At 37.7% G+C, this 275,000-nt stretch overlaps 2 protein-coding genes, 1 long non-coding RNA gene and 1 pseudogene across 3 annotated transcripts; 2 read left to right on the forward strand and 2 right to left on the reverse strand.

The window, feature by feature from the left end:
- Nucleotides 1–41,186: 41,186 nt before the first annotated feature.
- Nucleotides 41,187–201,141, reverse strand: LOC127436241 (A disintegrin and metalloproteinase with thrombospondin motifs 20-like). The gene is made up of 38 exons (XM_051690281.1): nucleotides 200,835–201,141; nucleotides 198,010–198,353; nucleotides 194,209–194,365; nucleotides 171,257–171,504; nucleotides 165,843–165,926; nucleotides 165,620–165,744; nucleotides 165,406–165,446; nucleotides 164,108–164,213; nucleotides 159,317–159,463; nucleotides 151,273–151,414; nucleotides 150,650–150,754; nucleotides 124,471–124,616; nucleotides 121,733–121,914; nucleotides 121,333–121,469; nucleotides 117,685–117,802; nucleotides 117,192–117,287; nucleotides 115,242–115,408; nucleotides 112,624–112,753; nucleotides 112,333–112,459; nucleotides 110,111–110,321; nucleotides 107,186–107,350; nucleotides 104,210–104,374; nucleotides 103,317–103,436; nucleotides 103,015–103,122; nucleotides 102,661–102,825; nucleotides 98,237–98,497; nucleotides 95,790–95,951; nucleotides 92,941–93,117; nucleotides 69,840–70,007; nucleotides 66,251–66,424; nucleotides 61,596–61,766; nucleotides 54,141–54,317; nucleotides 53,836–53,965; nucleotides 51,910–52,099; nucleotides 51,533–51,666; nucleotides 51,305–51,396; nucleotides 50,812–50,916; nucleotides 41,187–44,400 (listed from the first exon to the last, which is right to left on the reverse strand). The coding sequence occupies exons 1-38, from the start codon at nucleotides 200,926–200,928 to the stop codon at nucleotides 44,311–44,313; spliced, it is 5,661 nt and encodes a 1,886-aa protein (XP_051546241.1). The 5' UTR covers nucleotides 200,929–201,141; the 3' UTR covers nucleotides 41,187–44,310.
- Nucleotides 74,386–79,450, forward strand: LOC127436242 (uncharacterized). Its single transcript, XR_007896353.1, has 2 exons — nucleotides 74,386–74,579; nucleotides 78,725–79,450. It is a non-coding gene; the product is annotated as an uncharacterized LOC127436242 (long non-coding RNA).
- A 19,158-nt stretch (nucleotides 201,142–220,299) lies between the features above and the next one.
- On the forward strand, nucleotides 220,300–258,949 carry LOC127435670 (interleukin-1 receptor-associated kinase 4-like; annotated as a pseudogene).
- Nucleotides 258,950–259,569: 620 nt separating this feature from the next.
- LOC127436238 (twinfilin-1-like) lies at nucleotides 259,570–269,319 on the reverse strand. The gene is made up of 9 exons (XM_051690278.1): nucleotides 269,228–269,319; nucleotides 268,265–268,342; nucleotides 267,864–268,042; nucleotides 265,942–266,037; nucleotides 265,728–265,832; nucleotides 265,137–265,262; nucleotides 262,703–262,853; nucleotides 262,468–262,589; nucleotides 259,570–260,981 (listed from the first exon to the last, which is right to left on the reverse strand). Exons 1-9 carry the CDS (start codon nucleotides 269,250–269,252, stop codon nucleotides 260,808–260,810), a joined length of 1,056 nt encoding a protein of 351 aa, XP_051546238.1. The 5' UTR covers nucleotides 269,253–269,319; the 3' UTR covers nucleotides 259,570–260,807.
- Between the last annotated feature and the right edge of the window lie 5,681 nt (nucleotides 269,320–275,000).

Below are 275,000 nucleotides of genomic sequence, written 5' to 3' on the forward strand. Positions count from 1 at the left end.
ATAAGATATTATGTAATGGTTTCAAAGAAATCTAACAATATTCAGTAAACTTTATGCTTTAAACAAAAAAGAACAATTTGCCAATTAGTGAAGAAAAATCAACTTGTATTTGCTTTGAATTAAATGCATTTTTCTTAACCAATCTCTCTGAAAACCATCCTTAATATCTTAAGTAAATGTATCTTGTTCTAAGGATGTTGTATGTGTATGCAGCTATTATCCCATGTATTATTATAATACCAAGTATTGCTGGTACTGCTACAGTACTTTTTTGTTACAATGGAAAATACAAACAAACCCTTCGTCTCAAGGTGCATACTATCCGTCCTAAATAGTATGCTTAAAAAGGAATGCCAATGTTGCCCAGATGGTCCAGTATTTCCAGTAGAGTTTTGTAGTGTAGATCCATGCACGCTTTTTCGGCTAATATTGCCCACAATCCCTTATTTGACAGAAGGTTCAGTGGTCTGTAATGATGTAATCATAATGTGATGCTGCCAAAGACAAAAACAATAAATAAAGTGATTATAAAATAAAGCATTATAAGATAGCGTAAATGAAATAGAATGAGGAATAATGACTGAATGATAGTAAAAATGAAATGAGGAACGTGTATGTTGTGATAACTGCAACAGGATGATTGACAGGTCAGTGTACGGTGACAGGATGCACGTAAGAATGCGACCAATGGGTCTATGGTTTCAATACTTTCACACTCTTTGGCTACACACTCAAAAGTGTGTACTTTTCCATAACAAAAATAAATAAAAAGCAGATACTTTAAGGGTGTAGTATTAGTACATGCAGTGAAAGACTTTTGTTACCTGTAATGCACGGGGGTGTGACGTGGAGTTTGTGGTGCCCCCCTAGAGTAAGATGGTGCCCTGCAGGGAGTAGGTACACAATGCAGACTGCGTAATATGCGTTTAGGGAGCCACAGTACCGGTCAGTAATACCACAATGAAGATGAATAATACCAAGACATGTATTCAGACGGTCCCTTACCACATCCTTGACAGTTTTAGCAATAAATGCTTTTTTGAGTTATTAATAATACAAAGTGTATATTCTTTCATATATGCTGAGAACTTTCCTGACCCATGACTTATAAAAAATAAAATTAATTTGATTTATCTTATCTATATTATTTATGTATACATCTGTGTTGGTTTAAATGTATTTTTATGCATTTTTTTAAAACTTTATTTTAATTTTTTTATTTGTATTTCCTTCACCTGTACTTCTTGTCTTTATGACTCAGTGATTGTATTCAAACATTGTTGGATCTGTGTATTTTTTTACATCTTATTGAACATTTAACCTTCTGTTTTTCAATAAAAATATCCACTGTTTTAGCACAATGTGTGGACTTTTTAGACGACCCCTTAATCACCGTATGAAACATTTCCAACTTATATCAATGTTAAATTAACGATCTGGAACAATTTCGCTGTGACACCATCTGACCAGCTAATGGGACAAATTATTTCATATTTAATTACGGGTCGATCCCGTATTTTACGGGATGGGTGGCAACCCTTCCTGGAGGTCTAATACATCCCCATGAGCAAAGTGTGTAAAATCGTGATTTTATCAGGAGAAATTGTAAATCAGGAGTACAGCGGGAGGAGGGGTGGAAAAAACGGGAGAAAGCCAGTAAAATCGTGAGTGTTGACAAATATGCAAAATATTTACATTTGACAACAAAGAGGCGTGTGTAGTACTAATGTGTCCAAATTCTGTGTTATTTTGTTAAGCCTGAAATTCAGCGATTGTGGTGATATTTTTGCAAAATTATATTACCCGCATCCTTATGCATATTGCGGCAGTTCTGAGGTGAAATGTCCACTGTGTGGCGCTAAAAGCGAGTTAAATGTTCTCTCAAACAGATGAGGGTTTTAAAGTTAATGTCTATTGAATTTTAAATGAACAAAACCGACCTCCCTACCCTAAACCTTAAACCTAAACTTAACCAAGAGTGTCAGAAAAAGCAAACGTGAGATTAAAAACACAATTAAAGTCATTTTGTGGTGCTTCTATGACACTTTAGGACGTGTGGACTCGCATGCTCTTCAGGGTTTATATCCCGCTCCTTTACATCACAAGTGCAACAGTTCTATCAGTCGAGCTACTGCACAACTTAATCACACTCGAACGAGCTCGTAAATGTAGTTAAATGTTAAAATGAGTCATGCACTATCGTAAAAGTGTTTAGATGTCATGAGATAGCATTGTGTGAGGAACACAACGAAAAGTATGTTTTCATGCTGCTGTTTTACTCGTGATTTGTGTGAAAGTGAATAAAATTAATTGTTGTTGTAGCGCCTCTAGTGTTCATTTCACCAGGAAACTCAAGCGATACGTACAACGAGATATGTACAAATTATTTAGCATATACTGAGATATAATAATGTGATTCCATGAGACCAGGTTGGTTTTGTGTGTTTTTACCACTTGAGGTTTCTAACGTATATTTTGCTTGAACTCGTTACATAAACCCATTTGAATTACTCAAATGTGTTCAGGAAACTCAACACTTGCGAGTAACAAATCAAACTCTCGGGTCTGTTGTGGAGATCTAGATGCTTCCTTCAGATCTGCTCGTATTCACGTCCTGTTTCTGGTCTCTCCGGAGGTCTTATTTCCTTCAGGTGTCGATGCCGTGTTTCTGTTGCGTTTATTTGACGGATGGACGTCGGATGGATTTGGTTTCAATGTGGGTGATTTTATACCCTTCAAGAATTCGTCTGGCCATGCACGCGCTCTATATTAATACATCTTGTCACATACACTTAGATTTATATGTATGATGATTAGTTTTGTGGGTTAGTGAATGTGCTTTCCTAAATCAAATAAAATTAGAACTTAATAGTCATGCACAGGAAAGAAAATCTCAAAGTTGTTTCAGACAGCAATGAAATGAAATGGAGGTCATAGAAAACAAAAACAATAACTGTGATTCTTCATTACATACTCTTCTCCCAGTCAAAATGGCCCCTTCAAACTTAGTTCAGGAAGTCTTAAAATGCACGTTTCTCTGTAAGTATGGGTATTTGCAGCATATGTCGACCTATTTCAGTGGTTTGTTGATCTTTTGTCAAGCACTCGGCCATGAATGCGTTCACAGTTCTGCCAGTGTCGTCTTTCTTGACGTACTGTAATTGCTTTTAAAAGCGAATGGAAAGCTGTTAACATTCCCTCCGTTCAGAATGCTGATTGATGCACTTGTGCTGTATTTCTGCAGGATTAAAGGTTTATTGGCTTTGGTAAGTGGATTCTGGTATTCCTGTAAGTAGATCCAGGTGTTTGGAACAGAGTGTTACTGTACTCTCTGATGCTTCTCTTCAGGGCGTGTTTGCTCAGTTCCACTTACTGCCCGACTGTATATCATGTGTTCTTCATTTCATGTTCATAGTGGACGTGTGGTTGAATGACAGTTTTTTGGTTTTCTTCTTGAGGCTTTTCCAGAATCATTCAGTAAAGTCCAGCTCTTGGATCGCTCTGATTATTTGTTTAAAAAGAGCTGATGATCTTATCAAATAAAGAGGCGTTCACAAGATGAAAATATATGTAAAGTTTTGCTAAAGCAAGCATGTGGCATTCAGATTATTAAAACTAGAATAAACTAGTCCACATAGAGAACTTGTATCTGTAGTATGGTACCATCATAATATTGCTGAACTATTATTAGAAAATAAAATAAACACATTTTCAGTAGTGTGCTAGCCCAGCGACTCTCAAAATACAGTATTGTCTCTATGAGCAGGACAAAAACTACATCTCTGTTTATTTCCAGTGCTGAGGTAATAATCAAACAAGCTTTCTTAAAGGGATAGTTCACCCAAAATGAAAATTCAGTCTCACCCCTGTGTTGTTATAACCCTATATGACTTTCTTTCTTTTTCTGAACACAAAGGGAGAAATTGTGAAGAAATGTTGTGCTCAGTGATGTCATACAATGGCAGTTTATGGTGACCACCTCTTCAAGCTTCAAAAGAACACAAAAGTATAATTCAGAAGTCTAATAAATTATTCATGAGACTCATGATTGTTATGAAAGTATACGATAAGATTTGATGAGAAACAAACTGAAATCTAATGTATTATTTAGTGAAAATGTTCACTGACCGTTGATCTCCTGTGTGCGTTCATGATAGGACACAACAGCAACAGTTCACACAGCCCCCTTGCGACATTGGGGCGTTCAAGAGAAAACTCGTTTTGTTTATCTAAAAACAGGTCCTCTACAGTGATAGTGACAACAGAACACAACACAGCTGCACACAAAACAGAGAACAGAACTTACTAAACATGTCTGAAGAGTTTGTAGTTGAAGAACTGATGCATTTCTATGCCCAGCCTTATTTTTTGGAACAGAGTATTCGGAAATCAAACAGAAACATAGAGGAGGCTACAGGCAGCCACAGTCACACCATGTCCAAACCTGGCTGCAAATGACACGCGATAAAAGGTATATTTTCTATGGTAATCAGAGTTTTTGTCCTAACCAGCGACGGTACATTCTATCAATCGATAGAATAATACATTAGTAACTCCGTCCACTGTGAACTGGCACCGGTCCAAAAACATTCAAAAAAATAAGGCTGGGCATAGAAATGCATCTGTTCTTCGACTACAAACTCTTCAGACATGTTTAGTCAGTTCTGTTCTCTGTTTTGTGTGCAGCTGTGTTGTGTTCTGTTGTCACTATCACTGTAGAGGACCTGTTTTTAGATAAACAAAACGAGTTTTCTCTTGAACGCCCCAATGTCGTCAGGGGTCTGCGTGAATTGTTGCTCTAGTGTCCTTTCATGAACGCACACAGGAGATCAACGGTCAGTGAACATTTTCACTAAATAATACATTAGATTTCAGTTTGTTTCTCATCAAATCTTATCGTATACTTTCATAACAATCATGAGTCTCATGAATAATTTATTAGACTTCTGAATTATACTTTTGTGTTCTTTTGAAGCTTGAAGAGGTGGTCACCATAAACTGCCATTGTATGACATCACTGAGCACAACATTCCTTCACAATTTCTGCCTTTGTGTTCAGAAAAAGAAAGAAAGTCATATAGGGTTATAACAACACAGGGGTGAGTAAACAATGACTGAATTTTCATTTTTGGGTGAACTATCCCTTTAAACTGTCCTTTATGTTATATGTAGTGTTGCCACAACCGATTAATCTGAAATGAACCTGCTTAGAGTGATTCACCAAGAGTCATTCAGAAGTACCGTTTTGAGTACCGAAATATTTAGTTAAACTCTGCTGTTCATATGTTTTCAACTCAGCTGAATAAACTAGAGTATACAATACTAGATTTAGTTGCTGTATTTAGTGTAATTTATGATCAAAAGGAATATTCCAGGTTCAACTGAAACAAGTTCTTACATTTCATTATCTACCGAACTATTTGTAATGTGTAACTTTTGCAAAAGGGTAGTTTTACAGTATATTTATTACTTTAAATTACAAGTAGATGGTCGTTTGATGTGTTTCAAAGTAGTTTCACAAACACTGCTTTAAGACAAGGAATGTAATCCATGCATGGTTTAATATTTCACTGCAAATCAACATAATGTGTTTGCCGTCTCTACGATGCAATGACTTAAAATAGACTGTAATCAAATGCATCAATATATCAGTGAAATATAAACCCAGTCACTCGGTCTAAAATCATCCTGGTGGGAAGTCCAAGCAAACAAATGCTGCGAGCGTGATGTTATGAAAGTCTAGAGCAGGAATACACCGTCTGTGTGTGTTTACAATAGTTTATAACTGAAAGGTTTTAAGAGTTGCTAGGTCCAGACTGGCTTTGATCACTGTGGATGCCCCTTGGAATGCAGAGAAGGTCAAAGCCCAACTCACAATTACATGACGACTCATTAGGGTGGGCGAACCACTAGTGTGCTGTGAAGCTGGAAGGGGATCTGATCAAGTCAGGTTACCCAGAGGAAGTCACAGAGTCGGGCTGAATGATATCGTGCGGGTGGGTTTGGGCGGCGCACTATAAAAGGAAGGTCGGATCAGTTCCACCATGCAGATTTTATCTCATGGCAACACTTAGCATGTCTTCAACGAGCTATTTTCTGTCGTCTACTGAGGCGCATTCCAGGGGTGGGGCGGGATAAATGTTCCGTTTGAAGGTTAGCACATGAATCCCAATCATTTCTACAGGAATAGCATCTCATTTAGGTGCAAAATAAACAAGAGCATGAATCTCTCGATTACAGTAAACCACAAGGTACTTTGTAATTTATTTTTTAATAGACCTTGTGTGCCATTTTACTATAGTACAACCATCCGTGCTGCGTTAACGCCGACTGACGCTCTCTGTCGGAGTCTCTCCGTGTCTAATCAGCAAATGATAATTAGTGAGTGAAATCGGGAGCTTGACCTCTGCCCTCTCTGATCTATGAAGCCCTGCTCGCTGTGCTGGTATGAGTTACACATGAGGTTAATGGAGGGTCACTAGCAGAGAATTACAGCTGAAGAGAGTATAATGTTTGTAGATAAGACAAGAGTGTATAGAGAGGTAATGTTTACATAAGATGGGCCCAAGAGGTCAGCAGAGGTCACGGTGACATGGTCACACTTGACAGACAGGGCTGATTTGAGCTCTTTGAAATGGAAATTCTTTAAACATTGTAATTTGTCGCTTGCATTAAGAAGGTTTTGCTTGGTAAAACATACAGGGTAGTCTCAAAATGCATTTAACATCTCAATTTACCATGATTTTCTGATTTTAAAAAATTCGGCACAATCCCACTGCAAAATAATCATTTTCATATTGTGTAATCTGTCTCATTTTCCAGTAAAATTATATAAACATTCTTAAAACAAGATACATTTACTTGAGAAGCTAAATTACATACAGTATGTCATCCTGCTTTCAGAGAAACCTGACAAATGTACTAAAGTTTATGCTATAAGAAGACTAAAACTATTCGCCAATGGGGTAAAACAGAAAACTTGATTCAAAGGGCGAACAAGTTTATTTTTCTTACCCCATTGGGAAATAGTTTTCTCTTGCTTTAAGCATTAACTACACCAAATTTTGTTAGATTTCTTTGAAAACAAGACTTTAATTTCTTATGCCATTTAGCTTCTCAAGTAATGTTTCTTGGTGTAAGGATGTTTAGATTTTTACTGTAAAATACGACACAATTATATTTAGAATATACCTTAAAATATACTCAAAACACTTTTGGCAGTGCTGTCTTTGTGACAAAACAAACCCAAATGGTGATCATGTCTTGTGTCATCCCTATTTTGCAATAATGATTGACCGACATGTACATTATCACACACATTTCACATGGCTACTTTGCAAATAAAGAAATATATGAATAATAAATAAATGTAAAATTAATTCATTACAATAAATAGGAATACATGCTATAATGCTCCAAAAATCCATCCATCTTCCAAGTCTTTTGAAGGCATTTTTCAGAAATGAAATTTGTCATTATTCATAGTAGAGAAAAAAGGGAACTCTTGTTTGTTTGTTTTTTTTAAAGGAGGTACATTTTTATATAGAATATATCTGGAACATATCTCCTTTTGTGTTCCACAGAAGAGAGTCATACAGGTTTGGAAAGTCTATCTGTATTGGGTGAACTATCCCTTTAAAAAAGGAGTGTATTACAGATATGTAACATGTTGAACACAGCTGACAGTGGATTTGAACAAGTGGTAACTATGTAAGCCTCCAAATATCCCATAATAATCTGTGACCCTAGCTTCACCCATGACTGTGGGTGATTTTGATGTCACAAAATTTCTGACCCATATTCTGCTCTCACCCCTGATTATAATCTCGACACGGAGGGGTTTGTGAGTCGAATTCATGTGGCCCTTCACATTTTACCGTATATCAGTCAAACGACACTTAAAACCACTGAGAAACGACTCATTTTCAAATCAAACTAATAGCAAAAAATATGTCTCACACCCTGTTTTCCAATGGTCAGACAAACACATAGACCCGTCCCAAACTCACAAGTACAACAACACGTCCAGAACTGATATGAAGCCATTCAAGTGCTGTGTGGGAACTTAACATTAAAACAGTTACTCTGCTAATTATCGGAATAATCAGATTGTTCCATTCAGAGCCCTGGCCTTTAATTGAACCCTGGATATGAGCTCACATTTGGTGATAATTCTCTCTCCATCTGTGTGATTTGATTTTGAGGGATCAGTAGAAGTTTAGAGAGTTCATAAAGCTTTTTTTCTGGCTCGCGCCCACCACAGTCGCAGCTTTTTAACACATTAGAATGTGCCTGCGTGCCTTTTTGACAAGCTGTGGAAGTGTTTGTCAAGAAGTTCTTTGGATACGATGTATATCTCTCACGCACATTAAAAGCAGGTTCGGTTTTGTATGATCCAGAGTGAATTTATCTGGATGTCACACAAGGACTAATGAGGCAATTTGATACTGTTTAAAAATATGAAAGATTTTCCTTCTGAGTTTTCTCTGAGTTTGAGTGAGCTGGAGTGGGAAACTACTGAGTTTTCAGACGTGGTCTCTAGAACAGGGTTTGGAGAGCAATTTATTGTTAGCATAAATGAGACAGATATGTGATCTGATATTTTAAATACCACTATATAAAGCATTCAGAAATATTTATGTACCCTTCAGAGTCCATAGACAACATCCATCCATCCATCCAATCCATCCATCATCAATCCATCCACCCATTTATCATCCATCCATCCAATCCATCCATCCATCATCCATCCATCCATCCTATTTATCATCATTCATCCATCCATTCATCATCCATCCATCCAATCCATCCATGCATCCATCCATCCATCCATCCATCCAACCATCTATCCATCCTATCTATCATCATACATACATCCATTCATCATCCATCCATCCTCCATCCATCTATCCATCCATCCAATTCATGCATCCATCATCCATCCATCCATCCATCCATCCATCCTCCCATCCATCCATCCATCCATCCATCCATCCATCCATCCATCTATCCAATTCATGCATCCATCATCCATCCATCCAATCCATCCATCCATCCAACCATCCATCCATCCTATCTATCATCATACATCCATCCATCCATTCATCATCCATCCATCCATCATCCATCCAACCTCCATCCATCCATCCATCCAATTCATGCATCCATCATCCATCCTCCCATCCATCCATCTATCCAGTTTATGCATCCATCATCCATCCTCCATCCATCCATCCTTTCTATCCATCATCCATCCATCCATCCATCACCCATTCATTCATCATCCATCCATCTGATTATCCAATCTATCCATCTGTCCATGCTTTGTCCATCCATTGATCATCCATCCATCTGTCCATCCATCATCCATTCATCATCCATCCATCCAACCATCCATCCACCTATCTGTTTCTACATTCATCCATCCAACATCTATCAATGCAGTGCATCCATCTATCCATCCATCTATCCATCCATCCAACCATCCATCCACCTATCTGTTTCTACATTCATCCATCCAACATCTATCAATGCAGTGCATCCATCTATCCATCCATCTATCCATCCATCCAAACATCTATCAATCCATTCATTTATCCTCCATACATCCATTAATCATGCATCCATTCATCATCCAATCCATCCATCCGTTCATTTCTTGTCCATCCATTCATCATCCAGTCATCATCCATCCATCCATCCATCCATCCATCCATATATTTCTACATTCATCCATTCATCCATCCAACCATCTATCAATCCAATCCATCTATCAATCATCGATCTATCTGTCTGTTCAAACACCTATCAATCCATCATCCATCCATCCATCCATCCATCCATCTATTTCTAAATCCATCCATCCATCATCTGAAGTCTATTTTAATTTTAAAATCTTGTAGCTTCAAAAACATGCCAAGATAATTTTGTCTAATGTAATTTATGTTTGCTTGTTCAGTTCCAGATTTGCCTAAAGGACATAGTGTATCGAATGAGTGTTGAATGTTTCACAGTGTTATGAGGGAGGAGCGGATTGGTTTTTCACTTTAGATCGACTTCTCACCATGGTTCACAACACTTCATAACACATGTGATAAAACGCCAGTCCAAGTTGTGAAACAACAAGTTTTACGATTCTTTTAGTATAGCCTATAATAATAATAACCACATTAATGCTGGTGTAAAGTATTGTATGACAAAGTATTGGAAAACTTTGTTTGTTTGTGTACCATTATTGAAGCGTGAACAGTACTGAAGGCAGTAAAATAAAACACTAAAGATTCATTACTGGAATAGTTTTTACTCTAGATTTGTTTTCAAAGATTTTAGTTCTTCTCACATGCTGCCAATCATAACATTTTATTTTATGAATGAAAAACACAACCAATGATACTGTGTCTGTATATACAGTTCCTTCAAAGCTCCTACATACTGTTTCACACCAGCCCAACCGTATTCTGTTTTCTCCCTGTCAGTAATTTGAGATCTTAAAAACTCACAATAAGATACATTTCTGTGCCATTAGTGGCACCAAACAGAATTGTTGAATTTCCAAACTGGTTTCTGAAGCACACCTACTCCGCCTTCTGCCCTGCCTGCCACTGGTCAGAAAAACAGTTAGTCCCGCCCATAACTGAGACAGAAGCTCACATGTCAGACCACTCATACAACAACAACAAAATTAAATATAGCTGCAAGCAGCGATACCGGGGTCAAGCCAATTATCGGCACCATGAGCAGCAAAAGAAGCTTTGTGACATGTTTTTGGTTAGAGTCCGATGAACAGTGTATGAGGAGTTAGAAAAAGTAAACTTTCAATCATAAAAAAACCCATTTATTTTAAAAATAACTAAAAATAGCTACTTCTTAGAATTTTTGTCCAGTATGTGGCGCTGTTCTGAAACTGCTCAGGTAGTATCTGGGCATGATGGTTATCATGCAGGAAAGCATTCAAGAGTTATAAGCCAAAATAGCCATTTTTCTATCTCCTGACCAGTAGGGGGCAGTGCACCAAAATGCTGCAGGTAACCACACGGCCTAATGGTGATGACATGTACCAAGTTTCGTCCCAAACCCTCAAAGCGTTGCGGTTCTTCCCTCAAGCAATCAGACTTCTGAACTCTTGATCTCTCATGATCAACATATATACATCAGCACTGCACTTTATTAATCTTATTATGTCACACTGGACTGTCATAAATTGGCAACTGACTGTCAACCAACAGCCTGAATGTCAATACAGTACAATACAACCTACTGTACATTTTATATATACTATATCTACTATTTTTTATTGTCTAATGTGTATTCTATATTGTGTGTATTGTATAATGTACATTGTATGTTATTATTTGTATATTGTGTTGTGTGTAATTATGTGTATATTAGATTTTAAATTGTGTTGTAAATCTGATGTTTATTGTAAATTGGTATATGTCTCATCACTGTCACGACTGCTATGTTGCTCGGAACTGCACCCAAGACTTTCACACACTATTGCACTTGTGTATATGGTTGAGTGACAATAAAAGTGATTTGATTTGATTTGAGATACAGCCTCAAGTTCAATTTTGCACATTCTTCGTCAGATTCGTTGAAGTGCCATTCGAAAACGGTAGGGTTTATCACAATTCTGTGAATAACTTTATGTCATGAGTGCCTCTAGATGATGCAGGCTAATTTTCGTGCAAATCGGACAAACAGTCTAGGAGGAGTTAGAAAAAGTAGGTTTTCAAAACATTTAAAAATGGCGGATAAGAAGTTTGCTCTATCATGACATAATTGGTATCATTGTTCTCAGCATGAACCATGGAATCTATCAAGACCAGTCTCATGACAGTAAGCAAAAGGAATCAATAGCTATTAGCATTTTTAGATATAGCATTATCATTTTTGACCACAAGGTGGTGCTATCCCGAAACTGCGAAACTGCAAATCGGACAAATGGCCTAGGATGAGTTCAAAAAAGTAGGTTTTTCATAAAATTCAAAATGGCGGAAAAATTTTCATGATGGAAAATTACATCAATGTATTGTCTTGAGCCAAGGAATCAGAGGAAACATTTTTTTTATTTTCTAGGACTCACGGTTCAAAAGTTATTAACATAAACATGAGTGCAAATTTGGGCAGTCGTTGGCGCTAGAGGGTTTGAGGTAGAGACGCCAAATTTGCTGTGGTAACAGATCAGGCTGTCCTCTATCTGTGTGCCAAATTTCATAACTTTCCCGCAAGCGATTCTATGGGCTGCCATAGACTCAAGAGCAGAAGAAGAAGAAGAAGAAGAAAACTAACAAAAACAATAGGGGTCTTTGCCCCTAATAATAGAGAACATAGTAAAATTAGCATTTTAACAGATACACGTCACGCATCAGAACATCCCTGAACTGTGGTAAGAGGATGTTGAGTGGCTTATTGCTTTAACGAGATGTTGCAAAAAAGGTCAACTTGAAATTACAATCACAAATGCCTTTAAACAAGAATACAACACATTTTAATAAGACTTTTCACATGCTAATACAACAAAGCTTTTATTAGAGTTCATGTGGTCTTTTTAAGCAGTCGTGGCTTTTATCTTTAAAAAGATTAAACTCCAGTATTACACAAACACTGTAGTTAAAGCCTTAAATTCAGTTTTGCGGTCTGGCCAAGCAAATTGTTTTATATTTCTGTGCTTCATGGGAAGATGATAATTTGTTCTGTATTTTGCGATCTTTAATCTAATCTGCAACACAGTCAGAGCCTGGCAACAACACTTTCTATTTCAAACTCTGTCCTAAAAAGGCATTACGAAGTCACGCAAACCCCTTGTAAAATCGTTATTGGCAACTTTAAACATTCATGTGATATATTTTAAACAAAAGAAAGCTATTTTTAGTTGAGAAACCTCAAGCGGTTGTTGTCATGGTGAATTAATGTGTGCCGTGCCAGACCACCCCAAAGAAAACTATTTACTCAAACTAAAGTCAAATAAATGAACTATGACTGCCAATTCATTTCAGCATGCATCGATGAACTTCCATTTACACTGAAAATGCCAGATACATGTCAGATTATTCTCAATTACAATAGTAACATATAGTGATATATTACATTCTGTATACTGCCAGCTTCATGGAAATATTTCATGCAAAAGTGAGAACATACGTTGATATGACATCATCAGATATGTTTTCTCTATACATTTGACAGCTAGAGGGAAAACGAATTAATCTGAATCTCATTAGACACTGTCACAGTATCAATGTTTTGACATTTGATTTAAATTGGTCACTTAACCTTCACTTAAAAACTAAATGTCAAACATTTAGTTTTAATGGCATATATTTAAGTCAACATGATAATACATTCGCTACCCATTTAAATTCTGCAATTCAGCGTATTTTTCAGAGGACATTAAGGCATGCAAATAAATAAACAAATAGGCCGGGACTCAAGACAAATAGTATGCATTTATTCATTTATTTGTTTGTATTTTTAAGGCATAATCTAAAATCATGTTTTTCATCAAACTGCACAATGATGACTTGAAGACATTACAGACATTACAGCTACATTTCCTGTAAAGCTGCTTTGAAACAATGTGTGTTGTGAAAAGCGCTATACAAATAAAAATGACTTAACTTGATTTTATCCATTAGGAATTCATTAAATAGTGAAAAGTGGCTGTTCACTTCTGATACAACTGCTTTGAGTGAGAAGCGAAGCAAAAAAAATCAGTCCTTTTTCACCAAAACGCTTCACTTTCGCCCTATGCACTTCCATGTGAGAATCTCATTGGGCTGAAGTGAAGCATTTTGGTGAACAAATAATTCATTTTTGTTTTGTTTCTCACCCAAAACCAAATCGTATCCCTTCAGAAGACATGGATTAAACCACTTAAGATTGAAGACTGCCTTTATGTTATTTCTGGAGCTTGAAAGTGTTTGTTATGGATGTATTCTTCAAAAATCTTAATTTTTGTTACACAGTATAAAAAAAGTCATACAAATAAAAGATGAAAGAATGATCATTTTTGGGTGAACTATTCCTTTAAATACACGTAAACAGTGTTCCATCCACATCGGCTTAAGAAAGCAGACATTTCAAGAACCGTAAAAAGAACCAAACATCTTGAAAATCATTCGGCCCAGTGATTTTAATATGGAACTGATTCTAAACAAGAACTGTTTCTCGAATCCTGGTCTTCTTTTGTAAACACCTTCAGTCTAACATTGGGCTTCACCTCTCCCTGAGAAACTTGTGTAAAAGGGTAATTCAGAAAAACAAAGGACAAATTAGGAAAACTAACACAACTGGGGTGTTTACTGTTATATTACGAGCGCTGGCAGCACTGTCCACCTATCGAAAGGGAAGTTTGAGAGTTCATTTGGCAGATTTTACAACAAAATGACTCAAAGATGAGGAGGCCGAGAGTCATCGCGTGATTTTGAGTGAGTTGTCGGTTCTGTAATCTCATTGGGTTCGTTTTGCTTTGGGTGGTCCTGGTGCTTTTGAGCTACCACGGTATCTCTGGACCAGCAGCCCTTCAGGACAGAGTGATAAGAATCAGGGTGGACAGACGAGCAAACTGATCCCAGAACAGTATACTAACTGAGACGAGAGCCGTTGAGTCAAGACGCACAGATCGCTTCATAAGAGAGAGCAGATGGGGTCTGAATGAAGGAGATTGTTGCCATTTGTTTAAGATTTCATCCAAAAGTGTTTGATGAGGGGTGAGATTTAAAAGTTATTTACTGTTTTAGTATCCTTAGAGGAACAGTTCACACAAAATGACAATTCAGTCCTGATTTTCTAACCCTCATGTTCTTCCAAACCTGTATGCTGTGATGTTTTTCCATTAAACACATAAGGAGAATTTTTGAAAATTACACGCAGCTATTAAAAAGGACAAAAACACCCTAAAAGTGTCATAACATCAGTCCATGCGACTAGTTGGCTATATTCAAAGTGTTCTGAAGCCATACAATGGATTTGTGTGAAAAAGACAACTGGAAAAAGGCTTTACTGTATAGTTAAATTTCTCTGTAATGAACAGAGGTTTGTGTGTTCCTCTGCGGACAGAATAAACACACACGTATTATTCACAGTCAGGAAAGCCGGACAGGCGACACACAGAGAAAAACAACAGTGAGCGTGGCGTGTTATTTCCTGTGGTCAGAATGTGTTCTGGAGACCAAACTGGACCACAGAAACCCCACAGCGCCTGAGAGATAAAGTGATATCACACACATACACTTTGTGTTCAGATTTAAACATACAGGTGAAGTTGTGTGGACATTGCCCATTTAACAGTTAAAAAGAACTTAACAGCAACATTTAAAAAGACAAAGAGAGTTTATGTCAACACACCATCAAAACTCACTTTATAAAGTTTCTTAACTATTTATGGGTGATTCGAAGATATCAAATACTTAACCCTTTAAGCTCTGAAGGTGTTTTTAAATATTTCCTGTTTCATTGGCATACCTGAAATCAAAAGCTTGTAACTCGACAAAAAAAAAAAAAAAAAAAAAAACAAGGAGGGACAAGTGTTTGGTATTATTGTGAGAAAAGTTTTCAAATCTTGTAATGATATATATTATGATAGATTGTGAAACTTTCAGCCTTTAAAAAAAAAAAAAAAAAAAAAAAAGTTGCTCTGGAAAAACTGCTTTTGTTTTGTTCATGTCAAATCTAACTGAGAAAAAACTTGTTTTTGATTCGACAAAGCAATCAAAAGTTATAACATTACAAATATAATTTATCATAGTGTCCAAAAGCCTCTCCAAACAAATAAAACATAATAATTGTACATAAGAACTAATTACACATGTAAACACAACAATGACTAAAGGTTTGCATAGCATGCAGACATGATTTTAGTAATGAGATTTCACAGAATGAGTTTCATTCTGTGTCATTTGAGTCATCATTGAGTCTGTGTCATGTATTTGGCGCCATCTCCTGGTGGCCATATGTAACATTGTGCTTCATGTGGATTATCTAATGATCTGTGCATCTGATTATCTTGTGTGTGGACTCGTTTGAAAGATAATCACCTCATCTAAGTAATGGGATGTGATATTTTATGTTCTGTTTATATCGTGAAGTTATAAGTGAAAACGTGGCATATAAACAACACCAACATAATTGTCAAAGACATATACTTAGCTATTACTCACTATATTTTTATCTGTGAATAAAACAAATAGACTGGTTGTATTTTACTCTTTGAGAGCTTTCCAACAACATATAACACATGGTTTGATGTTTTTACTGATTGCAATAATATGTACAGTGCAAATTGTTTAATAAATTATAAAAACGGACACTTCTGATTTATCTGCAAATTTCAAATCACTTGCTCAGTTTTGGTCAAAATGTCTACATGCATTGGAAAGTAGAGCTTCTAAACTTTCAAACGATACCGATTTTGTGTTGGTCTAGACTGTAGTTATTCATATTTTGACAATTACGTTTTGTTTTTTCTCACAGGCCAGCGATGAGCTTAAAGGGTTAAACGTTTTCACTTTAAAAATCTGAAGGATTGGAAAATGTTTAAAACTTTAAAAGTCTCAACCTTTGGAGTTAAGAGTGCAAATTTTTGTTGTCAATTTTTTTGTTTCCATAAAAGAATGTCTTTAATTGTAAAAGTAACTTTTTTCTGTCTCTGAAACAACTCTTATTTTCTGCTGATGTAATCAAGGCCGCATGGGAGGGGAAACATATAAGCTAGGGCAGTCGATGACTGACAGAACATCAAATCATGTAAATATAAATCAACACATTTCAGATCAGTTAAACACAGCCTCATGGTCTCTCTGTCAGACAGGAAACTGGTGTGTCAGCAGTATGTGGAGTCAGTGATGTTTATAGACACGCAGCGGAGGTGACAATCTCATCTGCCATGTTAGTGGCTTACTGCGCTTCCGTCTCCTGCTTACTGACACAGACACACTGGAATGATGATGATGATGATGATGATGACATCACTGGGATCCCTCGACAGAAGAGCTGTTCGAGTTCACTGGAACATTCTGACCCAGAGATCAAGGGTTAAGTGTGGCATGTATTAGTGTTCAGCGTCAATAATATTCATCTGCTGTAAAAAAAATATTGTTGTTATTGTGACTGGACAGAATATAAGAGTACTTTTGTCTGGCCATTTCATACATTTAAGTGCGATTATTATTTCAGTATTTATCTTGCACACTGAAAAAAACAATATTTTGTGGTGAAGTAAATATAGCAGAAACAATCAAGTACTTTCTACATTGAAAACCTTTAAGTGTGAAAATAAAGTAAATTCTAGATTTTTACTCAAAGTAAAAATTTGTACTCTAGCTTATAAGTAAATATGATTTATGATTGTTTGTTATCTTTACAATGCATTATCATGTATCAATCATAAAGTAGAAAACCTTGTCGTATTTATTTGCTAATTTGAGTACATTTCACAGGTAAATGAAATAAATAAATTGTAGTTAACTTTTTGAAGCTGGTGTTCCCAGCATGCCGGTGCAAATATATATGACAAGGTTTTCTACTTTATGATTGATACATGATGACACTGAAAATATAAAAAACAATCATAAATGATGTTTACTTATAAGCTAGAGCATGAATTTTTACTTTGAGTAAAAGTTCATGCTTAAACTTTTTCAGAGTAGAAAGAACTTAATCTTTTCTGCTATAAAAGGTGGAATGTACTTTAACTAATGAGCTTGCATGATTTCACTGTTTGCAAGTTCATTTACACCATTTTTATTGTTGATTCTGTTGTTATGTTTGGTAACTTCTTGTTTTGTGAAGTCTGAAGTTCATTTTCTACTCAAAATGACCTGTTCATGATAATAAAAAATAAAGAAAAGAAAAGAAAAGCTGTTGATAGTTACCATCATAATTTTTTGTGCACCAAGTGTTCAGTTCTGCGTGCGCGGCTCTGAATCTTGTTTCTACTGCCATTAAAGCAAGGTCATGTTGACTAATAGACTACATAGCATGCTTTAACCCTTTGAGCTTGGCAGGCCCGCAAGAAACAAAATAATCGTCAAAATATTAACAACGACAGTCTTGACCAACACAAAGTAGGTATCGTTTGAAAGTTTAGAAGCTCTACTTTCCAATGCATGTAGACATTATGACCAAAACTGAACAAGTGCTTTGAAATTTGATGATAAATCAGAAGTGTACTGTTTTGATAATTTATATAAAAATTGCACTGTACAAATTATTGTATCAGTAACAACATAAAACTGATAAAATAGTCATGTGTCATATGTTGTTGGAAATCTCTCGAAGAGTAGAATTCAACCAGCCTATTTGTTTTACTCACAGACAAAAATATAGCGAGTAATAGCTAAGAATATGTCTTTGACAATTATGTTGGTGTTGCTTATATGCTGAGTTTTCACTTATAACTTCATGAAAAATAAACAGAACATCAAATATCACATATCATTATTTAGAGGAGGTGATTATCTTTCAAACGAGTCCATACACAAGATAATCTGATGCATAGATCATTAGATAATCCACATGAAGCACAATGTTACATATGACCACCAGGAGATGGCGCCAAATACATGACACAGACTCAGTGATGACTCAAATGACACAGAATGAAACTCATTCTGTGAAATCTCATTACTAAAATCATGTCTGCATGCTATGCAAACCTTTAGTCATAGCTGTGTTTGCATGTGTAATTAGTTCTTATGTACAATTATTATGTTTTATTTGTTTGGAGATGTTTTTGGACACTATGATACATTATTTTTGGAATACTATAACTTTTGATTGCATTGTCGTATCAACACGCAATTTTTTTTTCAGATACAGTTGACATGATGGGATCAAAACTAAATCAGTTTTTCTGAGCCACCTTATTTACACCCAGAGATATATAATGTCAAATAAGAAAAATAAGAAAAAAGTACATTTTTGGCTATTTTGTAGAGTTAAAAGCCTTTAATTTTGGGTATGCCACAGAAACAGGAAATCTTTATAAACACCTTCAGGGCTTAAAGGGTTAAACTATTCTATGTAAGGCTTCTGTGTCATGTCGTACATAACTAAGTATGTTAAAAAGCAGTGAAATGCTAGTACACCTTTAAAAGGATGGCTTAATTCAGTGCTGCATTGCTTGTTTAAAATGTACAAACAAAGAGTGAGTAAAATTTACTTTAAACAGAGTATTGCAAAGTAAATCTTACTTGAAAATGTCTAATTAAAGACACCAAGAATTGTGTGCAGCCTTTACTCAGAAGTTTGGTCCATTGAATTTGCTAGCAATTTTTGCATGGAAATAGTTTGTGTTGTGTGGTTTTATTTTAAGTAAACCATACACCAATTTTTTTTTTTTTTTTCAGTGCACAAAAACAATGAGGATCTCAATTAACAGCCTTAATACCAAATACTACTCAAACTAGAAAACCCTTATTTCACTCAGTCAAAAACAAAGCAAGGAACCACAGCATTTAACTAAAAATATTATTTATTAAAATTATTAAAAGTATAATAAATGTTTTCACTAAAAAAGATGACCTCAAATGAATCACTGTGACGAATCATTCACTAAATGAACTAACTGAAACAGACAAAGCAGAGACTGAAGTAACCAAACAGTAACATGAGACTTTACTTTCAGTCATGTCCAACCCAAAATTAAGCAAGAAATGTACTTAAAAGTTCGAGAAACTTAAATCAGAAATTACAATTATTGTCCATATGACAACATGTGGTTAAAGATACACATTCGTAAGAGATATATTAATGTAATAAAAAACACAACATTTATATACATTCCCCATTGCAAAATCATAATTTTGTAGGAAACACTGAATTATTGCCTCGGTTCACTCATTGTCTGTATAGCTGTGTGCACAATAATGTCACAAAACCAGCGAAAAAACAGCAAAGTAATGTTAGTTAGTTATTAAGGAAAAGGGTGTAGCATCACTACTTTTAGTTATTTGATTCCCAACACTGACTGTTTCTGAACAAGTCTACATGTTCTTATATCATCAAAATATTCCTAATCTTGACCTTTGACCCTTTTGCTAAAACAGCTTGTTAATAAATTGTGATAATGGTGAAAAAGGCAGAGTGCTAACGCACGTAATGCCTTTTAATCGCTGGCACGGTGGGCATAAGGAGGGCAGCGGGTGGCACTAATGTGGCCTGGCAATGAAAGTCTCTTTCACACCCTCTCTGTTCCATGCTGTCTTTGTGTCTGCGAAAAGAGCCATGCACTCAGTAAATGACACATTTTTCTGATTGCATGTAACAAATCAGAAGAAACATGAACACAAAGACATTTACTGTGTTTAAACAGTGACCAATTTAAAGCAAAAGTGATGCAAACTGCAGTTAAACATCACAAGTGAACTATTCACACCGAGCACGATGCAAAATCTGCATTATCAGATATCGATGATCTGCCCTGAGATTAATTATGATCTTAAGCACCATGATCAGACCAGTCAACAGTGTGATCAGACTTTAAAAGGAGGTTCTATGGAGAATTTATCGTATAGATCACCTCAGGCCTACAGTCTTTTCCCAACCGAGTTTTTTGTCTCGATTCCTTGAGTGTCAGCATTCTTCCTCCTGTTAAATCTGCTTACTTGCAAGTGGTTATTAAAGAGATCTATCAATAGAAAAATGGATTAGCGGAGGTAGCAATCTATTACGAGCTCCGGGCAGATGATAATCCGTGCTTGAAAGTGTCTGGTGCTCTTGACTAACACTGTCTGACAGCCGTATAATGGAGCGGCATTGTCCTAAAACTACACAAAGCCAATGTCGTCTTTTGTAGAGCTTCAGCTCTTGTCAGACTCTGAAATTTCAGCTGTGCAGATTTGTCCATTTGTCTTGAAACACAAATGATTTGTTCGCCAATGTGCCTTCTTGCTTATCGGAATTCTTCTGTTATATATGGTGTGTGTAGACGAGGAATGTCCTCAAGATGAACAAATGAGATCCGTACACTTTCGCGTGTCTGACTGTTCAGCGGGTTTGAGGATATATGATGCTTTTAAGATTGTGGAGGAAACATAACACTGACCTGAGCTCAGCTTAGAGTGTTTAAAGTTGGCTAAGGTAAATTAATTATCCATGCTGAGTAAATATTCCAGTACAGGTTAATGCATTCTTTTAAAATGTACATTATATGGATAATCTAAACTCGGTGCCAAATCTGAGAACTGAGAGTTTAAAACATCACAATATAATATAATACATTATTTCAGAGTATTTTATCCACAATATTCCTCATCACATGAAAAACACACAAAAGTCCTAACCAGACATGACGCAAGAAGATTCTAGCAATCAGCACATTTTATGTCACACTGAATGGGAAACTGCTGCACGACATTCACAGCTGATCAGAACATATTTATGTTGGCTTGACAAAGCCAATATACTGTTATTCTACAAACTTTGTTTAGGGTTTTTAAAAAATCCCAAAACAAAGATGAAATTCCTAACTGTAACTCTGCCCAGAGCTTTCAAGCTACATCCACCAAATTTGGCACATACCTTCAGACTGTTTTGGAATAGTGTGTTATGTATTTTCAAACTGATCGGACTTATGGTTTTCAAACAGCAGACGATCGAGTATAAGAAAAATCCCATAGATTTACACCCTGTCTACACTAGACGTGTCTGTTGAAGGTCTGTTGAGGCCGTCTACACTGAAAGTGTCAAAGTGAACATTCTAAATGACGTGCAGACAGCACAGACCAATCAGCTGTGAGCGCGAGTAATGAAGTGGCTGGAATGAAGAAATGAACATGGCGTCTGTTTACTGTTGGTGCGACGTGCCACAACAGACGATTCCAGTGTAGATAGCGTCATTGTTAACAATGGGAAAGATATGCTTTTGACATGTCACTCGCGTCCAATGTTACAGGGTGTTACATTGACGGAATGTTCAAATGGGCCAACGGAATGCTCGACAAACATTCAAATGTAAACAAATCCACAAAAGGCCTTTGATCTGCTTTAAAGGTGTTGTAAGTGATTTTAGTGCTCTGAAGCTTTCACGTGACTGAGCCGTTGAAATAGCCACACCCCCTCATTCCAAAACCCCCGCCCTCCAAAGATAATTTTGAGACCAAAACCGAGCAAAAGAGCAGCATTGTTTGTTTCTGTGGCTGTCAAATTCAACAGTGGCACAATAGCGCCCTCAGCTGAGAAACATTATGAATCACAGCCTCAATGATCCACTTCAAATACAACACTATGAGAACAAGCAAAATGATTGACAGGTGAAAAGTGTCGATGTCCGCAGTGTGCAGACACATTTTTGTTTGCTGTTTTCCATTCAGCTAATGAAAACACGCTTCTCCTTTGAGTTTTAAATAGTAAGAAGTATCTTGTTTGGCGATCTTAACGATCTAGAAGACGTGAAAAGTGATGAGGCCAGAAACATAAGCAGGAGCCATTCCATGCACTGCTTTAAAAACATACAGCAGGACCTTATATTTTATCCTGAACTCAACGGCAGCCACTGAAGCGAGGCCAATATTGGAGAAATATGGTCCCTCTTGTTTGCATTCACGAGCAACCTGGCCGCCGCATTCTAAACTAAGTGCAGCCGCAAAATCGAAGCCTGACAGGTCCCAACATAAAGAACGTTGCAATAATCTAAACAAGAAGAAATAAAAGCATGTATGATCTTCTCTAAATCCTTAGCTAAGAGTTTAGCAATGGATCTAAGATGGAAAAAATAGCTCTTAACCACATTGATTTGCTTATCAAATTTAAGAAATGGGTTAAAAACAATCCCCAAACTGCTTATTTGTTTGTGCAAATTGAGCGACCATGGACATAAATTAGTGGCTATATCCACACAACCTCCAGAATGCAGGTGCGAAAAACTTCATATAAATAAAATAGCCGGCTCCCGCACAGCCATTGACCAGGAAAATAAAAAATGGCACTCCATGTCAAAAAGGTTGCCGACCCCTGATGTACAGTAATGAGGAGCAGGATTTTGGACCAATGCAATTTCACAGTGGGCGGAGTTACCAAGCGTGACACTGCAAAAATATAAACCAAGCAATCGACAAATGTATCGTTGCTTGTCGTAGTTTGCTAGTGGTGAATAGACCATCTAAACTCTGATTTAGATAACAGTTTAAACATGTATATTTCACCTCAGTAGAAGTTTAATGTTTTAGGTCGGCATGTAGGATAGTGTGTAAATTACATCTGAAGCTTTCAGGGGAAAAAAAATTATTAATGTAAACTTACAATCCAAACGTGGGGCAGGGCATCATGGCCTCTCAGCTCACTTCCTGTTTTAAGAACAATTTCAACATTAGAAATGGAAAGCTTAAACACAGCTACATTTACAGTTCAAAAGAAACATGGACAATCTCTCAATTCCACAGAGAAAACAGACACATATTGTCTGGGAAGGAGAGGTGCATTAAAGCAATAAGCCACGAGAGGACATGCGTTACAGTGATTTTATTAATGGCAAGAAGTGCAAGTTAAATGATAAAGGTTTGCATTGTACAGACTCAAGTGGGTTAATGCTTTCATTAAATGGTGACAACAGCAATATAGTAAATAACATCAATGTTTAATAATAACTCATATTTATATTTGCAAAACTATATTACGTGGTTCCTTATGCGTATCGTGGCAGTTCTGAGGTGAAATGTCCACTATGTGGCGCTAAAAGCGAGTTAAATGTTCTCTCAAACAGATGAGGGTTTTAAGGTTAATGCTCTATTGTGTTTTAAATCAACAAAACCGACCTCCCTACCCTAACCCTTAAACCTAAACCTAACCAAGAGTGTCAGAAAAAGCAAATGTGAGATGAAAAACACAATTAACGTAATTTTGTGGTGCTTCTATGACACTTTGGACTCACGTGTGGACTTGCGTGCTCTTCAGGGTTTATATCCCGCTCCTTTACATCACAAGTGCAATGTTCTATCAGTCGAGCTACCGCACAACTTAATCACACTCGAACAAGCCCGTAAATGTAGTTAAACGTTAAAATGAGTCATGCGCTATAGTAAAAGTGTTTAGATGTCATGAGATAGCATTGTGTGAGGAACACAACGAAAAGTCAGTTTTTATGAACTGATTATCTGCTGTTTTACTCGTGATTTGTGTGAAAGTGAATAAAAGTCGTTGTTGTAGCGCCTTTAGTGTTCATTTCACCAGGAAACTGCAGCGATAAGTACAACAATCCACGTAAAAATCATTTTGCCAAAATGTAGGAATATTAACATGACTCGATGAGACCAGGATGAACTGTAGATTGTGTATGCTTACCAAGAAATGTAGCAACTTGGCACATTAATATAAAATGTGTAGTCACAGATGTGCGTTTATCTATATTTTACTGTTTTTCCCCCAACAAAAAAAACGTATACATTTAGTATAAGCAGTTTTGCAAAATTCTCTCTCTCTCTGGCAACTAGTATTTTCTTGTTCTAAGCATCAACCAAAATAAATTATTACATCTATGCTTAAAACTAGAGATTGACAAACCTATTTGTCAATGGGGTAAAACCAATAAACATCATCTTAATCAAATTCAATGTTCTTTGACAAGTCTCATTGTACTCATTGCTTCAATTAAATTGGTCTTGTTTTAAGGATGTTTAGGTATTTTTATCTGATATCATAATCCCTGAAAGTCTGCCGTGATTCCATGAGGAAGAATGCTTGTCAGAAGCTTTGATACCGTATCATGTGTGCAGGAAATAAAATACAGAGCTCAAACAGGAAGAATGGATGGACAAAATCAAAATCAAAAGTGCTGACCTTATCGACAATACGCTGAACAAATATGACCCTAATTCAATTAGAGTTCTTCCACAGCTGTTTGGAGCGGAGGATCAAACCTCGTCATAACAGCAGAACAAAGACACTTGAAAAGAGGAACAAAAGTGTATTAGCTGCTTTGATTGTGTCTATTAGCTTGGGCAGGACTCCTACTGAATTAAACAATGATTGAGCTTTTATAAATGAGTATATTTTATAAATGTGATGCAAATTTGCCAGTTAAATCTGATCCAAACATTCAAGTCCTCACATTGAAACTCTACGGCCCATCGGTTCTCCTCGTTCACTCAAAGTCGATCTGTAGCACCAACAGTTTGAGATGAACCCTCTGATAGGTGTAAAAGCTTCTGAAGATGACAGAAGATAGATCATTTTGATAGTTTGGATCTTTTGTCTGAGTCTAAAAGAGCAGACGTGAGGAGCTCATTGTGCGGTTCGATTCAAAGAAGTGTTGTGCCGTATCAGGGTGATTTGAGGGACAATAGTGTGAAGATGAGAGAAGAACAAAGATGTTGCTTTGACTAGAGGATGATTATTTGAACATAAACATTAAGCACGATAATCTCCATCATTCATGTGTGGTCTTTATGTTCAGGTACTGTGTTGGGAAATCACCATGGAGCTGTGACATACAGAGGGTAAATGTACATACTTGAACGGTACACCTGTGAACCAGGGATTATGGTAACCACAGGAGTTTAAGGGGCAAGACGAAGCAAAACAAATCCTCAGTTTTCTTGAGCAACTTCTGGGCTGCTGGACTGTTTTCTACTGTAGTTCCAGTCTCCATTAAAAGCATTGTTAAAACTACCAAAACAAGCGATCCAGATGGAGAACAACAAGCATTTTAAATGTTAGTTGAAGTAAAATGAGTTGAGGCTCAACTTGTGCAGTTGTTAGCTGTCATTACAACTCGAAGTAGTTAATGATATCAACGTAACTAACCTCGTGAGGTGAGGTGCTGTCAAAAGACGGTCACCGTGACATTATCCCAGTAACGGTTCAAGCATTTATGGCGCCCTGGGCGAAACCCGCTTCAACATGCCCCCAAAGTTGTTGACGGGAGGGGGGTGGTGATTGTAAATGAGAAATGAGTTGTTGACCGGGGTGGGGGGGGGGCGGCCCAAGATGCCGCCCTGGGCAACTGCCCATGTCGCCCATGCCTAAATTCGCCACTGCATTATCCGATTAAAAACACGCCAATGCGAGTGAAAACACTGTAGACCGGAAAATGAAAACAGGCTTCCGTTATGAGACTATTTAGCCCGAGAACATCCAATATGACAGATATAGAAATGGAAGTCCCGCCTTACAGGTAAAAGAGCCTATCCCATTTTAGATACAGACATCGCCTGTCAGTCAACTCGGCTTTTTTTTTAGCATGATCTGAGCTAAAGAAGTACAACTTATGATTTGAAATATGTTCTTTAATTGAAATATTGACCAACCGTTTTGAAGATTTCAGTCTTTCCCCATTCAAGTAGATAGAAGCTGTACTATATCACTTGTTTACATAGAAAATAGCTTTTAACAGTTCTGCTTTGTTTTTTAACTTGACATGGTGTCTAAAAAAAGCAGGCGCTTTCGCGCAAGAGTGGCACAATGGTCAAAGACATCCATCTATCATTTGTTTACATATAAAAGCAAATTAAAACAGTGCAGACGGACGCAAAAACGCATTGTAAGCGGCCCCTTGCAAGCGATGGGATACTGATGAAGATACCGATTGTTTCCATTTGCGCTTGCTCTATATTGGCAACAACAGGAGGAAAATCCTGTCCACAAGGGGATTTGCATGTTATTATATTTACAATTATGCAAAAGTGAAAATAAATCGAACCTAGAGCGGTTTAGGTTCACAAAATCACTTTATAAGCCAAAATTCTTGGTAGCTGCCCTGAAACTTATCAAGTTTCATACAAAGGCTGAAAGAAACTATAAGCGATGTAAGTCGCATGGGTCTGTCAATGGAGATTACCTACCCGTAGGCCTGTCGCAATTATTTAATAACCATCTGATCGCGGTTATCTGCTCTAACCTTGGGTTTTTTTTTAGTTAACCGTGCTATTGCATAATATAATGTAAATATAATAAAAATGTGTATTTTATATTCTATATTTTTTTAATTAAAACATATATTTAAATGAGTTCCAAAAACAACAGTGTAAATGTAAAAAGATCAAAACTAAAGTTGACCATAAAGAGAGACATATTTTAAGTATTTCGAAATATTTTGATATTTAAAACATTATTTTTCATGTCATTCATACAGTTTTAAAGCCTTAAAAGGAAATCATATATCCCTATTTTATTATTTGATTTATATATTTGAAGTTAAATTTGTAAAAAAGACTTATAAAGCTTAAATACACCTTAAGAAATGTGACAATTAATCATGAAATCCCTAAAACAGACAATTAATCGTCATAATCGCAATTATTTGTTTGACAATTAATCGTCAGCCAAATTTCATAATCGTTACAGCCCTACTTACCCGCATCATGTCAGCAGCGCGGACATTCACTGACTCCAATCATTCTGAATGGCTAAAAAGATGCAGGCCGTTCCCCTTAATTGTTTCCCGTTCATCGTTTTCTTTCTTTGCACGTTCAAGTCGGAATGGTCGTATTTACGAGTTAAGCGCACATGAACGGCACCACAAAGTCATATTTCGAGTGGAAAAACTCTGGATTTTCTTTGAGCCCCGACTTTCCGAGTTGGCTCTGGTTCTGTCTATTTAACAATCATGGTGGAAGCAAATTGTCATTGTCAATAATTTAGTTATACTTGAGGATTTTGTACGAACTTCCCAGGAGGACTTGAATGCACCATTCACATGCTATCAGAATTAACATAAATACAAGTTTCCTACTTGGAAGTTGCACATGAACGTGACCCCTCAAGTCGTAATTTCGACTGGGAAACTCGAAGATAATTTTGATACCTAGTTTCCGAATTGGGACAAGACGTAAACATTCAGCATGGAGGAGGAGAGCACAGTTTTAATAGTGAATAATGATTTATTAACTTTTCTAAATGCAGCTACCTTATTATCGCTTGCCATTTCAGTCGTACATTTACTTACAGTATATCAGGGACAATTAGATGATTGTTGTAAAAAAAAATTCACAGAGAAAAAGCATGTTTTTGACCAAAATTCAGTCATAATCAGCAACTTGTCTAGCATGTATTACAGTGTCAAAATAAGAGTTCCCCAAGAAATATGCATGAATGAACCTGGCGTCCCCGTGTTTTCCGACAACAAAGCACTTAAATGTGATCTGCTCATTATTACGACTTCAGAAGTGGGAAGTAGGATAATTTTTTGCATTTTTTGTGTGCTACTAAAAAATACAATACCTCATTAAACACCTCATTTTTTAAAATAAAAACATAATAATAATAATAATAATAATAATAAATATTGTGTTGTAACCAGCATAACAAGAATCAGAAAATAAACAAAGAGCTGTTGGCATGATCAAACTTCTGGCTGATGAAGCGGGATCGACTTCAGACGCTTGTGTTGCAGAAACAGGATTGGAGAGTTTTTCAGGCTGTTTGATTGATGAAGCTTCACCCTGTCAAAGAAAGGGTTACGAATCACTGCAAAGCTGTAAATTATTTCCTCATGTACTGTGAGGTTCACCGCCAGAGTTTCGACTTGTTTTCATGTTTTGTGCTCACATACACTTCCCTCCCTTCGCTTGTCTCTGCTTTCTGAAATCAAATGTTTTTAAAGAGAAAATGACTGTGAAGACCCCGCGGTTCAATACGGCAACATCGCCCACTGTTAGCCGCTCATATTTCATCAATCACATGGAGGCCGAAGCCAATCCTTCAGTAAGAACTGCCAAAAAAAAAGTGTACACACACCTGCTACTGGAGAAATTAATGAATATGATAATAGATTTGAATGCACAGCTGTGAAAATCATTATTGAGATGTGTCACAATGCAGATTGCGGATGGATTATTGTAAACAGTGCGCCTACATTTAAAAGAAAAAGCTGTGTTTCGGGTCATGGATCCCTATGCAGTGTTCACTGAGCAGGGGATATCAGTGGAACTTCACTTCACTTTTAGTTAATTTGGAATGCAACATATCAACGTTATGACATGCTGACATCATACACTTGTGTCAAAGATTAAAAACATGTAATAAAACTACTATAAAAGTGCATTTACACTTGTACATAAATACTCTTATGATTTGATGGTATTTATACATACATAAAAGCAAAATTTTATATACATCGACATACTCAAAACCACTATATTGTGAGAAATATAAAATTATTACATGTGATTTGGCTCATTTATAATATGTATGTCTTCTTAACTGTTATGTTACCCATCATGACAGTGGTATGGTAACGCTCACATATCTAGGGCACTTTATACAGTAAATAACTGTTTATTGACTACATTCAAACGGGAGTTTGTTCAGAAAGTGCAACGCATGTTCCTGTTGCATCTGGAAGGTGCTGTAGCTCGTAAGTCATATGATTCAAGTGCTTCATCGTGTGCAATTGGTTCCGTTTGAGTTGTTTATCATATCTGAGGCTTGTTCTTGGATGTTCTTTTGATTCAGTGAGAAGGTAAAAACACAGAACAGCTCCTCTGAAACCCATATAATGAAATTCATTTCTCTCCACAGATCCTGGCTGACTGTAAGGAATATTGTGGGAAAACTTTCCAATATAAAAATGAAAGGAGAAAACCCGACCATTATTCCCTACCACCTTAAAGTCAAGTGGATGTTAAGAGGACATGAAATGTGACAGGTTGCATTTCATAATAGTCATTTTATTCTTTCAGATCATGGCGACACAATCTAGTAAAATGGTCAACATGTTTATAGCTAGTTGTCCCCTTGAGTACTGAGGTTTGTTACTGCTGCAGCAATACAAGAAGGACTTATGTTAAAAGTGCTGTAAAACCACTTAAACGCTATCACGCCGGCAGGTCCACAGGGGGCGCTATATCGTGAAAAAGGTTTACGCTTAAAACGTTAAAGTCTCCGTTTACATAAGTTAGGCATATGAGATATCGTTTGAAAGCTTAGAATCTGAACTTTTCAGAGATAACCATCACTTCTGCATTTATGATACATGAACAAACAAAATAAGTCCTCAAAACATTCGTGCTGAAAATTTGTGCCGCCACAAATAATGGGGTAGAAATATTTATATGAAAATAAAAGTCCTTCACATAGCACCTAAATGGACAAGTCATATATCAAATGAAAGCTCTCATTCTCAGGAATGTGACTGTATAGTTTATTTTGTTGCCCTAATACCACAGTTTGAAAGATTTTCAAAAGAATCCCAAAGTGAAATATGATTTCTGAAGGTCATCTAATACAAACGTCTCTTTTATGCTCCGATAACTGCTGCTGTAAGCCCCAAAATAGCTAAAAAACTTTACATCTGCTTTTACCTTAGAGAAGTTCTCTAAAAAATGAGCCATTGTTTACTTGTCTGTGAGCTTGCTTGACTGAATAATCCAATGTTATATCTTACATGTCCAGAACAAAATATGCCGTCCACAAGAAAAAGCATGCAAAACAAATCATCAGAAAAATATGTTTTCAATACTGATAATAATGTTGTACATCATTGCAAAGAGGAGGATCTCAGATTTGTATTGACACCTAGACTGATCTTCTAGTCCACTCAGAGGCCGAGATATTCAATGAAATAATGAGGGTGGTGCTTGAACTGAAAATTAGACTGAATGTCTATGGACGAGCACATCTGTGAGGGATAAAATGTGTTAGAGCGCCACCTACATTTCAGATCTGTATATTGTGATGAAATGTGAGAGAGAATTTTTTTTGGTTTTTTATGGTTTTTTGGTGCTTTCTGCCAATAAAATGAGATGTTCTAAAGTGAGGTAGAGTGAACAGAACCAGAATTACATGTTTACAAATTTAGGACAACAACAAAAAACAAAAAAAAAATTTTTTTTTTTTTTTTTCAAAAAACATTTCTGTTTATCATAAGATTATAAACACATACAATATTATTTATGAATAATTGGAGACTTTTTTTAAAAATTATATTTGGGGGAGTTCTCTGAAAAATGAGACCACCTTTTTGCGATTAGTCCACAGTATGTGTGAATGGTAAATTTGAGTGCGATAAATTGGGGGCGGCAGCCCAAAAATGCACCAGAGTTTAAAGGGGGTCAGGAAACCTTCAAACTGGGGTCCGTGGAAAATTTCAGTGAAAAAAAAAAGTGTTCATAAATGTAAAAAAGTAAAAAACAATATTTACCAAACTTGACATGCTGATATCATACACTTGTGTAAAAGATTAGAAAAATGCAATACAATTACTATATAAATACTCTTATGATTTGATAGTATTTGTGCATAAATAAAAGTACAATTTTATATAAATCGGCATACTCAAAACCACTATATTGTGACAAATGTAAAATTATTACATGTGATTTGGCTCATTTATAATATGTATGTCTTCTTAACTGTTATGTTACCCATCATGGCAGTGGTATGGTAACACTCACATATCTGGTGCACTTTATAATCAAATAACTGCCTATTGACCACACTCAACATGTTTATAGCTAGTTGTCTGAATAATAAGGTAACTCTGTCACCACCTTGAGTACTGAGGTTTGTTACTGCCACAGCAATACAAGAAGAATGCATGTTAAAAGTGCTGTAAGTCAAGGGGTTTCAAAATGGGGCCCGGGGACCCCCAGGGGGCCGCAAGGGGGTGCTAGGGGGTCCATGGAAATTTAAGTGAAAGAAAGAAATGCTTATAAAAGTAAAAAATAAATAAAAAATAAAAAATATTGACAGAATTTGACATTATTGCCGTTTCAGTTAAATCAAAATGTTTCTGTGAAATGAGTCTTACACTTTCTGTGCGTTCTGTCACTAGCCCATATATGGGCAAAAGAAAGCTCTTTGAGAGTTGTCCATTTGTCACGTGAGAATACTATTTTGCTACTGTTACTTTTGACAACTCACATGCTAGTGCCTTTACAAGATCTGTGTAATTGTTTGGCTTTACTGACATCAAATTTCATATTTCTTTATCTTACCTGTGAAAATGAGATGTTGTCCTGCTCCATCTCTGATTATAGCGGTCTTCAAGGCAAGCGTGTGGAAAGAGGGGGCGTGTCTTATTCAACAGCTAAATCTCAGAGCGACTAACATCACTTAAAGCACCTTTAAATGTAAACATGTAATCTAAATGTATGCTATTTACACTATATACGTTGTCTTTGTAATCATTCATTAAAATGCAATAAACTTTACTGTTCGTCTGACGTCATGAATCTGTCTTACCAAACACCTCTCTTTTCACCATCTAATCAAACATTTTTCAAGTTTCACCTTGAAGTACAATGGGTTTGGAAAGATATTTCACATTTGACGTTGGCCAAACATTTCCGCCTGTAATTGCTTGAAGTATGTTTCTAGACTTTCTCTACAGGTTAGAACGGGGCCAAAAAGAAAGGAAATTGATGTATATTTCTTCTCAGCACCATAATTTTAAAGAAGTGAACTGTCTCCATCTGCTGGTGAGTTTTCACAAAGTCTTTTTAGCAAGTCAGTTCATCATCTTTGGAACACTCCTGTTAGATATTGTTAGAGTGAAATCTCCACAACGTGGAGACATTGTGCTTCTTTATCTAAATTTCACTTAAAAAAACCCCCAAACAAACATAAAAACACTATTTTCCTGGCTTGTATAGCTAATGCGCATGTGCGTACTCGAGCTGATTGACAGGCGATGTCTTTATCTTAATGGTGATTGGCCCTTTTTCCTGTCAGCTGGGACTTCCTTTCTACATCCGTTGGGTGTTCCAATATCTCCCATTCATTTTAATAGAAGTGGCCCGTCTCTGTTAAATAATCTCTGGTTTTCATAACTCACTGTTCTGCACTCTTACAGACACACGGCACTGAGTATGCCACCTTCACACACACTGTCAAACTGCAGATCCTCAAATGAAGGGTTTTAAGAGCGCTCCTTAATTTGAAGCACTTGCTGTAAATAATGAACCGACACATTATTAAACTCATCAATGCCAAACAACAAACTTCCTGCCTACTTAATATGGAAAACAGAAAGTGCATCAGAATAAAACGGGAAGTATCTGCCAAACTCAGCAGAGATGTAGCAACACCAGCCATAAGAGCAAAATCTAAAAGATTTGCTAATAAATAATCAAATATATTTAACCCTTGTGCATCAATAAAAAAAGTTACTCAGAGGTCCTTAGAGGACAAAAATGTCCACGTTAACAAACTGCCATAATAATATTACCAAATATTCATTCATTTTTAGGATTCTAACCCTTTAAATGTCCGTTTGTTTATATAATGCCACTGCTGTTGTTGTTGTTGTTGTTGTTTTTTAATGAAAAAAACAAAACAAACACCAAATATGAATTCTTTTCCATTTACTAAATGCTAAGGGGAATTTTTTTTTTTTTTTTTTGGAGTATCACAGTCTGGTATATGTCAATGATTAGCAACAACACTGATTTTGATGCATTATTATTTTTTTTTTGTGCAGTGTCAGATTAAAAAAAAAAACAACAACAAAAAAAAAAAAAACAGTAACTTAGAGGACAAAAATGTCCGCGTCAAAAAAACTGCCATACAAATATTCTATATTAATATTATTTTCCACTTTCACTGACTTAGATTTTTTAACCAACATCAGTCCTGATCATAACTACCAAATATTCATTCATTTTCAGGATTTTAACCCTTTAAATGCCAGTTTGTTTACATAATGCCACTGTTGTTATTTACACACACACACACACACACACAAATTTCTCAATACACACACACAAAACACACTCTGACATCCATACCAACACACGCATACAATTTTAGCTGCATCATTTATTCAATTGTCCTGCAGTGCTCTATAATACAGCAAACAGAGAATAGGGGAAAAGCATGTATTTGCTCCATAGGCAAACATGAGAAAAATGGCGCCATCTGGTGGAAAATATTAAAATTGTACATTTTGGAGGTCCCACGTGACGCCATGCGAAGGGCAGACGTGTGAGAGATTATTTTCATGATATAATCCGGTGAAATTCGATACACCCAGTTACACATTTGCTGTTTGAGGTAAACATGGCAAAGAAGTCAATATCATCGGGCTCTGGAGACATTAAAAGACACTTACGGGTTCAAGATGAAAGCCCAGACAGGCCTGTTGACCGGGGACTCGATTTGGATGGCGCGGCGGGAGAAGAAATCCAGCGTCAACTGTCCAACATGTTGGTGATGTTGACGAAGGTACTTGCGGACTTGGAGGATATTGCTGTAATATGTCAATCGATTACGGAGATGGGAAAAAAAATTCTCTGAGTTAGTCACAAGAGTGACAGATGTTGAGAGACGAATCGATTATTTGGAGTCATCAGAGAGGGAATTAGCCGCTATTCCGCCCACGACCAAAGTTGATTTATAACATGTTCTTGAAAAGCTTGAAGATCTTGAGAATAGAAGCCGCAGGAATAACGTTAGAATTGTTGGAATTCCTGAGCATGAGGAGGGCAGAGATATGGTGAAATTCCTAGATGAGCTTTTCCCGAGTCTGCTCGACATAACAGGCCATAAACTGGAGGTCAAGCGAGCTCACAGAGTCACGGCTCACAGATCTGCTGAGGGAGAAAGGCCCCAATCGATTCTGGCCAGATTTTTGAGATCATCCGATAAAGATCTCGTGTTGCGCCAGGCAGGGAGCAAAGGAAAGCTTTCTTGGAAGAATCACAATATTTTCTTGCTTCCGGACTTTGCGAACTTGACAAGAGTGAAATGTGATCGGTTCAAGGAATGCAAGAAACTCTTACATCAGTGGAAGATCACTATTGCTCTGATGTTTCCGGTCAGACTGAGAATAAACACCAAGGACGGCTGCAAAATATTTACATGTCCCAATCAGGCAATGTCTTTTATTGAAACAATGGGTGAGTAACCATTGGGTGTTTCTCTTGTGAGTGGATTGACTCATTGTACATACTCTGGCTTTCGGAGGAAGCTGGGCGCCATTTTTGTTTCTTTTTGCATTGGCTCCGCCGAGCGGCTGGAGTTTGTTTTGTGGATTAACACTTTTCCTTAAAGAAACTTTTGCATTGACGGAAGATCAAATTTACAATGAAGTTCCCGGCCAGATTGAGAATAGACACTACGGATGACCACAAAATATCTACATGCCCACACAAAGGATGTCTTTTATAAAGTTGACGGACTGTGTAAGTCATGAGATATACTTTTATGCGGCCTCTGAGTGAATTGACTCTTGACCATCCGAGGAACCGGGATGTGTGTTTTGTTTCCTTTTGTGCTAGTTCCACCTAGCGGTTAGAGCTTGTTTTGTTAAATAACACTACTTCGGGACAGTTATGGATGAATATGTCAGTTCCTTGTGCTTTTGCCTCCTGTTGGCTGGAGTATGATTTGTAGAGTATTTTCGTGGGACATTGGAATCTGCTGCACTCATCAGCTGGCTCACTGAAGATTTGTTTGTCTGACCGAGGAAACTGAACAGCTTTATATCGGCTGGAACGGCTTATATCTCTGTGTTTATTCTGCCTATTGGCTGGGGTTTGTTTTACAAAATATTTGATGTTATGTAATTTTGCCTTACAAATTTGTGAGGCTAAATTGAGCAATCCGATGGCAAAGTTGTCGCGGGGGCTCTCGTAGGCATACATGGACTCTTTGAGTTTAAAGGGATTGACGCCGGTTGGCTCTTTCATGCGCAGGGTTAATGCGCACGTTTTTCTTTTTTCTGTTTGTTTTGTTCGGGGGGAAATTCAGGGTTTTACTGTTGCATTAATGTTGAAATGTGGTCTTCATAATTTAGTTTTTGGCACACAATTTTTTTTTTCTATTATATCAAAATGCCAAATGTTAATATGAGTGTACTATCTCTCTCCACATGGAATGTAAATGGGTTGGGGCACCCCATAAAAAGAAGGAAGGTTATTATTTTTTTAAACGTAAGAAATATGATATAGTGTTTCTTCAAGAAACGCATCTTTCCCCGCAGGAAGCTGAAAAATTTGGGAAGATATGGGGTGGACATGTTTTCTTTAGTGCGGGCTCAAGTAAGAGCAGGGGAGTCATTACATTGATAAGTAAACATCTACAATTCAAATGTCTCAAACAGATTAAAGATAAATTAGGGAGAGTCATTATTGTTTTAGCAGAAATTCAGGGGCAAAGTCTGATTTTGGATAATATTTATTCACCTAACGCTGATGATGAGGGCTTTTTAATAGATCTTGAAGGGATGTTGCAAGCCGCTGGCACCCCTCATGATATAATATTGGGAGGAGACTTTAATCTTTTGATGGACTCAATCCTTGATCATAGTGAAGCAAAAGTATATAAGCCCCCTAGAGCAACACTGACGCTTCACAGGATGTGTAAAAATCTTGGTCTTACAGATATATGGAGACTTTTGAACCCATCTGGTAGGGACTATACATTTTTTTTCATCAGTCCATAAGATTTATTCTAGAATAGATTTTTTTTTTATATCCAAATCCCTAATTTCATCTGTTGTTGATTGCTCAATTGGAAATATTTTAGTCTCAGATCATGCCCTGGTGAGTTTAGAGGTGTTGCCATATACAGAGAAAAAGAAATCTTATAGTTGCTGCCTTAATGTATCCCTTTTGCAAAATCCTGAATTCCAACAAATGTTAAAGATTGAAATCAATGTCTATATGGAGACTAACTGGTCCTCAGTATCCTCTGTGGGCATGGCTTGGGAGGCACTTAAGGCGGTTCTTAGGGGTCGGATCATACAGTATGCCTCATTCATCAAAAAATCCAAAGCACGAGAACTTATGGAGTTGGAAGGAAATATTAAAAGTGCAGAGGCAGAGCTGAAGCACCATATGTCATCTGACGGCCTCAGAGAACTGACTAGACTGAAATACAGATATAATGCTATTTTGTCGCGGAAAGTGGAGTTTTGGTTATTCAGGGCAAGACAGTCATACTTTGAGTCAGGGGACAAAGCAGGGAAGCTTTTGGCTAGATATATAAAGCAAATCTACTGGTGGTGAAATATTTACCTTGGCCATTGATATTAATAATTCCTTTAAAGAGTTCTATCAGAATATTTATAGTTCCATGTCTTCGTCTACTGATGAAGATATTAGAAACTTCGTGAAACCATTAGAACTTCCTAACCTGACGACTGAGGAAAAAAACTCTGGAGGAGCTTGACGAGGTATTTAAGTCCCTACCTACTGGCAAGGCTCCGGAGCCAGATGGTTTTGCCGCAGAGTTCTCAGGATACAAAGTCAATTGGTCTAAATCCGAAGGTTTGGCTCTGACAGCATACTGTCCAGTAACAGCTTTTCAGCCGGGCACCTTCCAGAGGCCCAAACAGGGCATTACATTTTGGGGGATTTTATTCCCAGCAAATTTGTCTGATTTAGTTCATTTTGACACTTTAATAAAAAGGTTTTCGAACATTTTGGGATCCCCAGACCTCAGTTTTATAGGTATTTACAACTGCGCCACCTGCCTTAACTTCTCTCAAGAGAGTATGGGAGAAAGAGTTCAACTTGGCATTGGAGGAAGGAGTGTGGGCTAAGATTCTTAAAAACGTTAAGTCTGCATCTAGAGATGCAACGGTGCGTCTTATACAATTCAAAATTTTGCATAGATTTTATTGGACCCCCTCTAGACTGTATAGGCTTGGTCTTAAAGACACACCCATCTGCTGGAGATGCCAATCGGAGGATGGATACATGGCCCATTTTTTTTGGTGGTGTGTCGAGATCCAGAAATTCTGGTTGAAGGTTCAGAATTTTGTGTGCGACGTGGTGGGCACTCGGGTTTCGTTTTGCCCCAGATTTTGTGTTCTGGGCGATGGGGCGGTCATCGATGTGGGGGATGGCCATATAGAGAACTGGGTTCTGACCTGTGTGATGATCGCCAGGCAGGTTATTTTGAGGGGTTGGAGGTCAGCTGGTGCACCCCCATATCCGGAGCGGTGCACGGAGGTGGGGAGGGTGGCAGCTTATGAGGAGGTGTCATCGGGAAGACGGGGTGGCTTGGATATGTTTATACGGAAATGGGGCAGGTATTTGGAGTTTCTGGAGGGCTCTCAGGTGGGGTGTGGAGAGAGTTGTGTAATATAGTTAGTATAATTATTATGTGTGTGTATGTATATATGTATATATGTATGTGTATGTGTATATATATATATATATATATATATATATATATATGTGTGTATTTATGTATGTTTGTATATGTATGTATGTATGTATGTATGTATGTGTGTGTGTGTCTGTTTGATTTTTATTTCTATATATTTACTTATGTTTGACCACAGGGTTGTTTTTTGGGGGGGCAGGGTTGGGGAAGGGGGGGGGGGTGGTTTGTGGGGTTTAAATGTTGATTTTATATATATATTTTTTGCAATTCATTGTTATTGTATTATTTAATAATAGTGGTGGTGTAGTGGACTAAAGCACTGAACTGGTAAGTAGAAGGTTGTTGGTTCAATCCCCACAGCCACCACCATTGTGTCCTTGAGCAAGACACTTAACTCCAGGTTGCTCCAGGGGTATTGTCCCTGTAATAAGGGCACTGTAAGTCGCTTTGGATAAAAGCGTCTGCCAAATGCATAAATGTAATAAAAAATGTTAATTACAGAAAGAAAATGTACATTTTGAAATCAGGGCTCCGGAATGAAAGCATAATCATGAATTCATGATTTTATGCTTTAATGGCACTGGGATCAAATATTGCAGTTTTAATGGGTTTCAGTGGGGACATTTTTGTCCTGAAGGTCCTGAGTGTAACTATTTTGTGTACACAGTGTATTATAAATGTATTATAGGAACTGAGGTTGAAATATCAAAATTCCCCCTAAAATACACACCTTTGGCAAAATGTATGCCATTGGCATTAACACAGCCAAAAAAATGTAAAAGAAAAATGAAAAAGACAAAAATGTCCCGAAGGTCGTACAAGGGTTAAAAAAAAAAAATAGTAGTAATAATAATAATAATAAAAAAGATCAAAATGCAAAACCAATCACAGAAACGTTTATAAATACTGATACATTTAAATCTTGCTGATAATGTCCTAAAACAAAGAGAGTATGTGACTAAAGCTAAATAAGCATCTAAACTAAAGGTTTTAATGAACTCATATTAATTAAGAGACTACATGGAATATTTGTACTTTTAAAAATGCATTTGCAACACCGCTGAAGGGAACGGGTGTTTAAAATTGGTGTTAAAACTTCCAGTTACACTCAAAAAAATATGTTTGCCTACTTTTAAGATTTCCATATTTCATGGAATGTGTAATGTTTAACAAAATTAAATTAAATTAATAAAACTTAATATATATATTTTATTTATTTATTAATATTTAAAGGTTACTCAGTTCAAACACAGCACCTGAAACATATATTTTCCTTTACACAGTCATATCAATTTTGGTTTTGTTTGAACAGACCATAAACTTGCCATGTTGTCTGTAAAATGGTCAGATTTATTTAATCTTATTTGAAACATACATTTATGGGGTTTATTGTCCAACATCTCCCCCCCCAAAAAAAGAAAAAAAAAAGCATAAAAGTTAGCCAAAATAAACACAATTCTTTAATTGTTATTTGTTTATAATCAGAGTTAGTACAGCGTTATATAATCTATTACATCAATACAATCTCATTTGCAACATTATTTATCGTAGCACCAAATATCACGATTTCATTATAAAAACACTAAATATCATAATTATGGGTAAATAGCACTCTTTAAAATATCTTTGGGTAATACGTGGAAACAAACTTTTATCTTTCCTTCCAACAAGATGCAAAACGTCTTAACAATCATCAGTGTTTGCACTTCAAGTATGCATATTAGAAATACACATGTTAATAAACAAAAATGGAAACACAGGTTTAAACATCTACACAATTCTTGGCACATAGTGCATCATGTAGTCCTTTAATTTCTGATACAGACCTTATAGTTCAGTTGTCTATCAACACAATGATAGTTAAAGGTTAGTTAGCTGCTCGTAACCGATTTGTTAGGTGGTTTTATACCAAACATTAAACCCAAAACAGGCTCAATAAGCATCAAAATGAATCTACTTCAAGTTATATTATCATATATTAAGCGTAATTAAGCAGACTTTGGCCGAAAGCTCGACAAACCAGGAGCTTCACCACTTTTCAGGCATTTGGACATGTTTGATTAGTTAAAATAGAAACCTTTGTGTGACTTATACAACATTAAAGGATTAGTTCACACAAAAATGTAAATGCGGTCATTGTTTACTCACCCATGTGTTGTTGTAACCCTATATGACTTTCTTTCTTTTTCTGAACACAAAGGGAGAAATTGTGAATAAATGTTGTGCTCAGTGATGTCATACAATGGCAGTTTATGGTGACCACCTCTTCAAGCTTCAAAAGAACACAAAAGTATAATTCAGAAGTCTAATAAATTATTCATGAGACTCATGATTGTTATGAAAGCATACGATAAGATTTGATGAGAAACAAACTGAAATCTAATGTATTTAGTGAAAATGTTCACTGACCGTTGATCTCCTGTGTGTGTTCATGATAGGACATGAGAGAAACAGTTCACGCAGACCCCTGACGACATTGGGGCGTTCAAGAGAAAACTCGTTTTGTTAATCTAAAAACAGGTCCTCTACAGTGACAACAGAACACAACACAGCTGCACACAAAACAGAGAACAGAACTGACTAAACATGTCTGAAGAGTTTATAGTCCAAGAATTGATGCATTTCTATGCTCAGCCTTATTTTTTTAAAAAAAGTTTTTGGACCGGTGCCAGTTCACAGTGGACGGAGTTACTAATGTATTATTCTATCGATTGATAGAATGTACCGTCGCTGGTTAGGACAAAAACTCTGATTAACATAGAAAATATACCTTTTATCGTGTGTCGTTTGCCGTCAGGTTAGGACACGGTGTGACTGTGGCTGCCTGTAGCTTCTCTATGTTTCTGTTTGATTTCCGAGTACTCCATTTAAAAAAAAATAAGGCTGGGCATAGAAATGCATCAATTATTCAACTACAAGCTCTTCAGACATGTTTAATAAGTTCTGTTCTCTGTTTTGTGTGCAGCTGTGTTGTGTTCTGTTGTCACTATCACTGTAGAGGACCTGTTTTTAGATAAACAAAACAAGTTTTCTGTTGAACGCCCCAATGTCGCGAGGGTGCTGTGTGAACTGTTGCTCTCGTATCCTATCATGAACTTGCACAGGAGATCACTGAGCACAACATTTCTTCACAATTTCTCCCTTTGTGTTCAGAAAAAGAAAGAAAGTCATATAGAGTTATAACAACACAGGGGTGAGTAAACAATGACTGAATTTTAATTTTTGGGTGAACTAATCCTTTAAGTATTTTAAGTTATTATTCAGGTACTTACATGTGAAACATGAATATTTAAGCATGTGATGGGCTCCTGAAACAATAACGATTGTTAAAGTAATCCCAGTTACTGCTTTTGTAGTTAGAGGTAAATTGATTTCAGTAGTTATAACTGCACCATTACACTGTTAATAACCAATAAATGACAAAAGAAAATGTGAATCTGTGCCTATAAAACTCCAAATAATTATGCAATATTTTAGTTAATTTAACGATGCTTTCAGCTCCCTATACGAGTGTAGTACTTTAGCACCATTTAACACACGTTTCCATCCATTTCACAGAACTCTATTGATTTTGTCCTAAAATCAGCACAGAAAATGCAAGTGCCTCGATTCACTCTGAGCCTGTTAATATCTAATAAAACAATTGATTATGAGCAGACGTACAGTGTCATAGTAATGCAACATATCTACATTTTAATACAGAATAAATACGGTCAAACATAAAAAGAGTTGAACACATAAAACACATGAATATTCATGATTACGAGAGGTAGGGTCAGACTGTTTTGTCGTTTGTTACATATTTTAATTTGATCTACTTTATTTTTCCTTTTAATAAAACTGAAGTGATGTCTGTCCATTCACCTGATAGCTGACTATAAAAGCATTATGAAATTGTTTTACATAAAATGTTGAATTTTGTTACATGAAATACATTGTGTGACTCGATAGCTTGAATTAAAATAGGATTGTGATTTTCCACATTAGTTAACATGCACATTATTACTTTCCCCTTTAATGAAGGGGTCAGATTCAGATTAGCCTTCCCTGTTTACAAGAAAAAAACAGCCTGTTAAGGTGGTTAGCTGATCTTAAGATGGACTTACTTGTTTAGCAAGGACATATTTTTTATTTTATTGCTACAAATATATTATTGTAACAAATTTGTCTCTTTAAAACTCAAAAAGCATATGCTAATACAGCATGCTAACATGCTAGCGAAGGCTGCGTTCAATTAAATGTTGTTTTTAGCACCGTAACTTATACATTTTAGCATGTAATTAAATATAATATTATTAAATAATATTATATAACTGCAGTAGTGGTAATAAGTCTTATTTTAGTCAGACTATGTAAGAACAGTGTTGCGTTCTTGGCGTTAAGTGAACAGTTAGCAGGACGGTTATTTTCAGTTGAAGACCATCGTCAGATAAATCGCTTTAACCTCCTGAGACCCGAGTGTGACTGCTGTGTGCATTTTCCATTCCCCCTTTTGATTTGTAACTAGTAGCACCTAATAAACATGAACAAAAACAACAAAAAAAAAACTTTTTAGGTCAAATAGTTTTCCTAAAAATGCATGTCCACAAGCTGTGAAATTTTAAATAATACCAAGCTATAGAAAGTCAGATTGTTTTCATCAGACTGTTTATTATGTTTCCAGGAATGTTGATTATTCATGTTTTTGAGACATAACAGATGTTACATCAGAAATTAGCATAAATAATTATTATTCAGATTAATGTCCAGCATCATCCAATCACTGTCAACCATGTTAAAATAAAATGATACATTATAAATTCTGAATCTATGTACTGATTATCATTGTCACATGTCTGTCAAACATGTTGAGTGATCCAAACATCATCTGCAGCCTGAAACTGAACTTTTGATCAGATTTTAGGAGTGAATGCACTTAACTGCATAGAGAGCTATAGGATGCTCCCTTGCTCCCTATTTAGTGAATGACTTAACCTCCAGTGTGCTGTCTGTCTGCACTGGTCTCAGAACAGTTTGAAATGCACCTTATTTTCATCCTAACTCCATATAAAGTCTCTGAAAGACACATTTATCAGTTTTTAGATGCATCCATTAATTCTCAGTGTGATAATACACAGACAGTGAATATAGGATATTTAAACTGAAAATGAGCCTATAGTCCACGTACGTGGTCATTGTGTTTAACAGCATGCAGTTTTGTGATAAATCAGTAAAAAATGTAAAATGTCATATTGGATGAAACTAGAGAGTCTAATCTTTTTACTCAAACAGGTTTTAATGTAAAAACTTAATTAGGTTTCTTACCAGATGTAGTTTTATTGCCACTTCTCCCACAGACAAACTCAGCTAAGATCAGCGCCATGTTGGTTGGTCACATGACTTGAAAGTTTAACCCTTTAATGACAGCCTCGAGTCTCCTGAACTGAGATCAGTTGGTTTACATGAAATGAAATAATGATGCATAGTCTATAGCGAAGCCAAAACGTAATGACGCAGGGTCTCAGGAGGTTAAAGAGATTTCAGTAGTGCTAGTTTGCATTTTTTTTTACCCCTTTCTGTATTTAAGGCCATTTTGAGGCCAGTCTTTGATGCAATATATGTTAAAACATTCAAATTTACACAACATTCAACTATTTACATTCTCATATCAAGCTGTTTCTTGTCATCAGATCTTATCTAAATTTTAGCCGGCCAGTGTTTCACACAGAGTAGTTAATGTCCAGAGGACAAACTGTTTCAGTAGATCTTTTGGATTAAGAAATACTTTTGTAATCGTTAAATAAAATCCCTTTACGAGAACACGATGCCCAAATTATTTATAAAAAAATACTTTGACAGTTTACAAAAACAAAAAACGGTCATACACAGTGTTGTCGTAAACAAACGAGCACAATTTGTTTAAAAAAATGTGTAAATCGTGTAACAGCTTCTCAGGTTTTGAAAATAGTGTCAAATTTCCATATAAGAACATGCGGCTACATCCACGCTCAAGTTTCAACACGGAAAAGTTTCCCCACAACAAACCGAATTGATTCTGCAAAACTCGTTCTCGAGGGACTCAAAGTTTTATGTTGGGGTGTTTCCATACTCTGCATTATTAATATTATGAGCGTGTGTGCAATGGTTTTGGTGAGCTCGTCGAAAAGATCCAGTTCTAATCGCTCACTGCAGCTGCCAGACATGAAAGAGATGGACTCCAAATAGGTCACATATCCATTACGACGACGGTCTTGATGTCAGTTATTAAATTAACTTCTCTTTCACTTGAAGAGCTCTGTTTACAGCGTCTGCGTTTTTTTACCACATTTTTATACGTTTCTTTCACTGGATGTGAACAAGAAGACCAGTATGAGGGTGAGGAAGACATTTTCCACAGAACCCTCCACAGCGGCCGTAGATTCTGGTTCCGTCCTACAAAATAACACAAATTAAACACAAGGTTACACACTTTGAAAAAATATATATTTTCTATTTATTTATTTTTTTAAATTTGGAGGGGAGTATTTTTGAGAATTTATTCTGGTAAAAATATCTACAACATCCCTAAAACAAGACAAAATGACTTGAGAAGCAAAATGGACTAAGATATTTAGGGCCCAAGCACTGAAAGTGAGGAGACCCTATTGTTCTTCTAAGGATTATTATTATTATTAGGACCCAAGCACTGATAGTGCGGAGGCCCTATTGTTCTTCTAAGGATTATTATATTTATTATTATTATTATTATTTTCAAGGTTTTGGGGGCTTTTGGGGCACATGCTCAAAAACTCATTTTTTGCACACGCGTCAGAATTGTTGGCCATTGGGGCTTGGCAAAAGTTCATACATGGGCATGTTCGGGGGGCTCTATAGCACATCCCTTTTTAGCTATAGTCACCAAACTTTGTACATATATAGATCTCACCAAGCCGGACAACTTTCGTGCTAACAGTCATAAGCTCCGCCCAACAATAAGTCAGACATTTTGGATTTTTTTGAAAAATGCATGCTCTGGAATATGAAATACTCCTCCTAAGAGATTCATGTAACAAGTACCAAATATGGGCGACATCATTCCAAGACATTGACGATGCTAAGTTTCGAACAGATTTTTGATATATCGAACCATGGCGATGCAATAAATTCACGTAAAAAATGGGAAACAGGAAATGTTGCATATCTTCTTTGTACAATGTGTTTTAGATCGAAATTGAGATGTATGTTTAGTCTTGGGGGCTAATCACATGGATGTGACTATTTTGGGTCATGGTCATAGCATTACCATCTGGCAGCAGGAAGTGTGGCTCTTACAACAGACTTAAAAATAGTCCTCTTATATTTACCCAAATTGCTTCAGAATTGTTTAGAATAATGTCAAATTCCAAATGAATGTCTCCACCTTGCATTGTTTTCCAAAAGCTGCCGGGTGGAAATCCCGTCATCGCTGCTTGCAGCTATATTAAGTCTTGTTTTCAGATAAATCTAACTAAATTTGGTGGGATTTGTGCTTAAACCAAGAAAAAACTATTTGCCAATGAAAATGTACTTTTCCCCTTGAATCAAGTTTTTTTCTTAACCCCTTGGCAAATTTTTATTTTTCAGTAAGAAGTTCACATACATTCAAGTTATTAAAACAAATTTTTTAACCACTCCACAGATTTCATATTAGCAAACTATAGTTTTAGCAAGTTGTTTAGGACAATTACTTTGTGCATGACACGAGTAATTTTTCCAACAATTGATTGACTATATCACAATTCAAGTGGGTCAGATGTTTACATACACTAAGTTAACTGTGCCTTTAAGCAGCGTGGAAAATTCCAGAAAATGATGACTTTCCTTTAGGCAATTAGCCAATTAGCTTCTGATAGGCTAGTTGGCTATTTGGAGCAAATTGGAGGTGTACCTGTGGATGTAATTTAAGGCCTACCTTCAAACTCAGTGCCTCTTTGCTTGACATCATGGGAAAATCAAAAGAAATCAGACAAGACCTCAGAAAAAAAATGGTGAACCTCCACAAGTCTGGTTCATCATTGGGAGCAATTTGAAAATGCCTGAAGGTACCACATTCATCTGTAAACACCATGGGACCACACAGCCATCATACCGCTCAAGAAGGAGATGCATTCTGTCTCCTACAGATGAACGTAGTTTGGTGCAAAAAGTGCAAATCAATCCCAGAACAACAGCAAAGGAGCTTGTGAAGATGCTGGAGGAAACAGGTAGACAAGTATCTATATCCACAGTAAAACAAGTCCTATATCGATATAACCTGAAAGACTGCTCAGCAAGGAAGAAGCCACTGCTCCAAAACTGCCATAAAAAAGACAGACTACAGTTTGCAAGTGCACATGGGGACAAAGATCTTACTTTTTATTTTAAATGTCCTCTGGTCTGATGAAACAATAATTGTACTGTTTGGCCATAATGACCATCATTATGATTGGAGAAAAAAGGGTGAGGCTTGCAAGCCGAAGAACATCATCCCAACCGTGAAGCATGGGGGTGGCAGCATCATGTTGTGGGGGTGCTTTGCTGCAGGAGGGACTGGTGCACTTCACAAAATAGATGGCATCATGAGGAAGGAAAATTATGTGGATATATTGAAGCAACATCTCAAGACATCAGACAGGAAGTTAAAGCTCGGTCACAAATGGGTCTTCCAAATGGACAATGACCCCAAGCATACCTCCAAAGTTGTGGCAAAATGTCTTAAGCACAACAAAGTCAAGGTATTGGAGTGACCATCACAAAGCCCTGACCTCAATACGATAGAAAATTTGTGGGCAGAGCTGATAAAGTGCGTACGAGCAAGGAGGCCTACAAACCTGACTCAGTTACACCAGTTCTGTCTGGAGGAATGGGACAAAATTCCAGAAACTTATTGTGAGAAGCTTGTGGAAGGATACCCAAAACATCTGACCCAAGTTAAACAATTTAAAGGCAATGCTACCAAATACTAACAAAGTGTGTGTAAACTTCTGACCCACTGGGAATGTGATGAAAGTAAATAAATCATTCTCTCTACTATTATTCTGACATTTCACATTCCTAAAATAAAGTAGTGATCCTAACTGACCTAAGACAGGGAATGTTTTCTACGATTAAATGTCAGGAATTGTGAAAAACTGAGATTAAATGTATTTGGCTAAATTCTTTGTAAACTTTTGACTTCACATTACTGAATTTTGTTAGATTTTTCTGAAAAACAACACAAATTATCTTGTCATTTTACTTCTCATGTAGATTTATCTTGTTTTAAGAATGTTTAAATAATTGTACTGGAAATCAAGACAAAAAAAAAAAAAAAAATTAAGAAAAATACTAGGCACTTTTATGGAGATAAAACAGGATCAAAACATCTCACAAATGCATACCACAATCCTCAAATGCATGCAACAGATCCACAAATGCACACAACAATCCACAAATGCATGCAACAGATCCAAACAGGCACGCAGCAATCTGCAAATGCATATAACAGATCCACACACACGCAGCAATCCACAAATACATGCAACAGATCCACATGTGCGCTCAATTCACAAATGCATGCAACAGATCCAAACAGGCACGCAGCAATCTGCAAATGCATATAACAGATCCACACACGCGCAGCAATCCACAAATACATGCAACAGATCCACATGTGCGCTCAATTCACAAATGCATGCAACAGATCCACACATGCACATTGCAATCATAAAATGCATGCAACAGATCCAAACACGCACGCACCAGTCTACAAATGCATGCAACAAATCTACTCATCTGCTCAATTCACAAATGCACATAGCTATACAATGATTTCTTTGCTCACAGTACAGTCCACAAATGTACAAAAAAATGCTGAGAGTTTTTCCATTGGTATTCTGCCTCAGGATGTCCGTGAATGTACTTTTGCATTTTTGGATAGTTTTGACACTCTTGTTCCACAGCCTTGATTCACAAATATGAGCAAGCTAATCTCGATCATCTTCAACATTCCTTTGACGTAGGGGATGTTTATTGGCTTTTAAAGTGGAATCCTCCATTGGCTGCGTTCAATTCTAAGGATGTTTTTTAACTGATTCAAATAGAAATCTGCACCTGTAATCTCTATAAAATAATAATTTAAACATCCATATCCAGTCATCATAAACGAATGTGATGATTGGTACCACCTGACCAGCGTTGAGAAAAGTAACAGATCCCATGTGACAACTCTGCTTCAGCATCGGTCAAAACAATTAACTAGTGAATAATAATTAGAATAGAACAAACAACCAACATTTCACCTTGTATGATTTCTTTTTACGTTTGCTGGATATGCAACAGCAGTGTTGGTAGAAAAGTCTAACCTGCATCTATATTTTATCCAAGAAAATTATTAATAATTACCCAGACAGCATCTATTTTTATAGCGATAATGATTTAATTTATTATTAATTTATTAATTAATATTTAAATTTGTATTTAATAATTGTGTATACTTATTTTTTCTTTGTCTTTGTTTTTTCTTCTCGTAAAACACGAGGAAAGAATGCAAGGATGCTATGCAAGTGAAGAATCAAAGAATGAAATCAAAGCAGTACATCTATAAATTGCATATATTTTGAAATGAATATAAAGCAAAGAGTTTACTAAACTCGCCCACACTTCATCCCTCTGTGATGATCCAGACTGATGTCTCTGGTCTAAGCTAACAGCAGGTGGCGGTAATAAACCGTTTTAGTTTGTGATCCGCTGTTAAAAAGGAAGAAGAAAAAGGCCGATACACATACACTGGAGATCAGCTTGCTCATATTTGTGAATCAAGACCATGGAACTAGAGTCTCAAAACTATCCACAAATGCAAAAGCATATACACAGGCATCCTTGAGGCAGAATACTGTTGGAAAAAGTCTCAGCATTTATGTGTGCATTCATGAACTGTACTGTGAGCAAAAAAATCATTATGTAGCTTATAATTCTGCATTCTGATGTGAGCATTTATGAATTGAACAATTGTGTGGATGTGTTGCGTGCATTTGTGGATTGAGCGCACATGTGGATCTGTTGTGTGCATTTGTGGATTAAGTGCGCATGTGGATCTTTTAAGTGCATTTGTGGATTGCCTTGTGCGTGTGTGGATCTGCTGCGTGCATTTGTGGACTGAGTGCGCATGTGGATCTGTTGCGTGCATTTGTGGATTAAGCGCACATGTGGATCTGTTAAGTGCATTTGTGGATTGCTGTGTGTGTGTGTGGATCTGTTGCGTGCATTTGTGGATTGATCGCGCATGTGGATCTGTTAAGTGCATTTGTGGATTGCTGTGTGTGTGTGTGGATCTGCTGCGTGCATTTGTGGATTGAGCAGATGTGTGGATCTGTTGCGTGCATTTGTGGATTGAGCGCACATGTGGATCTGTTAAGTGCATTTGTGGATTGCTGTGTGTGTGGATCTGCTGCATGCATTTGTGGATTGAGCGCACATGTGGATCTGTTACGTAAGTGCATTTGTGGGTTGAGCGCACATGTGGATCTGTTACGTAAGTGCGTTTGTGGATTGAGCGCACATGTGGATCTGTTACGTAAGTGCATTTGTGGATTGAGCGTGCATGTGGATCTGTTGCGCGCATTTGTGGATTGCTGTGTGCGTGTGTGGATCTGCTTCGTGCATTTGTGGATTGAGCGTGCATGTGGATCTGTTGCGTGCATTTGTGGATTGCCTTGTGCGTGTGTGGATCTGCTGCGTGCATTTTTGTATTAAGTGCGCATGTGGATCTGTTAAGTGCATTTGTGGATTGCCTTGTGCATGTGTGGATCTGCTGCATGCATTTGTGGATTGAGCGCGCATGTGGATCTGTTAAGTGCATTTGTGGATTGCTGTGTGGATCTGTTGCATGCATTTGTGTATTAAGTGCGCATGTGGATCTGTTAAGTGCATTTGTGGATTGCCTTGTGCGTGTGTGGATCTGCTGCGTGCATTTGTGGACTGAGTGCGCATGTGGATCTGTTGCGTGCATTTGTGGATTGATCGCGCATGTGGATCTGTTAAGTGCATTTGTGGATTGCTGTGTGTGTGTGTGGATCTGCTGCGTGCATTTGTGGATTGAGCAGATGTGTGGATCTGTTGCGTGCATTTGTGGATTGAGTGCGCATGTGGATCTGTTGCGTGCATTTGTGGATTGCTGTGTGTGTGGATCTGCTGCATGCATTTGTGGATTGAGCACACATGTGGATCTGTTACGTAAGTGCATTTGTGGGTTGCCTTGTGCGTGTGGATCTGCTGCATGCCTTTGTGGATTGAGTGCACATATGGATCTGTTAAGTGCATTTTGTGGGTTGCCTTGTGCATGTGGATCTGCTGCATGCATTTGTGGATTGCCTTGTGCATGTATGGATCTACTGCGTGCATTTGTGGTTTGAGCGCGCATGTGGATCTGTTAAGTGCATTTGTAGATTACCGTATGTGTGTGTGGATCTGCTGTGTGCATTTGTGGATTGTCCAGTTGCATTTGTGAGATGTTTTGATACTGTTTTATCTCCATACCTTTTCCACGAACATTGTAACCTGATGTGTCATTACTGTTAGTTTTTTCAAATAGTTTTTGTGTTGTGAAAATTATAAGATATACTAGACAAACTATTCTATAATATAAAATAAACCTTGCATGAAAAATTGCTAATTTTCAAATACATAAAAAAAAGCTCATATAATATTTCATTTGACCTCCTGAGATATGATGACCAACAATGGCTCAAACTTATTTGAAAAATAAAAAAAATACTTAATTTTTTAAGAGTTATAGGCCCTATTTTTTACCTTGTTCGTGTAAAGTGCCAATAAGTAAAATTCCACCATTTAACGTGGCGTCCTCACCTCTGAACGATGAACTTTGACCGTGACATAGTTGCCCTGGGAAACCCATTTAGACGAATCTGCGACCTTCAGCCCCGTGCCTGTGAGGTTGATACTAAACTGACCCTAATCAATCACAAAAAATAAAAAAGAAATAAATAATTCAAAATAAAATGCTATTGCTGTAAGCTTTATTAGATTAAAGTTAACAGGCATGGTTTAAACTATATTGACAAGATTTAAGAAAGGCCTTACCTGCAACATTAACAGTGACTGAACAGATATTTGACTATTGGTTAACATTAATCAAAATACTGCACATCAGTCGAAAATGAAAGCTGTTTTGAATAACGTACTGATGAACCGTGCACAATATGACCAGCAATTTGTATTAAGAAAGTAAATAGAGTACATTAGTCGGCTTTAAGTGCAACTAATGTGATTAAATACTAAACTGAGAGACTGATGAACACTACATTGAGTTTTTACTGATTTATGTAAGTGTGCATCATACCTGAGGACATTTTGCGGCACTATAACAGTCTCCTGCAGTGGCGAACGGGACAGAGCGACCGAACAGTGTTTGACTAAACTTCCCATCAGTCGCTGAAACACAAGAACAACAAGAACTTCAAATGCAACATTACATAAGATGAGTGCGTATATGTGATGTGGTGTTTTAGGAATGAATGTTGTAGAATGAAAGATATTGTTTGAAATAAATAACAGCAGTATGACTCACTGATGATGCACATGCTGGAAAGATCCAGTCGCACGCGGTGGAAGACGGTGTAACCGGCCGCGGCATAATCGTTCCTGCACATGCAGTCCTGCCTCCTACTGCCGTTATACGGACATTCAAATGGGTTTTGCAACCTGGAAATAAATATTTGATGATGACAGAAACGGAATATATGAAATACTGATTTTTGTGTCTAAATAATTGTATCAGCTTAAAACAATAATAGGAAATCGCTTGTCTAGCGATCAATTATATATTTTATTATTAAGACAATATTTGACCGCAGAATGCATCGATTGACTAATCACAGTATTGTATGACACATTCTCCAGACTTTAAAGGTGATGTGTGTAAAGGTAACGATGTTAAACATGTACCTGTATCCGTACACCTCAGAGTAATTGTCCGTTTGCCCACTGCGCAGGGTTACATACTCTTTCGGGTAACTGCTTTGCATTTCCGCACAGTAAATCTGAAGAATCTTGGATCGGACTTTGATGTAATGCTCTCCGTCTTTCCTGATGCCTTCCTTCATCTGGAGCTCACGGCAGCTTGTGTGAAGTTCACCTGATTAAGAAGAATAAAACCCAATGAATTCAAACTAGGACTGAGAGGCATGACTATTTCAATTGTGCAGTGGTGGATAACTGAAGATTTTTGTGGTATATTTAGGGGCCAAGCACAGAAGGTGCCTGGGGACCTATTATATCTGTTAGTCTTTTTCTGGCTGGGAGTCTCTGGCAGCCCATAGAACCCTTTGGAGGAAAGTTGTGAAATTTGGCACACTGATAGAGAACACTCTGAACTGCAGTATAACTAAATTTTATCCCAACACAAACCCTCAAGCACCACCAGCAGTTAAAAGTTGCAAACACATTTCAGACTATAACTTTTGAATCGTAAAACCCAGAAACAATCTTTACCTCTGATTCCCAATGGGTCATATATTTCGAAGCTTCGCCCACTAGATTATCAGCCATTTTGAATTTTTCTAAAAAAGTACTTCTACAAATCGGACTACAGTCCTAGACTGTATGTCTGATTTGCATGAAATTTATCATGTATCATCTAGGGACACTGGGGACAAAAATGTACCAAAAGCCTTTTGCTAGACCAAACCGTTCTCAATTAACGCTTCAACGAATTCGAAGACAAGCACGCCAAAATGGACATTAGGCTCTATCTTCCCAATGCTTTGGCGTGTTGACAAAAAATGGTATATGTCATAGCCATCGTGACTTGAGGGTTTCGGCACAGTGCCACCTAGTGGTCAAGAAATGTGTAAAAAGCTATTTTTGCTCATAACTTCTAAATAGTTTGGCATTAAATCATAAGACTGGTATTTTTACATTCCTTGTGGCATAACGAGCCAAATGATACCCGATTTTCCAATATTGACCATGTTGGGCGTTGGCCATTTTGAATTCTGCCATCAAATTCTGTATTTTACAAACACATTGGTGCATCATGACAGAACTTGTTATGCATCATCAGTACCATGCCCTGCGGATACCTACATAGTTTGGGGCCAGCACCACCTTGTGGTCAAAATATATAATGAAATGTTAAAAAATTCTCAAACTAAATTTGTTGTGTATTATCCAGGGACACTATGATAAAAAAAGTTGTCAAAAGCTTTTCGATACACCAAACGGTTCTCGAATAACACACCAATGAAGTAGATAGCGCCAAAAACGATCTGAGGCTGTATCTCGGTAATGCTTTGACGTATTGACATGAAACTTTGTTACCACACCCTGACGGCACCATATACATTTGGTGACAGCGACACCTATTGGTCAGAAGGTATAATTGTTTTGTATTATCATAATCAGCGATGTCCAATCATACTTCTTTTCATGCCGTTGGTGTGCTTGGCCCCGTAATTGCTGCTTGCATCTACATTTTACAATTTATTTATTTATTTATTTTTATTTTTTTAGAGATGGAATTGCTATAAAAATACAGATGATAGAATTACAGGTTCAAGGTGAACAAACTAGGCCAAAGGTCATGCAAAGCTGTGTTATTTACTTTGGCCACTAAAATATGGCACAAAAATCGTGGCTCATCCAATCAAAATGTAGAATCTGAACTATCCACTTTATCTGTTTAAGTTTGATTAAGTTGTAATTATGACCATATTCATATACCATGGTATTTACATGGTACTCCAAGGTACTTCGAAGAACACCATCGCACTACATTAGAAGTATGTCCAGAAACCTTGGTTACCATACCATGCTAGTTTTTGGTGCTTATTTGTTAGTAAATGTAGTGCACTATCATCAGTATATACTCACAGTCTGTCTGTCTGCAGGTGGCACGAGACTCTGGCCGTGTGGACATGGGACATGTGTTGGACGGGACATTTTCATCACTGAGACACTCGACACGCCTCTCCATTACACCAGCACCACACGACTGAGAACACTAAACAATACAAAACATTTAAAGAATTAGTTCATTTAAAAAATCATTACTTTCTCACCGGGCATTCAGCGGGCATGCAAGAGAGACACATTCCAAATTACTTTTTTCTGAGAGAAAAAATACAGATTTCAGTATAAAAAAAAAACAAAACAGAAATGAACATACACACACATACCTTGCTCCATGGGCTGACCTTCCAGAGTGCGTGTAACAGGCACTCTGTGAGCTGGCATGGTCTGGTGTTGGGCGGCGCTGGTTCAGAGCATTCAAAGGGCAGAGCTTGAGAATATGAGGGCACCGCAGAACAATAGACCGCCCGATGCTGAAGTCCAAAACCACAACTCACTGAACACTGAAACACACAAATCATCATATATAGAGTTATATATGTAAAACAAACAGATTTCAACTTTTCTCTTTTTGTTATCTGAAGATCACACTAAAACTGAGCTACAAATGTATCATTAGGGCCCAAGCACTGAAAGTGCGGAGGCCCTATTGCTCTAAGGAGTTTTTTTTTAATTATTATTATTATTATTATTGTATTTTTTTCAAGGTTTTGGGGGCTTTTGGGGCACTTAACATGATCAAAAACTCATGAAAATTTGCATACACATCACATTGATCAGGTGGGTCAGGTTTGTAGCGCCACCAACTGGCAGAGGTGTGGCATGTTTAACAGACTTTGAAATATCCCTCTTATGTTTACCTGAATTGCTTCCATTTTTTTTAATAATGTCAAGACTGTGCAGATTTTAAATTCTGAAGGGATTCTTGATATCTTAAATAGTGTTGCCATGGCAACGCATTAAATGTCATTATTCCTTTTTATGTATATTCACATGTTTTTGAGGTACTTGGCATGCTTGAATTTTCATGATATTTTGCACACATATCAGAGTTGTCAGCCATTAGGCCTGGGCAAAAGTTAACACATGGGCATGAATGGGGTGCTCTGTAGCACCACCTTTTGACAAAAGTGGTGGGGTCAGTTTCTTCTACGGTCACCAAACTTGCTACATATATTTTTCTCATCAAGCCGGACAACTTTCAAAAATACAGTCATTAGCTTTGCCCAAAAGGAAGTCAGCCTTTTTGGATTGAATGTGCATTTTTTGAAAATTGCAAGCCCTGAACTTTTGAATACTCCTCCTAGGGGAATCATGTGACTGTCAAGACATTGAAGATGCTAAATTGTGAAAGGATTTTTGATATATCGAATGGTGTTGCCATTGCGAGGCAATAAAATAAGGGCAAAAATGTGAAACAGGAAGTTCCTTCTATCTTCTGTGTGCATTGTATGATTTTGATGAAAATTCAGCTGTATGTTTGGTAATGGGGGTAAATGATCACATTTATGTGGCTATTATGGGTCACGGTCATAGCGCCACCAACTGGCAGCAGGAATTGTGGCTCTTACAACAGACTTTAAAATAGTTCTCTTATATTTACCCAAATTGCTTCAATGCATGTGTCCACCTTGCATTGTTTTTTTGTTTTTGTTTTTCTCCCAATTTGGAATGCCCAATTCCCACTACTTAGTATGTCCTCGTGGTGGTGCGGTTACTCACCTCAATCTGGGTGGCGGAGGACAAGTCTCAGTTGCCTCCACTTCTGAGACCGTCAGTCCGCGCATCTTATCACGTGGCTCGTTTGCATGACACCGCAGAGACTCCGCATGTGGAGGATCATGCTACTCTCCGTGATCCATGCACAACTTACCCTCCCTAGCAACTGGGCCTATTTAGTTGCTTACCCTCCCTAGGAACTGGGCCTATTTAGACCTGGCTAGAGTCACTCAGCACACCCTAGATTCTAACTGATTCCAGGGGTGGTAGTCAGTGTCAATACTCACTGAGGTTCCCAGGCCCCCCACCTTGCACTGTTTTCCAAAAGCCACCGGGTGGAAATGGACCAGATGTGCTTGGGCCCGTCATCACTGCTTGCAGCTATATTTTATTTTTGGTAAAATTTTCAAATGTCTTTTATGTATATATTTGACTGTTTTAATTTTTTACCAGACCCAGACTTTCAATATTAAACTATGAAAATGCATTATAAAAATACTAATTATTACATGTCATCAAAAAACCACACCAAACAATTTTTCCCTAATAAAGTTTTTTCAAAAGTTAGTGTCAGTGAAGAGCATGCTTGAAATGAAATATGAAACAAAACAAAGAAAATCAAGTTTAATATAACTTTTTATTGGCCGTCATTTCCAATCAAGCTGTAATTTTGACAAATTATTCAAAAAGTGTGAAAATAATATTCGGTTGTGTCTGTTAAGGATACATAAAATGATAGCTATGAAATTATCCTTTGGCCATTGTATTTGAAAATGGTTCAAAATTTGAATTTGAGATGTGCTGAAAATGGATTTTCATGACTTGAATGACATAAATCTCCTGTGATGCATGTGCTTACACCGTTGGACATAGTTTGTAGACTAATTAAATCAACTAGCGAGACAGTGAAACATGTTTTAACCAGACTTTTTACTTTCTAGAAGTCCACACAACAGAAACCCCCTTATATATTTTATAGAGAGGGTCTAAAATTCTAAGACCACTAGTGAGAATGCTTCTATTTTACTTTCTTTTCTAATTTAATTCAACTCTGTGGACCTGCTGCCGGTCCAAAGGGGGCGCTATATCGTGAAAATATTACGCTTAAAATGCTCAAGTCCCCGTATCAATAAGTCAGGCATATGTGGTATCTTGAAAGCTTAGAATCTGATATTTTAATAGATAACCATCACTTCTTCATTTATGTTACTTAAAGTAACAAAATAAGGCCTTAAAACATCCGTGTCACAAATAAGCGACACCTAGTGGTTATGTGGTAGAAATATTAATATAAATATATAAATATTTAAAATAGCACTTAAATAGAAAAATCATACATCAAATGAAAGCTCTTATATCAAATGAATTCTCTGGAATGTGACTGTAGAGTTTATTTGTACAGCTGCTAATACTAATACAACAGTTTAAAGGATTTACAAAAGAATTACAAAGTGAAATATGATTTCTGTAAGTCATCAAATACAAACGTCTCTTTTAAACACTGATAGCTGCTGCTGTAAGCTCCAAATAGCTAAAAAGTTTATATCTGCTTTTACCTTAGGAAGTTTTCTCAGCTTTCTAATGACACCTAGTTTGATCTTCTAGTCCACTCAGATGCCGAGATATTCAATGAAATAATGAGGGTGGTGCTTGAACTGAAAATTAGACTGAATGTCTATGGACGAGCACATCTGTGAGGACTAAAATGCGTTAGAGTGCCACCTACTGTACATTTCGGATTGGCATTTTATGAAGGAATGTGATAGAGGTAAAAGTATTTTTCTCATACTTCCTGCCATCTAGTGGAATAAAATAAGACTATTTGGAGGGAGATGGGGTGAACAGAACCTAAATTACATGCTTACAAATTTAGGACAACAAAAACAAAAAAAATAATTCTGTTATCATAAGATTATAAACACATACAATATTATTCATGAATAATTTTAGTCTTTTTTTATTTATTTGACCAATTTTTTGCAATTATTCCACAGTATGTGTGAATGGTGAGCTTTTAAATTTGAGTGTGAAAAATTGCGTCCAAAATGCAGTTTAAGACGATATTTACATTGTAAATGATTTCAGCATAACAATTTGAATGAAAAGTTGAATATAACCCTTAAAACAAAGAGTAATATATACATGTGTGCTCAAGGAATTTTCAAACTTTTAAGTCATGAGTTAGGACATTTGCAATTTTTTTTTTGCAAAACTCTTTTATCAAGACACGATGCCATGAACCTCACAAACTTTGCCAAATCTACCAACTATTTTTTCTTATAAGCACCTATTTTAATATATTTAAGCCTGATATCTTCTAAAAACCAAGTTAAAAACACCAGACGAATCAATAATACAGTTGTGCTCAAAAGTTTGCATACCCTTGGGGAATTGGTAATATACAGGTGCATTTCAATAAATTAGAATGTCGTGGAAAAGTTCATTTATTTCAGTAATTCAACTCAAATTGTGAAACTCGTGTATTAAATCAATTCAATGCACACAGACTGAAGTAGTTTAAGTCTTTGGTTCTTTTAATTGTGATGATTTTGGCTCACATTTAACAAAAACCCACCAATTCACTATCTCAAAAAATTAGAATATGGTGACATGCCAATCAGCTAATCAACTCAAAACACCTGCAAAGGTTTCCTGAGCCTTCAAAATGGTCTCTCAGTTTGGTTCACTAGGCTACACAATCATGGGGAAGACTGCTGATCTGACAATTGTCCAGAAGACAATCATTGACACCCTTCACAAGGAGGGTAAGCCACAAACATTCATTGCCAAAGAAGCTGGCTGTTCACAGAGTGCTGTATCCAAGCATGTTAACAGAAAGTTGAGTGGAAGGAAAAAGTGTGGAAGAAAAAGATGCACAACCAACAGAGAGAACCGCAGCCTTATGATTGTCAAGCAAAATCGATTCAAGAATTTGGGTGAACTTCACAAGGAATGGACTGAGGCTGGGGTCAAGGCATCAAGAGCCACCACACACAGACGTGTCAAGGAATTTGGCTACAGTTGTCGTATTCCTCTTGTTAAGCCACTCCTGAACCACAGACAACGTCAGAGGTGTCTTACCTGGGCTAAGGAGAAGAAGAACTGGACTGTTGCCCAGTGGTCCAAAGTCCTCTTTTCAGATGAGAGCAAGTTTTGTATTTCATTTGGAAACCAAGGTCCTAGAGTCTGGAGGAAGGGTGGAGAAGCTCATAGCCCAAGTTGCTTGAAGTCCAGTGTTAAGTTTCCACAGTCTGTGATGATTTGGGGTGCAATGTCATCTGCTGGTGTTGGTCCATTGTGTTTTTTGAAAACCAAAGTCACTGCACCCGTTTACCAAGAAATGTTGGAGCACTTCATGCTTCCTTCTGCTGACCAGCTTTTTAAAGATGCTGATTTCATTTTCCAGCAGGATTTGGCACCTGCCCACACTGCCAAAAGCACCAAAAGTTGGTTAAATGACCATGGTGTTGGTGTGCTTGACTGGCCAGCAAACTCACCAGACCTGAACCCCATAGAGAATCTATGGGGTATTGTCAAGAGGAAAATGAGAAACAAGAGACCAAAAAATGCAGATGAGCTGAAGGCCACTGTCAAAGAAACCTGGGCTTCCATACCACCTCAGCAGTGCCACAAACTGATCACCTCCATGCCACGCCGAATTGAGGCAGTAATTAAAACAAAAGGAGCCCCTACCAAGTATTGAGTACATATACAGTAAATGAACATACTTTCCAGAAGGCCAACAATTCACTAAAAATGTTTTTTTTATTGGTCTTATGATGTATTCTAATTTTTTGAGATAGTGAATTGGTGGGTTTTTGCTAAATGTGAGCCAAAATCATCACAATTAAAAGAACCAAAGACTTAAACTACTTCAGTCTGTGTGCATTGAATTTATTTAATACATGAGTTTCACAATTTGAGTTGAATTACTGAAATAAATGAACTTTTCCACGACATTCTAATTTATTGAGATGCACCTGTATGTACCATATTTAAAGAAAACATGAGTGAGCAGGCAAAACACATTTCTTTTATTTCTTATGGGATTCATATTCAACTGTAGGTTATAACAGAATGGAACAATCATAAAACAAAACATGGCAACAAAGAACAAAATGAAATGACCCCTGTTCAAAAGTCTGCATACCCTTAGTTCTTAATACTGTGTATTGCCCCCTTTAGCATCAATGACAGCGTGCAGTCTTTTGTAATAGTTGTCTATGAGGCCCCAAATTCTTGCAGGTGGTATAGCTGCCCATTCGTCTTGGCAAAATGCCTCCAGGTCATGCAAAGTCTTTGGTTGTCTTGCATGAACCGCACGTTTGAGATCTCCCCAGAGTGGCTCGATGATATTAAGGTCAGGAGACTGTGATGGCCACTCCAGAACCTTCACCTTTTTCTGCTGTAACCACTGGAGGGTCAACTTGGCCTTGTGCTTAGGGTCATTGTCATGCTGGAAAGTCCAAGAGCGTCCCATGCGCAGCTTTCGTGCAGAAGAATGCAAATTGTCTGCCAGTATTTTCTGATAACATGCTGCATTCATCTTGCCATCAATTTTCACAAGATTCCCCATGCCTTTAGAGCTCACACCCCCCCAAAACATCAGTGAGCCACCACCATGCTTCACAGTGGGGATGGTATTCTTTTCACTATAGGCCTTGTTGACCCCTCTCCAAACATAGCATTTATGGTTGTGACAATAAAGCTCTATTTTGGTCTCGTCACTCCAAATTACAGTGTGCCAGAAGCTGTGAGGCATGTCAAGGTGTTGTCGGGCATATTGTAACCGGGATTTTTTGTGGCATTGGCGCAGTAAAGGCTTCTTTCTGGCAACTCGACCATGCAGCTCATTTTTGTTCAAGTATCGTCGTATTGTGCTCCTTGAAACAACCACACTGTCTTTTTCCAGAGCAGCCTGTATTTCTCCTGAGGTTACCTGTGGGTTATTCTTTGTATCCTGAACAATTCTTCTGGCAGTTGTGGCTGAAATCTTTCATGGTCTACCTGACCTTGGCTTGGTATCAAGAGATCCCCGAATTTTCCACTTCTTAATAAGTGATTGAACAGTACTGACTGACATTTTCTAGGCTTTGGATATCTTTTTATATCCTTTTCCATCTTTATAAAGTTCCATTACCTTGTTACGCAGGTCTTTTGACAGTTCTTTTCTGCTCCCCATGGCTCAGTATCTAGCCTGCTCAGTGCATCCACGTGAGAGCTAACAAACTCATTGACTATTTATACACAGACACTAATTGCAATTTAAAAAGCCACAGGTGTGGGAAATTAACCTTTAATTGCCATTTAAACCTGTGTGTGTCACCTTGTGTGTCTGTAACAAGGCCAAACATTCAAGGGTATGTAAACTTTTGATCAGGGCCATTTGGGTGATTTCTGTTATCATTATGATTTAAAAAGGAGCCAAACAACTATGTGATAATAAATGGCTTCATATGATCACTATCCTTAAATAAAAGACAGTTTTTCAAAATCAATGCCAAAATTTCACAATTTCTGCCAGGGTATGCAAACTTTTGAGCACAACTATAAGCTATAAACTTTCAATTGTACACAATGTGCGTTGAACTACGGAAAGATGAAAGAGACAAAATTGTGTTTTTTAAACCGCATTTTAAAGTACATAGTATTAAAAGCACACAATGTTTGAGCAGCATATCTGAGGCTGAAACAGTTAGTAGGGCATTTTAATTTTTAGTTTCAGTAATATTTAAATATTTTTTATATAAAATGTTGCTAACAAGTTGCTAATTAAGGACTACAGCTACCACAAGCCTGTGAGTGAACGTGCCTGATGAAACTGAAAACCCTTGTAGTCCTTATTTAGCAACTAGTAAGCAAAAGTTTTTTTTTTTTTTTTTGAGGCAGCTTCAAAATTCACGCTTGAGGTATGACTGTGTGTAATTTATGTTGTAAAACAAAATGTCAAAGTACCTTCAAGTAATGCATTATAAACACCCGTAGGAAAATCCCAAGGGCAAATTCACTTCTGTGATTTTTGACTACAACCCGAACAGCTCAATAGCCATTGAATTATGTACCTGACTCCACACTGTAGTAACCCAGACGTACTGACAGGGGGTGCTGTGACATGACTCGTATGTCGTGGGTTTATTCGAGGTGTCACACATATGATCAGAAACGGTGTTCATCCCTCCGTCCACACAAAACACTGCTCGAGTCCTCACACCCCGTCCACAGGTGGCGTTACACTACAAATAAACAAACAAACAAACATACACACACACACACACACACACAGTTATTTAATAAAATAAACATTGTCCCTTTTTACTTTCTTAATGAAGATTCCTGGTGTTATTATGCACAAATCCTCAGTTCATCCACACAGGGGCAGTGTGCTACCAAGAGCTGAATTTATTCTGGGGTCATCACACCTTATAAACTAGAACCATATTTGACTGTGTGGACCGTTTCAGGTTAAATATTTGGAGAGATAGTGTAAAATAATGGGACACAAATCAAACAGGCTACATTTCAGATGACAGCAGCAGAGGACGGATGAAGCAGAAGACATAAACAGCAGAAATGTTTTAAATGTAGGCACCTCAGAAGTTTGTTTGATGTCTGGTTCTTGTTCTTGTGTTGAGTTTTAGTGATGAAAACCGAGAGAAAGAAGAGAGAGAGAGAGAGAGAGAGAGAGAGAGAGAGAGAGACGGGTGGTTGGTGAGAGATGATGTGGCTTCCTCTCTGAAGTTAAAGGGTGTTTGTTCTGTGATCTCTCATGTAGATAGGATGATGATGATTTTACCACTGAAACCCTAAACTGAGAGGCACGGGTAACCCCAGCCCAAAACATATCCGGGTTATATTTCACCACAAAACCAAACAAAGAAAATTCAATTTTGTATAAACAAAATGAAGCCTATTTTTAGGACCATTAATTGATAATATAAATAAAAAACATTCTTTGCATTGTGACATTAAACCCATTTAAGCTCCCAAATTCTCATTACTGTAATGAAATTTAAAAAAAATAAAATAAATAATAATAATAATAATAATATTATATATATATATATATATATATATATATATATATATATATATATATATATACACATATATATATAATATTATTATTATTATTATTATTTCCTTTTGAAGCAACATAAATGACATTAAAAGAAAAAAAAGCATATTCAATTTTGCATAAATACAATGAAGTCTACAATGGAAGAGGATTAGGGCCAAGTTAAAAAAAAAAAAAGAAAACATATCGAGATTAAAGTCATTATAATGACATATCACAATATTTTGAGAAAAATAAAGTCTATATAAAATATTGAGAATAAACACATTATACTTCGAGAATAAAGTCGTTGTGTTTTGAGAAAAAAAAAGCCCAGTTTCATCGTTTATTATTATTTGAGTTTAATGAGTTTATTCTCAACATTTTATTTCATTTTTTCTAGAAATATTTTGAGTTAAATCTCGCATTATAATTATATATTCATTGCAATAGAACATAATCACTCAGTTTATATACATATATGTGTATTTTCTAAAACTTTTAATTGTTTTTATTATTTTATATATACATTTTAGATTTTTAAACAATTTTATTACAAATAAATATATACAGTATATATTACTCATTTTATTCATTTTTAATTTTTGATAATTTTATCACACACACACACACACACACACACACACATATATATATATATATATTATACTTTAACAAATTATTTGTAATTTATTACATATATACAGTGTATAGGCTGTGGCTCATGTGGTAGAGCGGGTTAGCGGTTCGATTCCCGGCCCGCGTGACTCCACATACCGAAGTGTCCTTGGGCAAGACACTGAACCCCAAGTTGCTCCCAATGCCAAGCTAGCGCTTGCATGGCAGCTCTGCCATCATTGGTGTGTGAGTGTGTGAGTGTGTGTGTGAATGTGTGAATGAGTCACAGTGTAAAGCGCTTTGTAGAACCGCTAAGGTTAAAAGGCGCTATATAAGTGCAGACCATTTACCGATATTTAACCCTAACTATTAAAAACAAAAACAATACAGATCACCACCTTAAAAAAAAAAAAAAAAAAATATATATATATATATATATATATATATATATATATATATATATATATATATATATATATATATATATATATATATATACAGGTGCATCTCAATAAATTAGAATGTCGTGGAAAAGTTCATTTATTTCAGTAATTCAACTCAAATTGTGAAACTCGTGTATTAAATAAATTCAATGCACACAGACTGAAGTAGTTTAAGTCTTTGGTTCTTTTAATTGTGATGATTTTGGCTCACATTTAACAAAAACCCACCAATTCACTATCTCAAAAAATTAGAATATTTTGACATGCCAATCAGCTAATCAACTCAAAACACCTGCAAAGGTTTCCTGAGCCTTCAAAATGGTCTCTCAGTTTGGTTCACTAGGCTACACAATCATGGGGAAGACTGCTGATCTGACAGTTGTCCAGAAGACAATCATTGACACCCTTCACAAGGAGGGTAAGCCACAAACATCCATTGCCAAAGAAGCTGGCTGTTCACAGAGTGCTGTATCCAAGCATGTTAACAGAAAGTTGAGTGGAAGGAAAAAGTGTGGAAGAAAAAGATGCACAACCAACCGAGAGAACCGCAGCCTTATGATTGTCAAGCAAAATCGATTCAAGAATTTGGGTGAACTTCACAAGGAATGGACTGAGGCTGGGGTCAAGGCATCAAGAGCCACCACACACAGACGTGTCAAGGAATTTGGCTACAGTTGTCGTATTCCTCTTGTTAAGCCACTCCTGAACCACAGACAACGTCAGAGGCGTCTTACCTGGGCTAAGGAGAAGAAGAACTGGACTGTTGCCCAGTGGTCCAAAGTCCTCTTTTCAGATGAGAGCAAGTTTTATATTTCATTTGGAAACCAAGGTCCTAGAGTCTGGAGGAAGGGTGGAGAAGCTCATAGCCCAAGTTGCTTGAAGTCCAGTGTTAAGTTTCCACAGTCTGTGATGATTTGGGGTGCAATGTCATCTGCTGGTGTTGGTCCATTGTGTTTTTTGAAAACCAAAGTCACTGCACCCGTTTACCAAGAAATTTTGGAGCACTTCATGCTTCCTTCTGCTGACCAGCTTTTTAAAGATGCTGATTTCATTTTCCAGCAGGATTTGGCACCTGCCCACACTGCCAAAAGCACCAAAAGTTGGTTAAATGACCATGGTGTTGGTGTGCTTGACTGGCCAGCAAACTCACCAGACCTGAACCCCATAGAGAATCTATGGGGTATTGTCAAGAGGAAAATGAGAAACAAGAGACCAAAAAATGCAGATGAGCTGAAGGCCACTGTCAAAGAAACCTGGGCTTCCATACCACCTCAGCAGTGCCACAAACTGATCACCTCCATGCCACGCCGAATTGAGGCAGTAATTAAAGCAAAAGGAGCCCCTACCAAGTATTGAGTACATATACAGTAAATGAACATACTTTCCAGAAGGCCAACAATTCACTAAAAATATTTTTTTTTATTGGTCTTATGATGTATTCTAATTTTTTGAGATAGTGAATTGGTGGGTTTTTGTTAAATGTGAGCCAAAATCATCACAATTAAAAGAACCAAAGACTTAAACTACTTCAGTCTGTGTGCATTGAATTTATTTAATACACGAGTTTCACAATTTGAGTTGAATTACTGAAATAAATGAACTTTTCCACGACATTCTAATTTATTGAGATGCACCTGTATATATATATATATATATATATATATATATATATATATAAAGTATATACTGTACATTCATATATATACAATATATATACAGTATTGTGTTGGGGGACCTACACAGTATTAGGCAGGTGGATTTAATGTTGTGGCTGATCGGTGTAAATATAAGAGTATATAATGTACACACACACACACATATATATATATATATATAACATTTTGTTTTGTTTGTTTTTTAAATAACGCCCAAATGCAGACTTTCAATGGTTCTAAAAAAAACTTTTTTTTCTTTATGCAAAATATAATTTAATATTTTTGTCTTTCGTTTTTGACACTTTTTTCAAATCTTTTTTTTATTTTATTTTTTTAATTTTAACAGTCTTTTTCCACTCCAGCCCTTTCTTTGACTGTAGATTTGAATCTCGTTGATACCATCTCCTCTCTCTCTGTGTCTCAGTGGGGAATTTTAGAGAACTCTTCCCACAATGCCTTTGAAACGCTCATGGAGCCGGTTCTGCCACACACAGTGATCACTGCTCATTAATTAAACATGTACGGTCGCTCACGCGGTGTGCCCTTAAATGCTGCGATAGACTGATTGGTATTCACAATTAAAGCAAAACACTTCCATCTGTGTGAAGGAACTTTAAAAGTCCCTGTGTTATAAAGCACCTTATAAATGCTAAAAGGTGAAGTTTAAACTTTCAGAAGAAAGCTCCCACACAAAGACCTCATATGTTATTGTGGAAATCAACATTGAGTAGTTTACAAATCAAGGCTTTTCATGCTGAAATGTGTAATTTATACAATGTTAAAATACTTGCGAGTCACTATAAGATCATCTGTTTGTATGATTTGGCTCCACATTTCAACTTTTAAACTCTCAACCAATGGAGTGAGTTTGGGGCGGGACTATCGGTTTGTTGACCAATGGCAGACGAGGAGTGGGACAGAAGAGATCGATATACTGTTTTACTCACGTCTGTCCACTCGTGTGTCGTCCAGCTATGTGTCTGACACTCCGTTTGGAAGCAGGACTGAATGCTCGCAGGACGATCACGTATGTCACACATCTCATCATTGACTCGACCTTTGCCCTTTGACCTGCAGAACGTCTCACGGGTCTGAGCACCAGTGCCGCAAGTCACTGAACACTGTGAGGACACACACACAAACAATAAAGACAATCCTCAAAGCAAGACCTCATGATCAATTAGCTCATATTTGCCTGAATCAAAGAGAAACACAATCAACGTCTTTCCTTCCTCTCAACATATTCATGTTTCAACACGATCTTTGATGAACGTCACTCACTTAATTCAGGATTTGCTTTGGAAGCCACACAAAGAACAAAGACTGATGTCTGGTCCAGTCTGAAATACGATGGATTAAGTGTTTGGTCTGACATAAAACAATGTTAATCTGAAAATGGGTGTGATAGATTGACAGTTATTATTGCAGAATCACATTAATGTGATTGTGATTATTTCTGAGGCTCCAGCTGCATTTGTTCAGTATTAACAGGTCAATGGTTTATCTGAGATCTATACTTGTGGCTGGTTTATATTAAAGCAATAAGCCACAAGAGGTTGCGTGTTACAATGATTTTACCACACACTGTATAAGGAGCGATCTTAGACCTAAAATGCACTTTATACAAGTATAAGAAATGTGTTAAACTGCAATACATAATGCAACGCAAGTAGGTACGTTATTTGTAATTTAACCTCATTTGTAAGTTCCTTTGGATAAAAGTGTCTGCTTAAAGACTAAATGTAAATGTAAGTACTAGAGGTAGACCGATATATCGGTTTTACCGATTGTTGCTTTTTTGAACTATCGGTTATCGGCAAAAATCTATGCCGATAGTTTATTTTATTCCTTATAAATAAACCTGGTGAATTTATAGGCTATAAAAAGCTTCATTTGTAAAATACTTACATATAGAGTATAGTAACGGAGCCAAGTTACTGTACATTTTTAAATAAAAGTCCCCGGTGGATTTCAGATTTGTTTATAGTCCAAAGTCCCACATTATGCACAAAAACTTAATTTTCTGGTTATTATTAGAATTTTGGTTGAACAATAAACTGCTTTTGGGATTTGATTATTTTTGAGTCTTGTAGCCTCAGTTTATGTGCCCGTTATAGTAAGGACAGACAAAAGGCTGAAACATACTCTATGCAAGTACGTGAACGCAGACGGCGCATCTCACAACGCAAGTTCGATTTCACGCGTCGTTGCGTTCTGAAATGTGTCAGACATTAACACATAACTACGTGTTACATACTCAACATTGCCGCAAGGGGCGCTATAATGAGATTAGTGTGAACTGTCACTTCTACGGAGAGTTTCTATTTCAACTCAACTACTGTCATAGCGGAGAAACAGATTGAAGAGAATATTACTGAGCAAGTAAGTTAAAGTCAGTATAATTATAGGAACTTGCCAGAATAATAACACATTCAGTTAAATGGCACACACGTTTAAAGTTAAATCTGTCGCCCCCTTGAGTACTGAGTAGAGGTCGACCGATAGTGGATTTTGCTGATACTAATAACTAAGGTGGTGGGAAAGGCCGATAACCGATTAATCTGCCGATAGATTTTAAAATCGATTTATACTGTCAAAAAAAGTTATTTATCTTTCTTTACTATGGCAAAGAAAAAGAGTCCAAAATGAATAAAATCCCAGATGCAGTTTTTTGTTCAATCAAAAACCCAATAATTACCAGAAAAAGATTTGGTGCCTAATGCTGGACTTTTAATTATAAACAAGTTTGAAACACATGGAGAAATTATGAAAAAACTATTGGCAAATATTGACATAGATTTTTGTCAAAAACGACAGTTCCAAAAAGCAACTATCGGCACCGATTAATAGGTAAAACCGATATATCGGTCTACCTCTAGTACTGAGATTTGTTCCCGCCACAGTAAGGCAAGAACACGCGTTAAGCATGTTCAACCATATCACGGGGTGGCAATGCGGTGGCAAAGCGCTCGCATTTGTGTTCACGTACTTGCGTAGAGTATGTTTCAGTCTTTACAACTCTTTAATCATTCTATAAATCATTTAAAAAAAACTATCAGCCAATTAATCGGTTATCGGCCTTCTCCACAACTTTAGTTATCAGTATCGGGAAAATCCAATATCGGTCAACCTGTAGTAAGTACACATTGCCACAAGGGGTGTTAGAGTGAACATTAAACTGTCGTCTTCTTCTACAGTCAGTTTTCTCTTTCAGATCAACTACAGTCATTGCAGAGCAACAGTGAGAAGAGAATCTTGTTAAGCAAGTTGGTTAAAGTTAGTTAACCTGCTGAATGTTTATAACAGCTACCTGAATAATAAAACATGTGGTTCAATGACACAGACATTTGAAGGAAACTCTATCACCCCCTTGAGTACTGAGGATTGTTACCACTACAGTAATGCAAGTATCAAGATTAAGAGTCTGACTTATTTAATTAATGATTTGGGATTTGAAAGTAGCATCCAGGTGATCTCAAACAACTTATTTTTGGACGGTTTCGTGGACAGATACAAATCTAAACTGTTCTAAATAACAAATCCAAATTTTCCTATGATATTAGAAGGCAACTGCTGATCTAAGCTGTTACATACATCAATGGCTTTTGAATTTCAGCAGAAACTTGTAACACACACACTCGCTCTGAGAGCTTCTGCAAACTGGTTTCTGTGCGTTTGGGGTGATGTTAAGATATAAAGCATGTCTTTAAGTTCCATGTGCTGATTTCATGCTTTGTGGAGGTATGTGCGGGACTGTGATTGCTTCCAGACCCCAGAGGAGATTGATGTGGGCCGTTGACAGGGGTTTTGGTGAAGATCGGGGCAGGAGCGGGCATAGAGTCAGGGAAGAACTGGGTGTGATGATGTCATTTGGTGAGGTGAACGATGACTCGACAACACCACAGCCAATCAGATTCAACATTCCACACAGGACAAATTTTACTTTGACACTGAATCTCACGCAACACGTGTCAAGGTCAAAAAAATAAGAAATTATATTTTGCATTAAGTCAGACTAAATAAAGACTGTTTTCCCAGTTTGTATAAATGAGCTGTTCTGCTAACTGTTCTGTTACAGTAGAACCCTTAAAAACATCTCTTAGACTGGAAGAAATATGCAAACTCAGACGCATAAACCAGATGTGTTATTATTCAGGTAGCTGCTATAAACATGTTGACAGTTTAAATAACTGTAACTAACTTGCTCAATGGGATAATCTTCAGATTGTTGCTCCGCCATGAAAACAACTGACCTGAACGAGAAAATTAATCGTAGAAAAAGACAGTTTGCGCTAATGTCTGTTTTAGCGCCCCTTGTGGCAACATTGAGAATGCAATGCGCATTTCTACAACATATCTTGTTATTACGGTCTGACACATTTCGGAACAAAACAATGCATGAAATCGTAGCTAGAAGCGTTTGTGTTTACATGTTTGCGTTTATTTCTGGCTTTTTACTTATATACAATCTCTAATAGATCTGACATTAAAACAAAGATTACACTGCTCTCTGATGCTAACAGGAAGCACACATACCGCTCTCCATCGATTGGTCCTCCAGCTGGGGCAGGATCCCATCCTACAGACTTTATGCGTTCTCGGTCGGTTGAGATGTGCGCAGCGCTCCTCCTCGATCTGTGTTTGGTTCTGGTCCACACACATGATCTGTCTTTCTTTGAGTCCCTTCCCACATGACACAGAACACTAGAAAGATGAGAGAGAGGCCAAAATGATGTCCACATTAAAGGAATCGTTCATCTTCATGTCATTCCAGTCTCGTATTTCAGTGGAACACCAAAGAAGAGACTGTTGAAGAAACTTTAAGCAGCTCTTTTGAGTTAATAGTGACCACGTCTATCAAACACCATTAAATTAAAATGTATTATTCTAAAAGTGAATTGCGACTTAAATTTGAGTCTGTTTCCCCTTTGGTCATTGTATGACGTCAGATGGAATATACCACATAAGCCAAATTAACTACTTTTAATCATAATTTTATGGTGTCATTTTTGGAGCTTGTGGCACTATTAACTGTTGTTGTATGGAAAAGAGCTGCTAGACGATTCTTCAGAAATGTGAGTAAATAAAGACAGAACAAATTTCTTGGTTACAATGGCAGGTATGAGGTCTTTTCTAAGGTATGAGAACCTCACACCACCATATTCTGGACTTAAATTCAAAGCATGATGGACAAAGCTGAGAGAAAACCGTAAACAATCATCTGGAAGCAATAAATGCAGTTAAAACAGATGACGTTCTCCAGAGAAACACATTGAGCCAAGGACAGAGCCCATTAGGAGAAACTTTAAAATCCTGTCTTGAGATTACTAGGTAAGTACATTTCTGAAGTAACTGTGAGTGGTATTGGACTGTCTGTTTTTATGCATTTGGCAGATGCTTTTATCCAAGGCATTCAAGGGATGCATTTTATTAGTTTGTGTGTTCCATGGGAATCAAACCTATGATCTTGGCGTTGTTAGCACCATACTCTACCAGTTGAGCTACTGGAACTCCGATATGACTTAAGTCCCTCCTCCAGTGCGATTTTGTTTTACGCTGTAGGACGAATTACACACTATTTAATAGTAATTATGATATGAGGCCAGACAGCATTTAGCAGACCGTTATATCTGTTGATCTGGAGACATGGGTCACAGAGCGTCAACAATTCAACATGCGAGACGAATTAAGCTCTAACATTTTTTCCAACCCAGATAATACATATAATATCGCTTCAGTATATTAATTATGATTTTGGGATGTTACGTAACTCCAAACTCATATAGTTCACGTGTCTATTGAAATGCTGTTCCATACAGATTCATCATGGGACTCGATCTCACTCACATTCACAGATAATATTCATGCGCTGTGTATTAAATGAAGTAAAAGCATTGTGAATGACGTAATAGAGTCGGTCTCCCTATAATCTCAAACATCTTAGATTTGTATATATCTGAATAATTTGCAAACAAACAAAAACCTTTAAAGACAGACCTACTGTGAGCTTCGAGGCTGTTAATCAATGGTATATGCTTCTGTTGAAGCCAGTAGTCTGCGTTATTTCTTGGGCTGCAACTAACAATCATTTTGAAAATCGATTAATCTTCTATTATTTATTTGATTAATCAGATAAAAAAATAGATTCATCTTAGATTATTTCTTCGATTAATTGGATAAAAAAATCGATTAATCTTCTATTATTTATTTGATTAATCAGATAAAAAATCGATTAATCTTAGATTATTTCTTCGATTAATTGGATAAAAAATAGATTCATATTAGATTATTTCTTCGATTAATTGTATAAAAAAATAGATTCATCTTTGATTATTTCTTCGATTAATTGGATAAAAAATAGATTCATATTAGATTATTTTATTAATTGGATAAAAATTGATTCATCTTTGATTATTTCTTAGATTAATCAGATAAAAAATAGATCTTTTATTATTTCTTCGATTAATTGGATAAAAAATGTATTCATCTTTGATTATTTCTTCGATTAATCGGATAAAAAAATCGATTAATTTTAGATTATTTATTCGATTAATCGGATTTTTTTAATTAATCTTTGATTATTTATTCAAATAAAGAAGCCACATTTTATATCCTGTGTTTTATTAGAATTTATTTATTAAAAAACATAAGTGATGGTATGCTATATACATTGTATTTTAAAAAGTTTTTAAATATAAAAGTTACAATATAATTCATATAATATTTACATTAGGTCACTACTGTATAAAATATATTGTTTTCTTTTCATTGGGCTTAGAAATATGATGTCTAGGCCAGTTTGTTTCCTAATATCACACATCTATTCAAACACATTTTTTTGTCCAATTTTAAACGGGATGCATATATTTTGTGGTTCTCCAGAGACAGGATAGTGCAGAGACAGGTCACTTGCATGAGTAATTGCTCCGTGGATCACGAGAAAACCAGGCTTCAATCGCCACGCACAGATGCATGATTGAGATGAGAAGCATATTTAGCCCTTATAAAGCGTCAAACGCGATGCTTTTCAATGCTGGAAATAACCCTGCCAATGTTTCATAAACAGCATAGTTTTATCAAAACTATTGTATTCTCTTTCGCTGTTGAGATCGGTTTGATTGACGCAGATGCATGTGCACTCACTTGGTCGTTGAAGTTTCACGGAAACTCGCTTGTGGTGAAGACAAACAGTTTTGCGAAATGGAAATATATGCCTGATTTTTTATTTAAACATTTATACATTTTAAAACATCGTAAATAACAGTAAAATTTAAGTGACGCGGCATCAACGCACCTGACACAGCAACCATTCCACATTAAACTGTACGCTTATGACCTTCTTTGAAATGTTTAACATAAAATGCTCCTGTGTGCTGGACAACGGGTCATGTTTTTTTCCACTTTAACTTGTCTCCACCCTTTTTTAAACAAGTTTCATCATGCAAGCACATTTTTCACTACTGTAATGTAGCAAATTTTCACTATCCATTATTATCGATTAGCTGTTGCAGCACTAGTCATTTAAAAAACTTTTTTTTAAAAAGCAGAATCCCTGGTGAAGAACTACACTACCCATGATCCTGAAGAGAAATCCACCAATCAGAGAATCAGGCCAAAAGAGCTCTGTAGCTCCGCCCACTCCCATGATGCACTGTCAATGAGTCGCTCTCCCTACAGTCTTAAACTACTTATATATATATATATACAAAGTGGCAGGACCGTGACAACAGTGGGATATCCCACTGTTGTCACGGTCCTGCCATTCTGTCAGTCTGGGTTTTTGCCTGACAGGACCATGGCATTATTGTCCCAAATCTGTCTTGTGTTTTGTTGTCTGTCTTTGTCTAACGTGCAGTTTTGGTTGTATTCCCTGCCGTGCACTCTTCGGTCTGTCTTGATTCATGTCAGGAGCATGGTGTCTGGATCTTGTCTGTCTGTTATTGACGTGGGTACATCGCGCTTATGTCATCTTGGCAGCATGCATTCGCATCAATAGTTTGTCTGTCCCTTGTGAACATAGGTGTGTCTTGCATCGAGCTCACGCTGCATTGCGTGCCCGGGTCACAAGCTGTCTTCATGTTGTGCTCTTCGGTCTAGGTGTTGGGTGTGTGTGTGGCCGAACTCTCGCACAGGTGTCCTGTCTTGTTTTTGTCACCTGTTGCATGCATCATGTGGCGTTTGCCTCGTGATGTATGCTCAGGTTTCGTTAGTTTCGTTTGTTTGGCGTTGCTATGCATTCTCTCGTCTTGTTTGTCGATTGGCATGGGCGTATATTGCCTCATTGTCTTGGCGATGTGCGCTCATGCCATTCGGGTGTTTTGTTGTCCTGTGAGAGCACATGGCTTTGTTTTGTTTCTGTATCGCCACGTGTCTCTCTGTCTTACGTCATACCGCGCCTCCTTGTTTGCCCATTATTAGTTTATTAGTCACACCTGCCCTGTCTTGTTAACCTGTTGATTTCTCTCCCTATTTTAGTTTCCTCACGTTTGCTGTCCAATGCCAGTTCGTCTTGTTTCCAGTCATGTTTTCCAGTCGGTCCTGTGTGTGTGTTTGTTTGTTTATTCCAGTCAATCTGTCAGTCGGTCTAGCTTCCTGTCCTGTTCATCCCTACCCGGTCCGGTCGGTCCTGTTACCCGCTGCCTTCTGCCTCAGCCCTGGATTACCTTTTTCCCCTATGGGGTAATTTGTGTTTGTTTTTAGTTTTAATAAATTCCCTGTTTTTCAACTCTGCGCTTGGGTCCTGAGACTCTTATTCCTGACAAGTGTCATCTGAGGAAATCTGTTAAGTTTGATCTTCCTGGAGAATAAAAGCAACAGGGTTGTGCAACACACACACACACACACACACACACACACACACACACACACATCATAAACAGGGTAATTATAGAAGTATTTTAAACACAGGACTGTAGTCTGTCAGCAGCACACATCAAAGAACATAAAGATAAGTGACCGAACATCAACATGCTGGTGGACACACACACACACACACACACACACACGTAAAGGAGGGGTAACGGCATCGGAAAAACCACTCCTTGAAACTCCAAAAAAGGAAAATAGGAGGAGAAACAGGGACGAGACAGAGACGGTTATGAACTCTCTTTAAACGCTCGTGTCTGATGATACTGAGTTAGTGGTTAGTCAACTTTACTAATACAGGGAGAACTGAAGGCCAGATGGAGTGAAAAACGATTTCATCTGCATCAGGAGGAAATGAGGACATCTCCACATCGCTCAACTCTTCTCTGATTAAACAGCTTTTAGATTGAGGTGAGTCTGATAAAGGTGTAATGTGGTCAAATAAAGGCTAAACTAGTAGTATTGTACTATGGAGATAATATTTGAAGCTGGTTCATTTGACTAGGTAATCAAGTTGGCTTCCAAAACAACATCGAATGCATGAATTTAAATTAAACTATGTTTTTGTAGACTTGCTAAAGCTTGTTTAGATAGATTTAAAAAAAATTTTTTCAAGTGAATAAAGTTAAACCCTGAGGTTGATAGAAGCAGATGTAGGTGAACGGCACTAAAACGAGTCAAAACCAACAAAAGAAAGATAAAAATCAAAAGACAGAAACAAGAAATAATGTTTTGCATCTCGGTAGTATTTGTATTATGCTAATTTTAATGTAAAACTCTATTGTATTACAGTAATGAGAATCCTGAGGGAGAATCAGGCATGAGATTATTGATGATATTCATCCACATAGTGGCAGATAACTTATTAACTTATCAAAGAAAATAAAAAAAGAAAGGTTTTGTTGCTGCTCGAGTAGACACAGCGTTTCATTCCAGTTGCGTGAGTGAATAAAGTCTAATGTAAACTGAACAGTCTCATCTAGAACTAATGTGAGCTGGGAAAGAATGAAATTCTGCTGCCACACCTCGATTTAACAATGCACACAGTCAGTGTTTATTCAAACTAAAGTGCCCACAGCAAATGAGATTTAACTGCATTTAGAGAGAGCTCATACTGGATTGCTTATTTCTGTATGTAACGGTTAAATATTCTCTCTGAAGACTTCCTGAACTTTATGGCAGGAGTCAATTTAGCAGTATAAAAACTTCATTCTAACAGGCATATCCAAAACACATGTTTAGTTGTTTTATATCCAAACATTAAAAAAAAGAATAGAAAAAAAATGCAAGGAATCAGATTTTTAGAAACTGAATGCAAACCACTTTCATATGTGATTTGGAATCTGGTTGAATTTTTTTTTTTTTTTTTTTTTTTTTGTGGAATGTGTCTCCGTCTACATCCACACTAATCGGTTTTCTTTCTAAATCTCCATTTTCAGTTTGCTAACATTATTGTTTTTTAAAGTATGTGGGTTTACTGCATTTAAAGAGATATAACGACATAAAAAAACTTGTCAAGACTGTATACTGGATGGCCATGTTTAATATAAGCCGAAAATCAAGCTTATTTTTTTGTGTGAACAGATATATAATGTAACGAGTCACTATAGGCTTTGTTCACACCAGTAGTAAATTTATTTATTTATTTATTTTGGCAAATCCAACTCAAATCTGTTTAATTGTTTATTGCACAAATGATTTTTTACAAAACCATGGTTTTACTATTCTAATACCATAATTTACTAATCATGGTTTTACTATAGTAATATTGTAACCATATAACGATGACTGTTGTAGTTTAACCATGTTTTTTTTTTTAGCAGAAACCATGATAGTAATATTCTAGTAACTATGAAAAGTTAAGTAACCATGGTTTTAATATAGATTAACCATGGTAAATCTTGTTGTTACTATGGTTTTACTGCAAATATCATGGTTAAAATGTGGTTATTGAAGTAAAACCATGTTAAATTAATTGCGAGGGAAGGCAAACTATTATAAGGGAATACAAAGCTTATTGCAAGGGAACACAAAACTTATTGTGAGGGAATGCAAATTATTGTGAGGTAACGCAAAGTATTGCGAGGGAACGCAAAACTTATTGCGAGGTAACGCAAAGTATTGCGAGGGAACACAAAACTTATTGCGAAGGAATGCAAAACTTATTGGGAGGGAATTCAAAACTTATTGCGAGGAAACACAAAACTTATTGCGAGGGAAGGCAAAACTTATTGTGAGGAAACGCAAAACTTATTGCGAGGGAATGCAAAACTTATTGCGGAGGAACGCAAAACTTATTGCGAGGAAACGCAAAACTTAATGCGAAGGAACGCAAAACTTATTGCGAGGAAACGCAAAACTTATTGGGAGGAAATGCAAAACTTATTGTGGAGGAACGCAAAACTTAATGCAAAGGAACGCAAAAGTTATTGCGAGGAAATGCAAAATTAATGCGAAGGAACGCAAAACGTATTACGAGGAAATGCAAAACTTATTGTGAAGAAATGCAAAACGTATTGCGAGGGAACGCAAAACTTATTGCGAAGGAACGCAAAACGTATTGCGAGAGAATGCAAAACTTAATGCGAAGGAATGCAAAACTTAATGCGAAGGAATGCAAAACTTATTGCGAGGGAACGCAAAACTTAATGCGAAGGAACGCAAAACTTATTGCGAGGAAACGCAAAACTTATTGGGAGGAAATGCAAAACTTATTGTGGAGGAACGCAAAACTTAATGCAAAGGAACGCAAAAGTTATTGCGAGGAAATGCACAATTAATGTGAAGGAACGCAAAACGTATTACGAGGAAATGCAAAACTTATTGTGAAGAAATGCAAAACTTATTGCGAGGAAACGCAAAACGTATTGCGAGGGAACGCAAAACGTATTGCGAGGGAACGCAAAACTTATTGCGAAGGAACGCAAAACGTATTGCGAGAGAATGCAAAACTTAATGCGAAGGAATGCAAAACTTAATGCGAAGGAATGCAAAACTTATTGCGAGGGAACGCAAAACTTAATGCGAAGGAACGCAAAACTTATTGCGAGGGAAGGTAAAACTTATTGCGAGGGAAAGCAAAACTTATTGCGAGAAAACGCAAAACTTATTGCAAAGGAACGCAAAAATTATTGCGAGTAAACACAAAACTTATTGGAAGGGAATTCAAAACGTATTGCCAGGGAATGCAAAACTTATTGCGAGGGAACTCAAAACTGAGGGCACTCAAAACTTATTGAGGGAACGTAAAACTGAGTGAATGCAAAACTTATTGTGAGGGAACTCAAAACTGAGTGACGCAAAACTAATTGTGAGGGAACTCAAAACTAAGGGCACTCAAAACTTATTGAGGGAACGTAAAACTGAGTGAATGCAAAACTTATTGTGAGGGAACTCAAAACTGAGTGACGCAAAACTAATTGTGAGGGAATGCAAAATGTATTGCGAGGGAATGCAAAACTTATTGCGAAGGAACACAAAACTTATTGCGAAGGAACGCAAAAATTATTGAGAGTAAATACAAAACTTAATGCGAAGGAACACAAAACTTATTGCGAGGGAACTCAAATTTGAGGGCACGCAAAACTTATTGAGATGGAACGCAAAACTGAGTGAACGCAAAACTAATTGCGAGGGAACTCAAAACTGAGTGAACGCAAAACTAATTGCGAGGGAATGCAAAATGTATTGCGAGGGAATGCAAAACTTATTGCGAAGGAACACAAAACTTATTGTGAGGGAACGCAAAACTATTGTGTGGAAATGCAAAACTATTTCAGAATCAAAATTTGTGATTTCGGATACAACATATTTTCCGAATGTACTCCAAAGAATAACGTGGAATTACAATGTGAAAAACACGGGGTGGTACAATGGTTATTTTAGGTACTTTTTTTGTTAGTGAATGCAGTTAGCCTTCAACTTAGACAAAAATAATACATTCTCATGAAATAGTATCATTGTAATTTAATTTAGCCAGAATTCCTCAGACAAGACATTTAAGAAAGCGTTTCAAAGCGGAATACCATTGGCATTACATAGCACATTCAGACCAAGTGTCTGCTCATGAAAACCACATGATCATTTCAGACTCTTCAAAGACACCAGTAAATCTGGACTGTCACTCATGGACACTGGCAGAACCTCAAACCGCCCGGAACACATTAGACTGGCCATTAAACTACAAACCAGATTCACCCAAATCCAACAGCATTCCAATGAGGACTTGTAAAATCCAACTCCAATCAAATGAACGAATTGAAATACAATTCCGTTATCATAAGTAAGAATGCAAATATTCAAAGACAATGTTAAACAGTGTTTGCATTCCATTTTCTTCCATAATCTGATGTATTTCCAATGTAAAACGGGATATATTCAATGAGGAACAAATGTAGAGCAGGACTTTATGATATACATACATGCATACTGTATATATATTGATGAAATATTACAAAGACAACATTTTTTCCTTTGGAACAAATGCACTGATAAATCATTCCTAATATGCATTAGGAAAGTGCATCTTGATTTCATGTTGACTTCTTTTTTTGCAGTGACTTGTCGTCACCACCGCTGCAGTTAAACCAGGTAACAGCTGGCGTTCTGTTGTTCTGGAATGCTGATGACCCATCAATAAATCACCACACACATAAATAGTCCAGGTCAACACCAAGGACAAACCTGCTCTGGTTACTGGGAAAACTGGGGATGTGCACCACAACACATTTTGGGCGCTTTCACTGTAGATATCTAATGCCATAGTCTAAAATGTTTGGTTGGTGTTAAAGTGTTTTTCTGAACTCCAGAATGGAGTTGAACTTGAGTTCGAACCAAATAATCAAACCCAAGCATACAAACAGCTTTAAGGTCCCACAAAGAACTAAATGAAAAATAGCTTTACTCAAGAAAGGCCAAACACCCTCAAACAAACAGGTGAAAAGATGGTATGGAGTCTCTCACATCAACACAACACTCCATAATTCAGTTGAAAATATCTTGAATTTGAAATCTGACAAGTTTGAGCTCAATCTAACTTGAAAGTGTCCCATTATGGAGTCTAAAAAAGGCCATTGCCATCCCCAAACATTTTCAAAAGTAAGGGTGTCAAAAGTAGGGCTCTCAAGGGTTATTAAATGGTGGAAAACCATTTGGTGTTGGAATTACATGAATCTCAACTTGGTTAAAGAAGTTTAAGTTGATACAATAGTTTCACACTGTCATGTATCCTCGTTTTAAAAGCTCAGATTGTTTTGTGCTCAGTAAAAAGGGTTTGAAACAGATCTTTGGTGTCTTCATTGTCATTGTACCTGATAAACTATTTGTCATTTGAGTCCACAAAAAGTAATTTTCTTATTGAGTATTTTTGTCTTGTTTACCAGTAAAACTATCTGAATATTCTTAAAACAAGATACATTTACTTGAGAAGCAAGAAGCTTCTTGAGAAGCTTCTGAGAAATCTAACAAAATGTAGTAACATTTACACTGACAACAAGAAAAACGATTTGCCAATGGGGTAAGAAAAAACTTGATTCAAAGGGATAACAAGATTATTTTTCTTTCCTCATTGGCAAATAGGTTTTTCATGCTTCAAGCACCAGTTCCACCAAATTTTGTCAGATTTCTCTGAACATAAGACTTGATATGTTATGCCACTTTACTTCTCATCAATTTGTTCTTGTTTTAAAGACGTCTAGATATTCTCACCAGAAAGCAAGACAAAAATACTCAGTAAGAAAATGATTTTTTGCAGTCTTTAATGTCTTTAATGTCCTTTCTGTCTGACCTGAGATTGTCCAGTTACTCTTATGGATATTAAGTTGTAATATGGACAGTAGAAGCAGTAAAACGACAGAGCAGCGGTGAAGTGTTGCAGTTTCAAAGCGGGTTTTGAAGTCAAACACCTGTCGTTTGAGTGTGTCATTAATGCATTCCTCTGCGACCAGCACTCTGTGTTTACTCCTTTAAACATTCGGTGGGTGGAAACTGCAGAAAGATGCTGCAAGTGTTCAACCATATTTGGCCCTCAAGGAAATCTGTGTCTCTTCATCTTATTACGTCTTTAAAGTCTCGACTGGAATAGTTTATGGTTCAAGGATACTACAGAACGAGCCTATTGCATATGCACTTTTTCCTTTCTGTCCATTCCGTAGCAATTATATGTAACATAATACATCAGGTCTACATATGGAGTCAGTTTAGAGATGAATGTGTTGTATGTTAACGCGAAAGTCAAGTTATTTTCGTAGCTTGCCAAGTTTATATTCCTGCATTAAAATGTCCATTACTAACTGACCGATTATCATACAATTGTAATATTTACATCTACATTAATATCTTATCCCTATCTTTGACGTCAGTGATTGACTTTTATAATCTATCACGTGAACTTTGGCAGTGAATTTTAGTTGAGGTGAAACTAAGACTCCTCTAATCCGGTTGAAATCTGAGAAACTTAAAATGTCCATAGACCCAAAGCCAAACACACAAGAGCTCGTTAGCTCAAAAATGTAAAGTCAACAAATCCATGGAAACATCTGATCTTTCACCTTCAAGATATCTGAACGAGTTCTTGAGATTTCCAGCAGCCGATGTGTCAGAAATGATAACTGACACAGTCAACGTGAATGAGATGAAATGTCAAACTGTGGATTTACTCTAAAGTCTGAACTGGCTGGCAAACACTGCTGACCGATCAGCTTTTCACACAAAATATACGTAAACGCTTCCAGATTCAACTTAATGACAACGCTCGTATCGACTTCAAGGTGCAATGTCTGGGGAAAATCTCTCATCTGGCCTCACTCAATACTTCTTTCTAACCCACATTCACCCAAGAGTTTTGCGATAGTGATGACGTCAAAGATCTTAATTGTCTTCAATCAGTCATTATTATTTTTCAGATATAATTTCATGCACGACGGATTCAATCAACATCACAAAACCTACTATAGTCGCCACCAATCCATTTTGTCTGCTTTGAAATGCATTACTGATGGGTTATGGGAAAAATACAGTAACACAACACAACTGAGTGAACGTTCAGGTAAGAGATTCAGAAATCATTAATGATGTTTTAGTTCAGTGCTTCTCAACTGGTTTTGCTTCAGGACAGATTTGACATTAGACAAAGTGGTGACGCAACGCAGTACTAAAGGAATTGTCCATCACACAAAAGTATATAAAAAAAAACGGTTCTTTAAATCAAACATCGAACATCATTACCATGACATGCATAGATCCAACAATATTCAAATTAACAATTTTGGTAACACTTAACAATAAAGTTGTATTTATTAACATATACTTTTACAGCACATATTAATTTTAGTTCATGTTAATTTTAACATATACTAATAATGTTTTTCATTCAAAGTTGTGTATGTTATGTACATTTGTAAATGGATTATTAACTACACTTAAAAAAATACCATGTCAACTTCATGACATAATATTGATTAAAGTGAATACATTTAACCTTTCAGTTAATACAGTAACTTACAAATTTACAACTTACAAATCTGATGTACATGGTACTTAAATACATTTTGTAAAATGCAAATCAATATTTTCTTTTTAACTTTCCCTGTAAACACGTTTAGTCATGTTTTACATGACATATGGAAGTCTATTAGACAACATCACCTTGCATTATTGTCGATAGAAACAAAATACAGAGCTGCGCACGCAGACTTCAACACTTAGTGCAAAAAAGATGATGACGGTATCAATCAAAATGTTTTTCTTTTTATGAATGGGTAATTTTCAGTAGAAAATTAACTTCAGATTTCACAAAACAAGAAGTTACCACACATAACAACAAAATGTGTCAATAAACTTGCAAACAGTGAAATCATGCAAGCTCATTAATTATTCAAGTTCAAGCATGCTGGCAACACCAGCTTTGAAAAGTTAAGTAAAATGTACTTATTTTATTTATGTGTGAAATTTCCTCAAATTAGCGAATAGATATGACAAGGTTTTCAACTTTAGGATTGAATGATGCATTGTCAAGATAACAAACAATCATGAATAATATTTACTTACAAGCTAGAACATACTTTTTTTTTTCATTTAAATTAAGGACAAATGTAGAATTTACTTAATATTTTCAAGTTCATGCTTGAACTAACTTATTCAATGTAGAAAGTACTTCATTTTTTTTTTGCTATGTTTACTACACCCAAAATAATAAATAAATAAATAAATAAAATTCAGCGTAACATAAAAATTAATCATTGTATTTTTATAGATCAACATAAACATAAAAGATGAATAAATTCTGTAAAAAATATTGTTAAATTTTACTACAATTGTAACAGGAAAATTGACCTTTTTTTGTAGTCTGGGTCATATCTTGCTTAGTTTTTAGGACACTAAATTGTGGGTGAAAAACAAATAATAATAATAATAATAATAAACGTTTTTCTTTCTTTGGAACTTATGCAATAGTGTCTTTTTAAAAGGTTTTTATAACAATTTCTTTCACTTTCTCAAACTATACAAGGTCTAGTTATTAAACTAGCATCTCTTTGAACATTTCCAACCATTTGTACATTGAAATAAATTAAAATTGTTTATTAAACATGTGTTATTGTCAATACTGAGAATAATTACTGAGAATTATTCATGTTTTTTTTTTATTGAAAACTTCTCTGACATTTGGACAGAAACCGTAAACGCAAGAGAGAAAGGATGTCGGAGTCATGTGACCTCATGGTGAATTGTTCTCTCAGGGCAAAGTTTCGCCAGTCACCATCTGGATCACATTAAATCACTTCAGTCTGTTTGGAGCGCTCCGTCATGTTATAATTACTCAAGTCATGTTATAATGTACACAAATCAACTTACTGCCATCTCGCAATGCTTATAATCTAACCAGAACAATGGAAAGATTCAAGACTGTGTTGTGTTTTAATCACAGCATTCAATTGCCATCATTATTAGGTGATATTACGGGCCAAATAAATGAGTCTGTGTGTTACATTTCCTTGATGAAGTTTACTTAAAAATTACATGAATTTTAATTGGTTTTCAGTTGAATTAACTTGATTTTAGACATCAGCCCAGAATGCATTCTTTACTGATTAATGATGTTTTTATTGAACGGTTATTTGCTTTTCAAAATAAAAGGTACATGTTTATAATTTTGCAATGCTGGAACCTCATCAAGACGACAACAGAAAACGGATGTATTTCTGGTAAGTCTTTCTATTGGGAAAAAGTCCTCTCTAATATACACTTTATTGGGTAACATGTTATAATAAGGCGATAATTGTTAACATGAATAAGTGCATTAAATATTATGAACTAACATTTTACATACTACATTTTAACAGCATTTATTAATCTTTAATGCTCATTTATTTAACAAAAATATTAACTGTGTTCATGTTTGTTCATTATGTATTAACTAATGTTCAACATGCAGTTTAAATAAGTATTAGTATATGCTGAAATTAACATTAAACAATATGTGCTTTAAAATTGTATTTATTATTGTTATTTCGTGATACCCAATGCATTTACTAATGTTAACAAATACAACTTTATTGTAAAGGGTTACTCTTTATTTATTATTATAATTCAGCTTAAATGTTAATAAGGTTGTACTCTTCAAGCATTGAAATTTTGTGTTGCAGCACATTTTGTATTGTGTTTGAATCTGCGTTTATTTTTCTCATTTGTAAGTTGCTTTGGATAAAAGGATCAGCTAATTAAAGATACGTAATGTTTTTCTAAGGTAAGAAGTGAAACCATGTCTTTCTACGATAGTACGAACTACTACAATAAATAACAGCTGCTAATTATCTGTTGTCATTTAAAAATACTTGAAACTTACAAAGAAATTAAGAGGTCATGGACTTGATGCTTACTGTTGCTATTTATCATCGCTGTCAAAATCATATGAAAAATATGCACTAAATAAATCTCTTAGATGTCATCTTAACATCTTGTCCTTGACCCAAAAACTGCACGGCACCATGCGATTTGGAAACTGTGTGAAATACATTCACAAACTGAGAAAACGACTTGATTGTCGCACTGCCGGTCACATTAACTGACCTAAAACACCACCAGCGAGGGTCTGAAGAGCTCTGAGACCCTTCAAACATCTCAGTTATGTTACACAACCATATACACAAAAACCCAACGATTTCCTCTCGCCCCAGACACACCATAAATCTCTCAAAATCATGACTCTTTCAAACAGGATGTGAGTGAAATTTGGTACATTTCCGGAGCATTATTATTTGTTGCCGAAATACTGATTTATGAGCGAATGGTAACTCTCTTTCCTTCTTCATAGAAACGCAAATGACAAAATAATCGCTCAACCAAACAGATGTGTTTACAATATGGCAGCCTCAAAATAAATTTTAGCAATAATCAGAAGCCTGAAGCAGCTGTTTCACAACTAACACGCCTGTATGAAATTCTCATTGGTCGACGGACAGTGTTGGGTAAGTTACATTTTTTTATCCAATACAAATGACTAACTACTTCATTGAAAAGTAATCACATTACTAATTACTTGTTTTTCCGCTCAATAAATTCAAAATGATGTCTATTTTCTTCTTGTTCATTATCGCACACTCTTCAGCTGTCACATAAACGCAAACTGACGTGCATATCAACATATGAATTCACATTTTAATTGTACTACACATAAATAATATATTTTTAGAAAAATTAGTAACCCAAGTAATGTACTTAAAAGTAATTACTCTCATTGAATATCAGTAACTGTAATCTGATTACAATAATTCAAATGTAATGCATTACACTACTTCTATCCCTAAAAGTAATTAGATTACAGTAACTAATTACTTTGTAACCCAATAACACCCAACACCGTCGACCGATGACAACTCTACCAGTAAAAAGTTTGACTGAAATTTGACTGAATTTATGACGTAAAATAGTAATAATAAAGAATGAGAGTAGATCCAAACTTTTGACTGCTATCAATTACATTTTTGGTCACGTGACAGAGTGACACTTTTGGAAACAGTTTCCTGAGCAACCACTGGGGACACCATGATGATTCTGATAGCTGGACTGTTTTCTGGTTCCGGTCTCTATTAGAATCAATGTAAAAAGACGAGACTCCATAAGCTATTGGCACTTTGTAAACTAATTGCTGCAAATAGTGGTTTGGTGCTATGTCACCATTAGGGTGATCCTCTGGTCAGGTTGGACCCTGTTAACACTATCTCAGTTCTTCTTGTGCATGTGCAACTGAAGTACAGGTAAATGCAATTCTGTGGAGAAGTATGTTTATATAATGATTCACTTGGAATCAGTTATAGTCACTTGTGCGACTCCGTGTCCACATGCGTGGACATTGTATTTTGGCTTCGCTATACGCAGCACATAATTTAATTTAAACTGACTGATCTCAGTTCAGGAGACTCTGTGCTGTCAGTAAAGGGTTAAACTTTCAATGCACAGATTCATGTGACAAAACAACATGGCGCTGATCTCAGCTGAGTTTGTCTTTGGGAGAAACGCCAACATAACTGCATGTGGTAAGAAGTTTTTACATTGAAACCTGTTTGAGTCAAAAGATTAGAGTCTCTAGTTTCATCCGATATGCCATTTTTAAAATTTGAGCGATTTATCGAGAAACGGCATGCTTTTAAACACAGTGTACACATTCGTGGACTGTATGCTCAGTTTCAGTTCAAATATCCTATATTTACTGTACATTATCACATTGAGAATTAATGGGTGCATCCAAAAACTGATAAATGTGTCTTTCAGAGGCTTTATATGGAGTTAGGATGAAAATAAGGTGCATTTCAAACTGTTCTGAGACCAGTGCAGACAGACAGCACACTGGAGGTTAAGTAATGCACTAAATAGGGAGCAAGGGAGCATCCTATAACTCTCTATGAAGTGCATTCACTCCTAAAATCTGATCAAAAGTTCAGTTTCAGGCTGCAGATGATGTTTGGATCACTCAACATGTTTGACAGACATGTGACAATGATAATCAGTACATAGATTCAGAATTTATAATGTATCATTTTATTTGAACATGATTGACAGTGATTGGATGATGCTGGACATTACTTTGAATCTGAATTAATTATGCTAATTTCTGATTAACATCTCAAAAACATGAATAATCAACACTCCTGGAAACATAAAAAAAAAAAATCTAACTTTCTATAGCTTGATATTATTCAAAATTTCACAACTTAGTCCCGATGTCCATATATGAGGACATACATTATTTTTATTTTCTTTTATTTTTTTGCTTGTTTATTAGGAGCTACTAGTTACAAATCAAAAAGGGGAATGGAAAATGCACACAGCAGTCACGCTCGGGTCTCAGGAGGTTAATTAAGCTGTGTTATTGTATGATGTAAATTTGAGTCAATTCAACATTTAAAGAGCAAATCTGAATTACTTAAATACTTCATTAGTTAAGTTTATTCTATATGATCACCAAGTTAAGAGAACTTAATTACACAAGTTTTGGAGACACCGTTACTACAATCAATTGTGTAGTCAACTTATTAGGGTTTTCAGTTTATGATTTGGGAAATATATGTTACATACATGTATAAGTATGTGATCTTTTTATATCAGTAAAAACAATACATGAACATACATATTATATATTTGTTTTACATATATTTATGCATGGGATAAATAACAAACATTTTAGATGTTATTTAAACATTTATTTGGGAAGTTCATAACTATGTGCATGACACACAAGAGACGTGTCATCAAATATGAAATGTTTATTCAAAATTATCTGAATTTTATAGAGATAACGCCACAAGTGTGATGCATAAAGATGCTTTTCCCTGAAATATGAAACTGAGTTTTTTTTTTCTTTCACATAAATGATTACACGGCCGTTCTTGGGGTTTTTATGTGCTATAAACGCAGTTTTAATTCAAAACCTTCTCAGATGAAGGACTCTTGCCTGCTCTGATTAATATCACTGAATGTTGTTGTAAAAGCAAAATGCACCGTGACTCTGGCCGAATGCATTAAAGCAAACGCCATTATCCAAATGATTCCCAGATGCACGGAGAAACCGATGCCAAAAACTGATTTGGACTTGCTCTGTTTTCCTCTTGGGAGTTCACTATATAAACTAAAAAAACAAAAAAAAAAACAAACGAAAAAAAAAACATGAAATTTACAAGATGCAAGATGTTTTCTGTTACTTAGCAGGGTTTTACAAGGAACATCTATTGATTGGTTTTAATGTTTCTATACACAAATAGACATTGAATTAAAAGCACTGATTTTTAAATGCAAAAAAGAAGACTTTTTTATTCTTTATATCGAAAAACTACACAACCAAACTCAATTAAATGGTGGTATATTTATGCAGTCTCTCTTAGATTAAGTGCATCTATGATCAATAATCATTTCATCCTTTAACTTTACTAAAATATATATTAAAACCACTTAAACTCTATCACGCCGCAGGTCCAAAGGGGGGCGCTATATAGCAAAAAAAGTTTACACTTAAAATGTAAAACATAAAAAGTCTCCGTATAAGTAAGTCAGGCATATGAAGTATAATTTGGAAGCTGAACTTTTCAGAGATAACCATCACTTCTGAATTTATATTACATAAAATAACAAAATAAGGCCTCAAACCAGTCGCATTGAAAATTAGCGCCCTCTAGAGGTAATGGTAGAAATATTGATATGAAAATAAAAGTCCTTCACATAGCACCTAAATGGACAAGTCATATATCAGATGAAAGCTCTCATTCTCAGGAATGTGACTGTACAGTTTATTTTGTTGCACTAATACCACAGTTTGAAAGATTTTCAAAAGAATCACAAAGTGAAATATGATTTCTGTAAGTCATCAAATACAAACGTCTCTTTTATGCTCCGATAACTACTGATGTAAGCCCCAAATAGCTAAAAACTTTATATCTGCTTTTACCTTAGGAAGTTCTCTAAAGAATGAGTCATGTTTACTTGTCTGTGAGCTTGCTTGACTGAATAATCCAATGTTATATATTAGATGTCCAGAACAAAATATGCCATCCTGAAGGAAAAGCATGTAAAACAATTAATCAGAACAACATGTTTTCGACTATTGATGATAAAATGTTTTATATCATCGCAAATAGGAGGATCTCAGCTTTCTAATGACACCTAGATTGATCTTCTAGTCCGCTCAGAGGCCGAGATATTCAATGAAATAATGAGGGTGGTGCTTGAACTGAAAATTAGACTGAATGTCTATGGACGAGCACATCTGTGAGAGCTAAAATGCGTTAGAGCGCCACCTACATTTCAGATCTTTATATTGTGATGGAATGTGAGAGAGAAAAAAACAATTCTAGTGTTTTCTGCCATCTAGTGGAATAAAATGAGACTTTTTAAAGTGAGGTAGAGTGAACAGAACCAGAATTACATGTTTACAAAGTTAAGACAACAAAAAAGTTTGTTGTTTTTTTCAAATGTTTTTTGTTTATTTGGAGTCTTTTTTTATTTTTTATTTGGGGGATTCTCAGAAAAATTAGACCAATTTTTTGCAATTAGTCCACAGTATGTGTGAATGGTGAGCTTTTAAATTTGAGTGTGAAAAATTGCGGGCGGCATCCCAAAACTTTTTTTTTAAATAAGTTAAAAAGGTCTTCAAATATCACATTATTAGAGATAAACTATTTAAAAATGCATTTATCCCTTAGAGACCCGACTGGCATTGATTTATTTTCTTAATTTCCTCCTTAAAAGTGTTTCTTGGAATCGAATGATTATAAAAATGTAAATTTTTAAGCATATTTTGTTTTATTTCGAATTTTGTGTGATTTGTGTAATTCAATATGCAATTTTTTTTAACAACAAAACTGTTGTTGTTGCGTGTTGTCATTTCAGAGTAGTTCTTTTCCATTTTAATGAAAAATAGGTATTATTAAAATCAAATCAAAATACCTCAAAATGTAAATAAAATAAATGAAATTAAGTTCTTGTTGCTCAATATGGTGCTCGCAACGCCAGGGTCACGGGTTCGATTCCCAGAGATCACACACACTGATAAAATGTATGAGTGCACAGATTGTAAACAACAAGGTCAACTGAACATCAGATAAAAAAATAAAAAACACAAATTTTCACAACCGTGATGTTTTAATCAGTTTTACAGTGTGAAATAGTTTTGAAACAAATTCAGTCAGATGTTCAGTTTAAGGGATGAAAAACAAAATGACAAACAAAACTCTGCATGATCATGAGTGATGAGATTCTGCCCCGAGATTCAAATAAAGAAATAAACAACAAAAACAGAAACAAAACGGCTGATGGAGGACGGACAAGTTGTGAGTTATGAATGATGTGATAGAAAACAGAAAAAAATGTCACAATAATGCTGAAGACAAATATACAGTAAAAAAATAAACAAGGCACATGTCATGTTTAAACTGCAGCATTGAATGTTGTAAACAAATTAATACAATATAAGGGGGGAAAAAATCCTTCAAAGATATTTCAAACTGTCCAATGGAGTGGATAATCGACTACAAATGAAAGAGGTATTTTATGTACTGCCTGACAACTGCAAAAATAATAACAATAAAGCTTTATGTGATCGACATTCCACTGTACTGCATGTTTATCGATTTATTTTCATAGTCTGTCTTTCAACTGATTATTGAAGAGCTAAAATGCTCTTAAAGTTTAGTTTGCAGAAACCGACTGCTACTTTAACAGAAGTTGTTTATGACTGCAAAAAACATACATTCTGAGTAAACATATGATACAGAAATAATGTCACAATATGTTAAAACTCAATGCTACATTAAACAATATAATTAAAGGGATAGTTCACCCAAAAATGAAAATTCAGTCATTGTTTACTCACAACTGTGTTGTTATAACCCTATATGACTTTCTGTCTTTTTCTGAACACAAAGGGAGAAATTGTGAAGAAATGTTGTGCTCAGTGATGTCATACAATGGCAGTTTATGGTGACCACCTCTTCAAGCTTCAAAAGAACACAAAAGTATAATTCAGAAGTCTAATAAATTATTCATGAGACTCATGATTGTTATGAAAGTATACGATAAGATCTGATGAGAAACAAACTGAAATCTAATGTATTATTTAGTGAAAATGTTCACTGACCGTTAATCTCCTGTGTGCGTTCATGATAGGACACGACAGCAACAGTTCACGCAGACCCCTGACGACACTGGGGCGTTCAAGAGAAAACTCGTTTTGTTTATCTAAAAACAGGTCCTCCACAGCGATAGTGACAACAAACACAACACAGCTGCACACAAAACAGAGAACAGAACTGACTAAACATGTCTGAAGAGTTTGTAGTGGAAGAATCGATGCATTTCTATGCCCAGCCTTATTTTTTTTTAACAGAGTACTCAGAAATCAAGCAGAAACATAGAGGAGGCTACAGGCAGCTACAGTCAAACCATGTCCAAACCTGACTGCAAATGACACGCGTTAAAAGGTATATTTTCTATGTTAATCAGAGTTTTTGTTCTAACCAGCAGTGATGAGCGACGGTACATTCTATCGATCACTTGTTTTCTATTTTCAGCATTGCGTGGGTAACTCCGTCCACTGTGAACTGGCACCGGTCCAAAAACTTTCAAAAAAATAAGGCTGGGCATAGAAATGCATCAATTCTTGGACTACAAACTCTTCAGACATGTTTAGTCAGTTCTGTTCTCTGTTTTGTGTGCAGCTGTGTTGTGTTCTGTTGTCACTATCGCTGTTTTTAGATAAACAAAACGAGTTTTCTCTTGAACGCCCCAATGTCGTCAGGGGTCTGCGTGAACTGTTGCTCTTGTGTCCTATCATGAACGCACAGGAGATCAACGGTCAGTGAACATTTTCACTAAATAATACATTAGATTTCAGTTTGTTTCTCATCAGATCTTATCGTATACTTTCATAACAATCATGAGTCTCATGGAATAATTTATTAGACTTCTGAATTATACTTTTGTGTTCTTTTGAAGCTTGAAGAGGTGGTCACCATAAACTGCCATTGTATGACATCACTGAGCACAACATTTCTTCACAATTTCTCCCTTTGTGTTCAGAAAAAGACAGAAAGTCATATAGGGTTATAACAACACATGGGTGAGTAAACAATGACTGAATTTTCATTTTTGTGTGAACTAATCCTTTAAATTGAAAGAAATTAGTGATTGAATCCTTATTAGCACCAATTCTCAGTATTCAAACCTGATGATGATGATTTTATCTGTAATGTTAATATAAGGTGAACTTCCACATTAATGGTGTAATTAACTTCAGTTGTGATTATGATTGTTACATGTGTAATGTAGCACTGTAAACAGTTACGTACAACAAATGAACGTATAACTCATTTTAGACAATGGTTTAATCTTTGGTCGTTTGTTTTTTTATCTTGATTAATAATTTTTTTTTGCAAGTGCATTTTGAAACAAATGCTAAACATGAGGTATTTCTTTACTTGTCAAGTTTTCTTGAGCATTTATGCCATTGTAAATCCTGTCAAACTAACAAATTCTAGCAAATAAATTTTTTATTATAACCAGTGTTGGGTGTAATCTGATAACAGTACTTTTTATTTGTTGAAAAAGTAATGTAACAAATTACATTTTAAATTCTGGCAATCAGATTACAGTTACTGATCTTTATTGACATAAATTACTTTTAAATACACTACCTGGGTTTCACATATTTCTAAAATAATTGTATTCAAGTAGAAAATATAGACATTATTTCGAATCCGTTGTGAGGAAAAACATAATTTTTTTACTTTGAAGTGTTTTAGAAAGTAACTTAAAAGTAAAGCAATTTGTAATGTGATCACTTTTAAATGAAGTAATCTGTAAAGTAATCTTATTACAATTTTAGGGAAGTAATTTAGGAATTTGTAGTGGATTACTTTTTTTGAGTAACTTACCCAACACTGATTATAACACGGTCAAGTGTGGTTATCTATAGTTTCATATGTTTATATTTTACAGCCATGGTTTTTGTTGAAAAGCATAAAACTATTTGTAAAAATGAACTGCACGTCTTGTTTAATAAACCTTAAAAAACTAATTTCACATCACAATAAAAAAAAACAAAGTAATAAAAAAATATTTTCCTCTGTACAAGCCGACCATTATGACGTCAGGCCACGAGCACCAGTTCAAAATCATTAAATAATATATCTATAAGACTGATGAACTTTAAAATAATCATTATGTACAAAGATACATATACAATATACAATATGTTGTGTGTTGATTAAATGTCATAATAACAATTTTAATATTAAACTCTTATACACAAATATACAGTACATTCGTGTTCTTCGACTACAGATGAACTGTGACAAACACTAGTTTCTTATTTTCTCCCGAGATAAAAAGGCGATTTTCCAGGGTCACATTTCACCCTGAAATGATAAAAACATAATTTTGCATTTCTTCTTTTGATTTTGGGATGATCCAGTGCTTTTAATTTATAGCACATATCTATGTGTAAATTGGTTGTGCATGTTTTAATGTCATCCTGTGGTTTGCCAGCTTGGGTGGACTGAAGTTATCTGCCCAGAGATTCATACTGGATTTCATTATAAAAATAAAAGATGCATCTTTCAAGCTGAATTAAGTTACCAAGAACTATACGGTCCTTGTATCTAGCGCTGTATGATTGAAGAAACTATTTCAGCGTGAAAACACCATGTGGTTTTTGGACGCACCAGCACAACACGAGAAAAAAAGAGAGAGAGAGAGAGAGAGAGAGAGAGAGAGAGAGCAGCTATCATACCGGCTTCCATGAGTGTCTGTGCCAGGTGGCAGTGCCCGGGCAGGGCTGGGCATTACACTGCTCCATATCGGGCGGTTTGTTGAGCATGTCACAGCTGTGTTCATTTAAGCTCTGCTCGTTTGGATGCTGGCACACCACCAACCGCGTCCGCTGACCGCCGCCACACGACTGCGTGCACTACACAACAGACAGAGACACAGATTAGAGTTCGGAAAGTTATTAACATGATGTTTTATTAGTAGAGTTTCCCAGGTGGGGGTTTGTTCATCATCAGCAACACAATCATGTTTTTAAAGTTACGTTGCAGTCATAAACCCCACATTGAAAGTAAAAGCAGTAGATGCTGGTGGTAGATTACAGTTTACCGCTTACATGTTGGTTTAGTTCACTGCTATAATGTCCTTGCACAGCATCTGAAACTCTTCAGATATAATGTATAATTTCCTAAAACTATAAGTGTAATGTTTCATTTCCCAAAAACACTTCTAGTAGTAAAGGGGACTAGTAGTAATGTACCCCCACATGATCACTGACATAAAAACAAAAATGTTGCATAAAAACTGAATATGACAGAAATGTTACAATTTAGTACATCAGAGTGACGGATAGAGATTATATGTAGTCCAACCACTGACTGGGACAGTAATGCCAATAGAAATAAAATCAAATTTATAATTTAGAGCTGTCAGAATTAACACATTAATGCATGCGATAAATTACAAAAAGTTTAACGTGTAAATTTTCCTTAATCGTGATTAACACATTTACCGTTAATACAGCATAAACCAGCATAAACACTTGTTGGGGTGAATCATTACACTGACACACAACAAACACACACAACAGCACTTCCCTGTCAGTGATAAAATGATGGAGAAAGGAGCTCTTAGCCCTAATTGATGTACAAAACAAGCCCAGATGGGACCTATGTAAGGCACATTTTATTTACCACAGTGGTACGCCAGGTCTTAACTATCACCAAAACGCAGAATGAGATGTTTTTGTCTGCAAGCACATTTCATGGTGAGTTCAAATCGGCACTTGACGCTGGTGTTGACTCTCTGACGTGAATCATGAACGCAGCTTCACGATTGCTGAAACAAAGTGGATAACCACAGTCTAGCAGATTAATATTGTGTAGGATGAGAGTTTAAGAGATTTAAGGCCCATTGCAGTGAATATTAACCATATGTTGACTAGTTCTTTCAAACTCCCACTTACACTTTGGGAAACATTTAATGTTACTTAAATTGGTGATATTTTAGAGCATTTCTATCTTTATACTGCGGAAGTCTTTGTTTGGAAAATGCTAATAAAGCATTATATTGTTATATATTGTTTCCCCCCCCCCCTAAGATGGAAATAAATGCATTTTGACAGAAAAATAAACATATATGGTGTTTCAAACTTCAGCACTTCCGAAATCTGCGATTAATCTCGATTAACCACCAAAACAAAATGTATGCGATTAATTGCAATTAAAAATTGTAATCGACTGGCAGCACTAGTACAATTATTAGGAAACAACAATAATTGTTTAAATGCAAAGACATACATTTAGTTATATTTTGAAAGGTTAACATTACAAATAATATCTGGAGGTAAATACTGTAATCTAGGTATCAGTGGCGTATCAAGAGGAGGGGCCACGTGGTCACTGGCCCCAGCTGAAATCTGACTGGCCCCTTTGGTGCCCCAGTCCTGGAAAAGCATTGGTTAAAAAAAAAAAGTTCATTTGCATACTCGTGTCACTAGCGCGAAGCGTGAATGTCCAATCAACATCATGTCTGCAGGTTAGAGGCCGACGATAGTGGATTTTGCCGATACCGATAACTAAGGTGGTGTGAAAAGCCGATAACGATTAATCGGCTGATAGTTTTTAAAATTGATTTATAGAATGAAAAAAAAATCTTATTCTTTCTTTACTAAGGCAGGCAAAAGACAAAGAGTCCAAAATGCATAAAATCACAGAGGCAGTTTTTTGTTCAACCAAAATCACAATAATAACCAGAAAAAAAGATTTGGTGCATAACGCTGTACTTTTAAGTATAAACAAGCCCAAAACACACCAGGGACTCTTATTTCGAAATAATGAAAAAACTATCAGCAACTATCGACAGATTTTTGCCAATAATCGATAGGTCCAAAAAGCAACTATCGTCACCGATTAATCAGTAAAACAAATATATCGGTCTACCTCTACTGCAGGTAAAGCATACTGTTTTGACAGATACATTTTGTGAGAATTAGATCTTGCGCCAGGAGCGCTACTTTAAAGGTAGTTCAACTTTTTAATCTCGAAACGTTTCTCACCGCACACAAATGCATCAACATGCAGTGACACAGGAGAGAAGCACATATCTGAAGCACGTTAAACAGGTACTGCATTACATTTTTCATTATCATGCAGATGTATGTCGTCATGAAAGCTTCCCTCGAAATCCGAACACAAGTGGTCACAGGAGATTCATTTGAGAGAACAACATTTCACAGACTCAAGGGGGTGACCATATTATGATCACATGACCAGCCGAATACTACTCGCTTTATCTCAATAGCTGCCCAGATATTGGACACTTCTACTCATGGATTAAATGAATCATGGCTGACTGTGACTAGTGAATTTCTACAAAGGCAACTGAAACTGAAAACTATCGATTTTGAATGATGCATCCACACCACTAGGTGTCAGTGTAAGTCCAAATGACACTAAAAAAAATGTTACTGAATGCACCTTTAAGTTTGAAATAGTTCACAATGCCTCACTCCTGATAACCATTTAATAATGTATCGTTATCAGGAAAAACGTAATTTAGTGACCAAGTCATTTGTCACATGTCCTGTCTTACCTCTCCCCAGATGCCATAGTTCCAGTTTGGACAGGGTCCTGAGTTGCAGCTCTTGGATTCGTTGGGTTTGACTCTCTCGTCGCAGTGATTTGTGCTGCGGCCGTATGTGTCCTGACAGACCACGACTCTCCTCTGAAAGCCTCCTTCACATGTACTGGAACACTACACAAACACACACACACAAATTTTAACTCATTTCAACCTGTACAGTTTATATCTCATGAAATCTGTCAAGAACACGACAAGGTCATATTTTGCCCCAAAATCAAAACAAAGAAATAAATTATATTTTGCCCAAAAAAATAAAAAATAAAAAATAAAAAAAATGTTTTGCATTAAACATATTAAATACATTTTCACCCAAACTCTTATTTCATACACACAAATGGAAAAAAAAATCGAATTCTTATTAACCTCTTAAACTCTGGTGCATTTTTGGGATGCCGCCCGCAATTTTTCACACACAAATTTAAAAGCTCACCTTTCACACATACTGTGGACTAATTAACAACAATGTGTCTCAAAGACTCCTAGAATTCATAAATAATATTGTATGTGTTTATAATCTTATGATAAACAAAGTTTTGTTGTCTTAACTTTGTAAACATGTAATTCTGATTCTGTTCACTCTACCTCACTTTGAAAAGTCTCATTTATTCCACTAGATGGCAGAAAACACTAGAATTGTTTTTTTCTCTCTCACATTCCATCACAATATACAGATCTGAAATGTAGGTGGCGCTCTAACGCATTTTAGTCCTCACAGATGTGCTCGTCCATAGACATTCAGTCTAATTTTCAGTTCAAGCACCACCCTCAGTGTTTCATTGAATATCTCGTCCTCTGAGTGGACTAGAAGCTCAATCTAGGTGTCATTAGAAATCTGAGATCCTTCCCTTTGCAATGATATAAAACATTTTTTATCATCAATAGTCAAAAACATATTTTTTCTGATGATTTGTTTAGCATGCTTTTCCTGCAGGATGGCATATTTTGTTCTGGACATCTGACATATAACATTAGATTATTCAGTCAAACAAGCTCACAGACAAGTAAACAATGGCTCATTTTGAGGAGAGGGGTTAGATATACAGTTTTTGGCTATTTGTGGCTTACATCAGCAGTTATCGAAGCATAAATGAGACATTTGTATTTGATAACTTTCAGAAATCATATTTTACTTTGTGATTCTTTTGAAATCTTTTGAACTGTGGTATTAGTGCAAGAAAATAGACTCTACAGTCACATTCCTGAGAATGAGAGCTTTCATTTGATATATAACTTGAGCATTAATGTGCTATGTGAAAGACTTTTATTTTCATATCAATATTTCTACCCCATTACCTCTAGAGGGCGCTATTTTTCAACGCAAATGTTTTGATGATTTATTTGGATATTTTAAGTATCATAAATGGAGAAGTGATGGTTATCCCTGAGAAGTACAGATTCTAAGCTATCAAATGATACCACATATGCCTGACTTATGTATACAGGGACTTTAACGTTTTAAGTGTATACTTAAAATGTAAACCGGCAGTTCCAACGAGTTTAATTAATGTAATGTGAAACAAATAATGCTACTTTATTTAAATTGTAAAGTTTTCATAGGTTGTGGTAGTATGTGTTGTACTGCCTTTATTTATGCTGATTTAACAAACAAAAATCTTTGTTTTACAGTAATGAGCATCTGATTAGAGTCAATATTGAGTTAAATATTTAATCAAAACAGAATCAAAAGTGAAACATCTGGAACATTTGGGGGGGGGGGGAACCTGCTTAATTGTCATTGACATAATTTCACAATGAAAAAATTGGTCATAATGGTCATAAAAATAGGCTTTATTTTCTTTATACAAAATATATGTAAAAAAATTTGTCATTTGATTTTGGCTTAAAGAACATTTATAATGCTGTAATAAAAACATTTCCTGTGAAGAATCTCGGATATTGTCATATACTATATTATATGATGCTGAACTCACCTGTACCTGTAAACACACTAAACTTTGATAAATCTGTTGATTCATTATCACCCATTCATTACACTGACAGCCATAAAACAACTTTTAATCAGCCCATTTTCTCACATAAAAACCAGCAGGAAACTGACATCACATGATATTCTATACGAACATACAGTTTCCTGCAGAGCGTCCTTGTTCCTATGGCAATAAACGAACGCTTTATAGAACGTTTACAGCGCATTATCTGCCATATAATCCCACAAACGACACTTTAAAGACTAATAAAACACACAAAAACACACACACTCTCTGGAAGTCATCTACTCCCAGCATGCATCAGTGACTTCACACATCTGCTAATAAAGGAAATTACTGTCAGAAAACAGAAATGTTCATGATGAGGGTGAAACATCAAACGACTGACTCGTTAAAACAAAAAAAAGAGATGGACATATGTGTTCTTGAGGTCATGTGTTTACTCACTGCTCCCCACGGTCCTGTCCTCCACTGGTTATCTGCAGATGGGACGTTCCAGCTGTGGTGTCCCGGGTGTTTGCCAGGGTCATAGTTGAAGTGTGGCTGGTTGTTGGGCCGCTGATATGAGGACTGACAGGGCGCGGCCGCACACTCCTGTTCAGTACTCGGCCTCTCATCTGGGTGACAAAACGACTCGTCCACCTGATGGTGATAATTCATGCAGATGACCCGTCGTGTCGACCGACCCACTCCACACGACACTGAACACTAGAGACGAAAGAGGCAGGACAGTTTGAGCATGTATTATCTGAATTTACATGTCAACTGCACTTTAAAAGTATCAAATACATGCTAGCTTTGTTCACATCCTACCTAGGCAGCATCTTTAGGCATCAAGGGTGCTCCAGATGCAAAGATGGTTCCAAAAGCTAGGCAGCAAAACTATACCGCCTTATAAGATACCTTTATTTGGCCACATTCCAAACAACAACAGTGCTGGCTCACTTTTTCAGCTATCTTGGTTCTGGAAGTAATTTTGCCCATTCATTGTTTGCATAAGGATTTAATAAAATCCTTCAAAAAAAGAGTTGTAAACCGTGAACCAAACCAACCAGCTCTGAGGTGAATCACAGCATTACAAACTTTGATTTGAAGCAAAAGAGTGAGGACATAAAGACAAAGACACAAATCTGTATATTTAACATCTTTAATGAGGGAATGAACTACAATCCCATGAAGCATTGCGAATGATGTATTTGAATGAAAAATGATGGGAATATATAAAACTATTGATTTTAGGTTGTTGATTATTAGTATATAAAATTTATGTTTATTGAAAAATATTCAGATATGTTCAAATATATAAGTAGTTTAACTTCGTGTGACCCCGTGTCCACATGTTTGGCTTCGCTATCTGCAATGCATAATTTAATTTAATTTAAAGTGGCTGATCTCAGTTCAGGAGACTCTGTGCTCTGTGTACATCTGGTAAGAAACCTAATACAGTTTTTACATTACAATCTGTTTGAGTCAAAAGATTAGAGTCTCTAGTTTCATCTGATATGCCATTTTTAAAATGTGAACGATTTATCATGAAACGGCACACTGTTAAACACAATGACTGTATGCTCAGTTTCAGTTCAAATATCCTATATTTACTGTACATTATCACATTGAGAATTAATGTGTTCATCCAAAAACTGGAAAATATGTCTGTCAGAGGCTTTATATGGAGTTAGGATGAAAATAAGGTGCATTTCAAACTGTTCTGAGACCAGTGCAGACAGACAGCACACTGGAGGTTAAGTCATTCACTAAATAGGGAGCAAGGGAGCATCCAATAGCTCTCTATGCAGTTAAGTGCATTCACTCCTAAAATCTGATCAAAAGTTCAGTTTCAGGCTGCAGATGATGTTTGGATCACTCAACATGTTTGACAGACATGTGACAATGATAATCAGTACATAGATTCACAATTTATAATGTATCATTTTATTTTAACATGGTTGACAGTGATTGGATGATGCTGGATATTACTTTGAATCTGAATTAATTATGATCATTTCTGATGTAATGTCTGTAACATCTCAAAAACATGAATAATCAACACTCCTGTTTAAAAAAATCCAATTTTCGATAGCTTGATATTATTTACAATTTCACAACTTAGTCCCGCTGTCCACATATGTGGACATCAATTTTAAGGAAACTATTTGTTCTAAAAAAAACAAAAACATTTTTTTAGGGGCTACTAGTTATGAATCAAAAAAAGGAAATGAGAAATGCACACAGCAGTCACGCAGGGGTCTCAGGAGTTTAAGGGTGAAGGGAGACGTCATTCACAGTGTGTCACTGGAGTGAGCGATCGCTCCTGAGCTCCTTTCGCAGGCTATGTTGGACGCGATTCTCTGATTGGTGGGTCTTTCTCTGCTAATGTAGTTGTTTACCAGCAATTCCGCTATCAAACACACTTTTTAAACAATGAAGTTGAAATAATGAAGACGGATGGCTTCAATGGAAGCATATACCATCGATTAACAACCTCAGAGCTCACGGTAGGTCTGTCTTAAAGTTTTATAAGTTAGCATGGAAAATAAATTCATCTATGGAATAAAAAAATGGATTTTTACTTCCGGAACCAAACTGTTGCGCTCTATTGGAATTATCCAACATGCCACTTCTGAAGTCGCAATTTTGACATATGTTACTATATGTATATTTGATATTTTAATGTTAGTCAACTTGCTGGCAATAATGAAATTTTGGTCAACTGCATGCTATTTTCTGTGCGTAAAAAATGTACCATATGCATCAAATGGTTACTGATACTGTACAGAAATGTATATGACCAAAACGGCAATCGATAACAATGTAGCTGCATTTAGAAAAATGAATAAACCTGCTCATTCACTACAAAAAACACCCTGAAACGACGTTAATCTGCATCATCCGAGTAGGAAACTCGTATTTACGATAATTCTGATAGCACATTAAGGCAACACTACGTGTATAATTCAACTAATTGCAACAAACATCCAAGATGGTTTACAGCATAGAAAACACACAAAAGTCTATTTTAATTACATTTTATGTAGCAATGATGTCAAAATTTCCAAAATGACAAGCTCCCAACTTGGAAGAAAAACGTCCAAGCATCTTTTACCCTGTCTACACTGGACGTGTCGAAACAAACTTTCTAAACCGTTTATTTGTCTCTTTAGCAGGAGTAGCGCCAGCGTGTGCAGCGCATAATGACCGTTTACTCTCGCCGCAGTGTGATGCATCTTATGCATACAGTGCAGACAGCATCACTGATTATAATGGGAGTGATTTGCATTTGTTGCGTCGCATCACTCATGTCTGGTGTAGACAGGGTGTTTGTCGAACGTATAATTACAATTTTAAATTTTGAATTTTATGAAAACATAACTGTTGTGATGTCATGTACAAACCACCAAAATTGCAACGCTTCAACAGTTATAGGTTGCTATTTAGCTACCTTATTTATTTATTTATTTCCCCCCCCCCCCCCCTTTTTCTCCCCAATTTGGAATGCCCAATTCCCAATGCCCTCCAAGTCCTCGTGGTGGCATAGTGACTCGCCTCAATCCAGGTGGAGGACGAATCTCAGTTGCCTCCACGTCTGAGACCGTCAATCTGCGCATCTTATCACGTGACATGTTGAGCACGTTACCACGGAGACCTAGCGCATGTGGAGACTTCACACCATCCACGCGCATCTCACCACGCACCCCCGCCGAGATCGAACCACATTATAGTGACCACGAGGAGGTTACCCCATGTGACTCTACCCTCCCTAGCAACCGGGCCAATTTGGTTGCTTAGGAGACCTGACTGGAGTCACTCAGCACGCCCTGGGATTCAAACTCACGAACTCCAGGGGTGGTAGTCAGTGTCTTTACTCGCTGAGCAACCCAGGCCCTGCTATTTAGCTACCTTGACATATTTCGGTTTGTTATATTATTTATTATAGCCTGTATAACAGATACACTTTATTGAAGTAATATCACACTCACAATCATGCTGTTGTTCTGTGTATAATATTAAAAACTAAATAATATTGTATAACTTGCATTTCAAACAAAAATTGGCCAGTTTTGGTTGGGGTTCACTTTTTTTACCCCCTTGTGTCGTTCTGTCTAGCACGCTATTGAGCACTCAGCCTTTCAAAGTATACTCTTTTGTCTGCGAGCGCATACAGACGTGTCTGACGCATGCGCAGAGAGCATGCATAGACGCAGAAAATAAATGCACTCGCTGGCGGAGAAGAAAGGCACAAACGAAATACCAAAAGTATACCTTTTCTGAGTGTCGCTATATTTCGCGCACAGTGCACATGATGCAATTTTTGTCATCAGACGGTCCGCGTGTCTAGAAAAACAGGGCTGCGTGCGTTTCTTCTCCCAAAACATCAAGTACAACTCGCTCTCTGAACGAATCAGTGTTTTTTGTACGAATCTTTTAAGTGAATGAACTGTTCGCATTGTGGTGAACGACTCACTCTGTGTTTTTTAATTAACCACTTGATTCAACGATTTCATGACTCACACATGCGGTAACATAAAAGATGCTCATTTGTCACCACCTACAGGTGAAAATATGCAATCTCCACAAATGTTCACTGAATGAATCAGTGGTTTAAAATGAAATGAATCAAAACCACTATTTGTAAAGCCACGAACATGGAGAATTGGAGTCATACAAAGAGTGACGCATCTATCATCACTCTTGGAACGCCTCTCGTCCAATCAGCTTTGAGGACTGGAACTAACTGTTGTATAATTGTGCTTACATATTGAATTAATTAGTTAATTAATTATTAATTAATTGAATTAACGAGTTGAATTAATGTTGTTGTAAGTATTTTACACCAGAAAATGCTGAACTGATGGTGTTGTTTGTTCACTCACTGGAGTCCACTCGCTCTCTCTCCACTGACCGCAGGAACTGAAACACACCGAGCTGTCTGGTGGGCGGGGCAAGTGAGCGCAGTACGACTCGTCGGCGACTCCACCCTGAGCGTCTCGACAGCTGACGTAACGCTTTCTCCTGCCCTCGCCACATGATACCGAACACTGAAGCACACACAAACACAATAAAACAGTTTCTTAAAATGCAAAAAGTTTTCTTTTAGGGTTAGAGTTAGTCTACAGTATGTATTATAATTTGCTTTATACAAAAGCATTACGAGTCTATGGTATGACCTCATATACAGTAGATAGCTATAGTAAGTAAATGTGTGTGTGTGTGTGTGTGTTACTCACGGTTGTCCATGACCCGTATCTCCACTGTATGTGCATCTGACCCGGTTCTGCTGGTTTTGGTGTGTTAAAAACTGATGCTGCACGAGGACAAACTGAAAACTCACAGTCCTAAGATAAAGATTAAATTGTATTTGAGTGTCTAAGAGTGTGTGTACACATTTGGCTAATGAAACATTTTCAGCGGTCCTAACTATTTTAATTGTCATTTTAAATCAGCCAAATCATAATAATAATAATGTGAACAGAGGAAGAGTGTAGTAAATATCATTATCCTAGTGTGTCTATGAGAGGTACATATTTACCTGGCTGTCTCGTGGTCTCGCAGCTGCGTTACAATCCCTGTCGTCCACCGTCTCTCCATACGCTCCCGACACACACCTTACCGCTCGCATCTGATAACCCTGACCGCACGTCACGGTACACTGCAAAACACAACACGACCAATCTAATCCTGAGTTTTTCAAAACAGGAGGAAACACTGACACCTAACAGACACAAGAACTGATGAAAACTACAAGCTCTGATCTGATTGGCTGGTTTCAAATCATTTCCAGGAGTGAGTGTGCGCAAGTTTATATCAGACCTCAAATTGAATCTATTTACAACATAATTCACATTCACAAAATATGATTCACAAAGAAAAAGACAAATTGTGCAGAAGAGACGCAACGTGAGTCATAAAGAGTTGAACAGAGCTGTTCTCTGATTGGTTCAAAAGTCTCATCTGATTAGCTGAAGAAGAAATACCTTTAAAAAAAGTATGTGTGTGTGTGTGTGTGTGTGACTTGCCTACTCATGAGCGGAGGGGTAGATATCTACAGTATGTGTGTGTGTGTGTGTGTGTTCTCTGAGAGAGCAGTGTGTGTAATGTGATATTGTGTTGAGTTATGAAGTGTTTGACCAAGAACTAAACAATCCATTTCCTCCCTGTCAGTCAAGCACTGAATGTATATCCTCATATGATAAATCTAAACCACACACACTAAATGTGGCTATTTAAATGAGGACACAAACTTCTATTGCTTTTTTATATAAAGATAATTATAATTACTTTAACTCAAACCCGAACTCTAAATGTACACCTTTTCCTGCACTTTTACAATATTTAGAGACCGCAATGTATGTAGTGTATAAGAGGTCTCTGAATGACCCCAAAGGGAGGTTTCGTCAGACTCATCTCACTTCACGTTCTTACCGGACTCCAGACTCCGACCTGCCAGGCGGCACATTCCGGCAGCTCACAACGGCTGGTGGCGGACGGTTTAGTGTTCGGATCACAGCGCTGATCGTTCACTTTCTCATCTCTCAGAACACACAGCACCTGCCTGTGTCTGACACCTTTCCCACATGTCACCAAACACTACAAACACACATGAACGGAGAAAAATACACTGAATTACTGGAGATTTAACAGAATAAGTGCTTCAGAAAAGATGTTTGTGTTTTGTGTGATTGTGCATCATGCTTGTTACAACTGCAATGACATGAAATAATGAAAAATACAATATAAGGACAGCATCTTTTAATTGTAAGGTTTCCCGTCTCTTAGAACAAACAAGTCTGACTTCTACCGAATTAGCATTTATTCGGTGACAGTGTAAGGGAATTAAATAAAACTTTTCGTAGCAGGTAACCTGTTATCAATTAACCCTTTAAGCTCGGGCGGGCCTACAAGAAAAAAAAAACCATTATCCATATATTAATAACTACAGTCTTGACTAACACAAAATAGGTATCGTCTGAAAGCTTAGAAGCTCTATTTTAAAATGCATGTAGACATTATGACCAAAACTGAACAAGTGCTTTGAAATTTGCAGATAAATCAGAAGTGTCCGTTTTGATCATTTATTAAAACAAAACAAAATCTGTACTGTATACAGTATATTACTGTAATCAGTAAAACATCAAACTCATCAAATATCCATGTGTCATATGTTGTTGGAAAGCTCTCATAGAGCAGAATACAACCAGCCTATTTGTTTTACTCACAGACAAAAATATAGCGAGTAATAGCTGAATATATGTTTTTGACAATTATGTTGGTGTTGCTTATATGCCACATTTTCCCTTATAACTTGACTAAAAATAAACAGAACATAAAATATCACATATCATTATTTAGAGGAGGTGATTATCTTTCAAACGAGTCCACACACAAGATAATCAGATGCAGAGATCATTAGATAATCCACATGAAGCACAATGTTACATATGACCACCAGGAGATGGCGCCAAATACATGACACAGACTCAATGGTGACTCAAATGACACAGAATGAAACTCATTCTGTGAAATCTCATTACTAAAATCATGTCTGCATGTTATGCAAACCTTCACTGTAAAAATAAATCCTGTTAAAAAAGAGTAAACTACTGACAGCTGTAGTCGCCAGCATCATACTGTAAAAATATGGTGTTTTACTGTTGTTGAAATTAACAGCTAGATACTGTTTTTACAGCTACAGTATGCAACTGTAATGCTAGTTACTGTTGTTGAAAAGTTCCCAGCATGCACTGCGGCATGAAGATATTAAATAGATTTTTTACTATTTGCTGGTTTATTTTGCCATTGTTTTTGTTGCAGTCTTAGTTACTTGCATTTTAATGTTTAGCTTTTACTTTTTTACATAAACGTATGTTTGTTAATTGTCACCATTGTTTTTTTTTGTACGCCGATTGTTGATATCTGTGTGTGTCTTATCAACAACTCATGTTACGCTGTAAGTTTATCAAAAACATCAAACACTCAATTTACTGATATCATTTTGCCGATATATTCTTTATTGTGTATCCTTTACATTTTATGTGCAATGCATCACTATTACCACTTATAATCCCATTTGCAAGGTAGACTTTCAGTCTGACCTTACATTTTGTTTTCCAAGTAAAACACAATTGCACTGGCTGGAAGAACATAATATAATAATAAAGCTCAAGAGAACACTAATCACCATAATGGTGACTTCAAACAAAACTATTCATAACAAAACAACAACACTAAATACAACTAAGACTTTTATTAAGTCTGAATAAAAACTTTTGTTTGCAGTGCTATACTGTTATTTTACTATGTACATGTTTTTTTTTTCTTCATAAAAAAATATACTGTTCAATCCTGGCAACATTTTACATTTAATATGTACATTGCTTCAAAGGTTGATTTATACTTTTTATAATTTGGGCAGAAACAACATGAACACTAACCATGTGCCACAAACTTGAATTTTAATTTGGGGCTTTACAATATATGGTTCAAAATGTCACTAGCTTTCACCAAGATAATATCGTGATTTTTAATGTTAATTTTCCTCTAATGCCTTGAAAACAAAAGCTATTGACCGTAAAACTAGTCACTTCACAGTGAGCCTGCTCTTCATCTCCCAGAATGCAACATTTCTAACAGCAAACTATTGTATTTAAGAGTCACGGTAGATTGCTGTAGGAATAAATTTACAGAATTGTTTTACAGTGTTTAGTCATTGTTGTGTTTGCATGTGTAATTAGTTCTAATGTACATTTATTATTATAAATTATTTTTGTAATGTTATAACTTTTGATTGCTTTGTCATATCAACACAAAATTACTCAGATACAGTTGACATGATTGGGAACAAAACAAAAGCAGTTTTTCTGAGCCACCTTATTTACACCCAGAGATACACTATATTGCCAAAATACTTTTGGCAATATAGTGTATATAATGTCAAATCAGAAAAATAAGAAAAAAATATATTTTTGGTTCAAATTGTTTTGTGAGTTTTCAGCAGATACTCTCAGAAAGTATCATAATTTATATCATTAAAAAATTTGAAAAGCTTTCTTTACTATGATACCAAACACTTGACCCTCCTTATTTGTTTATTTATTTTTTTTTAGGGGGTTTGTCGAGTTATAAGCCTTTAATTTCGGGTATGCCACTAAAACAGGAAATCTTTAAAAAACATCTTCAGAGCTGGACTTTTAAATTATTTAAAATATAATGTTATCTGAAGTGGCTATGCATGAAGTGCATTAAATGGATTGAGGTTAAACTATAAAGAATAAATAACAACCGCATTGTGCCCGTGCTCCAGCAGGAGTAGTATTGTGATTCTACATGTTGATGACACTCATGATACTTTAGCTGGTATTGTACCATTAGATATCATGACAGTCCTAGAATATACTGTACCTCGCTCCATTCACTGGTGGTCCAGTTGGGACAGGGCAGATCATTACAGGGTTCTGTTAAAACTCTCTGCTGCTCGACACACTCTTTGTCCACCAGCATGCGACCCAAATTATTCATACAGTACGCCTGACGCGTCCGCACGCCATCACCACACGACTTAGAGCACTGCAACAACAAATACATTACAACAGAAATGACTAGAATAGAATACGAATTACATAGAATAGAATGAAATATAATAGAATCAAAGAGAACAGAACATAATAAGAATGAAATATAATAGAATAACATAAAAAAGAATAAGACTGAAATGGAATAGAATAAAAATAAAATAGAATAGAATAAGAATAAAACAAAATACAACATGAATGAAATAGATTTGAAGAGAACAAAACAAAATAAAATGAAATATAATAAATCATAAACAAAAATAGAACATAATAAGAATATAATAAGAATGAAATGGAATAGAACACAGAAAGAACAGAATAATAAAAGAATAAAATAAAAAGACAATAAAAATGAAATAGAATAAACACAATAATAATAAAATAGAATACAAATAAAGAGATTGGAACAGAATAATAATAGAATAGAATAAGAACTAAATAGACTTGAACAAAATAGAATAGAATAGAATAAGAATGAAACAGAATAGAATAAAATAGAGAAAAAAAAATAGAACAAGAATAAAATAAGAAATATAGCTGCAAGCAGCCCCCTAAATTGCCAATATGGCCTTTATGGTCTACAGGACCTATAGGACCCTCAGAGTGGCTATGGTGTATTTTGCAAATGCACATGGGTTTACAAGTCATCCCAAGCAGAGTTTGAAACTGTACCTTTCTGTAGGTTCGTGATTGACAGCCACCAGAGTGTCGTACCATGCTGACAGTAAGCACAGCCAAACACAGCGGTTACCATGATCGACTTCATGTTGAAGTAACTTTTCAACAAAATGAAATAAGCCCTGCAATCATTCAGTAAGCACAGTACAAAGAGCTCCAGTAAAAGAGAAACCACACCAGATGACCTGCCTAGGTGAGGATTTGAACCCATAACTTCTAGAACTATAGTCCAGTGCTTAACACACTGTGCCACTCAGCTGACATGCTCAATGAGTGGCAAAGTGACAAGCTGAGTTTAGAGTCAGCACACAAGTGTGGGTTATCTTTTTAACTATATGTGTGCTGTCTTCAAACAGCTCAGGTACCCTCAGGACTTGATGTCGAAGATGCATCCCAATTTTCATTTAAATACGACAAAGCATTCAAAATATAATTTTTTTATAGTAATATTCAAATAGCCGGAGAGCTGATATAGCTGATATCAAACACAACTGAAACAAAGAACAATCCGGATACAGTGTTCATTTCAACTTGCCCAGAGATGGACTTAAACCTGCAACCTTTTGATCTCCAGCACACAGGTACATTGCACAGACCACTATGCTACAAAGCCATAAGCTATAAAAATGTTAAAGAGACATACCAAGCTGAGAGTCAGGAGGTTTTAAAAATTAATAAATAAAATAAATACACATTTTGAAATTTCTCTCTGCATTTTCTGAAAAATTAGAATAAGCAATGATAAACCAAAATTTTAGCTCAAATTGAATAAGCATTGTGGCCACTATGTGGCGCTGTCTCCAAACTGCTTAGGTATCCTCAGGACATGATGTTTATGAAGCATACACATTTTCTTTCAAATCCGACAATGCATTCAAAAGATATAAAAAAGTTTAAAAACTCTGCATGTACCCTCAGATCATGGTCCTGATGAAGCATACCAAGTATCGTTTCGATGGGACAAAGTGTTGCCAAGATTTCGCCTTAAATCCTGTTTCTCGTTAAATTCATGATGCTGTAACTTTTCAACAACTGCAAAAATTAAAATGAAGTGAAGTCATATCTGTGCGTCTCGGTCTGGAGATTATTTGGAGCCATTGATTGGGAAAATCAGACCAAGTTTAAACTGTAAGCGTCATAATCCAAAATAGAGTATGTCCTAGAGACCCCAAATTTGGTATGGGGGCTATTCATGGCCACCCCATCAGAGTGCCAAATGTCATCAGTTTACTGCGTACGGTTCTATGGGCTGCCGTAGACTCCCAGCCAGAATTATAATAATAATAATAATAATAATACAGAAAACTAATGGATGCAATAGTGGCTACAGCCTCTTCTAGGCTTGGCCACTAATAAAATAGACTAGAATAACATAAATAGAATAAGAATGAAATGGAATAGAATAGAATAGAACAGAAAACAATTATAGAATAGAATATGAATGAAATAGAAAATAATAAGAATAAAACAGAATAGAATATGAAATAGAACAGAACATATGAAAATTTGAATAAAGAAATGTAATAAAGAATAAAATAAAATAGAAAATAAAAATAGAATAAGAATGAAATAGAATAAAATAGAACAGAATAAAATAAGAATGAAATAGAACATAAGAATAGAAGCGAACAAGAATGAAATAAAACAGAACACGAACAGAATGAACATGAAATAGAATAAACACAATAAGAATAGAATAAGAATGAAATAGAATAAAACAAAATACAAATGGACTAGAATAAAATTAAAAGTAGAAGAAAACACAATAAGTATAGAATGGAATAAGAATAAAATAGAACATACAATTAAAGTAAAATAGAATAGAACAAAATAAGAATGAAAGCAGAATAGAACAGAACGGAATAGAATACAATCAAATACAATCACATTACATATAAAAGCCTTAAAGGTACAGTAGCAAAAACAGCCTGTTTAATTATAAAGGTCATCAGACTAAATTACTAATATTTAGAGTATGGTGCAATAAACCAGGACAAACATTAAAAGTGGACTTAATGTTACAAATGTGCAGAATAGGAGCCTTTACAAAAGCGCATACAGGTGTTGTGTTGCTTACCTGAGACCAGGCGCTGTACTGCCAGCTCTTAAGAAGGCAGTCTCCATGGCAACCCTCTCGTGTCTGCGGTTTGGGCAGGTCTGCGCAGGCTCTGCCCTCCACACGCTCACTCAGTCTCTTGTTCTGACTGTAGCGCATGCACAACACGTCCAGTGTACGGTAACCCGGTCCACACTTACTGGAACAATCACTCCTGCCCGTGACGTGCCATCTGAGGAGGACAGACAGAGATCGGTCAACACAGGACACTTTACAATAGACCTGTTGGTGAAGATCAATCAGTTTGACTTCAAAATTTAGTTTGGTTGTTTGGTGTGAAAAAAAAGGGTAAAAAATTAACCACAACAAAAAAATGCCCCAGATATTGGAAATATTTGACCTACTAAAATATGGTGTTTTTATATAATTTTTATATAATAAAAATGCCAGTAAAAAATCGTTAAGAAAAAGTTCATTTCAAACACTAGTGTGATAGTTGTTTTGGAAAGGTATGAAAGCAATCCGGTCTAATTTGCAGACATGAACTACTATTGATGACTTTTCATTCTAAGTCTATTCACACTTTTTGACTAATGAATTCCCATGACCTGGATGAATCAAATTCAGACACATTCACTTATGAACCATACAGAATGATTTTGCTAATGAATCATTCATACCGGTTCTCTGGTGAATCATTCAGACTCATTCGCTATTGAATCATTTAGACCGATTCACTACGGAATCAATCAGACCGATTCGCTAATGACTCATTAAGAACCATTTGCAAGTGAATCATTCATACTGATTCGCTATTGAATCATTAGACAGATTCGCTATTGAATCATTCAGACCAATTCACTATTGAATCATTCAGACCGATTCGCTAAAGACTCATTCAGACCCATTCACTAATGAATCATTTAGACCAGTTTGCTATTAAATCATTCAGACCAATTTGCTAATAAAGCGTTTAGTCCGATTCACTAATGAATCATTGAAACAGATTTGCAAATTAATCATTTAGTCTGATTCACTAATGAATCATTCAGACAGATTTGCTAATAAATGGTTTAGTCCGATTTACTAATGAATCATTCAAACCGATTCGCTAACAAATCATTTAGTCCGATTTACTAATGAATCACTTAGACCGATTTGTTAAAAAAAATAATTCAGACCAATTTGCTAATGAATCATTTAGTCTGATACACTAATTAATAATTTAAACCAATTCATTAACAAATCATTTAGTCCGATTCTCTAATGAATCAATGAGACCAATTTGTTAAAAAATCAATCATAACGATTTGCTAATAAATCATTTAATCCGATTCACAAATGAATCATTCAAACAGATTAGCTAATGAATCATTAAGTCTGATTCACTAAAGAATAACTCAGAACAATTCGCTAATGAATCATTCAGACCAATTTGCTTGTGAATTATTTAGAACGATTCACTAATTAATCTTTTAGATTGATTTGTTAATGAATCATTCAGACTGATTTGCAAATAAATCGTTTAGTCTGATTCACTAATTAATCATTCAAACCGACTCACTAACAAATAATTTTGTCCGATTCGCTAATGAATCCATTAAACTGATTTGTTAAAAAATCATTTAGACTGATTTGCTAGTAAATAATTCAGAACGATTCGCTAATGAATCATTCAGACCAGTTTGCTTGTGAATCATTTAGAACGATTCAATAATGAATCTTTTAGACAGATTTTTTAATGAATCATTCAGACCGATTTGCATATAAATCATTTAGTCCGATTGACTAACAAATCAGTCAAACAGATTCACTAATGAATCATTCAAACAGATTCACTAATGAATCATTTAGTCTGATTCACTAATGAATAATTTAGACCAATTTGCTAATGAATCATTCAGCCCGATTTGTGAACCGACTCAAAAAGGCTATTCACTCACAAATCTAAAATAAACTAAAATAAACCCTCATTATAGAAATGTACAAGACTTTCAAGGTTTTATTAATTTCCATGATTTCCTGATATTTCCAGGTTTTTCATGCGAGTGGTAATCCTGCCTATTACAAGGTTACTGTGGTAAACAGCTGCCGCTAGTACTTACTCTGGTGTCCACGTGGATGATGCAAATGTTCCGCAGTCCAAAGTCGAATAATATCAATTAAAAAGAGACCTGCGATGGGCAGGCAGAGAATCAAACTAAGATTCAGACCAATCAATAGATTCAAGTGTGTGTGAATACCTGAGTTCACAGTCTGTATTGCAAGGCTCCGTCGCACCCTGCGGTCGAGGTAGATACTCGCACCTTTGCTCCGAAACCACCAAGTGGTCGCTCTTCCGAACGCACACAGTCTTCCGCCGCCGCTCACCTGCAGACCAACACAAACACAGTGTAAGTGATATTGCTTCAGGTATAAAGGTTCAATGACAGACAGTTTTTTCACTTGTAACCAAACATGGGGACACTTTGGACAAGGTACCACAAAAGAACGGACCCAAAATACCTTTATGGATTTCAAAGAGGAAACGTTACCTCGACATGCGCGACTGCACTCCTGCCAGGGGCCCAATGGCTCCCACACAAACTGCTCTCGCTTCTCTTCAATGGGAATACTGAAGGAATATCTGACATCAGGATTATGCAGGTTACCTACACACAGAACCTAAAACACACACGCAGAGGGACAAGTCTTATTATTGCACACAATTTGGATTTTCAAATAAATATATATTGTCCAGATATTTTTACTTGACACTAGGGCTGGGCAATATAGCTTCAAAAATTATATCTCTACAAAATATATAGATTATATTTTTCAGCCTATTGACGATATTATATATATATATATATATATATATATATATATATATATATATATATATATATATATATATATAGGTAGATAGATAGACAGACAGACAGACAGATAGATGATAGATAGATAGATAGATAGATAGATATTTTGACACTTCACATGGAGCTTTTATTTTGACACTTCACCTGAAGCTTTTATTTGGACACTTTCACCTGAAGCTTTTATTTGGACACTTCACATGGAGCTTTTATTTTGACACTTCACCTGGAGCTTTTATTTTGACACTTCACCTGGAGCTTTTATTTTGACACTTCACCTGGAGCTTTTATTTTGACGCTTCACATGGAGCTTTTATTTTGACACTTCACCTGGAGCTTTTATTTTGACACTTTCACCTGGAGCTTTTATTTTGACACTTTCACCCGAAGCTTTTATTTTGACACGCACATGGAGCTTTTATTTTGACACTGCACATGGAGCTTTTATTTTGACACTGCGCATGGAGCTTTTATTTTGACACTTTCACCTGAAGCTTTTATTTTGACACTTCACCTGGTGCTTTTATTTTGACACTTTCACCGGGAGCTTTTATTTTGACACCTTCACCTGAAGCTTTTATTTTGACACTTTCACCGGGAGCTTTTATTTTGACATTTTCACTTGAAGCTTTTATTTTGACACTGTCACGTGAAGCTTTTATTTTGACACTTTATATGGAGTTTTTATTTTGACACTTTCACCTGAAGCTTTTATTTTGACACTTTCACCTGAAGCTTTTATTTTGACACTTTCACCAGGAGCTTTTATTTTGACATTTTCACCTGAAGCTTTTATTTTGACACTTTCACTTGAAGCTTTTATTTTGACACTTTCACCTGAAGCTTTTATTTTGACCCTTTTTTTTTTTGTGGAGTTTTTATTTTGCCACTTTCACCGGGAGCTTTTATTTTGACATTTTCACCTGAAGCTTTTATTTTGACACTTTCACCTGAAGCTTTTATTTTGACACGTTCACTTGAAGATTTTATTTTGACACGTTCACCTGAAGCTTTTATTTTGACACTTTATATGGAGTTTTTATTTTGACACTTTCACCTGAAGCTTTTATTTTGACACTTTCACCGGGAGCTTTTATTTTGACACTTTATATGGAGCTTTTATTTTGACACTTTCACCAGGAGCTTTTATTTTGACATTTTCACCTGAAGCTTTTATTTTGACACTTTCACTTGAAGCTTTTATTTTGACACTTTCACCTGAAGCTTTTATTTTGACCCTTTTTTTTTTTTTTGTGGAGTTTTTATTTTGCCACTTTCACCGGGAGCTTTTATTTTGACACTTTCACTGGGAGCTTTTATTTTGACACTTTCACCGGGAGCTTTTATTTTGACATTTTCACTTGAAGCTTTTATTTTGACACTTTCACCTGAAGCTTTTATTTTGACCCCTTTTTTTTTTTGGAGTTTTTATTTTGCCACTTTCACAGGGAGCTTTTATTTTGACATTTTCACCTGAAGCTTTTATTTTGACACTTTCACCTGAAGCTTTTATTTTGACACGTTCACCTGAAGCTTTTATTTTGACACTTTATATGGAGTTTTTATTTTGACACTTTCACCTGAAGCTTTTATTTTGACACTTTCACCGGGAGCTTTTATTTTGACACTTTCACCGGGAGCTTTTATTTTGACACTTTATATGGAGTTTTTATTTTGACACTTTCACCTGAAGCTTTTATTTTGACACTTTCACCTGAAGCTTTTATTTTGAGACTTTATATGGAGTTTTTATTTTGACACTTTCTCCTGAAGCTTTTATTTTGACACTTTCACCTGAAGCTTTTATTTTGACACTTCACATGGAGCTTTTATTTTGACACTTTCAACATTTTGCAATGTGTAGTTTACAATGCACCGCATCTTGTGAAACACTGTTGTCCACTCCTTTTCTGTTATACTGTTGCGCTTTTGTAGATTTGTATAATAATTTGTAGTAGTTACTTAAGTTTGGAATTGCGTGAATGCTTGAATATTCAGTACTTTATTTCTTTCACAATGCATGTGATCTGCTCTTAAAGTGGTAATAACACGCATGAGTCCCATGCGATAAGGACAAGTTAGTGATTCCAGAGGCCGGATTCACTAAAAATTCTTAAGATAAATGATAGGAAGTTTGTAAGAAGGTATCTACCAAAAAACGCTGAAAAACGATAAGAACATTCCTATAAAAAGTCTTCTCAGGAATACAAAATATTTGTAATAAGAAGTACTTTATTCTTAAGAATGTTTCGTGAATGCAGCCTCAGAATCTCTGCGTTTATTGTTGTTTCTCTCGCCTGCAGTACGAGCTCCTCCTCGATGCGTTCTGTGCAGTTGATCCGCTCCACTGTTGTATTCGATCCACTGTACTCGATTTCTGTTCCCTTAAACGTCACCTCTCTCTTAAACATGGACACCACAAAGTTTCCATTCAGGAGGAAGTTGGAATGACTGTCAGACAGAGCTGGGGAAAGAAAGATATCTTAATTGGTTGGTTGAATTGAAGGGTTGATCAAGCTGAGTAATCATTTTGAAATGGTTCTGATTACACATATGGAAATAATGACAGTAAGGAAGGTCCCACTTCTGGCAATTTTTAGTAAATCAACATACTACAAACCCCGGTATTTAAGAGTCGAGAAAGTAAGCTGTAAGGCTAACACTTTATACAAGGTATGAGAGAACTTATGTTCAATTGTATTTGTGTTTGTTTGGCCTGTTGACTTGCGGCTCACTTTCCCCTCAACAGTGTTAACAGCTACACAAACGGCACACACTCGTTCACTCTCACTCTTCTAATTGACATTAGTCTCTCTCTCTCTCTCTCTCTCTCTCTCTCTCTCTCTCTCTCTCTGCGTGTTGTTTATGCTGATCATCCTGTGAAACATGTCTGACTGACACTCTGAGGACACATTGCTCCTCTGGACGAACGTTTGCCTTTTATTGCAGTGTTTTATTGTTTCAAAGATGATCAAGATCAGTCAACTCTCATTTTATGGGGTTCTACTAATTTATGTGTAAACAACACAAACAAAAAGTATAGCGAAGTACTAAGATATTACAATGTTTTTTGTCCATGTTTTTTGGACATGTACTATGGTAATAACAGTTTTTGGATATTTACCATGGTACAATGGATATTTACATGGTAATACCATATTTTTGGACACGTTCCACAGTAATACCATGTTATTTGGAATTGTACCATGGTAATACCATGTTTTTCGGACATGTGCCATTGTAATTACATAGCTTTGGATATTTACTATGGTAATACTTTATTTTCTGGACTAGTACCATGGTAATACCGCGGTTATTGGACATTTACATGGTAATACAATATTTTTAGACATGTACCATGGAAATATCAGGTTATTTGGACATGTACTGTACTATGGTAATACCATATATTTTTTGGACATGTACCATGTTATTTGGACTTATACCATGGTAATACCCTGGTTATTGGACATTTACATGGTAATACAATATTTTTAGACATATACCATGGTAATATCAGATTTTTGGGGGGATATTTACCATGGAAATACCACATTATTTGGACATTTACCATGGTCATACCATGGTATTTGGACATATAACATGGGATTACCACAGTTATTGGATATTTATATGGTAATACCATATTTTTTGGACATGTACTATGGTAATGCCATGTTTTTTGGACATATAACATGGTAGTACCATATTGTTTGGACATGTACCATTGAAAATTCATGTTATTTGTACTTGTACCATGTTAAAACCTTATTTTTGGGATTTGTACTATGGTAATACCATGTTATTTGGACATATAACATGGTAATACCAAGGTTATTAGACATTTACAAGGTAATAATTTTTTTGCACATGTTCAATGGTAATACTATGTTATTTGGACATATAACATTGTAATACCACAATTAGTGGTATTTACATGGTAATACCATATTTTTGGACATGTATTATAGTAATACCATATTTGTTTTTTAGACATGTAACATGGTAATACCATGCTATTTGGATATGGTACCATGATTATATCATGGTATTCTATAAAGTACCTTGCACCATGTAAAAACCATGATATGTGAATGTGGTAACCATTCAGCACAATTATATATATATATATATTAAAGAAGCATGATATTTCTGATACCATCACTGTACCATGGTAACACCCTGATAATCTGGTTTGATTGTGTCTGTGCAGTAAACACAAACATTAACCGTTCTTCTGAACTTACCAAGGTAGTTATCATCCCCCGGAGATCCTGAGTAGCTGACCTGCTTAATGTCAATGTTTGTGGCACCAGCAGGTATACGAACCACAACATTATAACCTAAAACACGAGACAGTGATGAGAACACAGTGAAAAATGTAATTTTAACCATGTTTGATTAACAGCAGTCAGAGAGTTTGTTCAGCTACACAAACAAAAACTCTGAGAAATTGAGGTTGACCTTTGGGCAACACATGTCACAGGGGTCAGCACAACCAGTCTCATTTTGGTCGGCTTGTCCACAAGTAATTAGGACTTCAGATTAACTAGACCTGAACCTAAAGTGTCCTGAACAATGAAAGAGCAACATCTGAAAAATAAAACTGTCATACTGAAGTCTTGAGTTATTCTGATGGCCTCCAGACTGTTGAATGTAACTCCCCTGAATAAAAGTGCAATAAGAGACATTTGTTGTCCTTAGTTTTTGACATTGAAGAGACACTAAAGTAAATCTCACCGTATTGTGCATTGTTGAATGTTCCTGTGAGAGTTTTACATGAGGAATTATCTCCACCGCAAACTCCACATTTATCATTCCTGGCCTTTGAGTTCAACACATGATCACAACCCGCTTGCTAAGGTAACACACAAACACACAAACAAACACACTCAGATATATAGTATATGTGTGATCACTTGAACATGATCAATACATCAGAATAAAATCATGTAAATAATTGGCATCACTTACAATAAAAGTTTTTGAACATCTACCATGATTTTACCACATTTTTGGACATGGACCATGGTAATAACATGACTTTTGGATCGGAATTATTATTTTACCATGTTTTTGGACAAGAACCATGGTATTAGTATGATTTTTGGCTACGTACCATGGTAATAACATTACTTTTGAATTGGTACTATGATTTTACCACATTTTTGGAGATGAATCATGGTAATAGCATGATTTGTGGTCTTGTACCCTGATTTTACCACGATTTTGGACATGGACCATTGGAATAAAAAGATTTTTGGATCCGTACTATGATTTGACCATGTTTTTGGTCATGGAGCATGGTAATAGCAAGAGTTTTGGATCCGTACCATGATTTTACCACGTTTTTGGAGATGGACCATGGTAATAGCATGGTTTGTGGTCTTGTACCATGATTTTACTATGATTTTGGACATGGACCATAGTAATACGATTTTTGGATCCGTACTATAATTTGACCATGTTTTTGGACATGGACCATGGTAATAACATGATTATTGGATCAGTACCATGATTTTACTGCGGTTTTGGACATGGTCCATGGTAATAGCATTAGTTTTGGTCTTGTACCATGATTTTACCCCGATTTTGGACATGGACCATAGTAATAAGATTTTTGGATCCGTACTATGATTTTACCATGTTTTTGGTCATGGAGCATGGTAATAGCATGATTTTTGGTCTTGTACCATGATTTTACCACATTTTTGGAGATGGACCATGGTAATAGTATGATTTGTGGTCTTGTACCATGATTTTACTACGATTTTGGACATGGACCATGGTAATAACAAGATTTTTGGATTCGTACTATGATTTCACCATGTTTTTGGTCATGAAGCATGGTAATAGCATGATTTTTGGATCCATACTATGATTTTACCACATTTTTGGAGATGAATCATGGTAATAGCATGATTTTTGGATTCGTACTATGATTTCACCATGTTTTTGGAGATGAATCATAGTAATAACAAGATTTTTGGATCCGTACTATGATTTCACCATGTTTTTGGAGATGAATCATGGTAATAGCAAGATTTTTGGATTCATACTATGATTTTACCACATTTTTGGAGATGAATCATGGTAATAGCATGATTTGTGGTCTTGTACCCTGATTTTACCACGATTTTGGACATGGACCATTGGAATAAAAAGATTTTTGGATCCGTACTATGATTTGACCATGTTTTTGGTCATGGAGCATGGTAATAGCAAGAGTTTTGGATCCGTACCATGATTTTACCACGTTTTTGGAGATGGACCATGGTAATAGCATGGTTTGTGGTCTTGTACCATGATTTTACTACGATTTTGGACATGGACCATAGTAATACGATTTTTGGATCCGTACTATGATTTGACCATGTTTTTGGACATGGACCATGGTAATTACATGATTATTGGACAAGTACCATGATTTTACCGCATTTTTGGACATGGTCCATGGTAATAGCATTAGTTTTGGTCTTGTACCATGATTTTACCCCGATTTTGGACATGGACCATAGTAATAAGATTTTTGGATCCGTACTATGATTTTACCATGTTTTTGGTCATGGAGCATGGTAATAGCATGATTTTTGGTCTTGTACCATGATTTTACCATGTTTTTGGAGATGGACCATGGTAATAGTATGATTTGTGGTCTTGTACCATGATTTTACTACGATTTTGGACATGGACCATGGTAATAACAAGATTTTTGGATTCGTACTATGATTTCACCATGTTTTTGGTCATGAAGCATGGTAATAGCATGATTTTTGGATCCATACTATGATTTTACCACGTTTTTGGAGATTAACCATGGTAATAGCATGGTTTGTGGTCTTGTACCCTGATTTTACCACGATTTTGGACATGGACCATAGTAATAAGATTTTTGGATTCATACTATGATTTTACCATATTTTTGGAGATGAATCATGGTAATAACATTACTTTTGAATTGGTACTATGATTTTACCACATTTTTGGAGATGAATCATGGTAATAGCATGATTTGTGGTCTTGTACCCTGATTTTACCACGATTTTGGACATGGACCATTGGAATAAAAAGATTTTTGGATCCGTACTATGATTTGACCATGTTTTTGGTCATGGAGCACGGTAATAGCAAGATTTTTGGATCTGTACCATGATTTTACCACGTTTTTGGAGATGGACCATGGTAATAGCATGGTTTGTGGTCTTGTACCATGATTTTACTACGATTTTGGACATGGACCATAGTAATATGATTTTTGGATCCGTACTATGATTTGACCATGTTTTTGGACATGGACCATGGTAATTACATGATTATTGGACAAGTACCATGATTTTACCGCATTTTTGGACATGGTCCATGGTAATAGCATTAGTTTTGGTCTTGTACCATGATTTTACCCCGATTTTGGACATGGACCATAGTAATAAGATTTTTGGATCCGTACTATGATTTTACCATGTTTTTGGTCATGGAGCATGGTAATAGCATGATTTTTGGTCTTGTACCATGATTTTACCACGTTTTTGGAGATGGACCATGGTAATAGTATGATTTGTGGTCTTGTACCATGATTTTACTACGATTTTGGACATGGACCATGGTAATAACAAGATTTTTGGATTCGTACTATGATTTCACCATGTTTTTGGTCATGAAGCATGGTAATAGCATGATTTTTGGATCCATACTATGATTTTACCATGTTTTTGGAGATTAACCATGGTAATAGCATGATTTTTGGTCTTGTACCCTGATTTTACCACGATTTTGGACATGGACCATAGTAATACGATTTTTGGATTCATACTATGATTTTACCATATTTTTGGACATGGACCATGGTAATAACATGATTATTGGATCGGTACCATGATTTTATTGCATTTTTGGACATGGTCCATGGTAATAGCATTAGTTTTGGTCTTGTACCATGATTTTACCGCGATTTTGGACATAGGTAATAGTAATAACAAGATTTTTGGATCCGTACTATGATTTTTTTCACATTTGTCGACATGGTCCATAACATGATTTTTGGTCTTGAACCATGATTTTACCATGTTTTTGGACATGGACCATGGTAATTAGATGGTTTTTGGGTCTGTACCATGATTTTACCACATTTTTGGACGTGAACCATGGTAATACGATTTTGGAGCCATACTATGATTTTACCATGTTTTTGAAATGGACCATGGTAAAAGCATGAATTTTGGTCTTATACCATGATTTTACCACAATTTTGGACATAGACCATGGTAATAACATGATTTTTAGTTCTGTACCATGATTTCACTACGTTTTTTTACGAGTACTACACAGTATGGTATATAAATATGGTAATCGTTCAGTACCATGGTATTACCATCTGATGTTATTACATACCCGGCAGAGGCCTTGTACACAGATGTCATATGTGTCCGGTCCACATGGGGTTCCGTCTGTGACCCGATCTCTCAGCTGATAGTACGCCATCGTCCCCGCAACACGACAAAACAACTTACAACGATCCTTCATTAGAACTGTGAATGGAAACCATGATTGCAGTTCATTAGAATCACATGACTGCTGTGTTCAGTACTTTAACTGTTTTACTGTTTTCTATTGTAAACACGGCTAAGAGGCATCTACATCACTTCTATCATCTCTCTCTGTGTGTGTGTGTCTGTCTGGTTGTATGAAATAATTACTATAAAACTGGTTTATTCTTCTTTGGCACAGTCAGAAATCCACACTTTCTAAAACCCAGACCAGAGGTCAGAGGTCATATACCACAAACACTCACTGCCACTGTACTTTGGCATCCAGCGGACGGAGGGCGGCAGGCCGTTGATGTTGAAGTGTTTGCCGTCGAACTGCGCGCACTGCTCCTCTCGGAAATCCCTCTGGCCACGTGGACACGCCTCCGTGTTACACGAGCGGAACTTCATTCTGCGGCCGACACAAAACCGCCCACCGTTCCTCGGCCTGAGAAGAACAAACAGGTGAAAGATAAAAATTCCTAAAGATCTTCTAGTGTGTCAGATGTGCTTCATTTGATTTTCCATTATTAAAGTATTTTGTTGGTCCTGATTCCCCTTGGAATTATTTAAAAATACATTTCATAATTGGATTCAATAAGTTTTACCCTACAGTAATTAATAACATTTTTTATTAATATTTTTAAAACAATGTACAGTCACTGTTTTATTCTACATAAGGGTGGTACCTCCTCATGGAGGCCGCCATGCTGAGATCAGATCACTTTACAATAAGGTTTTATTCATTAATACTAATAAATGCTTTAGGTTTCAGGAACTAACAATTAAATTTTTTGACAGCATTTATTAATCTTGGTTAATATTAATTTATTAAATTGCAATTGTTAACCATTAGTTCATATTGCATTAATGTTAACTCAATATTTAATGTAAAAAATATTAGTATGTTAATAAAAAATAATGTATACAAATATTTGTGTTAATAAGAAATAATTGCATTGTATAATTGTATAAATATATTTGTATTAAGCAAGATAAATAAATGCATTAAAAGGGTTGTTAATTGTTAGCCCATGTTTACTATGGTACATTGCCAACAACATGGTATTACTGTGATATAAGGTCCAAAAACATGGTTATAAATAGCCAAAAACATGGTATTTTCATGGTACAAGGCAAAATATATAGTGATACCTAGCCAAAAACATGGTACTACTATTGTACAAGGCCAAAAGCATGGTGATACAAGGCTAAAACATGGTTTAACCATGGTACAAGCCCAAAAATATGGTGAAACAAGGCCAAAAATATGTTATTACCATGGTGCAATGCCACAAACATGGTGTTACCATAGTTCAAGGCCAAACATATTGTGATACAAGGCCAGAAACATGGTATTACTATTATACAAGCCCAAACACATGGTATTACCATGGTACAAGGACAAAACATGGAGATACAAAGACAAAAAAATGGTGATACATTGCAAAAAAAAAAAAAAAAAAAAGAAAAAAAAATTGTATTACCATGTTATAAGGCCAAAAACATGGTGATACATTGCAAAAACATGGTATTACCATGGTAGAAGGCCTGAAACATGGCATTACTATGATACAAGCCCAAAAACATGGTATTACCATAGTACAAAGCAAAAAACATGGTATTTCCATGTTACAAGGCCAAAAACATGGTTTAACCATGGTACAAGACCATATATATGGTTATACACAGCCAAAACATGGTTTTACCATTGTACAAGGCAAAAAACATGGTGATACAAGGTCAAAAGCATGGTATTACTATGGCTCAAGACCAAAACATAGCTATACATAGCCAAAAACATGGTATTACCAGGTATTACCATGGTACAAGACCATAAATATGGTTATACACAGCCAAAAACATGGTATTTCCATGGTACAATGCCAAAAACATGGTGATACAAGGCCAAACACATGGTATTACAAGGTATTACCATGGTACAAGGCCAGAAACATGGTGATAAAAGGACAAAAACATGGCATTACTATGATACAAGGCCAAAAACATGGTTTAACTATGGTACTAGACCATATATATGGTTATGCACAGCCAAAACATGGTAGTTCCGTGTTACAAGGCCAAAAACACTGTGATACCATTGCACAAAGCTAAAAATATGGTGATACAAGGTCAGAAGTGTGGTATTACCATGGTTCAATACCAAAAACATGGTTATACATAGCCAAAAACATGGTATTACCAAGTATTACCAAGGTACAAGGCCAAAAAAATGGTGATAAAAGGCCCAAAACATGGTATTACCATAGTACAAAGCAAACAACATGGTATTTCCATGTTACAAGGCAAAAAACATGGTGATACCATGGTGCAAAGCTAAAAATATGGTGATACAAGGTCAAAAGCATGGTATTACCAGGTATTACCATGGTACAAGACCATAAATATGGTTATACACAGCCAAAAACATGGTATTTCCATGGTACAAGGCCAAAAACATGGTTTAACCATGGTACAAGACCATATATATGGTTATGCACAGCCAAAACATGGTAGTTCCATGGTTCAATACCAAAAACATGGTTATACATAGCCAAAAACATGGTATTACCAGGTATTACCAGGGTACAAGGCCAGAAAAATGGTGATAAAAGGCCAAAAACATGGTTTTACCATTGTACAAGGCAAACTACATGGTATTTCCATGTTACAAGGCCAAAAACATGGTTTTACCATAGTACAAGCCTAAAAACATGGTATTACTATGATACAAGGCTAAAGGAATCATGCTATAACAATAAAACAAGTCCAAAAACTTTGTTATTACCAAGTTTATAGTATTACCAGAGTACCATATTTTAAAACAATGGTATTCTTTGAAGTTAAAGAAAATAATACAATAAATTCTGTTAGTTCATGTTAACTATTGCATTAACTAGTGTTAACCAATACAATTGTACACTGTTACAGTTTCATATAAAACAATAGAAGTCTATGGTATGTCCTTATTTAGAAAACTAGCTGATCGTGTGTGTGTTCTCACTCAGGTTTATTGCAGTCTCTAGTTGTGCTGCGGGTTCCTCCTCCACACGTTCTGGAACACACACTGTACGGCCCCCAGGGGCCCCATTCACCGTTTACTGGCTTCACGTCCATCTCCTTATTCACACACATGCCGTGCCTGCAGTGCTGCACACACACACATACACAGTAAATAACATCCTGGAGTATTTCCTGTTTCCTGCAGAACATGCAACATCTCAAAATAAAAACATCACTGACAGATTTACAACATCCACAGAAGAGAATGTTGCTCTTCATTTTGTTTTCATTGGTACATTATTTAGTTTATTAGATTATCTGATCTGAGGACATTAGATTAAACACCTCTTAGAATAACTGACACTGAGGGTCAGTTCTGTGTGTAAGTCTAATAAAGTTTGAGTTGCGTCAGCACTGAGATTAAACAGAAACATTGACACATTCCAGCTTTCTTGACGTCACATATTATCACTTACAATAAATACAATAAAAAAGCACAGATTGTGGGATTGAAGGATACATGTGATGCTGCCTTAGAATTTTGCCAAAAGAAGGTTGCAGAGTTATGAAACAGCTCAATAATTACGTTTTTTTTCTCCTCAAACTTGTGTAAAGGTTTGGCCAGCACTAATACTCAATCCTGCAGTGATATTACCACGGTATCTGACAGTACACATGCTCTCTCGACTCATCTGTGTTCTCTGTCATCGGTGGGAAGGAGGCCAGCTGAGACTTCAGCCAGACAAACACTCTGGCAGCTCTCGCCGGCTCTACAGGAACGAGTCTCTTTATGTACGGTAACCAAATCCCCGCGTGCTCTGAGGCAGTCGTGAAGGTGGGCTCGCCATAGTGATGGAATGCACGACAGGCTGGCGTCTGTCTCGCGGCATTACGCTGGCCTGTCGATGGCACACACAGAGGCGCTACTGCGATAAGGAAACACAAGAGCGCAGATAAGAGAGACAGAACTCATTACAGTCTCAATACTGTCTCGCTCTCTCTCAGCTATCAGTATTGTTTCTAACTTCTGTCATGTTCCTTCCTCTCTTCCCACATCTCAAACATTTCAAACCCTTCCATCAAACTTCAGTTGTATTGTTCCTCACCTACGGTGGCATTGCCATGGTACAGTGATGGTATCAGATGGAAATACCATGGGACTTTACCCTTACAAAAGAGTAATAGTAGTACCAGCCACTTTGATTTTTCATTTATAGGTTATATATTTTTTATATGACACTATTCTTGCAAACTGTTTCCAGATGACTGACAGAAAAGAAAGTGACATTTATTTACCCGTGATTGTTCAGCGAGAAACGCTTGTTCAATAGAGCACATTATCAGATGCACATTAAAGGCTTTTCTGTCGTCTGTTCTTCAAAATAGAATCAGTTGTGTTTCTTCAAACGTGAGTCTGTATGTCTAATGACATTTCTTGTCATATTTTACTCCGAGACTTCTTATGGGTTACCTGCCACAGTGGCTGGCAAATTACCAAATTAGTGGGTGGGAATTTCATCCCCTGGTGATAAACAAGTACCCTGACAGTACCAAAAATACATTGGTACAAGTCCAAAAAAAATCATTGTACTGCTATCAAATGTGCACTGTGACAGTCCTTTTTTGAAAGGAAATATAAAGGTTTTGAATGACTGCCACATTCATACCATAGTATTTACAGAGTATTGCAAGTTACTTAAAAAACATGGTATTACCATTGTGAATGGCCATAAAATGGTATTTCCATGCTATATGGCCAAAAAATGGTCTTACCCTGGAACTTTGCCAAAAATATGGTATTACCACATGGCTAAAAAACATGGTATTATCATGTTACATGGCAAAAACACAGTACTGCCATGGTAAATGAAAAAAAAAAAAAAGTCAAACTATGGAACCACCAAAAAAAAACATGGTATTTCCATGGCACATGGCCAAAACACCGGACTGTAGTATTTACAGGATACTCCAAGTTATTTTAAAGAATACCATGGTTTTACCATGGTAGCAAATCCAAAAACATTGTGTTACCATGGTGCATGGCCATCCAATTGTATAAACATGGTAAATTGACAAAAAACATGGTATCCTTTGGGACATAATCAAAAACACGTATTTAAGGGGTACGCTAAGGTACTTAAAAAAAAACATGGTATTATCATAGTATCAGATCAAAAACCATGGTATTTCCATGGTACAGGTCACAATAAAATGGTATTACCATAGTACATGGCCAAAAACATGGTACAACTATGGAACAACATCCAAAATACATGGTATTATCATGGCACATGGCCAAAAACATGGTATTACCATGGTACATGGACAAAACATACTATTAACATGGTAGGTGACAAAAATCTGGTATAACCATGGTACATAGGCAAACAAAACATAATATTGGCCAATACATGGCCAAAACATGGTAAAACTAAAGAACCACATCCAAAAACATGATATTACCATGGCACATGGCCAAAAACATGGTAAATCTATGGAACCACATCCAAAAAACATGGTATTACTATGGCACATGGCCAAAAACAAGTTATTAACATGGTACATGACCAAAACATGGTAAAAAAGTAAGCACATCAAATGAACATGGTTTTACCATGGTAGATGGCCAAAAACATTGTATTATCATGGTACATGGACAAAAACACAATATTACCACGGTAGATGGCTAATATATGGTATAACCATGGTAAATGGGCAAAAACATACTATTACCATGGCACATGGCCAAAAACATGGTAAAACTGTGTAAGCACATCAAATAAACATGGTATTATCATGGTAGATGGCCAAAATATGGTAAACCTAAGGAACTACATCCAAAAAACACAGTATTACCATGGTACAAGGCCAAAAACATGATAAAACTATGGAACCACATCCAAAAAACATGGTATTAACATGGTATGTGACCAAAACATGGTAAAACTGTGTAAGCACATCAAATAAACATGGTATTACCATGGTAGATGGCTAAAATATGGTAAACCTAAGGAACTACATCCAAAAAACATGGTATTACCATGGTACAAGGCCAAAAACATGGTAAAACTATGGAACCACATCCAAAAAACATGGTATTACCATGTTATATGACCAAAACATGGTAAAACTATGTAAGCACATCAAATAAACATGGTATTACTATGGTAGATGGCTAAAATATGGTTTAACCATGGTACATGGGCAAAAACATACTATTCTCATGGTACATGGGCAAAAACATACTATTCTCATGGTACATGGCCAAAAACATGGTAAAACTATGGAACCACATCCAAAAAACATGGTATTACCATGGTTCATGACCAAAACATGGTAAAACTACGGAAGCACATCAAATAAACATGGTATTACCATAGTACATGGCCAAAACATGGTAAAATAATAAGATGGCTAAAATATGGTATAACCATGGTACATGGGCAAAAACATACTATTACCATGGTACATGAGCAAAACATGGTAAAACTAAGGAACCACATCCAAAAAGCATGGTATTACCATGGCACATGGCCAAAACATGGTATTACCATGGGACATGGTCAAAAACACAATCGTATTAAATGGATATGCCAAAGTACTTCAAAGAATACCATGGTATTACCACAGTATCACATCAAAACATGGTACATGGCTAAAACATGGTAAAACTATGGAAGCACATCAAAAAACATGGTATTACCATAGTAGATGGTCAAAAACATGGTATTACCATATGGTAGATGGTCAAAAAAAATTGGATTACATCAAAAAACATGGTACTGGTCCAAATAAATCCTTCTGCTGACAGCTCAGAGACTCAGTGACTGTGGCTGATATCGTGTGTCACTCACTCCATGACTGCTTCATTCAGAACACGACAGGAAGTAATGAACTCCTGGCAAATGGCGAGCGTTGCGTGTGATATACATCTCTGCGTGCAGGGTTTCTCTTTCCCCTGATAAAATAATAATCGGAGGGCAGCGTTACACAACAGTGTTCTTGTGGAATTTACAATCATAGTCATTACACGGACACGACCGTTCGCTCTGAGTTTGTCCTCAATAATTCCACCTGTGGCCCGTATCGGCCCAAAGCCTCTTCGACAGAAGAGAATGTTTTGCTAATAAGCGTGCAAATACGCTCCGTGTTCCCGTTGCTAAAGCGTCTTTGGCCTGAAGAGAAGGATTACCCTAAAACTGGTTGAAAGGGCAACACTCCATGAAACGTGATACACCTTGCTGTGGGAAATGGAGGAAAGGAAGAAAGGATTATAAACTGAACACAGTCCTCAGAGTACAGCATATTTTCTCTCGCTCAGCTGTTAACCTGATACAGAGGGGTCAAGGGTCAAGTGCTAAGTGCGAGATGAGGTGTACGCTAGTCCATCTTTACATCATCTGCGCTTTCTAGAGTTCACTGGATTCTAATATACTAAAAGAGCTTTATAAATGCAACATTTTCCCTGGAACGCCGAGTGGTTAGCTGGTGCATGTCTGTGCATAAATTAATTATATTCTTATGATTAGACCCAGATGGAATTAGTGCACACAGTATTCTACAGAGCACAGATGGTTCACAAAATTCTACACATCATCACCCCCCTTTTTGTTGTTGTTTTTGTTTCATATGGATGAAGTAATTTTTTATTTTAAGAGTGCAGAGAAATAGGAATTGCATTTTTTGTGTGTGTGTGATTTCTTATCTACAATATGCTGCTAAAACATTCTCTGTTGGATGTTATATTGTTTATAATCTATATACAATCTATAATCTATATGCAATTTATTATATAATAATGAATTTTAATTAGAATATTATTTAGACAACATTTCGTATAAAATATTTACAAAATGTTTTTTTAAAATATAGAATTTTATTTAAAACGTTATTTAAAGCTGCAGTACGTAACAATTTTCATGTAATATTTGCCTTTTTTTTTGCCAATGTGTGAACGGCTTGTAACGCAACTCAAAAATGAGCCCTTCCCGGACTTCCTAGGTTACCTATTAAAGCCTGTAGACTGATTTTCATGTGAATGGAGCGGGTCGCTTTTGCCGGGAAAATCCAAAGGATGTGACGTTTATGCACGCTCCCGAGAGCCTCAGTGCTTCTCTTCCGCTATTCAACAGTGACAACAAACTGCAACACTAGGTAACGTTATCTTAGAGATGGAATCCAGCAAATGTCCGGCTCCCAGCACAACACCGACTCCTACACAAACTCCAAGTAAGCCAAAAAACAAAAAAACATTTATCTACTGAATCCCGTCTGGCTAAGTGGGAACGTGATCGTGGTCGAGCGAAAACTAGAGTGAACATCGGAAGGACATTTGATTCCTGGAGGGACCTTCGTTCGGTTTTGGGGATTAAAACTGACCCTGAATTGCCGCTCTTCGTATTGGACAGGTAAACTTACATAACTGCAAAACATGTGAATTATAGTGCCATAAGGATTGATCTGTGTCATTTTAGATAACTTGATCTTGCCTGCTAATGCTGACGAATTGCAAGCTACCTTGCTTCGTAACTTTCAAATAATTTCAATGATCTTCTAGTCAGGTTAATGTCAATGTTCATCTGTAATTATTCAGCCAGGTAAACTACAATAATGCATGAAATGAATGCTAGACAATGTTCAAGATAATGCAAAAAGCTCCATTCATTAGTGTAACATAACTTGGTTATACAGAAAATATATACACTCTATTATTATAAAACAATAGCGCATCGATATATCAAAATGACAGTTGTGATCACATCAATACTGAATTATGTCAACGTATTTATAATGTACAGTCTCTTTTATAAACAGCTACTGTCATCATCCACCAAATTTAGCTAACAGCTATTGATAAAGCTGGCTAGCTAGCTAACGCTGACATAGGCTATCGTATAAATGCAGTCAATGTATCATGCAAAGAAAAGTGATTACTTCAAACTACAGTCTCGCATAGTCAGACCTATATCCACAAATACAGTCTCAAAGTTTGTAGTAAAACAATCATAACTGTGTAATTTTAATTATGCTACCTCATCTGTCAGCATGATGTCTGTGAATCACGTTCAGTCTCTTTGTACATTACGTCATTGTTTTGGCCGATGTTCGCTCACATATGTCCCTATGGAATGTGTGCACGAGCGCGAGCAACAGGCTGCAGTTCACTGAACGGCCACAGGTGTCACTAATAACAAGGATTTCTGAATCTTACATACTGTACCTTTAATTAAAACTATTTTATTCTATATTTTATATAAAATTATATAAAATGTATTTTTTTTATATTTAATTTTAATTAGAAAATTATTTAGATTACATTTTGTATAAATGTATACAACATTTTATTATAACATTTATATACAATTTATTTAAAAACTGAATTTGACAAACAGATATTTTATACTACATTTTATATAAAAATTTATATAAGATTGGTCTTAACAAATATTTAATTTTAATTAAAAATATTTTATACTACATTTTATATAAAATCTATATACAATGTATTTTACAATATTGAATTTTAATTAGAACATTATTTTACATTTTGAATATCATTTATACAAAATGTATTTTTAAACGTATAGAATTTTATTTAAAATGTTGTTTATACACCATTTTATTATAAAATGCATATGCAATTTATTTAAAAAAATGTATTTTACTTAAACAGGTATTTTATACTACATTTTATATCATATTTATATAATATTGGTTTAAACAAATATTTAATTTTAATTGAAACTATTTTATAACATTTTATATATTCTTAATTAAAACTATTTTATACTATATTTTATATAAAATCTATATAAAATGTATTTTAAAATATTTAATTTTAATCAGTACATTATTTTAGATTACATTTTGCATAAAATCTATAAAAAAAATGTATTTTAAAAAATATAGAATTTTATTCAAAATGTTGTTTATACAACATTTTATTATAAAATGTATATGCAATTGATTAAAAAATATTTTTTTAACTTAAACAGGTATTTTATACTACATTTTATATCACATTTATGTAAGATTGGTTTAAACAAATATTTAATTCTAATTAAACCTATTTTACATTTTATATAATGTTTTAATTAAAACATTTTTACAATATATTTTATAAAATTTATATACAATTTATTTTAAAATGTAGAATTTTAATTAAAATATTATTTTAGACTACATTTTGCAAAACATTTATACAACAGGCATTGGTAAAATATTGAATTTATTTAAAAAGATATATTTTATACTACATTTTCTATCAAATTTATACCAAATGTATTTTAAAAATTATAGAATTTGATTAAAAACATTATTTATACAACATTTTTTTATAAAATGTATATACAATTTATTAAAAAAATTGAATTTAAATTAAATAGTTATTTTATACTACATTTTCTATAAAATTTATATAAGATATTTAATTTTAATTACAATTATTTTACAAAATTGTATATCATTTTTTTAATTGAAACTATTTTATACTACATTTTATTTAAAAACGATATAAAATTAAACGTGTGTGTATGTTTGTCAATTTTAAGCATTTTTAAGATGTATTTTTTATTTTTTTTATTTTAAGAATGTTTTCTTATTTACAATACATTGCTAAAATGTTTTCTGTTGGATGTTACGAGGACACCCAGCAGATATTTTGTGACATATTTCTTTCTTCATTTGGATAAAATTATCTTTAGTTTTTTCTGTATCTACTATACGTCACTAAAACATTTCCTGCCAGATTTTTTATGTCATGAACATTGGCAGAATATTTCACAATGTTTATGATTTGGCTAATCTGATGTTGCTTATTTTAAGATGTTTATCAGATGTATGTTTGTACATAAATATTGTATGGCCCTTAAAATAGCATGCACAACTTTTCCAGATAAGAATAATAATTAGTTTCATTTATTTAGTATTTTTCCCTGGTTTAAGATGTTTTAATAAACAACTGTCTTCCAGAGCCCGTGATTTGCAGAACTGCATTACAGTTTACAGTACGAGTAGGTGGATGTGAATATTGCAGGTTTGGTGTGATTGTGGTTTTATCTGATGTGAGAGCTAAATATGGAGCAAAGCAACGAAACTGCTGGACATGCAGGTGTTTTGCGCTCCAAAGCCGCAGCTCAACAAATGCAAATGCTTCTCTGGACAGACCTCACAGAGCTGACACAAAGACACATTTGCACTTTTGTTGGAAATAACAGGGCATGAAACTTGACACACTGGCACGGTGAACCGCAGGGCATGTATGCGCCATCACGGCCACATCGATCCCACGTGTGAGGTGCTCAATCGCAGCAAACTCACGTTCACACATTCTCTCTCATTAACCTTTGCACACAGCTCCAAATACATCCATTACTGCCCAAGTCTTTTTCAGTGTGTGTGTGTGTGTGTGTGTCGGGGACCACCGACGAGAGCTGTCACTGAAATCTGACATTTCAAGAAGACTTAAAGCCATTCCACTGCTGCTGCCATTTTCATGTTTACAATGCCTTTGTTTTGCTTGAAAAGGTGCTGTGTGAGAGAGAAAAAAAGCTTGAAAGAAGCTCAGAGGAGAAAGAGAAGGGGTAAAAGAGGGGTAAAAGAGCATAAGCTCATTCACAGTTGGCTGTTTGTTCAGCCAATAAATGCATCTGGGCCCAACGTGACCTTCAATTAGACTCATGAAGGTGTGTGAGAGAGAGAGAGAGAGACATGTGAAGGTGTCTGTGAGGCTATCAAGGTTTGCTCTTCATTGAGAATGCAGTGAGATATTTGAAGGTCGGGTGAGAAGAATCAGCCCATACCATCTGTTGGCGCACATGTTTCAAATTTGTGACTTTGACGCACACATACACTGCGGTATGTCTCTACCTCACTGCTATACACACTCATTTACTAAAAGCCAACAAACTGCAAGAACCCTTCAGCAAAACTGCATTCTAACACTGTTTAATGGCATTAACCATGGAGTTAACCACTAAAATGTGACAAAAACTCCAGTTGGGCATTTATTTATAAATAAAGTATTGTTTAAAAAATGCAAAGAATTTTATATTGGATATTAAGTCGTCATTTTTATTTGTATAGCGCTTTTCATTTCAAAGCAGCTTTACAGAAAATCATGCTTTAACAGAAAAAGAAGCTGTGATATAGTAATGTCTTAGAGTCATATTAGTCTGGTTTAATTAAAAAACATGACTGTAAATTATGCCTTAAAATTTATAATTAAATAAATAGTAAATAATAATTATATTTAGACCCCCAGTTAGCAAGCTCAAGGTGACTGTGGCAGTTTTAATTAAATGCTATTTTACCCAATTTTTGGGGGGAATATTTTGGAATGCCCAATTCCCACTACTTAGTAGGTCCTCGTGGTGGTGCGGTTACTCACCTCAATCCGGGTGGCGGAGGACAAGTCTCAGCTGCCTCCGCTTCTGAGACCGTCAATCCGTGCATCTTATCACCTGACTCGTTGTGCATGACACCGCGGAGACTCACAGCATGTGGAGGCTCATGCTACTCTCCGCGATCCACCCACAACTTACCACACGCCCCATTGAGAGAGAGATGACCACGAAAATGCTCACAGGCTTATTTTGAATGTGTGCTCTGTTACTCCTTGTACACTGAAATGGACAATTAATCAAATTAAAATCATGACATGTCCTAGTGTGATTTATTAAACCACTAAAGGCTGCAATTTTAGTGTGGATGAGCAGCGTACTTTAAATGAATATATAAAACTGACTGCTCATACAATGGAAAGTCCACAGACATCGAGAATCATTCATGTTGTATGAGATGACAGAGCAGAGCACTAATCCACTGTGAACCACGCAGCTCATGTAAAATACATATTTAAATAATTAAAATCACAGCATTTGCACTTTAATCTCAGCTCAGCTTTATTTATATTGCATTTAAAACAACAGAGTTGACCAAAATGATTCACGTAATACAATTTAAAACATAACATTTCAAAATGACCACATACACAAACACCAGTAATCTAAAGTACAAACACTTCAAAACTGTGTCCTACATTTCATTTGTCAGACTCAAAAGACAGTACAAAGAGATGAGATTTAAGATGTGACTTAAAAGTCTTCAATGATCACACTGGACCATGTCCGAACTGTTTATCCGTAAAAAAAGAAGCTTCCGGCAAAAAACACACGTCATAATAAAAGCACGATTCAAAATAAAATCTAGATGCCTGAAACTGAATAAAAATATATTACAAACTGTATAGTAAAATGTAATATTCACTGTAATAATAATAATATTATTAATATTAATAATAATAATAATAATTAATCAAAATATCACAAGCAAAACAGCTGTTGAATAAAAGTTTGGCAAAAAAACAAAAAAACAAACAAAAAAAAAAACAAAAAAAAAAACAATGCAATGACATGTTGAAAAGTTCTATTTTCACTTTTAAAAGTTTTAAGAATTTATTGATTAGACACCATTTTCATGATGAAATTAAATGAAAATTTAAAAAATGTCCTGGAAAATAACAATTAATAAACTAAAATTATTAAAATTATTATTAAATAATTAAAAATAACTAAACTGGTGTGTTCAATAGAACACTATAATATTAGCATATTTTTGCTGTGGTTTCGAAATTGGTATCGAGAACCGTGAAATTTCACTGGTATTGCTACTGACTACTGAAATTTTGGTACCATGACAACACTAATGCAAACAGTATAAAAATGTAACGTGTCCATAATGCAGCCTTTGTCAGGTATCTAAAATGTATTTTAAAAATATTGAAATTTAATTAAAACATTATTTAAAATGACATTTTATATCAAATGTAAAAAATTGCTACTTCATACAGCATTTAATTTTATTGAATTTGAATTAAAACATTAACTTTATTAAGCAATTTCATGTCTTGTGTTAGGTGATATATTCTAAATAAAGGTTATATAAAAACTATATAAATATATAAACTATATTAACTATATCTAAACTATATATTTAGGTAGTGTTTTATGTCATAATTATATTGTGTATTTGACCCTTTAAGCTCTGAAGGTGTTTTTGAAGATTTCCTGTTTCAATGGCATACTCAAAATTAAAGGCTTATAACTCGACTACAAAAACAAAACCAAGGAGGGTCAAGTGTTTGATATCATAGTAAAGACAACTTTTCAATTTTTTTAATGATATAGATTATGATAAATTCTGAGACTCTCAGCCTGAGAAACTGTTGAATTTTTATTTTCTTTATTTATTTATTTTTAAATTGCCAAAAATGTACTTTTTTTCTTATTTCTCTGATTTGACATTATATATCTCTAGGTATAAAAAACGTGGCTCTGAAAAACTGTTTTTGTTTTGCTTCCAGTCATGTTAAATATATCTGAGAAATAAATTGTGTGGATACGACAAAGCAATCAAAAGTTATAGCATTACAAAAATAATTTATCCCAGTGTCCAAAAATGTCTCCAAACAAATAATTCATAATAATTGTACATAAGAACTAATTACACATGCAAACACAACAATGACTAAAGGTTTGCATAGCATGCAGACATGATTTTAGTAACGAGATTTCACAGAATGAGTTTCATTCTGTGTCATTTGAGTCATCACTGAGTCTGTGTCATGTATTTGGCGCCATCTCCTGGTGGTCATTTGTAACATTGTGCTTCATGTGGATTATCTAATGATCTATGCATCTCATTATCTTGTGTGTGGACTTGTTTGAAAGATAATCATCTCCTCTTAGTAAATGGTATGTGCTGTTTTATGTTCTGTTTATTTTTCATGAAGTTATAAGCAAAAACACGGCACATTAGCAACACCAACATAATTGTCAAAGACATATACTTAGCTATTACTTGCTATATTTTTGTCTGTGAGTAAAACAAACACTGGTTATATTCTACTCTTCGAGAGCTTTCCAACAATATATGACACATGGCTATTTGATCAGTTTTATGTTGTTACTGATTACAATAATATGTACAGTGCAATTCTTTTTATAAATTATCAAAATGGAACACTTCTGATTTGTCTGCAAATTTCAAAGCACTTGTTCAGGTTTTGGTTATAATGCTTAGATGCATTGGAAAGTAAAGCTTCTAAGCTTTCAAATGATACTTATTTTGTGTTGGTCAAGACTGTAATTATTCATATTTTGACAATTACAATTTTTTTTCTTGTGGGCCTGCCGGCAAGCTTAAAGGGTAAAGGTACGACTGGAATGCTGTATGGACCAGTCAGCTTCTGTGACCAGAACTAGCCATTATATAAATAGCTTCATATAAAACAAAAGTCTACATTATTTTCTCATTTAGATATTTAAGTGTGTGTGTTTGTTTGTGTGTGTGTGTGTGTGTGTTTGTTTGTGTGTGTGTGTGATTGACAGCTACTCTGAATAGGATAAATGCTCTCAGCATCTGTGTGAAGGTGCTGTATAGTTAAACTGCCCTGTAATTGTGTGAGCGCTGCGGCCGGCACGCATTCATCATCACAGGAATGACAGAGTAAGACATTTAAAAACATTTCTTTCTTTCTTTCTTTCTTTCTTTCTTTCTTTCTTTCTTTTCTCTCTCTCTCTCTCTCTCTCTCTCTCTCTCTCTCTCTCTCTCTCACACACACACACACACACACACACACACACTCATTCACTCACTCTCCCATTTGGACATGCTCATTTCCAAAAGACATCAGATTACACGCAGGCTTTCTCACAACTCAGGTTCAGAGTTCACAGCGTTCACAGAAGGGTTCTATTAGCACATGAAGACACACTGTTTAAAGTTAACATGAAATCAAAATTTACTCTATTTACTTTCTTAATACACATTCCTGCTGTTATTGTGAGCACTACATCAGTGCATGTTATTGTAATTGCTCCACCTCTGAAACAACTTTTCTGTTCTGCTGATGTAATCAAGGCAATGTGGGTGGCAAAATATAATATTAACCAGTAATATCATAGTCCATCCTTCACAATCCATTCAAATTCTGATGGATAAAATTAAGTTTACTTTTTTTCCCCCTGTTGACTCACACTTACGTTATTCCAAACCCGTATGACAAAAGTAAACAGCGTCTTAAACTGACAGAGGAAGACAAGACAGCACATGATGGCTGTTCTTCGTTTTTTAAATTTATGTTGACAAATGACATGTTGAGTTTGACATTTGACAGTATTCGAAGTGAACAGCTGATACAGCTCCAATAATCCTTTTAGATGTTAATGACAGACTATAGGAGGAGTACTTACACACAAAGACATAAATCCTCAAACACACACACTAGCTTATTGAACAGCACTAAGCCAAAAACATACTGTGGCAGGGGCGTGGTTGAGTGTCCGTCCAGGGAGAGAGGAAGCAGTAAGGATTCATCCCTGGGTGACAATTAGATCTAACAGCTGTTTCTTGTTGCAGTAATTCAGGAAGAGCGATAAGAGGAGCCCACGCCAGAGCCCAGGGAGAGGGAGCTACACAGCAGTGCCCATGTTAGAGTGTGAATATGATTCCATTGAGTGCTTATTTTGTTGAATAAAAAGTTTAAATGTTACCTAAACCCCACTTCCTCATTCCCATTAATGCCTAGACCTGCCACGGTGGTGCCGAAACCCGGGGAAATCTGAGGAAGCCATTACACCATCATGCAGTCCTTGCCATTGGCCGAAGTAATCCAATCCCTCACCAGCATGCATCAGACATTACACTAGGCCCTGCTTGAGCTTGAAAGTCGAGGGCAAGATCAATGTTTCCAGGCGATTCTCCAGCTCAAGCGGAGGACCGGCAGGTGTTCCGTAGCTTGCTATACCAGAGGGAAGGCCCAACCGCGACCCCGGACCCAGCAATCTCCATGCCTCTGGTCACCCTTATGAAACTGGGCCCACAGGATGAACCAGAGGCATTCCTCGAACTGTTTGAGCAGACGGCGGATTTCTGGAAATGGCCGAAGTCAAAGTGGGAGGCCCACCTCCTGCCGCTGTTGTCCGGGGAAGCCCAGCTTGCGGCCCAACACCTGCCTGCAGTGAACTTCCTGGTGTATGAGGTCTTGAAGAAAGCCATCATGCAGTGGGTCAGCCGCAGCCCTGAGCAATAATGATATTGGGGATATTCAAAGTTACCCTATAGTGACAGTCACAATTCAATTCCGGGGGCAGAATCATAGAGTCGAGGCTGCGGTTAATTCCTGCCTCACACATCCACTAATTTTGGGAACAATTGGCTGGCATTTACTACTTTATTGAGGGGAATGTCTGTGGAAGGGTACTGCGACAAAGCGTATCAGGGTGTGGCATGTGACTCACTGGCTGGGGAGGCGGAGCCAGGCCCGTGTACAACAGCTCCACGTCAGGATACCATGGGGGGGGGGGGGTGGAGTCTTGGCTTGGCCACCCAAGAGCGCCATTGTGCCCTCTGCCATTGATCGAGGTCCCCTTCGAGAGAACTGGCATGGACCTCATTGGGCCATTAGAAAGGGCGGCACACAAACATCACTTTGTGTTAGTTCTGGTGGATTATGCAACGCGATACCCGGAAGCAGGCCTTTGTGCAACATTTCAGCATGCAGTATTGTGGAGGCACTCTTCAGAATTATCTCCCGAGTGGGGATTCTGAAAGAAATTCTCACTGATCAAGGCACTACTTTCATGTCACGTACACTACGCGATCTATATGAATTATTGGGTATTAAATCAATTCACACCTGTGTTTACCAACCATAAACAGATGGGTTGGTGGAACGATTTAATAAAACCTTGAATAATATGATTTGTAAGTTTGTGCATGAGGATGCTAAGAATTGGGATAAGTGGCTCCAACCCCTATTATTTGCAGTTTGAAAGGTACCGCAAGCCTCCACAGGGTTTTCCGGGAAGCAAGGGAGGAGGGACCTTCAAATAGTAAAAATGAAATTCAGTACGTTCTTAATCTTAGAGCAAAACTCCACACTTTGGGTCAACTAACACAGGAGAATTTGCTCCAAGCTCAAGAATGCCAAAGCCGGCTATATGACGGGAGCTCGGCTATGAGAATTTGCACCCAGAGACAAAGTGCTTCAAATTCGAGCTCCAGATTACTCACCAAGTGGCAAGGGCCCTTTGGAGGTCACACGATGAGTGGGAGATCTCGATTATGAGGTAAAACGAACAGATAGAAGTGACGCACGTCAAATGTACCAACTCAACCTCCTGAAATTATGAAGGGAGACAGTCCCTGTGATGTTGGCGATGGTGGTTCCGGAGAGGGTGGAGCTTGGCCGGAGGTCACTAAAAAGCAATCATCTCCCACTGGTCACTTGTGGAGACCACCTCTCACCGTCTTAACTCACAGCTATTGCTAAGTTTCAAAAAGAATTTGCGGATGTATTCTGGCCTCTACCTGGTTGTACAAACCTCATACAGCACCACATCGAGACTACGCCTGGGATAGTGGTACGTACTCTTCGCTACCGACTTCCCAAGTACAAGAAAAAAGTGGTACGAGAAGAATTGGATTGCAATGCTTAATAGTAATAGTAATAAAAAGTAATAGAGTAATAGAGGAATCCCGCAGTGACTGGTCCATCCCGGTAGTGCTGGTTCCTAAGAGCAACTGGTTGGTCCGGTTCTGTGTGGATTATATAAGGGAAATGCTGTGTCTAAATTTGATGCATATCCACTGCCTTGTATTGATGAACTGCTCAATTGGTTAAGCACAGCTTGTTTTTATTTGACACTGGATTTGACAAAGGGCTATTGGCAAATCCCCATAACCCCAATATCCCATGGGAAAACAGCCTTCTCCACTGTTCGGCTTACACCAATTCATGACGCTTCCGTTCGGTTTGTTTGTGGCTCCGACTATGTTCCAGCGGCTCATGGACCGAGTCCTCAGACCGCATTGGTGCTTATGCCACTGCTTATTTAGACAATATCATTATTTACAGTAATGATTGGCAGAGGCACCTGCAACATCTGCGGGCTGTCCTGAGGTTGATGAGACAAGTGGGGCTCATGGCAAACCCGAAGAAGTGTGCAATTGGGCGAGTGGAAGTATGGTATCTGGGCTTCCACTTGGGCCATGGGCAGGTGCGGCCGCAAATTGATAAAACCGCAGCAACTGCAGCCTCCCCGAGACTTAAGACCAAAAAGGAGGTAAGACAGTTCCTGGGGCTGGCTGTCTATTATCATAGTTTTGTACCTAACTATTCGGCTGTCACCAGCTCGCTGACTGATCTTACTAAAAAGGCAGCACCAGATCCGGTCCAGTGGACAAAGCAGTGTCAACAGGCATTTATGTAGGTGAAAGCTGTACTTTGTGGCAGGCTGCTTTTACATACACCTGACTTCTCTCTCCCTTTCATTTTACAGACGGACGCTTCAGACAGGGGGTTGGGGGCAGTGCTCTTGCAGGTGGTGGAGGGGGAGGAACGGCCAGTAATGTACATTAGTTGGAAGCTCTCTTTGAGAGAGACTAAGTACAGCACCGTGGAGAAGGAATGCTTGGCCATTAAGTGGGCAGTCCTCACTCTCCAGTACTACCTGCTGAGGTGGGCCTTCAACCTCTATTCAGATCACACCCCACTCGAGTGGCTCCAACGCATGAAAGATACTAACGCGGGGATCACCCTTAGGTATCTGGCATTATAGCTTTTTAAATTGTCATGGATTTCCTCTCCAGAAAGGGGAGGGGAGTGGTGGGCAGGCCGGATGGCTCCCTGGCCTGAGTGGGGTGGTGGGGGTGTGTAGCGAGGGCGTGGTTGAGTGTCCATCCAGGGAGAGGGGAAGTGGTAAGGATTCATCCCTGGGTGACATCCCTGGTTTTCTTGTTGCAGTAATTCGGGAAGAGTGATAAGAGGAGCCCACGCCAGAGCCCAGGCAGAGAGAGATCTATACATCAGGGCCTGTGTTAGAGCGTGAATACGATTCCTTTGAGTACTTATTTTGTTGAATAAAAAGTTTAAAAGTTACCTGAACCTTGCTTCCTAATTCCGATAAACACCTAGACCCGCCACACATACATTTACCCAACACACTTCCTTAAATCTATACAAAGCACACAGATGTCACTCGACTAAACATCACATGTTAAGGAAAATGGGCTGTTTGGTTTCTTAAAAGAATCCTTCAAAATCACACTTCAGCAATACAATAACACATTTTACTTTACAGTTCATTTTTGATTCTTTAGTTTGTAGTTAATACATTCATTTAAAACTACACCCTGTTATACAGAAGCTAATCGATGACATCTATAGATCTGTTTCATTATCTTTCTGAAGCACTATTAAACTCCTGTAACACCAAATAGAATTTTAAAACCTAGTCTCATTGAATAAACGTTACTACATTTTTGCAAACTAACTTTTATGTGCCATGTTCAACATTTTATCGCAGTTTTCTGGTGAAATGAACACTAGAGGTGCTACAACAACTGTGTCTTTTATTCACTTTCACAAAAATCAGGACTACAATGGCTGATTATGACTTTATAAATCTTTTTTTTTTTTTTGCTCTGTTACTAAGGTGACCAGATTTAAACATTTCTAGTTTAGTGGTAAATATACCATTGAAATTTCACGTTACTTATCTATGATTTAAAAAAGGGGGACAATTCGGATGTTATGTATTTTGACCATGGTGGATGTAGTAATGTGATGAACTATGGTATATTATACTCTGTTGAATATGTCTCAATGAAATTCCGATACGATGGTAAAGTTGATCGTTTTTAATTGTCTTCTCTTACATGAGTTCTTTCTTTTCTGCACTGTGTACACTAGATGACACTGTGGCATCAAAGTGAACTAAAACATATATAAACAATGGTTGAATATAGGAACTATTGCAGCTTACTCCACAGCAAGGGGTACCTTTGCCCTTGGTCATACTCTTTGCATCTCTCTTCTAAAATTCCTTCTCTTCTCCTCTTTTCCTTCACCTTTACCTGGCATTTCCTAAAAGTAATACGGTAGGCTGCTAACTTGCTTGCTGGCATACTGGCAGAGGAATTTCAAAAGAAATGAGCTCACTTGACTACCATTTCCAATCATATGAAACACTATGGACAATATCAGGGCCTGAAATTCATTTCTGAAGGGGGGGATTGACCCACTTAGATGCCTCATATTGTTGGGGATTTTTTCCACTTTGTAGTCAAGACACAAAGATATTCAATATTGTACAACAATAATAATAATAATAATAATAATAATAATTAAACACAGTAACCAGCTCATCAGAACCTGCCTTAAAAGAGGGAGATTCAATAAATGACATAAAAGAGGAGGCTAAAAAGCATCTGTAAAAGCTGTAGATGTAGATGAAGTGATCAATCTAGACCAATAAGCAGAAAGCTGAGAGCTAGATGATCCACAATTCAAAGTGACCTTAAAAAAATCACAGGCTTATGATCAGACAAACAGTAATTACCAATTTCAACATTACAAATTTGAGGACCTAAAGATAAAACCAGATCCAATGTGTGACCCTGATCATGAGTAGGGCCCGTGACAAACTGAGTGAAATTAAGAGAATCTACTAAATCTAAAAAAGACAACAAACATGAATGTTAAAATCTCCCACAATTAAAATATTATCTGAGACAGAAATAGTTTATGACAAAAAGTTAGAGAATTCTATAATAAAATCTTTGCTATACTTGGGAGGTCTATACACAACCATAAAAATCACATGGTTCTGTAAATCAAGCATCATTAATTGGGCTTCGGTAAAAAGCCGACACTTGAAACAATGTTTGAAAACCATGGCAATCCCCCCACCCCAACCAACAGTTCTGGGGATGCTAAAAAAATCACAACCAGCTGGGGAAAGTTCAACAAGGGGTAAATTCATCATCATTAAGCCGCGTTTCCGAAATAAATAAAAAGTCCAATTTGCGAAAAAAGTCATTAAGGATAAAAGTTTTATTTGAAATGGGTCTTGCATTAATCAATGCCATCTCTACTGAGCTGGAAACTCGAGAATTACCTGCTGAGTAGCCTGAAGCTCCTGGCAACCTGAGGTAGCGTAGATTTTTGAGTTCATGCCTCTGGAGCAATCCTGCAGATTTCTAACGATAATCCATGGAGTCGGAGACCATAGGGCCAGGAAAACAGGCAGACGATACAAGCGTCTCTGGAAATGAGTCCTCGTCATGACATTCACAGTCGAGTTTCTGAAGACAGATGGTGAACTATCCAAAACTCTTAGTTCTTGTTGCAACACCAGCTCGTCTTCCATGTTTCCTCCGTCGTTTTTTCTTGCAATACACACATCCAGGCGAGTATACTCTCGCTGGAACCGGCAGAGTAAAAGGTGGGTGAAAGATGCATTTTCCGCTAGTGGACAAGTCCACAACAACAGAACGAATAAGCAGCAAAGTTTGGCGATCATAAACCCAATGGGACTGACTGGTGTGCGTGAAAACACATAACAACAAAGCAAAGAGAATCCAAACAAACAACATAGGATGAGAGCGACGGCCAGCCAACACACAGAACAGCGCCATCTTGCTGTCTAATATGGACATGTTTTTCCTAATTATACCTTTTATTTTGATCATCTGTTATGCATTATGATGCTTCTTTTCAGTCACTTGTTGTTTCCCAACAAGGCACAATGTAATCTATGCTGTATTGTGCTGACTTACATTTATTGTTGTTCTTTGCAGATACTTTATTATACATTTAATTTATTTTTCCATGTTATTAAGGTTGTATTCTTGTTTTAAATGCATTCATTTTATATAATACATAACAATATAACTTCTTTATAACATAACTAGTATGTACCTCACCTTGAAGCTGTTAACGATGATGATGTTTCTTTTAAATTGCGCTTGCTCCCTGGTCCAGTTCTTAATGGCAAAACTGGCGCGAACAAGTAATCAGTGAAGGAAGACAAATGACTTAAAGCTGCTATAGCGAGCAGCCCCCTCTGTTGGTCAAAATAAACAGCACACGATTAACCTTGTTGCCGGTAGACTTCAATAGGGGCTTTCTTGCCATGTATTTTCACTTAGCGGACTGTTTTGAACGTGCAGTGAAACTGGGAATCTGAAGCTAAACGTGTAATGAAGCGTGTCATATTGTTTTGTAAAAATGTTGCCATGGTCACGTAATATTCATGAGATCAGGCTGGAATTTTTGCCTTCGATTATGAGAGTATTAAGCTGAATTTAAACTGACAACAGTTTGACAAGTGACCAGAAGTCATTCACTTTTAATGCGTTTGACGATTTGAGGCAAAATTTAACGACTGGACAAACTTAACACAAATGCACAGCGATACACAATCAGTGCATTTGCGTGCACTTTAAAAGTTTGATTTCAGTCGGACTAAAACAATAATTCATCTTTGTAAATGCTTTAGTCCAAATGAAATTGCACCAGTCAGATTTGTGCTAAATTGGAATAACAGACCAAGATAATCTGATTGTAGCTCGGCTTCGCCCAGCATGTACACGTTAAACATACCACAACTGACCTTGATGTTTTGCACAAGCTCCAAAAGATAGGTGACAACTGACATTTATTTAACATGGTGTATTTGATGTCTTTTCTTGAAATAGATTGCAGGAAACGCATGCAAATTAGCAGAAGGAACAAGTGATGCACACGGACAAGAGCTGGTCTGGAGAGTTCCAGGATTGAGCTGCCAGAAACACCAGCCAAACTCCAAGAGCCACGGCCAACATATTCCCCTCTGCCAGACGTTTACAAGACTTCAATTTCTTTCTCTAACTGACTGAGACGAGAGCAGGCTGATTGAGTTGGAGAGTTCTGCTGAACCGAAGCTGGCTAGATACACAAAGACCTCTTTTGTATCCTTTACAACATCTAAGGTAAAACATCAATTGATTTACCAAATACAAGCACAACTGTGAAGAAACATTATGTTTGTAGATTTTTCTTTCATTCACAACCATTTTTACTGAAGTGCTAACATTGTGTTCAAATAAAATGACTTTTAAGCAGCTACTTCAATTTGTATGGCTAATAAACACAATGGTGGTCTTTTCAAAAGGGTCTTCATTCTTAAAATCCAATCTATGAAGGGGATTCTTTCTCTTTTCTGTGCCATTGCAACCTTCCTTTTCAGCAGCCTCTGGATGGCAGACCAGATCGCCCTGGAGTCAACAGGACCCGGACTGTTCGCTCTCTTGCCATGATGGAAGGGAGGAAGCTGTTGATATTTACAGACAGCAAGTGATGGGACACCCTCGTTAGAGCAGGGCTCACTGAGCCAGATGACAGATGGACCGCTGGGGTCATGTGACCACATTGCTCACTCCAGCGCCCGTGAGACGGAGAGATGAGAGAGGATGAGCAGGAGGGAAACGGGAGGACACAGAGAGGCCAAGCGAATGAAGGGGAAAGTTTAGGGGAGCACAAAGAATCAAAGCAATTACAGGCTGGATCCTTACATTGGATTTGTCACGTTGCCATTTCACATTTCCACTAGATTTATTTTATTTTATTTAAATTTAAATGTATACATTTGGTAGACAGTTTTTTCCAAAGCCACTTGCAGTGTTTAAGGTGTATATTTGTTTTTTTTCATACAATAAAAATGAATGGTGACTGAGGCTGTCAGTCCCTAACATTTTGCCTAATATCTCCTATTATTAATTACATATACATTATACATATATATATATATATATATATATACAGTAAATATTATATTTATTATATATTTTTATAATTTATTTTTATTGTAAATTAATTTATATTTATGTGTGTGAAATATATTTCTAATATACACTGGTGGGTATGTATAGAATAATGTACAGATTTTGCTCTTATGGAAAGAAATTGGTACTTTTATTCACCAAAGTGGCATTCAACTGATTACATTGTATAGTCAGGACATTAATAATGTGAAAAATTATATAAAAATATTCAGAACTTCTTAAACTACTTCAAAGATCTCATCATAAAATCCTCCACGTGCAGCAATGACAGCTTTACAGATCCTTGTTATTCTAGCTGTCAGTTTGTCCAGATACTCAGGTGACATTTCACCCCACACTTCCTGTAGCACTTGTCATAGATGTGGCTGTCTTGTCGGGCACTTCTCACACACCTTACAGTCTAGCTGATCCCACAAAAGCTCAATGGGGTTAAGATCCATAACACTCTTTTCCAATTATCTGTTGTCCAATGTCTGTGTTTCTTTGCCCACTCTAACCTTTTCTTTTTCTTTTTCAAAAGTGGCTTTTTCTTTGCAATTCTTCCCATAAGGCCTGCACCCCTGAGTCTTCTCTTTACTGTTGTACATGAAACTGGTGTTGAGCGGGTAGAATTCAATGAAGCTGTCAGCTGAGGACATGTGAGGCGTCTATTTCTCAAACTAGAGACTCTGATGTACTTATCCTCTTGTTTAGTTGTACATCTGGTCTTCCACATCTCTTTCTGTCCTTGTTAGAGCCAGTTGTCCTTTGTCTTTGAAGACTGTAGTGTACACCTTTGAAATCTGCAGTTTTTTGGCAATTTTAAGCATTGTATAGCCTTCATTCCTCAAAACAATGATTGACTGATGAGTTTCTAGAGAAAGCTGTTTCTTTTTTGCCATTTTTGACCTAATATTGACCTTAAGACATGCCAGTCCATTACATACTGGGGCAACTCAAAAACAAACACAAAGACAATGTTAAGCTTCATTTAATGAACCAAATATCTTTCAACTGTGTTTGATATAATGACAAGTGATTTTCTAGTGCCAAATGATCAATTTAGCATGATTACTCAAGGATAAGGTGTTGGAGTGATGGCTGCTGTCTAGATTTGATCAAAAATGACTTTTTCAAATAGTGATGGTGCTGTTTTTTACATCAGTAATGTCCTGACTATACTTTGTGATCAGTTGAATGCCACTTTGGTGAATTAAAGTACCAATTTCCTTATGAAACAGCAAAATCTGTACATTATTCCAAACTTTTGGCTGCCAGTGTGTGTGTGTGTGTGTGTGTGTGTGTGTGTATATATATATATATATATATATATATATATATATATTCATTCATTCATTTTACATTATTTTATTGTGTTTGTAAAATACCTTTATAAAATATTATGATTGCATATAAATGTAATAATATTATATATTATATGTATTAATTAATAAACATATTAATACTATTATTAGAACTATAATTTCATACATTTATGAAATATTTTATATTTACATTTGCATTTATTCATTTAGTAGAAATTTTAATTGATATACAGTATATACTGTATATTAGGCATGTAACGATACATAAATGTCACAATACGATATGATGCATAGCCTCACGATACAATACAATACGAGCACCCACAAATGTTTCCCTCAAACTTATTCAAGAATTCAACATAAATGTATTTTAAATCATAAATGCCACAAAAGTGTCTGACATTGGCAACAAAAAGCAGAGCTCTAAGAAGCATAAACAAGAGCACTGCAAGTAATCGCTGGTTTCTTATGTTGTCATTTTTTTGAATAAGCTGTTTTTTCATAGTGATGACTCATAACTTATGAGTGTCTTGCTGTGCATGTCAAGCTCAGTGTCGGCTGGAAGAGGCAGCTGTTAAACTTACTGCTGTTGTTTCTGCCTCACAAATCCACCGATTTCCACGGTGATGTTGGCGTAAATAAAATGACATGTTTGATGTACTGTAGCACCAGGACGTGACACCATTGTTTGGCAAATTTGACAAGCTGTACCACTACAGATGGTGTTTGCCATCGATCTTCTCGTCTATGTACTGTAAGTGTGTTGCTCTGTTTTCCTGTGAGCCAACGTTACACACCCCGCCCATTTCACAAGCAAGAGGGAAGCTCAAGCTGAGGTATTATATTATCTAGTATATCGAGTTTATATCATATGTAAACATTAGGTTGCTTGCAAGATAAGTTAGCGTTGGCAACATACCGACTGTAACTGCCATGGTGTCCCGAGTGGTCTCTCCACTAAAAACGGGATGATGTCCAAGCACACCATTCATGATCTCAAACCATGGAAATTTCATTCTTTGGGCACCTCTTTGTTCATTGTGCGTTTTATACATTTGTACTGTCTGCGTAATAACATTTTTCACGAATCTGTGCGCTTCATACACAGCCTGCCACATTTGACATTGACCCCGCCTCACTCCCCAGCTGGCCTTGTTTGACCCAAGGGTAATCATGGGCCAAAGACCGTTGGCCCCAAGAAAGCCCTGAGAAGGCACGATGAAGCCTTGGAAGTGACAGTGGGAACGCAACTGGCCCTGGCACACACTAGCACGCCCTCATTTGGCCCAATAGTGGAAACGTGGCTAATGTTGTTGTGTCAGGCTGGACGGGCCGCTCAAAATAAACAGTAAAATTGATATAGTGCCAAAGAGACACAGTGTTTAAAGTTTTCAAGGAAATCAATAAACTGCATAATAAACTGGTATAGGAGAAATTATTGTAACATCAAAAAAGTTACACACTTCAGCACGTATAGTATATGCGCAATGCTCTACCCATTAAGCTTCCTACATAAAATGCACATATGCGTTTGTCTATTATCATTGGCTGACACTTACATACATAGTGGTCAACTTAACAGTGTTTTGCGCAAAAACTCAAGCTTAAATGGGATCAAACAGCTGATGTCTTGAGATACATGAGAGACAAGAGAGAGGCAGAAAGAGAGAGACACAAAAATATTTGAACAAGCCTTCGTGAGTATCTTTCCACATTAAAGAGCTCTAGACAAGCAGGTGAGCCGACACTGAGAGCCTCTCTCCTTTCAACTCCTGCCACTTCAAACGGCCCCATGAGGAGGTAACACCAGGCCCTCAGCACCACAAACAAAGGTGCAGGGGCCAAGAGGGGTGGAATCACAAGAAAAAAGACCCTTTGTGTTCCTGTTTTTGTTGAAGAGTCACAGAGTTCCATGCAGCAACTATTCCGCTTGGCATGGTATGACTGAAGAGTGTTTCATATAAATTATCATCATTTTATGTTGATGGCTGATCTGCAGTGGCTTTAATAATGTCACCAGAATGTTAAAGGAAAATTCTTACAGAATTTTCAGTTTTTAGTAAACTATTCCTTTAAAGCAGTAATAGATGAAATTAAAGAGCTACTCAGAACTAGAGGCCTATTTCTCTACTAAATAATGTTTATAAGTTTATAAGCACTGACATGAACTCTTTCAGACCTTTGTGGCTTTAATCAGACAATAGTGGGTCCTTATGCCAACATACTTGGAACAACCAACAAATGCCCCTCGCTCTCCCTCCTCTGCAGAGCTTCATGTATCACACCGCAGACCCACGGTTAATGAGATTGAGAAAGGTTTCGCATTTCCCAGAAACTGATTGCAGTTGTAATGGTTGGATTAAGATACTGCCCACCTCGGTTAACATTTTGTTCACTCAGAAAGGCTTGAGTAGCCCATTAGTCCAGCCCCTTCATGTTACTGTGAGGTGACCTAATACTGTTCCAACACGATCGCAAACAGCGTTTGAAGTTTTCCTTACGGTTTAAGGGTTAAGAAGGGAAAACGGACCCCCTACTTTCGTGGCGATCTTCTTCAAGTCTGAATCATTGATGTGGGGTCTTTTGTCCAAGGCTCTCTTACGCCCTGACTCACTCAGCCGCATCGTAAAGAGGTTTGGGGGTCACGGGTTCACAACAAGGTGACTGGACTGAGATTGGTGTACGGCATTGCGTTTCAAAGACACAATACTTCACCTCAGTCCCCATTCTGTGCCTCCACCTTGACCAAACTCTCTCACAGCTCTCAAACAACTAGCAGCAATGAAATAAATGCGTATTATTAGCATAGCATCCCAAAGGTGAGAGAAAACAAGAGAAGGGGCCCCTGAGTGCCAGTGTAGAGATGTGCGCTAACATTACAACACAGACACCAATATTTAGCAACTCTTGATATATTGGGTTTTCATTGTACTGCCAAGTCTTTCTTTAACATATTGGCTTGTAGGTCTCTTTGTTACAGTTTTGTGAGATTTTTCCAATCATGTTGGGTTAAACAACGCTAAATTAATTTGCCTCAGTGCTATGGTTGCTGTAAAGATGTAATGTCACAGACAAGAATGACTTTTAAAATGAAACCACCTTGACAAGCTCAAATTACCCTTCTCATTAGCTTTGACATTTCAGTTTAATGCATGGCTGACTGTCAAACAAAAACAGAGGAACAAAATTTTAGGGAAAGTGTCTTACCATGCCATACCCACATTCGGTTCCATCAGCCAGAGGCATGTGTTGTGTACGACACCCTTTATGTTCACCCTCTGCACTGGTGCACCAAAGACGCTTGCATTGTTTCTGTATTTGAAATAATCATTTTGGTCAAAAGTGGAGAATTAAAAACATGAACATTGGATAAATCTAACTCTTAACGGTTCTACACTATAAAGCCTAAAGTTGTAATCTCTGAAACAATCAAGTTATCCTAATTAAACATTAAATGAAATATCTCGAAAATCTATGTTCATTGAATGTATTTGGCTTAAACATCCAAAAAAAATTAAGAATTTAAAAGTTCATGTACAAAATTGAGACTGTGTTGAATATCCATGTGCTTAAATATTTTTATTATGTTTGAGTGGTCAAAAGAAATGTAACTTAAATAAGGGCATTTAAATAATCACTGTTAGGGTTATCAGTGTTCCTTTTGCTGAAGTTAGACCCTGTTCAATTCATGTGATTTATCATTATGCATAGCTGAATGGGCAGTTTTATGTGCAATTCTGTGCGGAATTAAATTTATTGTATCTATAGTTTGACTTAATTTAGTTTTATCATATTCAACAGTTATTAGATGATTTTAACAGACATCCTACCATAAATGGACAGACTTGAGAGCCGGGACCAAACATGAGTTCACACTGTCGGTTGGCGTTGTAGAGTTGACCTGGAAGCTGGTTAGGAAGGTTAAATGCTCTGCCTGAGGGCTCGTCCAGTAGACATTCACCATAACCAGTGCTGTTGAGAAGAAGAAGAAAAAAACATCATCACACTGGAAATCACTTCCATTAAAAATGGACGGTTTCAAATTAGTTTTTTTATCCCAGTTTCTATAGAGACAAGTGATCTGTGTGTCCTCAGAGTAAGTCTTAATGAAACTTATTATGTAGCATTTCTTATTTTGCTTCATTTGGCAATGGATAAACTCACTGCAAGTCTTTCCGATTTCACACAGTGACTGAAGGCAAGGTGTAAGCTCATTGAGGTAACAGTGGGTGGCCGGCTTTGTTAGCTGCTGGTAAGTGATTGACTGGACTTAGTTAGACCTCCACTACAACAGACAACACAAAGGCAGCATTTCAATGTGGGAAAGATACCGTTTTTCCCAAGAAACACTGGCGCTACAGAAGGAAAAGAGCTACAGATAAAGGAGCTGTAGAATAACAGGTGTTCTGAGGGCAACACACTGATGCTCATTGAATTGCTGGGCTTAAAATTTCTCCTGCTGAAAATCAATCTTAGGTGGTTTACTGGTCTTAGCTGGTCTCCCAGCCTGGTCAGGCTGGTCTCATTTGTTGGTCTAAGCATAGTTTTGGAAACTTGTCAGCTGGTCAGGCTGGGAGACCAGCTAAACCAGCTGAAGACCAGCTTGGCCAGGCTTGGAGATCAGATAGACCAGCTGACTACCATCTTGGCCAGGCTTGGAGACCATACAGTCCAGAATGGTCAGGCTTGGAGACAAGATAGACCAGCTTGGCCAGGCTTGGAGACCCAATACACTAGCTTGGCCATGACTGGAGACCAGATTTAGTAGATAAAAAAGAGCTTGGCCAGGCTTGGAGACTAGATAACCCAGCTTGAAGATCAATTTGGCCAAGCCTGGAGACCAGAAAGACTAGGTGAGGACCAGCTTGGCCAGGTTTGGAGACCAGATAGACCAGCTTGGCCAGGCATGGGCACCAGATAGACTAGCTGCAGAGCAGCTTGGCCAGGCTTGGAGACGATATAGATCAGCTGAAGGCCAGCTTGGCCAGGCTTGGAGACCAGATAGACTAGCCTGACCAGGCTAGTGAGTCTATATAGACCAGCTTGGCCAGGCTTGGAGACCATATAGAACCACTTGGCAAGACCGGGAGACCATATAGACCTTTTAAAACCAGCATAAGGCTGAATCAGGATGGATTTTTCAGCATGGTTTGAATAGCTCTTTGAACTAACAGTACCAGAGAACTAGGGATGTCAAAAAATATCAATATATCGATTATTGATCAGCACGTTATTTTATCTATACATTTTTGAGGCATCGATATACAGTATTAACATCAGCTGACATTTAAATTAGAAGCCTAATTTGTGTGCTTTCAATTCACTGCCAGTTGCATTCCATTCAACATAGTCTGATATAATAACTTTGGGAAACCAGAAGGGGGCAACATAACATTTCGGTCGTGGCATATCACACACCCAAAATGAGCTGACTGTAGTCCAAAGTTACTAAGGTTTTTGTACTTCATGATTTAACAAAGCAACATTGATGAGTTTGCAGGTTAGTGTACGAAACTGGTGTAACTGTGCAAACTGAACAATTAAGAAATGATGATGTTTATTATGAAATTTCTCTATATGTAGCCTTGAATAGGTCTTTCATTTAAGCTGTCAGACCACAAAAAGACATATGTAGCTGAAAATACATTGTGTAGGCTCTGTGTAAGATACTTATACACAATATAACATCCAGTAATGGCTAGAGTAAATAATCTCTGTCCCTTTATAATGATTTGGGTCAAATTTAATGGAAAACTTTGCAAGTTGAGCTCCGTGGCACTGCAGAATTTTTTTACTGCCTCCGGAGATGGGGTGTGCGTATATACCTTCATGGAAAATAATTATTTTGAATTTTAAAACATGCCATGTCATCCGCCAGACACTTCAGGTGCATGACACCTGCTGCTCACACTTTACTAAAGCTGTGTTTAGAAATATGTTTGAAAAGATGAAGGCTATTGTGCAACTAGCAGCCTTATTTATATCTGAAAAAATCCTGAAATATATTGAAAATCATCTGGAAAATTTTCATGAAAGCAGCATCGATTCCAAGCCTGCAGAGAACCATTCAACAAAATACACTTTACTTGCCAAAGTCTGTCCTCTGTTTCGCTGCTGAGTGCACACCTTTTCGCAAATTGAAGAAAGGAAATCAAGGGCTAGAAGAGCCGTATAATATGTAATTATGTGACTTATTGAAGTTGTTAGTGCAATTTGTCCTTGGCGGTGACATTAAACACCTGTTTCAGAAAACCACAGCTGATTCGGTCTCTCATTACTTCTCTTCACCCTTTACTCCAATTCAAGACACCTTTGTATTCATGAGGAAAAAAGCAAAAACTACTTGAGCAGCAAGTGTCTTACTCAGGGATTCATTTTTCTCAAACAGTGGGAAAGGAGGTCAGTTATGATTGCAGCGTTGAGAGAGTGTCTCAACTATCCTGTCGGTTACAGAAGTGTCATACACTCTCATCTCTCCGCACTTTGTCATCACCACATAAGAGTTTGAGTTATGAGATTGTTAATAAAAGCAGCAAGACTGCGCCTGACAAAAGCCACTCTTAAAAAACCCCACTGGAGTCGTTTACCATAAAGCTCTTAAAGAGCGATACAATTACAGAATCCGGTAAGATGAGACCATTTGCATTTTTACAAGTATCTCAGATCTACACTAAAGAGACGTTTTCTGTTGGTGCATGAACTTGGGCCCTTTCACTCAATTTGAGTTAACGTTCCCAATACGATATACTCGGAGCAGCACGTCAACCTACATTACTACCCCTGAAGCCATGTTTGCCACCAACCTTTCACATCACAACCAATAACTATTGAACAATTTGCATGACATATCATTGGGCGATGCAGGCGCAATCATGGTGGAAGAATGACTGATCGTCCAGCAAAACAGTACTGAAACAATAGAACACTGATGGTATCAGAAGGTAACACAATGGTACTAAATGATTACTCTTCATTTGCCATGGTTTTTACACGGAACTCCAAGGTACTTCAGAGAATACCATGGTACAAAAACCTTAGTATGTCCATGGTACCATGTCCAAAAAAACATGGTAATACAATGATTCTCTTTTGTAAGTGAAAGACCAGTATGTTAAAACACAAAACCTACAGTACCCTCACATGTTTGTGCGGTATACTGGTACTACCGATATATCGCGATACCAAAAAATTGAAAACGGTGTGATATCATCTTGTTGTTAATTTCATTACCATATTAAAGTATGCTGCCATTAGCAAAATGTAATGTAATGTGAGAGTTTTGAGATGAAATCAAAGACCATTTAATAATAAAAAGCCTCTAAATGGCCAAGTGTGATCATTAAACAGCAGAAGGATGTCATTTAATGAAATAATATGCAGTATGAATAAGAGGCACCTCTCGGCCCTGTCATCTCCTTCACACGCACACACAGGCACACACACGAACACACACACAAATGCATCACACAATACTAATGCTTGATTTTCATGCAGTGTGTCCATTAGTATCCATCTGCAGAGCCACAGATCAGTGTGTTGAGCGTATAAACGGCTGTTAACTCTATAATGAACTCTTTCTCCACTGCAGTCGTGGGAAGCTTGATATAATGAACCCTTCACAAACAGGAAGAACTTCAAAGATCTTTCAAAATAAAAGTCCCGCTGAAATGAGAGCTCTATTCAACTGATTGCTTGAAATTGAAGATATTACGACAGAAAATTACTGTATAAAAGTGTAATATGAAACGAAGTCGCAATAATACTCATAGTAACAATAATATTATAATAAATGGTTATATTATTAGTATTATTATCTGTAAGCAATATCACATAAGCTAGTGTACTGAATATCAGCATGTTGTGATTCAGCCATGGCAGCCTTTTGCCTCAGGTAATCAGATTGTTTTCATTTAATTTTTTCATTAATACTGTAAACCTCTGTTGTGCATCTTTTTTTCTTTTCTTTTTTTTTTACCCCAAAAAATATATATTGTTGAAAAGTATTATATTTTCATTTGATTAAAGCTGTACAGTATGTATTTGATCATAACATTTAATTAAAACATTTAACATAGAATCCAGAAAAATTTAAACAGAAAAGGCATAATTTGTATCTATAAGACTTTATGCTGTTCTTTTAGACAAGTAATTTTCTGTGTAATTTCATCAAAAATCTGAGTTTGTTTAATTTGTTGCCTAAGTATTGAGTTAATATCAATACCGAGGCCCAAATTTTGGTATCGGAGCAACCCTACCTCACAGTACCAAAAAACCAACAAACAAAAACATAGTAAAACCATGCTACATTTCCAAAAAACATGGTACTTTTGTGGTATTTTTGTATTGGGTATGTTTTGTAAAGGAAACCTCAGTTGATGCTAGGCTGCACCCTTTTGGCAAAGGCACAACGTCCACACCTGGGAATCATTTGGGCGGGTTTCAAAAAGTGAGTTTATTAAGGAAAATGACTCATGGGTAATATATTATAATTATTATTGCTTTATTCAGCAAGCACTGTGCTGAATGAACTCAGTAGCAGGTCAGGAGTCTGTCCCCACTAACAAAAATGTAAAACCATGGTATACATTTGAGAACCTTGGATTATGACGTAAATACCATTCAGCACCATGGCATTACCATTTGATACCATAACTTTAACATGCTACCACCACAGCACTTTTTTAGAAACCAACCAACACACAATTTACAGCATTTACCCTTACGGAAAATACTGTGGTAGTACCATGATATAGTGATGCAAATACTATGGTTCTTTTGATATATACCATGGTATTCCAAGAAAACCAAAAAAACATTCCTTATGAAAAAGTAACTTCACTGTACAAAAATACTGTGTTAATGAATGTTGTTGTTTTTTGAACAAGTGCCATGGTACTTTGTGGTACATTTATGTTAGTGTGGGATCTAAAACATCTCAATTATACATCAGAAAATGTTTGCTCCTCATAATACTAATTTACTACACTACAGAATTCTCCATTGCAATGGAATAAAGGTGCGTTCACTCTTACAGTGTTAAATCACCAACTCTCACTGAACATAAATGACTTCCTGTCTCTTTGTATCTACAAATCGCTGTCTGTGTGAAAACCCATCAAAGTACTGACCTCACTTTCATTAATTAAGGAAGTTTTTGTGCCATTCCAGTGGAACTTGATATATTAAGAGTTTTAGCATTAGAATCAAGCCACTAAAAGCTCTTTTTGTCTCTGTTTCTGTCATGAACAGAGCGAGTAAAATCAATTGTTTTTCTAACTGCAGCTTCTAAAAGGCTCAATGAATGTCTGACAGACTGAGCTAATTGAGCGGACAGTGAAAACAGATTTCATGTTAGAGAAGCCGCTGAGATACTTACCCATTAATTTGTCTGTTTTAGTGGGTTTGTGCGATTTAACCAACAATCTGTGTTCACTCGCAGCTGTCGAAGCACTATTTGGCACTTTCCATGAATAGGGTACAAACTAGGACCTCAAACATTTTTTTCTTACAATAACTTTGGAAACGGGGTTGAATATTAAATTTTTTTGTAATTAAAAATAGTTTGAAAATGCCAATTAGGCAAATGAAGGTCTTTCTATTGGACAAAGTGTGTGTGCAAGCAACCTGTTTTGTGTGTATATAAGCATGTTTGTGTGTGTGAGTTCTTTAGTCTGACAGGAGAGTGTTGCATGTTGTAGAGCTCTTGAGTGTGAATGGACACTCTAAACACAGATCCACTTGACTGAATATCTGTGTGTGAAGAGCTGCAAACATCAGTGAAGTGTTTTGTCGCTCTGGATGACTTAAAACGCTTTTAAACGATGTTCCCACCAATGCAAAGAGCTCCTGCAGCCAGACCGGTGCTCTCAACTCTTACTTTATGCCAACAATTGACCCAATTATGTCTATTCTAATTTCTCCTGGAGGAATTTTAGGAGAACCATCTAAGAAAAAGCTGATGCTTAACTGCTAAATTGAAACTTGTTAGAAAAACTAAAAAAAACTTGTCTAGTCTTGTATCATTAGCTTTTGCTTTGTACTTTAGTAAAAACCTTGTTTAGATTCTATGACAAAAGGTCCCGTCCCAGCCTAGTCCATGTAACCTGGTCATTCAGCACACTGTAGGCTACCAAAAACTCCACAATACAAACTCTTATCAACAGGGCTTTCTTTAGTGGAGCTGCAGAAACCATTGGAGTGGACAGAAGATCAAAGGGTCGCATCCAGAGAAAATCTAATTATATCTGACATTTCCTGTCTTAAAGGGAAGCCCTTCAGCTGGACTACTGCTTTCCCTCCACTTTGGAAGCCCTCAATGTGCCGTTGCCCCGAGTTACTGTTGCTGAGGGGCCAAGCACGCCAGCGACTAAAGGACTGTTTGTACGGCATCCCCAGAGAAAGCAGATAGACGAAGAGTCCTTGTCAAGTTTTGGGAAGTGCAATTTTAAATACTAGAGAGCATGACCTGTGGAAGACTTGCTTAAAGGTCATTTTAACTTTAAAACCACAACACAAATGACTCAAACCCTGCTGGAAAAACCAGGTCATACTAGCTCAAATTAGTCAAGCTGGTCGGTCAGTTCAAGCTGTGTTTTAGGACATGGATAACCAGATATACCAGTTCCCTCTTCAGGTTAAGCAAGGTGGTCTACCAGCTCTATCAACATGCAACACAAATAACAACTTTTTTTAAATAACCTACTTGACTGGAAAAACCATGTTATACTAGCTGTAGTTGGTCAAGCTGGTCAACTACTTCAAGCTGTTTTGAGACATGGTTATCCACATAAAATAGTTCCCCAACAGCTTGACCAAGGTGATCTACTAGCCCTAACCAGGATGACCAATGTAGTCTAGCAGGTAAACTTTAGCTTCATTAGCTGGTAATCCAGCTACCAGCAACTTAAACCAGTTTTGACAAGCTAGAAACCATGTAAAAATAACTTAAACTGCCTTTATCTGGATTTTCCAAGACAGAACTGAAGACTTTAAAAAGAATACATTTTTAAATAACAAACAAATGACTAACAACCTGCCGGACAACCAGGTCATACTAGCTTAAAGTGGTTGAACTGGTCAACCATTTCAAGCTGTTGTTTTGGAACACGGTTAACCTGTTTAACCAGTTCCCAAACAGCTTAGCCAAGGTGGTCTACCTGCTCTAAAATATTGTACCAGGTCAACCTTCAGATGGTAGAACAGCTAGTAAAACAACTAAAACAGCTTTGACCAGCTAGAAACAGTGTAAAACCAGCTGAAGCCAGTTTAATCTAGATTTTCCAACAGAGAACAAAAATGACACATTTATTATAACATACTACAAAAATAATTTATTGTTAAAGACAAAACAACCTGCTTGAAAGCCAGTTTATACTAGCTTAAAGTGGTTGAACTGGTCAACCATTTCAAGACATGTTTTGGAACATGGTTAACCAGTTTTAACCAGTTTCCCACCAGCTTAGCCAAGGTGGTCAACCAGCTCAAAGATGCTCTACCAAGTCGATCTCTGCCCAACCAACTGGTAGTCCAGATATTCAAACACCTAGACAAGCTTTGACCAGCTAGAAACCATACAACACCAATAACAAATGTTTTGAAACAGACTAAACATATTTTAAAGATAAATCAAATAAAAAATAACCAGGTCATACTAGCTTAAGATGGTTACCCACCTAAACCATCTTTGCCTAGCTAATGACCAGCTTGGACCAGCAGGAAAACACTTAAAACAAGATAAAACCTTTAGCTGATTTTATCTGGATTATCCAGAAAGGTACTTTGTGAATTGAAACACTGTAAATAAAGTGTGAAATGGAAACTTTATTGGAATTTCACAGATGTGTAAAACGGTGATACAAGGAGATGGTCACCTACTCGAGGAACTCTGTGATGTACTTGCGGCTGCATTTGGACCAGGACCAGGGGCTGGTGTTGTAGTTCAGCGTCGGGGCCATCACATGATACTGATGCTTGATTCCGGCCTCTCGACACTTTGGACTGTCATCATGGGGCATGTTGAACCTTGAACACACATAAACCACAGACTAATCAGATCCTGTAGAGGAGAAACATCAGATCGTTTGCATTTCGTCATGTCCAGAGGTCACCATAAACCTCCTGTAGAGCATCTGAGAACAGCAATGTTTACTGTGAAGCTCCATGGACCTGATTTTCATTTTGGGGTCAACTAACTCTTTAAATTCAAGAAATCTTTACTAATCCATGCAGTTGTTGTGTCCTCAATGGTTTTGCTTAATATACGCACAACATTCAAGATGTCTGTGATCATCAACAGGAAACAAAAAAACATCTTTATTTTGATAGACAAGATTCCAGCAATTGATTCTTGCTAAATAAAATCATTTGGAGAGGATGAGTTATATTGAAATGAATCTTTCTGATGTCCAAAATAGCAATGAATATTTGATGATGTCAGAGTCCAGAGACAGTAAATAAACACAGCTGTGAAATCACACAAACACACTCACAACAAGTACACAACTTCAGAAACATCTGTATTGATGATCAAAAGATCTTGACTCCTCGCTCTCATTACTAACACTCAGAACTATGTCTGTGTTGTGTTTGGCATCTGTCACTATCACTCGGGAAAGCATCCAGATAATTGGGTGTTAATCACTTATGATGGACCAGAACAAAACAGAGATCACAGACACCAACATTCAGACTTTACAGCCATCAGTTTTCAGAATTCAGCTCCCAGTTTCTCAAAACCGTAGCTTTTGGTCTCCTCTGTTGGTCATATTTTTAATCAAATTAGAAAGCTCATAGCTGACCCACATGCATTCAAGAGAGTTGAACTTGAATTGAGCCTGGAATATTCTTTTAATTCATGTGGAAATCTGGCCAGACAACGTTCTGCAAGACGGATTGAAATGATTTTCACCTATGGAACACATTAATGAAAGATGGAATCAAAGATGACAGTCATGTCAAAAGCCAAACACTTTAAACTCCGAGGCCAAACATGAAACATTTATCAACTTAAAAGACAAAAAGAATCACTCTTATTAGTTCAAAATCCCATCTGACCAATGACACACACATGTTTTATTTGATTGACAGATTGTATTGTACTGTAAAGTCATATTTGGTTTTGGAAAACTGTTGATAGATTTGAAAAGCTGCTTCACTGACAGTGAGTTGGACACAACAAATATCAGCCCACTCCGGCGGACGGAATTCCCTCTGACATTCAGCTGAGAGCGGGCGGATTATCTGTCATTCTTACACACACACACACACAGATTCACACTGGACTCATTTATAAAATACAAAGACAGACAGAGAGGCAGACTGGAAAAGAGAGAGGCAGATGAGTATGAGACTGAGAGTTTAACCCTTTAAGTTCGGCCTTGAGAAAAAAAAAATAATCATCAAAATATTAACAACTACAGTCTCGACCAACACAAAATAGGTATCGTTTGAAAGTTTAGAAGCTCTATTTTAAAATGCATGTAGACATTATGACCAAAACTGAACAAGTGCTTTAAAATTTGCAGACAAATCAGAAGTGTCCATTTTGATAATTTATTAAACAATTGGCACTGTACATATTATTGCAATCAGTAAAAACATCGAACCATGTGTCATATGTTGTTGGAAAGCTCTCAGAGAGTAGAATACAACCAGCCTATTTGTTTTATTCACAGACAAAAATATAGCGAGTAATAGCTAAGTATATGTCTTTGACAATAATGTTGGAGTTGCTTATACGTATGCCATGTTTTCGCTTATAACTTCACAAAAAAATAAATGGAACATAAAAATGTCACATACCATTACTTAGAGGAGGTGATTATCTTTCAAACATCCCACACACAAGGTAATCAGATGTATAGATCATTAGATAATCCACATGAAGCACAATGTTACATATGATCACCAGCAGATGGTGCCAAATACATGACACAGACTCAATGATGACTCAAATGACACAGAATGAAACTCATTCTGTGAAATCTCATTACTAAAATCATGTCTGCATGCTATGCAAACCTTTAGTTGTTGTTGTGTTTGCATGTGTAATTCATTTTTTATGTACAGTTATGTTTTATTTGTTTGGAGAGGCTTTTGGACACTTGGAGGTGTTTTTGGACACAAGGATAAATTATATTTGTAATGCTATAACTTTTGATTGCTTTGTCATTTCAACACAAACATTTTCTCAGAAAACAAAAGCAGTTTTTCGGAGCCAACTTATTTTCCACCCAGATATAAACTCAGCAAAAAAAAAAGAAATGTCCTCTCACTTTCAACTGCTTTTATTTTCAGCAAATTTAATGTGTAAATATTTGTATGAACATAAAAAGATTAAACAACTAAGACATAAACTGAACAAGTTTCACAGACATGTGACTAACAGAAATGGAATAATGTGTCCTGAACAAAGGGGGGTCAAAATCAAACTAACAGTCAGTATCTGGTGTGGCCACCAGCTGCATTAAGTACTGCAGTGCATCTCCTCCTCATGGACTGCACCAGATTTGCCAGTTCTTGCTGTGAGATGTTACCCCACTCTTCCACCAAGGCACTTGCAAGTTCCCGGACATTTCTGGGGGGAATGGCCCTAGCCCTCAACTTCCGATCCAACAGGTCCCAGACATGCTCAATGGGATTGAGATCCGGGCTCTTTGCTGGACATGGCAGAACACTGACATTCCTGTCTTGCAGGAAATCACGCACAGAATGAGCAGTATGGCTGGTGGCATTGTCATGCTGGAGGGTCATGTCAGGATGAGCCTGCAGGAAGGGTACCACAAGATGCACAGCATTGAGATTGCCTGCAATGACAAGCTCAGTCCGATGATGCTGTGACACACCACCCCAGACCATGACGGACCCTCCACCTCCAAATCGATCCCGCTCCAGAGTACAGGACTCGGTGTAACACTCATTCCTTCGACGATAAACGCGAGTCCGACCATCACCCCTGGTGAGACAAAACCGTGACTTGTCAGTGAAGAGCACTTTTTGCCAGTCCTGTCTGGTCCAGCGAAGGTGGGTTTGTGCCCATAGGCGACGTTGTTGCCGGTGATGTCTGGTAAGGACCTGCCTTACAGCAGGCCTACAAGCCCTCAGTCCAGCCTCTCTCAGCATATTGTGGACAGTCTGAGCACTGATGGAGGGATTGAGCATTCCTGGTGTAACTTGGGCAGCTGTTGTTGCCATCCTGTACCTGTCCCACAGGTGTGATATTCGGATGTACTGATCCTGTGTAGCTGTTGTTACACATGGTCTGCCACTGCCAGGACGATCAGCTGTCCTTCCTGTCTCCCTGTAGCGCTGTCTTAGGCGTCTCACAGTACGGACATTGCAATTTATTGCCCTGGCCACATCTACAGTCCTCATGCCTCCATGCAGCATGCCTAAGGCACGTTCATGCAGATGAGCAGGGACCCTGGGCATCTTTCTTTTGGTGTTTTTCAGAGTCAGTAGAAAGGTCTACTGGTCTACTGTCCACTAAAGAGTGTCCTTAGTATCTTAACGACCGTTCCACAGGTGCATGTTCATTAATTGTTTATGGTTCATTGAACAAGCATGGAAAACATTGTTTAAACCCTTTACAGTAAAGATCTGTAAAGTTATTTGGATTTTTACAAAATTATCTTTAAAATACAGTGTCCTGAAAAAGGGAAGTTTCTTTTTTTGCTGAGTTTATATAATGTCAAATAAGAAAAATAAGAAAAAAAGTACATTTTTGGATCAATTGTTTTGTGATTTTTCAGCAGTTTCTTAGGCTGAGAGTCTCAGAATGTATCATAATCTATATCATTAAAAAAATCTGAAAGGTTTTCTTTACAATGATACCAAGCACTTGACCCTCCTTTTCTTTTTTCTTCAAGTTATAAGCCTATAATTTGGGCATGCCACTGCAACAGGAAATCTTTCAAAACACCTTCAGTGCGTAAAGGGTTAATGTGAGTGATTATTCAGTCATAAAACAAACACAGACTGCAGATATCAGTATGGCTGTATTACAAGACTCCAACATACAAAAATACATGTTTCATTAGATTTTTCCAAAGACAAAAATTAAATCTCGCTGCCTTGGTACCTGTGTTATGGGCGGTTGCCTAACATTTGCTAAATAGTTGCTAATGCATTCTTAGTGTATTTTATTGCATTGCTGAGCAGTTGTTAGGGTGTTCCAGGTGGTTTTAGGCTGTTTGAGTGGTTGTTTATGCATTGCTATTGTTTTTTCCCCCGTTTTATCATCCTGCACCAGGTGAAAATGGAAAGTGTGATCTGTTAGTAAAGTAACAACACCTCTCCTCAACAAGAAATAACTTGAAGTATCATTCATGTCTGTAGCACAAACGCTGCAGGACGAGTTACACACTGAACATTTAAAACGTAGTATTAGAGGGTTTACTTTTTATTTTTTTTCAAATCACTGACACTAACCAGAATTAGGGTTAGGGTTAGGGTTAGAGGAGAGGAATAGAAATAGTGATGATTGACTAAACACCACAAAAAAATGAGAATAATAAAGAAGGCATCCATTCATTATTTGCTCTCAGTCAATATGACCTCTGGTCTGTTATTAAAGTGCCGGGGCTTTATTATTTGTTGCACCTGTGAGGGGTATGAGTGGGCTTTTGTGTGCTGCGAGAGGGGCTTTCATATAGTAGAGAAACTTACACGTGTCCCAGCTCATGAGCGATGGTGAAGGACGAACTCAGTCCGTTCTCCTCGCTAATCGAACAGCTGCGGTACGGGTCGCACATCGTCCCCAACTCTGCCAAACCTTCAAACACAAAAACGCACATTTGCACACACATATAAACAGAGTTTGATGCAATGGAAGGACAGTATAACATCACTTTCCGCTGCTTTTCCATCAGAGATAGCCTTTCTCATTTCCTTAGCAATCCTATGTGGTTGACAGAGTGTTAAGAGTGGCTTTTACAGCGTTGCTACTGTATATGGTTGCCAGAATTTTCTGGTTGGTTACTAGGGTGGTTGCTTATGGGTCCAAGTCAAAAGAGCCCACCCCAAAGCTAATGTCTTGAATATCCTTGCAGCCAATCAGAATGCAGCTTAATTTGGCTCCTTAATCCCTTTATGGACCCTTTTCACAGACTGCGATGATGTGTTTTCCCATTATTTAGAAGTGCACATCTAGCAAACTTTTTATACTTTTTTTTTAAAGTTATTTAGTATAAACTTACAACATTACACTCTGTTCTATCACCCTGGCATTAATAAAAAAACAAAAAACAAACTAGTCAACACAGCTGCTGGGGGAATGTCAATAAATTTGGCATCTTTCTTTTTTCAGACTCCTGTCTACTTTTTCCTCTGGAAAGTCGTGAAAACGTATTAGTTTTTTTTTTCTTTTGCTATTGGAGCAAACAGGAATGCAAAAATAATATTTGCAGTGGTTTCCAAATCACCACTATAGAAATGTACCTTGCTATACTTCACTTCTACGTTTCAAACCAGGAAATGTGAAAAGTGACCATTTGAGCTCTTTAAAAGTGCAGTAAAGCAATATCACAACCCTAAACACCTGCTGGTGCAGTCAGAGGCCCAGCTCAGTTCAGAGAGATTGTGTTGACGTAATGTTCACGTTAAAAGAGACTCATTCATGAGTCACGGCTCACAGCTGGTCATACACGGCACACTGATGACAGTCAAATGAACACACAACTGAAAGACTTAATGTACACATTATCCTTCATAATATCCTCTATATAAAGGCACATGTAACTATCACACAATTGTCTATAAAAGTAGAGCAGTTTTGCTGCATCGATTGGTGAATTGCAACAGCTCAATGAAATGTAGAGGGTAATAATAAATAAATGTGCATAAATACAAATATGGATTGGCTTACAATTATAAATAGCACCCATGATTGTCATGAAATCAGTTCTGACTGTTGATATCTGACAATAGCTGGTGTAAATGGAACAAAAGTCTGGAAGACACTTTACCTAATGTGTCGCACTTGTCTTTTACACGGCAGATATCTTCCCTGTGAGAAAAATACACACCTCATGATACAGTCCACACACACACACACACACAACACAACTAAAAGTACTGCATACAAAAATTAATCGACTCAAAATGAATATTGTCTTGTAACTATAAAATTCACAATCAAAGAGGGAAATTCTATAAGGTCAAAGGTCAAGGTGACGTCACCTGGTTATAAGCAACGCGGTGTCGTGGTGTGACGGGTGACTGTCGTCCAGAATATTGTGGCTCTGTTGCCACACGCAGAAGTTATGAAGCATCGATGCGGCATAGAAGTCTATGTTTGGCCCTTCCTGAGAACAACAACACACTTTATGACATTTCACAAGATAGTTTAAATAGCTTACACTAAACTTGAGCAACAATAACGCATGTGTGTTTTATGATGTACCTGTTTGTTGTGTATGACGATAAGTTTGACAATCATGATGTTAACGAGGTTTCCAACACTCGGATCTCTGTAGATTGCAGCAACCTGAAACAGAAGCAAACTCACGCTTAGTCAATCACACCCATAAACTAGAGCAGAAGTAGAACTGCAGAAGTCCAAATTAAAATCATAATTTTACAATAAACATTCAGTGTTTAAGAGTTGAACTGCTGAACTGAATACAATGTACAGTACAATGAGGAAAAAATTACTGAGTGCACCTTTAAACTAGATTGCGGATTGTTAGTGAATAAGATGTAGGTATTTGTGCTAAAATACCATGCATCATGGGAGCACGCAGTCGCTCCAAGGCATGCAAGGCAGGCTTTCGTTGGCCACGGTTCTCTGATTGGTGGATCTTTCTCTGCTGGATCATGGGAAATGTAGTTGTTTACCAGCAATTCTGCTATCACACACGATTTTTAAACAATGAAGTTTAAAGTTGAAGTTGAAAAAAACGCATACAGATGACTTCAACAAAAGCATATACTGTCGATGAACAACCTTGTAGCTCATGGTAGGTCTGTCTTTAAAGGTTTATAAGTTATCATTGAAAATCAATTGGTCTATGGAAAAAATTAATGGGATTTTTACTTCCGGAACCAGACTGTTGTGCTCTATAATTACTGCATACTGTGCAGTATGTACTGTACACTGACTACTATTCTTTACAAATATTATGTAAAGCTGAAACCTTTATCGTTCTACACTAAAAACCCTAATAAGTTGACTATACTCAAATGACTGAGTAAAGTCATTCCCTCAATTGAACTGAGTAATGACCTCTTCAAAACTTGTGTTATTAAGATCACTTACAGTAACTTGTTGATCATATAGAATTAAGTTAACTATTTAAGTTAAGTTTACTAGATGCAAGAAGACTTGCAATTTAGACTTGCGATTTGCTATTTAAATTTTGTTTTTGTTATTTATTTAATTTTAATTGAATGGACTCAAATTTAGATCATACAATAACACAAATCAAATAAAGATTATTGTAACTGTTTCTTGATAAATCGTTAAATAAACATATTTCTCCACAGAAATGCATAGACACCTGTACTTCAGTTGCACATGCACAAGGACAACTGAAATAGTGTTAACAGGGTACAACTTAAACAGATAACAGGGAACAACTATTTGCACAAAAACAAAAAAGCATAAATAATACTGCAAATGAGCTAAAGCCGCTTTGAATTCTTAATAACTATTTAAATGCCTCCATAATTTCCCTTTGACCAAGAAAAAATAATTCGTGCAATAATTCATTTTGGGTATTGCCCATAGACTTTTTGTACTCAGTTGTTGAGTTATTACTCTTAAAATCTTAATCCTATGGGTTTTTAAGATACATAAGTTCAAGGAACAGATATTTGAGTTAAAACTTGAAATTTCATGTAATTTTTAATTAAGACCACATGATTTTTCCAGTAATGACAACATTAGGGTTTGCTACATTACATTCATGCATTATAGTCACTTGACATCTTTACGTTGCCTGTTTATTGGATACTGCATACTGCAGAGACAGTTACGAGTAGAGGTGTAACCGTTTATCGTGGTACAACACATCATGGTTCAAAAATCTGACAATGTGCATCGTGGAGATGAGATGGTTTTTCATTTAAAAAAAATAATTTTAGCACCTATTCAATCCAATACACGCAACATCCTAAGCCTACATTGTCACAATCACAGATGAGATGAAGGACCAGGGCGGAGGTTTTAGAGGAGCAGGGTCAGGTGGCCAGGGATCTAGAACAGACCAGGGTGGAGCAGGTGGAACAGACCTGGGTGGATCTAGCGGGACAGACCAAGAAGCAGGGTCCGGCGGCCAGTCAGAAGGCTTAAGGGAAAGGGTGGGGTCCAGCAGCTAGGGAGGAGCGGGATCAGGTGAGGAAAAAGGTGGAGCTGGAGGAGAACCCTGAAACTGGCATGGGCCAAGCAAAACAGGGAGTGCAGCATGGCTCTGTGAAACAGATGTGGCCTGTAACTGGCATGGTGGCCATGATAAGGGAAAAGAGATCTGGGCAACTGGGGACTCTAGGGCCAGAACTGCTGTGGACTCAGTTGGCTTAGAGGTCAGGATGACCACTGGGAAATGGGTGAGGCCAGTAATGACCACTAGGCAGATGGTGAGAACAGTAACAGTCGTAAAGGGGAACTCAGAGGGCTCAAAGTTCAGGGTAGCTGGGAGGGTTTAGAGACCAAGGGGTAATCGCTGGGGAATTGAAAGTCCGAGTAGTGGCTGCCAGGGAGTGAACAGTGTGAGCGACTGCAGCTGGGGTCTGGACAGGCCGCTATGGGACAGGGGTGAGGTCAGGGATGACGGCAACCGCTAGGGACTGGACAGACAGAACGGTGGCCACTGGGCAGAGGGTGAGGTCATTAGTGGGCGTAGGGCAGTGATAAGGCTGAGTGGTCGCTGGGGACAGGGTAAGATTGTTGGTGTCTGCAGGGAACTCGATGGTTCATCGATGGCCGTGGGATACTGGACAGAATTGGTGGTGGCCAATGGGGACAGGTCAGGGTCATTAGCAGCTGCTGGGAGTTGGAATGACACACTGGCCGCTGGAGGGATGGTGAGGTCAGTGGTGGCCACTGGGCAGAGGGTGAGGTAAGTGGACCCCACTAGGCAGCAGGTGAGGTGAGTATTGGCCGCTGAGAACTGGTAGACAGAGCAGAGGCCCCAGAGGGCTGGACAGACAGAGCGGCGGCTGCTGGACACTGGTCTAAGTTGGCGGCAACCGCAGGTGAGAGGTGCACTGGCAGCGGCAGGGCCCTTCTCCTCCACCTCTTCTTGTAGGAAGCGGGAATCACTGCTGTGGACTCTGACCCCTCCAGACGGTCAGCAGCAGGTTGGGACTCCTCTGGGCAATCTGCAGCAACGTGGGACCACTCTAGTTGAACTGCAGCGATGTGGGACCTCACCAGGCAAGCTGCAGCGGGGTTGGATGCAGAGATCCGTCTCCTCCTCCTCCTGGTCTTTATAAGGATGGCGGAGATGACTGCAACGGGATCCTCCACCTCCTGGCGGATGGCAGTGGGCTCAGCCATTAGAGTCGGCTTCTTCCTCCTCCCCCTCCAATTCCTGAATGGAATGGATGAGGTGCCCCCTTCCGGTGGGGGAATGGCATTGTCCTCGGGCTGGGGTGAAGGCTGGAAACTCCCTGAGGCTGAGGCGAACTCACCCCATTTCATGGCAAGCCTGATAAGGAGGCTTCCTCCCTCACCCCGATCTGGGATACAGGACTTGATGGGTTCAGTTAGACCTGCCCTAAAAAGCTCAGTAAGGTAGGCCTGATCGTATCCCAGACCCGAGGACATTGCCAAGATCTCTAACGCATACTTCCACACAGACTTGTCCTCCTGTCGTAGCCCATAGAGCCTCTTAACATGGGCTGTTCTCTGGTGTGTAGGAGAACAGGGTTTAAAGAAAAAAATCTCTGCTGGGTCCATAGCTGGCTCGATTGTTCTGTCACAATCACAGATGAGATGAAGGACCTAATCGCAGAGATGGAGGCAAAATAAGCTTTTATTATCAGAAAGACAAAATACAAACTAAAACTCTCACAATGGAGGAAAAATGGGAAAAAACAAACTGAACAAGTTGCTAACTATCAAACAGAAAAATGAAGAGCGATCAGGGCTAGTAGCACTGGAACCGACAGACTGGAGAACAAACACACAAAACAATCAAGACTGAACACAGAGGGAGCTTAAATAGGCAGAGATATCAGGAGGGTAACGAGAGGGGGCAGGTGACACAGATGATCAGCTGATGGAATAACAAATGTCACCAAGGTAACGGGCTGGAAACACAATGTGGCACCTGCAAACAAAGAAGAAAGGGAAGAAACACAGGGAAACACGCAGACAAGACAAAGTGACAGAAGCACTGTCACACAGAGCAAGACTGTGACATATGTAACGCTGGCATATAAATGGAATTGCACAGAAGGAGCTCCAAAATACGATTGCACACTAGCAGCCACAGGTGTTGCACGATGAGTTTGGCTGAAACTGCGAATACTGAAGGTGAAACCAGGAGCGGGTGAGAGATGCGCCTTTTCAGCTCAAGGGATCAAATATCCGTTTGAAGCGTGAGAGTAATCTGCTCTGACTGCACAAGAGAAAATTAAAGTTTACAGACTTTTAATGATAGTGCCATGTTAATCTACTATATATATAATGCTGAATATTATGTAGAATAATGCTATGGGGGAATATAATCCTAATGTCAAATGTCATGTCTGAGTTGATTTCATCAGTAAATGATTATTATTTAACTGGATAAGCATGCACATAATTGAAAATAATATTTAGATGTCATCACAGACAATATTATTTAAAAAAAACATACAATTTCTATTTAAAATATTTTAAATGTAATCAGTGACAGTGTGTAGGCAGCATACGTATCTAACATAATTCTGTATTTTTAGTAATCAGAATTATTAGCTAATATTTGCATTTGGTGTCACTGTTGCCTGTTCTAGGCTGATTTTTAGTTGCAGTACAAGTGAACCATTACACCCCTAGTTACAAGTAGTTTGTATGTTAGTATGCTATTCTGAACACAGCCCATCAGTGTACCATGAACAAACCACAGTACTTTGTTGCAAGTTCTCTGCTGACTGCAACAACAGAATTCGGTGTAAATATTAGCCATGTGTTGTAAAGTTATTTAATTATAGCTTATATTTGGATGTAAACTTGTTGAGACCCCAGTTGCTTCATATCATAGAACGGCCTTATTGGTAAAACATCCTGCCAAGTTTATAATGGAGTAAACCAATATCACACACATAATGAAGGCATGGAATCAATAACTGATTAAGCAATGAAAAACTATTCAATTCACTTCAAACGCAAGGAGACATTAATGAGATCAACAGACTTAATGAGCTCAAAAACATAAAACAGCGACAACCAACAGATTTGTTTCAGGAGTGGAATAATTATTTCCCAGAGGAGTATTTTATTGCTCTTTCATTTAAGTATCAACTTTGTCCCAGCTCTTTCTCCTAAAAGTCTCTATGAGAAATAAAAACAGACACAAATGAGAATCGCTCAGTTCATTTGATGAGAAACGTTCGAGTTCATATTGAGATCTCTGACTTGACTGCAGACTCTTTATCTTGGCAAATCTGAGCACAGTTTGAGAAATTGTTGAGATCTCTTCTGAAACTCTAGAGTCTTTTTCTCAGGAGAAACAGGAGACTTCAGCAAAAGTCTCCATATGATCTCCATTTAATCTCAATGCTGTCTTGAAGAAAGAACTGAGATATTATTGATTTCAGTTTATTGACAATTCAACTGATTCAACTTTAGCAGTTCTAGAAAGTCAATCAATAAAATGATCGCATACTTACTACTGACATGATTGTTAGTATGTAGTGCTCCAGGTTTTGTCCGTGATGTCGAACCATCTTGGTATCCGCAGTAACCATTAGCTCGACGAAGCGCGGGTAGGACAGGAAGCGTTTTTTGCGTGAATGTGAGTCACTGGAATCGTCTTTAGAGTGAGACACGTGTTTGTGCATTGTTTCCCGTATCGATGTCACTTCCTCCTCCAGGGTTCTGTTGCTGTGGAGACTGATGTGATTGTCACTATGGTGTTCTGTTGGAAAAGAATAAATGCATTTGTGTTCAACTTGTAATTTCAGTTTCAAATAAATAGATAATAAAATGATCTGAATATGTACAGTAGTTACGGCCCTGCTTCTGAAGAATGCCAATGTTAGAAACGAGCACTCAAAGTTAATTTTGAACAAAATTCCTGATAATTTTAGTCTTTTTTTTTAACAGTTTGCACAGATTGTTTTGTGAATCTATCACAGTGTAATGCAGCTTAACAAATATAAAAACTATATTGAACACGACAGCAAACCCGCAGCCTGTTTGTGAGTGCAGCAAAGCAACATTACTAATTTCACATGTGAAGAAGGCGTTTAGACAGAAGTCTTTAAGGCAAAACAATGGGAAATGGTCATGAAATACTAAAGTCGGTCGTAAAAAATACTAACATTATAAGTGGACCACAGAGGAAATTTTAATTTTTTTTAAATATACGATATGAAGCTTTTAATAAAAATAAAGAGTGTTTCATGTCCCAGAAAAAGACAAAACAACCCAAGGTGTTCCAGACCACACAATTCCGCACTATTTTATGTCAATTTGTAGCGTAAGTAGTGCGAGTAGTATGTTAACACTGAAACTGCAAAAAAAGAAGTGTACACACTAAAGCTAGTGAAAAAATATTGCATGTGTTTGAAACGTCACTTCCATCAGCAGATAAATGGTGAATGCTAGTTCACCCAAAAATGCTAATTGAATCATTGTTTACTCACCCATGTGTTGTTATAACCCTATATGACTTTCTTTATTTTTCTGAACACAAAGGGAGAAATTGTGAAAACAATTTGTGTTCAGTGATGTCATACAATGGCAGTTTATGGTGACCACCTCTTCAAGCTTCAAAAGAACACAAAAGTATAATTCAGAAGTCTAATAAATTATTCATGAGACTCATGATTGTTATGAAAGTATACGATAAGATTGGTGAGAAACAAACCGAAATCGAACGTATTTTTTTGTGAAAATGTTCACTGACTGTTGATCTTCTGTGCACATTCATGATAGGACACAGCCCCCTCTCGACATTGGGGCGTTCAAGAGAAAACTCGTTTTGTTTATCTAAAAACAGGTCCTCCACAGCAATAGTGACAACAGAACACAACACAGCTGCACACAAACCAGAGAATAGAACTTACTAAACATGTCTGAACAGTTTGTAGTCCAAGAATTGATGCATTTCTATGCTCAGCCTTATTTTTTTTTTAAATGGTGTACTCGGAAATCAAACAGAAACATAGAGGAGCTACAGGCAGCCACAGTCACACCGTGTCTTAACCTGACGGCAAACGACACATGATAAAAGGTATATTTTATGTTAATAGAATAATTTTTTCTTAACCAGCAGTGATGAGCAACGGTACATTCTATCAATTGCTTGTTTTCTATTTTCGTCATCACACGGGTAACTCTGTCCACTGAACTGGCATCGGTTCAAATACTTAAAAAAAAAAAAAAAAAAAAAAAAAAAAAAATAAGGCTGGGCATAGAAATGCATCAATTCTTGGACTACAAACTCTTCAGACATGTTTAGTCAGTTCTGTTCTCTATTTTGTGTGCAGCTGTGTTGTGTTCTGTTGTCACTATCACTGTTTTTAGATTAACAAAATGAGTTTTCGCTTGAACGCCCCAATGTCAGGAGGGCACTGCGTGAACTGTTTCTCTCATGTCCTATCATGAACGCACACAGGAGATCAACGGTCAGTGAACATTTTCACTAAATAATACATTAGATTCCAGTTTGTTTCTCATCAAATCTTATCGTATGCTTTCATAACAATCATGAGTCTCATGAATAATTTATTAGACTTCTGAATTATACTTTTGTGTTCTTTTGAAGCTTGAAGAGGTGGTCACCATAAACTGCCATTGTATGACATCACTGAGCACAACATTTCTTCACAATTACTCCCTTTGTGTTCAGAAAAAGAAAGAAAGTCATACAGGGTTATAACACAGGGGTGAATAAACAATGACTGAATTTTTATTTTTGGGTGAACTAATCCTTTAAGTGTTGCATTTGGGACGATACTACACATTGAAAATTCATGGCTGAGTGCACAGTGTAGGCTATATTGTAAGTGCATAGTGTATAATTTCATTTGGGAAACAGCTACAGAGACTGATGTAAACGCAGAAATGTGCGAATGAAGTGTATTTGCCGTCTGCATGCCCGTCTGCACTGATATATGACCGCATGTGCGATTATGTCAGAGCGGCGCATGCCTCATGCTGGAATAAAGCCATGGCTGATGGCAGACGGTTTCAAACACAACTCCAGCGCACAGCAGAAATCCTCCTTTGTGAGAAGCAGTCAGTTTAACCAGCTGATGGATCATTTGTATTAAAAAGAGTAGCATGAATATTCTGCTAAACATCTCGTTATGTGTCAAAAATTTTTGGAATGACATGAGGATGAGTAATAATTAGGGTTGTCAATCAATAAAAATTTGTAATCGAATTAATTACATGGCATGCCAATTAATCAAATTAATTGGCATATATAAATATTTGCAGAGAAAGCCCCCCCCCAAATAACAATAATTCAATATATAATGATTAAATAATTATATTTCAAATTGTAAATATATATATATATATATTATAAATATAATTCAAATAATTAAAATGCATTACATTATTGTGGCAGACGAGTAAAACATTGATAAGACAATACAAAAAGTGGCTTTAGAAGGCAATATGTTTATTATTGAACATATCATTGAACACGAGTCTATCATTGGCTGAGATTTATTATAAGGGTGTCAGGCAGACGCTATTGAAGCTAAAATCTGTGTCTGTCTCTCATGACCGAGGACGCACGTTGCGCTCACTTTGCGCTGCGCACCCGGGCCGCGAGCTGTCTTCACGTTGTGCTTGCATAATTGTCCTGTCTTGTTTTTGTCGCCTGTTGCGTGCATCGCGTGCCGTTTACCTCACGATGTACACTCAGGCTTTGTTTAGTGTGGGAATGCGTGGTGTCGACTTGTTTGCCATTGCTATGCATTCTCTTGTCTTGTTTGTCGGTTGGCATGAGTGTATATTGCCTCATTGTCTTGGCGATGTGCGTTCATGCCATTCGGGTGTTTTGCTGTCTTGTGAGAGCACCTGGCTTTGTTTTGTTTCTGTCTCGCCGCATGTCTCTCTTTCTTACGTCATACTGCACCTCCTTGTTTGCCCATTATTAGTTCATACGTTTCATCTGCCCTGTTCTTTAACCTGTTGATTTCTCTCCATAATTTAGTCTCCTCATGTGTGCTGTCCAGTGCCAGTTTGTCTTGTTTGTTCTCCCATATCGGTCCTGTTTGTCGGTCCTGCTTTTCCCCTCTGTTCGGTCCGGTTGGACCTGATTCACCACTGATCTGTCCCAGTCCAGCTCCACGAGGATTATCCGTGCTGGATGGAGTGTTTTCCCCTATGGGGATGTTTATGTTTGTTTGTTTTTCCCATTGTGGGAGTTTATGTTTATTTTTGCCTTTATTTTTTGTATTAATAAATACAAGCCCAAAACACACAGGGAAATTATGAAAAAACTATTGCCAACTATTGACATAGATTTTTACAGATATCGATAGTTCCAAAAGGCAACTATCGGCACCGATTAATCGGTAAAACCGATAAACCAGTCTACCTCTAAAACGTAGTCTATTTCCCCTAAATGAAATGCAGATAAATGGACTCTATATGAACAGTGATCTGAAGACCAAAGTTGGGTGTACACTGTGCGTTTTTTACATTTGTTGTTTGTCAGATTATACGATATGGTGCCGAGATATTTCATAAAAGCAAATACACACTTTGTGACATCAGTGATCTAAATGTCAAGCTCTACGATGTACATCTTAACACCACAATCCAACCAGCAGTGATTCGACACATTTCCAGCGGTAACAAATTTGTCTGTCCACACTGAATGCAAAATTGTCTCGCAACTCGACACAGTCATCGTCTGAGGCTAAGATTCATCGCATAGTCAATTAATCGGCCACACTGAGTGATCAATGACAAAAGGATCTGCAAACAAATAATTATTTTCAGCTGGTTGTTGCTGGGTAAACAATTCCTTTGATAGACACTGTTCTGGGTTCAGCCAGCTCAGACTATTGCTGTCAGTTCAGGGTAACTCTTGGGGAAAATGTCCAATCTGAGGTCAGTTCAGGTCATTATCATAGCGCTGAGTGCTTTGAACTAGACACCAAAGAAAACACGAGCAAATTACAATGATTCAAACTGAACAGCACGGCCCCTAGAACACAGCGCTTGTGTTCGGTTAAGACACGACTCCAAAACTCTTGACATGACCATCTTTGAGCATGTTTATCCACATACAGTACACAAAAGTACACAACTCCTCATTTACAGTACTCACTAGTACTCAAGCACACAACCACACTGTAAACAAACACAGCTGTAGTGTACACTATACTTGAAGATTGCACTGGGTCAGTGATGACAACATTTGTTGATGTGACTTTGACACACAAAATTGGACACCTACAGAAAGTTTGATGGTGATCTAAACATTGACATCATTCATAGAAACTAGAAGTATAAGTATACACTACTTTATTTAATCTTAGACACCAATGGAGCGCTTTTAATGGTGATGTGTGTCATCTGTTGTTCAAATGCTTTCTTGCATTTTAGTTTATTGCTCAGAGTCAACTATGAGTAAGACATTGGTCGACAGATTGACTTCCTGAAGAGTCTAAACAAACACTGTGATGCAAAGTCTTAATATGAACTCAAACATTTCCCATCAAATTCTTCTAAGAGCAAATGATCTGAGCTTCGCAATTCACATTCTGTTTATAGCTCTACGTATGTCAACAATTGACTCATTTGTGTCCATTTGGGTTTTATATTTCTCCTGTGGAATTTTATGAGAAACAAGACAAGGATGATACTTCAATGATACCAGCTCTTCTGAGCTTTAAAAGAGCAACTTCTGGTCCATGCTTTGCCATGTACTGATTTAAAAAGGGACTTAAAAAAGATATGAATTATGTAATGTGACATTCAGTATTTTCAGTGAAATACTGTAGAATATTCAGCTGAAAATAATGTAGGGCGGCACTTGATTTTATTCATTTTAATTTGATTGGATCATGAAAAAATGGCTATGATATTATTGGTTAATATTAAAGCTACACTATGTAACTTTTGGCCCTCTAGCAGTTGAAGCATAAAACTGCAGGTTACTTGCGGATGAACGTTGGGCTTCGACTCTGCTCTTCTGCACGGATGAATCTGATGGTTTGAGTAGTACCAGTGTAACCATGGTTACAAGCGATCTTCTTATCGGAGCGAATGTCACTAACGACAACAAAACTCACCCCCTTCCCTCAAATAAAAATAAAAATAACGAAAGGAAGAAAAAGACGGATATCTGAAAAATATGTCTTATGAGCAGGTAAGTAGCATATCTTCCGCTGTTGTTTTGACTTATTGAAAACAGTTGTTTTAAAATAAATAGCATTACAAAAGTTAGGCAATGATGACATTAGATATAACAATTGCTAGTCATATCAGATCAAATAAAATGGTGGAAACTATTATAACTTAGCTAGCAGGCAAATAGACCAAGTTAGTAACTGGTTAAGAGATTGGCATTGTTACCAGCAAAAAAGTTAAATTTTTTGGTCACACTTTATATTAGGTGGCCTTAATTACTATGTACTAACATTAAATGCATGCAAGACTATGTATTTACTGTGTAACTACTAGTGCCTGACCGATATATCGGTCGGCCGATATTAGCCTTTCACCGATATATCGGTATCGGCATATATGTTTACCGATATGCGCAGATTTGAAAACGTTTTTCAGAACATATAATGCAGAAAACAATGCTTCAGAATTGGTGTCATAGTGTAGTTTGTCCAGCAGAGCGTGCTCCGCATTGTTTAAAGAGCTGACTCTGAGCTGACGGTGGCTCTGCAGACAGGGCGGAGTTAAACGGTGTGGATTTGAGTGGCCTTTTCTCGGTAAATTGCTAACTAATTTGTGAAATACATACAGGAAAGTTAATATACAATGACCCCATCATTTTATATAACTAATATAATGTTAACCCTGTCCCTGACAACCATGTCACTCATGTTGATCACATCTGTTTGCTGTTAGCCAGCTATAGTTTGTCAGTGCAGTCAGTAATGTAGCAGATTGAAATGTTAACATCAAAGCATCTTTTTGCAGCTCAGCAGACAACGGTGCGGTGGTGGATTATGTCTGTTGAATGTTGATTTCACGCTACGTTGTTACCTAGTTGGTGAGATGCCACTTAAAAGTACATTTTATTCTCTCTCTCGTAAATGTAAATGAGTGTCGAAAGGACTGAAGCCTGTCAACCAAAACATGAGCTCATTGATGTCATAAAATATCAGTCTGCTTTTTTTATTCCATCTGTTACTCCTGGTCGGAGGCTTCCGTAAATATTTATTTTTAACGTAGGGTTACGTCCTACATAAATGTAACGGTGCAACTGGCCCCTGATGTTTATTTAGCTATTTATTTTATTTTTATTTATTCTTTATTTATATGGTCAGCGTTTTACTGATACTAAACAGTACTGATGTTTATTTAGCTATTTATTTTATTTTTATTTATTCTTTATTTAAATGGTCAGCATTTTACTGATACTAAACATACAGTACTGATGTTTATTTAGCTATTTATTTTATTTTTATTTATTCTTTATTTAAATGGTCAGCATTTTACTGATACTAAACAGTACTGTTGTTTATTTAGCTATTTATTTTATTTGAATTTATTCTTTATTTTAATGGTCAGCAGTTGACTTATACTAAACATACAGTACTGATGTTTATTAAGCTATTTATTTTATTTTTAATTATTCTTCATTTTCTCAGTGTTCATTTCTAGAATTTGTTGACAATGTATAATAATAATGTCAAATATTCTTTGATAAAAATATTTAAGAAAGCAGCCTTCTGAGTACCTTTGCATAGTCATATCGGTGCAAAATCGGTGAAAAGTCCACATAGAAAAGGTCTGTTTTCATTCCAGCTCAAAAATTAACTATATCGGCCAGCATATCGTAATCGGTGAATTTTACCCCTCTAAAATCGGTATCGGTCGCAAAATTCCCATATTTGCTGCTACTGAGGTTGAGGTACAGGTAGGTTTAGGAGTAAGGGTAGGGTTAGGGTTAGGATTAGGGGTTAGAGTTAGGTTTTGGGTTAAGGGTTGGGTTAGGGTTAGGGGTAACGTCAACTACAAATGCAATTAAATGCAAGTACTTTAAAATGTAATTAAAATGCAACAACATGTATGTACATAGTAGTTAAGGCCACCTAATATAAAGTGGGTCCCATTTTTTCCATTGTCCTTCCTTCCTCGAAAATGAAACTGAAAGCACTGCAGTACTACAATCCATAATAAAATGCCTCATTAGAGTTATTAATGCTATCTAAACGAACTAACTATCTGTCCAATAAAATATCTTACCTGTCCAGCAAGAAAAACTCCATCTCTGGGTCGGTTTTAAATCCTTTAAGATCTCTAAGTTATCGCCACCTCTGGAAAGCCAATCCGCTGTTTATTCGTGTTTTATTACATGCTCTTTCGCTTTCCCTTTTTTGCTTACAGACTCTTCTCGGTTCAAGGTTTCTTTATTTTGAAAACGGGTGATTCCCCAGAGAGTTGCCTTTTTGAATGATCCATGGTCAATGTCGCTCATGTGTTGTGGCTACAAGCTTTCAGCGTCAAACTACTACCACACCTATCACCGCACATACTGTGTACACGCGCTGTAGTAGCTGGAGCTTCTTTTCTTTATTTATGGACGTGATGTAAACACGCAAGGGCGAATGACGGAAGTATGCAATTTCCCGCCAAATCAGGGTAAGGCAAAAACATGGTTTGGAAGATGGATTGTTGGTGTCCATGCTCATAATGAAATTTTGTTCATTTCTATCAAAAAAATCGTACATAGCTTTAATTTTCCCACCCACACGGCACTGATTTCATCAGCAGAAAAAGAAAGTAATTTCATGTTGAAGAAAGAAATTGAAGACAAACATTTTTTCTAACGAACTGATAAGTAAAATGAAGAGCAAAGAGGGTCCATTTAGATTTCATGTTGTCTTTAGAGTGCACTTGTTCAAGGGTGCTCAAGAGAAACTTGTGTCTTTCTGTGGCTATAAACTGTCATTGTCTTATTCAACAGATGAATGGTTGAACATTTTGTGCCCAGAGTGACTCCAGAACAAAAGAGGTCGTGACCAAATGAGCTTTTTATTTTTTATTTTTTCACTTGAAAGATTCAATTTGGGTGAGAGGAAATCCAACATAGCATTTATCCATCTTGAATGAGTGCCTCATTTCTCAAAAATACAAAACTTCAGTGTTTCCCTGAGAGAACAGGTGTTTTAAAGAGTCATATGCTAAGGCTACATCAACATTAATCTGGATAAACTGACTCTTCGCTAAGCCCCACCTTAAAAGCGTTTCTGACCAATCCTATCTTAGCAACTGTTTCCCTCCGCCATTTCTCTGACAAACGTTTGCTTTTTTCCAATGAGAGTCTATAGGAGTGATGTGTGTGAGTAATTTTGAGCAGTATTATATAGAAAAGGTCTAAAAAAATGTGGGAGAAAAAAAACCTTGTTGCCGGGAGGAGACCCTACATTTGCTCCAAGGTAAATTAAAGCTATTAAATCAATGTTATTTCATTTAAGTAGTGATTCAGGTCTTAGTAAAGGCGATTTTATATAAAGAGATCACAGCAACAAAATTAGTGTGTTTTACACTAATGTTATCAGGTGTGTAATCACCATCAAATCACGCTTTTCTCTTTTCAAATGACTATGATATTCGTTTGCCTCAATTCTGATTCATAGTCTCCACAGTTTTCAGTCAAATTACTGTGTAATTTAATGATTATTTTTACAAAAAAACTTAAGATAAATATGCTTTACAATGTCACACACAGTTTATGAGAATATTTTGCCAAAAATGGTGCTCTTTATTCGTATTGGGAGCTCTGCAAAGCTTGTCAGAGTGAGCAACGGTAACCAAGGGGGGCAGAGCTTAGCGAAGGTCAATTTGAAAACAGCGTTTTCGAAACATCCACAAACTTGCCACAAATTCACCACTGATAAGTTTCACATGCAAATTAACTTTGCAGCAAACTTGCGTCCATTGTTGCCAAAGGTTTGCTGGAGGTTCACCACTACCGGCGAAGAGCTGCAAACTTCTGGCAAACATTTGCGGCAAATCAAAATCTCATTTTTCATGTGAAAATAACGAGTGGCAAATTTGCTGCAATTTTGTAGCAAGTTTGTGGCTAGTTTAGATTTTTTGTAAGGGTTTCCATTGCTTTTGAAGTAATTCAATGTGACAGTTGTACAAAGAACATTTATCTTTAACAATGCTATCAAAGTAAATATCAGCCACAACAATGCTGCTACAACATGGGCCTGCCATCTTTTATTTTTTCTCCCCAATTTGGAATGCCCAGTTCCCTGTGTGCTCTAGGTCCTCGTGGTGGCGTAGTGACTCGCCTCAATCTGGGTGGCGGAGGACGAATCTCAGTTGCCTCCACGTCTGAGACCGTCAATCTGCGCATCTTGTCACGTGGCTTGTTGAGCACGTTACCACGGAGAATAGCATGAAGCCTCCACACGCGCTATGTCTACGGCATCCACGCACAACTCACCACACACCCCACCGAGAGCGAGAACCACAATATAGCGACCACGAGGAGGTTACCCCATGTGACTCTACCCTCCCTAGCAACCGGGCCAGTTTGGTTGCTTAGGAAACCTGGCTGGAGTCACTCAGCATGCACTGGATTCAAACTCACTACTCCAGGGGTGGTAGTCAGCGTCTTTACTCGCTGAGCTACCCAGGCCCCCATGGGCCTGCCATCTTGATTGTTTTAGGTTGAATGAATCACATAACTGCATCACCTGACAACTAACCTGTTATTGTTTTCGAATATCTCAGTTTTTGTCCACACTACAATGTGAAGACACCATGTTAAATTTATCCACTCAGGAGAGCATTTTCGAAAAGTTATCTTTTGCTGGACAAGAATGCCAAATGTAGTGAAATCAAGGCATTTTCATACGAAATGTATTAGTATGGATGTGGCCTAAACTTCTGTACCACTTATTTTCTAAATACCGCAGCGCGGTATCTTGTAGTTCTCGACGGCCCAAGGCATTTATACAGCAATGAAGAAGTGCTTTGCTGATCCACCAGTAGGCTATTTACTGTAGATCTGTCTGTGGTAGAGGTTGACCGATATATCGGTTTTACCGATTAATCGGTGCCGATAGTTGCTTTTTGGAATTATCGGTTATCAAAAAAAAAATCAACAGATATTTGCCGATAGTTTTTTTTTTCTCCATGTTCCTCTGTGTCACCCTTCATCTGGTGAATATATGTAGGATACAAAAAGCTTAATTTGTTGAATATTCACATATAAAGGATTTTAATGGAGCCAAGTCACTGTCAAAACTGTTTATGGACTACATCACGATTATTAATGCAAAATATTATTTTAAAAAGACACATATGAAGCATAGACATTGTTGAACGTTTATTGATATAACCTTTATTAATTGTTGAGTTCGACTGATAGTGTCGCTAGAGAAAAAAGTATTGCTGCTTATTCGCCCATATGACAATGTTTACTTTATAGTATTTTTTATTGTAATATATTGTAGATGATTTTAAGAGTGTATGTTTTGTTTGGAGGCACAGACATTTCAAAATAAGAGTCCCTAGTGTATTTTGGCCTTAAAACACCCGCGTTACGCAACAAATCTGGTTATTTTTGGAGTTTTGATTGCACAATAAACCTACATCTGGGATTTTACTTATTTTGGATTCTTGTAGCCTCCATGTTTGTGCCTATCACAATAAGGAAAGACTAAAAACATTTTTTATCATTCAATAAATCGATTTAAAAAAAATATCTGTCGATTTATCTGTTATCGGCCCTTTTCTCCACCTTAGTTATTGGTATCGGCAAAATCCATTATCGGTCGACTTCTAGTCTGTGGCTAAACTCAAGCACTTTAGTTTGTTTAAAGATGCTAGTTTTATATTTCAGAGCCTAGTCAAGATGATGTATATTTAAAATAATTGTATGAACTCCAATTACATTTAAAAGATGTTAAATGTTAAAAGATGTTTTATTTTACACAGTATAAATAAATAAGAGCTGGTCAGTTATATATTAATTAAAACCAAACTTTAGTGTATTGTTTAGACAAAAGGTAGTGGATACATAAGCTTGCTTGTCTTTCTGAACTAGAACAACTAAGGAGCTGCAACAGGAAATGTTAACATTATTTGCAATAGTTTTACACTGCCTCAAAAGCACAAGCACATCTGCCCTGCCCATTTCCTCTAAATCGTCCAATGGAATTGAAGCACTGCACCCGCAGAAGGGGTGGAAATCACATGGTAACTGGCGATACGATAAATATGTCACAATACAATATTATTGCAATTCTTTATTTTTGGTGAATTGCAATTCAGAACTATGATATATTGCAATATTTCAACCAATGTTTCTCATTCGTCTTCAGTGGACTTCAGAGAACTGTTACCAAACCACCAAATGCATTGTTAAATTAATATAAAAGTGCCAGTTTACAAAAAAAAGGCCAGTTTATTTCCTAATGTCTATATACATTGCAAAGCCATAAACATATACAGTAAGACCATAATGGGTCCTTATTTCTGCGGTTAGGTCAATGTAGCTAGTCTTTCTAAAAATGTATGATAGTATTTATGGATACAATAGGTGCCTAAACACTTTTAAAACATTATTTATTACAACACAGTTTCAATACACTAAAGTAAATTAGATTTCACCTAAAAGGTTAGCAATATGATACTGACATTTTTTGTCAAAAATAACTCAATGTTACTACTGTACAATTGTAATACATTTTAGTAAGGTAGGGTGATTATTTGTAAAGCATGATAACTGCACCTGGGGGGGGGGGGATTTGGCGGGAAATTGCATACTTCTGTCATTCGCCCTTGCGTGTTTACATCACGTCCATAATGTCATAATGTGACATTTAAAAAAAAAAAAATAAATAATATTGATTTTTGGCCTGCAAATATCAATACAATATCACAAGGAAAGATATCATGATTTATCGATATTTCTATATTTTTTTCCACCTCTAGCACGCAGAGGGAAACATACACAGATGCTCATCTTCTAACCGACAGAAGAATCAGATGAATTAGGAAAAAGGAACTAGAACTGACAGTTGGAGTTTGAATTAACAAGCATTCCGTTGACCTGTTTGAACATTCCGTCAATGTAAAAAGGGATTTTTCCGATATTTGATTGTCCGCCATGTGAAAACCGTAGGTCCGATCAGTTAGAAAAGACATGGCGTACTGTTCCAGAAAAGTCTAAAGGTATGTACCAAATGTGGTGGATGTAGCTTGAAAGCTCTAGGAGGAATTAGTGTTAGAAATTATGGTTTCTGCAGGAATAAAAAAAATAAAAAAATAAACCAAGTTTGAGGAATAAAGGGGGGTCACATCTGGCGGATGACATGGCGCATTCTAAAATTTGAAACAATTGTTTTCTATGAATGTGCACAACGCCCACCTATGACTCCGGTGGATGCTCAAATTTCTGCCACGCCACGGAGCGCAACTCGCATATTTTCCATTAAATTCGACCAAAATCATTATCAATGGACATATATTATTTACTCTAGCCTTGCTCATTCTTGACAAAGGAAAAAACCTTGGTAACTTTTGTGTGTACTGTCTGCCACCTGAACCGCATCGATGTGCCCACATGTTTGATACCTGTGCCGTGTCCTAGCCGTGACGTGATACGACGCGTCGTGGCACTTCTCGTCCTTTGTGCAGCAGCCTTAACAGTATGTTGGTTTTGTCAGTCCAACATAATTAAGATATTGTTGCTGAGTTTGCAGTATTTATGGAGATTTTTACAAAACATGCATGTCTGTCACAATCAAGAAATCTGGATGTCTTCAAGACACGTCACTGTTCCTCTGCCGTTTCCACGTGCAGTTGCCAAGATTGAAGCATGAGCCAACAAAGCATAGAAAATATCCCCACATATCTCGTGACTACAATCATTTCAGAGATAAACCTACTGTTTGAATTTTACCACTAACAGTTTCAAAAGAGCCTCCCTGATCATTTCAATCAAGCAGAACTGAAACAAAGAAATGAAATCCATGTGCCAGATATGATCTGTGTAAAAGATGATCTCCTTGTAGGGATGAAAAATCACAAAATTTAATCGTTAATATCTCAATTTCTTTCGCAACCACAAAGCTGACTCGATTGCAGCTATCAAAGGAAACATCATCGATGCTCCAAATAGGGCAACTTGCCATTTTCTACTGAGTTCAGACAAACTGGGACAGTTGGCTTGATCCGAACGCATCCTCTTGTCCCTTTCATCCTCTCTCTCTCTCTGTCCGTTCTTTCTCTCTCATTTTCTCTGTCCAATCAAAAGCTCAGCCAGGAACTGTGATTTAAATCAAGACTCCCCTTTCAAGCCAGACATAAAGAAGGGAAGGCATGGAGAGTGACATCACTGACCCTCACAAAGATGCCCTTTATGTCACTGTACAAGCTGCTTTGGACAGAGGAAGGAATCTGCCAAACATAGCCCCTCAAAACCGCTCCAAAACATTCCCGACCGTTCCATGGGGGACACAGAAAGACCCTCAATACGAATCACTAAGCATGAATTAGTGAAAGATGCAGCTTTGCGTTTAAAAGGACAATTTTAAAGGCTTTTTATTTATTTAATAAATGTTCAGAGTCTTAAGGCCAAAGTATAATTTGGTATTCCGCATACCAGGAAGCTGTGTACCACACAGTGAGTGTGTCCGTGTGCTGCCTTGTTTTCTTAGACATGCAGGTAGTCCATGTCTTTGCACATTGCTTGACTGTGCTAAAAGAGGATCACAAAGCAGTCATAGTGCGCATGCATAAAACGTGTCCGTATGAGCTCATGGTCAAAAGAGTATACTTTGAAAGGCTGAATGTTCGACCGTGCACGAGACGTAGTGGCGTGTGGAAAAATGAAGTATACCCTTTGAAATCAAGTTCTGTCCTATATGTCTTTTTCTCATTAAATATGCTGTTTCACTGTGAAATATGTCACATTATGGAAGTCAAATCAGTTGCGAACACCATTTTGGGTTGACTTAAAGACATATAACTCAGCTAAATGTTGGTTGTCATTCGATTGGAAGTTCTATGCCTATTGCCAATGTTTCTTAGGAACTGTTCCTCAGGAAATGTTCCTTAAAACCTTTAAAGCCCGGCTGTTTTTTGCGGTTGGATTGTAGAATGAATGAATTGACTCAGATCAGTCAGATTCATTTCTAACAGCTGTGGCATGCACACAACAAGTACAGAACAACATATGGAACAATCTTTTTCCTGTAAAACCCGAAAATCCCAGTTAATCTCGCGGCCATCGGAGCATCGATCCCAAGTTCTGGCACTTTTCACACATAAAACAAAGTGTTTTGCTCTGAAACTGAGCTATTCTTGCAACTGCACTCCTTGGAGGCTAGCGAATGCTCAAACTATGGTGAGATTAAGACCAGCCGTTAAGCGGTTCCATATTTAGGTGTTGCTGGCTCTAGCTGGGTGAGTGTGTGTGCCATGAGCATGCTGTCTGACTGCCGGGCTTAAACACTCTGGCGTGTGTCTCTGGCACGGACACGCTGCCAGCAGCGAGAGGAGGGGCGGAGGGCGACAGGTGCAAAAGCTTACAGGTGATCACAGTTACCCTGCTACAACAAGATACAGTGATTTACAAGATAAACTGTGTGGACACAGACAGAATAAAACCCAAATTATGAGATTTAACACATGATTCATTTGTGCATGCAAGTCCAAACGAATCCACGCATAATTGACTCCCATAGCACGACATTCAACAACACAAAAATTATATAATTGAGCTTATGAAATGTGCTGGCCATAAAGACAAGAACATTTTAGGAGAATCATCTGAGACAAAGTTTATACTTCAAAGAAATGTAATAGAGTGTCTTGAGCTATGTAAGAGCAACACTGAAGCAAAACAACTCTCTTGTGGAGCTGAATATGTTGAAAATCAGTTATCGGTGGTCTATTTCAGACCTGCAAAAGGCAAATGGTCAAACTGATTAAATGAGGACACAGCACTGTTAATAAACTGAAGTGCTGAACACTTTAAATGAACGGCAGACGAGACTGTGAAAAGAAAGCGTGACTCACTTGTCCAGCCGTGACATGCAGAGCTTTGGAAATATTTTCAGACAACACCTTTAATCTAATACATGCACTGTGCTTGTATATCTCAGCAAAACTTTGCATTTATAAGTGTTTTTGATTTACAATGGCACATTTCTTTAAAAATTAACATCTTTGCAGGCATAAGCTCAAATAATTGGTGTTTACTATTTCTCACATTAGTGTTAGTGATTTGACCAAACCTCTAACAATTAAGTATTAAACATTCAGCATGTAACTCTGCAGCATTTGTGATACTAGTTAGTTACTTTACTAAGAGATCAGACTTACGATTTACACCTGGTGGAAGATAAAGGTGAACAAATCCCACAGACTTGAAGTGAAGACTCTTATGACTTGAACCAGTAAGCAATCCCCCAGAATACCTAACAATGCCCTAGAAACCGCATAGCAACCCCCTAGCAACTGCCCAGAATCCCTAGAAATCAGCATTGCAATACCCTAGCAACGTGCTAGTGACCACCCAGAACACCCAAATGAACGCATAGCAATGTCCTAGAAACCACCAAGAAAACCCTAGCAACCATATAGCAAAGCCCTAGTGACCAGAACACTCTACAACAAAATAGCAATGCCATAGCAACCACACAAAACACCCTAGAAACAGCCCTATAGCAACTACACAGAAATGTCCTAGTGACCATCCAGAACAACCTAGCAACCGTAAAGCAATGTCCTAGCAACCACTCTAAACACCACAGCAACTGTAAAAGAACACTCAAGTGACCGCATAGCAACACCCTAACAACCACCCAGAAAACCCTAGCAACCATATAGCAAAGCCCTAGCAACACCCTAAACACCATGGCAACTGTATAACAGTGTTCTTGCAAATCAAATCACTTTTATTGTCACACAACCATATACACAAGTGCAATAGTGTGTGAAATTCTTGGGTGCAGTTCTGAGCAACATAGTAGTCGTGACAGTGATAAGACATATACCAATTTACAATAAACATCAGATTTACAACACAATTTAAAATCTAATATACACATAATTACACACAACACAATATACAAATAATAACATACAATGTACAGTTTACAATACACACAATATAGAATACACATTATACAATAAAAAAGTAGATATAGTATATATAGAATGTACAGTAGGTTGTATTGTACTGTATTGACATTCAAGCTGTCGGTTGATAGTAAGTTGCCAGTGTGTTGTTAAGAGAGAATATAATATAATAATAATATAATTTATGACAGTCCGGTGTTAGATATAAGAGTAAGAGTAATAAAGTGCAGTGCTGATGTATTTTGATCATGGGAGATCAAAAGTCTGATTGCTTGGAGGAAGAAGCTATCATGAAGTCGGCTGGTGCGGGTCCTGATGCTGCGATACCGCCTGCCTGATGGTAGCAGTGAGAACAGCCCATGGCTCGGGTGGCTGGAGTCTCTGATGATCCTCTGAGCTTTTTTCACACACCGCCTGGTATATATGTCCTGGAGGGAGGGAAGCTCACCTCCGATGATGTGTCTGGCAGTTCGCACCACCCTTTGCAGTGCTTTGCGGTTGTGGGCGGTGCTATTGCCGTACCAGGCGGAGATGCAGCCAGTCAGGATGCTCTCTACAGCGCAGGTGTAGAACCGTGTGAGGATGTGGCGGTTCATTCCAAACTTCCTCAGCCGTCTCAGGAAGAAGAGGCGCTGATGAGCCTTCTTCACAATGACTTCAGTGTGGATGGACCATGTTAGTTCCTCAGTGATGTGGACACCCAGGAACTTGAAGCTGCTGACTCTCTCCACTGGTGCTCCATTGATGGTGATGGGACTGTGTTCTCTATCTCTTCTCCTGAAGTCCACCACAAGCTCATTTGTCTTACTGACGTTGAGGGAGAGGTTGTGCTCCTGACACCAGTGTGTCAGAGTGTGCACCTCCTCTCTGTAGGCTGTTTCATCATTGTCAGTGATCAGACCTACCACTGTCATATCATCAGCAAACTTAATGATGACATTGGAGCTGTGTGTTGCCATACAGTCATGTGTGTAGCGGGAATACAGGAGTGGGCTGAGAACACAGCCCTGCGGGGCTCCAGTGTTGAGGGTCAGTGATGAGGAGATGTTGCTGCCTATTCTAACCACCTGGCATCTGCTTGACAGGAAGTCCAGGATCCAGCTGCACAGTGAGCTGTTTAAGCCCAGAGCCTCTCATCAAGCTTGGAGGGTACTATGGTTTGAATGCTGAGCTGTAGTCTACAAACAACATTCTCACATAAGTGTTCTTTTTTCCAGGTGGGAGAGAGCAGTGTGTATTGTAGATGCAATGGCATCATCAGTGGAGCAGATGTTGCGGTAAGCAAACTGCAATGGGCCTAGTGAGGGAGGCAGCACAGAGCAGATGTAATCTCTGATTAGTCTCTCAAAGCATTTGCTGATGATGGGGGTCAGAGCAACAGGACGCCAGTCATTTAAGCAAGTTATTTTGGAACAGGCACAATGGTGGACATTTTAAAACATGTGGGGACTACAGACAAAGAGAGGGAAAGGTTGAAAATGTCCGTAAAGACACCAGCCAGTTGGTTCGCGCATGCTTTGATGACGGCCGCGAGAGCTTTCTCCGCGAGGGTGGTGTTATTACCCTCAAAACGAGCATAAAAATATTTAGCTCATTCGGGAGAGAGGCAGAGGTGTTCATGGCGGAGTTTTTATTCCCTTTAAAATCCGTGATGATGTTAATTCCCTGCCACATGCTTCTAGAGTTGGTGGTGTTAAAACTGTCCTTCAATCTTGTTCCTGTACTGACGTTTTGCTGTTCTGGTAGTTTTTTGGAGGGCATAACTGGCTTGTTTATGCTCCTCCGTGTTCCCGGAATTAAAAGCGGAGGTCCGCGCATCAAGTGCCGCACCAACATTGCTATTAATCCAAGGTTTCTGGTCCGGGTAGATCCGTATTGTTCTGGTTGGAACGACGTGCTCTACGCACTTTCTGATGAAACACGTTACGCTATCAGCATAAAGCTCGATGTCATCATCAGAGGCGGACCGGAAAATCTCCCAGTCCGTGTGACAAAACAGTCTTGTAGCGTAGAGTCTGATTGGTCTGACCAGCACTGGATCGTTCTGAGGGTGGGTGCTTCCTGTTTCAGTTTCTGCCTGTAAGCGGGCAGAAGCAGAATGGAAGAGTGGTCCGATTTGCCAAATGGTGGGTGGGGGAGGGATTTGTAGCCATCCCGGAAAGGAGAGTAGCAATGGTCCAAAACCCGGTCCCCTCGTGTGTTAAAACTAATGTGTTGGTGGTATTTTGGTGCGACTGATTTGAAACTGGCTTTATTAAAGTTCCTGGTCACAATGAACACGGACTCAGGGTGCGCGGTTTCCTGCTTGCTTATAATCCCGTACAGTCCCTTGAGTGCCCGGTCTGTGTCAGCTTGTGGCGGGATGTACACAGCAGTGATAATAACCGCTGTGAATTCTCTCAGTAGCCAGAATGATCGACACAGAAGCATGAGAAATTCCAGATCAGCAGAGCAGAAAGACTTGATAGAATGTACGTTCCTCTGATCACACCAGGATTTGTTGATCATAAGACATACACCACCACCTCTGCTTTTACCTGAGAGGTCTTTCGCTCTGTCCGCTCGGTGCACGGAGAACCCAGTGGGTTCAGTGGCTGACTCTGGAATATCAGCAGACATCCAAGTTTCTGTTAGGCAGATAATGCAACAGTCCCTCGTCTCTCGTTGGAAAGAGATCCGCGCTCTCAGCTCGCAGAGCTTGTTATCCAGAGACTGAACATTTGCCAGTAGAGTACTGGGTAGTGGGGGTCGATTTGCACGAAGTCTTACTCTGATGAGAACGCTGACTCTGTTTCCCCTTTTCCTCCTGCATTTCCGCGGCCGGGCAGCCCAGACAAAGGGCTCCGCCGGTGTGTTTGTAAACTGCAGGTCGGCATTGAGGAATTTGAAGTCCGGTTTACGGTGTGTAATTGTTGAACCAATGTCAAAAAGTGTTTGTCTGTCGTAGACAATAAGGCAGACAACATCCAATACAAGAAACATAAGAATTGTAAACAAAACAAACAAAACACTACAATGTTTTGTCGGAGCTCGCAACGCAGCAGCCATACTCGGCGCCATCTTGAGTCCATTAGGAGCAACCACCCAGAACACCCTAAAAACCCTAAAAACCAAATAGCAAAGACCTTGCAACCACATTGCAACATCCTAGTTACCACCAAAAACAACCTATTGACCACAGAGCAACGCCCAAGCAACCATCCAAAAAACCTAGCAACCATATAGCAAAGCCCTAGTGACACCCAGAACACCCTAGAAACCACACAGAACACCATAGAAACAGCATAGCAACACTCTAGTAACTGCACAGCAACACTCAAGTGACCATCCAGAACACCCTATTGACCACATAGCAACGACCTAGCAACCAGCCAAAAAACCCAAACAACCATATAGCAAAAGCCCTGGTGACCACCGAGAACACCTTTGCATCATACAGCAAAGCCCTAGTAACAGCAAGGAAATGCCATAGCAACCACCCACAACACCCTAGCAACCACCCAGAACACCCTTGCAACTGTATAGCGATGCCCTAGTGAGCACCCACAACAACCTAGCACCTTGGCAGTGAGTTTTGCGTGGGTAAGCACCACTTACATTGCCATCAGAAATGTAAACATCTAGAGTCTGTATTGCAATTTATTTTCCACAATTGATCTGGCTGAATTATGACCTCAACAAATAAATCTACAGTTAAACACGCAGTCAAGGTGCATGCACACCACCATTGTCACCAAAGTAGCAGAAATGACTTCTTCAAAGCTTTTAGTATCTGATCATCTGTCAGGCCACTGTTATCAGATTGAAGATGGAAGCTCTCTCCGGGCCTGAACTCTTTGCTGAATTTTGAATCTGCTCAACTCTTTGATGTGTGACCCACATTCAATGTCACATATTCACAACAGAGATGCAATGGTGTAGAGACGTGGATGCTCCTTTAAAGGAGTATTATGGGTTCAATACAAGTTAAACTCTCTCCACAGCATTACATTATTTGCATTATGTCCATTGCTACAGAAAATTATTTCACTCAGACTCATAAACTGTCTACACAACAGACCAACTTCTAAAAACGCTTGAAAGGCCGGTGTAAGACGGGTCAGATTGTGTGACCACACACACACAGACAGACTCCTGCAGACAATGAAGAGGGTATTAAAGAGAATCATGTTGCCCTCAGGTCACAGAACGCTCTCTAAACTCCAGCACAGACAATAACCACATCATCACACAATGAGCCACTTCACAAAACAAGCAAATGAAACAGCCGACAAGTGCCAGATTTATAACAGCACATGAAGGGCTGCACACCAGGACGAATGCAAGAGACCCTTCAGGGTAGCATAAGAGGAAACTTTGAGGGATCTCTAAAGAGGTTTCTATGACAGAAAAGAGCCCAGTCCATAAAAAAATCTAATGGAGGATTCGGGCGAGTTGTTGATTCCAGTAAAGCAAGTACTTCTTGTTGGATTGTGTGTGATTTTGATGAGATTAATGCTTGTAAGCCAACTCTGTGAAACGTCCGACTGGAGTTGATTTACTTTCATTCGATGAAGAATTTCAATAACTGTGCTCATAATGAAGACACTAATCCTTCAGTAACTGCATTGCCAAACACACGCCAGCATGTAGCGCACAGCATGATAAACCAGTGCTTAAAATGACATAGTTAATATCAAGAACACACTGACACTGTAAAAGCTGACAACATTGTTGGATTTCAACAAAAACAAGCCAGTTATTCAGTTCCATATGGATTGAGACACAATCAACACTTTTTTAAAACTATTTTGACAGCAAAGGGTCATTCACACAGGATCCATTAATGTGCTCTATCTGTGCAACTTTTTAGTTGACATTTACATACATATGGGCTAGACAGACTTTATTCGTTGTGACACATTTGGAACGTCACATTTTATGATTCCTTGTCATGTTCAAAATCATTATTTTTAAGATCAAAATACAAATTCTTTATGCCACACACTGATTTCCAAAAAGTAGGATTATAAATATGAATATGCTACCTGGTCAGTCAGGGTTAGGTTTAGGGGTAGGGTTAGGGTTGGGTTATAGTTTCTCCGACCAATCAGGAAGCATTTTCCTGCTTAATATTACTGAATCGTCCAATCAGGTAGTGCTTTCCTGTTGAATATTACAAAGTCTTTCTAGCAAGTCAGTCCACTGGCAGCCATCTTTGGAACACTCCCGGGAAGCTAATTTCAGTCATGACAGTGCAGCTTATATCTACTTGATTGGATTTAGACCCAAATCAAAACAGTTGGTCAAGATTACGATCAAAGGACATACTGTATTTCAAATCAGCAGTAAAATCTGACAGCAATTATATCGTAAATTGTGCTTCTTTATCTCAGATTATGCAAACAAAACACAATTTTCCCAGCTTGTATAGCTAATGAACATTCGCGTTCTCGAGTTGATTGACAGGCCAAGTCTGTATCTAAAATGGGATTGGCTCTTTTACCTGTAAAATGGGACTTCCATTCTTCATTAGTTGATCATTGGTCTTTCCAATTTATCCTTTTCATTTTAACAGAAGTGGCCCATCTCTGCTAAATAGTCTCTGATATACTGATTTCCTGTTGAATATTACTGATTGATCCAATCAGGTGGCGCTTTCCTGTTGAATATTACTGATTGATCCAATCAGGTAGCACTTTCCTGCTGAATATTACTGATTGATCCAATCAGGTAGCACTTTCCTGCTGAATATTACTGATTGATCCAATCAGGTAGCACTTTCCTGTTGAATATTACTGATTGATCCAATCAGGTAGCACTTTCCTGCTGAATATTGCTGATTCATCCAATCAGGTGGCGCTTTCCTGCTGAATATTACTGATTGATCCAATCAGGTAGCACTTTCCTGTTGAATATTACTGATTGATCCAATCAGGTAGCGCTTTCCTGTTGAATATTACTGATTCATCCAATCAGGTAGCACTTTCCTGTTGAATATTGCTGATTCATCCAATCAGGTGGCGCTTTCCTGCTGAATATCGCTGATTCATCCAATCAGCGAATCAATGCCAGTACAAAAAAATGGATCAATTACATGAATCTGGGGGCTGGGCAAGGAGTCAATACACCTATAAATGCATAGGTCTGTTCAATTTTGTTGCACTCCGCCTAGCTATTTTTAACATAACAGCAAGTCCTGAGTAATCGCCCCCTAATGGCCGACTCTGTCCACCACCTCAAAATGGATTTTACACATTCCTATCCAGCAAACACATGTAAACACCCTTATAAAAGAGTTGCACAAACATATTTCTACATTAGCGATCGCTAAATTCCATTTGCAGTTCGTAAGGCAGAAACGTAATGCTGTTACCTGAGACGGTGCATGGCTGCATGTCAGGTAACTTCCTGTTTGTGTCATGTCTGTAGACGAGGTGAGGTTTGTTATGTTCTTCATCATATTCCTCTCCATCAGTGCTCAACAGCGGCTCGAGGAAAAACTGACCGCTGTGCGTCGAAAACGTACCGATCTGCGTAATCAAGACAAACACAACAGAAAGAAATCACTTTTTGGTATCCATGAATAGCTATAGATAGACCATACAGTTATGCTCATGAGATATGATACTTGGTGGAAAATTTGTTTATTAGTTGTATTATACAAAACATAGGGTTAATGATTTAAACAAACCGCTATTTTTACCTGGCGGATGATAAAATAAGCCAGAAAGTCCCATACTCTCACATTTTCTTCAAAAAATGTAGTTGTTATTATTATTTTAAATGTATGTACTGATTGAAGAATTACATTAAGTGGTGTCTTTCATCGTATTTCAGTTGTCACCGTTTTATTAAAGCAAGAACTATTGGGATATTTGCAGAAAAAGGTGGATGTAACGTAAAGGGGGGTTGATTGACATTTCACATTAAATATACCTTAAGACCAACTGGAACACGGGTTATCGCTATGGCAACACCATCAAACACAGAAGCGCTTGTATACATTCAAGAGTTGTTACGTAAGAACCGAATGCCTGTGGAAGTTTTACGATACTGTATGGAAATCATCAGTGATAAACATACTCACAAATAATGAAGTGGAAACAGGATTTGGTTTGTTTGAACAAACTGAAAAATGTTTGACATGCACTCAATTAGTTTTCCACTGTTCAGCATGTGTGTGCATGTAAAAGAGTGAACTATATGTTGATGAAAAGACCACGAGGATGGTTGTTAAACACTAAATGTATGTGCAATGAACATAACAGATGTAGAAATAGGATTCAGGGTTTTGGTTTGCATGTGAAACACAAATTCAGAAGTGTCCCTCAATCCCACTTTCTGTCAATCACAAATAACATCACTGGCCCTGTATTTGTTTTGCCGTCAGAAACACGTGAGAAAATGTCATTTTCTGTCATCTCTCCCACAGTGTGACCTTCAGAAACAAAATACAGCCTTTCAACAGCCTGCATGAAATAAGATCTCTCGAAAAATATTGAGCTCTGCACTGTACGTGTCAGATCACCATTTTGTTGTTCTTTCGGATCGTTTGGTGCTTGATTGCTGGCAGAGGCACGTGATACAGTTTTGATTGACATCAGCTCGTCTCTTACAGAGCAGTGGAAATGTTCTGCCATATTAAGCTGATGTCACTCAACAATAGCATTCATCAGCACCAGTTTTTCAGGATATTACACGCTGGGATGTGACAGTGAATATTTCCGTCAACACAAAATGAAATGACTCTGACAGGTAAACACATCCGCTTGCAGCCTTGGGGATGGAAATATGACATAACTTTCCCTTTTCATGTGTACTCAGAAACAAATGTCACAAATCTGCCAGAATACAGTACTGATAGACAGTTACACACACTGTAAACACACATGCTGAGACTCGACTTAAACAGTCTTACCTCGATTAAAAAAGTACTGTGGTGGTGCCTTGGTACAGTGATGGTATCAGATGGTAATACCATGGTACTTTGATATATGGTTGAATCTCATAAAAATAAAAAATAAACATGTCTGAGTCATATTTCACCCCAAAATCAAAAGAAAGCATTTAAAAAATGAAACATTTGTTAAAGAAATTTGGTGGTAAAATATATTTAATTGTCATGAAAATAATGTCACAATGCACAGAATATGGTCCTAAAAATAGGCTTTTTTAATAGTCCTAAAAATAGGTTTATTTATTTTATTACCCTCAGAAACACAGTGTAGCAGAATTGCAACATTTGTTTAAAGCGATTAAATAATACCTATTTTTGCAATTAAAAAACAAAACAAAAAACTACACATAACAGTAGCTGACACTGAACTGTCACAATCAGCGTTGTGCAAGTAACTAAAAAAGTAATCCATTACAAATTACTGATTACTTCTCTAAATTTGTAATAAGATTACTTTATTACTTAATTTAAAAAGTAATCACATTACTAGCTACTTTACTACTAAGTTACTTTCTAAAACATTTTTCATACATTTCTAGTTTTTCTGGTTAACAGATTCAAAATAATGACTATATAATGTCTATACATGCTCTTCAGCTGTAAAAAACGTAGAGACGTACATATGAACAGAACTCATGTTTTAATTGTATTCTGCATAAATAATATTATTTTAACCCCTGTAATGTAATTCAAACTGAAACCCAGTAACTGTAATCTGATTGCAAAAATTAAAATGTAGTGCACTACACTACTTTTTTCCTTTAAATTGTTTAAATTACAATCAGTAATTACTTTGTAATCAGATTACACCCAACTCGGATACAATTTTTTCCATTGACTGCCATTGTTTGCTAAAGTCACACTAAATACACCCCAAACCAAAATCAAAATCTAGATTTTATAATCAGTGGATTTATAAAAATACTTTCAAAGAGGGAAAAAATATATAGTACATCATCAATGTGCATGCTTAGGTCTCTGAGGGTTAGGCAAAATAAAATTTCTTATTGCATGCTTTTGATTTTGGGGTGAAATATGAGCATTTTTATGTGATATTCAGACATATACCATGATACTGAATGATATTCATGTACCACAGTTTTTATGTGGCACTCCAAGGTACTTCAAAGAGTACCATGGTACAGTACAGTGTCTAAAAATCCATGGTTTTTCTATGGTGCTTTTTGGTACTTTGTTAGTGAAACCTGATACAAAGTCAAATCTAAAATCTAGTATGGCAGTAAACGTGCTCCTTTAGTTTTCCTGTAAAAATACTCAAGCTCATCTAGAGACATGATACCAAGTTTAGGGCATCAGAGAGCAATCTCACTAAAAAACATTTAGTTACACTGTATCTCTGCATTAAAGTCTGTGCACATCTGCATTCAAGGCCATCAGATGAATACAGTGTGTACTCTGAAGTGTGGACAGACGCTGTCAGTCGAGTCATCTGTACTACTGTTAAATGCCTGGCATCATTACCTCCGAGACACTCATAATGTCAGCACATCTGAAAGACTTGACGAGATCATGATGCATGAGAAATTAATATTCAGGAGGGAATTAACTATGAGAATTCGGAACTTTAAATTTCATAATGACACTTTTAAGACATCAAAACAACCTATTTGGATTAGGGTGTGTTTTGCTACAAACCCAGATAAAACCCCTTCCTCTGGCTGTTTATGACGTTTCCCGAGATCCTGAGTTCCTGTCACAGTGCTGACGACCTCATAACCTCATCAGAGATTAAACAAGCGCCATCAGTCTGTGGTCTGATGCCCCGTAGCTACGCACCGTATTTACTGCAGCAACTAATCACCTCGCCTAAGACAACTAATTAACAAACGACTGAATGCAAATGGGTCAGGAGCGCATCCTCAAAAGCAGCCCAACAAAGAGCATCACTGCACGGTTGCACGAAGTCAATTAGACAACACAGTACGATTTTAAGACCACACAAAATCAGTGTTACAATTTTGTGAATTTTAGATCATGTCCGTTATTTTAAAGTTCATCTATATGCTAGTTTACTCCTAAAAGTTGGCAAAATTCACTATAAGCAGATTTACACATTTCTCTTTTGGGAAAATATTGATCATCTTGCACCACACAAAATTCCCTGATGTTTTCTCTGACATAAACCACTACACAACACCACTCATGTTCTCAGATTGTGGTGATGTTGTTAATAACATTAGGTGTGAATATACTCACGAGTCCAGTGCAGAGACTGAAGACAGCGTGATGTTCTGCATGAGAGTCTACGTGTCCTCTGAAGAAGCAGTGTCGCAGGTCTTCAGTGTCTCTTCCATTCTCCTCCTCTCCCAGATGAAGAACCATGTATGACGGAGCAATGAATCCAGAGTCTTCTGTGAGGTTCAGATGAAAGCTCTGTCCAAACGCCTCAATCCGGTAATGAGCCCTCAAACCCAAGAGGTCTGCGTCTGTGCTGCGCCTCCTCCTGCGGTAATGCAGCCGGTGCGGGAACGACTCACCAAACTCATTCAAACGCACTGGAGTGATGATGTCATACGATGACAGCTGACTGATGAAGCTTTCTGAAACAAACACCAGAGAAAATGATAATATTAGATATTTCTATCTATCTATCTATCTATCTACAATGGCAAGAAAAAGTATGTGAACCCTTTGGAATTATTAATTTCTGCATTAATTGGTCATAAAATATGCTCTCATCTTCATCAAAGTCACAAGTATAGACAAATACAATGTGCTTAAGATAACAACACACAAACAATTATAATCTTTCATGTATTTATTGAACACATCCCATTAAACATTCACAGTGCTGTGGAAAAAGTAAGTGAACCCTTGGATTTAGTAACTGGTCGATCCTCCTTTGGCAGCAATAACCTCAATCAAGTGTTTCCGGTAGCTGCGGATTAGACCTGCACAACGTTCAGAAGGAATTTTGGACCATTCTTCCTCACAGAACTGCTTCAGCTCAGACATATTCTTAGGATGTCTGGTGTGAATGGCTCTCTTGAGGTCATTCCACAGCATCTCTATTGGGTTAAGGTCTGGGCTCTGACTGGGACACTCCAAAAGGTGGATTTTCTTTTTTTGGAGCCATTCTGTAGTGGATTTACTTCAATGTTTAGGTTCATTGTCCTGCTGCATCACCCAACTTCTACTGAGCTTCAGCTGGCACACAATCAACCTGACATTATCCTGTAGGATATCTTGATAAACTTGGGAATTCATTTTTCCCTCGATGATGGCAAGCGGTCCAGGCCCCGAAGCAGCAAAGCAGCCCCAAATCATGAGGCTCCCTCCACCGTACTTCACTGTTGGGATGATGTTTTCATGTCGGTATGCGGTGCCTTTTAAGTCATACATAATGCTGCATGTTCTTCCCAAAAAATTCAACCTTAGTTTCATCAGTCCACAACCCAGTAGCGTTGTGGAGTGTCAAGGTGGTCTTTGGCAAACTTCAGGCATGCAGCAATTATTTAGTTGGAAAGCAGCTGCTTCCTTCATAGTGTCCTGCCATGGACACCATACCTGTTTAATGTTTTCTGTATAGTAGACTCATGAACAGAGATGTTAACCAGTTCCAATGATTCCTTCAAGTCTTTATCTGTCACTCTAGGGTTCTTTTTGACCTCACTGATCATTCTGTGGTGTGCCCTTTGAGTCATCTTGGCTGGACGGCCACTTCTAGGGAGAGTACCCACAGTACTAAATCGTGTCCATTTATAGACAATTTGTCCAACTGTGGACAGATGAATATCTATCTATCTATCTGCCCGTCTATCCGTCTATCTATTTGTCTGTCCGTCTGTCTGTCTGCCTGTGAGTCTGTCAGTCTATCTATCTGTCTACCCATCTATCCGTCTATCTATGTCAGTCCATTCTCCCGCACGCCCGTCCGTCCATCATCTATCTATCTATCTGTAAGTCTGTCTGTCCGTCCGTCCATCCGTCCGTCCATCATCTATCTATCTGTCCATCCATCCATCTATCTGTCTATCTATCTGTCTGTCTGTCTGTCTGTCTATCCGTCTATCTATCTGTCTGTCCGCCCGTCCGTCCGTCATCTATCTATCTGTCTGTCTGTCTGTCCATCCATCATCTATCTATCTGTCCCTCTGTCCGTCCATCTGTCTGTCCGTCCGTCCGTCCATCTGTCTGTCCGTCCGTCCGTCCATCTGTCTGTCCGTCCGTCCGTCCATCTGTCTGTCCGTCCGTCCGTCCATCTGTCTGTCCGTCCGTCCGTCCATCATCTATCTAACTGTCCATCTGTCCATCTATCTATCAATCTATCTATCTCTGTCTGTCTGTCCATCCGTCCATCCGTCCGTCTATCTATCTATCTGTCCGTCAGTCTGTCTATCTATCTATCTGTCCGTCAGTCCATCCGTCTGTCCATCTGTCTGTCTCTGTCTGTCCATCATCTATCTATTTCTGTCTGTCTGTCTGTCTGTTGGTCGGTCTACGGGTGTCTGAGTAACCACAGGTGAAGTTCTGCATATTAACCATCAATGTCCCACTAACGGTAGACAAACAGAAAATGTCACAGTACGAGATCTTTTGTTTTATCATTCTAAACCGAAACTGCTTTTTGTCAAATGTTCTGTTTGTGCTTTCCAAAAAGTAAAGTAAATTGCACTTGCTTCTATATTAGTTATCTAATACTAAGACTTTTTTTACTGTTACTTAAGTGTCCAAATGATAGACAGACATACAATATACTCACTTTACAGAATGCTCAAAATATTTTATACAATAAAGTGTCATTTTAAGTCACAACATACAGAATGTAGAGCATACACAGTCTGCACCAAACATATATATATATATATATATATATATATATATATATATATATATATATATATATATATATAATACGCAATATATAATTCATGTAAACTCTGTTTAGAAGCACAAAACCATATTATAACAAAAAGTGCAACTTTAATTCCAGAGAAACCAGTGCAAGTCTTCGCCATTCCAGAGTCTGCAGTTCTTCACAGGTTCTCCTTTATTCATCATTTAAACAGTGAGTTTCTCACCTTGTTTCGGGTGCAATTTGAAAGTGTGCGCGGTGCGTAAAAGCGCGGAGAGGTGCCACACGAGTGCCAGCAGCCGGAGCGCAGGAAACCGCATGATTCTCCCGGCGCCCCGCTCTCTCTCTCTCTCTCTCTCTCTCTCTCTCTCTCTCTCTCTCTCTCTCTCTCTCTCTCTCTCTCTCTCTCTCCGCCGCTCCTCTCTTCTGTTCCCGGGGCTGGAGCGTCTTACCGGCTCTATTCCGTTAGCAGCAGCGCGTCCGATCCGCCGTTAAAACACTCGCGTCCACTCCGATCATTTCGCGCACTGATTCGCAGCTGTGAGTGTGTGAGTGAGTGTGTGCGCGCTAGCGCTGGATGGACCGCTGCCAACAGCCTTTTTTTCGCTCCTTGGCTCTCCATAGGACACCCCCCTAAACACACACACACACACTTGGCACGCCCACTGCACCACTGCAGTGTCCAAACTCAAAAAATTAATCACATAAAATCAAAGTTTATTTATCAAACGCACAATACCGCGTGCAGCAGTGAAACTTTCCAGTAAAATTAAGAGTCAGCCGAAAGTTTCATAGCTTTAAACCATAAGTTTAATAAATGAATCAATTCTAATCTAATCTAAGTTAATTTATTAAATGCAGCAACACTGATTGCTGGCAGTGATATGGTATGTCTAATATGTTTATTAAAAACACAAACATACAATTAAGAGTTAAAGTTAAAATGTAAGATGTTTGCAATCAAATCAAGTTTATTTACTGTTGCACAACAATACAGCCATGATTGCTGACAACAGAATGTTATTTAAAAATAAAATAATGCAAACTTTAAAGTTGCTGCTACAATGAAACAGAGAAAATGAATATTGACCTAATTAGCTATTTATGTTTTTGTTTAAAAAACGTGTAAACTGTGTGCCCTGTGTGTTTGTGATTCATTTGTTAATCTTATATCAATCAAACCAATCTAAGAAATCCCATTTTATTTGCACATAATCAGAACAATGACCTACATAAACATTTAACCTCTTAAATATACTCTTGGTATATTTTTATGTCAGAAACAGGGATTAATTGTTTAAAAACACAAGCTTGATTGTCTCAGATTTATGAGGAAAGAGTTTTGAGATTATGAGATATGAGGGATGTTTTCCTAAGATTAGTACAGCTGTGCTTGAGGAGAGATTCTTACGCAAACTAATGAAACTACTGAACTAATTCACCTTTGCTTATCTGAATAAATGTCTCATTTCATTTTATAACATTTAATATAAGCAATAGTAATAGTGATGCTGGACTTATCAAAATAAAAGCATGTTGGCTCACAGAAAACATAAATGTGTCGTCCTGTTCCTCAGGCGCTCTCTAATTTGGTTCAAGTCAAGTCAAGTCATTTTTATTTTGTATAGCACATTTCACAACACACATTGTATCAAAGCAGCTTTACAGAAGATCAGGCATTAACAGAAAATGAAACTGTAATATCTATAAAGTCTTAGAGTCATCATTGTGTAGAAGTTCATAAAGATGCATTGTCCTTTGTTAGTTGGCTGATGAAGGCTTTTGTTGGTAATTAATTGATAGTCTATATATTCCATTTTAAGAGTGTAGTCCATCATTAGACCGAGGTGATGCAGGCAGAGATCAATGAGGTGCATCGCAGTTCAACCTGGCAGGTCATTTCGGTGAGGCCTATCCTAAGTCCAAGGTTCAGGCAGTGGCATACGAAGTATCCGATGTCTTACAGTTGGAGTTGGCATCGGTTCATCCTCTGAAGTCCATCGTAATAGACTGAAGTGACGTCTGGCTGGCACCGGCTGCTATTAGTCATCATCACTCAGCGACACGTAGCAGTGGAGTCCGACACCAAGCAGGAATGGAGCTGGATCCAGCCGGTTCTGGTAACCTCAGAATAGGAGTCCCGAGGTTGATTTGTGAGTTGAGGGATAAATTAGGTGTATGCCTGGCTAAATAGATGAGTCTTTAATCTAGACTTAAACTGAGTGAGTGTGTCTGCATCCTGATCAGTGTTAGGCAGACTCTTCCACAGTTTAGGAGCCAAATAGGAAAAGGATCTACCTCCTTTTGAGGATTTTTATATTCTAGGAACTATTAACAAGCCAGAATTTTGCAATCGTAATGAACGTGATGGAAGATAGCGTGGTAGAAGGTCACTTAAGTACTGCGGAGCTAGACCATTCAAAGTTTTGTATGTAATTAACAGAATTTTAATAATATGAAATTTAACAGGTAGCAAATGTAATGATGATAAAATGGGGCTAATGTGATCCTAAGGATGAATCACATCCTCCCAGTAATGCATTACAATAATCTAGTCTTGAGGTCATGAGCGCATGAATTAGTTTTTCGGCATCAGCAACAGAGAGCATGTGTCGTAATTTAGCAATATTTCTGAGGTGGACAAACGCTGTTCTACAAACAATGGAAATTAGATTTTCAAAGGACAGATTGGTATCAAATATAACACCTAAGTTCTTCACTGTAGAAGACGATCCATCAAGAGTCAAATTATATTTTAGCTGCTTATTTGTAGAGGCTTTTGGTCCAATAATTAGTACCTCTATTTTGTCGGAATTAAGTAGAACGACATTTCTGGCCATCCAATCTTTGATTTCATTGATACACTCTGCTAATTTGGATAACTGTGAAATCTCATCAGGTTTTGAAGAAATATAAAGTTGGGTATCGTCAGCATAACAGTGGAAACTTATTCCACGATTCCTGATAATATCTCCCAGGGGAAGCATATATAAGGAGAAAAGCAAAGGCCCTAAGACTGGTTCCATTCCTGTCTTAATGTACAATATTTATTGTCAGTTCCCTCAGGACACTTATTAGTGTGTGTTAGTTTGTGTTTTAAACGTGTACTTGGTCTCAGGCTGGTTTTCAAATAAACGGGGTTGATAGCGTGGCCTGTAAACCGTTCTTTAATGCAGCACATACTCTATGAAGATGCTCATTAGAGAGAGATCTAATGATGCTTTTCTCTCGACCAGATGTTTTTCTAAATGAGATGATCATGATCAGCAGGACCATCTGCCTCAAACCACACAACATCTGTCTGAGATGATGACACATCATGACTGCATTCCAATTCACAAGGTCCCTATGCGGTGTTCACTACTCCCTACACTACACACGATTATATGGTTAGTTGCATTTTATTTTGTACATGTAGCATTGTTTTTCCTAATAACAGTGAGAATCAGGCATGGATCACATCAGTGGAGCCTTAATCTGAGTTTTTTGTTCATTGTCTCGATCTTTTGCGCTCAAAGCGTCTCAGCTCTCTGAAGTCTTTGCTTGACTGACTGCATGACAACCGTCTTACCTCCATCACCGCTTGGTGTCTATGAACTCACACGATGGGTTTCATGTTGTGGTGCTCTGGGACAATCGCAAGCTTCCAACCTTCTCACTAGACCTTTGACACCAGGGGTGACCCCTTAAATGACCTGTGGGTGGCCCCCAGCGGGACCCTGGGAAACAAGGAAACTGTTCGTTGTAAGATAGGAGCTTCATGGTCTAGAGTTCAAGTTAACAGCTGGTCTAGGATCAGTTTGAAACATTGCAGTACATAATGTCTTAAAATATTTTTTACAAGTTTCATGAATATACACTGTTGAAAATGTCCTGGTCATATTTAACCTGAAATCAATACAAAAAAATATGAAATTATATTTTGCATAAAGAAAATGAAGCCTACAGTAAGGACCATTAAGATTTTTTCCATTGTGACATTATTTTCAGGGCACCTATGCACATTTTACCCCCTAATTCTCAGAACTGCAACACACCCGGTCATTTTCTTTCTTGATTCCCATTGTTTTCAATAATGATTCTCATTATTCCGCAACACAGTCATTCTTACTGTATTACAGTAAAAGATGTAAAATGCTGTAAGATTATGAAAAGTATTTATATGCTGTATAAATACTTTACAATTTAAATATATATATATATATATATATATTTATTTTTTTATTTTTTTTATTTTTATTTTTTTTTATTTCACGGTAATGAGAATTGAGAGGTAATTTGTGCATATCTGTCATGAAAATAATGTCACATGGTTAAAAAATCCCTAAAAATGTATTTATTTTCTATATGCAAAATTTAATTTCTTATTTGTGTCTTAAAATAAGACCAGGACATTTTCTTCACTGGTTTCATGAGAATCACTTAAGTTTGAGAATGTCATGGTATTTGCTGTTTTAATAGAACCAGCATGCACTGAAGCTGACATGAACATTTTTTAAAGTATGATTTGAGAATGTTCCAGAGACCATCTTGTGTGTTTCTTTCAATAGAAGTGAGAAAATCTGACTGTCTGTAAAAAGAGTGAAAATTATCAATAACACTAATTTATTACATTTGATTAGTGACCATTGAACCATTAGTACAGAATTTGAAATATTTCTTATGTCTAAATGTATATTGCAAATTGTACACAAACACCAAATGAATTGAAAATATGACTTTAGTTCTTATGAAAAAGTGCAAAGTAGTCCTGATTTTAACACTTTTTATGGATGGATGGATTGATGGATGGATAGATTTGGATGGATGGATTTGGATGATGGATGGATGGATGGATGGATGGATATATTTGGATGGATGGATTTGGATGGATGGATGGATGGATGATAGATTTAAATGGATGCATGGATGGATTTGGATGGATGGATGGATTTGGATGGATGGATGGATGGATGGATTTGGATGGATGGTTTTGGATGGATAGGTTTGAATGTATGGATGGATGGATTTGGATGGATGGATTTGGATGAATTTGGATGGATGGATTTGAATGGATGGATGGATTTGGATGGATATATTTGAATGTATGGATGCATGTATTTGGATGGATGGCTGAATGGATGGATTGATTTGGATGGATGGATTTGGATGGATGGATGGATGGATGGATGGATGAATTTGGATGGATGGATGAATTTGGATGGATGGATGTATTTGGATGAATAGACTTGGATGGATGGATTTGGATGGATGGATGGATGGATTTGGATGGATAGATTTGGATGAATGGATGGATAGGTTTGGATGGATGGATGGATGGATGGATGTATTTGGATGAATAGACTTGGATGGATGGATTTGGATGGATGGATGGATGGATTTGGATGGATAGATTTGGATGAATGGATGGATAGGTTTGGATGGATGGATGGATGGATGGATGGATTTGGATGGATAGATTTGAATGTATGGATGGATGGATTTGGATGGATGGATGGATTTGGATGGATGGATGGATGTATTTGGATGGATAGACTTGGATGGATGGATGGATTTGGATGGATGGATGTATTTGGATCGATAGATTTGGATGGATGGATGGATGGATTTGAATGGATGGATGGATGGATGTTGGGGTTCGAATAGTCTTGGCCCGTTTGAATGTTCCATAAATGTAAGTCTATAGGATGTTTGGGATATTTGATAATCTGCTATGCGAAATTCCGATCAGTTACAAAAGTCACAGCAACCCGAATCAGACCAGTATGAAGGTCTGTCCCAAGTTTGGTGGATGTAGCTTGAAAGCTCTTTGACGAGTCACAGTCAGACATTTTTATCTTTTTAGGGATTAAAAAAAAAAAAGTCTGTAGAATAACAGCAGGCTTATTCAAGCCAACATAATTAAACTTAGGGGTATTTTCTCGACTAAGGGAAGTTTCTGTCCCCTGTTATTTCAAATAAAATAAATGAAAAATACTTTAGAGTTGAATTGTCATTCATTTCAGAATGGTCTCAAACTTTTGAAGCCCACTGTATAACACTTGTAGGTCAACACTTCTATCTTCATACTTCAAAAAGAGAAAAATAAAATTTTTATTTTTTTTTTACCCATAAAGAATTTAAAAAGTGCATGCAATAGCCAAAAAACTATCATCTTACAAACTGTACGCTCTTGCTGTCGAAATACATGCTATATCAGTAACATATTGGAGACTGAAGGAGTTGGAATTTATTGGCAACATTTTTTAAGGCAGCTTTGTTTTACAGAGTGCCAGAGGAATATTACGCAGCCACTTTAATGGACTTTGGATGGCAATAGCCTTTGTATCATTTGACGTCAATGGTTTGGATCTATACTGTTTGTAAAGTCAAGCATCACTGTTACTATTGCTCATAGTGATTTGATCAAACCTCTAACAGTAAGTATTCAACATTTAGCATGAAAGTGTTTCACCTAAAAAAAATCCCATAGACTTACATTGAAGGAGGAACACAAACTCTATCTATTTTTCTTTAAGTCAGTTTCTTCTCTGTTGCACCCCTCTCATGTCTCACGAAATGTGATTCTTCAAGAGACCCTCTAAACTGAAACGCTTCAGTGATCGGCTCAAACTCACGGCTGGCTGCTTATTTAAAAGCTTTCTGCTGTCGTTTACATATCGAAGGCTTTGACCCTGAACACAATGGCTTTAGTAAATATCCTCTGTTAACTTTACTGTCACGCCTTCCTCATCATGTGCTTTTGATCTTTAAATGTGTGTTAAGGAATAACTCAATTTAAAGCTTCGACACTGATTGTGCAACAATGCAAAGCAACTTTACATCATTATTCAATGTAATATTAAATGAATAAAATAAAAACACCCCCAAGAAAGAAAACAAAGTAGCTTTAAGATCCACAAGTAGTTTTTTTTTTAAAAGAAGTACATATCCATGCCTTACACCATTTAGCACCTCAAGATTTGATTTGATTTGATTTCAGTGACCTGATTCAAAAACAATTCACAATACATCAACTTTTCGGTAAAAGCACAGAGTCATAAACCTTTGGCAAGTTAAAGGCCACATCCACACTATTAAGTTTTTGTTTTAACGTTGTTTCAGTTTCCTAACGTCTTTGTTTTCCAAAGTATGCCGCAATGGACAGCATTTTCGAAACCTTGTTTTTTTGCCGTTCTAGAGAGGAGTCAATGTTGTAAAATTAACGCATTTTCAACTGAAATTCGTTTAGTGTACACATTCCACATAAAATCCATACTAAAATTTGTCTGCGCCAACCAGCCAATAGAAAAATAATTAGCGGTTATAAATAACTGAAATGGCGCATCGTAGCAAGCATCAGTTTGCATCTTGTTTGTGTGGTTATGTACAAAATTTATCAACTTTCAAGCACATAATACATTGTGTCCTGCAATATCTCCTTTAAATATAGAGGTAATGACGCAGAACTTTTTAATTTTTAAATTGTGAACTACAAAGTTCAAAAAAATTGTTGTTGACAATCAGTGATCATCTCATTTTCTGTGGCTGCGCACAGGAATAATCAACTTTCTATTGCGTAGTACATTATCCTAATATATTTTCAATGACGCACTATGAATTAATATACATTTTAAATATTTGTGGATGACCCAGAATCATTTGAGAAAGAATACATTTTTCCCCCACATTTATCTAATAGACATACGCTGCATCCGAATATCCACACTTCCCTAATAGATGATAGTATGCCAAAAACAGTATGCCAATGGAGTAGTACGTCCAAATCCTCAGTATTCATAAAACAGTCAGCCAGAAATACCCAGATGACCTTCTATTTCCGGAGAGATTCTGAAGTGCGGATCGACTGGATACAGTACATTACAATCCCATTATCTCTCGGGAGCTGAGGCAACGTCACGTTCAAAACACTGGATTTCAAAGAACAGTGGTGAACCGCGAGTCGGACGGCTCTTTTCAACTGTAAGTAATACATATATGCCAAGAAAGTTGTTGCTTATGCTTAAATGGTGCTTGTTTAACAAAACCAGAGTAGATTATTTTAGCGGTTGTTGTTATTACATTACATATTCGGGTCATGGGTCAATACCCACGTAGTATGTCCAGAATGTATTCATACTTCTCGAATCCATACCTAAAGAACGTACTGTTTGCAGCTGTAGTGCAAATATATATGCATGTAAAACATAATATGTATGTAATACAGTACATACACGAACAGTACACGATTTCAGACGCAAGGACTGAGTCAACCATAATTCAATTATACGTCTTTCTCCAGAGCTGTGGTATCATGATCACCTGCGGAGCAGCCGAAATGGCATCCATATGCATCTGATGTACATCACTGCAGCTGTCTGAGGGAAGTATGGAGTCTGTATTACTGTACAGCATAACCAAAACCATTTTCACTGATTTACCACCACTGTACTGATTTCTGACCCTTCCTCTTGACCCCAGCAGGACACGAGCGGTTCCTCGACAGGGTTCGCCTGGTTTGAAGCTGCAGTCGTAAGAGTGATGTACAACTCGAGGTATAGATCAACAGGTAAAAAAACATTACCTTGACATTCACACTAAAGTTGAAAGTGCAGGGTAGACCATTGAAAGCTTCAATGAATGATGTGACGGCACAGGAAGATGTTTGTATTATCTATTGTTATCTGAGGCTCTTTGCTTGAAGTGGGGGGAAATGCTGAACAGCATAGCCAAAAAAAGATGTAATCAATTAGACTTTGAGGCCTAAAGCCTGTCTCACCCTCTCTTTGAGCTGAGGCAACAGGAATATTAATCACTTCAGCCTCTTTTCCAAGACCGAAATGAAATTACGCTACTCCGCCCAGTTCATCCACTTAATGGAATGAGTTCTAGACGTGACTGTTCGTAGGGCAGCACATACACAGACTCTGAAAGTCACAGGATTTCCTTCGATCCCCTGCTCAAGCCTCACCCCCAGACAGGTGTTCTCATGGCCTCCGATCAAGATGTTCTGCCACCTGAAACTTGTGCTCGCTCACCGTTCAGATGAAGTCCCCTCTCGGCTTCCGGCCTGACTCCAATTCTCTACAGCGTAAGCTGCAAATTCCATGGCTCTTGGAATGCCAGAGTGGCCTGTCAGCTCTCTTCCTGTGCTTTCAGGAGTGAATTCTGTGGCTAAGCCCTGGAGACAGCTTTAAAACGCTGTCAAAACAACCTTCCTTAGATTTAAACTTTCCTCTCATGTGGTCTTGCTCAACGTGAGGGTTTAAGACTTGTGAGAACGATTCTTGGAAGTGGATTTGTTGACAGTATGGCCCCTTCGGATCTTCTATCCCGATGCCCCTTCATTTCTGAGACCTTGTAAGACAACCTCACTGTGACAAGGAGGAGGGAATGGCCGGGCCGTGAGGGTGCACGGCCAGCGCTGAATCAGATGATCAGTGGGAGAGCGTGATAAAGGGGAGCCGAAGATGCCAGTTCGAGAGAGAGAGAGAGGCGCATGGCCATGCTGCATATGTGTGTGTTTGTGTTTGTTTTATGTTGAGTTTGACATTAAAAGTTACATTGACTGTTCAGCCAGTTCTCACCTCCCTCCTCCTTTCTTTTTTTTTCTCGATCTGTTGACCTTCTATTGGTGATTAATACTCTCTGAGAGTGTGCTGAAAACCAATAGTCTCAGCTAAATAAAGATGCTTATTGGGCATTGTTTTGGAGGCCCATTTGCTGTGACAGGCAATGACTTGTCGAAACAGCCATCAGCATTTAAACCATCAACAAGTTTTAGTCCTGTCAGGGACTTGCTGAAGCTAATATTAGCATAAACCTTGTGTGAACTTCTCCTGAGTCCGTTTACAAGCTTTGTACACTTTGAAGAGGCCTAAGGCACTTGTACCTGGCCACATAAAACTAGTAAAGCAGTTTCACACAATTGTAGCTGACCTTTGTCCTCCAGAGTCATGGAAACATCAGTTTAGAGCAAATTTCCTTTGGACTTGTAATAACTAAAGAGCACACCATTGCCACATCCCCTCACAATCGTTGCATCTTTCAAAGGCAAACTAGCAAACTAGCTCCATGCATCCACAAAGAGTCAGGGTTATTGATGGGGTTTGAGTAAGTGTACACAGCACTCCTCGGCTTTGACTAATTCAAGTGTCATTTATTCCATGTGTGCAGACAATTTACAAAGAACTTGACCTGGGCAAAAAAGCCCCATTGTATACGCAACATTTCCAGTTCTGGAACGTTGCAAGATGTTTCAAGAAATAAACTTCTGTGCAGTCTTTAAAATTCTGCTGAGGTAGTTTCCTGGTGAAATGAACACTAGAGGTGCTACAACAATGACTTTTATTCACTTTCACACAAATCACGAGTAAAACGGCATATTATCAGTTCAAAAACACTATAAACTCTGTTTCTCACACAATGCTATCTTATGACATCTAAACATTTTCTGTAGCACATAACTCATTTTAACGTTTGCGTTACATAAGCAACTATATTTACAAGATTGTTCAAGTGTGATCAAACTGTGCGGTAGCTCAACAGATAGATCGTTGCAAAGGACTGGGTTTACGAATCCTGAAGCGCATGCGAGTCGACACGTGAGCCCAAAGTGTCATAGAATCACCACAAAATGACGCTGTTGTGTTTTTCATTCAGTCTCAGTTAGGTTTAGGTTTAAGGTTTAGGGTAGGGAGGTTATTTTATTGATCTAAAACTTCTTTGAACATTAACCTGAAAAATCTCATTTATTTGCAAGAACATTTAACTCGCTTTTAGCGCCACACAGTGGACATATCAACTTAGAACTGCTGCAGTACGTGTAAGGAACCGTGTAACATCATTTCGCAAACATGTCGCCACAGGCATGTTTTTTTTTTTTTTTTATGAGATCAGGCTCAAAGTTTTGAGATTTTAACAGATGCTTAGGATAAATGTAATGGCACATACTAATCAGCTTTGTGGTATTTTGCATTGTTAGCAACTTGGCAGGCCACAATGCCTGTTCCCAGATTTCGAGCACTGATGGATGATGTTCCACATTGACTGACATTTGTAATTGTCAGGTGACAATTTTCACGTGACTATACCAATCTAACAACTAGCACATAAATGCTTTGTTAAAATGCTAACGCATAAGAACACGACTTGCATGTAAACCTGGTAGCATGTGAAGGCAGGGGCTCTTGGGGCCGCAGACAGACTGCAGGCATCCCCACCCAGCGGGCTTCAAACTCTCACATCACAGTTGAATGCGTCTGCGATCTCAGGTTTCAGTCTGGCCAGCAGCTGCAACTTTTAAACTCATCTTTACATTAAGCTTTAGGTAGATGTCACATATTACTGGCCAAAAATCAGTTCCTCTGGTTCAGATAGTGACTGTGGACAAATTCTATGAAGGTATACTTGAGATCAGTGATTAAAAGCAAACTAATCACTTTCAGACCCATCTGGAGGGTCTTTGTATCAATTAAGGGTGATGATAATGACTCCAAAAGTACTCTGCGGGACCATGGTACACACATTAATGGTATTAGATGGTAATGCCATAGCATTTTGACAATCATCATGATAGATGATGGTAAATGTAACATGGACGTTCCATAGGTATTTTTGGTGCAGTTTGTAAGTGTATTTATGTACCATGGTATTTACATGGTATTTCAAGAATAACATGGTTACTGTAGATGTGCTATGGCAATACGATGGCTATTTAGTCTATTGTATTGCCATAGCACATCTACAATAAACCATGAGTAACCTTACAAAAAGTATCCTCACAGTCCCAAAAATGCTATAAGGCTACCATGGTACATGTCCAAAAATATGCATTTTTGTACTTTAAGGGTACTTCTTGTTGTTGTTGTAAAAACATGGTACTACCATGTTAATTTATGGTAAATGAAATTACCCCTCTAACCAATACTGGTCCATTATTCCAATGTTTTTCAATAACTGGGTTATATTATTTTCAATTAGAACCAATGAGGAAAGAGGAGTTTTTCCAGAAAAGAGGCTAAATGCCATTTCTTTGCAGGTTTAATTTGCTGTGTTTGGCTCATGCTTACATCAGATACTATGGTAATCTCACAATGCTTTGACATTAGACAGCTGTGCGGTGTGTCATTTATTAACAGCTGTAAGCCTTCAGCCCCAGTGACTCATGGGATATGATGGCAGTCCAGTAGGGGGTGCACAGGATTTCACAGGCCACAGAAACACTGGATAATCTTATAAATGATGATGTCATGTTTACAACGAGCCAGATGACCTTACCCACTGCGAGATAGATGTATCAGAACAGTGGTGCCTGCAGCTGTACGGCCGTACGCACTGTGCGTACCATGAGCGCTCTGACTGACCTGAGAAACATTTACTCTCAGAATATTTCACCAGTCATGAAGTGTGTCCTGTATTTCTGTTGGCTGTTTAAAAGAACTACCGATGACCAATTTGCGAATAAATAATTATTTTGAGTCAGTTCTTTTCTGTGAATTGGCCAAACGGGCTTGCAAAACGGTCTGAATCGATTCGTGATTCAGTACAATTCGTTCAGAGTGCCCGCTCACTGAATCATTTGGAGCGGTTTGTCACACAGTAAAACAGTATCGGGATATTTACGAACACAGAGAACAAACAGCGCTGAATACAGTGTAAATTTACCTACAATCAACTGAAACAAAACGCTGTCTTTTTGAGAGGTAACTTTGGGAAACTTCAGCTAGTGCTGTAGCGTGAACAAGGGGATGTTCAAACTGAACGTGTTTTTGCGTCCACTCGCGATGTTTTTAAATCATTTTCCATGTAAACATTCGCTAGATGGATGTCTTTTGACAACTGCATCATGTTTCGCTGTGTTTTAGCATCTCTCAGGGGAGCGCTGCATTTTTAGAAGCCGTGTCAAGTTTAAAAGAACTTCTTCAACTGATAAAAACACGTCTTGAGACACCTGCATTCTGCACTTTTCGTTGTAGTGCATTTTGCTTTTTTAGCACGAGAACGTGTCTGTTCTGAACGGTTGCTGGAGAAATGCTTTAGCCAATAGTTACATGAACGCTACTCATACTTGAGAAAAAAAAATATTCTCTAAAAGTCACCAGAATTGAACACTTTGGTGTTGTTTTTTTGCAACAGAAAAAATCTCAATGGGGAACATGCAGATATTAGGTTTATTAGGCAGATTTCTGTGCGTACCCTCAGACAAAATCCTGCAGGCGCCTATGTCTCAGAAGATCATGTGTTAACAACAAAATAACCTCGACTATTTCCAGAGGCTATTTTAAAGTAGATGACAACCCTCGCAGAGTAGATCAGAGTCAAAGGTGACATTTAACAGTTGGTTAACACAATAGAAATGTACAGTTTTGCAGCACTTTTGTTTACTAGCAAACAAACTGGTAAAATATTCAGACATTGATGCCAAAGACTTCACAGAAAATCCCACTGTTAAATGCAGGCATACACTCTAGAGGTAAAAGCATTAGCCATATCTAATACTGTGATTTCCACAGCGGCAGAGCGGTTTCCTTTGTAACAGCTCTTGTCCTGCTGAGTCGCAAGTTTCATGCAGTGCGGATTGCAGCGGCTTGGGAACAGAAGGAATGCTGCTTCATTCCCTGAAGGCAACAGCCGAAACAACTGCAGCTCTATTTGTGAACTATAACCAAAATAACAGTTTAGTGTATTGGGTGGGATTGGGCCCGTGTAACCAATCAGTGTTGAGAACAAGGGTCAGCGTCCGTTAGAAGGGTTTGAGTGTCGCTAATGCAGGCCAAGTACCTCAGGGCTCATGTCTGGCCTGCTACCATTTCCTAATTAGCACCGCTGACTAAACATAGGTCGTCTGAGACAATCCAAACTAGCCATGACTCTATAAGAGGGCTGAATCATTTTTGGCTTTGCTATCAGACGTTACAAGAGGTCTGATGTATTTGTTAGCGTACATCCAGTGTAACTGAAAGCCATCAGGGGGTACATCTAGTCTGCACTTTCCAGGATTAAATGCTGCAATTTATCACAAAGATATTCAGTGTCTGACAGATTGGTCAAAACCCAAATATTATATGTGTAAATTTTCTGCTCTATATTGTATTCAGTATGTATGTAAGTAACTTCTGACGATAATTTCAGTACTTTTTGAATGGTGCACAACCTTGGTTGTTGAGAGTGTATTTTCTTCCCTGTAGCTTTAGGTCTGGACAGGCAAAGAATTGGAGACTGTTCTTTCAATCATTTGGTGCACTCAGTATTGAAGTTATTGAATGGACTTGTATGTGTGTAGTCATAATTTACCTTTATGAGGAACATGTTGTGTTTGCAAAAAGGCCTCAGTTGTTTCATTATTTTTTTAAACTTGTAATAGATTGAAATAAGTTACTCTAACTCTGTATATAACTGTGTTTAATGGGGTTAGTTCTACGGTATGGTACTTTGGGGAAGTTGGTTGAATTTGGTTGAAGCGGGTTTCGACCAGGGCGCCATATAAGCTAGAACCGCCACTGATTTATGCAACTCAATTCTTTACCTGTTGGCAGTCAACATGATCACACAGGAAATCAGTGTGACATGTCTGAATTTTCATATGTGAAATCAACCCCATTCTCCAGAATTATTGGCAACCGCCATCTCCCATCAAATATTTTCCCTGAGGCGCTCCTGATCTCTGAGTTAGCGGTTCTGGTCCCATTGAAACTAGGAAGTAATCACATTCACGTAAACAATTGTGAGTTTGATTCGGAGGTTGTATTTTTGCTCTAAAATGACATTTTTAATCCACATAACAGTTAGGTTTAGGGTTGGGGTTTGGGTTAGGGAATATGGTTATTAAAATATGCCTTCCTGTTGACTGTATTACATCATATACAACTAAAATCAACTCTCTTTGGCGCTACTCTCTGGACATTTTACCCAGAAACAGGAGCTTACGTGTGATCATACGGTCAACAACACTCCCAGCTTCGGCCACTGGGGGCAGTGAATTTCAGTAAGCACAGACCAATTTCAGCTGAAGAACTTTCGACCTACTGTCGCCAGATTCACAGTGTGATCAGTCTGAAGATTTTCTGTGGAGGAAAAATGAGAATCCGACCCTTTAAACACATCTGACCCACAAACATAAATCTCTGGCTTGTCAGAGACATCAAATCTTGGCTGTTTAGGAGAATGTAGTATATTTATCCTCTTGTGGTCTTGCTTTGGATCCCAGCAGAAGATATCAAAGGCTGCAAAGTGGGTGATGAACTCTGTATTTACGCTCTATATCTTGATGTGTACATACAGTATCAATAATGGACGTACTTGACAGCATGTTTACAGAGTGCATAGGCGAATGCTTTCATTGCAGTCCTTTCTGGCGCACCTCACCTGAACTTATGTGTGGGTCTGAAAGTTATGTTTAGAGCTTCGGTATCTGCTTACATGGGTCATTTAGACTCATTCACCAAATCAAAGAAAAGCTCATTTGTCTTTCAACTTGGAGCCCCTGAAAGAGATCCAGGAACATAACCCAAACCATATAAACTCAAAGATGTGTGCTTGAAGTGATGTAGTCCACATACAGTAGTTGATGGTTTGTACATTGTATTTGGCCGTATGCATTATCCATGACCACCTACAGTGCCTTGATATTTCACAGTGAATATATCTGTCGGCTAAGACAAGCATCACTGTTACTATTGTATTGATTTGCTTGCTAAAAACGGCTGATTTAGCGAAAGCTACCATCAGGAAATGAAGCACATTGGTGGAGACATCTAATTTGTGTCTACGTCAGATCAAACCAAAGTTAATGGGCCACTAGACCAGCTAATATCTTTAATGAGTCTCTTTCCTATTGTCAGATGACAAACCCAACCCAACTTTGGCTGCCAGTTAAGAGCAGGATTACTAAACTAATCCCTGGAGAAGTAATGGGATGCCCGCCTCCTGTCCTTCAACTCGAGTGTTTTACAGGTGTCTGTCAGAGTATCCACACTTCAACATTTTGAATCAGATAATGTAACATTTGAAAACAAAAAGACAATACAAGTTAGACTTGTTTTGAGAGTACGGAAGCCCTAAACTGCACTGTGAAAAAAAAAAAATGTCACTATGTGAAAATAGGCGACTCAGTGTCTTCCTGAGCCTATGTCCTACAAATATTTTTTTTAGCCTAAATTTTTTTTTTCTCTAATTTTATTTATGTATAATTGTTTTTTATTAATTTTTTTTTGTCTAAAATATTTTTTCTCTCTAAATTTTATTTTCTCTCTCAAAAAATAAATAAATAAAAAGATTGTTAGGTGTCTTAGTGTCTTATTGAGCCTGTGTTTCACAAATATATATATATATTTTTTTCTGTCTAAACATATTTTTCTCCAAAAAAAACTAAAATAAAAAAAAATCTCAAAATTTTTTTTTTCTCTCACATTTTTTTCTGTCTAAAAGTATAGTTCATTTTTCTCTCAAAATTTATTTTTTGGTCAAAATATTTTTTTTCTCATTTTTTTTTTTTTTCTCTCTAAGTGTACATGCTAGCGAGACAAATGTGGACCATACAAAAATCCGATATATGTAAAACACAATATTCATATTCACGGATGGATTTTACTGACATAAAAGGTCACATACCTACTGTTTACTTAAATGCAACATGTTTTTTAAAATACTACATAAATGACTGTTTTCATATATGCAACAAATAACAGTGGAATTTTAAATACATAAGATCAAAAATATAAACAATAGATAGATAATATAAATAAATAAAAACAAATTAACTTATATATAGCATTTAAAATTAGGTTCCATTTGTTAAAATGTATTAATGCATTAGGTATCATGAACAAACAATTAACAATATATTGTTCACAGCATTTATTAACCTTTGTTAATGTTAGTTGTTAAAATACAATTGTTCGTTGTTAGTTCATAGTGCATTAACTAATGTTATATACAAGTTAAGATTTTAAAAATGTAATACTATATGTTGAAATTAACATTAAGTTAATAAACACTGTAAAAGTACTGTTCACTGTTAGTTCATATTAACCAATGTTAAAAATGGAACCTTATTGTAAAGTGTTACCGTATTTTCATATATGGCTGTTATAAAACTGCTCTGCTAGCCCATTAACTGCACTTAAAAAAATATATATATTTTTTTTCCAGTAAAGAAATCTAAACCATTTTAAAACAAGATAATTTTTTTTTGTTGTTGTTTTTGTTTTTCCAGAATATATCTTGAATTAAGTTTATTTGTCTTACCCCGTTAGCAAATAGTTTACCTTCTATTAAGCATAAATCTAATTAAATGTAGTGAGGTTTATACTTAAATCAAGGGGGGAAAAAACAACAACAATTTGACAATAACAAATCGAGGACTTCCAGGAGGCTGCATGCGCCAGCCAAACAACTGCCATTGAGATGAATAAGAACGCTAACAGATATGTTATATTTTTTATGATATCTGCAGGCAGTCTGATACATTAACAACCATGTCTCTGTGGAGTATTTGATTATAGTATCTGTACACATGTGTGTAAGCACACGGTTTCATATGTCTGTGAGTGTGCCACACATGTGCGTGATTTAGGGCCTGGTGAAAGCGAGCCAAGAGAAAATGTGATATTATCATCAGCGTTGTGGCCAGCTTGAGTCACTCAATTGAGCTGCGGCTTCAAAAGCTGCCATATCGGCCGAACTATCTGCCTAAAAGTCAGTTTCTGCATACATGTAACAACATAAAACCATGTTTTTCAAAACCTGCTCAAGCGCAACCATATATCTCTTGATGCTCAAACTATTCTTTACTGTGGAAATGTTAAGAGTAAATGGTTCTGAACAGTTTTAGCCATGAAATGAGGTGTATTTGCATTCAGTGTTTGTGTTGAACAAATATAAGTGTTAAACGCATGTAATTCCAAATGCACCATGCCAAGACAATTAGGAATGTTACAAACATTAACAGCAATCTGCTGCCCTACAATCTGGATGATTTCCACATGGTTGACTTTTTCAAGCAAGTTCACCGTCCATCGTTGTGACTGTAAAGGCCTCTTGAGGGGACAGAGTCACGTGAGATTTCAGCACAGGTGGTTTATATTTCATCCTCATATGGAGAATACAGCACGTGCTCAAGCAGACAGACCCCTCTCGTTCATTTACTCACTCGTCCTTACCATCACCCTCTCAAGCAGCATCTATCAGCAGGTAAAACACTGATGATCACTATTACATTGCTAATAGTTTGAAATGGATGAGAACAAAGGTAAAGTAGTATAATTAATATAAAAAGAAAGTCCTACTACTTTCTTACACTAAAAATCATTTTATTACTCAGTAATTTTGTCTTGTTCCAGTAAAAAATATGCTAACATCCTTAAAACATTTTAAAGTGTAGTTTCATCGACACTCTTTTACTGCACGGAAGCATTCACTATTTTTCAGCTGATGGAAGTGATGTTGCAAATGCATGCAAATGTGCTGTGCTAGCTTTAGCACCAACCTCAGTTCATCGCTTATTTCTCGAATAACGCACATATTTACACAGTGTGGGGTGATGTTGAAGCATTCAACACATTTGTCAAGTGCTGTCTGCACAGACAGACTAGTTGCCACATTTATCATTCATTTCAATTGCTTTGTCAGACTAGCATGGCAGACAGTGTCCAAAATTCCACACTCCAAGTGCATCATCCGGGTACTCATAGAACACTTATTTGCGTACCTTTTTTTAAAGTGTGAACACATTACTCACAATTAAGATTGCCACCCATTCTGTAAAGTATGGGATCTAATCAATATGGGACAGGATTTGTACCATATTTAAGCTGGTTCGATGGCGAAATCGTTCAAGATCGTTAATTTCATCGTAATATTCGTTGGAAATTTTGCTTACGGTGGGTAAGGGAGTGTCTGAAAAGTCTGCAAATCGTGCTAAAATGTGCTAAAACTATTGAGGGTGTGGTAAAGGACCATCTGAAAACTTTGGCTGAAGTCTCCTGCTTCTCAGATGTTTCTGTGGCTTTTAACGCACAGTGACGTTGCCCAGCGTATTGAATGAATTGGAAGTCAAACCCAAACGCTATAGGCATGGAGGGGTCTAAAGGAAGACTCTTTTCTGCACACTTCTTAGTAGGTTATTGTTGTCAGTGACAGCTGCTTGAGTTCCACTTTAGAGGAGCTGCGGACCACCAACACAACATTCAGTCCTAGTGCTTATAGACCAGCCTGAATAGCTTCACTTAGTCTGTTCTCCACACCTACTCAAAAAGAGAAAGAGGCAATTAAGCTCTTTGAATTTAATCGCATTTAGACACATTTCATATTTCATTACGCAACGCATTCATGTGTTGCTTTCTCAGCGTTGCCTCAAGAGGTGCTACAGAGAATCTTGCTTAGATAATGTTAGTTAAACTGTCAACATGTTTAAAGCAGCTACCGGAATAAAAATATAACATACATTTGAAGGAAACGAAACTCTATCGCCACCTTGAGTATTGAGGTTTGTTTCCGCCACAGTAACACAAGAACATACGTTAAGTACATACAACGGGACTGTGCACTTCCGATGCATTGGCCAAACATTCCTCTGTGTTTGCACAATTGTGTATTGAGTATGTTTTTTGCCTTATTTGTCATGCCAATAAAATATATTGAAATGGAGACACACAGTCCATGTTTCGGCACATATTTTACACCCTACTGTGTGTTCTTATTGTGATCCAAACATGCTAATAGCGAGACACAAATTACCCCCAACACTCGGAAAACCCCACATAGAGAAACTCTGCGCTCATGGTGGCTGTACAGCATTGGCGAGCACACCCTTTCGGCCCCCACAGATGGAAGTCCAAGACCCACCTGAGACAGGTGTCACATCTGCTTTGAATTATTACCATGGATCAGGGGTTTCAATGTGGCTCACATTAGGAAAAGCCGCGGCGCTGCCCAGTCGGAAATTGATTCCGATTCCACGCAGAATGATCTAATTACCTGACAATTCTTTAGTTAATAAGTCCCAACCAATAACATCCCACAAACTTCCCCACAACCACAGACGCCTTCCCCCTGTTTGCTCATGAATTCCTCGACTCCTACAAACAGCCCAATCATACACAGATTGATGTTTGAGAGGTAAGGTTTGAGGTGACGTGAACCGTTTCAACTATCACTATTTTATACTCAAACATATAAAAGGACATTATTCTGTAAACATTAAACAACACTCAAGCACACATATACTGAAATTAATCTTTAGATCTTCTAATAAATGTTGCAATAATGTGGATGGACCTCTATATTAAGTCAACGAGTTAAATGACCCATACACAATGTGGTATCAACTTTAAGAGTCGTTTTAATCTTAATTAAATCTGATGCAAATGGAGTATGTGATGTTGGGAATTGTATGTGTACCCTTAAGATTTCCGAAACGCTCCCTAATGCCATTTTATCAGGCAGGTTTAATGAAGGATCAGTGGTGTATCCTGAACCCGGAGAGCCGAAAGACTCTGAAACCACAGATAACTGCTGTAATGACTGAAGCTGATGTTATCTACTCAAACACACAGGAAGAAACAAAGACACACACACACACACACATACATACACTCGCTGGTCTAAATCTACACTCTCACATCCAGCTTCTCCATTTGTGGCATCCCCGCCAACTTCATGAGAATTGTGCTCTGTCAAAAAGGTGATGAGTTTAATTTCTCGATGTTCAAATACTTTCTCGAATTTCGGCTTAATGTTCAGAGACGATAAGAAAGTCATTGGGTGGTTCGGCTTCCTGAACACTGTGACACTTTTTTGTTTTTTGAGCAGCCTGACATGTCAACTTCTGACTCAACCAGTGGTGTAAGTTTGGGGCGGGACTTACAGTTTATACGACCAATAGTTGATGATGAGCCTGTTTGTAAACAAACGGTAATGTTGCAATTCTGTTTGCTGCCACTAGAGGTTGAGATCTAATTGTTAAAGTTTTCATTGAAATATCATTTTAATATCTTTTATTTCTGACTGGCCCTTAAGCGACATTTATTCGCAAAACAGACTACACTGGGAATGCTGTAATGTTGTGTTGTGCAGGGTTGGGTGGGTTACTTTTAAAATGCGTTCTACTACAGATTACAGAATACATGCTGCAAAATGTAATTTGTAACGTATTCCTTCAAGGTCAGCAATGTAATGTAAATACTTTGGATTACTTCTTCAGTACTGGTAGATTTTGTCACTTGTTTTGACAAAAACAATGATAGTTTTACAGAAAAACAATACCAAACCTTTCATCAAGAATAAGATTTTTGCCTTAATGTCAAAGGTCTTACTAGAGGAAAAAATATTATCTAACGTGTATTTTCTAGATCAAAAAAGCACCTGGAAACAGGTGCATGTAAAATGGCTATAAATAGCATTTTAGCTTAGCGTAAAGCTAAATGTTTACATGGCAATTTACACAAGGTTTATTTCTGCTAATCCAAACTTACTTCCAACTTCTCCGTCTGCTCGTATGAATGTACCGCATCTTAAGAAAGTGTTTCACCATGCTTTAGATCGCATCATTTTGTATGGATAAATGTTTTCCAACTGATTAGGCTAAATGTTAAATGAAACAAATGACAATAAAATGCAAAATAATCCCTTCAGTAATCAAAATACATTTTGAATGTAACTCTATTCTGATTACCAACGATTTAATCTGGATTACTAATATTTTGTATTTTAAATACGTAATCCTGTTACATGTATTCCATTAGCCCAAACCCCGGTGTTGTGCTCTCAGCTCTGTGGCACTGAAGATTCAGTAGCATTGCAGGAAACACTGTCCAAGATTTACGACAGTGTTCCATCTGCAGTTTAAAAAAAACTGTATCCAATGAAGATGCGGTATGAAGGTCCGTTCACACAGAAGGTGTTTTGCATTAAAAAAAGCTAGATGCAGTGCAACAAACGGAATAGAATGCATTTGGCAACAATGAAGAGTTTGCAGCAAAGCTCATTTTCATGTGAAAATAATGAGTGGGAAAAAGTTTGCCACAACTCTCGATTTTTGTAAGGGTAGCCCCAGATGTCACGAAAAGTTTGAAACAACTTTAGAAAACGATGCATACATGCACAAGACACTGGGGAAAAAAAACAGTGAAATTCGACACAACAATCAAAGATATCCATCTAGTGTATGTTTACAAAGAAAAATCATTAAAAAAAATGCACAGATGGATGCAAAAACACATTCTTCGTTAATACCCCCAAATAAGAGCGACACTCTTGTTTAGATGCTTGTATTATCTGTAAGGTACCAAAACTGCAGATCTGTGTCCCCCGCTCACACCTTTCCTCCTGAGAGAACTCTGTGACCCAGTCGCAGCGGGTTCTCGCATGCGCTCAGACTGCTGATAAGTTTGCTATTCATCTCCTGCCCCCCTCCGCTCACCTCTCTTTCTCTTCATATTTCTGTGCGCTTCCATTGACTTTCCCATCCTTTCAGACTGTCTGTAATCCCCGCTCAGTGTCCAGCCCGGCCCTCCACAGAGCGCTCTTTATGCCGAGCTTATTGGCCGTTCGCTGGCGGGTTTATCTGTGGCCCGCCAAGAGTCTTTTCAGGACGGTTCTTAATGACCTGGGGAAACTCACATGCTCGGCTTCCCAGGATTGCAATAACCCGATGATGTCAGCGAGGAACAAGACAGCGAGACGGGAATTAAAAAGATACGGGTTGACAATCTCGATGTGTGTGCGCACTTAAAGGAATAGTTCATACAAAAATGAATCGTTGTTTTCTGTCCCTCATGTTGTTCCAAAACACATAACTTTCTTTATTTGTGGGAACCAAATCAGAAAATCTTCCACCAAATCTGAAATTCCTCGGACCTTTACCCAACCCTTGTCCATACAATAACTCTAAAAAGCACGATGAAATAATCATAAAATTGGTCCATTTTACTTGTGTGCTTTATTCCAAGTCTTTTGAAGTCATACGATAGCTAGTAAAAATAACAGCATACACATTTGGAACGACATGAGGGTGAGCAGATAATGACAGAATTTGTATTTTTTGGTTGAACTAACCCTTTAAGATGCATGGCAAAATGTCCTACTGTAACTTACATATTTGGTCTGGGATGTTGAAGGAGGCGCAGGCAGGTTTTTGTCCACATTCCAAAGGGCCCGCGGGGGTCAGAGGCGTCAGGTTTGGGAACACACAGTGGATGGTCAGCTGAACGGTTGCATAACATGCTCTTACAGTGACGTGGTCATTCTGTGCTTGCTACCGGAGGGTTCCGGGGCCTATTCAGGGAATTTTTTTCCTTCAAACTCCACGTGGGAATAGCAAACTGTTGTACTCTAAGGGAGAAATGTTTCATAAAAAGACTAAATCATCTTTATTCACTTCTAAAAATAGTACAGTTTGTATTGTACTATTGGGTCTGGGTTCACGCAAGGTTCACACACTGCAAGCTAGCGATGCAATTCGACAAAACTAGAACGTTCCCGAAATAATCAGTTGCACATGTTTACATGCACACCAATATGCTGATAACTACCAAAAATTGCGAAATCGGGGTAATGGGCAAAATCTACATGTGTAGATTGGTTTATGCTTAAACCGTTTATGACTTTACACCAGTAAAGTATCACCGTTTTAAGCCATTACTTGACCTGATGTTTTGTCGGCTTACTAAGCATAATCAGCATAAGCTTGTGCATGTAAACACTCTATGATAATGACTACACTGCAAGTGAACATCGCAACACAACGCAACAAAACGAAAAAAACCTCCCAGGATAAACATTGACCGTGTTGACATGCACGTTCTTACTCCGATTATGCTGGTCATGTAAATGCAATAAACGGCGTTCCTTTATCGGTATAAGGTCATAAACGGTGCAAGAATAAACTGGTCGACACAGGTAGATTTTTGCCCATTACACCGATTTCGCATGGCATGCAAACACCTTTACCGGTGTTCTTACCTGCTTAATGCGCGCATGTGTTGAGCGCATGTCTCTTCACGGTTGACGTCAAAAGCAGAGAATAACGCGATTATTTCAAATCTCATGTAAACATGGTTTTCTTTTTCAGATTTTTTAAATAAGTAGATTTTTGGGAGTAATCAGCGTATTGGTGTGCATGTAAACACGCTTAATGTTGTGCTCTACAACATCTTGTAGACAGCTTGATCGGTTTTACAGGGAATGTTGTCATTTGTTGCGTTGTGTTGCAATGCTAACTTGCACTGTAAACACAGTGTTAGTATAAAGTGTAATTAGCTTTATTTAAGACTAACAGGACTCTCTGAGATGTGCTCATTCACACAGTCAGATAAATGTGTACGAAAAGACACCAAATTACTGACAAACAAAACACAAATTATGTTATGTTGGAGGGCTGTGCCAGATTAATGGATCCCTCTCCGTCTTTAATAATAGTTGGATGCAGAGAGGAAATTGAGCTGCAAAAACAACATCGTAGCTGAGTCAGCTGCAAAGCAAATCTTGATAAACACAGTGACAGAATAAGAAGAGAATACCTGACCTCACACAGCATGAGAGGGGTCAATATTTGCTAAGCCATTTGTGTCTCTGCAGTGTTTAAATCCCTTAATACTGAAACAAAAGACTGTCTTCTCTGAAAGACAGAGACTTACAAAGAACCTTGCCATTAACCCTCAGGCTTTAAGACACTGTTTTTACCTGCTTATAAACTCAAATTGCAGTTTAATTACCTTTCTGTTCATCTTCCTACAGAGAGAGAGAGAGAGAGAGAGAGAGAGATTTAAAGAAAGTGTAAATAAGGACATGTCCACACTTTGGAAACGCATTCATTTCACTACGTTTTGGCATTAAGTCCATGTTTTTGTCCAGCGAAAACTGCACTTTTTCAAAATGTTCTCCCAAGTGGATAAATTTGAAAACATCATCTTTGCGTTGTAGTTTGGACATTGAAAATGGAGATATTCAAAAACTGACGTATTGATTGTCACGTGACACAGTCATGTGATCCATTCAACCCAAAACAGTCAAGATGGTGGTCCTTGTTGTAGCGACATTGTTGTGTCTGCCCTCAACAAAAATCTAGAGTTCGTGTGATTCGCTGCAAATGTTTGCCAGAAATTTGCAGCTCTTCATCAGTAATGGTGAACCTGCAGCAAACCTTTGGCAACAATGAAGAGTTTGCCACAAAGCTCATTTGCATGTAAAATTATGAGTAGCAAATTTGCTGCATATTTGCAGCAAGTTTGCTAGAACTCTCGATTATTTTAAGGGTGCTATCCACTTTAATAGCATGGTTAAAGAAAAATGTTACTTTGTAAACCTTCACATTGCATTCCTTCGAAGGCGATGGGAAGTTTACTCGGAATTGCTGTCCAGCGGCGGAACACGAGGGCAACTGCATTTCAGACCGTACATGGAAATGACGTAGAAATGCACTTCTTACTGGGTTTTTTCGCATGCACCGTAAGGAAATTTAAGCATGTGGACAAGCAATTTTTGGAAAACTTTTGAAAACAGCAGTGGACGGAGAGCGTTTCGAAAATTAAAACACAGTTTTCAGATTTATCTTGATTGATGTGGACATGGCCTACCTTACAAAATATCTATAGTTCTGGCAAACTTGCCACAAATTTCACACTCGTTATTTTCACATGCAAATGAGCTTGCGATTCACCACAAATGTTTTCCAGAAGTTTGCAGCTCTTCACCGGTAGTGCTGAACTTGCAGCAAACCTTTGGCGACAATGAAGAATTTGCAGGAAAGCTCATTTGCATGTGAAAATTAGAGGTCGGCCGATAGTGGATTCTGTCGATTTCGATAACTATGACATGGAAAAGGCAGATAACCGATTAATCAGAAGTGTTGGGTGTAGTCCAATTACAAAGTAATTTGTTACTGTAATCTAATTACTTTTTAGACAAAAAAGTAGTGTAATGCATTACATTTTAAATTCTTGTAATCAGATTACAGTTACTGGCTATAAATTAATTTGATTACTTTTAAGTACATTATAGGGTTATTCTTATTTCTAATATATTATTTATGTAGAATATATGAATTATGTGGTATATGACTTTTGTGTAACAATTAATAAGAAATATAGACATTATTTTGAAATTGTTGAGAGGAAAAGTGTTTTAAAAAGTAACTTAAAAGTAAAGTAATTAGTAATGTGATTACTTTTTCTATGAAGTAACAATTAAAGTAATATGATTACAATTTTAGATAAATAATTAGTCATTTGTAGTGGATTACTATTTTTAAGTAACTTACCCAACACTGTTAATTGGACGATAATTTAAAAACAAAAAGTCTACAAGAGTCCAAAACGAATAAAATCCCAAACGTAGTTTATTGTTCAACCAAAATACCAATAATAACCTCAAAAAATTATGATTTGATGCATAACGTGGGAATCTTGTACTAGAGTCAAGCCCCACACCGGAGCATCTTATTTTGAAATGACAGAGAATTGGCTCTGTTAAAATGCTCTATATTTAAGTATTTACATAATTAAGCTTTTTATAGCCTATGTATTCACTAGATGAAGGGTTTTGTGTATATATATATATATATATATATATATATATATAGATGAGGTTTAATGAGGAATAAAGTTTATTATTATTCACAAGATATTAAGTTGGAGACGGCGGTATATGTGTTTCCATATAGTTGCATTTTTATTCGCATGCCCTCGCTTCAATTTAGAACACTTAATTATTGGGCCTGGGTATCTCAGCGAGTACTGACGCTGACTATCACCGCTGGAGTCGTGAGTTTGAATTCAGGGTGTGCTGAGAGACTCCAGCCAGGTCTTCTAAGCAACCAAATTGGCCCGGTTGCTATGGAGGGTAGAGTCACATGGGGTAACCTCCTCGTGGTCGTGATTAGTGGTTCTCACTCTCAATGGGGCGTGTGGTGAGTTGTGTGTGGATCGCGGAGAGTAGCATGAGCCTCCAGTGCTGTGAGTCTCCGTGGTGTCATGCACAACGAGTCACGTGATGTGCGAATTGACAGTCTCAGAAGCGGAGGCAACTGAGACTTGTAAGCGCCTAAGTAGTGGGAACTGGGCATTCCAAAATTGGGGAGAAAAGGGGATAAAAAAACAATTCATTTTCTAAACAAAATAACAAAATATGCATTGAAGTGATGATACACATTTTGCAGATAACCGATTGTTCCAAGAAGCAACTATTGGCACAGATTGATCGGTAAAACCGTTATATCATCTACCTCTAGTGAAAATAATATGTGGCGAATTTGTGGCAAGTTCGCAGTAAGTTTGCCAGAACTCTCGATTTTTGTAAGGGCTTAGAAACGGAACTAGATTTTTTAATTTTCTGTAGAAGATATGTGGTAGTGCTTACCTGCAAACCTTACTGCCATATACCAGGGTGTTGTTGTGGGTGGTTGCCTGGGCATTGCTATACAGTTTCTAAGGTGTTCTAAGTGGTTTCTATGTGTTTTTTTACTGGTCCAAGTCTGTCTGATTTTCTGCTGTAAATGTTCCTTGTCATCTTAAAGTCACCCTACCCACAGCAGAGTTTAAGCCAAAACAATAATTAGTCATTGATAATTGGTGGCAGTCTATTGACAGAGAGATTTAGGCTTGTGTTCAGCATTTCTCTCTTTTCAGTGTCCTAGCAACACACATTTCAGTTGTTAGGTTGCTTATCTGCATCAGTGAATTCATTTACAAGCAAACTCAAGAAACAGAGAGTCTCTGATTCCAAATTAGCCTGAAACACAAGTGGATTATTGCTTTGACTTTTCTTAGCAGTGCGGTAAAACGAGGTGGAACTCAAGGTCAGAAAATTAAAGCTGTCATTCAACTAAATCTAAAAGAATTAAAGGGTTTAAGTCCCCATGAAATGGCTTGATGAGCGAAAAACTGAAAACTGTTAATATTAGTATTGACTGCAGCACGCACTAAATCAGTGAACCTGTCTCTGAAAATATACAGACAGCATCTGATTTCTGTGCCATCTGTGATCTATTTCTGTTTGTGTTGACATCAGTTGACAAATAAAGAACTGATGAAAGATTATTCATAGAACAAAGAACAATAAAATAGACATAAGCATAGCAGAGGAAACTGTTCCCGTGGTTTTATTGACTGAATATAGACAGGGTATTCCATAAAAGTCATGAATTAATAGACAAAAAGGTTTAGCATCAGGGATGTATGGACATTCCTAGTTGTGAGGATGTCACTTATTCCACTGGGGAATAAAACAGGAATGAGCCAAAGTTTGTCATCTCTTATAAAGCAGTAGCTGGTGGATGTCAATGACAAAACATCAGATAAACACTTCAGACATATAAGGTTTCTTATTGTGAAGCAATCCTCTAAACAGAGAAAGTTTGTGAAGCAAACACAATAAGCACAGAAATATACAGCACATATAAAAATATTGGATAAAATAGCATACGGCTAGTGGTGTGCTTGCTCAAAGCCAAGCATACAGTCATGTCTGGAGTTTAAAGTGCAACTTCAGTTGATGTTCTAAAAGGTGTCATTAACACATGACCTGCATAACCTCTCTTAACCTCAAAGGCTGAGGTCAGAGGTCAACCTCTTCACTTTGTAATGTGAGTGTTGAGGGCATAAAGAGCCACAAAACAGAGATCACTGATATAAAACTCATATCCAGACACTGAGTCATACACACACAGACCTTTGACGATACATGTCAAATGTTTAAACTCTTGTCAAAGCATGAATATTATGCCTCAGCATTTCTTTACAGACTGCAGTACATTGGTGGTATCAGATGGTGATTCCATGGTACTAAATGATAATAACATGGTACTCTGTATAACAATTAAATTACCATGGTACAATGTCCAAAAATAATGGCATTACAATGGTACAATGTCAAAAACAATGGAATTACCATGGCACTGTGTCCAAAAACAATGGCATTACCATGGTACAATGTCCAAAAATAATAGAATTACAATGGTACAATGTCAAAAACAATGGAATTACCATGGGACTGTGTCCAAAAACAATGGCATTACCATGGTACAATGTCCAAAAACAATGACATTCACATGGTACCGTGTCCAAAAACAATGGCATTACCATGTTAATACCATTGTTCTTGGACATTGTACCATGGTAATGCCATTATTTTTGGACACTGTTCCATGGTAATGCAATTGTTTTTGAACACGGTATCATGGTACTGCCATTGTTTTTGGACACAGTACTATGGTAATACCATTGTTTTTGGACATTGTACCATGGTAATGCCATTATATTTGAACATTGTACCATGGTAATGGCATCATTTTTGGACACAGTACCATGGTAATACTGTTGTTTTTGGACATTGTACCATGGTAATGCCATTATGTTTGGACATTGTACCATGGTAATGGCATCGTTTTTGGACACAGTACCATGTTAATACCATTGTTCTTGGACATTGTGCCATGGTAATGCCATTATTTTTGGACACTGCTCCATGGTAATGCAATTGTTTTTGAACACGGTATCATGGTACTGCCATTGTTTTTGGATACAGTACCATGGTAATACCGTTGATTTTGGACATTGTACCATGGTAATGCCATTATTATTTGGACACAGTACATGGAATGCAGAGAACACCCCTGGGCGCTTCGGTAGAAACAACTAAAAGAGTATATTCTAAAAAAAAAGAGTATATATTAGTGCGGCACACACGGAACGTCTTTTTAAAGATGCCTTTCCGTCTATGTGTTATTCCTGGTTGCGGTCGATATCTCTCCGCTTCTAACAGCCACGATCGCTGTCTTATGTGTCTGGGCGCTGCCCATGCGGAGACATCATTCGTGGATGGGTCTTGTCCTCACTGCGAGAACATGACCATGGCAACGTTGCGGTCGCGGCTTGCATTCGTAAGAAAGCAAGCCACCCCAGCAGCTCCCCGCCTCGGTCCTTCTACCTACGGATATGAGGCCATGCCGGATAGCACTGGGGGCGATTTGGGGACCTCAATGGGACCACCTCCGCCAGGTATACCCCCACGGACCTCCCATTCCCCAGCATGCTTGCTTGCTCCAGTCGGGCGCTTGGATGAGATCGGCGGCTCGTCTCAGGGTGAATTCGACATCTCATTCGGAGCCCGGGAAGAAGACGAGTTATCGAGCGCAGCATCGAGAGTGGGCTTGTCCAGTCGGATGCAGAGGCTTCGACTGGGCTTCCTCCTTCGGGAGTGGTCGCCCAGTCCCAGGCCGATGCAGAAATGATGGACATGCATTCCCGGGTGGCCGCGAGCGTTGGGCTAGAGTGGAACCCTCCGCTCTCCCCAGAACGCTCGCGGCTCGACGATTGGTTCCTGGGCTCGGGGCGCCGCCCACGGCCACGCCCAGCCCCCGTTCCTTTCTTCCCGGAAGTGCATGAGGAGCTGACAAGATCGTGGGAGGCACCTTTTACTGTCCGGTCACGGTCTTTCAGCTCCCCCGCTCTCGCTACCCTCGATGGCGGAGCGGCCAGGGGGTATTTGGTGATCCCCAGGTGGATAAGGTGCTCGCGGTGCACTTGTGTCCGCAGAGCGCCGCCACCTGGCATGGGCATACGAAACTCCCATCCAGGGCCTGTAGGTTTACATCATCCCTGACGGCTAGAGCCTACGGTGCCGCTGGACAAGCCGCCTCCGCCCTGCACGCCATGGCTCTCCTGCAAGTACACCAAGCCAAGGCGCTAAAAGAACTGCACAGGGTAGTTCTGACCCAGGATTGATGCAGGAACTGCGCTCGGCGACCGACCTCGCTTTCCGGGTGACGGAGGTCACGGCGCGGTCTCTCGGGCAGGCGATGTCCACCCTGGTGGTCCAGGACTGCTACCTTTGGCTCAACTTGGTTGAGATGCGCGAGGCTGACAAGGCACAGTTCCTTGACGTCCCCATCTCCCAGGTTGGCCTATTCGACGACACCATCGAGGACTTTACCCAGCAGTTCTCGGTGGTGAAGCAGCAGACGGAGGCCATACAGCACATCCTGCCCCTGCACAGCACAAGACCCCGCACCCCGTCTGCTCATCGCCAAGGGCATCTTCCTGCAACTAAGCTTGCATGGCCCGGCCCACCCGTCTCATGGCCGGCCGCCAAGAACCCGAGGAAGGCTTCAAAGTGCCCCTGAGACGGGCAAACCAGGGGCAAGGAGACCCGCTTCTCCGGAGCTGGTGAGCAGACCACTCCATCTCCTGGTGGAGGGCCAGAGGAGAATCTTTTGTTTCGTTTTCATTTAATTTCACTGCATGTCCAAGAGGCTGCGGTACCCAAAAATTAAACAAAAGAGCGGTTTTCTTGTTCCCTGGGTCACATGTTCGGTGTGCACGGCCATCGTCATGACCACCGTCCACCATCCCATCTTTGCAAGTATGGCGCCCCAGCAGTGGTCCCCCTGTGCGCCCAGCTGTGGCACAAACACGCCCACACGGGATTGGGTCCGGTGGACTACGGGGACGAGACTCCTCCTCCCCCCTCCCCGGCCAATCTTATTGTGGGTGGCAGGAGCCAGGTAAGTGCTTCGATGTCCCTGGACTCAGTACGGCCATGGGGTTCGAATCCCCTTGACGTGGCACCTCGAGCTCTGCCCCGCCGCGAGGCCCCACCTGCCGGTACATCCGACGTGATCATTCCCTTGGTCCCCCTTGCTCGGAGTTTGGACGCGTGGCTCGCGCTTTCCAACCCGTCGCGGTGGCTGACCTGGACCGTCCGACTCTGCTACGCTATTCAGCTACACCTCGGTGAAGAGCGAGAACACCGCTACCTTGCGTGCAGAGATCGCTACCCTTCTGCGCAAGGGCGCGATAGAGCTTGTCCCTCCAGCCGAGATGAAGAAAGGGTTCTACAGCCCTTACTTCATCGTACCGAAGAAAGGCAGTGGATTGCGACCAATCCTGGACCTGCGATTTATGAACTGGGCTTTTCACAGACTCCCGTTCAAGATGCTGATGCAAAAACACATTCTAGCGAGCGTCCTGCATCAAGATTGGTTCGCGCCGGTAGACCTGAAGGATGCGTACTTTCATGTCTCGGTCTTACCTCGACACAGACCCTTCCTGTGGTTTGCCTGTGAAGGCCAGGCATACCAGTACAAGGTCCTCCCCTTCGGCCTGTCCCTGTCCCCTCGCGTCTTCACAAAGGTCGCAGAGGCTGCCCTTGCAATGGTAATACCATTGTTTTTGGACACTGTACCATGGTAATACCATTGTTTTTGGAAATTGTACCATGGTAATGCCATTTTTTTGGACATGGTACCATGGTAATGCTATTGATTTTGGACACTTACCTTGGTACAATGTCCAAAAACAATGGTATTACCATGGTACAATGTCCAAAAACAATGGTATCAACATGGTACTGTGTCCAAAAACAATGGCATTACCATGGCATAGTGTCCAAAAACAATGGTATTACCATGGAACTGTGTCCAAAAACAATAGCATCACCATGGTACAGTGTCCAAAAACAATGGAATTACCATGGTACATTGTCCCAAAAAAATGGTATTAACATGGTGCTGTGTCCAAAAACGATGGCATTACCATGGCACAGTGTCCAAAAACAATGGTATTACCATGGAACCGTGTCCAAAAACAATGGCATTACCATGGTACAATGTCCAAAAACAATAGCATTACCATGGTTCCATGTCCAAAAATCATTACCATGGTACAATATCCAAAAACAATGGTATTATCATCAAAATCAAATCAAATCAAATCAAATCACTTTATTGTCACACAGCCATATACACAAGTGCAATGGTGTGTGAAATTCTTGGGAATTATTCATAGTACAGTGTCCAAAAACAATGGGATTACCATAGAACCTTGTCCAAAAACAATAGTATTACCATGGTACCATGTCAAAAACAATAGCATTACCATGGTACAATATCCAATACAATGGCATTACCATGGCACAGTGTCCAAAAACAATGGTATTACCATGGAACCGTGTCCAAAAACAATGGCATTACCATGGTACAATGTCCAAAAACAATAGCATTACCATGGTTCCATGTCCAAAAATCATTACCATGGTACAATATCCAAAAACAATGGTATTATCATCAAAATCAAATCAAATCAAATCAAATCACTTTATTGTCACACAGCCATATACACAAGTGCAATGGTGTGTGAAATTCTTGGGAATTATTCATAGTACAGTGTCCAAAAACAATGGGATTACCATAGAACCTTGTCCAAAAACAATAGTATTACCATGGTACCATGTCAAAAACAATAGCATTACCATGGTACAATATCCAATACAATGGCATTACCATGGTTCCGTGTCCAAAAACAATGGCATTACCATGGTACCATGTCCAAAAAACAATTGCATTACCATGGTTCTGTGTCCAAAAACAATGGTTTACCATGGTACTGTGTCCAAAAACTATAGCATTACCATGGTACCATGTCCAAAAATCATTACCATGGTAAAATGTCCAAAATCAATGGCATTACCATGATACCATGTCCAAAAATAATGGTATTTCCATGTTACAATGTCAAAAAATAATGGTATTACCATGGTACAATGTCCAAAAACAATGGCATTACCATGGTACTTTCATTGATGTAACTTGACACTTTCTGAGATGATCAGCAGAAGATCTCAAACTCTGAAGCTCATGTCAGTCAACATGTGTCATAAAACCACAACAAACAGTTATATGTTGAGTCTAATAGTTCAGAGGTCAGAGGTCAGCAGTGAAAGCCTCAGGTGTGTCTTCTTGTTTATCTCACACTTGTGATCTGTGTGTTCCTGTCCCACAATTTGATCTGGGAGCAGACAGGACTGAACAGATGCTCCACAGAACACAAATAAACCACCTGAGTGGCCGTCAGACAAAATCTACACACCCCAAGTAAAGCAATGAGAACAGATCTGTGTTAGAGAGAGACTAAGAGAGTTATCTGCTCTCTGATGAAACATGATCTCATGTTGTGTGTGTGTCTGCTGACTGATCGATCATAGGAAGAGAAGCTCACCACATATTTCCTCTTTTGAAGTTGAAGCTCTATGTTTTCCTGATACACAGACGCTGATCAAACACAAACAAGCACAGATACTTATGACAAAGATTTGGCTCTTTTAGTGCCCATATACTTAACTCAACAAAGAGCTTATTTTAGTAGCAGCTTTGTACACCAACAACAATAAAAAGCAAGTAACAACAAAGTAGTCAATATGATCTACATTCCAAGTCTTTTAAAGTCACACAACAGCATTGTGTGAAGAACATATCCAAAAACATATAGAAAACATTTTAAGAACATAGATTTATTTCCTTGTATGTTACTTTTATGGTGATGATGTAAATTATGACAGATCATGTTTGGATAAAATATCCCTTTAAACATTTGCCCACTGTCAATGTATATTTGTTGCAGATGGAGTTGTACAGTTGTTCAATGGACATGCCGCTTTTGGCACAACCTGCATTGTTCCATATGAACACTCTGAGATCACTAAGTGAATATTCAAATTATCAGGCTGAATGCTTTAAAACTTCAAAAACAGCATCTCTGGAGTGGAAGGAAGATTGCTATGCTGGCTAATTGAAGAGTACATCTAAAGAAAGTTCAGTTTGGGGCCCTAAAAGCAGTACAGTAGCACAGACAAACACGCCACATGAGCGACAGGAAACTAGAAAAGCAGATTACAGGGATGTGGATTGTGAATGCTAAACTCACAGGATGAAAAACAAATGTTCCAATGGAGCTTTCAAGGAAAATTAGGGAGGACAAAGGATGTAAATGTTAGCGTATGTGAAAAGTGTTTTGTCGAACGAATTGGTGCACATGAGCAGATATTATTTTAACTATTGCATTAAAAATGTGTACAAAAGTTTTTCATAAATATGACTCAGGATGTCAGACTTTCCATGCACAGGTAGTTCCAGTCCATTTTAATCACCATTCTATATTAATGAGCCTACTCTGCTGTCCTACTTAATGAGACATTGAGAGAGTTTTATGCCTCTGTTCAAACAACCTCTGGACGCGAATATATTGTAGCAAATCTGAAGAGTGTCAGAGCCGGGATAAACCATCACATCACACAACAGAACAGCATCAAGTCATGCTATGCCATCTTTTAAATCAACTGCGAAGCGCTACAGGAAACACGGCAGAGACACCAGTGTTCATCAGCCTCGTGTTACTGAGTCCGACCTGGAGATAATTAGGAATGCACTTGCACTTTCCTCTTACACACCCATGTGGCTTGTAAGGAAGAATGGCTTGACATTCAGCTACGTTTTGCACAGTGGAGGAGAGAAGGAAACCACAACTTATCAAATGCGTCATGATAAACATCATCTAATATTGCTGCGCTGCTTAACACACACTCAATAGAGGGTGGCACCTCTGGTCTTCTTGGAACTTTGTCTTGTAATCGTGCAAGGCCATATCCTGATTTCATTTTTAATTCAATCAATCGTGCAGCCTTAAGTCTGCAGGTTTCAAAGCACTTTGGATGGTTTCCCCTCATCATGTAAGTGCCACTTTTACACTGTGACGTCTGTAAAAGAGAGATGTCACATCCACAACGCTGGGTTTTCCTCAATGAGAAAATGATTAAGAATGGAAAGTAAATGTTATATGTTCTTAGGAGTGCCAACCCTTCTACGTAATGTGTGACCCATATATAAAGTTAACTGTTATTTTTATTCTTCCAGTGAAAATTTGCGCTGTAAAAATCAATGACAGCTTTAACTAATCAATGCTGGCAAATGACCATGTTATAAGCAGGATAATCCACGGCTAGGTGTACGTTAAGTAAGGGACAATGTACAGTTAAGTGATTGCTATTGCAAAATAGGACCCTGATGTAAAACTGCTTATCACATGTCTACTAACCAAATAAATAAATAAATGGACATCACATATTGACTTGCATCGAAATTGTTATTATGTGAGAAGAAGAAATCTCTGAATAGTTGATTTGCACATCCGGTTTGTGTTTGCAGAGGCAGGACCCAAAATCAGAGTGAAAACAAAGGGTTTATTTAATACAAAAGATAAACAAAACCAAACACAAACTACCCTATAGGGGAAAAATACAGTCCAGGATGACAAGAACACAGACATGCTGAGACTGGATAAAAAGGAGCAGGACACAAAAATGACAGGGACTGACAAGACAAGAGAACAAGATGAACTGGCACTGGACAGTGCACATGAGGAGACTAAAATAGGGAGAGAAATCAAAAAGCTAATAGGCAGAGCAGGAGAGACAAATGAACTATTAATGGGCAAACAAGGAGGCGGGTATGATGCAGGACTGAAAGACATGAGGCAAAACAGAAACAAAACAAAGCCACATGCTCTCACAAAACAAACACCCGAATGGCACGGGCGCATGTCGGCAAGACAATAAGGCAACATGTGCCCTCGGTCGCGTGAAACAGACACAAACAATTGATGTCAGTGCATGCCGCCAAGATGACATAAGAGCAATGCAACCACACCAATAAAAGACAAGACATGGAGCATGAATGTCCAGATCCCGACACCAGTACTGAAACCAAACCAGACAGGAGAGTCAGGATCCAGACACCATGCTCCGAACATGAAACACAAAACCAACCAAAGAGTGCACGACAGGGAAACCACAACCCGAAGTCGTGTGCTCACACAGAGACAGAACATGAAACACAACGCAGACACAGAACAAGAGTGTCAGGATCCTGTCACAACAAAAATCCAGACTGTCAAATTGACAGGATCCTGACACTGCTCATGCCAACCGACAGACAGGACGAGAGAATGCATGGCAGCGGCAACAAAGCAATGTCATGCACTCTCACACTAGACAAAGCCTGAGCATACATCACGAGGCAAACACCACGCAATGCACGCAACAGGTGACAAAACGTGACAAGACACCTGTGCGAGAGTTCGGCCACAAATAAAAACGACATCTAAGACAGAAGTGACCAAACCCCAGCACAACGTGAAGATGGCTCGCGACCCGGACGCGCAGCGCAAAGCGAGTGCAATGCGAAGCATGAGAGACAGACACAAACATTTGACATGAGTGCATCCCGCCAAGATGGCATAAGAGCAATGTACCCATGCCAATAAAAGACAAGACATGGAGCATGAGTGTTCGGATCCCGAAACCAGAACTGAAACCGAACCAGACAGGAGAGTCAGGATCCAGACACCATGCTCCGAACATGAAACACAAGACCGACCGAAGAGCGCACAGCAGGGAAACCACAATCCGAAGCTGTGGACTCACACAGAGACAGAAAATGAAACACAACAAAGACACAGAACAAGAGTGTCAGGATCCTGTCACAACAAAATCCCGGACTGTCAAAGTGACAGGATCCTGACAGCGTTAAGAGTTCTGTTGGTGTTTATTTGGGGAAAATGACCATGTGACTGCTCATTATCCAGCTTATTACAAGACTACTTGCCACATAAATAAATAAATCGACATGAAACATTGATATGAGTTGAAATAATTTCATTAGCTTACTTGTAGAGATTGCAGAGTGATACGAGAAGCAGGAAAGATGACTCGCAATACACAGATGATCAGTCTTTTATGAATTAATCATCAGATGTGCGGTTGTAACTCAGACATATCATACCACTAGATGGTGCAATTGACTCATTAGAATCGAGTATTCCAGACAGCCATGTAATAAACAATTTTAAAGTCTTTTAAGTTAACACACACCTGTAATTCGCAATGGAAGAGTTATCGCCGACAGTTGGAGGGGTATAAACCATTTAAAGATCTGGTCTAGTGGAATAATCAAACTGTGACAATTGCTTGCATGAGCAGTAGCATAGACTGTAGTGGATATATGGTGCAGAGTGTGATTACTGCGGTAAATTACTCTTTTACACAGCGGGATGTCTTCTTACCTCACTACTCACAGTCTTCCGCTCGGTAGGAATTTAATTCTCATGCTTTTCCACTCGAGCTCCTCTTGGAATTACAGAATCCTGCTCTACCATACTGTATACAACCCTGTTTCAGGATGACTCCATCAGCGTGAATTTCTTTGTAAATTCCAGTGGAATTCTGCTGTTTCAAACGGATTTACTGGAGCCGGGATAACCACCTTGACCAGTGTGAGGGTCTTTTTCTCATTAGCATGCAGGACTGGCGTTGAGCAGTAACAATGCCACACAAGATGGTCTGTTGTTTGCTGACGTGGGTCGAGCTGAGATTTGGAATTAGGGTGCAGTGTTGTGCTTGACTAGTACACATAATACATTTAAATACCACACACCATGACTGGATCCCTGTAACTTCTCTAAGGTAGGCATCCAGGGTCGTTGGACCACTTGTAATGGTGGACGGAGGGGGGCCCACTGTAAGGCTATAGAAATGTTCAGCTTTTTGTCCTCAAACCTGTAAAAGAATTAATGTTTTTTGAGTACTGGATTTTTTCAGGAATATCCAATGGGGAATTTTTAAGCCATTGTGTTTTAAAAAAAGTTAAGTTGCTAAATAAGGACTACAGCTACCGCAAGGATGTGAGTTTACGTACTTGAAGAATCTGACAACCATTGTAGTCCTTCTGTAGCAACTTATGAGTAACTTAATTTTTAAAACACATATTCTAAATTCTCGATTGAGAATTATATATATATATATATATATATAACAAAATGTATATTAAAATTAAGCAAAATGACCCACATGTTTTTTCTACTTTTAAGAGAAGTTTGTCCCAAAATACACGTATGTGGACATCATGTTTATCAGCGCTGACACGCAAACAATTAATGGATTTTTTAAAGCGCCACATAAAACGAAACTAGAGACTCTCCTCTTTAAACCCAAACAGGTTTCAATAAAAAACGTAAAGAAATTTCTTACCAGAGGCACTTTTGTTGGCGCTGCATCCGTTGAAGCGCTTTAAGGAAATCAACATCATGTTATTGTGTTACGTGACTCGGTGCGGCAGAAGTTTAACTATTAAATAACAGTCTAGTGTCTTGTGAACACTATTCAGTCAGTTTTTATTCATTTAAATAATTTGTTGTGTATATCGCAGCCAAAATACAACATCCACGCATGTGGACGCTGGGTCGCACAAGGATATATATATTTAAAGGAGTCTAAATATAGTAATAAACAGCAGCAATTACCTAATATTTCCTTTTAAAAAAAAAAAGAGGGTAAAGTTTAGGCTCCGTGAGGCTCAAGTGAATCAGTGAATCATTTATGTACACTAGTTCATTTACATGAGCCATCCAAAAGAACCGACTCCCTAAAATGAATTGAAGTTCCCAACACTAAATATAAGTGAATTGTTTATTTTAACCAGTTCAAGTACATGAACTGTTCGAAAGAACCAATTTACTTTTACTTAAATGATTTGGCTTTTCCAGCGCTACATGAGAGAGAGAGAGCGAGAGAGAGAGAGAGAGAGATTACTCCCTCATTGCTGCGTTCGCAATATAATGTGATAGAGTGTTTTTTGACGCTACAGCAATACTCGTTGGAAAATTTAGCTCGTTACTGGAAAAGCTACACTACTGTGAAAATAGATGAACTACTATCACGCTACTGAAAAGTGTAAAGTTACAGTAGTAGCTCTGCTGCTTTTACTTTTCTACTTTTTACTCCACAACACTGGCTCAGATATTACCCATCCGAAATTACAAAAGGAAACCCATGAATTACCCTTCCGGGTTAGCCTACAAATTGACATCATAACAGCTCTATATCTATCATCCCCTAATCTGCCATGTTAGCAATCCCGCTGATGTAAACAAAACTACACTTGACTGTCACAAAAACATCAAGACACATTGTAATTCTGTTGCTTAATATTTTTTTATTGGTGGCTTAATGTAAGGAATATCCCATACAGGTATTTGTGTCACCACTTGGAGGTAACTTCAGGTATTCTAGATAAACTTCTGATGCGAAATTTTGAGGTCAAATTTGTTAGAAGATGTGCAGTTGTTGGATGACAAGTCAGCCATCCTGTCCTATCCTTCATATGTTTGAACTCTTCAAACTTCTTGCTAAATGTGTTGGACATGTTCAGATACACCTGTATGATCTCATAAAAGATCACAATAAACACAGTAAAGAGCTTAAAACACAAAGCGCAACACCTGATGGACTCAAATGCTTTCTCGCGCAGGTCTGCACTGGTCCACAGGAAACAAAGCTCAGGTTTGTGTTATTGTTTGACAAATGTAAATCGCAGACTCTCGCCTTATGTCACACGTCTCTTTCGTACTGAATCCTAAAGGCTCTTTGAAGTCTTTCTGAATATAACCAGCCCGCTGCCTGTTGTGTGTTTATTTAGCTGCAGCGGAGAAGAACGTGTCCTTGTCTTTTCAAACTCAAGTCTCGTTGTCACTGTGTAAAGTCAGGCAGCTTGTGTTTGTACATCCGTAAGAAGGGCCAAGACTTGGACAAGAGATGAAAACAGGGATTCTACTTGGTTCACACCATTTATTTCCTTTCTACTCGAACATCCGAACAAGCAAATGGAGCTACAATGTAAACAATACTCTCAAAAGAGGACTTTTCTATATATAAACAAAGAGTGCAATGGCAAACAACCCATTTAAAGATTTACTAGCTCTGTTCCAAAACACAGTGAGCTGCCTTACTGCCTACTACCTACCTAGGCAGCTGTCTTCTCAGGCAGGAACCTAATACTCAATTTGGAATGCTCTACATAGGCAGCAACTCTGTGCACCATGCAAACAGCGCTCCGAACGCAAAGCGCATGAGAGAGTCTATTCGCAATTGACTTCAATACAGGTGACTTGAGAGGAATGATGCCATATTCGAAGGTCAGAAACATACTTTACACGAGTACGCTTCAGCAGATGTGAGTGCTTTGCCAACGCATTTCCAACGCTCAGCCCAGTTGAACATACATAATGTGCATTTTTGCACTACTGTAGCAGTAACAAACCTCAGTTGTTATTATAAAATCTTCAGTCATGACCGTAGTTGACTTGATAGAGAATCTCACCGTAGAAGTAGAGAGTTCACACTAATGTTCGCTATAGCGCCCCTTATGGCGATGCTGACAATGCAGCGCAAACTTGCATTGTGTTATAAATTGCGGTCTGACACATTTTGGAATGCAACTAACAAGAAATTGAGCTGCGTAGCTAGAAGCATCTGCGTTCACGTACTTCAGTAGGGTAGTGTTGTCAAAAGTACAGGTACTAAAATAAAAAAGATGTCATGATACCATTGTTTGTGCAGTACCGGTAGTACCAAACATGACTTAATTTGGTCCCAGTGTGCTGTCAGACAGACACATGGCTGCTTTTAAATGCTCACAAGCTAATTTAAGTGTGTGCTCTGCAGGGACGTGCCATCCATATATAAGCAAGATAAGCAGTGCTTACCTAATAGTAGGGTGAAAAGAAAAATGACTCAATGAAATATTTCAATATAATTGTTAATATAAACTACTGTTTCCATTGCAATTCATTTATTTCCTTTGGCGCCACCCTCAATTCAGCAGTTCACAAGTTACTGTAATCCTGCCGAGAGGATAGTGTAAAACATTTGTGGCTCGCTGTCTTGGGCAAAGGGCTTGAGGCTCAAGGCTTGACCTGAGCACAAATACTTGCCTAAATATGCCAGAAAATGGGACAGTGAGCTGTTGTCTACGTAGCCTTGTATTTGAGATGAGACAAAGTAATTTACGGTGCCTCTTGTACCCCACAGAAAAGAGCGTGAAAATGATTAAATACATTTAAGGGTGGGGGAGGCACTTGCTGAGCCCTGTGAGAGGTGGGCGGAGGTGCTAAAGTATGATAGAATGAGCGGGAGCCGCTAGTTGAGGCAGCCTCACACTAGGGGCCACTCGGGGGATAGGAAACTGGGAGGTGTAGAATAGGTAGAGATGGAGAATGAAAGGAGGCAGAAGCACTGAAGAGACAGTGGCGGTTGCGGCCGCATGGAAATGAGCTCTGCGAGAGCTGAAAAGCGCTGGAGGGATCGTTACGCCCGAATGCGGGGGCCACCTCCGCATTAGGGCAGAGTTGCCCCGGATGGAGTGGAACCCTGCTAAGTCTGAACGGTGGAGCTGGCCTATTGGATATTTGAGGATGAAGCAAGCGTCCCCCTGACCCTGAATGTGAGCGTTGTGATTAGTTGATTAGGGCTTGATGTGATTTCCTGATATGAAGACAGTCGGTGCGGATGTAGCCAAGATATGTGTCGGATGACCCGTGGCCCAGTAACTTTGTGGGCTGCTGTGGTTGCGGCACCGATGCAAAAGGAATGGCTTGAGTATAGTTTATCTGAGATGCCGGAATTGAGCAGGACGCAATGCATTTGTCATCTCTTTTAATACACTTTCTGTTCTTTACAGTCAGTTGTTGATCAAAAACAACAAAAATAAACATTTAATTGTAATCAGACACAGCACAGATGAGATGTGCCCATTTAAAGAAATGCCGGTTTTCTTAAAGAGACAGTACAGATTTTTGCACGTGTTCAGCAAGTCAATGTAAATACCTGTAAATAGTACAAATGATGCAATTAAACAATAAAAATGTAACAAAATATATTATATGCAATAAAATATCATATTTATTGATTAAATATATGACTTGTTAATTTTTTAAAAGCTAAAATGTTAGAAGGTCTCCTGTATAATTAACAGCATTATAGATTTATTTCATATGAAACTAAATCATTAATTTAAAAAAATTAAAATACATTTAAAACACATTTTTTAAGGTAAAAAATATTTTTAAAGATAAGAATATCTTTTTAAGTCAAGAATATCAAGAACTTTTCTCAGGGTTACTCTATATGACCGGAACAAGATTTTTTTTATAAAAATAGTATAAAATTATTCTTTTTTTTTTTTTTTTTTTTTTTTTACTTTTCTTCTCTGTTTTATGTTTTTTTGTCAACATAAACAATAAAAAAAATGGGGACTTATATGTTGGTTACATCACCTGACGTGTAACCCTGTAAGTACCTGGTGGACATTTAGATTTTAAAACACAATTGTTTCACTGCTTATTTATTGATTGATTTACATATTCTTTTTAATCAAGAACTTCCGCTTTTAATTAATGAGATTTGATTTACTGTTTTACTCTCTCCGGACGGTTACACCACCTGACATTTTTTAATTTAAGCCCCAGAAAAAATATCAAAATGACTTTTGAAAGATGTTCATCAGTAGAGGTGTTTACAAGTAGTTGTTTTGTTTGAAATAAAAATCTGTGTGCAGATCGGTTTTTGCTTAATTAGGGAAAACCATTTAAGGAGTTCACATGTCCTTACACATCACTGACGGCATATTAATTACCTACGCTCGGTGTCACTGCAACATAAAAACAGAAATGACTTGAGTACACCTTAAAGATGGTGAGAAACGCCACTTGCATGGTTTCCGTGCACTTATTTAGACGGCCATCTTCTTCGTTAATTGATCAATTAGGACTGGAATAGGAAATGATATGAATGTACGCAAAAGTAAATATATATACATATATATATATAAAGATCTAAAGCATCAGTGCAATAGTGTAAGAAGAATAATTGTGATATATCGATGTATGACTGCATCGACAGAACCCTAACCAACATTATGACCTCATTCCGCAAGAGAAATCTCTTTAGCACATCCTGTGACGTGAGGATTAGCTCTGGAAAATTCTGGATTACAGCTTTCATGCCGAGAAGTTAACGAGACACTTTCCCCTACAATGCTGATATCGAAACAGCTGTGCCTATCAAAATACAAACCTTAACATTGGTGTAAACTGACCACAAATCAGCATTAGAAACAGAGCATGGAATTGATGATTGGCCGGCGCTGTAGGGAGTGATTCGGCTCTAATCAGAGGTCACCGGTTCAGTCCGACTCCCCTCTGATTCCCACACAATTAAAGTTAAGCCCTGATCAGCTTCACTGACTAGTTCCCTTGGTAGTATTGCTGAGAAGTTGCCCTTTACCCCTGATTTAAGAGCAGTCTGTGGAGATCTTTCTTAACAGAGACTGTATAGATTGAGCACAGTGAGTGTGGCCCCTTAATAAGCTCTTAATACAGTTTCACTAGATTCAACATTGACCTTCTCTTTCTTACATTGTTTTCATCAAACGAAAACTCTCTGAGACTATGAAATGTCAAGGTCAGAGATCAAAGCAATGGGAAATGTGATGTCATAGTATGCTGTTCCAAACAGAGTCTAAGTATGTGATTTAGGACACAGTCTTGGTAAGCACTCTTTTTCTGAAGCTCACTGCTACCTTCTGTCTGCTGGAGTGGACACTACAGTATTTTGGTGGTTGAAGTGTATTTACAGTCTGTATTTCAATATTAATAATATAAAAAATAAATAAATAAACACACATCAAATCCAGGTATAAAGAAACACTCTGGTTTCACCATGGTATTCTAGTGACTGTTGGCTGTCTTTACTATATAGTGTTTGTCAAACACTCCCAAAGAATCAACATTTATAAAATCCATCCCAGGTGTTCAGCTTTACATTTTACAGAAAGGAAAAAATACATCACAGATGCACCTGGAGTCTCGTCTCCATCCAGCTTCCCATCAGCGGCGTTTCTTTCACACTGCTAACATGATTAATGAACGTACTTTTCTGTGCAGATGCGGCCGTGCAATTATTTGTTTAAAGATATAAACGAGCCGTAACCCCTCTGGAGGTGTGTGTACATTAAACGTGCATAACCCATAATGACAGATGTGTATAACACTACCTCTAATGCGCTAAACCAGCTGGCCACTGCAAACGTCTCGGTATTAAAGCAAACAGCCCAGCTTGTGTACGTCTGGAATTGTTAACGCCCTTACTAAAATCGAGAGTTCATGGCAAACTTGCCACAAATTCGCCACCGATCATGTTCACATGCAAATGAGCTTTGCGGCAAACTTGCGGCAAATTGTCCATTGTTGCCAAAGGTTTGCCAGAGTTTCACCACTAGCGGAGAAGAGCTGCAAACTTCTGGCAAACATTTGCTGCGTATCAAAAGCTCATTTGCATGTGAAAATAAAGACTGGCGAATTTGTGGCTAGTTTAGTTGTTTTGTAAGGGGCGTAATTATGTGTGACACTTAAAACAGGTCACGATCCAAATTGCACCCTGTTTTCAGGGTTCTGCTGCAGAACTTCTCAGTGAAGATGACGGTTTTTTAGCATCCAGGTTGAAGACAACAAAAAGAGTGAGAGAGAAATTTCGCAAACGATTTTACCTTCAGGGATAACGATCTTTTTTGCTCTTCTTCCATAGTTTACCTCGAAGTTTGTTTAAAATGTAAACAAAGACTTTTTACGAGCACTTCCTTTCAAGAACATCTACATCTTCACTCATTCATGCATGAATATTATGTCACAACAATGGCATGCTAACATTAGCAAACTTTCACTAACGTCTGTCCCTACCTGCGACTTAACCAAAAGTTCATCCACTTAGAAAAGAAGTCTCCAAAACCTCAAAAAGGAGGATTTAGACAACTTAGCTTAAATAATCAACAATTACGTGTGGAATCCTAAAGTATAGGCCCTGTAGACGTCCATTGCAAGTGTGTTACTTTAAACACAATTTTATAAATGTGATTGATCAAGTTTGAGTGGGAAAAACAAATCATTTAATCATAAAACAATGCACCTGATGTTTCTTTAACTATATGGCTATACGGACATGTAAAAGTGCTATAAAACACTACCTTCATCATAAAACGTTCATAATTAGCTTTAAATTGATTTATTTAAGCTTGTAAAACACTTAATAGCAGATTTGAACTTCGTCAAATGTTGCGACCACAAATGCGACTTCTTTCATGCAATGACACTTCTGTAAGTCAGAGTATATTCTGACACTTGACGGTCTGATTGTGTACTTCATGTTTACCAAAGTCTGTTTATAATCTTTCCTTAACCATTATCAATTTAAAACACGTTATATATATACAGTTATGATTTTGGTCTACGGTGATGCGTATACATATCTTTTCATACTTTTCTTAGTTATTGTTTTCCTCCATTAAGCCGAATCTTAATTTTGTCCTATTGGAGACGGTTGAAAGCTAAATTAAGCTAAATGACCGCTACCAGACATACATAAGTTAATTTGCCACATATATCGCTCTAAAATGACTATTTAAAATCATCTCGTAATCACAAATGCTTATGATTGGTCCATCTTTTTTTATTTATTATTTTATCCCATTTTCTCCCAATTTGGAATGCCCAATTCCCACTACTTAGTAGGTCCTCCTGGTGGCGCAGTTACTCGCCTCAATCCGGGTGGCGGAGGACGAATCTCAGTTGCCGCCGCTTCTGAGACCGTCAATCCGCGCATCTTATCACGTGACTCGTTGTGCATGACACCGCGGAGACTCACAGCATGTGGAGGCTCATGCTACTCTCCACGATCCATACACAACTTACCACACGCCCCATTGAGAGCGAGAACCACTAATCGTGGCCACGAGGAGGTTACCCCATGTGACTCTACCCTCCCTAGCAACCAGGCCAATTTGGTTGCTTAGGAGACCTGACTGGAGTCACTCAGCACACCCTGATTTGAACTCGTGACTCCAGGGGTGATAGGCAGCATCAAGTGATTGGTCTTGACACAGCAACCATCTTGAGTCCCCATGGGGGTAACCGTTTATAATGCCTGAGCAAAAACATGTTATCGTGATAGCATATCATTGAAGTCTAGGCTAACTGAAAAACACAAACAATGACACATTTTTAATTTCACAATCTATAACTTCAGTTATATATTATTATGTGTAACATATGACTTAAAAGACATTAAATGTCGTATTTACTGTACATAGTTAAAACTGTATATACCATAAAGTGAATTTGTACGATTTTTAATCAGGCACTGAATAGAGTACCCATTACTAGCTCTTTGAGCCAATGGAATCGCTGTGATGTCATAAGGGGACTCGATTTACTGGGAGGACTCACTTTATCATGAAGCTCCAGTTCTCCACACTGAGGAAACTATCAGAACACATGGAGAACCGTCATGATGGATATCAACAACCCCACAGGAGAACCCAGATACACAATTACACATCAGGAAGAGCTGTGACACACACGTCATATTTCATATATTAGTTTGATAAAAATTTGGAAATTAAAAAATCTAATCAACCTTGAACCTACACTGGATAAGCAGATATACAGAAAAATCAATAGATATTATTTTAGCATTATGTAAATATAAATACATCGATGAAAGTATACAAAACCAATTTTAAAAATAGACAATGATACAATATATGCAATTTAAATGTGTAAAAAAAAAAAAAAAAAAAATCAAGCTTGAACACACCTTCTCATTCTTTATTATTAAAAAATTCCTTATTTTATAATAATAGTACATTCATCAAAACTATGAAATAACACAAATAGAGGTATTGGAACTATGTAGTGACCAAAAAATTAATATTTTAAATGTACATAGAAAAATTTCATAAATTTTTAGTTTAATATACAGTATATATATATAATTATGAAAATTTAAATGTCAATAAATATTATATAAACAAATAATAGTAGTAAGTAAACTAATATACACAATTAATACAAAATATAAAATTCAAAAGAGTATAAATTAATCAAGCTTGGTTACACCTCATTTTTATTATTAAAAATGTTCATGTTTTATAATAATTGTAATTTCATCAAAGCTATAAAATATCAGGGAGTATTAGAACTATGTAAAGACCACAAATGTTTTAAAAAAGGGACATAGAAAAATGTCATATACATACTGATGTATTTTAATATATATATATATATAGTATATACGTTTGGAGACGTCTGCTCATTCTTTATTATTAAAAATGTCCACATTTTTTTATAATAATAAATTAATCAAAACTATGACATAACACAAGTTGAAGTTTGGAACTATATAGTGACCAAAATAAATAAATAAATCGATATAATTAGACAAATTAAAAATACGTCAATAAATATTAGGTAAGCAGAAATAATAGAAGTACGTAAACTAATAAAATTAATAAAATGTATACACAATTTATACAAAATATACCTTTTAAAAATGTATACTAACATTCAAAATCTGGACACATTCATTTGTTATTTTTAAAATGTGCTGCATTTTAAAATAACAGAAAAGTAACAAAAACAATGAAATAACACTTTAGAAAATATATAGTGACAAAAACCTGTTAAATAAATGAAAAGGATATTTTGTGTCTAATTATTGAAATTCCCAGTTTATATGAATTTCATGCGCTGCTGAAGCATAAGCCTTTAGATCAGTGTTATAAATATAATGTAAACAGCATAAAATGTCATAAAGACAGAGATTTTATGGTTTTGTGTGTGTGATTTGAGGCGTTTTGATGCAGCAGTTCTGCAGGGAAAGAGTCTCACCACAGAGATGCTGTTTGACTGGGGAACCACGAACTGCACCGTTGGAGATCTAGAAGATTCTGACCCAACACAAGCTGTTCGCCGCGGTCAGTGTCCTCCTGTCAGGTGAGATGATCTGAACATCTGTCTATCTGCAATGTGTATCCAACAACATCTGCAGCTCTCAGTGTATTTTTCTTTTAAAACCAGACTCGAGTGCGGTGTCCGTCGTCACACTGCAGTGTGAGGAAGTGCTTCCTCCTTCCCCGGCGTGCCTGCAGCCCTGTGTGCGTCCAGAGGTGACTAAACCTGTGAATGAAGTCAGCACACCTGTGATGGAGCCGGACAGCACCGGCAGACCCGAGGAGAACTCAGAGAGTCTGAACACATGGAGCTGCACTGAGGGTTTGATCTTTAGCTGAATGTTCAGTCAACTTGGCCTTGTGCTCTACTTATTTTAGGTAGTGTTTTATTCTCCTAATCAGGTTTCTACATGTTCACTCATTCAAGTTGATGGTGATCACGGGGAACTGGGATGATCATCTGCTTTCAGAAGGAGGGTGTCTACAGGGTGCTGAGGGGTTTGGCGTCATATCATGGGTGACAAACATGTAGCCATGAAAAACCTGAACCCTGTGAGTTAACACAAAACAGACTTTAACCCTCCTATAGTATTGAAAAATGGCACTTCCCATTGGTATTCACGATCATTTTTGACCAGAAGGGTCAGATGTGTAACCCTTGATGATGATGATGATGATAATACCATTTCTTCCCTGAACAACAATAATTTCTTTTGTAATTGTATGCTATTTTGATCTTATTTACATGTACGTTTCTCAATTTTACCATTAATTTGCAAACACAAATAAGCACATTTTTTAAGATTTTTTTTTTTTTTTCTGAACCTACACTTCCATAAGTTGAAACTGAAGAAAAGATGAGAATGTGACATGAATTGGAGGCAGATTGCTGCCATCTGGTGAACAAAATATAAATAACATGACTTGAGCACCATGTCATGCCAATAACAGCCAGTAGATTGCTGTAGCCCACTACCTGTGTAGTCTGATGACTTGTAACCTCATTTCATATTTTATATATTTTATATTGTGGCTGATTTATTGATTGTATTTGACAGATATATATATAAAAAAAAAATAAAAAAAAATAAAAAGGAAAGTTGTGACATTAATGTGTATTAAGAAAGCAAATATAGTGTCAGTTTTGATTTCAAATGGGCTTTTGAATGACAGTAGGCTGTGAATATTAATTAAGAACATTTTAAAATGTCTTGCAACACATATTGGTTAAATGTATTTGTTTGTTTGAATGTTTTAGTTGGACGATGGCTCTCCAGAAGACCTCAAGACTCTGAGGAGGTAAAACACAGATTTTTCTCTCTCATTTGGTCTCTTTGGACAGTTTTTTAGTCGTTCTAGAGGTTGGCTCTGTTCCAAAATCTATTGAACTCCCTATCTAGACAGTATTTTAAGGCATCTTAGAATGAGACATGAGACTGCAGCAACATCATGCTTCCTTCTAATGCTGATACCTTCTTTTGGCCAATTTCTAAGGCAGTATTACATGAATCCTGAATGGAGAAAACAGTCCCAGAATGCATTACGTCAAGCTCAGTGAAACTGGTCCAAAACAGCGGACGAAACGAAATAATTATTTATAATGAAATGTTGATTCTAAATATAGGCCTACTTATAAGTCCTTCAAACTATAATATATCAATCTGTAAAACAATGTCGAATTAATTCATGCTTGTTATCTAATTAAAATAGACAAAATGTTGGCTCGACAAAACCAAAATACTGTTAGGGTTTTTCAAAATCCCTAAACCGAGACCAACATTTCTAACACTAACTCCTCTTAGAGCTTTCAAGCTATGTCCACCAAATTTGGTACAAACCTTCAGACTGTTCTGGAATAGTGTGTTATGTCTTGATTGAACCAATTGAACATACAGTTTTCGCACAGCGGACGATCAAATATCAGAAAAGTCCCATAGAATTACATAGGGGTGGGCAATATGACCAAAATCTTAAATCACGATATGAATAATTCTATATCACGATAAAGATATATATCACGATATAGTAAAATTTCTCTGGAAAACCTATTAAAATTGGTTTATATATATATATTAAATGACCATATTGTAATGTCTATTTTTGGACAATCCAGTTTATGAATTAAATACTTATTAAATGAAAACTACTCTTTTATCATTTTCAACCTTACCATAATGCTAAATTGATAGTCTGATATGTTATTGGCCAATATTATTATAAACTTTCCTCAAGAAACTCAACATCTTCTCAAAGCAATGCAACAAAGAAAATGATACATGAGTAAAAAAAACACACACACACAAAAAAAACATGGCCGGTTTCTTTTCTAATATCTAACAACATTTGAACAGGATTTTAGTAATGGTGATGACGATGTGTAGCTTAAAACCCCTTTATTTTGCTGTATGACTCAGTGTTGTAGCTGTTTTCAAGGTGAATGGTAGTTATAATGTCAGACAGTCTAGCCGTTTGAGATGTTTGACTTCCCCATTAGCACTTCACGTAAGTTTTGTGGTCTACGGCACAATATTGAGAGAAGCCGAAAAGAGTAGCGCAAGTGATCCCGTTTGCACTCTCCTGTCTCTGGAGCACAAATATCAGGAAGGCTGCTGGACTGGATAGTACGTGTGACACTCACGTGCAACATAAATGTGCATGTCGGATGAGAAGCATATTTAGCCCTTATGTAGCACCGAATGCAAGATGAATTTCACTGAAATTTTAAATGCTGGAAAAACCATGTCTCTTCAATTCTCTCAGTCTGTCACGTGAAGTCCTGCCCACTGATAGATACGCACAGACATACAGGTGCATCTCAATAAATTAGAATGTTGTGGAAAAGTTCATTTATTTCAGTAATTCAACTCAAATTGTGAAACTCGTGTATTAAATAAATTCAGTGCACACAGACTGAAGTAGTTTAAGTCTTTGGTTCTTTTAATTGTGATGATTTTGGCTCACATTTAACAAAAACCCACCAATTCACTATCTCAAACAATTAGAATATGGTGACCTGCCAATCAGCTAATCAACTCAAAACACCTGCAAAGGTTTCCTGAGCCTTCAAAATGGTCTCTCAGTTTGGGTCACTAGGCTACACAATCATGGGGAAGACTGCTGATCTGACAGTTGTCCAGAAGACAATCATTGACACCCTTCACAAGGAGGGTAAGCCACAAACATCCATTGCCAAAGAAGCTGGCTGTTCACAGAGTGCTGTATCCAAGCATGTTAACAGAAAGTTGAGTGGAAGGAAAACGTGTGGAAGAAAAAGATGCACAACCAACCGAGAGAACCGCAGCCTTATGATTGTCAAGCAAAATCGATTCAAGAATTTGGGTGAACTTCACAAGGAATGGACTGAGGCTGGGGTCAAGGCATCAAGAGCCACCACACACAGACATGTCAAGGAATTTGGCTACAGTTGTCGTATTCCTCTTGTTAAGCCACTCCTGAACCACAGACAACATCAGAGGCGTCTTACCTGGGCTAAGGAGAAGAAGAACTGGACTGTTGCCCAGTGGTCCAAAGTCCTCTTTTCAGATGAGAGCAAGTTTTGTATTTCATTTGGAAACCAAGGTCCTAGAGTCTGGAGGAAGGGTGGAGAAGCTCATAGCCCAAGTTGCTTGAAGTCCAGTGTTAAGTTTCCACAGTCTGTGATGATTTGGGGTGCAATGTCATCTGCTGGTGTTGGTCCATTGTGTTTTTTGAAAACCAAAGTCACTGCACCCGTTTACCAAGAAATTTTGGAGCACTTCATGCTTCCTTCTGCTGACCAGCTTTTTAAAGATGCTGATTTCATTTTCCAGCAGGATTTGGCACCTGCCCACACTGCCAAAAGCACCAAAAGTTGGTTAAATGACCATGGTGTTGGTGTGCTTGACTGGCCTGGAAACTCACCAGACCTGAACCCCATAGAGAATCTATGGGGTATTGTCAAGAGGAAAATGAGAAACAAGAGACCAAAAAATGCAGATGAGCTGAAGGCCACTGTCAAAGAAACCTGGGCTTCCATACCACCTCAGCAGTGCCACAAACTGATCACCTCCATGCCATGCCAAATTGAGGCAGTAATTAAAGCAAAAGGAGCCCTTACCAAGTATTGAGTACATATACAGTAAATGAACATACTTTCCAGAAGGCCAACAATTCACTAAAAATGTTTTTTTTATTGGTCTTATGATGTATTCTAATTTTTTGAGATAGTGAATTGGTGGGTTTTTGTTAAATGTGAGCCAAAATCATCACAATTAAAAGAACCAAAGACTTAAACTACTTCAGTCTGTGTGCATTGAATTTATTTAATACACGAGTTTCACAATTTGAGTTGAATTACTGAAATAAATGAACTTTTCCACGACATTCTAATTTATTGAGATGCACCTGTATTTACATATCACAATATAGCAAAATATCTAACGATTGACACTTTGTATTAACGGAATGTTCAAATGGGCCAACGGAATGCTTGTTAATTCAAACTCCAATTGTCAAACATTCAAATGTAAACAAATCATTTTTGGTAATCTGCAGCAAAAGAGTGTATGAAGTGATGTTAGGACTATTTATTCCCTTTTCTGACAGTCTGAAACATGATAATCTGGTGAATATGGTCCGGTACTCCAGCGACGGGCAGCATCTATGTTTGGTGTACGCGTACAGTGCATCCGGAAAGTATTCACAGCACTTCACTTTTTCCACATTTTGTTATGTTACAGCCTTATTCCAAAATGGATTAAATTCATTATTTTCCTCAAAATTCTACAAACAATACCCCAATTTTGAGTGTCATGGCAAAGGCTGTGAATACTTATGTACATGTGATTTTTTTCGTTTTCAAACAAACTTCTTTCACGTTGTCATTATGGGGTATTGTTTGTAGGATTATGAGGAAAATAATTAATTTAATCCATTTTGGAATGAGGCTGTAACATAACAAAATGTGAAAAAAGTGAAGCGCTGTGAATACTTTCCGGATGCACTGTATATGCCCAATGGATCGCTGCTTGATCGATTGGCGTGTTTGGTAAACACAGAATCGAATATACACTATATTGCCAAAAGTATTCACTCACCCATCCAAATAATTGAATTCAGGTGTTCCAATCACTTCCATGGCCACAGGTGTATAAAATGAAGCACCTAGGCATGCAGACTGCTTCTACAAACATTTGTGAAAGAATGGGCCACTCTCAGGAGCTCAGTGAATTCCAGCGTGGTACTATGATAGGATGCCACCTGTGCAACAAGTCCAGTCGTGAAATTTCCTCGCTACTAAATATTCCACAGTCAACTGTCAGTGGTATTATAACAAAGTGGAGGCGATTGGGAATGACGGCAACTCAGCCACGAAAATGACAGAGCGGGGTCAGCGGATGCTGAGGCGCATGGTGTGCAGAGGTCGCCAACTTTCTGCAGAGTCAATCGCTACAGACCTCCAAAGTTCATGTGGCCTTCAGATTAGCTCAGGAACAGTGTGTAGAGAGCTTCATGGAGTGGGTTTCCATGGCCGAGCAGCTGCATCCAAGCCATACATCACCAAGTGCAATGCAAAGCGTCGGATGCAGTGGTGTAAACCACGCCGCCACTGGACTCTAGAGCAGTGGAGACGCGTTCTCTGGAGTGACGAATCATGCTTCACCATCTGGCAATCTGATGGACGAGTCTGGGTTTGGCGGTTGCCAGGAGAACGGTACTTGTCTGACTGCATTGTGCCAACTGTGAAGTTTGGTGGAGGGGGGATTATGGTGTGGGGTTGTTTTTCAGGGGCTGGGCTTGGCCCCTTAGTTCCAGTGAAAGGAACTCTGAACGCTTCAGCATACCAAGAGATATTGGACAATTCCATGCTCCCAACTTTGTGGGAACAGTTTGGGGATGGCCCCTTCCTGTTCCAACATGACTGCGCACCAGTGCACAAAGCAAGGTCCATAAAGACATGGATGAGCGAGTTTGGTGTGGAAGAACTTGACTGGCCTGCACAGAGTCCTGACCTCAACCCGATAGAGCACCTTTGGGATGAATTAGAGCGAAGACTGCGAGCCAGGCCTTCTCGTCCAACATCAGTGTCTGACCTCACAAATGCGCTTCTGGAAGAATGGTCAAAAATTCCCATAAACACACTCCTAAACCTTATGGAAAGCCTTCCCAGAAGAGTTGAAGCTGTTATAGCTGCAAAGGGTGGGCCAACGTCTTATTAAACCCTATGGATTAAGAATGGGATGTCACTTAAGTTCATATGCGTCTAAAGGCAGATGAGCGAATACTTTTGGCAATATAGTGTATATAAACTCAATATAAATATAAAAATATCCCCCGAAGCCAAACTTGTGTTGATTCCAGTGCTGAACGTTTTTCTTACAGGAAGGAAGTGCTCCTCTCTCGTGGCAGACGAGATGTTCTGTCGCCATTGGAACAGCAAGAGTTCTGGAGTATCTGCAATGTAATAATCATATTCATCGTGATGTGAAGAGGTGAGAGTCAAACTTGTGCCAGACTGCTCTTGTTCTGCTTGAACTTACAACCTTTGTGTTACCAGCCAAGATCTTAAACCACGATGCAACATCACATACCACTGAAAAGTATAAGTGTCTTTCTATCAGTTTAACAGCGCAAAAATCTTGTTGGATGAACGCTTTGTTCCGAAGATCTCTGACTTTGGTTTGACACGAGCTTCAGACAAATAGTCGTGCTCAACGGTCATGATGCAGAGGATTGTGGGTACTACAGCTTACATGGTGCAAGAAGCTCTGAGAGGAGAGATCACACCCAAATCAGACATCTTCAGCTTCGGGGTGGTATGTTACGGCCACTCTGATAATCTGCTGTTTTTAATTACATTAATATTAAAACACTCGAGAAGTAGGTCACTTAAAATGTAAAATTCTGTCATTATTCGCTCACTCGTGCTGAGACATTAGTTTTATTGTTTAAAGCCTGTGCCTGGAGAACTCATGAACCATAGCAGAGTAGACATCATATTTAATATCATTTATGATGTGTTTATTTTGCAGGTTTTTCTGGAAATGTTGTCTGGACTTCCTCCGGTTGATGAAAGTCGTGATCCAAAACTTCTGGTCAGTGAACACAAACTGATAAAACAAAGTATGTGTAAGTGTAAAATGAACGTTCGATCAGAAGATCTTCTAAACTGAAATCGATGAGGAGATCTCTCTGCAGGAGTTTATTGATCAGAAGATGGAGGGATGGATGATGGAGGAGGTGGAGCAGATGTATGACAGTTCATCTCAATGTCTTAGTGAGAAGAAAAACAAAAGACCCACTAGCAAAGAGGTGTGTATTTATATAATTTAAACATTGAAATGTAGATTTATCCTTTGCATTTTAAATACAGTATATACACTGATGAGCCAAAACATTATGACCACCTGCCTAATATGCTGTTGGTCCTCCGCGTGCTGCTAAAACAAGACCTCTGAAGGTGTCCTGTGGTATCTGGCACCAAGACATTAGCAGATCCTTCAAGTCCTGTAAGTCACGAGGTGGAGCCGCCATGGATCGGACATGTTGGTCCAGCACATCCCATAGATGCTCAATCGGATTGAGATCTGGGGAATTAGGAGGCCAGGGCAGCACATTGAACTATTCATCATGTTCCTCAAACCATTCACGAACAATGTGTGCAGTGTGGCAGGGTGTATTATCCTACTGAAAGAGGCCACTGCTATCAGGGAATACCATTGCCATGAAGGGGTGTATCTGGTCTGCAACTATGTTTATGTAGGTGGCACGTGTCGCAGTAACATCCACATGAATGGACGGACCCAGGGTTTCCCAGCAGAACATTGCCCAGAGAATTACACTCCCTCCACCGGCTTTTCGTCTTTCCACAGTTCATCCTGGTGCCATCACTTCCCCAGGTAATCTGCGCACACGTCCACAGCCATCCACGTGATGTAAAAGAAAACGGGACTTATCGGACCAGGCAACCTTCTTCCACCTCTCCAAGGTCCAGTTCCGACTGTCCATATATACTAATATATATATATATATATATATATATATATATATATATGTATACACACAACAGTCTAGAATTTACTCCGAATGGTGCCAAAAACAAAAAACATCCAGTGAGCGGCAGTTGTGTGATGGAAATGTCTTGTTGATGAGAGAGGTCAACAGAGAATGACCAGACTGGTTCAAACTGACAAAGTCTACGATAACTCAGATAACCACTCTGTACAATTGTGGTGAGAAGAATATAATCTCTGAATGCTATACTGAGATGTGGGTTGCTGCTGTTTTGGTGGCACGAGGGGGACCTACACAATATTAGGCAGGTGGTTTTAACGTTGTGGCTGATCGATGTGTATATACAGTATATATATATATACACACACACATACACTGGCAGCCAAAAGTTTGGAATATTGTACAGATTTTGCTCTTATGGAAAGAAATTGGTACTTTTATTCACCAAAGTGGCATTCAGCTGATCACAATGTATAGTCAGGACATTAATAATGTGAAAAATTATTATTACAATTTGAAAAAAATCTTCTTAAACTACTTCAAAGATCTCATCTAAAAATCCTCCACGTGCAGCAATGACAGCTTTGCAGATCCTTGTTATTCTAGCTGTCAGTTTGTCCAGATACTCAGGTGACATTTCACCCCACACTTCCTGTAGCACTTGCCATAGATGTGACTGTCTTGTCGGGCACTTCTCACGCACCTTACAGTCTAGCTGATCCCACAAAAGCTCAATGGGATTAAGATCCATAACACTCTTTTCCAATTATCTGTTGTCCAATGTCTGTGTTTCTTTGCCCACTCTAACCTTTTCTTTTCTTTCCCATAAGTGGCTTTTCTTTGCAATTCTTCCCATAAAGCCTGCACCCCGAGTCTTCTCTTTACTGTTGTACATGAAACTGGTGTTGAGCGGGTAGAATTCAATGAAGCTGTCAGCTGAGGACATGTGAGGTGTCTATTTCTCAAACTAGAGACTCTGATGTACTTATCCTCTTGTTTAGTTGTACATCTGGTCTTCCACATCTCTTTCTGTCCTTGTTAGAGCCAGTTGTCCTTTGTCTTTGAAGACTGTAGTGTACACCTTTGAAATGTTCAGTTTTTTGGCAGTTTCAAGCATTGTATAGCCTTCATTCCTCAAAACAATGATTGACTGATGAGTTTCTAGAGAAAGCTGTTTCTTTTTGGCCATTTTTGACCTAATATTGACCTTAAGACATGTCAGTCTATTGTATACTGTGGCAACTCAAAAACAAACACAAAGACAATGTTAATCTTCATTTAACAAACCAAATATCTTTCAACTGTGTTTGATATAATGGCAAGTGATTTTCTAGTACCAAATGATCAATTTATCATGATTACTCAAGGATAAGGTGTTGGAGTGATGGCTGCTGTCTAGATTTGATCAAAAATGACTTTTTTCAAATAGTGATGGTGCTGTTTTTTACATCAGTAATGTCCTGACTTTACTTTGTGATCAGTTGAATGCCACTTTGGTGAATTAAAGTACCAATTTCCTTCTGAAGCAGCAAAATCTGTACATTATTCCAAACTTTTGGCTGCCAGTGTGTGTGTGTGTGTGTGTGTGTGTGTGTGTGTGTGTGTGTGTGTGTATATATATATATATATATATATATTAACATTATTATTATTATATAAAATGTATATTTATTTAAATTTGACGTCTTATTTAAAGATTTGAATATTTAGCTTTACATTTAGCAATGCATAACAAATAAAATGTATCATATAATAGATTACGTTATTACTAGTACATAAGAAAAGTATCTTTTTAGGTTTCTTTATAGTGTTGATTATATATTAAACCCTTAATTTTCTGCTCTTTTTTTTTTCTCTTATTTTGTTTAAATTGCAAGGTTGTATCTGAGTTGGAGGATCTTTTCCATAAACATTCCCAGAGCTCTGGATAAGAGATGCTCGCGGTGAATCCACAACAAATCTACATTTCTTGTATATTCCTGCAGAATTTTAGCCACAAAGTGCTTTTTATTTAAATATTGGTTAACATGATCCTGAACTTTCTGTGAACCTCACCAGCATTACACAATAAAGAACAATCCATTCAATGATTTAAATATTTTATTTAAAAAACATAAGTTGTACAGAGAGGATTATTTGAAGACATCTGTACATGTGATATCACATACAGCTACATATGAAACTCAAGAGCAGCTGATGTCACAGTCCAGATGTAAAACAGTGTTTGCCAAAAACTGACCTTCAGTAGATGAGGAATATTCAATGTGACCTGTTCGTTTTGACCTTTGACCCCATACACCCCAAATTCTTTGATTTATTTAAATTCACATAGTTCTGTCTTCCCTTTTTAGCAACGGCCTCAAATTCATCATTAAAATTCGCTTGCGTTCTGAACTTGCTCCATCGTAATGGAATTATCAGCACCTCTGAAGACGCTGGGGAAATATAATTCACACCACGATCAGAGAAACAACACCGCAAAACAAGATAAGAGACAACAGTTATCAAATGAACAGCACTTGCATAGAAAAATGAACGTCTTGGCACAATCTTATCAAAAAATGTGAATTTTATTTATGCCGTAAAAAAGGACAGTGTTAAAATGGAAACAGACATTGGTGATTCGTCAGATGTAATTTAAGATTTCCCTTAAATAGACAAATAAAACAATACTATGGAAGGATTTTCAGGACTATTTTCAAAACATATTGTATTTGCAGTTGCGTTTTCTATTTGTGGACACATAAATTCTGACATAATCCAAATGCAATTGCAAATTGCGTATTACCGTTTTACCATTTACACAAATATACGTCTGCCAAATTTCAATTGGAAAAGCAAAGTCCATTTGCAATTACATTTCCTATGTCTTAAAATGTATTGAAAAAGCAATATTAATTACCCCGTTTGCTATTTCACCTCCTCGCGTCCCGTAAGGAGACTGCCGAAATTCAAATGTAATCGCAATTCCCTTTGCACTTGCATTTCCGATGCCTTACAGAGACACCGGTCAGTTTTGGGGGTGGGAGTTTATACTGTGGGGCGTGTTTGTAATGGGAAGCAAAATCAGTTACAATCGACCACATTTTAGAGCACCTGCCGCCTTGCTGTCGATGACCAAGAGGGAGATGTGCGTTTGTGTACATTATTTAAACTTTCCACTAAGAATGGGAAATGAAGCCGCGTGAAGATTCTCTGAAAACAACACACACTTGTTTTGAAAATAGTCGTGAATATCCTTCCATACAATATAACAAAGTAAGAGGAATGGCGATCATTCAGGAATGGGGGGCGTTCGTGGAGGTCACGTTTTTTCGTTTTGTGTTTCAGCATTAACTACGACAATCTTAACGACTGGTTAACCTGTTGTGAATTTGGCACAGTTTAAAGTCTGAATTATATACAATGTCATTGATCATAATTGCACACAAGTTCAGCTTTTCATTTTTTGAAGAACTTGTGACGTTGCTGTAAATATTTTGCATGTTTGACAATCATGATGTGTATTGTTAATTTTAATAAACAAATTTTTGTGTTTCAATTGAAGTTATGCATTATTGATACTATTATGATGGCAGATTTATGAATGTTGACCTTTTTTGGGGGGTTGGTTTTATGGTAACACAACAATTACGTTCATTTCGTTAACACGAACCACAGAAATCGTGAAAACAGATGTGTTCGGGTCATAGCGTGCATAGTTCATGAGGGTGTTTTATGAAAAATAAACGTTCGACAGTTTTGTGGCGTACAGACGTGGCCTCTTTGATTTTGTTTGTTGATGTTCAGTTAATCATCGCCGGTGTCGTCGCCCTCTCCGGGTCGCCGCGTGATTCTGCGTTCACCCTTCCTGCCTTGCGGGCCGCGGGGTTTAGCGAACGCCTGCTTGTGCGCGTGTTGCTTTGGATGAACCTCATCGTACAGGAAGTCAGCCGTCACCTCATCGCCATTATCGATCTCCATCTGAAGTGTAAAAACACGGTAAATTTTAATCAGAGAATTACATGCCACAATCTTTATGTCATTAAAATAATATTACAGAAATACATTAAATGAATGGAGTTTGACAGACATGTAGAATGTGAGTGACTTCAAATATTTACATCGAGTTAACATTCATTTGTATAACAAGCTTTAAAAAAAGTACTGTCTCTTTAAGAACGGCGGCAGTTCAGTGCTTTGGCCGCACCATTTCTTTACTATGTGATGTGTGATTAAAATTAATGTTTATTTTTATGTTTTGATCAGCAACTGACTGTTAAGAATAAAGGAAATTAAGACACTTTATTTAATGAAAGTGGAGTGCATGGATCTTGTTTCTGATGGACACACATTACACGGAAGAAATGTTCTAATTTCAAGCACTTTTCAAAAAAGCAAGGTGATTTTCCTGGTATTCCAGTACTTAAATTTATAAAAGCTAAATTCAAGAACTTGAAGGACCTTATGCGAACCCTGTAAACAGAGTAGAAAAAAGTGACAGTGAGATTTTGATTTTAACGAGCTAACAAGCACTGAAAGTTAGATCCGTTCGTGTTCTTATGCTCATGAAGTCTCTGGCAGCCTATAGAAGCCTTTTTAGAAAAGTTGTGAAATTTGGCACACTGATTGAGGACACTCTCAAATGTAACTGACCCAAATTTAGGGTCTCTATCTCAAACCTTCTAGAGCCACCAACTGTTCAAAGTTGCGCACATGTTTCGGCCTATAACTTTTGAACCGTAAGTCCTAGAAACCATTTATTCATCTGATTCCTTGGCTCATTCCGAGTCCCAATGGGTCGCATTGTTTTGAAGCTCCGCCCACTAGATTTTCTGCCATTTTGAAATGTCAGAAAAACCTACTTTTTTTAACTCCTCCTAAACCGTGTGTCCAGTTTGCTTAAAATTTTAAATGTATCATTTAGAGACATTCATGACAAAAACTTGGCCAAAATGGACTTGAGGCTGTATCTTCGCGACATTTTGGCACAGCGCCACCTAGTGGTGAAATGATAATAAAACGCTAATAAGCCTATTATCCAAGTACAATGATACCAAATTTTCCATGGCCAGCCATACTCCCTGTCCGACATTTTGTATTTCATTGAAAATCAGCTTTTTTAAACTAGGCCGTACATCCAATTTGCATAAAATTTACGATAAAAGGTTATCAAAAGCTTTTCGGTAGACCAAATGGTTCTTGAATAACGCATCAATGGTAAGACGACAAAAAGGCTGAGGCTAAGGCTGTATTTTGGTCATAATCACTAATCAATGCTGGCCAACTCATACATTTGAAAAAATACATGCATTTTACTTTTACATATTATTTTTGTTAGTTCTAATTTTTACATTTTCTAAACAACGTAACATCTGATACTATTCCTAATAGTTTCACCAAACTGATGAACGTCACCAGATTAAGTTGTCAAATTTAGTAAATATGTAACGTCACAAAAAGATCTGACCTTCTTCTCGACCTCCATGTGCAGTTTGTTCTCCACCATCTCCAACAGCGGATTCTTACAGCTGGAGTACAACATCCGCTCTTTGATTCCACAGCTGTAACCCGGCATGGAGTAAATAAACACTGAAACAAACAGCCGAGAGTACGTCGGTGAATTAGTGGATATCATTTTAAAAATTAGCATACAATTTCTATGTTGTAAATGTATAGAAACATCTGTTTGCTGATGTTTGTACCTATAGACTCAAGGTAGTCACCCTCGTGTGAGTGTTTGTAGAGGAAGAAGTGATATCGCGCAGCGTCTTTAGGAATTCTCTTAGGTAAATCTTTCACTTCTGTGGCATCCGTGTTTGACAACATAATCAACTCCTCCTCAAAATTAATGATCTATCATGAAACAACAGACATGCATGATGAAAAATGGAGAAATCTCTGGTAGAAAGACCTTAGATTATTCTCAGATATTCTGCATTTTTCGATCAATGAAATTCCAAGACTTTTCCAGTTTTTCGAGAAGGATTTTTAAAAATCACTGCACAGATGTTACAGAGAATTTGAAAAAAATTTTGCCAGTGAATATTTAAAAATGTACATTCATTTCAAAAATTTACAGAGCCCCTTAGATGACAGGGTGGCATCTATTGATTCTTTTTTAAAATAGTTCTGCATTCCCTAGCAATAGTTTTGCATTCTCTCACAATAGTTTGCGTTCCCTCGCGATAGTCTGCGTTCGCTCGCAATGAGGTTTGCGTTCGCTCGCAATGAGGTTTTCGTGCCTTCCAATTAGTCTGTGTTAGCTCGCAATATGTTTTGCGTTCCTTAGCAATACTTTGCGTTAGCTCGCAATATATTTTGCGTTCCCTCGCAATGAGGTTTGCGTTCCCTCGCAATGAGGTTTGCGTTCCCTACAAACAGTTTGCGTTAGCTCGCAATGTTTTGCATTCCCTCGCAATGGTTTCTGTTCCCTACAAATAGATTGCGTTAGCTCGCAATATGCTTTGCATTCCCTCGCAATGGTTTCTGTTCCCTACATATAGTTTGTATTAGCTCGCAATATGCTTTGCGTTCCCTCGCAATGGTTCACGTTAGCTCGCAATATGTTTTGCGTTCTCTCGCAATAGTTTTGCATTCTCTCGCAATACGTTTTGCGTTCCCTCGCATTGGTTTCTGTTCCCTCAAATAGTTTGCATTAGCTCGCAATATGCTTTGTGTTCCCTCGCAAAGGTTTGCATTCCCTCGCCATGGTTTGCAATCCTTCGCAATAATTTGTGTTCCCGACAAATATTTTGTGTTCCCTCGCAATGGTTTGCGTTCCCAACAAATGGTTTGCGTTCGCTTGCAATAAGTTTTGCGTTCCCTCACAATAGTTTGCATACCCTCGCAATGGTTTCTGTTCCCTACAGTTTGCGTTAGCACGCAATATGTTGTGCTCCCTCGCAATGGCTTGCGTTCCCTACAAATAGTTTGCATTAGCTTGCAATATGTTTTGCGTTCCCTCACAATGGTTTCTGTTCCTTCGTAACAGTTTGCGTTCCCTCGCAATGGTTTCTGTTCCTTCGCAACAGTTTGCGCTCCCTCATAATGGTTTCTGTTCCTTCGCAACAGTTTGCGTTCCCTCGCAATGGTTTCTGTTCCTTCGCAACAGTTTGCGCTCCCTCATAATGGTTTCTGTTCCTTCGCAACAGTTTGCGTTCCCTCATAATGGTTTGCATTAGCACACAATATGGTTTGCATTCCCTCGCAATAATTTGCGTTCCCTACAAATGGCTTGCGTTAGCTCGCAATATGTTTTGCGTTCCCTCGCAATAAGGTTTGCGCTCCCTCGCAATAGGTTTGCGTTCCCTCGCAATAGGTTTGCGTTCCTTCGCAACAGTTTGCGCTCCCTCATAATGGTTTCTGTTCCTTCGCAACAGTTTGCGTTCCCTCGCAATGGTTTCTGTTCCTTCGCAACAGTTTGCGCTCCCTCATAATGGTTTCTGTTCCTTCGCAACAGTTTGCGTTCCCTCATAATGGTTTGCATTAGCACACAATATGGTTTGCATTCCCTCGCAATAATTTGCGTTCCCTACAAATGGCTTGTGTTAGCTCGCAATATGTTTTGCGTTCCCTCGCAATAAGGTTTGCGCTCCCTCGCAATAGGTTTGCGTTCCCTCGCAATGGTTTCTGTTCCTTCACAACAGTTTGCGTTCCCTCACATTAGTTTGCTGTGGCGATCGGAGTGGGGCCGAGCAACGCTGGGCAGAGTGACGCTGGGGCAAATGATGGGAGAATGAGTTCCACCTGTGCTCCACGCCTGTCTCGGGTTTCAGAGAGACACATGGGAGTACTTAAGGAGAGGAGACAGCAGCAGCAGCAGCAGACGGGGAGAGAGACGCACGAAGCCGAATGTGTGTGTGGGTGACAGCAGGCTGAAAAGCCTGTTTGTATACTGAAAAGTGTGAATAAATGTCTTACGTTTGGATGTTCAAAATAAAATAAAAAAATAATTGAGAGAGAGAGAGAGAGAGAGAGAGAGAGAGAGAGAGCGCACCGGCCCCCGAATACGCCACCCACACAGTCTCTGTCCTTTAAAGGGCTCTGTAGAAATTTGCATGGAAAACACTATTTTTTTTTGTAATTCCCTGATATTTCTAAGTTTTCCATGACCGTAGGAACTCTGAATTCTCTCACAAGCTGGACGTAGTTGAGTTTCTTGTCTTTGAACTGCTGTAATGCAGCGAAGGCCTCTCCGTCCAAAGGGAACGCTACTCCCTGAAGAGTTTGCTTCGTAGTGTTCACATTGATATCTGTCTGAACCTGCAGTGAGAGACAGAGAGAGGTTAATTTCAGCGGATCACGAGTCAATGACAGTGATTAATATAAAATTGAAATTATAAAATTCTGCTATCATAAAAAATAAATGCAAGGAAGTCAAATGTTTATTTTAGTCTTTGTATTTCTGCTTTCCAATAAATAAATAAATAAATAATAAATGAACTGATATCAGATTAATCATGCTATGTTGGTCTCTTTCCCTCAGTCAGCAGGTGGCTTTTTAAGGAAAATGAAACCCCTTACTTCCTGTTTTTACTGCGTCTCTCTCTCTCTGATTGGCCATTTTTAAGGGTGGGGCCTACCAGTGTGTTTCACTGCATGTCTGTATATGGTCATGACTTGAGAGCCAATGACTCCCACTCAAAATCACATGACACTCTACAGTGATGCCACAGGATCAGTCAAAAGATCCAAGAATATGTTTGATAGTTGCTCAAAAATGGTTACCTCACTGAGTTTAATCTGTCGTAGTTCCTCCTCAGCTGCAGTCAGTGGTACAGGAGCGGACTGTGAGGTGACGTGTTTCTTATAACCGCTTAGGGAAACATCATCCTGACACACACAAAGAGTTTTATTCACTACAGTACAAAGATAAATCTTTGCCAACATTTAAAAGAACAGTTTGGAGTAAAAAGCATGATAATTTTATGTTTGTATGAACCTTAGCAGTGCCGAAAATCTCATCCTTAATGTGTGCGAGTCCAAACTCCTTCTTCAGCGTGGATCTGGTGGCCGCGTAAAGCATTTTATGCCGCACCTGTGGAGAAAACAAATAAAAGAGTTTGATTTGAGTTAAAAAACATGTTCAAACATTTTCACCGAGTGTCAGCCGGACGACACGAGAGCCACTGTTATCAAAAACTCATAATGGGGTGTTTCTACAACAATGGGTATTTTATTTTTTTATTGAAACAAACAGATTTCAATTTTTTCTTTTTGTTACATGAAGGTCACATTAAAAATGAGCTGGAAACCTTTCACCAGGTCTTCATTTATTTTTGCTACTTTTTAAATGTCATTTTATGTATAGATTTTACTGTTTTAACCTTTAGATCCAGACTTTTGGTTTACTCGCAGACAAAAATATAACGAGTAATAGCTAAGTATTATGTTGGTGTTGCTTATATGCAGCGTTTTCACTTATAACTTCACGAAAAATAAACAGAACATATAATATCACATACCATTACTTAGAGGAGGTGATTATCTTTCAAACGAGTCCACACACAAGATAATCATATGCATAGGTCATTAGATAATCCACATGAAGCACAATGTTACATATGGCCACCAGGAGATGGCGCCAAATACATGACACAGATTCAATGATGACTCAAATGACACAGAATGAAACTCATTCTGTGAAATCTCATTACTAAAATCATGTCTGCATGCTATGCAAACCTTTAGTCATTGTTGTGTTTGCATGTGTAATTAGTTCTTATGTTCAATTATTATGTTTTATTTATTTGAAGAGGCTTTTGGACACTAGGATAAATTATTTTTGTAATATTATAACTTTTGATTGATTTGTCGTATCAACACAAAATCATTTTTTCGGAGCCACCTTATTTACACTCAGAGATATATAAAGTCAAATCAGAAAAAAAATAAAAATAATTTTGGCAATTCTTTTTTTTTTTTCAGCAGTAGGCTGAGAGTCTCAGAATGTATCAGTCATTATTATGATTATCATTAAAAAAAAAAAGTTTATTTACAATGATACTAAACACTTGACCCTCACCTATTATTGAGCATCATTTCCAGTCAAGCTGTAATTTTGTCAAATTATGCAAAAAAGTGTGAAAATATTATTTCATTTTGTGTATTTAGAATACATAAAATATTAGCTATGAAATTATCCTCCCGCCATTTTATTTGAGAAAGGTTAAAAAGGTTATTTCCATGAGCATCATGTACATACACTGTTGGACATTGTTAGCATACAAATTAAATTAATTAGAGAGAGTGTGAAAAAAAAGTTTTAACGAGACATTCTAGAAGTCCACAGCGCTAAAACTGGAAACCGTATGATGGAAGACGACAACATAAATGTTTACAACAAACTTAAAAAGGTCTATATCTCAGTGCTCTCACCGGTTTAAGATCGCTTTGACTTTTCCCCACAAGATTTGGGAGAATCAGCTGATTCCAGATCAGTGTTTATCACTCGAACACACAGACATTCATGTGTAAAGTCTTTGACGTGTTGTAACATGTTCAGCTTTACCTTTCACACAGATAATTTTATGGTGCTTTTAAGAACCTAGAAACCAAAAGACTGATCTGAAGAACCTCTAATGAAGCATTGAGAACTTTGTTCATCTCCAAAGAACCATTTAACAACTTATAAACCCTATATAGACAAAAATGGTTCTTGAGAAGAAGGGAGTTCATTATTGAACCAATGAAGAACTTTACAAAAATAGTGTTCTGACACACTTCTGGTGCACTTTTAGAAATCAATATCTGAGAACAAATCAACTTTGTTAATAGTTCTAATCTGAAATATGTGATTCAACACTAATCAAACTCATAAAGTTGACTCGTGTGTGTGTGTGTGTGTGTGTGTGTGTATCTTACTGGCGAGTTGTCAGGTGACCAGGCGATGAAGATCCACTCGTGTCCTTGACTGTTTTTGGAGTCAAGGCGGTACAGGATGTAACAGGGCAACTCTTTATCCAGCACAGGAAGTAGGAGCGAATCATAGTCTTCCTCCCAGCTACGACACACTGGTTTAGTGAGGCCTAAAACCAGCTCCTCTGAAAGCATGGGACAGTATGTGACACTAGTATGCATGTCCTTTTAAATGATTTTTGCTTTAGCGGTACAGATATTTGCATGTTAAGACTAGCCAATTGATTGACCGACATTTGGCCATTTTGAGATTACTGGCTGATAACCGTGTCTGTAAACTGTAATAGTTAAAAATGATAATTTTGTTCTTTAGCTTGAACACGGCTCCAGTATGACCACAGCCGTACCATTTTCAATGATGATCTTCAGAAGTCTGTAATCTCCGTTTCTGGCATTGCCGAAAACATCCTTTACTTCTCCAGCAGCTAGAAGACCAGAGACCCAAACACACACACACACACACATGAATGGCCAAAACAACAAAAAAAAAAAAACATTTGCAAAGGTATAATAACAGCAGAGTGAAGAGAGACAGCTGATTCTTTAAATGCATTATACTTACAGAGATTAAGTTATTTAGGTACTGTAAAAACACTGAAAGTTAAAATGTCATGCTACAAACCAACAGTGAACTGGTTTTTCCCATCCTTGTTCAATGCATTATAATACTTGCATTGAGTTTTATGATATTATATAAAAGCATAGTTACTTTGTACACAATTAATAATGCATGCTATGTGCTGTTTATGTCTATGCACTAAGTATGATTATATTACAGACATGCACATGCTCTCAATATGATCATATTACATACTGTTCATGTGAGGACACTCTTTAGTGTAAAATGTGCGTGTATGGCTAGTTTGATGACATCACAAACATGCATCCTCACAGTGTTACATATACTACATGAACCACAGTACGCACAGACACTTAGTATGTTATACACAAGGATGCATTATAATGCATGTGCTGACAAGCACTCAGTATGATATTAAGGGATGCATGCAGTCTGGAGCGTGAGCGGCGCGCGCTGAAGGCGTTGCCTGTGCGCTCGTGAGAGTAAAACATGCACACACAACACTGAAACAACGCTCAGTCCATCTAAACACTATCAATTCAACGCATGATGATGATGATTTATACTGATTAAGATGAGATCCCATTGAAATCAGTGCGGCAGATAATGTTTATAATCATTTTTATTCGTTTTCTAAGCGAAACTCGGCGCTAAGTGAGTCTGACTGCGCTCGTGCATTCTCCGCAAACACGTTCTGATGTATAAATCATGTAAATAACTCAGTTCTTACCCTGAATACCCGTTTGATGAGACATTATTTTTCACTCGGCAGACGGTGTTTGAACACTAGCACTCCCGGAAGAAGGAAGCAGAGCAGCGGTGACGTCAAACGACTCTGACGCGTCCGCCCGCCCACCGCCAATGCGCATGCGCGGATATGAATATAAACTCTATACGATTTATTTTCATTTCAGTTTTGTTTTAGAGACTTTAATTTATTATAATGGTTGTTGTTGTTATGTTGTTGTTTTTGTTGTTGTTGTTTTCAGATTTCTACAAATCGCATTTAATTTGCAATTGTATGAAGTTGTAGTCATAAAGTCCACTCCACAACTGTAATTTTATTTCGAGTAATCTATAATTATATTATTTGAGATCAAAGTGTAATTTTAAGACTGGGATTATTGAGTTTTTAATGTGAATGTGTCGTCTTAACTGTCCAATTAAGCACAGCTAAAGTATTTATAATATTTCCAAACATTTTGAATCCAAGATTTAAAGTTAACCTTTAAAGCTCTGAAGGTGTTTTTAAAGATTTCCTGTTTCAGTGGCATACCAAAAATTAAAGGCTTATAACTCAACAAAAAATAAATAAATAATCAAGGAGGTTCAAGTGTTTGGTATCATTGTAAATATGCCAATTTTTAATGATATAGATTCTGATACATTCTGAGACTCTCAGCCTAAGAAACTGTTGAAAATGTTTACTTTTTTCTTATTTTTCTGATTTGACATTATAAATTTCAGGGTATAAATAAGGTGGCTCAGAAAAACTGCTTTAGTTTTGTTCCCAATCATGTCAACTGTATCTGAGAAAAATGTAATACGACAAACAAAAATAATTTATCAAAAATAATTTATCATAGTTTCCAAAAGCCTCTCCAAACAAATAAAACATAATAATTGTACATAAGAACTAATTACACATGCAGATGTAACTGGTCCTACTCGATCCACTCTGAATGGGACTCAAACCGGCATCTCCGGCATGGGAGGAGGGCGTGCTAACGAGGAGGCTAAAGGCTACTGCCTCTGGTGTCAGTCGCTAGTGCGCCTTTTGATGTCAGGGGAGTGAGGTTTACATACTACACAGATACCTACCAGCTGGCTCCCATTACACTCACCCCCTAAACCTCACTCCCATCTGGGTCACGGCACCACTATAACCAGTCCTACTCGACCCACTCTGAGCGGGACTTGAACCGGCGCCCCCGGCATGGGAGGCAGGTGCGCTAACAAGGAGACTAAAGGCTACAGCCTCTAGCGTCAGTTGCTAGTGTGCCTCTTGAGGCCAGGGGAGTGAGGTTTACATACTAGCACAGATACCTACCTACCAGCTGGCTCCTGTTACAGAAACACAACTAAAGGTATCCATAGCATGGGTGTTCATCCACTGAACACCGGGACACTTATGACGCAATTCCCCGTGACACGATAACAAGCTCGCGCATTCAAGCGCAGCTGTTATTAATCAGCACCATCGCTGTATAAATGACACTATCATTCATTTTCGTTGAAGATATTCAAACGTACAGTGTTATTATAACGGATAAATTACATAAACAAAGAATTAAAAATATAAAGGTTTGTATTTTAAACCTACTTTTAACAACATTAACATTTAGAAATTGTTTCCCTTTCATGGTCATTATGGATGACCAACACAGAAAATAAGGCTTTGATATCATATATTTACACTTGTGCTCGTCTTCTAATGGCTTGTGAGACTTCAGAAGACATGAATACCGTTTCCAGTAAGGGAACATAGTGAGCAACGATGCTCCCAGGTTTTTATGGTGCATTGTGGGATTTTTTTAGGGAGTAAAGTTTTCAGTGTACTGGAACGATTTTGCAATTGAGACAGCCCTAGAAATGGCTGACTCCCTGATCAGTGCCCTGACTACTGAACTAGGGAGCTGATTGAGACGCACCCTGAGTTTCGTTCTGTGTCATCTGAGTCATCATTGAGTCTGTGTCATGTATTTGGCGCCATCTCCTGGTGGTCATATGTAACATTGTGCTTCATGTGGATTATCTAATGATCTATGCATCTGATTATCTTGTGTGTGGGCTCGTTTGAAAGATAATCACCACCTCTAAATAATGGTATTTGACATTTTATGTTCCGTTTATTTCATGAAGTTATAAGCTAAAATGCGGCATATAAGCAACACCAACATAATTGTCAAAGACATATAATTAGCTATTACTCACTATATTTTCATCACTATACTAAGTTGTATTCTACTCTTTGAGAGCTTTTCAACAATTTGATCCAGCTATTTGATCAGTTTTTACTGATTGCAATAATATGTACAGTGCAACACAATATACAATATTACTGTAATAGTACAGTGCACATTTTTAATAAATTATCAAAACTGAACACTTCTGATTTGTCTGCATTTGTCCAGTTTTGGTCATAATATCTGTATACATTGTAAATTACAGCTTCTAAGCTTTCAAACGATACCTATTTTATGTTGATCAAGACTGTAGTTATTAAGATTTTGTCTATGATTTTTTTTTCTCACAGCAGGCCCATCCAAGCTTAAAGGGTTAAAGGTGCACTTAGTAATTGTTTCCTCATTAAAAAAGTTTACTCCTAAAGACATGAATTGTAATTTTTAAACGTATGTATAAAATCACGAGCACTCACAGGAGATGAAGACACCGTATCAGGAACCTTATAAAAGCTTTTTTATTCTACATGGAGAGGGTCTCCTCATGGGGGCAGCCATTTTAGAATCACATAACCAGCCGAATACTGCTCGCTTAATCTCAGTAACCGTCCAGTTATTGGACACTTTTATTCATGGATTAAATTAATCCTGTCTGACTCTGAATAGTGAATTTATACAGTGGCATCAGTAACTGAAAACCATTGATTTTGAATGATGCTTCATCCACACCACTAGGTGTCAGTGTAAGTCTAAGGTGACATAAAAAGTTACTGAGTCCACCTTTTAAGTAAATAGTGTTGTTAGTACTATTATAATAAATAAACTAAAAAAAAAGCCCCTTCTACAGAAACATCTGGGATTAGATTTCTTTTTCTCAGAGGGTTTATTTAAGCAGATCTATTAGCTGTTTTTGCTTGGGAAGTTGCTACTGATGCTAGTTGAAATCTGGTAATATAATGTTGTATGTTATGTGATAATGATCTGTTGCAGGGGCGGGGTCAGAAGGGTGGCACAGGGTGGCAGCTGCCACCCTAAAACAAGCTTTGCCACCCCAACTCGGACCCCGCTCGTGTCCTGGAGACAGTGCGCAACGGCTTAACCCTTCCGTGTCGCGCATGGTCCATAACAATGTTCCACCCGTGTCTGGGAGGACACAGCATTCGCCTCACTAGACAAAACCCCCCCCCACCCCCCCACCAGCACAAGACGACACCGCACAAACCCCCTGTCAGATGAATTTACTGGATGCCATCCAATACTCGACTCTTGCCACCCCTTTGCCACCACTGGCAAAAAATCCTGGACAGGCCCCTGATCTGTTGGTATGTGCCTGATCTGCTCTGGGCCTTTTGATGCATCGCATCAGATCCAACAAAGCGAGCTGCTGTCCAGAACAATGTGACAGGATTTGAGGATTAGACCATGTGTCTGTTTGAGCCTCATCAGATAATTCCACAGACTCTGAATCCTCTTCCTAGCAGCTCTCCTGGGCTGCCAGAATGGGGTCAGTGTGATTGTGAACCAATCCTAAAAATCATAATACTGTACAGGTGATACATTTAAATAATGAATACAGAGTTGTCCAGTGGAACATTGGTAGTTCTTTACAATAAAGTTCCATTTATTAATATTAGTAAACTACATTTGTTAAAACAAATAACAATGAACAATGCAGCATTTGTTAATTTTGGTTAGTATTGCTTTCAACATTCAATAATAAACTTTTAAAATTAAAAGTTGCATATGTTAACATTAGTTAATGCAATATGAATTAACAATGAAAAACTGTGCTTTTAATATTAAAGGTGCTGTAAGTGCCTTTTTTTTCCCCTTTTTCTCTCAGTTTGGAATGCCCAATTCCCACTACTTAGTAGGTCCTCGTGGTGGCGCTGTTACTCACCTCAATCTGGGTGGCGGAGGACGAATCTCAGTTGCCTCCGCTTCTGAGACCGTCAATCCGCGCATCTTATCACGTGACTCGTTGTGCATGACACCGCGGAGACTCACAGCATGTGGAGGCTCATGCTACTCTCCGCAATCCACGCACAACTTACCACACACCCCACTGAGAGCGAGAACCACTAATCACGACCACGAGGAGGTTACCCCATGTGACTCTACCCTCCCTAGCAACCGGGCCAATTTGGTTGCTTAGGAGATGCGGCATGCGGCACCCACACAGACGCCGCCAACCCCGGTCAACAACTTTGGGGGCGTGTTGAGACATACAAGCTAGAACCGCCACTAACTACAACACTATGAGAACGTGCAAAATGATTGACAGGCAGAAAGCGTCAGAGATATTTTTGTTTGTTTTTTAATAACAGGACGGTTACTGAGATTAAGCGAGTAGTATTCAGCTGGTCATGTGATCATAACATGGCCGCCCCCATGAGGAGACCCTCTCCATGGAGAATTAAAAACAAGCTTTTATAAGCTTACTGATATGACTGGAGTCTTCATCTCAAGTAAGTGCTTATGATTTTATACACATGTTTCAAAATTACTATTCATTTCTTTAGGAATAAAAATGTTTTAATGAGGAAGAAACTACTAAGTGCACCTTTAACCTTAAATCTTTGATTCAAAGTGTCCCCTGTTGGAAATATTATAAATACTTTAGCTGTGCTGCCTTTTAAATTCAGTCCAGTTAGGTTAATTGGACAGTTAAGACGACACATTCACATTAAAAACTCAATAATCCCAGTCTTAAAATTACACTTTGATCTCAAACAATATAATTATAGATTACTCGAAATACAATTACAGCTGTGGAGTGGACTTTATGACTATAACTTCAAATGCGATTTATAGAAAACTCTTGTGCTCCATAGGATCACTTGATTATTTGATTTAGAGAGAGTGAGAGATATTGAGAGACAGTGCGAGAGAGAGAGAGAGAGAGAGAGAGAGAGAGAGAGAGGGTTAAAAAAGGGAGAACACATATTTGGATTCAAATGAAAAAGGAACTCATTTGTACAGATGAGGATACGTACCTGTGTCCCACATGAGTCACACTATTATAATGAGGAGATCTTCAACACATTACAATCTGAGATCATTCGGTTTCAGACTGATAATGGGGATCTGAATGCAAGAACTGGGAAAGAACTGGATTATTTTAGTTCATTTGATGATAAGTTTATTATTAGTAATACAAATAAACATCAAAACAAACGTCCTACTAAACCACGTCTGAGCTATGATGACACGATAAACAAAAATGGAAAGCAAATTCTGCAGCTCTATAAAAGTCTGGGTCTCTACATAGTTAACGGTAGAACAAAAGGTGATTCTGTGGTCCGATTTACCTACTGCTCTTCTCTAGGCAGCAGCACAGTGGACTACACCAACACAGATCTAGACCAAAACAAGATCAATTACTTCACAGTGGTGCCACAGCTGCCTCTCTCAGACCACTGTCACATTGTCATTAGTCTGAACAAGTCGGCCAGTCTTCTACCATCTTCAGATCAGAAATCTAAACTATATCCCACCAGACCAGATTCTTCCGGAGAAAAGAGGGTCCAGCCCAGTATGAAGCTGAACTCGATAGATGTTTTTCTTCACCACATTTGGAGAAGATGAGAAAAGCATCAA

This window comes from Myxocyprinus asiaticus, chromosome 46 (genome assembly GCF_019703515.2).
Source record: "Myxocyprinus asiaticus isolate MX2 ecotype Aquarium Trade chromosome 46, UBuf_Myxa_2, whole genome shotgun sequence".
NCBI lineage: Eukaryota > Metazoa > Chordata > Actinopteri > Cypriniformes > Catostomidae > Myxocyprinus > Myxocyprinus asiaticus.

Excerpts from the sequence above, each read along its gene's own strand:
- LOC127436238 (XM_051690278.1), bottom strand. The coding sequence starts at position 269,252 with ATGTCTCATCAAACGGGTATTCAGG. Across the intron at positions 266,038-267,863 it reads GGTCACCTGACAACTCGCCA|GTGCGGCATAAAATGCTTTA; the intron begins GTAAGATACACA and ends TTTTCTCCACAG. Across the intron at positions 265,263-265,727 it reads GACAGATTAAACTCAGTGAG|GTTCAGACAGATATCAATGT; the intron begins GTAACCATTTTT and ends CTCTCACTGCAG.
- LOC127436241 (XM_051690281.1), bottom strand. The coding sequence starts at position 200,928 with ATGCGGTTTCCTGCGCTCCGGCTGCTGGCACTCGTGTGGCACCTCTCC. Across the intron at positions 159,464-164,107 it reads GCTCATGAGCTGGGACACGT|GTTCAACATGCCCCATGATG; the intron begins GTAAGTTTCTCT and ends TGTGTGTTCAAG. Across the intron at positions 110,322-112,332 it reads AATACAGACTGTGAACTCAG|ATGGCACGTCACGGGCAGGA; the intron begins GTATTCACACAC and ends TGTCCTCCTCAG.